Source organism: Perognathus longimembris, chromosome 20, assembly GCF_023159225.1.
Source record: "Perognathus longimembris pacificus isolate PPM17 chromosome 20, ASM2315922v1, whole genome shotgun sequence".
NCBI lineage: Eukaryota > Metazoa > Chordata > Mammalia > Rodentia > Heteromyidae > Perognathus > Perognathus longimembris.
The window spans coordinates 25,695,340-25,946,466 of NC_063180.1; the positions used below are offsets into that span (position 1 = coordinate 25,695,340).

The 251,127-nt window shown below is 54.9% G+C and overlaps 28 protein-coding genes and 1 non-coding gene across 48 annotated transcripts in view; 14 read left to right on the forward strand and 15 right to left on the reverse strand.

Annotated features, from left to right (window-relative positions):
* Brsk1 (BR serine/threonine kinase 1) overlaps nucleotides 1-8,768 on the forward strand; it is an 18,123-nt gene extending 9,355 nt beyond the window's left edge. For both annotated transcript variants that reach the window (XM_048369527.1, XM_048369528.1), the window contains 9 exons: nucleotides 1-50; nucleotides 238-397; nucleotides 489-549; nucleotides 919-1,288; nucleotides 1,680-1,728; nucleotides 1,820-1,943; nucleotides 2,614-2,812; nucleotides 4,199-4,288; nucleotides 8,129-8,768. The exon at nucleotides 1-50 is cut by the window's left edge and continues 48 nt beyond it. In XM_048369527.1, the coding sequence (XP_048225484.1) occupies nucleotides 1-50; nucleotides 238-397; nucleotides 489-549; nucleotides 919-1,288; nucleotides 1,680-1,728; nucleotides 1,820-1,943; nucleotides 2,614-2,812; nucleotides 4,199-4,288; nucleotides 8,129-8,286 (1,261 nt within the window). In that variant the 3' untranslated portion in view covers nucleotides 8,287-8,768. The remainder of the gene's footprint in view (nucleotides 51-237; nucleotides 398-488; nucleotides 550-918; nucleotides 1,289-1,679; nucleotides 1,729-1,819; nucleotides 1,944-2,613; nucleotides 2,813-4,198; nucleotides 4,289-8,128) is intronic.
* A 150-nt stretch (nucleotides 8,769-8,918) lies between these two features.
* Nucleotides 8,919-12,379, reverse strand: Tmem150b (transmembrane protein 150B). Its single transcript, XM_048369532.1, has 6 exons — nucleotides 11,950-12,379; nucleotides 11,659-11,718; nucleotides 11,502-11,569; nucleotides 11,086-11,213; nucleotides 10,396-10,576; nucleotides 8,919-9,226 (listed from the first exon to the last, which is right to left on the reverse strand). The coding sequence occupies exons 1-6, from the start codon at nucleotides 12,015-12,017 to the stop codon at nucleotides 9,000-9,002; spliced, it is 732 nt and encodes a 243-aa protein (XP_048225489.1). The 5' UTR covers nucleotides 12,018-12,379; the 3' UTR covers nucleotides 8,919-8,999.
* A 17,841-nt stretch (nucleotides 12,380-30,220) lies between these two features.
* Kmt5c (lysine methyltransferase 5C) lies at nucleotides 30,221-36,013 on the forward strand. 2 transcript variants are annotated; one of them, XM_048329534.1, is made up of 9 exons: nucleotides 30,221-30,312; nucleotides 32,035-32,244; nucleotides 32,382-32,547; nucleotides 32,858-32,967; nucleotides 33,193-33,356; nucleotides 33,455-33,474; nucleotides 34,313-34,449; nucleotides 34,569-34,753; nucleotides 34,915-36,013. In XM_048329534.1, the coding sequence occupies exons 2-9, from the start codon at nucleotides 32,135-32,137 to the stop codon at nucleotides 35,424-35,426; spliced, it is 1,404 nt and encodes a 467-aa protein (XP_048185491.1). In that variant the 5' UTR covers nucleotides 30,221-30,312; nucleotides 32,035-32,134; the 3' UTR covers nucleotides 35,427-36,013. The 2 variants fall into 2 exon arrangements, with proteins under 2 accessions (XP_048185491.1, XP_048185490.1); XM_048329533.1 differs by lacking the exon at nucleotides 30,221-30,312 and adding an exon at nucleotides 31,536-31,718.
* Nucleotides 36,014-36,515: 502 nt separating this feature from the next.
* Nucleotides 36,516-37,437, reverse strand: LOC125338657 (cytochrome c oxidase subunit 6B2). Its single transcript, XM_048329577.1, has 3 exons — nucleotides 37,037-37,437; nucleotides 36,673-36,773; nucleotides 36,516-36,587 (listed from the first exon to the last, which is right to left on the reverse strand). The coding sequence occupies exons 1-3, from the start codon at nucleotides 37,146-37,148 to the stop codon at nucleotides 36,534-36,536; spliced, it is 267 nt and encodes an 88-aa protein (XP_048185534.1). The 5' UTR covers nucleotides 37,149-37,437; the 3' UTR covers nucleotides 36,516-36,533.
* Nucleotides 37,438-37,769: 332 nt separating this feature from the next.
* Nucleotides 37,770-42,467, reverse strand: Garin5b (golgi associated RAB2 interactor family member 5B). The gene is made up of 9 exons (XM_048368997.1): nucleotides 42,318-42,467; nucleotides 42,036-42,190; nucleotides 41,655-41,949; nucleotides 41,237-41,300; nucleotides 41,056-41,158; nucleotides 40,910-40,962; nucleotides 40,745-40,821; nucleotides 39,122-40,559; nucleotides 37,770-37,882 (listed from the first exon to the last, which is right to left on the reverse strand). Exons 1-9 carry the CDS (start codon nucleotides 42,465-42,467, stop codon nucleotides 37,770-37,772), a joined length of 2,448 nt encoding a protein of 815 aa, XP_048224954.1.
* Nucleotides 42,468-44,812: 2,345 nt separating this feature from the next.
* On the reverse strand, nucleotides 44,813-47,674 carry Il11 (interleukin 11). Its single transcript, XM_048329605.1, has 4 exons — nucleotides 47,446-47,674; nucleotides 47,182-47,268; nucleotides 46,920-47,081; nucleotides 44,813-45,438 (listed from the first exon to the last, which is right to left on the reverse strand). The coding sequence occupies exons 1-4, from the start codon at nucleotides 47,590-47,592 to the stop codon at nucleotides 45,268-45,270; spliced, it is 567 nt and encodes a 188-aa protein (XP_048185562.1). The 5' UTR covers nucleotides 47,593-47,674; the 3' UTR covers nucleotides 44,813-45,267.
* A 5,534-nt stretch (nucleotides 47,675-53,208) lies between these two features.
* Tmem190 (transmembrane protein 190) lies at nucleotides 53,209-54,284 on the forward strand. The gene is made up of 5 exons (XM_048369368.1): nucleotides 53,209-53,266; nucleotides 53,357-53,392; nucleotides 53,681-53,806; nucleotides 53,881-53,965; nucleotides 54,049-54,284. The coding sequence occupies exons 1-5, from the start codon at nucleotides 53,209-53,211 to the stop codon at nucleotides 54,218-54,220; spliced, it is 477 nt and encodes a 158-aa protein (XP_048225325.1). The 3' UTR covers nucleotides 54,221-54,284.
* An 886-nt stretch (nucleotides 54,285-55,170) lies between these two features.
* Nucleotides 55,171-60,392, reverse strand: Tmem238 (transmembrane protein 238). Of its 2 annotated transcripts, none has more exons than XM_048369363.1 (2): nucleotides 58,837-60,392; nucleotides 55,171-55,272 (listed from the first exon to the last, which is right to left on the reverse strand). In XM_048369363.1, the coding sequence occupies exon 1, from the start codon at nucleotides 59,364-59,366 to the stop codon at nucleotides 58,845-58,847; it is 522 nt and encodes a 173-aa protein (XP_048225320.1). In that variant the 5' UTR covers nucleotides 59,367-60,392; the 3' UTR covers nucleotides 55,171-55,272; nucleotides 58,837-58,844. The 2 variants fall into 2 exon arrangements, with proteins under 2 accessions (XP_048225320.1, XP_048225321.1); XM_048369364.1 differs by lacking the exon at nucleotides 55,171-55,272 and adding an exon at nucleotides 57,879-58,388.
* Nucleotides 60,393-60,568: 176 nt separating this feature from the next.
* On the forward strand, nucleotides 60,569-63,326 carry Rpl28 (ribosomal protein L28). Its single transcript, XM_048369367.1, has 5 exons — nucleotides 60,569-60,723; nucleotides 61,079-61,167; nucleotides 61,281-61,404; nucleotides 62,871-62,989; nucleotides 63,189-63,326. Exons 2-5 carry the CDS (start codon nucleotides 61,087-61,089, stop codon nucleotides 63,276-63,278), a joined length of 414 nt encoding a protein of 137 aa, XP_048225324.1. The 5' UTR covers nucleotides 60,569-60,723; nucleotides 61,079-61,086; the 3' UTR covers nucleotides 63,279-63,326.
* LOC125339174 lies at nucleotides 61,872-61,985 on the reverse strand. Its single transcript, XR_007208461.1, has one exon. It is a non-coding gene; the product is annotated as a U5 spliceosomal RNA (small nuclear RNA).
* A 1,509-nt stretch (nucleotides 63,327-64,835) lies between the features above and the next one.
* On the reverse strand, nucleotides 64,836-82,401 carry Ube2s (ubiquitin conjugating enzyme E2 S). Of its 2 annotated transcripts, none has more exons than XM_048369447.1 (4): nucleotides 82,396-82,401; nucleotides 68,501-68,648; nucleotides 66,986-67,176; nucleotides 64,836-65,324 (listed from the first exon to the last, which is right to left on the reverse strand). In XM_048369447.1, the coding sequence occupies exons 1-4, from the start codon at nucleotides 82,396-82,398 to the stop codon at nucleotides 64,995-64,997; spliced, it is 672 nt and encodes a 223-aa protein (XP_048225404.1). In that variant the 5' UTR covers nucleotides 82,399-82,401; the 3' UTR covers nucleotides 64,836-64,994. The 2 variants fall into 2 exon arrangements, with proteins under 2 accessions (XP_048225404.1, XP_048225403.1); XM_048369446.1 differs by lacking the exon at nucleotides 82,396-82,401 and adding an exon at nucleotides 69,230-69,436.
* Nucleotides 77,650-91,354, reverse strand: Shisa7 (shisa family member 7). Its single transcript, XM_048369445.1, has 6 exons — nucleotides 91,154-91,354; nucleotides 86,163-86,890; nucleotides 84,735-84,889; nucleotides 83,481-83,546; nucleotides 82,723-82,872; nucleotides 77,650-82,019 (listed from the first exon to the last, which is right to left on the reverse strand). Exons 2-6 carry the CDS (start codon nucleotides 86,858-86,860, stop codon nucleotides 81,376-81,378), a joined length of 1,713 nt encoding a protein of 570 aa, XP_048225402.1. The 5' UTR covers nucleotides 86,861-86,890; nucleotides 91,154-91,354; the 3' UTR covers nucleotides 77,650-81,375.
* Nucleotides 91,355-91,442: 88 nt separating this feature from the next.
* On the reverse strand, nucleotides 91,443-96,533 carry Isoc2 (isochorismatase domain containing 2). Of its 3 annotated transcripts, XM_048329717.1 has the most exons (7): nucleotides 96,388-96,525; nucleotides 95,914-96,032; nucleotides 93,895-94,032; nucleotides 93,570-93,779; nucleotides 93,392-93,462; nucleotides 93,162-93,279; nucleotides 91,443-91,827 (listed from the first exon to the last, which is right to left on the reverse strand). In XM_048329717.1, exons 3-7 carry the CDS (start codon nucleotides 94,027-94,029, stop codon nucleotides 91,747-91,749), a joined length of 615 nt encoding a protein of 204 aa, XP_048185674.1. In that variant the 5' UTR covers nucleotides 94,030-94,032; nucleotides 95,914-96,032; nucleotides 96,388-96,525; the 3' UTR covers nucleotides 91,443-91,746. The 3 variants fall into 3 exon arrangements, with proteins under 3 accessions (XP_048185674.1, XP_048185673.1, XP_048185675.1); XM_048329716.1 differs by lacking the exon at nucleotides 95,914-96,032 and having other exon boundaries at nucleotides 96,388-96,533; XM_048329718.1 differs by lacking the exons at nucleotides 93,570-93,779; nucleotides 95,914-96,032 and having other exon boundaries at nucleotides 96,388-96,533.
* Nucleotides 96,534-98,215: 1,682 nt separating this feature from the next.
* Nucleotides 98,216-101,662, reverse strand: C20H19orf85 (chromosome 20 C19orf85 homolog). The gene is made up of 2 exons (XM_048329532.1): nucleotides 100,877-101,662; nucleotides 98,216-99,069 (listed from the first exon to the last, which is right to left on the reverse strand). Exons 1-2 carry the CDS (start codon nucleotides 101,224-101,226, stop codon nucleotides 98,613-98,615), a joined length of 807 nt encoding a protein of 268 aa, XP_048185489.1. The 5' UTR covers nucleotides 101,227-101,662; the 3' UTR covers nucleotides 98,216-98,612.
* A 1,867-nt stretch (nucleotides 101,663-103,529) lies between these two features.
* Nucleotides 103,530-110,573, forward strand: Znf628 (zinc finger protein 628). 2 transcript variants are annotated; one of them, XM_048329498.1, is made up of 3 exons: nucleotides 103,691-103,714; nucleotides 106,525-106,614; nucleotides 107,442-110,573. In XM_048329498.1, exon 3 carries the CDS (start codon nucleotides 107,447-107,449, stop codon nucleotides 110,468-110,470), a length of 3,024 nt encoding a protein of 1,007 aa, XP_048185455.1. In that variant the 5' UTR covers nucleotides 103,691-103,714; nucleotides 106,525-106,614; nucleotides 107,442-107,446; the 3' UTR covers nucleotides 110,471-110,573. The 2 variants fall into 2 exon arrangements, with proteins under 2 accessions (XP_048185456.1, XP_048185455.1); XM_048329499.1 differs by lacking the exon at nucleotides 106,525-106,614 and having other exon boundaries at nucleotides 103,530-103,714.
* A 613-nt stretch (nucleotides 110,574-111,186) lies between these two features.
* On the forward strand, nucleotides 111,187-113,359 carry Nat14 (N-acetyltransferase 14 (putative)). The gene is made up of 3 exons (XM_048329527.1): nucleotides 111,187-111,285; nucleotides 111,576-111,694; nucleotides 112,376-113,359. The coding sequence occupies exons 2-3, from the start codon at nucleotides 111,623-111,625 to the stop codon at nucleotides 112,922-112,924; spliced, it is 621 nt and encodes a 206-aa protein (XP_048185484.1). The 5' UTR covers nucleotides 111,187-111,285; nucleotides 111,576-111,622; the 3' UTR covers nucleotides 112,925-113,359.
* A 1-nt stretch (nucleotide 113,360) lies between these two features.
* Ssc5d (scavenger receptor cysteine rich family member with 5 domains) lies at nucleotides 113,361-127,181 on the forward strand. The gene is made up of 13 exons (XM_048329526.1): nucleotides 113,361-114,328; nucleotides 114,759-114,785; nucleotides 115,143-115,451; nucleotides 115,631-115,744; nucleotides 115,861-115,974; nucleotides 116,275-116,583; nucleotides 116,995-117,312; nucleotides 118,575-118,751; nucleotides 121,688-122,005; nucleotides 122,899-123,429; nucleotides 123,503-123,817; nucleotides 123,904-124,071; nucleotides 125,612-127,181. Exons 1-13 carry the CDS (start codon nucleotides 114,304-114,306, stop codon nucleotides 127,048-127,050), a joined length of 4,164 nt encoding a protein of 1,387 aa, XP_048185483.1. The 5' UTR covers nucleotides 113,361-114,303; the 3' UTR covers nucleotides 127,051-127,181.
* A 4,027-nt stretch (nucleotides 127,182-131,208) lies between these two features.
* Sbk2 (SH3 domain binding kinase family member 2) lies at nucleotides 131,209-134,355 on the reverse strand. The gene is made up of 4 exons (XM_048369378.1): nucleotides 134,276-134,355; nucleotides 132,960-133,214; nucleotides 132,424-132,626; nucleotides 131,209-132,136 (listed from the first exon to the last, which is right to left on the reverse strand). Exons 2-4 carry the CDS (start codon nucleotides 133,210-133,212, stop codon nucleotides 131,555-131,557), a joined length of 1,038 nt encoding a protein of 345 aa, XP_048225335.1. The 5' UTR covers nucleotides 133,213-133,214; nucleotides 134,276-134,355; the 3' UTR covers nucleotides 131,209-131,554.
* Nucleotides 134,356-137,020: 2,665 nt separating this feature from the next.
* On the reverse strand, nucleotides 137,021-140,875 carry Sbk3 (SH3 domain binding kinase family member 3). The gene is made up of 4 exons (XM_048368998.1): nucleotides 140,564-140,875; nucleotides 139,968-140,118; nucleotides 139,317-139,519; nucleotides 137,021-137,719 (listed from the first exon to the last, which is right to left on the reverse strand). Exons 1-4 carry the CDS (start codon nucleotides 140,873-140,875, stop codon nucleotides 137,021-137,023), a joined length of 1,365 nt encoding a protein of 454 aa, XP_048224955.1.
* An 11,065-nt stretch (nucleotides 140,876-151,940) lies between these two features.
* On the reverse strand, nucleotides 151,941-155,240 carry Znf579 (zinc finger protein 579). The gene is made up of 2 exons (XM_048329733.1): nucleotides 155,178-155,240; nucleotides 151,941-153,920 (listed from the first exon to the last, which is right to left on the reverse strand). The coding sequence occupies exon 2, from the start codon at nucleotides 153,916-153,918 to the stop codon at nucleotides 152,296-152,298; it is 1,623 nt and encodes a 540-aa protein (XP_048185690.1). The 5' UTR covers nucleotides 153,919-153,920; nucleotides 155,178-155,240; the 3' UTR covers nucleotides 151,941-152,295.
* Nucleotides 155,241-160,671: 5,431 nt separating this feature from the next.
* Fiz1 (FLT3 interacting zinc finger 1) lies at nucleotides 160,672-167,375 on the reverse strand. 2 transcript variants are annotated; one of them, XM_048369537.1, is made up of 3 exons: nucleotides 167,101-167,375; nucleotides 164,891-165,252; nucleotides 160,672-162,898 (listed from the first exon to the last, which is right to left on the reverse strand). In XM_048369537.1, exons 2-3 carry the CDS (start codon nucleotides 165,212-165,214, stop codon nucleotides 161,609-161,611), a joined length of 1,614 nt encoding a protein of 537 aa, XP_048225494.1. In that variant the 5' UTR covers nucleotides 165,215-165,252; nucleotides 167,101-167,375; the 3' UTR covers nucleotides 160,672-161,608. The 2 variants fall into 2 exon arrangements, with proteins under 2 accessions (XP_048225494.1, XP_048225495.1); XM_048369538.1 differs by lacking the exon at nucleotides 167,101-167,375 and adding an exon at nucleotides 166,649-166,781.
* A 58-nt stretch (nucleotides 167,376-167,433) lies between these two features.
* Nucleotides 167,434-170,757, forward strand: Znf524 (zinc finger protein 524). Its single transcript, XM_048369539.1, has 2 exons — nucleotides 167,434-167,550; nucleotides 169,545-170,757. The coding sequence occupies exon 2, from the start codon at nucleotides 169,583-169,585 to the stop codon at nucleotides 170,375-170,377; it is 795 nt and encodes a 264-aa protein (XP_048225496.1). The 5' UTR covers nucleotides 167,434-167,550; nucleotides 169,545-169,582; the 3' UTR covers nucleotides 170,378-170,757.
* A 1,211-nt stretch (nucleotides 170,758-171,968) lies between these two features.
* Znf865 (zinc finger protein 865) lies at nucleotides 171,969-181,505 on the forward strand. Its single transcript, XM_048369412.1, has 2 exons — nucleotides 171,969-172,063; nucleotides 177,771-181,505. Exon 2 carries the CDS (start codon nucleotides 177,791-177,793, stop codon nucleotides 180,902-180,904), a length of 3,114 nt encoding a protein of 1,037 aa, XP_048225369.1. The 5' UTR covers nucleotides 171,969-172,063; nucleotides 177,771-177,790; the 3' UTR covers nucleotides 180,905-181,505.
* A 311-nt stretch (nucleotides 181,506-181,816) lies between these two features.
* On the reverse strand, nucleotides 181,817-186,175 carry Znf784 (zinc finger protein 784). The gene is made up of 2 exons (XM_048369413.1): nucleotides 185,971-186,175; nucleotides 181,817-184,232 (listed from the first exon to the last, which is right to left on the reverse strand). Exons 1-2 carry the CDS (start codon nucleotides 186,064-186,066, stop codon nucleotides 183,255-183,257), a joined length of 1,074 nt encoding a protein of 357 aa, XP_048225370.1. The 5' UTR covers nucleotides 186,067-186,175; the 3' UTR covers nucleotides 181,817-183,254.
* A 6,797-nt stretch (nucleotides 186,176-192,972) lies between these two features.
* Znf580 (zinc finger protein 580) lies at nucleotides 192,973-195,356 on the forward strand. 2 transcript variants are annotated; one of them, XM_048329696.1, is made up of 2 exons: nucleotides 192,973-193,583; nucleotides 194,403-195,356. In XM_048329696.1, the coding sequence occupies exon 2, from the start codon at nucleotides 194,415-194,417 to the stop codon at nucleotides 194,931-194,933; it is 519 nt and encodes a 172-aa protein (XP_048185653.1). In that variant the 5' UTR covers nucleotides 192,973-193,583; nucleotides 194,403-194,414; the 3' UTR covers nucleotides 194,934-195,356. The 2 variants fall into 2 exon arrangements, with proteins under 2 accessions (XP_048185653.1, XP_048185654.1); XM_048329697.1 differs by lacking the exon at nucleotides 192,973-193,583 and adding an exon at nucleotides 193,606-193,646.
* Nucleotides 195,357-195,379: 23 nt separating this feature from the next.
* On the forward strand, nucleotides 195,380-197,696 carry Znf581 (zinc finger protein 581). Of its 2 annotated transcripts, none has more exons than XM_048329694.1 (2): nucleotides 195,380-195,645; nucleotides 196,251-197,696. In XM_048329694.1, exons 1-2 carry the CDS (start codon nucleotides 195,395-195,397, stop codon nucleotides 196,861-196,863), a joined length of 864 nt encoding a protein of 287 aa, XP_048185651.1. In that variant the 5' UTR covers nucleotides 195,380-195,394; the 3' UTR covers nucleotides 196,864-197,696. The 2 variants fall into 2 exon arrangements, with proteins under 2 accessions (XP_048185651.1, XP_048185652.1); XM_048329695.1 differs by lacking the exon at nucleotides 195,380-195,645 and adding an exon at nucleotides 195,948-196,069.
* A 797-nt stretch (nucleotides 197,697-198,493) lies between these two features.
* On the forward strand, nucleotides 198,494-202,669 carry Ccdc106 (coiled-coil domain containing 106). 6 transcript variants are annotated; one of them, XM_048329594.1, is made up of 6 exons: nucleotides 198,494-198,661; nucleotides 199,472-199,546; nucleotides 199,692-199,799; nucleotides 199,897-200,073; nucleotides 201,358-201,576; nucleotides 202,082-202,669. In XM_048329594.1, exons 2-6 carry the CDS (start codon nucleotides 199,516-199,518, stop codon nucleotides 202,396-202,398), a joined length of 852 nt encoding a protein of 283 aa, XP_048185551.1. In that variant the 5' UTR covers nucleotides 198,494-198,661; nucleotides 199,472-199,515; the 3' UTR covers nucleotides 202,399-202,669. The 6 variants fall into 6 exon arrangements, with proteins under 6 accessions (XP_048185551.1, XP_048185553.1, XP_048185555.1 ...); XM_048329596.1 differs by lacking the exon at nucleotides 198,494-198,661 and adding an exon at nucleotides 198,680-198,828 and having other exon boundaries at nucleotides 199,327-199,546; XM_048329598.1 differs by lacking the exon at nucleotides 198,494-198,661 and adding an exon at nucleotides 198,680-198,824 and having other exon boundaries at nucleotides 199,327-199,546.
* Nucleotides 202,670-204,331: 1,662 nt separating this feature from the next.
* U2af2 (U2 small nuclear RNA auxiliary factor 2) lies at nucleotides 204,332-221,933 on the forward strand. 3 transcript variants are annotated; one of them, XM_048330120.1, is made up of 12 exons: nucleotides 204,332-204,470; nucleotides 208,079-208,214; nucleotides 208,921-208,965; nucleotides 209,261-209,364; nucleotides 209,686-209,837; nucleotides 211,114-211,230; nucleotides 211,912-212,050; nucleotides 216,749-216,828; nucleotides 216,907-217,029; nucleotides 217,320-217,418; nucleotides 217,670-217,918; nucleotides 221,176-221,933. In XM_048330120.1, exons 1-12 carry the CDS (start codon nucleotides 204,422-204,424, stop codon nucleotides 221,308-221,310), a joined length of 1,428 nt encoding a protein of 475 aa, XP_048186077.1. In that variant the 5' UTR covers nucleotides 204,332-204,421; the 3' UTR covers nucleotides 221,311-221,933. The 3 variants fall into 3 exon arrangements, with proteins under 3 accessions (XP_048186077.1, XP_048186078.1, XP_048186079.1); XM_048330121.1 differs by having other exon boundaries at nucleotides 217,320-217,406; XM_048330122.1 differs by lacking the exons at nucleotides 204,332-204,470; nucleotides 208,079-208,214; nucleotides 208,921-208,965; nucleotides 209,261-209,364 and adding an exon at nucleotides 210,393-210,450 and having other exon boundaries at nucleotides 209,772-209,837.
* A 382-nt stretch (nucleotides 221,934-222,315) lies between these two features.
* Nucleotides 222,316-238,125, forward strand: Epn1 (epsin 1). Of its 3 annotated transcripts, none has more exons than XM_048330117.1 (11): nucleotides 222,316-222,553; nucleotides 226,149-226,491; nucleotides 230,689-230,938; nucleotides 232,762-232,886; nucleotides 233,263-233,337; nucleotides 233,833-233,916; nucleotides 234,981-235,290; nucleotides 235,586-235,696; nucleotides 235,813-235,899; nucleotides 237,147-237,404; nucleotides 237,530-238,125. In XM_048330117.1, exons 2-11 carry the CDS (start codon nucleotides 226,264-226,266, stop codon nucleotides 237,736-237,738), a joined length of 1,737 nt encoding a protein of 578 aa, XP_048186074.1. In that variant the 5' UTR covers nucleotides 222,316-222,553; nucleotides 226,149-226,263; the 3' UTR covers nucleotides 237,739-238,125. The 3 variants fall into 3 exon arrangements, with proteins under 3 accessions (XP_048186074.1, XP_048186076.1, XP_048186075.1); XM_048330119.1 differs by having other exon boundaries at nucleotides 235,816-235,899; XM_048330118.1 differs by having other exon boundaries at nucleotides 226,168-226,491.
* Nucleotides 238,126-251,127: the final 13,002 nt, after the last annotated feature.

A 251,127-nucleotide genomic window follows, 5' to 3' on the forward strand; every position in this document is an offset into this window, starting at 1 on the left:
GCGATATCCCAGCTGTGAAGACCAGGACCTGCCTCCCCGTAATGATGTTGGTGAGAAGACAGGGCTGGAAATGGAAATCTAGACTTCTAGGGTTCCTGTGGGCCAGAAAGCCAGCAGGCCCTGAGATTCTGTATTCACATGGCTGAGCATTTATCAGAGCCTCTCTCTGCTCTGGACCTCAGTTTCCTCATCTGTGCAGTAGGTATGCTCCATCTAATTTAATCTCTGCTCTCTCAGACCCACCTCGGAAGCGTGTGGATTCCCCCATGCTGAGCCGGCACGGGAAACGGAGGCCTGAGCGCAAGTCCATGGAAGTCCTAAGCATCACAGATGCTGGAGGAGGTGGCTCCCCAGTGCCCACCAGACGGGCCTTGGAGATGGCCCAGCACAGCCAGAGGTGCGAGTCCTTGTACCCTCCAGGAGGACAAACCTGCTTGGGGAAAGTCCTCTGGGCCTCATTTCTTTATGTTAATCTGTCCTGGAAACAGATCCCGCAGTGTCAGTGGAGCCTCCACCGGTCTGTCCTCCAGTCCTCTGAGCAGCCCAAGGGTAAGGCCAGATTCCCAGAGTATTAAGAGGGGTCATGGGATGAAGTTTATTGGTCAGCAAAAATTGAGCAAAAACTATTTCTTTGAGGCCCCCAGTTGCACGAGGCTAAACACCGAAATTCTCATCAGAGGAAGTTTTGTTGTGTGTTTGGAAAACTCGTTTATTTAGCCTAAGACCATTATTCTCTACCCGTGGCCTAGTTTGTGTTCCAGCTTCAATTACCTGGGTGGATGGGGGAGGGGGGAGGGAAACTCTGATTGGACTACATGTCCCTGGATGCTTCGGGGCCAGCTCCAGCAAGCATGGGCTGATGATGCTCCCAGAGCCTCATGGGAGTTGTAGTCCGTCTTACCTGGCCATTTTCCTCAGAGTCCAGTCTTCTCCTTCTCACCTGAGCCCGGCGCTGGAGATGAGGCCAGGGGTGGAGGCTCCCCAACTTCCAAAACGCAGACTCTGCCTTCTCGGGGCCCCAGAGGCGGGGGTACCGGGGAGCAGCCCCCGCCTCCCAGTGCCCGCTCCACACCTCTGCCTGGACCCCCAGGCTCCCCGCGCTCTTCCGGGGGCACTCCATTGCACTCACCCCTGCACACACCCCGGGCCAGCCCTACCGGGACCCCGGGGACGACGCCCCCTCCCAGCCCAGGCGGCGGCGTCGGGGGAGCAGCCTGGAGGAGTCGTCTCAACTCCATCCGCAACAGCTTCCTGGGCTCCCCTCGCTTCCATCGGCGCAAAATGCAGGGTACAGGTTTCTGGGGTACAAAGCTTTGGGTACTGATGGATGAGTCCTAATGTGGGGGCCTCAGGGAGGAAGGAGGCTAAGGGACTGAGCGCCTGAAGACCTGGGTTTGGGGAGGATGCGGGACCTGCACTCTGGGGGACGGAGCCCACTTGAAGGACCAGCCCTCCTGGGCTCCAAGTGTCCTCCCCATTGGTCCATGATCCTGGTCCCGCCTAGGGGGCGTGGTCTATGTAGAAAGACCTTGCAGGAGACCAGGCTGCTGGCCTGTTGGGGTTTAGCTGCTGGTGGTTGAATCTGTGCCGCTGTGGTCCAGCCTCCTGGGCGGAGGTGACTCTTGGCCACTGGGATGATGGACAAGGTTTGACCACTTTCTCTCCCCTTTCCCACCCAGTCCCCACTGCCGAGGAGATGTCCAGTTTGACACCAGAGTCCTCTCCAGAGTGAGTGCAACCGGGAATGAAAAGTGGGAATGGGGGGGTCGCCTCCGTGGCGCCTTCTTGACCCTCCCTCTCCCTGTCTTCTCCCACCCAGGCTGGCAAAACGCTCCTGGTTTGGCAACTTCATCTCCTTGGACAAAGAAGAACAAATATTCCTTGTGCTAAAGGACAAACCCCTCAGCAGCATCAAAGCGGACATCGTCCATGCCTTTCTGTCGGTGAGACTCCTGGCTTGCTGTCTGCCCTGATAGGCCACCACAGAGCACAACGCCCAGGGGTTCCTCCTCCTTGCCACTGCCTGGCTTGACTTCCTTATGGAATTTGTAGTTTTGTGGCCAGAGTTGGGGGGGGGGGGGGAACGACGACAGGATGTGGTAGGAAAAAGGCGATTGGGACCAGAAGACTGATAGCGGTGGAATGCTCCATTCAATGGCAACTTCCCAGATCTCCGTGGAAGTGGGTGAGCTGTGATTCCCCTGACACAGGTCCAGGATGGCAGGAGACCATCAGGGTGCCCACTCTGGGCCTGCTGGGCCTGAGGTCCTTTGCTCTAGGGATGGTGGGACTTGACATTCTGGGCCCATGGCAGGCTGTATATATAGTAATTGTGGAGGGAGCAGGGGGTGCTAGGTGGTCCTGAAGCCTGGAACTGTTTGTGGAGCTTTCGAGCCCTCAGGATGCTGTGATTAGTTCAACAATTCCTCCCAAACCATTTATTGTAAGGCAGAGGAAACTACAAGCCCCGGGAGGGGCCTTTCTGTCACTCACCTCTCCCACCACCCCCAGCAGCTCATGGAGCTTGTAGTCTCTTGAGCCGAGTTGTGTTTACAGTGGTTACCCGTTCCCTGGACTTACCCCGTACCTCTGTGTCACCCACCCCCCTTGCAGATCCCCAGCCTGAGTCACAGTGTGCTGTCCCAGACCAGCTTCAGGGCCGAGTACAAGGCCAGTGGTGGCCCCTCCGTCTTCCAGAAGCCTGTCCGCTTCCAGGTGGACATCAGCTCCTCCGACGGCCCAGAGCCCTCACCCCGACGAGATGGCGGCAGTGGGGGTGGCATCTATTCTGTCACCTTTACTCTCATCTCTGGTGAGTCCCTTTGGACCAAAGTGCTGTCTCCTCACTCGGTCCCCACCCACATTCTCTCCTTCCCCATTTTCTCTAAAAGTATGGCTGATCATGGAAGCATTCAAGTAGCCACAGAGGTAGATAAATAGATTGGTATTAATCTCCCATATCACATGGAGGAACACTGTCCCGAAAGAGGTAAAATGCTTTCGGCAAACTGTGGCAGAGCTAAGGTTCATCCCAGACCTCCCGATCCCTATGTACTATCATAAGATCATAGATCACAAGGGCAAAGACACACAGCCAGCTGTCCTCAACTGTCAGCTCCTTACTCAGTGTAGACATCACCAATCCATTACACACTTCCTGTGGCTGCACATTTGCAATCTCAAGAGCTTTTAATTCCAGACAGGCACAACCAATCAAGACATGAAAACCCACATTGTTTCCACATCTTGGTTCCTGAGTCTCCACAGTGGGAGTTTAGATAATCAAGGATTACCCATTTGCTGGCCTTATCATTGGTCTTAAGATATCACACCAGCAGATGAATATGCTCATCTAAATCAGGCGGGGCAGGATTCATCATTGTTGAAAGGATTTTTTCTTCCTTCCCCTAAAGACTTAACATGTTAGAACTTCTCCCTACTTAAAGGTTTTTCTCTCTCCCATTTATTTTATTTTATTTTTTGCCAGTCCTGGGGCTGGGACTCAGTGCTTGAGCACTGTCCCTGGCTTCTTTTTGCTTAAGGCTAGCACTCTACCACTTGAGCTACAGTGCTGCTTCTGGGTGTTTCTGTTTATGTGCTGCTGAGGAATCGAACGCAAGGCTTCGTGCATGCAAGGCAAGCATCCTACCGCTAAGCCATATTCCCAGCCCATCCCATTTATTTTTCTTATATTTCTGGTTCTTCGCAATATCAAGAGTAGTGATGAGGACTGGGAATATGGCCTAGTGGCAAGAGCGCTTGCTTGTGTACATGAAGGCCTGGGTTCGATTTCCCAGCACCACATATATAGAAAACCGCTGTAGCTCAGGGGTCAGAGTACTAGCCTTGAGCAAATAGAAGCCAGAGACAGTGCTCAGGCCCTCAGTTCAAGCCACAGGACTGGCAAAAAAAAAAAAAAAAAAAAGAGTAGTGATGAATAAGCAACAACATCTGTTTATACAGAAACCATCACCTGCTGTTGTTTTAAGGTGCCTTGAGTTTAAGGTGTTCTCTAAATACCAACACAGAAACCTCATCTTGCAAACTACAGGTTGATGTGGGTCCCAACCAAGTGGGGGACATGGAGACTGGTAGAGGAAGCCTGCACTGTTGGTGTGATGGGGAAGCTGGACTGGATAGGCTGGATGCACCTTCCCTCCCCCATCTCACCGTGTCCTGCCTGCCCTCCCCACCCCAGGTCCCAGCCGACGGTTCAAGCGAGTGGTGGAGACCATTCAGGCCCAGCTGCTGAGCACTCACGACCAGCCCTCTGTGCAGGCCCTAGCAGGTGAGTGTGGGGGCTCCAGCTAGCTGATACACATCAGGTGACCAGGTACAGACAAGGCCTCTGCAGTGGGGAAACCAGGCCTTCCTTCTTGGCCCTTTGGCTATTGTCTGCTAAGACCTACCTTCATTGTGGTGAGCCAGAGGTTGGGCCTGAGAAGGGATCCCTCAGCCCCCTAGAGACCCAGCTCTGGGATGGCCTCTGCCAGGAGGAGGGGAGGGAAGTGGACTCTTCTGCCACAGAGGTTGCTCTGTGCTTTACAGGAGAGTGGCCAGCCATCTCTGGTTTTCCTGGAATGGCGGAGGTGTTTCGAGGATCTATCTATTTATTTATTTTTGTCAGTCAATGGATTGAACTCAGGGCCTGGGCACTGTCCCTGAGCCTCAAGCTCAAGACTAGCACTCTACCACTTGAGCCACAGCGCCACTTCCATTTTTTTTTTTGAGTGATTAATTGGAGAGAAGCGTCTCACTGTGACTTTTCTGCCCCAACTGGCTTTGAACCATGATCCTCAGATCTCAGCCTCCTGAGTAGCTAGGATTACAGGTGTGAGCCACTGGCGCCTGGCTTCTGGAATCAACTTATTGTTGCTGGCTGCCAGTAATTGAAAGGTTCTACGTGGGGAGAGAGCATGCAGAGAGAAGTAGACATGATTGAGAGAGAGTTTATTGGGGTACGCTCTGGGTGCCAATCTGGTTGGGATCAGAGAGGTCGCGCCTGGGCCTGGCCCAGGCAGGGTTTTTATGACAGGGGCAAAAGGTGGTTTGGTCAGTGATGGTAGTGAGCACGTGGCTTATTCTGCAAGTCTGGGTGCTTCCAGGCTGATGCAGATGGTGTTTCCCTGCAGGAAGGTGGTTTATTCCCAGCACCTGTGAGCCCTCCAGCACTCTGACATAGATCATATCTGTAATCCTAAAAGGGAAAATTATTGTTCATAATCTGAGGTCCGGAAGTTTGCAGATCAAAGTACAGATTTGGTGTCAGACAAGTACCCATTCATTTCCTGGTCCACGAGTTGTTTGCCTTCTTTGCTGGTTCTTTACTGGGTAGAAAGGGTGGGATCTCTGAGGTTTATATAGAAGCACAGAAAGCCCAACACCAGTAGCTCACACCTGTCATCCTACCTACTCAGGAGAGTGAGATAGGAGGATTGAGGTTCCAAGCCAGCCCAGGCCAGAAAGTCCATGAGACTTATTTCAACTGGAAGTGGCTCTGAGGCTCAAGTGGTAGAGTGCTAGCCTTGAGCAAAAGAAACTCAGGGACAGCACTGAGGCCCAGAGTTCAAACCCCAGGACTGGCAAAAATACAAAATAAAAAAGCACAGGAATCCTGGGTAATTACTAATCATGACCGCATCACTTCTAAGGCCCAACCACAATACCAGCACCTTGAAGATGGCACGTGAGCTCAGCCATGACTTTATAGAGTTCCAAAGTGAAGGGAGTGTTGCAGTGAGGGTACCAAGCACACTACGGCCACCAGGGGGCGGGCATCTGCCCCAGGAAAGTCCAGCGATACCAGCCTTGCTGGCCTACGAGCCTGCCTGCTCCTTCCCAGACCCTTTGTTTCCCCCTCAGGAAAAGGAAGACCCCACCATGGGGTGCCATTGTTACTGGGGCACACTGTGCCCCACGGTCAGATCTTTACTGAGGACACAATAGACTAGAATTGTCCTCAGGTTAGCTTCCTAGTGCTACCATGCATGAAGAAATGAAAACTATACAGACCTATCATTCTATAAGCCTTAGGGTACAGACACCCCACACAGCATTCCCAGGGCTGACATTGGGGGTCCCCAGGGAAGAACTGTGTGTGTGTGTGTGTGTGTGTGTGTGTGTGTGTGAGAGAGAGAGAGAGAGAGAGAGAGAGAGAGAGAGAGAGAGAGAGAGAGTTATGAGGCTTAAATTCAGGGCCTGGGCACTATCCCTGAGCTCTTTTGCTTAAGACTAGCACACCCTACTACTTTGAGCCACAGTGCCACTTCTGGTTTCTGAGTGATTAATTAGAGATAGGGGTCTCTTGGGAATTTTTTTGCCTGAAATGGTTTCAAATTGCAATCTTCAGGTCTCAGCCTGGGTAGCTAGGATTACAGGTGTGAGCCACTGGTGCCTGGTTCTAGCCATATTTCTCTGCTTGTAGCTCCTTTCTTCCAGTGGGAGTCAACCAGTAGTGCTGTTCTGGCTCTGACCTTGGCTGGTTCATTTAAGAACTCATAACGAGGCTGGGAACATGGCCTAGTGGTAAAGTGCTTGCCTTGCCTATATGAAGCCTTGGGTTCGATTCCTCAGTACCACATATATAGAAAATGGCCAGAAGTGATGCTGTGGCTCAAGTGACAGAGTGCTAGCCTTGAGCAAAAAGAAGCCAGGGACAGTGCTCAGGACCTGAATCCAAGCCCCAGGACTGGCAACAACAACAAAAAACTTATAACTAGCCTGGGGCACTGGTGGCTCACGCCTATAATCCTAGCTAGTCAGGAGGCTGAGGTCTGAGGATCACAGTTCAAAGCCAGTCTGGGCAGGAAAGTCCATGAGATCTCCAGTTAACCACCAGAAAACTGGAAGTGGCTCAAAGTGATAGAATGCTAGCCTTGGGTAACAAACAGCCTCAGGTGCTAGCCTCAGGGACAGTAAGCAGGCCCTGAGATCTAGCCCAAGACTGACAGAAGGAAGGAAGGAAGGAAGGAAGGAAGGAAGAAAGGAAGGAAGGAAGGAAGGAAGGAAGGAAGGAAGGAAGGAAGGAAGGAAGGAAGGAAAGAAGGGAAGGAAGGAAGGGAGAGAGGGAACAGAAAAAGAATTGGCTGGGAATGTGGCTTAGTAGCAGAGTGCTTGCCTGGCATGCATGAAGCCTTCAGTCTGATTCCTCAGCACCACATAAACAGAAAAAGCCAGAAGTGGCACTGTGGCAGTAGAGTGCTAGCCTTGTACAAAAAGAATCCAGAGTCAGTGCTCAGGCCCTGAGTTCAAGCACCAGGACTGGCCAAAAGAAAAAAAAAACAACAACTCGTGGCTGGGGATATGGCCTAGTGGCAAGAGTGCTTGCCTCGTATACATGAGGCCCTGGGTTCGATTCCCCAGCACCTTGAGAAAAAAGAAGCTAGGGACAGTGCTCAGGCCCTGAGTCCAAGCCCCAGGACTGGCCAAAAAAAAAAAAAAAAAAAGAGAGAGTCACAGAATCTCGGGCTGGGGATATGGCCTAGTGGCGAGAGAGCTTGCCTCGTATACATGAGGCCCTGGGTTCAATTCCCCAGCACCACATATACAGAAAACGGCCAGAAGTGGCGCTGTGGCTCAAGTGGCAGAGTGCTAGCCTTGAGCAAAAAGGAAACCAGGGACAGTGCTCAAGCCCTGAGTCCAAGGCCCAGGACTGGCCAAAAAAAAGAAGCAGCTATCTCTCAGTGCTGGGATGTGACCATTTAGAAACCCTGGTCTTCCTTATGGTTGCTAGGGACAACTAGAGAGCAAATTAGGCCTGGTGGGTCCTAGTGCCAAGGAAAGCTAGCCTTAGCATCCAGGGATCCTGGAATAGCCTACCTTGGAAGCTGCAGGTACAAGACACATGACAAGGTGTTTGACTGCGCGCGCGCACGTGTGATAGGATTTTGCTATGTAGCCCAGGTAGCCTCAAACTCATGACCTTGGGCTACAGCCCCTACCTAGGAAGGAAAGCCCAGGCTCTTTTGCTCGTTATTCCCTGGCAGCCATCTCTGGCACCAGAAGTCCCATTCATGGGAGGACTTGCTTTGAGGCAATCTCAGCTGGATGTTTAGGGGCTAATGAGAACAGTTCATAGGAGTCACAGCCCTAAGCCTGTTTGACACCTCTGTCCTCCCTCTTCTCACAGATGAGAAGAATGGGGCCCAGACACGGCCTGCTGGCACTCCACCCCGAAGCCTGCAGCCTCCCCCTGGCCATCCGGACCCTGAGCTGAGCAGCTCCCCCCGCCGAGGACCCCCCAAGGACAAGAAGCTCCTGGCTACCAACGGGACCCCTTTGCCCTAACGCCAGGGGCCAGGGAAGGAGGGGAGCCCCCTCTGCCCCCCTTCCCTGCCCCCCCCAACTGTGAATCTGTAAATAAGGCCCAAGGAATATGTCGGGAGGGGGGACACACAAAACCCGGCCTCGCCCTGTTGGGTTGGGGTTCTAGGGGCCGTGCCCAATGGGGGGAGGTTCTAGGGCAAAAAGGGGGAGGGGAGCTCTTTCTATTTTATTTATTTTATTTATTGATCAATCTCTGCGGGTGGGGTGGGGGAGGGACGGGAGCTGGTTGGGGTGGCTTAGCAGATCCGGACAGGGCCCTGACCCTGTGTCATCCCCAACACCCCCTTCCTGGGCCCTCCCCCCGTCCTTTGCCCTCCCCTAAGACCTTCTGTACGGATTTGCTCTCCCGGAAGGAATTCTGGTTTCGCGTGATCCTGCCTGCGTCCGTGTCTCTGATTCCACCGGCGGCAACCACAAAAAATAATAAATAGCCTGATCAGGGACCACTGGCTGGCCTTGGTCTCTCTTGGTGGCATCCTGGGTGGCCCCAATGGTGGCCGCAGGGCAGAAACAGGAGGGTGCTATTATGCCAGCAGCACCCAAGTGTCCCAAGCCTCCCACAGACATGTCCCACTAGTTCCAGGACAGACTGTTGGGGAGACCCCCACTGGCTCATCTTGGGGACAACCAGAGGTCAGCCCCATTTCTTCTCCCATGAGGTGAGGCCCTCCCAGTCAGAGGGCATGTGGCAGCTGGGTCTGCAGTGTCTCGGGGGAGGCTGGGGTCAGGGAGCTGAGGTCAAGGCAGGCCAGAGCCTGGGGCTGGAGCCTGGGACTCAGCTGGGGCTGAAGGCACAGGGTGCAGCCATCCAGAACAGAGAAGTCCACAGCGAGGAGGCCAAAGAGGAAGAAGAGCAGCATGGCCACAGCCCACTCGCAGGCGGCTGAGGACAGGGCCAGCACTTCACATCGAGGTCAAGGACCAGACACCACCTTGAAGGTTCAGGGAGCCCAGCTCACTTGCTATGTGACCTTGGGCTGGGCCAAGGCCATCTCTGGGTTTCCAGAGGTGTCCACTTGTCCTAGTCTGAGTGGCATTCAGGCTGGCTGCTACCTCAGTGATAGTTTGTGTTTTGTTTTGTTTTGTCAGTTGTGGGGCTTGAACACTGGGCCTGGGTGCTGTCCCGGAGCTCTTCAACTTAAGGCTAGTGCTCTACCACTTAAGCCACAGCGCCACTTCTGGTTTTCTGATGGTTAATTGGAGATAAGAGTTTCACAGGGACTTTTCTGCCCAGGCTGGCTTCAAACAGCAATCTTCAAATCTCAGCCTCCTGAGTAGCGAGGACTACAGGCGTGAGCTACTGGCTCCCAGCTTCAGCTATAGTCTTCTCACTTACATTCCCTACAGGTATTCTAGATCTTTCTGTCCTCATATATTTTTATCTCATGTGGGAAGGTACTAGAGCTTAAACTCAGGACCAGGTGCTCTATCCCTTAGTTTTTCACTCAAGACTGGTATTCTATTACTTGAGCCACAGTTGTTGGTTCATTGGAAATAAGAGGCTCACAGAGTTTCCTGCCCGGGCTGGCTTTGTACCTTGGTCCGCAGATCTCAGCCTCCTGAGCAGGTAGCTGGGATTACAGGTGTGAGCCACCAGCACCAATTCTATAATAGACTCCTATTGTGCTGCCTGAAGCCTACTGCTAATTCTACCAAGGACTCATACGAAGGGCCTTGGATGAGAGGCTTCCGGTCTGAATTGCTTCTGCTCTTACACCACTAGCTGGGCCCCATGCCTGCCACCGGTGGGCAAACCCGGTTCCCCAAACACTGCTATTTGTACATCCTCCTAGTATGTTATGTGCGGCATGCCAGGCATAGATTGCAGTACCTTACAATGCTTTCCTATTCAAGCCTCACACCTGGTCTGGGAATTTAAGAAGCCCCTGGAAGTTTCTGGAAATAACATGGAGATAAGGCTCCATGGCAGATGGGAGTCTCCAAATCATTTCTTCCCATGAGGAATCTGTGGTCCCAGAGTGAGAGAGACCTAGAGTCGTGAAGGGACACACACAGCCAGGGCCTGATGTAGAACTACCCCAGCCCTGCCCCCAGTTCCAATAAGGATACTGGTCACGATGAGTATGCTGCAGAGGCTGCAGAGACCCAGGCGCAACCAAGCCATCCAGGGGGCCCCAGGCTGGGACAGGCCCTTCCACCAGAAGAGAACGATCTGCAGCCAGAAGTACATGTTACCCTCAATAAAGGCAAGGAAGGCTCCGGCCAGGTGTGTGGGCTTCTGGTTCTTTTCCTGGGGAAAAGGAGAAGAATTGAAAGGAAGTCTATAGCACAAGAAAAAAAGCAATGGGGGTAAGGGGTTGGGTGCGTGGAGGGAGAAGCTCTGAACCAACCCAACTAGGTTAAATGGGGTGCTGGTGTGCAGTGTGCTCATGCCTGTAATCCTACCTACTTTGAGGCTGAGAAATGGAAGACCATTGTTCAAGGTTAGCCCCAGGAGAAATGATTGTGGTACAATAGCTGTGCATGTTGATACATGCCAGTCTTCCTAGCTACATAGGAGGCTGAGATTGGGAGGATCAGAGTTCCAAGCAAGTAGAAAGCCTAAGAATCCATCTCAGTGGAAGAAGCTAGACATGATGGGGCCCTGGAATGCCTGAGTCACAGTGGAACTACAAGTCCCATGAGGCCTTGCAAACAAAATCCCCCCAGAACTAGCTGATCTAAGCCACAAGGAATGCAGGGAGTTGTGGTCCACACTCCATTGGCCAACCCTAGATGGGTACCCAGGGCCTGCCTCACCTGGAAGTTGCCAGCTATGGAGGTCCCCAAAGCGCACAGGATCCCAGAACACAAGATCAGCTGGTTGGTCCACTTCCTGACTCCCCAGTCTCGGAGCTGGTGGTAACGCACAATGCAGATCCAGACAACTGAGAGAAGAGCAAAGGGAGGAGCGCGACCCATCTCAGGATTCCCAGCAGAGCTGGTAGAGAGGTAGTGGAGATTAAAATGGCCATGGCCAGTGACTGGGGCCAAACTCTGAGATCTGAGGAAAACAGGGCTGAAGGTCCTGGACTTCTGGATGTCCAGGCAAAGGAGTTCAGGTTTACATTCTGGCTGGGTCTAAGGGAAGAAACTGGGGTCTAGACCCCTGCGCCTGAGGGAGGAGGCTGGGGGTTCTCTTGCCTGGCCTGGGCTGGAAGGAAGGGAATATTTACCCATAGCAGCTCCGGTGTTGAGGACCTGGCTGAAAATGCAACTCTGGGGTGGGAAAGTTCCACACTGGCTGCAGAAGATGGAAGGTCACCCTATGGGGTCATCTTCTCAGCCTCAGCCTTTGCTGTCCTCTCCGCATCCCCCCCCCTCCATAACTACCTGATGAAGGGGAAGTTTATGGTGAGGTCCACATCCCTGTTGATCACAGCAATGGCAAAACTACAATGGAGAAACACCCTAACGTGAGTAATGGGTGTTCAAGGCCCTTCCTCCAGTCAGCCAAGCTCTTCACTGCTTGACAACACTTCTTGAGAACACAGACCTGGCTTCTAGAGTCTCCTCCCTCAAGCCTGAGAGTCCAGGCTTCAGCCCTCCCTCCCTCGGACCCAAGGGTCCACACCCCAGCCTTTTTCCTCAGATCCAAGCAACACTTTGGGCCTCAATACTCACACAAGCCAGACACCAGCAATAGCCCACACTGCCAGCAAGATGGGCAAAAGAGACAGGTAACTCCGCATTCTGGCTCTGGTGGAGGAGGAAGGGCCAGCGGCCTCCTCTCAGTCTGGCAGGTGAAGAGCAGACCTAGGTGTCTCCAGTTTGCTTGGAGCAGAAAGAAGTAATAAAGAGAGACAGAGGCCAGCCGTGGCTTAACAGCGCTGTTATCTTTTCCAGTGGTCAGTCTTCATTTCCCAGTGGGTCCACTCCCACCTAGGACCTCCCCAGGGCCCTCATCCCCTCAAGATCTACTTCCCTAATTTTCCTGGTCTGTCTAGGGCTGGATGATGGCTTCCAGATAGGAAGGCTGGGTAGGGTGGGGCCAGGGCTCACAGGTGCGTCATCGTCCCACAAATGCAAAGTCCAAACCCAGTTGTCTTGGGTCTGACAGGTCAGTTCCTAAGGACCTTGCCCTGTAACCGCCACTTCCTGTCTTCCTCAAACCTCAGCAGTCAACACCCCAGTTTTGGGGAGCATCTAACTTCTTTTTTCTAGTTTTGTGGGCTCTACGTTCAATCTTTTACCCCTTATCTTCCTCAGGACCTGGGAGCTTAGGCTTCCAGTGCCTGCCCTCTACTGTCTGCCTTGGGGACCTAAGTGAGTCCCCCCGCATGCCCCTCATTCCACCCCCACTTTATCCTGTGCCCTAATGTATTTCTGGGATTTGAACTCAGGGCTTTGAGCTTGTTTGACTTCCTTGCTAGGTTGGGTCTCTACTGCTAGAGTCAAGCCTCCAGTCCTCAGACTGGTTCATAACTGAAGTTGGATCCATTAGTAGCTTTATTTGTCCTCTCTTTTTTTTTTTTGGCAGTCTTGGGGCTTGAACTCAGGGCCTTAGCACTGTCCCTGGTTTCTTTTTGCTCAAGGCTAGCACTCTACCACTTGAGCCACAGAGCCACTTCTGGCCTTTTCTATATAAGTGGTGCTGAGGGCTGGGGATATGGCCTAGTGGCAAGAGTGCCTGCCTCATATACATGAGGCTCTGGGTTTGATTCCCCAGCACCACATATACAGAAAACGGCCAGAAGTGGCTCTGTGGCTCAAGTGGCAGAGTGCTAGCCTTGAGCAAAAAGAAGCCAGGGACAGTGCTCAGGCCCTGAGTTTAAGGCCCAGGACTGGCCAAAAAAATAAATAAGTGGTGCTGAGGAATCAAACCTAGGGCTTCATGTATACAAGGCAAGTATTCTTGCCACTAGGCCATATTCCCAGCACAGTAGCTTTATTGTTTTAAGCTGTACAAAGGGTTTCAACTCCACCGGTCAGATTGTGAGTACTATAAGGGTTATTAAAGTAGGTAGCTCATAAAGAAGAGCATCATGCAGTATTCAGGCAGGAAAGAAAAATTTATTCCTGAACTCATGGCCTGTGGCCAAGATGATGCATGGCTGGAGAGAAGGGGGGACCCCCCTGCAGGAACTAGGAGGAGACTTTATGGGGGGGGGAGCGCATCTGCATGGAGCCCTCCCAGGGTGGACCTTACATTCCTTCCTTTTAATAATTATGAAAAAGGATGGAGAGTCTTTGGCTACTTCCTGCTGACCAGGGGCATGGACATTAGGGGTAAAGGGCAGAAATGTGGCCCCTCTGGGAGAAGGCAAGCAGCCGCTGTCCTTTGGTGGTAGATGCCAGTCCTTTGAATGAAGTCTGGAAGAAGTCTCATGAGGCAAGGGCTGGCCAATAAAACAAAATATTGAGAGCACACAAAAGGCAAAAGGAAGGGTTTAGGGCAGAAAATTAAAAATCGGATGACTTGGCTAGTTCTTATACTTATCTCCTGCATTCCAAGTTAGACAGGTATGGACATTAGATGGACAAGCTACTGTCTCTTGATTTCCCTGGATCTGATTAGTTTTGAAAGGATGAGTGTAAAGCGACTCCATATAGGATGCAACATCATTCTCTTCTTACCCCTCTCTATGGTCCCTTGTTCCCCAAACAGTTTTGCTGAGTCCCAGGGGTCTAAGTGCTTGTTGCTGGGATGGCTCTTTCCAGTTGGCATTCACAGGCATTTGAACTCAAGGCCTGGGCACTGTCCCTGAGCACTTCTGCTTGAGACTTGTGCTCTACCACTTGAGCCACAGTGCCACTTCCAGTGTTTGGCCAGTTAATTAAAGATATATCTCTTGAGCCATGCTTCTAGCCTTGCTCTTCCCTGGTTAGTTGGAAGATGGAGTTTTATAGGGATTTTTCTGCCTGGGTTGGCTTTGAACTGCAATCAAAGGAGTCTTTGCCACAAAGCCCTTTTTGCTTCACAATTAAAGCATCAAGGAGACCAAGAGGACTAGAGCTTACCTGTACCTCGTCAAGAATTGACCAACAGGGGCTGGGAATATGGCCTAGTGGCAAGAGTGCTTGCCTCATATACATGAAGCCCTGGGTTCAATTCCCCAGCACCACATATATAGAAAATGCTGTGGGTCAAGTGGCAGAGTGCTAGCCTTAAGCAAAAAGAAGCCAGGGACTACAGTGCTCAGGACCTGAGTCCAAAGCCCAGGATTGGAAAAAAAAAAAGAATTGACCAACAAATACTTGCCTGGATTCTGCAATGACAAAACTCAGTAGATGTGATGAGAGTTTTAGCAGATTTATAGCTAGATGGACATAAAGAATGACATGCTGGTTTTGTTTGTTTTTTTTGGTGGGGGGGCCTGTCCTGGGCTTGGACTCAGGGCCTGAGCACTGTCCCTGGCCTCTCTTTGCTCAAGGCTAGCACTCTGCCACTTGAGCCACAGCGCCACTTCTGGCCATTTTCCATATATGTTGTGCTGGGGAATCGAACCCAGGGCTTCATGTATACGAGGCAAGCACTCTTGCCAGTAGGCCATATTCCCAGTGCTGACATGCTGGTTTTACATCAGTGTTTAAATCACAGCTAGCTTAATTACACACCAATTTAGTAAGCTTTATCTTGCATGAATTTAAGACATACTCATGACATCGTCTCTCTACACTTTGTTTCTTCAATTCCCTTTTCCAAGGCTTTCTTCACTAGCAAATCACTTGATTACAGTGCCAGATAACAAGTTTACCCAGACACAAACATACACACATGGAACACACATATACACATAGGTTTTACAGTAGACAAAAATGAATTTTGGCTGTAGACTCTTTGGGAATTCCAGCACTAAATGACATTATTTTGCCCAATATTTTAGAACCACATGGTCACTTAGAAAAACAAAACCTTTGCTAGCAAACAAAAATTTTCAGATTATAAAATGGAAAAGCCGTATTTTGATAAACTGAGTCAGCTCAAGTGGGGTGCCATGGAGACTGGAGGGGGGCCAGGAAGACACAAAGACACTAACAGAGAATACGTGGCATGGCATTAATGGCGCCTGAGCTGGTGCCTGTTAAACCCAATATCCACCTCGTGGTCAATGCTAGAGAAAATACGCAACTTTTAGACAGCTTTGCTGACAAAGCATATTGGTCGTTGAGCCTCAGTTTCCAAGGCCTGTGAAAAGAGGCAGCTTTGTTAGCAAGGCACATTATCAGAATGGTGTGACTTGGAGTTTTATAAAGCAAGCAAGCAGACAGACAAGAGAGGAAGAGGAAGAGACAGAAAGAGAAAAAGGGCCAGGAGAGAGAGAGAGAGAACAAAGAGAGCCTGAACATAACTTATGACCATTTACCATTGCAGCAGCAGAAACTGTATCTGCAGTGGCAAAAACTATCTGTGTGAGTATTTCGAGCAGGCCTTGTTATGCCCAGATTTCGGGGTCCCCAAAGACCAACAAGGAGCTAAAAGCCGATGTAATCACACAAGTCTTTATTGCAAGCTCTAGCCTGGGCTCACGATCATCACTGACACAATGGGTCTGAATCAAGAGCCCCGACCCTTCAGCTAACAGGTTTTATACAGGGTTTAGGGGAACATTCCATGCGTCACATCATCACATATCAAATCATGTCACACCACGGGAAAATCATAAAACAGCATAGCAACTTGCAGCAAATCATTTCATATCACGGGAAAGTTATGAAATCATTCTTAAGAATGATTGGCATAGGGCTGGGGATATAGCCTAGTGGCAAGAGTGCCTGCCTCGGATACACGAGGCCCTAGGTTCAATTCCCCAGCACCACATATACAGAAAACGGCCAGAAGCGGCGCTGTGGCTCAAGTGGCAGAGTGCTAGCCTTGAGCGGGAAGAAGCCAGGGACAGTGCTCAGGCCCTGAGTCCAAGGCCCAGGACTGGCAAAAAAAAAAAAAAAAAGAATGATTGGCATAGGGCTGGGAATATGGCCTAGTGGCAAGAGTGCTTGTCTCGTATACATGAAGCCCTAGGTTCAATTCCCCAGCACCACATATACAGAAAACAGCCAGAAGTGGCGCTGTGGCTCAAGTGGCAGAGTGCTAGCCTTGAGCAAAAAAGAAGCCAAGGACAGTGCTCAGGACCTGAGTCCAAGGCCCAGGACTGGCCCCTCCACTCCCCCAAAAAAGAATGATTGGCATAATCAGTGTCGGGAACAGGCCTGGTGAAGGTGATTGGCTAACTTATGGGGTTCAGAATGATGGGTTAAGACAAATGATCTGGGTCACAAGGGTGTCGCCCAAGTCATCCTTAACTTGAGGGGACATCTGGAACTTCAGCTATTTCCTGTTATTTCTTTTTTTTTTTGCCAGTCCTGGGCCTTGGACTCAGGGCCTGAGCACTGTCCCTGGCTTCTTTTTGCTCAAGGCTAGCACTCTGCCACTTGAGCCACAGCTCCACTTCTGGCCGTTTTCTGTATATGTGGTGCTGGGGAATTGAACCCAGGGCCTCATGAATACGAGGCAAGCTCTCTTGCCACTAGGCCATATCCCCAGCCCCTCCTGTTATTTCTTTATTACTGGTTATTATGGGAGTTTCACTGCCCAAAGGAGTTATTGGCCCTTCTCCTGGAATCTCTGTACTTCTATACTTTGTCACAGGGGCAGGTTTACGGCCTTAAGTCACACACCTGCTGAGAGTGGGCCTTATTTCTCAGAAGTGGCTCTCATTTATGAGGGACACAACACATTAACCATGTTTCCAAAACATACTGGCCACACTTCAATACATTTCCTTTGTGTCACAATGGCTAAAGCAGTCTAACTTTAACTGACCTCTGGTCAAATAAAGTTTCTCTGGCTACTTTCATTATTTTGGACTGCATTTGTTCAGGCTCTTCACATTGACATGTTCTGCAGTTATTCCAGGAAGCTTCAGGGCCCGGTCAGGCCCAAGCTACAATATGGAGGTGCAATGGCTGCTCAGGTTCTTCAGCCTCACTGCACGGTCAAGAGGCATGCTAGCAGTGGCCCGGTTCTGGTGTGACTGTGACTGCAAAGACCTGCTAAAAGCTGGGAGTCAGCCTGGTGAGTGAATGAGAGCGTACCAGGCAGAAGCAGCATCCCAACTTCCCGCAGTGCTCACTGGAGAGAGAGAGAAGGCCAAGCCCCCAAAAGCCAAGCGTCCTCGGTCCTGGTGGTGACAGGGCCCTAGGCCTGGGAAGTTCTCTGGCTTGGTACCAAGCGACAGAGAACCTGAGCAGCAGGTTCACTCATCAGAGTAGAGAAGTGGTGTGAACATGGATGTGGAGGCCAGCAATGGTACTGGTGAAAGTCTTACATGGCATTTTGCAGCAGTTTGGTTCATAGAAAAAGAGCAGTCAGGACTGGGGGTGCTCCTCAGAAAAAAAGGAGAAAAACAGAGGGGAATTCTGCCTATCCGGACCCAAGGCCCTTCCTAGGTCTACAGGGCACCATAGCGAGAGCTGCTGCTTGCCTTCTCCCAGAGAGGCCACATTCCCACCTTTTACCCCTAATGTCCATGCCCCTGGTCAGCAGGAAGTAGCCAGAGAGTCTCTGTCCTTTATCATTGCAACGGGGTTCCCCCCAAGGGAGGGAACCACAATGTAATGGGGTCCGAGGGATCCCCCATCCCTCCAGGAGTTCACCACTCAGAGACAGTCTCAAGTAAAAAGTTGGATTTATTGGGTATGTAAAAAGTATACTGACGGGGCTGGGGATATGGCCTAGTGGCAAGAGTGCTTGCCTTGTATATGTGAGGCCCTGGGTTCGATTCCTCAGCACCATATATACAGAAAATGGCCAGAAGGGGCGCTGTGGCTCAAGTAACAGAGTGCTAGCCTTGAGCAAAAAAGAAGCCAGGGACAGTGCTCAGGCCCTGAGTTCATGGCCTAGGACTGGCAAAAAAAAAAAAAAAAAAGTATACTGACGGGCCAGGGTCATGGCCCAGACTTGGGAGCTGGAACTGTGACCATAAAAAGCAGGCTGGCGGGCCAGGGCGGCAGCCCAGACTCAGGGAACTGGAACTGCCTGCCCCGGGCCATGCTTGGGGTCAGGTTATAAAGGCAAACACCACATGGTCAAGCCTGCTACACACAGGTGGCCAATGAAGTTACAACACTTACAGAGCATGCCAGGTCACACGCAGTGGCCAGTGGAGTTACAGTCTGCCTCATAGCAACTGTTTGAACCAACCTATCATTTTAGTTAGACAGCTCATGGATTTGGCCGGGCTCACGTGATGTAGGCGGATATGCCTACTCATGGGAGGGCACAGGTTTAACTCTGAGCATTCCACTACTCGGGTGGTCAAGCAGTTTACACAATCTTATCACAGAGAAGGGGAACTTCCCTGGATAGGGTGGGGGAGATCTTAGTGAAGCTGGAGTCTGCTTCTGCTCTCTTTAACTAATCTGAGATGGAGTCAATCTGACGCCCCTCAACAGCCAGTGATGGCGCTGGCCAGATCTGACCTCCATATTACAATGATAACTATTAAAAGGCTGGGATGTAAGGTCCACCCCTGGAGGGCTCCATGCAGATCCCCCCACCTTTCTAAAGTCTCCTCTGGTACCTGTGTTACCTAGGTAACTGGCATACCAGGAGGCAGCCACCTCCTTTCACCTGGCCACACCTTCCCACCCTCACCCTAGATAAGGCAGGGCCTAGCAGGGGGGTCGCCCTTTCTCTCAGGCCATGCATCATCTTGGCCACAGGCCATGAGTTCTAGAATAAACTCTCTCCGGCCTGAATACCACAAGGTGCTCTCCTTTACCAACTACCTACTTTAATAAACCTTTTAAGTATAATGCATCTTGATCAATGTTTCCCCTCCATCATTCTCCCCCATCATTCTCCCTCCCATTCACACCCTCAAGTTATGTCATCCAACTTTCACATAATGTACATTGAATATAATGACTGTATTTTCCCACCCTTCTTTCTCCACCCTTTTTTCTAGCATAGTCTATAGCCCCACCCTGACCCCAGCCTCCTGCCTTAGGGTGCTATTTGCTGCCACCCAAAAGACTCTTTGTCCCTACTAAATTGCAATCTGTGTGGATTTGGAGCCAGGATATCCTACTCCTGTCTCCAGGTACCTGTTCTCATACAGGGGTGAGGGTGGGGGGTCCAAACACCTGCTTTGTGGAGACCGTCATGAGCTTCGAGGAGGTTGTGGGTCAGACTGGGCTAGAAATGCCAGAGATTGATTGAGAGTGCTGAAAGATAAAGAAAGCATAGGATTGGGGGGCAGCCTGCAAGATGGGTGGGTCAAACATTGGGGAAAGGCAGAGAGGGAGGAAGAATCTGTGGGTTGAAGGATCAATGCCCCCTTCCCACCTTACTTTCCCCCAGATCAAGCAAAACACCAGGTGCTTGACCTCAGGCAGGTCCTTCAGATCTTCGTGTGGCTGAAAGTTCCCTTACCCCAGATGGAGCATTCCATTCTGGGCCTGGCCAAGGGTGCCCACCCTTGACTTCCAACAGACCATAGCCTGTTTGTTTTTTTAATTTTCTGCTTCCTCCTTAAGACCAATATAAGCCTGACCCCAACTCTACCTCCTCACACAACTTCCATTCTCACGGAAAGGTTCCCTTGCTTTGCTGCTGCAATACACAGTCCTCGCCTGTCGTGAGATTGAGTTGGGCCTGCTCTTTCTCCTCCATTTTTCTAACAAGAACAGTGCTGTCGTTTTTGAAAGTTCAGCTCTTGAGGAGAACCCAGATTTCCCAAATAAGAATCCTGGAGACAGGAAGCAGGTGAGTGGCTGGGAGGGCTGGGGGAAGGGGATTCCATAACAGGTGTGTTGTTTTCTTGGGGGATAGTAAAAATGTCTCAGAAGTGACAGCAGTGATGGGTTGCACAACAAGTGATGGATTGTTCTTCCCAGTACCAGGCACCACTGGACTGTATACTCTGAAATGATTTCAATATTGAACTTTACCCCCAAGGAAACAACAGAACATTGCTCTGAGATGTGCAAAACTGATTGTGTATGTTAGTCTGTCCTCTTCCACTTGGAGCTGTACACTCCCCATCCTAGCCCCTCAGCATGATCTCTAGCCCCCCTGCATCAGTGGAATGCCCTCCACCCAGACTTGAACTTCCACCTTGCCCTTCACAAAGAAAAGAGACCTCTCACTGGGGTTCCTTCTCCTCCCTCCATTTCCTGGAACTAGTCCAAATTCCTGATCTCTGCCCAGACCTAAACTCTGCCTTGCCAACCCACTATCTTCAGTGACCAGCTTGGCATGGGGACTACTGTAAGGTCCTCTCCCTGAGGGCTCCATGTAGATGCCCCCACCTCATTAAGTCTCCACCCAGTTACCTGGGTAACCTGCAGACCTGGAGGCAGTTACCTCCCCTTTCCCTGAGGTCACATCCTAATCCACCTGGCCACCCCCCTTGCCCCTGCCCTAGATATAAGGCAGGACTGGGTGGGGGTCGCTCTCTCTCTCTCTCTCCCTTCTCTCCAGCCATGGATCATCTTGGCCACAGGCCAGCAGTTCGGTAATAAACTTTCTCTCCTGCCTGAATACCAAGTGGTGTTCTCCTTTACCAACTACCTGCTTTAAAAACCTAACATATGGGCTGGGGATATAGCCTAGTGGCAAGAGTGCCTGCCTCGGATACACGAGGCCCTAGGTTCGATTCCCCAGCACCACATATATAGAAAAACGGCCAGAAGCGGCGCTGTGGCTCAAGTGGCAGAGTGCTAGCCTTGAGCGGGAAGCAAGCCAGGGACAGTGCTCAGGCCCTGAGTCCAAGGCCCAGGACTGGCCAAAAAAAAAAAAAACCTAACATATATGGTGCCGTGACTCGGATGGGGCTTAAGATTAGGATGTGACCTCAGGGAAAGGGAAAGGAATGAGCTGCCAAAATAGCATCAACATTAGCCTCAGTAGCAAGGAAAGAAGGCAAAAAGAAAATAACAATATTCAGTCTAACTTTCTTTTCTTGAGGCGAAGGGGAGGTGGCTGAGTTGGGTGCTTGGAGACCTCCCATGTTCCACCACAGTAGTCGTCATCCAGGGCAAAGGGGTCAGCTGGCCTGGCATGGGAGCAATGGACCCAAGTGGTGATGTGGTCTACCTTGAGGGCGGTGGGAGTAGTCAGTAGCACTACGTAGGGTCCTTTCCACCGTGGTTCTAAGGATATGGGGTTATGCCTCTGGACGAACACCCAGTCCCCTGGTCTGAATAAATGGGGGGTAGGGACAGAAGCAGAATCATATAATGCCTTAAGTTGGGGCCACATATTCTTGTGCACGAGCTGCAAATAATCAAGTTTACACAAAAATTCAGCATCATCCAAATCAGCAAGCAATTCAGTCTGAAGGCTAGGGATAATGGGCGGGAGGGGGGGGGTACCCGTACATTATTTCAAAAGGAGTAAAGCCAAGCTGATAGGGAGAATTTCTTACTCTAAGCAGAGCAAAAGGAAGGAGTGACACCTAGTCTGCGCCAGTCTCTAAGGCCAATTTAGTTAAGGTCTCTTTTAGAGTCCGATTCATTCTCTCTACCTGTCCTGAACTCTGGGTTCTATAAGCACAATACAATCCGTCCCCAGTGCAGCAGTTATTCCCTGACTTACTTTTGAGACGAAGGCCGGTCCATTGTCGGACCCAATGGTGGATGGGAAGCCATACTGGGTAGGATTTCTTCCAGGATCTTCTTAGCCACTATATTCGCAGTCTCATGCTTTGTTGGATAAGCTTCAACCCATCCTGAAAAGGTATCTACAAAAACTAGCAAATATTTGTGTCCAAATTTTCCAGGTTTAATTTCTGTGAAATCTACTTCCCAATACACGCCTGGCCTATCCCCACGGAGGCGAGCTCCTTTAGTAACTGGTTGATTAGGGGCATTGGTGAGCTGACAGGCCTTGCAATTTTTAACTATCTTCAATAAGTTGATCTCGTCTAATTTTCACTTTGGAGGGTCGGAGCAAGTCCTGCATTCTTCGGGTTCCCATGTGAGAAGTTTGGTGGATTCTCTTAAGGATCCCCTTACCCAGCCCTTGTGGCAAGATAAGTTTCCCTTCACAAGTTTTCCACCAGTCATTGTTTCCTTCTCTGTCTGGGGTTTTGTGGGCCATGGGAATTTTCTTTATCCACTCCAAGTCTTCTTGGGAATACTGGGGCACAGGAGGCAAAGCTCGTGGGCCTGGGTCTACTAGAGTCAATACTTCTGCTCTGGGCTGGAGGGCTGCTTCCTTAGCTGCCTAGTCGGCCAGATTATTCCCTCTAGTCACCGAATCAACTCCCTTTTGATGACCCGGACAGTGCATAATGGCAATCTTTGCTGGTTCCCATAGGGCTCGGATGAGGCTTAAAATCTCCTGCTTGTTTCTAATGGCCTTTCCTTCGGCTATCAGTAGCCCCCTCTCTTGGTACTCATGTCAGGTAGTCCTAAGGCAGGGGCTTCCAGAAGGCTTTTCTTGATTGCCTCATCTGCTCAGTCCAATGAAACTACTGGGAGGGGGCTGGGGATATGGCCCAGTGGCAAGAGAGCTTGTCTCGTATACATGAGGCCCTGGGTTCGATTCCCCAGCACCACATATACAGAAAACGGCCACAAGTGGCGCTGTGGCTCAAGTGGCAGAGTGCTAGCCTTGAGCTAAAGGAAGCCAGGGACAGTGCTCAGGCCCTGAGTCCAAGGCCCAGGACTGGCCAAAAAAAAAAAAAAAAAAAAGAAACTACTGGGAGGTTTTTGGTAGCTTCATATAGAAGCTTGCCCATCTCAGCGAACCCAGGTGTCCACAGCCGGCAAAAGCCTGCTGTTCCCAGGAACTCTGACTTGTCTGGCTGACTTAGGCACAAGGATTTTTAGCAGTCTCTTTATGTGCATCCGACAGCCAATGCTTGCCCCCTTTTAATATGAAGCCCAGATAGGTGACTTCAGGTTTACAAATTTGTGCCTTTTAACATTCTAGTTTGTAAAAGCTTTTTCCTGACTGGCTGGGGAACTAATCTCTGATGACCTAAAAGAAATGCCTACATTACCTTTGCAGGCCTTTTACAGATCTCAATAAGGACAGAATCTCAGTTCCACAAGCTTTCTTTCCTGAACAGATGTATCAGCTTAAAATTCTCACTGCCAAGTCAGGGCTTTGAGTAGATGTAGGGGTTGGGATTTTAAACTATCCTCTCATTTGACAAACTTACCCTTACTAACCACTATCACAGATGACTGGCAAGTTCCTGCCCAGTAGACAGACATGGGCATTAGAAAGGCATGCTTATGAACTATTCTTCTAGGACTTCCCGGCTTTAACTTTTGAAAGGCCAAACAGGAGTGACTCTAGGATCTGACACCATCTCTGCCATCCAAGCAGCAGCTTACTGCCTCTGGATGCTTCATCACTTTTGTCCCAGGAAGAGTGACTTTTCACTGGACTTGGACTCAGGGCCTGAGTGCTGTCCCTCAGCTCTCCAGCTCAAGACTAGCACCCTACCACTTTGAGCTCCACACAACTCCGTTCCCAGCACTCTGCTGGCTGATTAGAGACAAGTCTCTCACAGGGACCTTTCTCTGCCCAGGCTGGCTTCAAACTGCAAATTTCAGATCAGTGAGTCTTACAAGAGGCCACTTTACTCCAATTAAAAGCGACAAGGTGGTCCACACAGTAGTTTTTAAGCATGTTCTTACCTGGAACTTATTAAGGGCCAGTATTAGATCTCTACAAACTTGTAGGAATCACCTGTGCTTCTCTGTAGGCCTGCTGGAAACTGTTACAAAAAACCTACAAAGAAGCTGGAATGGCAATTAAACATTTTGGTAGCCATAATTCTTTTCTCACTTTGCAATAATCATTTAGGACAATTTTACTTCCAAATTTCTTATCTAGAAATGTATTCTTGATTCCCAAAGCCTTTTTACTAACACAACACTTTAGCTTTTATCTGCATTGGAAAAACTCTGAAGCTTACAGGCATTCTGAAACCAGGTGCCGCCCTTTGCCTTCGGGCTGCTCGTTTCAAAAGAGCCTCTCTTTTTTTTTTTCTCTTCAGTCCCAGTTACCGCATGGCATGAGGACCTTTGAACTCAAATGACAATTTTTCCTTAATGCAAGAATTACAATTACAGAATTAGAAATACTTATCCATCCAGCTTTCCAATATATTAGTGAGAAACGTTGGCCCATTTTGCCATTTCTTCCTACATACATAGAGTTAATGAGAGTTTACTTCTATCCCCATTAGTTTAATATATATCCTTTAAAATCCAAATTACAAAAATAGCACAGGAATCGAATCACATCAGATACATAAACTTTTCAACCATTTAAAAAACTTTTCCAATTCTTAGTACCTCTTAAGGGGCAGTTTTAGAAATTACAGTCAAATCATTCATTTTTACCACAAGGTTTCCAATGTTCACCTGAAAACAAAGATGAAAGAAAGGCCTCCATTGGCCTGTCCTACCGAACGGCCTATCTCCATCCTACTCCTCAGAGCTTGATCAACTGTCTTGGTGCCGGCTTGTCCTCTTCCACCATGAATGGACACCCCCTTATGGCTGTCCCAGCACGTGGATTCCCTCCAGGGCCTGTGCCACCAGGTGGGCTGGCTAAGCTGCACCTTTGCCAGATCACCCCTCACTCCTGAGGATAGGCACACAGGCCCGTCCCAGGCTTTTCCTGTCCTTTCCTATTGGTCTTTGAACTGAGAAACCCAAGCAGGTTTTTTTTTTAACAGTGATAAACCTTTACATCCAAATTTCTTACACTGAGCTCTGATTTTTTTAATTAAACATTTTTTAACTATAGTTCCTCTTTAAAACAATGCAATAATCCTTTAAAGCATTTGGTAATGCCCAAACTTGACCATTTGAATTTAAACTTAAACTCACTCAATTTTACATCATACTAAGTCTTGAACATGTTCACACTCACACATGCACACACACACATACATATTCAAAAGATCTTAAAGCGTGCAAAATAAGCATCGGCTGTACATTTTCCAGTGGCAAGAGGTATTTTGTCAATCTTACTCCTGCCAACACCCAAAGTTTAAGACAAAACCTTTAACAAATGATTTTAGCATTCTCCAGCCTCATTTTCCAGGGCTTGATAGTCTTAGTAAAACATTTTTTAGTCTTAGTAAAACATTTTAGCACACCAAATAACTTTCTGCTTAAGAAGGCTGGGTGGGGGTCCCCCCAGAGTTCTTTTTGCGGACACTCACGACACTCACACTGTGAGCTGTCGCCTGTACATCTTATTCAGGTTTGACACAGAAGAGCCTGTCAGAATCACAAACAACACAGACAACAGTGCTGCGCGGTGGGGTCACCCCCTGCCGCCTGCGGGTGGCTTGGGCTGGCCCTGTGTCTGCCCCTGTTGGCTGCTGCAGGTCAGGACTCGGGGCAGACGCCTCCGTGCCCTGGGCTGCCGGTGCCAGGACTGGGCAGGACCCTCCAGAGTGGAGGGCACAGCTGAAACATTTTCCTCAGAGTCCTCCTCTTGTAACTGGGGTGGGGAGTATGGAGGGGGAAACATTTCCTCCTCCGAGCTTCCTCCCTGGAGGACAGGTGGGTACAATTTAAAGGCCGAACCCAAGCTGGAGTGTCTTCTCTTCCCTCTTGGTTTCTCTCTTGTCACTCCGTGTCTTTTGAGTGAATATTGGGGTAGGGGAAGGAGTGGAGGGGGGAGTCGGTAAGCCCTCCAGGTGTCATATAAGGAATCTGGTCGAGATAGCCTCAACGAGGGGCATCCATTAGGCTTTGTAAAGTCCTGATCTTAACTATGTCAAAGCTCCCCTCAGGTGGCCAATTAGCTCTCAAGGGTGGGCCATTCTGACTTGCACCGGGTGATCCATTTTTCCTCCTTAAGGGCCACACCTCGGTTCTGAGCTGTCTCCTTGACCTTCCTCCAGTGAACTAGGGTCAAATCTAGGGGGCTAGATGGAGGTCCCCAAGATAGAACATTACCCATAGCTCTGATCAGATGTTTAGTTCAAAAAGCTACAAAAAAACAAACAATTATAACAATACAACACACAGGCCTGAGAACAAGAAAAGCTACGAGTTGGAGATCTCCCAAGTTGGCCCACAACCTCCTGCAAGGGTGCAGAAGGAGTGGACCCAAGTTGGCCCACAACCTCCTGCAAACTAAGCAGAAGGAGCAGACCCAAGTACAAGGTGGACAGGTTGAGTCTCAGTTAGGAGGCCCTCCCGGTCAGTTCCGGCCAAAAACCAAACTGACTCGTGCCCTACAAGTATCAAGGCAGGGTTCCAGGGGTCCCCCTCCAAGGGTGGAGAGTCTGGGGCGTTCCCCAGTCTCCCCAGGATTGCCGAGTAAGCGCGTCCGCTTCGACAACCCCTTCAAGAAATAAGCAAAAGCAAAACAGAGGGCTGGGGATATAGCCTAGTGGCAAGAGTGCCTGCCTCGGTATACCCGAGGCCCTAGGTTCGATTCCCCAGCACCACATATACAGAAAACAGCCAGAAGCGGCGCTGTGGCTCAAGTGGCAGAGTGCTAGCCTTGAGCGGGAAGAAGCCAGGGACAGTGCTTAGGCCCTGAGTCCAAGGCCCAGGACTGGCAAAAAAAAAAAAAAAAAAAAATAACAAAAAAAAGCAAAACAGACAAATTACAGGACAAGACAAATGAACAGCGCTGTTTTCTTACCTTCGGAGTCTGGGGTCTCGGGGGCCTCTGGGGCTATCCCGGACGAAACCCCAAATGTTATGCCAAGTCGCGAAACGACCACCAAGAAGGCCACCGAGACTCAGATGTTCCGAAATGCAAAAACAAGGCAAGACTTTATTCAAGCGACCTGCAACTCAGGCCTCGTCCTCCCCATAGACACAGTGGAGGTTAGGAGGAAGCCCCGAGCTGTAATTGCACAGGGCTTATAAAGGCAAAAAACAAAGTTACAGCCATCAGGTGTTCAAGCAAGACAAAAAACAAAGTTACAGCAATCAGGTGTTCAAGCAAGCAAGATTAGGACACGGGTACAAATCTGATTGGCTCAGGGCTCGAGGCATTCTAGGGGTGGTTAGAGTTAAGCATTCCCAGCGGTTAGAGTTCTTGACCGGCTGGGCCCTAATAAGCTTGTCCTGGGTTTGCTCACAGGGCCTGCTTATCTCAGGTTCACGTGGTAAAGTGGGGTTCGCATGGTAAAGTGGGGCCTGACTTCAAAGTCTGGCACTTCAGGCAATAATTATCACTTTTCCCCCCTCTGTTTTAAAATAACGTGTGTGTGTGTGTGTGTGTATATATGTATATATATATATATATATATATATATATATATTTTTTTTTTTTTTTGCCAGTCCTGGGGCTTGACCTCAGGGCCTGAGCACTGTCCCTGAGCTCCTTTTTGCTCAAGGCTAGCACTCTGCCACTTGAGCCACAGTGCCACTTCTGGCTTTTTCTATATATGTGGTGCTGAGGAATTGAACCCTGGGCGTCATGTATAGAAGGCGAGCACCTTACCACTAGGCCATATTCCTAGCCCCTTGAAATAACTTTCAAGACTATAAGTACAGTCTTTATATAACTTTTAAAGTTACAAAAATTAGGAAAATGAAGGAGAACTGAAAAAGAATAGTGTAATATGGAGGTCAGATCTGGCCAGTGACATCACTGGCTGTTGAGGGGCGTCCGATTGACTCCATCTCAGATTAAATAGAGCAGTAGCCGACTCCATCTTCACTAAGATCTCTCCTACCCTATCCAGGGAAGTTCCCCTTCTCTGTGTAAGATTGTGTAAACTGCTTGACCACCTGAGTAGTGGACGGCTCAGAGTTAAACCTGTGCCCTCCCATGAGTAGGCATATCCACCTGCATCATGTGAGCCCAGCCTAATCCGTGCGCCAAGTCTAACTAAAATGATAGGTTGGTTCAAACAGTTGCTATGAGGCAGACTGTAACTCCATTGGCCACCTGCGTGTGACCTGGCATGCTCTGTAAGTGTTGTAACCTCATTGGCCACCTGTGTGTGGTGTGGCAGGCTTGGCCATGTGGTGTTTGCCTTTATAACCTGACCCCAAGCGTGGCCCGGGGCAGGCTGCGGCCCTGGCCAGCCAGCCTGCTTTTTATGGTTGCAGTCTCAGCTCCGGAGTCTGGGCTGTGACCCTGGCCAGTATACTTTTTACTTCCCCAATAAATCCATCTTTTTGCTTAAGATTGTCTCTGAGTGGTGGACTCTTGGAGGGATAGGAGATTTCCTCCCCCTCCATGGGCCCCATTACATTGTGGTCCCCTCCCTTGGGGGACTCCATTACGAATAGGCTGGACTCAATCCTCAACAAGCAAGGTGAGACATCCAGACCAAGAAATTCAGCCCTAGCTAAAGAAGCCGAGCTGTCCCAAGTAAGGGAAAAGCAGCCTGACCTAGAGCTGCTTGACCCTTGCAAAAGAAAGGGAAGAGAGAGATCAAGCATAATTGTTACTCCATTTTGTATGTTTTAAGGAAGTTAAATGGGTACTCAGTAAATACCAGTCACACCCAGAACCAAGAATTAAACAGTATTTTGCTTGCTTGCTTAAATGGTTCGTTGCTTTGCCATAGTTTAACTAGAATCGCAATCACTATTTGTAATCACTAACTGCCAATTCTGCTTCTGTATGTATGCTTAGGATCACCTGCATGTGGTACATGTGGTTTTTCCCTCTGAAAATCCAGCCCTACTGAGGCCCAGTGTTGTTTGTCACCATCCAGGGGTGGTGGTGAGCGGACGCTGTGCGCAGCTAAATAAAAGACTCCTAGACTGAGTGCTGGTGACTTTGTCTGGGTTCCAGGCCCACCTGGGTGTCCGGTATACAACACTACTACTTGAGCCACACACAGCTCCACTTCCAATGTTTTGGTGATTAAGTGGAGATAAGAGTGCCATGGACTTTTCTATCCTCGGATCTCTGAGCCAGTGGCCTGGGCTGTGCTTCCTTTCACAGGCTGGGAGGGCAAGCAGCTTCCCCAAGGAGGCAAGAAATGCTGGAAGGGTCTGCCAGTCTTCTTCAATCCTTCCTACATCCATACAGGGCACAGTAACAAAGAACTCGCCCCGCCACGCATCATGCCATGCCAAGTAAAACACAGCTAAGTAGAAAACAAAAACAAAGACCGCCTGCTCCGGGTGTGAATTTAGTATGATGAATCGCTAATTATGTCTGCCTCTAGGAATTGAAGCTGGGTGGTGATCCTAATTAAACGGAGTTCCCCCAGGAGGTGCCCCCTGAGTCAAGGCTTGTCTCCACGGCTCTCGCTTCTCCGTCTCCCCAGTCAACTCGCAAGAAAATCCCCCTGAGTATTTGTAGATACACTTTTCTAAAATGGAACAAGGTAATTGGAAGTAGGAGGGGAGGAAAAGAGAATACTGTAGTCAGGCAGGGCTGTCAATAAAGTTAGGTCGCCTTGGCAACCCCAGTTCTCCTGGGGGCAGAGGCGACGGAGGCGCACGCTCCTCCTTCTTCCCCGCTCCCTTTTCTTCCCTCAGTTGTTGAAGAATAGGAAGGCCGAGACTCTTATGGTGAAGAGCGGAGGCCTTAGCCAATGGAACAGTGGCCCGTCCTGAAATCAACCAATCGTATGACTTCTAGGCCGACAGAGCCCGCTCTCTCCCCATTTGGACCTGGATAACCCGACCCTGCCCTAGTATCTCTCGGAGCGACGGCACTTTTAGCCAATGAAAGCGTCGATTAAGTGCCAGTGAGGAGGAGGCGGGACGAGTCTCCATGGTAACGACTAACTGACAGCAGCTTGAGCCACTGGCAAAGTTTACTGGGCTAATTGACAGCGCGGGTGTGGCGGGGTTTTGTTGGAGCGCTGATCGGGGCGGGGTGTGAGGAGGGGGGCAGGGAGAGGAAAAGGAAGACTAAACCAATAGGCGCGGCGCGAGCTCCATAGCAAGCGAAGAGTGGCAGTGGGCTTAGCCAATAAGGGACTATGGCGGCCGTGAGGGAGCGGGACCTCGAGGCTGGGGGGAGCCGGTGCGACCCGGTCTGGCCAAGAGCTGGAGGAGGCAGTGGGTGGTGCTGGTGGCGGCAGCGGCGTGGGCGCCCTGGAGGAGGAGGAGGAGGAGGAGCGGGTGAGGGGCGGCGCAGGGTCGGTCTCTGAGCCCCATCTCGGCCCCCGCCCGGGCTGTCCCCCAACCCTTCCTCGCGCCCGGGGGACCCAAGTCTCGGGCCCCCCGGGCTTCTTGGCTCCACGACCCCTTCCTGTACGGTCTCCCTGAACCCTCGGCGCCTTTCCCTGACCTCCCAACCAGGTGACTCCTTGCTCCCCCGGGCCGGCTCCGATCCCTCCGACCTCCTGTGCGCCACGAGGACCTTTCTCTGCACCTCAAGCTTTCCCCTGACCACCCCCTCCCTTAGCCCCCGGGCCTCCCTCCCCCGCACCCCAGTGTCCTCCCTGACTCCTCTCTTTAGTTCTTAGGATTTTCGCCGACCCCTCCTAGCCCCCGGACTTCCCCTCCAGCACCCCAGGCTCTTCCCTGACCCCTTTCTTAGTCGCCAGGATTTCCCCTGACCCTAGGCTTTACTCCTCACCTCTAGGCCTTTCCCTAACCCTTCTCTTGGCCCCTCAGACCCCCTTTCCCCGTGCCTCAGGGTCCTCCCTGACCCACTTACTCACCTTCTAGATCTTTTTATTATTTTTTTTATTTTTGTCTCTTTTTTTTCTTTCACCTTCTAGATCTTTAGATATCTCGTAGGCCCCATTTTTCCCTCCGTGGACTTTTAAGCCCCCGGCTTTTCCTGTCACCTCTTCCCTTTTCTCCCTAGACCCCCAAGCTCTTCCCAAAGTTCTCTCCTGAGATTACACAAGGTTTCCTCCGACCTTGTTCTGGATCCTCCTGCTCTAACCTGTTTTCCCTGGCCTGGATTCTCCCTCAGCCCTTCCTGAAATCCTCCCTGCCCCAGGCTTCTCTTTGTAGTTCTCCTCCATTGCACTCTGCCTGGCTCTGTTTTGTCTTTACCCGCATGCGGCTCCAGGCTTCCTCGAACTCTCCTGCTGTGCTTTGGCTGTCCTTTGGCTTGCCTCCAGCCTTCCCGTATCTTCCATATCTCTCTTCCAGCAGCTCTAGCTTCTCCTGATGTCTCTACTGCTCCCCCTCCTTGCCGAGCCCCATCTACCCCTCTCCCAGGGCACAGGTGGGCCCCGAGACTCCCATGTACAGGGTTAGGGTTTTCCCCTGGCGTTAAGATTTACTTTGTTTTTCTTTTCTTTTTTTTTTTTTACTTTGTTTTTCTTAATGCCCTTTTTTTCTTCCCTCCCCCCCCCCTTTTTTTGACCTGTTCTGTCTCTCTCCAGTCCCCCCTCCAGCTTTTGTCCTCAGTCACACACACACACCTTGGAGAGGGAGCAGGTGCTGGATCCCTCCTTCAGTCCCCTTACCCTCTCCTGGGCCACCTGAGGCCCCTGACCACTTCAAAGGGTGGCTAGGGATGGGAGGAGAGCAACCAAGCTGTCAGGAAGTGCAGCCTGATTTCCTAGGTGAGTGCTAAACCTTTGGGGTTATCCCAGACTGCCAATTAACCCACTTTCCCTGGGCCCCCGGGGGGAGGGGGGCATTGCCTCCACACTTGGCAGCAGTGCAGTGGCACAGTACCAGGGCCCTGAAGGTGGTCGCGTACTGAGGAGGTTGTGTGTTGAATTGGCATATGCCCTGCCAGAGAAGGGACTGGCGTGTTGAGTCCTCACCACACTGCCTTTCCGGTGGGGTTTCTACTGCCAGAAGTACTTGTTGCAATGTCATCCTCACACAGAACCCTGAAAGTGAGCCTTGTCCTTCTCTGGTTCTGTGCTACAGATGAGCAGACTGAAGGGCCTTCCTGCATCCCTCACAGACTCTGAGTGGCACAGGGCACGGCCTTGCTCTGTGCTGGAGGCAGCATGGTCTTCCGAGCACCATGGGCCCCGACAGAGTGACAGCCCGGGAACTGTGTGAGAATGATGACTTGGCTACCAGCCTGGTCCTTGACCCCTACCTTGGCTTCTGTACTCATAAGATGAACATCAGGTGAGGTGGCCTGGGACGAGGGCATACCCAGAACCCTCCCCTTGCACTCTAGTGCCCCTCAGCCTGTCCTGCAGCTACAGCTGGGGTTGGGACTGGGCTGGGAAGGCCCAGGTCCCCTAGCATGCTCTCTCCCCCAGTCCCATGCCCCCCCTGCGGCGCCAACACCACCTTCGCGCAGCACTGGAAGCTTTCCTGAGGCGGCGGGACCTGGAGGCTGCATACCAGGCCCTGACACTGGGAGGCTGGAAGGCCCACTACTTCCAGAGCCGGGGCCCACGGCAGGAGGCTGCCCTCAAAACTCATGTGAGGGAACCCCTCCCCTGTTGCACCTGTGCCCACCCCGCCTGACCCTGAGAGAAACCGTCCCCTGACTGTCTAGCCCCTGAGACAACTGAAGCTGCTTCCAGAATCCTAGGTGGGTGGGTGGGGGATGTTCTGAGATGAAGTTCAACCTCCTCCTTTGACAGATGAGGCCATTGAGGCTCTTAGAAGAGATAATGAGGTCTTAGATCGCAGCCAGTGGCAGAGCAGGCCTAGCCCCAGAAAGTGGGCCCTCCACTGCTGGCTCTGCCTACCTCCTCAGACACCTCCTCCCCCATTCCTCACCCCGCAGGTGTTTCGCTACCTCCGCGCCTTCCTGCCTGAAAGCGGCTTTGCCATCTTGCCCTGTACCCGCTACTCCATGGAGACCAATGGGGCCAAGATTGTATCCACCCGTGCTTGGTAAGAGGGGTGGTTGAGAGAGGAGATGGAGGTTCCTGTGGAGATGATGGGGTCCAAAGGAGTGGGGAGTGGGAGAACACAGGGATCTGATGGATTTGAGCCAGGGGGACACAGTGCCTGGCATGGCCACCCTGGAACCTGCAGGGCTTTGGGTGCGAGGCCCTTGTCTCCAGCAGGATCAGGAGACTGTGAACACCCAGGGCCCATAGCCTGGCCTCTTGACAGGAAGAAGAATGAGAAACTGGAGCTGCTGGTGGGCTGTGTGGCTGAGCTGCGGGAGGCCGACGAGGGGCTGCTGAGGTCCGGTGAGAATGACTTCAGCATTATGTACTCCACCCGGAAGCGGAACACACAGCTGTGGCTTGGCCCAGCTGCCTTCATCAACCATGGTGAGCTCTGGTGGGGAGGTGCTGGGGTAGAAGGTGACGGGGCTGCCCTCACTTGCTTACCAGCCTCTCTTCTCTCTCCTACACCTGGCCGGCTCCAGATTGCAATCCCAACTGCAAGGTGAGACCTACAGCCTGGGAGGAGTGAGCACATGGAAACTGAGGGCAGGGGGTGTTTCTGGTGAGAATTAAAGTTCAAAGCCAACCTGGGAAGGAAAGTCCATGAGACTCTTTTTTTTTTTTTTTTGCCAGTCCTGGGCCTTGGACTCAGGGCCTGAGCACTGTCCCTGGCTTCTTCCCGCTCAAGGCTAGCACTCTGCCACTTGAGCCACAGCGCCGCTTCTGGCCATTTTCTGTATATGTGGTGCTGGGGAATTGAACCTAGGGCCTCGTGTATCCGAGGCAGGCACTCTTGCCACTAGGCTATATCCCCAGCCCCTCCATGAGACTCTTATCTCTGGTTAACCAACAGAAAACTGGAAATAGAGCTGTGGCTTAAAGTGGTAGAGCACTAGGCTTGAGCAAAAAAAAAAAATCTCAGAGAAAGTGCCTAGGCCCTGAGATCAAGCCCTAGTACACATGTGTTTGTAGGCCCACTGGGCTGCAGAGTGGACAGATCTCAGGGAAAGGGCATTGCCCTGGGGAGCCTATGGCCTCCAGGAGAGGCAGGAGAGAACTTAGCCACAGGCTGCCCACCAAGGCAGAGTGCAGTTGGAAGCAGTGGTTGCTGCTGCCCGTGTGCCGCTGGTGGTTAGGGTCAACGTGTCCTGCAGGGTGGAGCACACTGCCGAGCAGGTGGATCCTGAGAAGGACAGGCCCTGGGCAAGGCAGCTACCCCTGAATGCTGCTGTGCTGAAGCTGTGGCCTGACTCCTTAGAGGACCTTGGGGCCAGGATGCATGGCCAAGCCTGGGAGCAAGTCAGGCCCTGGCCCAGGGTTCTGAGTGGGCTTGCCCCCAGTTTGTGCCCACAGATGGGAACTCAGCCTGCGTCAAGGTGCTCCGTGACATTGAACCGGGGGATGAGGTGACTTGCTTCTATGGCGAGGGTTTCTTTGGAGAGAAGAATGAACACTGTGAATGCTACACCTGTGAGAGGTGGGCATGGCCAGGGCAGGCAGGGTTTGGGTAGGCCAGCCCCCCTACTCCCTCCGCCCGAGGCTTGGCGGTCAGTCCCTCTGGCCCTGGGCATCCAACCCAGCCTCTCTGGTCCCCAGGAGGGGTGAAGGAGCATTCCAGCTGCAGCCCCGGGATCCTGAGCTGCCTCCACAGCCCCTGGACAAGTACGAGCTCCGGGAGACCAAGCAGCGGCTGCAGCAGGGCCAAGACAGTGGTCAGCAGAGGCAGCTGAGCCTACAGGCCTGTACCCACCTGTCCCTGCTGCACCGAGACCCCTTCTGCGGTAAGCAAGTGCTTCTGAGGACCCTGCCCCTTCTCTAGCCTTTGCCTGGCTGCTCTTCTCAGAAGCATGGTTCAGAACTGGGCCTTCTTCCAAAGGAGGATGGGCGTGGGCCCTACTGAGCCAACCTCTCTCTCCTCTTTTCCTCTTCCAAACCCCCACAGCGGCCTGCCAGCCCCTACGCCTGTCACCTGGAAGCTCCCACCTGGACAGTTTGCCTCTCTGGCTACAGTGGCTGCCCCAGCCCCAGCCCCAGCCCCGAGCACGCCCCCGGAAGCGCCGGCACCCCCGGCCCCTCCCAGCCCCAGAGTCCCCTGTCCTTCAAACTGCCCATGTCTCCCTGCACCAATGGGGAGGCTGTGGCCCCCACTGTCGCCTGCAGGCTGAAGCCACAGTGGCCCTGGGCCGGCTGCCTTGTACCCACTGGGTTTCCCAGGAGGACTGGCGTTGGGCCCGGCTCTATGGGCTGCCCTATGTGGTGCGTGTCAGTCTTCACCGCCTGGACCCAGCCCCACCAGCTGCCCCTGTCCCTCTCAGGACCCTTGACCCTAGCCCCATTCCTGTCCCCATCACCAAGCAGGCCCTGGCCTTTGCACCTTTTGCCCCCCACAAGCGCCTGCGCCTGGTGGTCAGCCATGGTTCCATCAACCTGGACATCAACAGTGATGAGCCATGATGGGCTGGGCAAGAAGCCCCAGGCTGCCAGGGTCTGTCTCCTAGACCCTGCCTATAGGGAGCCCTGGGACCAATACAGCTAGTCTCCAGAACAGCTCTCCAATTGGTAGGGGATTGGTTAAGGACCCCAGAGATGGAGTCCCTTATCCTTTGTGACTATTGACCCCTGAGCCAACCCAGCAAGGAGCTCTGGCCATTTGGTATGCCCCACCCCCATCTCAGGATCCCAGGAGCCAACAGTCTGCCTCTTCCTCCCCAGGGAGCCAAGCCATAAAGGGGTGGGGCCACCCCTTGGCATCTCCCCAGGAGCCCAGGCCTCAGGAGATAAAGCTGCCCCACAGCAGGGAACAAATTTGCTTTTAGCTTTGCAACTGTCTGGAAAGAGGTGGGGGAAAATGGAAAAGGGGGCATACCCTCACCCCTTGTGGTCTCAGGGAGGCCAGGTGCAACCTCTTCTTTCTCTTGGTGCTATCCCTGGTGCTACTGGGGTGGGGGGGGGGGCTCCCTCCCTACACCTGGATGGGGGTATGTTGGAGATTGGAAGCACTTGAACTTTTTATTAAATCCTTGTTATAAGCAGTGCCTCTTAAGTATTTTGTTTGGGTTTATGTTTTAGGGGATGTTAGAAAGTGAGACATTATCCTAGTTAAGGAGGGAGTGGTAGCATTGGCCTTGGCCCTGACTTCCCTCGTTCATGGAGCAGACCTCTATGATCAGAAGCAGCAATATTAAGATAGGATAAAGGAACAAGAACTGGGAGGGCCCAACTCCCACCCCCATGAATTACTGGCTAGGCATTAGGACACATTAGCAGTGAGCCAACATGGTGGTGCTCACCTGTTATCCTAACTGGGAGGTGAGAGAGGATTGTGTGTAGGAGGCCTGCCAAGCAAAGGGCAGTGAATTCTGTCTCAAAAAAGAGGGTTGAGGGCATAGCTCAAGTGATAGACCACTTGCCTACCATGTCCAGTGTTGGGTAAGAGGCAAAGGGGAGCAAAAAGGAGCATTAGCAGCCACATAACTTTATTTCTGGATTAGAGACTGCAAAACCAAGTTCGGTCGGGTCTCTGGGACAAGACCTGTTTCACTAGGGGTCGATGCCTCACGCTCAGATTTTACCCGGGAAGGTCCCCTCCTTGATCTGCTCGTTCCAACGCTGCACCTGGGGAAGGCAGGAAGCAGGGCGCAGCCTCAGCCCCAGCCCCAGCCGGCCACCCTCAACATCGGGTGCCCCTCTGCGGGCTCACCCAGCTAGTGGGGCACAGCGAGCGGTACACGCGGAAGTAGTATTCGCAGGGCTGCGTGTTCTTTCCCCGACGGTTCATGTTCTTCAAACAACGGTGGTAATCTGCCGGCGGGCGTGAGGGCGGGGTCACGGTTGAAGCCACGCCCCTCCCTGCACACCTTCCATTCAGGCCCGGCTTCTCCAGGCCACGCCCCTCACGGCAGGTACCCCCTTCCCCAGCGGGTCCGCTTCGATTCCCGTCCCCAGGCCCCACTGCGCCTGGTCCCCACCCCAACGGTCCTGGGGCTCTCCAGGTGGGCTTCTGCCTCCTGTCTCCCCACGTCCCCTAGCCCGACACCCCTCAAACCTGGCTCCCTAGGTCGCACCTAGGAAGTTCTGGTAGCAGTTACGGGTCTGGTTCTGGTTGGGGAAGCGCGGGTCAAAGGGTGGGGTTGTCCACTTCTCCTTTTGGGGCATCTGGGCTTCCACATCTAACATCCACGGCCGAGGGTCCTGTGGGGCGGAATGGGGGGCTTCGTGGGACCTAAGGGGCGCCCGTTGCTCCTGAGCCCACCGTACGCCCTGCTCGTCCGGCCCTTACCAGGCTGTCGTTCACCTATCACGGGGTCAGCTGGGGCGGTGGTGGCAGGCGTGGCCTCTCGGTCCGAGTGGGGGCGGGGCCTCCCACAGGGACCCTCGGGCTGAATTGGCCGAGACCTCAGGAGCCCCGGGCCAATGGGAGCCGCCGGGTGGATTGTGGGGCGGGGTGCCCACGGAAATCCCTCTGTGCCCAGCGGTCAGACCCCTGGAGACACGTACAGGCAGGCGCGCACACCCACCCAGGTACCAAGGCGTGACTCTGGCTGAGTCTCAGGCGTTTAATCTCCTGGAAATCTGGGCTTTCGCCTGGGGTTCTCCCCGTCCCCCTCCCCCCTATATAAACGTATAGGTAGCTCTGGTCTCTACCCGAGAGGGAGCATTCCCCTGTCCAGCCTTTCAGTAAGTACTCTTGCTTTTTACAGTAGGGGGCCCAGCACCCTGGGGCCTGAGGAGGAAGGGGTGTGGGTGGACGTGGTCCTAGTTAGGAGATCTCCACCAGTGCCGAGGTCAGTGCCAGGTCTAAGGCAGGTCTCCGGGGTCCTTGGGGATACCTGGCCCTGCTGGGCTCCTCCGGACATTTTTGCTGACTGAGGACAGTGGCAACCTTCTATTTAAAGTGTTGGAGATGCTTGCTGTAGGGAAAGAAAGGGAGGTGGCCTTGGGAGTCCACAGGAACACAGGTTCCCACACCCATGGAAGGCACACGGAACACACTTTGACATTCATACTCTTCTACAACCAGCACCCCTATCTAGTTCCAGAACATTCTCATCACCCTGAAGAGAAACCACCAGAGTGCTAGCAGTCATTCCTTATTTTCCCATCTCTGGTCCCTGAAAACCACCAATCCACTGTGTGTGTGTGTGTGTGTGTGTGTGTGTGTGTGTGTGTGTGTGTACGTGTGTATGTGTGTGTACCATGCCAGTACGTGGGTTTGAACTCAGAGTCTGGGTGCCGTCCCTTAGTTCTTTTGCTTAAGGTTTGCATTCTACTTCTTGAGCCCTAAGCTTCACTTCTAGGGTTTTTGTTGTTGTTTTGCTAGTTAATTGGAGATAAAAATCTCACAGCCTTTTCCTGCTTAGGCTGCCTTTGAGACTGGATCCTCAGATCTCTGCCTCCTGAGTAGCTGGGATTGCAGGTATGAGCCACTGGTGTCCAGCTCTCCTTCAGGTGTTTGTTTTGTTTTTGTTGCCAGTCCTGGGGCTTGGACTCAGGGCCTGAGCACTGTCCCTGGCTTCTTTTTGCTCAGAGGCTAGCACTTTTGAGCCACAACGCCACTTCCGGCTTTTTTCTATATATGTGGTGCTGGGGAATTGAACCCAGGGCTTCATGTATACGAGGCAAGCACTTTACCATTAGGCCATATTCCCAGCCCCGCTCCTTTAGGTCTTTACACAAATGACCCAGCCTCCACAAAGGGATCCATGCTGTGCGTTGTAAACTACTTAGCAGCATGCCCATTCTCTTAGCCACTGTATGCCAGTAGCAGATCTCACTACTGACACCTTCACTATTGGATGCTGTGGCTCTAGTGCCTAGAGCAGTGCCTGGCCCAGTCACACACATGAACTAGGGCTTTAGAGTTAGCTGAGTGTTTCAGGGTGTGCTTAGCATGTTTGAGGCCTTGTGGTTAATCACCAGCAGACCCCCAAAGATGAGAGAGACAGAGAAAGAACATATGGTGGTTGGAATTGGACCTAAACATTGGCTGTTAAGCCCCAAGTACCTGGCTGAAGGATGTCGGAGACCCGGCTTTTCCTTTTTCTTCTCTGGGGGTGCCCTGGCCAAGGGTTCAACCCTGGAGGTGGAGGGTTCTTGTGGCAGGTCCTCCCACCGGGAGGCAGGCAGAGGGATGGAAGCTCCAAACGTACTGACTACCTGTGTGTTGTCAGATACAGGCGGGTTGCTGGCTGGCCCTCTGGAAGGTCCCACTGGGTCCCTGAGTGGCTGGCTGTCCTCCCACTGGGAGTTCTCCTCCCATGTGGGAGACTGGTCCTCAGCCACCACTGACGACTCCACCAGAGACAGCTGGCTGGGACCAAAGGGCCGGTCAGCTGCAGGCATAGGGAACTTCTGGGAGTCCATTGAGAGCCAGGAGGACAGTGTGACTTTGGCTGGCTTCGGGTGCTCCTCTTTGGAGCTGGCTGTGATGATCAGCTTGGCGAGGGTAATCCCCTCCATAGAGAAGGGCCTACTGTGCTCCTGGAGGGGTCCCTTGAAGACCACCTCCTGGGTCTTGACCCATCTCTGTCTCTGCTCCACCTCCTTGGACCTCAGGTGGGGCAGGTCCAGCAACACCTCCTCCTTCATCTTGTGGACCATGTTCTCCAGCTTCTGCCTGCCTTCCAGGTTGTCCAGGGCCAACTCCCGCGTCTTGCTAATCAGGAGCTCCTTGGACTCCTTTTTGGCTGTGGCGTGGGGCAACTCCAGGGACTTTGTGGTGGTCCTCGCCTCCACCACCTTCGTCCCCTGGTCACCCCAAATCACCACTTGTTCAGGTTTCCCTTTAGACTGGCCTTTCTCCAGCTTGTTGCCTGTGGGAACGACTGCTGGCAGTGCCTCCACACCTGCAGGGGCCTGGTCCTGTGGTGGAGGTGAGTCTGGAGCTTTCTGTGATGGGGCAGAGTGGACCAGAGGTTTCTTCTTGGGGGCAGGTGATGACAGGGGCTTCTGGGGCATAGCAGGGGCATGTGGCACCTTCTGAGGTAGTGGTTGGGCTTTCTGGGGCATAGCAGGGGCATGTGGCACCTTCTGAGGTAGTGGTGGGGCCTTCTGGGGCAGGGCAGGGGCAGCAGAGGCCTTTGAAGAGGGGTATACTAGGGCTGGGGTTTTCTGGGGAACAACTGATCCAGGTGGGGCCTTCTGGGGTGGCCCAGCTACAGCCGGGGCCTTCTGGAATGGAGCGTGAGGGGGCAGGGCCTTCTTGGATGACTGGGGCACAACCACCACCTTGTGGGGCTGCTCCTTGGTGAAGGGAGCCCCAGAGGCCGATGGAGCCTTCTTGGTGGGTGGAGGTCCCTGGCACTGAGTGTCTTTAGGTGTAGCCTTTTTGCTAAATCTGAGGGGAGGGGAGTGGGGTGGAAATATACGGAGGGCAGGAGAGTGGGGATAATGGCCTAGGGAAGAGGAGGTCAGAGTGCTGGACTCAGGGTCCAAGAGGTCTTCAAAGTCCTGATGCCAGAGGAGCATGTCCAGTTGGTCACAGGAGTCCATGAGGGGAAGGTCAGGCCTCTTGCTGGAGATACAGTGTAGAGGGTTCTCAATCAAGCCTCCTGGGCCTGGGGCTCCCTCTGAGTCAGATATGCAAGCCTGTGGACAGAGGGCCGGGACATAGTCAACCCAGCCTCCCTCCATTTCAGTGGTACAGGCCCAGCCAGGTCTTCTCAAACCCATGGCCCAGGCCCCAGCCTCCTCCCTCAGACCCAGGAGTCCAGACCTCAGACCTCTAGGCTCCCCAGAAGCCTAGCAAGCAGCCTTCCCAGTGCATAACTGGCCTTCAAGGAAGACTGTGACTGGTTGATGGTATTGGAAATGATGCTGAAGATGGTGCGGATGGTGATACTGGTCTTGTCTGTGTGGGAGACATCAGCCTGAGTCCTTTGTGAAAAGGGTCAGAGCCACCACAGGTCCACACATAGCAGAGGAAGAGAGTTTCTTACCCGGAAGTTGGATCCGGGTGATATTCCTGTCGGATCTGGCCTCTGGGTATGACCTGTTGGAGCAATGTGGCCATGCAGCATTGGTGACACCTGCCCAGAGCCCTTGTCCCTCCTTGTCCCACTCAGGCCGAAACTCCTTTGCTCACTGCTTTCCCGTGGCTTTCTTCCTTGTGTCAGCATGCGCCAGCCTCGGCCATACAGCAGGCATGGAGTCCCCCACAGCCTGGGACTTGAAGTTGCGCTTGAGGGTTGGACAGGGACGGGGAGGGAATGAGCAGAAGAGGGGCATCTGGGGCCCCCACCCCCCGGGCTTGCCAGGTTGGCTCACCTTGGCCTTCTTTTGCTTCTGAGCAGCTGACATCTTATAAGGAAAGGTGGGCACACACACCTCCTCTGAAAAGAGAGGTGGAGAGAAGTGAAGGGGTATGATGGGCTCAGAGCTCACATGTTGAGCTCCTGTACCTGAAGGGAAGGGTTCAGAGCCCAGGTATTGGGGTCCTGCCCCCCCCACCCCAGGGAAGGGATCTTATGTGCAAAGAAAGGAGGCCATGCCTGGCAGGAGCCAGAATCTTCTCACCTGTAGCGTCCCGTTGGCATTGCACCTGTGCACAGGGAAGAAGCGGTCAAGAGGGGCCACACTGGCCAACTTGGCCCAGACCCCAGCCCTCCTTCCTCAGACCCCTCCCCACTCCCAGGCCAAAGGAGTCCAGGGCCCCAGCTCCTTTCCCTGCATGATCTAGAGTGCGACCTCCCCCTGAGATCTGTGGTGTTGGGGTCCCACCTGCAGGCGCCAGGTGGAGGCAGGTGCTGTGTCCAGGGGATGATCCAAGGATGGAATGTATGGGGTCCTGGGGGCCCAGGTGGTAGCCGGCTCCCGAAGTAGGTTGATGAGGTAGATCCAGCGGTCGAACAGGAAGCCTGCCTCATGGTCAGGGGCGTCCAGCTCCAGGTAATAGTAGCGGCCGGTGACCAGGCGCAGCTTCAGGCGCCAGCTGTGCATGTCATGGACGTAGAGGTGGACGAGGTTCAGCGGGATCACCCTGGGAGGCAGGAGACGGCAGGCTGGGGCTGGCGGCGGAGGGCAGGTGAGAAGGGGGGACCCTAGGGTACGGGGGTGGGGAAGCACCTGGACAGCAGCAGGCTGGAGCGGTCCTGGCCCTCTGGGGGCCGGGCAATCAGCAGGGTGTCGGGGAGCACCAGGCCAGGCAGGGAGGCCGCCACACCCATGGTCAGTTTGTTGGCTCTGTGGTGCAGGAACACGGGGCCCCCGCTATTTGTCACCTGGGTGGCCAGGGAGCAGGGCTGGGACCAATCCTTTCTCAGACATGCCTCCAGCCCCACCCTCAGCCCACCATCCCGGTACCACCCCCCATACTACCCAGCCCCCAGGGCACAGGGAGCCGGGGACCTGGACAAAGTTACTCTCGAACATGGGCAGTGGGCGGAGGGGTAGGTACTCTCCCCTCTGCAGGGTCTTCTGCAGCTCGCCCTGGATGGGGACCCATTTCAGTTGGGGCTGGGCAGGCTGTGTGCGCCGGATGTTCCACAGGCGGTTCATGATGGCTGCAGGAGTGGGGTGGGGGGGAATTCAGGGACCCAGGACCTGGGTGTGTCCCCAACTCCCACCCCTGCCCACTGGCCGTGGGCCCTTGAGCCTCACAGGTACCGGAGCTCAGCAGTCACAGAGGGGAGCTTTCCCTGGGCAGGAGATTTGGCCAGCCGTGGCCATGGCCCTGCAGGAAGCAGCACTGAGTGGTGGGAGGAGCCTTTGTTAGGGGCTTTGTGACCTCACTGGACACCCGGGGACCTTTCCTGGGAACTTCCCAGGGGCTTCATTCTCTGACATGGCATGAAGTCTTGAGGGACAGGCGAATCAGAACCCTATACCCAGAGCGGGCACCTCATCCCCAAACTCATGACAACACGACCCCCTCTTAGGGGGGAGGGCTCTGTCTATAACTGGATTATTAACCAAAGGATTGGAATCAGTTGCATCTCTTCTGCTGGGCCCCTCTGTAGGCTCAGGATAAGACTTAAACGCCTGCCAAGCCTCAGTTTCCCCATGGGAATGGGCCTTGAACATTGAACCGTAAAGAAATGGACACCATCGGCCAGGCAGGGTGGATTCCATGCCTGTAATCCCAGCACACAGGACGCAGAGTAGCTTAAGAAAACCAAGAGTTTAACCGGTGCTGGGGTCTCACACCTGTAATCCTAACTATTCAGGAGGCTGACATCTGAGGATCGCAGTTCACAGCCAGCCTGGGCAGGAGTCTGCAAGACACTTATCTCCAAGTAACCACCAGAAAACCTGAAGTTGGTGCTGTGGCTCAAGTGGTACAGTGCTAGCGTTGAGCTGAAGAGCTCAGAGACAGTACCTAAGCTCAGAGTTCAAGGCCCATGACAAAAAAAAAAAAAAGAAGAAGAAGAAAACCAAAAGCTGGGGATGTAGCTCAGTGATGGGCTCTTGCCTGGTTTGTACAAGTCACCAGGTTTCATCCCTAGTACCTCACTTGGAGTAAAAAGAAGAGGGACATCATCTTTGGAACTAGTGTGAGTGGAGCAGAACCTCAGTTCCCTCTCTTGCTAGCAATGTGACATGCCCTCCCATCTGAGCCTCAACTGTGAAACAGTATTTGAAGATTCAGGGAAATTGTTATGGCCCAGAGCAAGGATTCAAGTAATGCAGGGGGGGTCAGGATAGAGGGGGCTGCTCCCTTTGAGGCCTTTTTAAATTTTTTCTTGGGGCTGGAAATGTGGCTTAGTGGTAGAGTACTTGCCTAGCATGTATGAAGCCCTGGTTTTGATTCCTCAGACCACATAAACAGAAAAAGCCAGAAGTAGCACTGTGGCTCTAGTGGTAGAGCGCCAGCTTTGAGTACCAAGAGGCTCAGGGACAGTGCCCAGGCCCTGAGTTTTAGCCCCAGGACAGGCAATAAATAAAAATTTTCTTGTTGGAAATAGGAAGCTGATTTTTGGACATTCTAAAAATAGTATTTATTATTTTTAAATGTGTCACACAAAATACAGTCATGGTAAAAATTCTGGAAAAAATACAGAGAAACACAAACAATGAAAGCCCATCTCAATCCCACCCTGAGACAGTCGCTGGCAATGTTCCACTGTGTGTATAAAAAAAATCCCCACAGTTGGAGAGAAACAAGCCCAGGACTGCACAGTGATAGAGGCCATCTTTGGTCTTCTCTCTGAAGTGTCTATCTAAGACCAGTGGTGGTCTGTCCTGTGGCCTTACCCTGCCATAGTTAACAATTGTCCCCCATGGGTAGATGTTAGCTTCTTCCAATTTGCCATCCTAGACACTGTCAAAACAAACCACCTGGAGTTACAAAGCTACCAATCATGGGATGACCTTCTGAAACCTTCCATTAATATTTATCAGGGAGGCTGGAATGTGGCTTAGTGGTAGAGGGTATGCTTAGCATGCATGAAGCCCTGGGTTCAATTCCTCAGTATCACATAAATCAAAAAGGCCAGAAGTCGAGCTGTGGCTCAAGTGGTAGAGTGCTAGCCTTGAGCAAAAGAAGCTCAGGGACAGTGCTTAGGTTCTGAGTTCAACGACTGCAAAAATAAAAAAGAAACCCAGAAGCAAAAAAATATATCTATAGATATATATGTATATATACATACATATAAATACATACATATGCATATATACAGATAGATAGATAGATAGATAGATAGATAGATAGATAGATAGATAGATAGATCAGGGGTCTCTGACATGCTGGGCACCAAGTGAGGTGCAGGTCTGGCCTCTACAGTGTTCTCTGACCCAGTAGCCAGGCTCCTCTCTCTTTCCCTGCCCACTAAGGATCTCTGCCTCCCTTTACCCCAGAAACCCCAGCACCCAGGCCCCACGCTTTCAGAGAAATCACATCTAAGTGGATGACACAGAACAAATATAATCCCTTTTCTCTGTCTCACAAAGGTCTCACACTCACATTTTTTTTGTACAAAAACCCAGGCTTTCTTGTACCCTCCCTCCCCTTCCTAATATAAAAAGTAATTGTTTAATAAATAATAAATGAGCCTGCCCTGGCCCAGAGGGAAAGGAGCCAGGAAGTCTCAATGGAAAGATCCAAGAATCCAGGATCCTGGTTCCTTCCTCCTCCAGTACCCAGGAGTCTACCTGGCGTTCCCCCCCACCCCTGTAAATAAATAAGTATAAATAAGGCACAGGTGTCCTCTTGCCCAGGTCTCCTGGAGGGACTCTATATCTAACTAGGTGGGAGGCATGGGGGGAGGGCAATATGCCCTGATTGCCACACACCCCCAGTGCTGAAATAAATAAATAAATAAGATCTGGCATTGCAGGACAATGGTGGCTTTGGGTCAAGTCACAGCCGGGTCTTCAGCAGCAGCAGGCCCCGTACAGCCCAGTCCAGAGTCAGATGCAGCCCTCCGAGGATGGCATGGGCTGCTCTGATGCTTCCCCACGGTGAGGCAGGGGGCCCCAGAGGGGCTAGAGGCTGGTCTGGAAGTGCCTGGGGCAAGGCCAGGTGGGACACCTGTTAGAGGAGGAAAAGAGGTTTAGTAAAAGGCAGGGTTGGGGCTGGGAATATGGCCTAGTGGCAAGAGTGCTTGCCTTCTATACATGAAGCCCTGGGTTAGATTCCCTAGCACCACACATACAGAAAATGGCCAGAAGTGGCCAGAAGTGGCTCAAGTGGCAGAGTGCTAGCCTTGAGCAAAAAGAAGCCAGGGACAGTGCTTAGGCCCTGAGTCCAAGCCCCAAGACTGGCCAAAAAATTAAAAATATATATATACTATTATATATGTATATATACATATAATATATTTTAACATATATACATATATATGTACATACATATATACATATATATATATATGAGATATCTGAGGATCACAGTTCAAAGCCAGCCTGGGCAGGAAAGTCCATGAATCTTTCATCACCCAACCACCAAACCACCAAAAAACCAGAAGTGGCGCTGTGTCTCAAGTGGTAAAGCACTAGCCTTGAGCAAAAAAAGCTCAGGGACAGTGCCCAGGCCCTGAGTTCAAGCCTCAGTACCAACACACACGCACACACACAAATTGAAGCTCAAGTCCAAAGGTTGTCATCCTACAGCCTGGCTTCTAGGGCCAAATTTTGGGGCTAAGGTGAGGCTGCTGAGATGGGTACTTGCTAGGTGCAGCTGAGACCCCCCCCCCCAGGGTGGTTGGGGCTAGAATCTTAAAGCTAGGTGCCTAGGAACAATGTCTAGGGCCTGTGGGCTCCAGTCTGGGGTCAGGCTCAGGATCCCAAAGTTAGTCTTAGACTTAGCTAATGTTTCTGGGACCAAGCCCAGGCTTTATGGGTCTTGGAGCTTGGAGTTGGAACTTGACATCTGAGATCTCTGAAGTCAAGTGCAGGAACCCAAGCTTAAAGCCTTTGGGTCTCCAGGGTCTTGGGTCTGGAATTTTGGAAGTCAGGGTATCAGGATCTGCAGGGCTTCCAATCAGGAGCTCATGTTTCAGAGTTTGTTTGTTTCTGTAAAAATAAGACACTAGGACCTAAAGATTGGTTGCTGGGGCTTATTGATGGTTTGAGACTTCGGGGTTCTTGGGATCTAGCTGGATCAGATCTTGGTTCTTGGGGTGGAGATTAGGGCTATGGCTGTGAGGTGTGAGGGCCTCTGGGTCCTCAGGGTGTGTGTGTGTGTGTGTGTGTGTGTGTGTGTGTGTGTGTGTGTGTAGCTGTGATCTCATGATCTCAGGAATGGAATTGGGTCATTTCAGGGAAGGATCTCCTGGTCTAGGGGCTTGAGGGCTGGCATATTGGAGACAGTCTCCTCTGACTGTGAGGTTGCAGGGTCTCCCGGAGCCGGTGGAGTGTCTGGGCAGGATTCTGGGACTTGGGTGTGTCAGGCTCAGAGCTCAGGTGTGGGGGCTGGCTTCCAGAACTAGACTAGGGCCCGTGGTGGTGTCAGAATTCAGCCTCAGGCCCTGGCTGTGTGGATGGATATAAGGCTTTGGAGCCAGGGCGTACCAAGAGCTGCAGCCGCCGCAGAAGCAGGTCCAGCCGTGTCTGCAGGGCTCCCAGCTCGGGCTCCAGGGTCCTCAGGGAAGGGCCACCTGCCCTGCGTAGCCACTGCACATGCCGAAGGTAGGACAGCAGGTCCACTCGAAGCCTCATCAGCACCCCTGGCAACTGGGGACCACCATCGGGCATTAGGGTGCACCTGGTTCATTCCCTCAGCCCTCCCACACGTCCCACTTCGTGTGGCCCCGGTCCTTCCCCCATTCCCTACCTGCAGGGCTCCCAGGGCCCCGGCACTCATAGCCAAGGTGGGAAGAGAATCCAGGCTGTGGTCTCCATCCGCTGGGAACTTGTCTCTCTGGTGGGAGAGCAGCTGTGAGGGGACTGTATCTCCATCCCACCCACTCAGGCCCCGGTGCCTCCCTCTCCCTGTCTGCCACCCTAGGCACCTAGAGCCCTCCAGTAGCCTTAAAGATCCCAGGAGACTCTCCTCTCCACCCATCTTCCCGGGCCAGGGCCCACCTCCGTCTCCTACCAGTTGTGCTGCCAGCTGCCGGGTGTCTGCCAGGAGCGAGCGGGTTAAGAGGACAGCACTGTCCACCTCTGCTCGGGGGTCGGCCGGGGCTCGAGGAGAGCCAGAAGGTGGCCCAGGGCCAACAACTCTGTCTGGCCAGAGGCTCATCACCACCAGGACCAGGCGGCAAACACCTAGGGGCAGAAGGACAGAGAGCTCAGGCTGGACCCTGGGCTTGAGGTGGGAGGCTGGGGTCGGGACCCTTGGGTCTGAGGGAGGAAGCTGGGGCCCGGGACCCCTGGGTCAAGGAGGAGGCTGGGGTCTGGATCCTCGGGTCTCGGGGAGGAGGCTGGGATCTGGATCCCCGGGTCTGAGGAGGAGGCTGGAGGGTGGGGCGCCCGGGGCAGGTCCAGAGCCCGGGCGGGCTTCTCTCCCTCCCAGCCTCTGGCTGCCCCGCCCGTCGGAGCAGACGCGGCCCGGGGCGGGTAGACGGGCCGGGCGTCTCCCGTCCGCCCCCGGACGCCGGAATCTGGGCCCCGGGGCGGGGCGCGGGGGGGAGGCACAGGCCAGAACCTGCCCCCCTCCCCGGCCCCGTGAGCCCGCGCCGGCCTGGGAGCCTCGAGGACCCGACGCCGGCCGGGGGCCCAGCCCGGCGGGAAGCCGCGCACCTGGGCCGGAGGAGCCGCGGCGCGGGGCCCGGGGCGGCCGCCCATCCCCCGCCGCCCCGCCCACCGGCCGTCCAGCCAATCAGTGCCCCCGGTGCCCGCCGCCCGGGGCACACCCCCGACCCGCCCCCTGGTCCCCGGCCGTCCCGGGTTGGTCCTCGGCCGGCCCGCACGTCTGTCCTCCGCCCGTAGCATCCGTCGGGCTCCCGGCCCGCCGTCCGCATCCCTTTGCTCTGCGCTTTGGGTTGAGACGTGCTCTCATCTAGGGCGCTGCCTCAGTTTCCCTCTCTGAGCCGGAGTCCGTGGTCTCCTCCGACCCCGGAGCCGCGCTGACTCCGCGGGTCCCCCGCCTCCTTGGGATCACCTGCCAGCACCTGTCCTCCAGCCCCACCTGGCCTGTCCCCAGTCCTTGGGGCGCCCTTCTGTCTCCCTGCCCATCTCCCAGCCCCTTGCTCTCTCTCTGCAAATCCTTTTTCCCTCCTTTTCTGACTCCTCTCTGTCCCCACTCTGTCTCCCCCTCCCCCACCCCTCCCTCTCCTCCTGACCCCCATCCCATGAACTGGAACCAACTTACAGTTCATGTCCCCACAGGCCAGGGGTTCCCCCGAGCAGGGGGCAGGGAGTTGGGGGCCTTTAACCCTTCCCTGTCCACTGCCAGGGGAGCCCCGTAGGTCAGCTGGGCCTTGGCCTGGGGAGGGGAGGCATGTGCCTGCGAGCAGCCAGGGCCGAGGCAGTGAGGGAGTGTGCACGCCTGGGGGGTTATATAGGGGGCTGGGACAGGCGGGCGGGGGGCAGGCGGCAGGGGAGGGCAGCCTGACACATCCTGACTCACCCTCCCTCCTGCCTTTTCCATTCAGACAAGCCGGCTGCAGAGCCGGGCTCAGGCTGCCTTGCTCAGAGGAGGGCACGGAAGGAAAAGTTGGAAAAGTTGAAAAGTGAAGGGGGGGGGGTGGTCGGAGAGGGGCTGGTGAGGTCATTGGCGTCCCCTCCCTTCACCTCCACCGGGTTGGGGCAGACATGTGGCTGGTGAGCTGGGGCCCAGCTGTGGGTGGGGGGTCTGGCTGGACCAGAATGGCAAGAGGAGAGGTAATCCTCCAGCTGGGGAGATGCAAGCTGAGGGTCAGAGTGAGGAGAAGGGAGGTAGAGGCAGGGACCCAGACTCCTCAGGATGATGGGAATGCTGCCATCCACACAGGGAGACTGAGGCAGAGGCAGGGACACAGATAGATAGATGGAAGTTGAGGAAAGCTGAGGGGCTAAACAGAGACTAGTGAGCCCCAAAGATGGAAGACAGAGCTGAATGTGATCTGTGAGATGATATCACAGGGAGCTTTCTCTGGGGAGAACCTGAGAACCCAAATGAGAAGGGCGACAGGGACATGAAGGGAGGCTCCTAGGCAGAGGAGGCAGGCTGCAGAACACACCAAGCAAATGGAGAGGACTGAGAGATGGAAGACACCTATTGCTGAGGCTGCTAAAATAGCAGGGACTCAGCAGAGGGGACAAAGAGGGATGGGTACAGGTAGAACCCAGAAGCCAGTGAACCAGGCATTGAGACTTATATCTGCAATCTTATAATGTGAAAGGCTGAGGCAGGAAAATCATGAGCCTGCACTGCCATTGCATAGTGAGATCTCATCTCAAAACCCTTTCCCCAGGGCTGGCAATGTGGCTTAGTGGTAGAGTGCTTGCCTAGCATGCATGAAGCCCAGTACCACATAAACAGAAAAGGCCAGAAGTGGAGCTGTAGTTCAAGTGGTAGAGTGCTAGCCCTGAGCAGAAGGGCAGGGACAGCAATCCAGGTTCTGAGTTCAAGCCCAACAACTGACAAAACAAATAGCAACAACAACAAAAAAATGGTCCTCCCAAAAAACCAACACCAACCCAAACCAGCATCAACCAAATGTGAGAGAGGACCAGAAACTGGGACCAGAGAGAAGAGGGATCAGGACATGCCACTGAGGCAAGATTTAGGCCTGTGACATGACCTCTTTGGGTCTGTTTCTGTAAAATAGGGAAATCCAGGTGCTCCCTCCGCCCCCATGTGCTACAGGTTAGAGCTCCAGGTAACACACAAAGGACCACCGCTTTTCTCACAGTCACACTTTATTATTTATCCAGGTTCACAGATGTAGCCACTGGAGAGGGGGGAAACATAGGGATGGTGAAGGGGTGAAACAGGGAGATTGGACCACCCTCACCCCCAAGGCCAGTGCCAGGATGCTAGAGACCTGCCCACAGACACACCAAGCCTCATCCCTGTGAGCCTTGTCCCCGGGACATGGATGGGGTGGGGGTGGGGGAGATGAGGCAGGATTGATCCCAGGGAGGCCATGGGACTCACAAAGGAAGCCCAGTCTTGAGGCTGCTGAGCTGGCTGGCACAGGTTGGAATGTTAGCCGGAGGCTTCCCCTTCCTTATCAACCTCTGGGGTTGAAGGAGCATGACTGCTGGAGTCCTCCAGGAGAGAGGGTCAGCTAGAGTCAGGACACAGCTGAGCAAGCAAAGATTCCGAGTTCAAACCCCAGTGCTGCCAGAAAACAAAACACCAGCACTGCCCCCAGATAAAGTTCTATCCGCTTCACACATGAGGATGGTCACTATAAAAAATTCCATTAATAAAAGGGGGGGGGGGCTGTGGCTCAGGTTCAGGCAAGTGCAGGGCCATGAGTTCAAAGTTCATTTCTGTCAAAGGGGGAGAAGAAAAAGAAGAAACCCAAGGAGGGAGGTGAGGTCAGAGGCCCACCATGGTGGGACATGACCTCATCGTTCAGGTGAGCACTCCTCTCCCCCCCTTTCTTGGTCTGTCACAGCCATCCCTTCCAGGGCCCCCAGAGGCCCTCCCCGGTGTGGACTCCCGCTGGGACCCAGGCCTCCAGCCACTGGGTCAGAGGGGCCTGTTTCCGGCTGAGTCAGCGTGGGGGGCCTGAGGCTGCGTCATGAGGGGAGAGCTGACGTAGCTCCCCCAGACCGGTGGTGGGGCCAGCCAAGGTGACTCAGGCCACCAGCCTGGGGGATGGACTGGACAGAGGGGATGCAGACCGGGCTGTGGCCAGCCTGGGAGCAATACCAGCATGTGGAGTGCCAGCCCCTTAACCCAGCACTCACCCCCTACCCTCAGACCCCAGCCTCCTCTCTCAAACCCAGCCAGATTTCCATACTCTTCCCTCAGACCTGGGGGTTCAGGCCCTCTTCCCTCAGACCCAGGGATCCAGGCCCTAGCCCTCCTCCCTCAGACCAGTGGGTCCAGAGGCCAGTCCTCTTTCCTTGTACCTAGAGTTCCATACCCAGACCCTAGCCTCTTTTCTCACATCCAGGAGTCTAGACTCCAGCTTCTTTCAGACACATGGGTCTAGACCCCATTCTTCCCTTAGACCCAGGGGTCCAGACATAAGACCTCTTCCTTCAGATCCAGGAGTTCAAGTTCTAAACTATTTTCAGGTCCCTTCCTTCTATGTTCTGGAGAGACAGATGCTGACCTGCCAGTTTCAGGTCCTGCCAGGCTCTCACCCTGGGGTTTGGGGTGGGACTTCATCCCCTCACTACCAGGTGCCACTCGGTGGCTGAGATCCAGTCCACAGGCCGAGGCTCCTGGGGCTCCCCCCAGGTGGGTTGTGGGCACCACTGCTGGGGAGATGAGACACAAGTGAGGCAGGAATCCCATGAGATGGCAGAGACAGAGACAGACCACAAAGACCCAGAATGAGAAGACCGATGCAGAAAAGGATGCTAGGGAGGCAGAAATGGGGGTTCTGGAAGACAACCGGGGCTTGCCTCGGGGGGACCTGGCCGGTGCGTTGGCCCCTGGGTGAGGTGGCAAATGGCTGGGTGTGATGTCAGCAAGACCCAGGCTGTGTGTGTCCGTCTGTCTGTCCCTGGGGGGTCCTGTCTGGCCTCTGGGGGGTGACGGGGAAGATCGGCCACAAAGGCAGCCCAAACCTGTCATTAGCGGTGAGGGCCTTGCCGGTGGCCCCCCCCAGCCTCAGTCCATGGTCCTGGCCCAAGCTGCCCCGCCCCCACCCCCTCCTCGATCCCTGAGGAATCCAGGGAATTGGGAAGTGGGTCCAGATGGTGTGGACACAGGAAATGCTCGGCAGCTGCCTGCACTCAGCCTCACGCCCTCTGACCCCCACCCCGGGCCCCCTGCCAAGCCCCCTCCAACCTGTGTCATCTCTGACGGAGGAGTCGAGTCGGCACCCTCTCCATGTTTACAGGAGCCTGGGTGTGAGAGGGAGTCAGACTCACTAGTGTTGGCCTTAGACCCAGGGGTCCAGACCCCAGCCCTCCTCCCTCAGACCCAGGGCTCCAGCCACCAGCAGACCTTGGGGTCCAGACCCTCACCTAGCCTCCCTCAGACTTGTGGGGGAGGGTATTCCAGGTCAAAGCCTGGCTGCCCTTGGGAATGGGGAGTAATGGCTTCGCCCAACCCCATCTGGTTTGCTGTCTTTTCCCAGAAGCCTGGGCCCTCCACACTCATTGGGAAAACGCAACCCAATGCAAAACAACTGGAAATACTCTAGCTTGTCTCCCCCTTCTTAATTGAATGTCTGGGATCCAGACCCCCTCCCCTAAGCTCCCACTGTCCCATCCTCCAGCTCCTCACCTCCTGGTTGCTGGGGGAACCACCTTCCCTAACAATGGGGCTCAGTGAGACCCCATATGTCCTGGGGGGCCCCTCCCTCTGGTTGCTAAGGGGAAAGACTCCCTAGCAATGAAGTCCCCCAAGACTTTGCCACCAGAGGTGGGCCTCTGCAGGCAGCAAGTTAGGAAGGAAAGGCTCTTGGAGGAAGTCTCCCGAGCTCTCTGGTCTGGCTGGCTCTGAGGTGATGGGGAAGGGGGTGGGGGGAAACACTCCAGTCCCAGGCCCTTTCCTGGCCCCTCTGTCCCACCTCATGTCCCAAGGACCCTCTATAGCCAAGGCCCCATGTCCTGCCACCTCCTAGTCTGGATGTGAGCAGGCTGGAGGAGCTTCCCTCCAAACCAGAAGCTGGGAGGTCACCCCCTAGCAACAGAACTCAGAACCCTAGGGTTGGGGCTCTAGGGCGGGGCCCAGCTGTTGCTGGGGTGATGTCCTTCACGGCCTCTCTCCACAGAGGCCCCAGGGGTCTGGGGAGGCAGCATGGTGGGCTCTGGGATCCCAGCGTTGGGCCTTCTTCTGCTGCTGCAGGGCTCAGTAGGTGAGGGGACTGCTACAGACATTGGGGGGCTGGGGAGGGCACCCCCTTGGCTTCCAGACAGCCCCCAACACCACCTCTTGTCTCCCACAGATGCGAATGGAATCCAAGGATTCTTCTATCCATGGAGTGAGCAGGAACTGAAATCCTGGATTCTCCAGGAAGGGGGAGCCCAGATTAGACTTGGGGTTTTAAGAGGATGAAGAGTCCGAGTCCTCCTGGATCTTTAGATCTGAGGGAGGAGGTTGGGGTCTGGACTCCTGGACCTGAGGGAGGATAGTCTGGGCCTGAATTCCTGGGTGAGGCCAGGGTCTGGACCTCTGGGCCCTACATGGAGGAGCTTTGGAGCCAGGCCTTGGGTGTCTGCAGCCTGTAGGGCCTGGCCTGTAACAAAGCCTCCACTCTGGTGGCCCCCAGGCTGTGAGGGAGATGTGTGGGACCGGGAGAGCTGTGGGGGCCAGGCAGCCATTGAGAACCCCAACCTCTGCCTGCGTCTGCGGTGCTGCTACCGAGATGGTGTCTGCTACCACCAGCGGCCGGACGGTGAGTGGCGGGATGCTGGGTCTCAGTGTGATGGGGCCAGCCCTGGGAGCCTTCAACCACCTTCCTCTGTGCAGAGAATATGCGTCGGAAGCACATGTGGGCCCTGGGCTGGACCTGTGGCGGTCTGCTCTTCCTCATCTGCAGCATCTGTTTGTTCTGGTGAGCAGGCTGGGGGCCGGGCAGCACCTGTCCTGGCGGGGCCCTGGTGGCCGGGCCTGGCTGAGCCTGTCCCCCTTTACCAGGTGGGCCCGGCGGAAGGACATGCTGCACCTCCCGAAGTTTCTGAAGGGCAGATGCCGCCTGTCACGGCCGGGGTCACTGCTGTGCAAGAAGACATCGAGGAATCCCACGGAGGGTGGGGATGCCTCTGCAGGGGAAGGGACAGGGTGTGAGGACACAGGGGATGAAGACTAGGGGGATTCCCTGGGGGAGCCCCTCAATACAGATATGGAATACAGATGTGTCTCTCTCCATTTTGGGCAGTTCCCTTGAACTCAGGCCTTGTGTTTGGCAGGCCCTTCCACTTAAGCCATGCCCCCAGCCTTTTGCTTTCACTTTTCAGGTTGAGATCTTATTTATTTTTTGCCCAGGCCTGACTTGATCTGTCTTCCTTCTCATCAATCCCTCACACCTGAAAAGACAGGCATGCACCACAACCAGTTTTTTGTTGTTGTTAAAATAGGGAAGAGGAGGTCTTTCTGTCCTGGCTGGCCTTGAACTGTGATCTTCCTGATTTTTGCCACTTGGAACAGCTGGGATTACATGTATAGCCCACTGTGCCTGGCCTCGATGTGCATCTCTTTGCTGAGAGCCTTGGGGAGCAGGCAGCTCAGGATGCACGAGGTATAGTATGTAGCCTGCATGGTGACCCTGGCTGTGGCCAGGTGAGGCAGGGAGGCCTGGAATGAGACACCTCTGATGAGGGGAGCTGGGTTGGGGTATCCCGGCCAAGGGGTGGGTCCTAGGCTGGGGAGCATGGACATGGAGGGGACTGGGGGTACTTCCAGCCCCAGGGGCGTGTCTCAGTGTCCCTGCTGCAAGGGGTCCCACAGAGTGGCCCCTCATTCCACCCCACCCTGCAGGGGGCCGGGGCCTGGGCCAGAGGAGCCATGCTCCAGGAGTGTCACCCCTGTAAACAAGTCCAGCCTGTCCCTGTGCCTGGTTCATGAAGAGCTCAAGCTAGCAGAAGGCAGCTGGGCTGGGCAGAAGGGGCGCACCATGGGAAGCTGAATCCTACATCTCCCCAGGTTCCCAGTCCTCCAGTCTAAGGGCAGCCTCCCTGTGGGTGGACTCCAGCCTGGCCTCAAATGCGACCTCCGCTCTCACCCCAACAATGTCCCTGTCCCAGACAGTGAAGCAGCGTCTAAGGCAAAGCCATTTATCCAGTAGGGACAGAGGGCATGGGTGTCCTGGTGGCTGTGGCGGGCTGCAGCACATCTCAGCTGGTTCCTGACCGGTGAGGCTGTCTGCAAGAGGGAGGGTGGCGTTAGTGGCAGCTCAGGACCCGCCCCATTCAGCCCTGCACTCCCCAGTGGCATGGGGAGGAGGCAGAGCCCCTAGCTCTCAATGCATACTCCTGTCCTGCACCTTCCTACCCCTACCCCCCTGCAGGGAAAGACTTAGAGACACGAGATAAAGCCAGGGAGAGACAGAAGGGAGACACTGTCAGAGCTTAGAACATGCCCGTCAACATTCAACTTTGCTTTGTGTGTATGTAATGCTACTATCAAGGACATGAACTCAGGGCCTTGCACTTTTGCTCTTGTTCATGACTGGCGTTTTACCACTTGAGTAATGCGTTCAATCTAGCATTTTGTTGGTTAATTGGGGATGGAATCCCAAGGACTTTTCTACTTGGGCTGCCTTCAAACCAGGATGTTCCAGGTTTCTCTGGAGTAAATAGGATTATGGTTGTGAGTCACTGGCACCCAGCAGTTTTCTATTCCTACACCTACCCACCTACCTTTCTCCATCCTTCCCTTCCACCCTCTTTTTGTGTGTGTGTGTGTGTGTGTGCGCGCGCGCGCGGCTTGAACCATGGTGTGGTTACTGTCCCTGAGCTTTTTTGCTCACAGCTAGGTTTCTACCACTTGAGACCCAGTTCCAGTTTTTTTTGTTGTTGCTGTTGTTTTTTGCTGGTTAAGCCTCAGACGTGGAGATGGATCTCAGACTTTCCTACCCAGGCTGGCTTCAAACTGTGATCCTCAGATCTCAGCCTTCTGAGTAGCTAAAATTAGTCATAAGCCACCAGTGCACAGCCTTTCTTTCTTTGGCAGTCCTGGGGTGTGAACTCAGCGCTTCACACTTGCTGAACAAGCTCTCTACTGTCAGGTCATGCCCTGAGCCCTTTTGCTCTAGTGGTGGTTATTATTTGTGCAGGTACCTGGGCTTGAATTTGGCCTGGGCATTGTCCCTCAGTGTTTGGGTGATTATTTAGAAATGAGTCTCACAGATTTTCCAGCCTGGGCTGACTTCAAATTGCCATCCTCAGATCTCAGCCTCCTGAGAAGCTATGATTACAGTCGTGAGCCATGGGCACCCGGCTTACTCTGGTTATTTTTGAGACAGTCTAGTTCTTTGTCTAGACCAGCCAGAACTGAGATCTATTTATGCTTCCTAACGGGCACATGCTACCATGACCACTCAGCTTTTCCTGCTGAGATTGGGTTTCATGTTTGTTTGTTTGCTTTTTTGCCTTGGGCTGGTCTGGAACCACCATACTCCCTGATCTTCACTTTCTGAGTGGCTGGGATTACAAATCTGAGCTATTGGTTTGTTTCTTAAAGACAGCAGCTTGCCGTGTAGCCCAGGATGGCTTTGAACTCCAGAGCCTCCTGCTTCCGCCTCCCCAATGCTGGGATTACAGGCCTGTGTCACCACACCCCTGATTTCCTTCTGAGAGGGCTCTGCTCAAGTCAGCTTGGCTGGAGGCCCTTGTGAGTGGTTCCAGCAGTGGAGTCCACCCAGCTGTGGCAGACGTGCAGACGTGTGGGCAATGTCAAGGATTCCCAAGGCTAATTGCAACTACAGATGGCTGTTTTTTGTATGAGACACTGTTCACTCATGCTTTACCTATACATAGAGTTGTCCTTCCCTTCTTACACCAGTTTATTCATCGGAACCACAGAAGTAGGATATTGTGGGAGTGCCTATTTTCTAAGGTCTCTCACAAAGAATAGGATACATTTAGAATCACTTGGAGTCAGGCTTCCACACCTGTCATCCCAGCACTCAGGAGGCTGAGGCAGGAGGATCATGAGTTTGAGGCCAACCTGGTCTACAAAGTGAGACTGTTTCAAAGAAACACAACCTACCAAATAACCAGACACTATATTTTTTCTTTTGGTCAGTCAGGACTTGAACCCAGGGCCTAAGCCTTGTCCCTGAGCTTTTTTGCTCAAGGCTGGTGCTCTACCACTTTGAGCCACAGCTCCATTTCTGGTTTTGGGGTGGCTAATTGGAAATAACAATCTCAGGGAGGAGTTGGGGTTTTAGCTCAGTCGAAGAGCACTTGCCTGGCAAGTGCAAGGCCCTGAGTTTGGCCCTCAGCTCTGGGGAAAGAGAAAAAAAAAAAAACGAAAAAAACTGGGTACTGGTGGCTTATGCCTGCAACCCTAGCTATTCAGGAGGCTGAGATCTGAAGATTGCGGTTCAAAGCTAGTCCTGGCAGAAAAGTCCCCGTGAGAATATTATCTCCAATACACTACTCAAAAAAGCCCGAACTGGTGCAGTAGCTCAAGTGGTAGAGCACTCACCTTGAGCTCAAAGAGGCTCAGGGACAGCGCCCAAGTCCTGAGTTCAAGCCCCAGGATTGACAAAAAAAAAACAATAAGTAAAAGTTTCATGGACTTTCCTGCCCAGGTTGGCTTTGACTATGATCCTCAGATCTCAGCCTTCTGACTAGCTAGGATTTCAGGGGTAAGCCACTAGTACCTGGCTACACTATCATTCTTTTTGTTGTTATAGTTGCCAGTTGTGGGGCTTGAACTCAGGGTCTGGCACTGTCCCTGAGCTCTTCTGTTCAAGGCTAGCACTCTACCATTTAAGCCACAGCACCACTTCTGGCTTTTCTGTTTATGTAGTACTGAGGAATCAAACTCAGGGCTTTGTACATGCTAGGCAAGCACTCTATCATTAAAGCACATTCCCAGCCCCAGGGTTTAATTCTTTTATAGATCTCTCATGGAAAATAGATTCAGTCACTCACCCACCCAAGTGTTCATCTATCTTCTTATCCAAACAACCAAGTCAACCAACCATTCACCCATGTACATCCATCCATATACCCACACTGCCCTTTAAACAACAAACCCACCCACCCACCCATCTGTCCTCCAGTCACAGCTACCCATCAACCAACTTACTCCTTGATCTTTCCACCCATTTTCCATCTATTTACCCAAAGTCATCTACCCATCACCCTCTGTTTCATCATCTACTTACTGCCTTTCCCCCTGCCCAGCCTTTCGAACTTTATGTTGGGCAGTATTAGGAACAGAGACCAGAGGCCCAGGTCTTCAGATCCAGAGACTCCCTCGACCCGACAGACAGAACAAGGTCATCCAAGCAGCAACAGAGGAAACTTAGTAGGAAGAGCAGAGGAGAGAAAGGAGATTAAATTTTCTGGGTGAATGCAGTCAGCACCGACTTTCAGGTACACAGGAGGATACAAGCAGAGGCCGACTGATAGGACATGGCCTGGCCATGCAAGGACTGAGGGATGTCACAATGCAGAGAAGGCCAAAATGTGGCCTGAGATTAGCCAGACAGCAAGATCTTGGAGCAGAGGCAGGCAAGCTGCAGAGGTGCTTCCGAGAGGGGATGCAGTAGTTACCCCCTGATTTGGCACAGAGCACACTGCGAGATAATTGGGGGTGGGTGATTTCGGGGACTCAAGAGGATTTCAGCAGGGCCCCAAGGCCCGTGGCATCTCGGGGTGCTGGGGATGCCATCCCCGGGGTCACCTTCGTCCCATCTCTGTCCGGCAGCTGGGGTGTCCCCAGCCCCCCTCCCCTCCCGACTGCCCTCACCTGTGGGCTCACTCACTGCCAGCGCCCGCCGCCCCAGGCCCAGCCTCGAGCGTGGCGAGCTGCAGGCGCACGCGGCGGGCGGCGGGCGGCGGGGGCGCGCGGGCGGCTCGGCGGGCTCCGCGGGGGCCCGGCGCGGCGCGGGGGCCTGCGGCGGGCGCCGACCAGCGGCGGGACAGCTTGCGCGCGAGGCGGGCGAGCGCCGAGGGACGCAGGCCGTAATCGCGCTCGAGCTCCTGGCGCGATATCTCGATGTTGCCGGTGTACCAGAGGATCCAGCCGAGCAGGCTCATGAACACCAGCAGCGCGCCCGAGTAGATGAGCAGGTCGCCGAAGTCGCGGCCGCGCACCTGCAGCTGCGCGAACACGCCGGTAAGCAGGGCCGCCATGCCCGCCACGTCCAGCGCCACGGCTAGCAACAGCGCCACGCGGCAGCGGCCCAGGCCCGCCGCCGGGCCGGGCGCGGAGGTCGGCGCGGGCGCGGCTCCCGCCGGGGACGCCTGCGGGGCGCAGGCCACCGGCGCCGCCGCCATGGCCCTGTCCTGGCCCCTTCGCGCCGCGGTAGCCGGCGGCTCCCGGAGAACGTCCTGGGGTGCGGCCGCCCGGGGCGGGGTCAGGGACGCCGTCAGGTATGCCCGGCGCCCGCCGGGTCACCTGAGCTGCTGCACACAGCCCCGCCCGGGTGCCCGGGCTGAGATGCTGAGTCCTGTGCTGGGGCGACCCGGGCTCAGATTCGGTTACCTGGACAGCCAGGGGCCATTATGGTCAAACTTCCAAGTTGCCACAATGGGAGCCGGCCCGGTGTGCTAGGGTTCAGTGCCCACGCCCCGCGGCCTCCACTGCACCTGGACCACGGCCTGCCCCGAAACAATGATCAGGCAAGGCCCCGGGTCCCCCTGCGCTCAGAGGCTCCGGGAATTCAGTCCGGGCGTTGCAGGAGCTGAGTTCCTTCAGCTGGAGCATTTTCTGGGGCCTCCGGGCATCGTGGTGCAGAGTGCAGTGTGTAACTAACGCAGCGGGGCAAGGCCGGAGGTCAAGCGTTTACCTAGACCTAGGGCACAGATGTGAGCAGAACCAGGACCTGGCCCTGCTCGCAAGGAGTCAGTCCCCAGATGTAATCCGGACATAAAGTACATCCATCAGTTGAGGTGGGAGTCTCCGAGCAGAGGCCTGCAGCTCCTTCCGGATGGGCCGGACCACAAATAAGCTCCCCGGGGCCCTTGGAGGGGGCGACCAGGAAGCGCTGGAGGCCGGGAAGGAGGAGGGGGGCGGCGGAGAGGCCTCGGGAAGAGCGATCGCGGGTAACTAAAGGCACACCCAAGGCGGCCACGTGCGAAGTCAGTCCCTTCGTCCGGCTCCCGGCGGCAGCGGGACGACTCCGTCCCGCTCCACCAAACAGTTGGGGAAAGTACAACACGACTAGGAATGCCAACCGCCAAGCCCACGCCGGAATCGGCCGAATGGGGCCGACTGGAGACCGAGCATTTCCGACCAGGCCCGAGCCAGGCAGAGGCGAAAGAGGTTAAGACGCTGGCGCCGGCAGTCCGTTCCGGAAATGCCCGAGCGAGTCCCCGGCGCCTTCGGAGGGAATAGCCGAGGGGGGGGGCTTCCGAAGGATGCCGGGGTTGCCCGAAGACCTCCGAACGGCCCGTGAAGGCGTGCCCTGCCCCAGGCGCGCCCCCGGATGTTTACCGGATGATTTCCGAGGGCTCCCGAAGACGCGGCGGAGTTAGCCGGACTCCTCCGAGCCGCCTCGGGGGCGGGGCGTAGCGCGTGAGGGCCGGCGGCAAGAGCCCGCCCAGAGCGGAAGCGGAAATGCGTGACGGCGTTAAAGCGTTGCCACGCCCTCCACCGGCCTCTTTCCGTCTCCGGCCGCGGCCTAGTGAGGAGGTGAGCGTGCGCCCTCCGCCCGCTGGCTGCCTCACGCCCCTCGCCCCTGCCCCTGCCCCAGCCCCTGTTCCCAGCCACTCTTCTGGCGTTTTCTCCGCCTTGGCGGCGAATCTCCTTGAATCAGTCGCTCGTAGTTTCGCGTTGTCCCGGCCTCTGATTCCTTTGTGGCCACCCGAGTTCTTCCCGCAGCCTTCGATCGCCCTACCCGAGCCCCAGAGCTCTCGGGTACCTTCTCTCCCCTCTCCCCCCACCGCAGTTGCCCAGGGGCACTGGCGCTGCCTGCCCTGCTCTCCCGGGCAGCTCTCAGCGTCGGCCTCTTTGTTCGCTTTCTTCCACGTGCTCCGTTTCTCTGCAGCCGCCAGCATGTCTGCGCATCTGCAATGGATGGTCGTGAGGAATTGCTCCAGCTTTCTCATCAAGAGGAACAAGCAGACGTACAGCACCGTGAGTTAGGGCCCGAACGCCTCGGCCCCTGTAGAGAAAGAGGGTCTTGAGGGTCACAGGAAAGACCACGCGTGTCCTCTCCGGGCTCGGGTCACCCTTTGCCTCGTTCACAGGAACCCAATAACCTGAAGGCCCGCAACTCCTTCCGGTACAATGGGCTGATCCACCGCAAGACTGTGGGTGTGGAACCCGCCGCCGACGGCAAAGGGGTCGTGGTGGTCATGAAACGGAGATCTGGTGAGGCTCCCCCCCCCCCCCACGAGGCGGGCAGCGGAAGGGGTCGCTGTGCGATCTGTGGGGTGGATCTGCTACCGATTTTAGCTTCCCTCGCGCTCGGGACGTGGGCCTGGGAAATCCTCTCGCTGACTGCCTAGCTGGAGGACCTGGACACAGTTAAGTGGGAAAACTAGTAGAGCCTGAGCTTCCCTGGGTGGCTCTGAGGGTTGGAACAAAGTCATGGACAGTCTAGTGCTCTGTGCAGATGGGGTAATTTCCAGCTCACAAATGGGAAAATTGAGAAATATGAAGATGGTGGGCAGTCTGGTTCAGGATGGGCCTATACACACACACCTTCACATTTGTTGTCTCCAAGATTTTTTTTTTCTCATTAAACTGTTTTAATGGGTCTCAAAATTCTGTGACAGATCTTTGGCCATGTTGTTTCCATCAAAAAGTACTGATTTTTTAAAACTAATAACTTAAAACTGCCACACAAAAAATGGTCCACAAAACATTTTAAGACTCAGAGTTGTTCCTCTCCACGGAAATCTTTAGTAAAAGGCAAAAGATTTATACGATCTGAAGAGAAACCAGAGTATCTCCAAGCTTTTTTGAAAAACAAATTGGAATGACTTTTCCTTCAGGTTGATGGAGACTGGCTTCTGCTCATGCAGAGCACAGCATCCTATTCACTGACAGCAGCACTCAGGCGCTGATCTTACTGACTTCTGCCCTATCTTGGAAGATTATCTGGCCTTCTCGGAGCTAACAGTCCAGGGAACAGCTGGCATCTTGCCCCGAGGACCCTGTTCTGGAGTGCTGCTGGGTCCTGACAGTCCTGGGTTGCTAGGCCCATGGAAGCCTTTCCTAGATTAAGAAAAAGTCTGTATTCCTGAGGGAATAAATTCCAGGAGCTTACAGTGCAGCTAGGGTTCTGTCAAATCTGCCCCAACTTCAGATCCTGAGGCCGACAGGAAGTCAATGGCCCGGGATTGGGAGCTGGAAGGTGTTAGTTGCTCCTTTTGGTTCCAGGCAGATTTTTTGCCTTGCCCTAGAGCTGATGATCCTCACCTGTTTCCCCTGCAGCCCAGTCATGCATGGTACAAGGCCTTATAGCTGGACATTTTGCATCATTTTGTGTCACCTCTGCCCCCCTGCCTTACTGAGGGTTGTTCTGTCTTGGGTAGCTTGGTGCTGAAACACTAGTTTGGGCCGTGTGGCTAAGATGAAAACTATGTGACCTTGGAAAGTTAAAAGGTCATGTCATGTCCTGTTTTGAGCTTAGGGTGAGGAGGGGTATCTGCTGGGGAGGACTGTAAGGGTCTGCTGAGTGGATGGGCGGGGCCAGGGATCAGGGCTGCTAGTCATGAACCTACTCAGGCTCATACAGCTGTTCAAGGGTACTCAGGTTTCTGGGGTGAGTGTTGCTTCCACCTGGAATGTTCTCTAAAGGCCTTGAGTGATGATAGGACTCCCTACACTAGGTCAGCGAAAGCCAGCTACGTCCTATGTGCGAACCACCATCAACAAGAATGCACGGGCCACCCTCAGCAGCATCAGGCACATGATCCGCAAGAACAAGTACCGCCCCGATCTGCGCATGGTGAGTGGGGGACCCTGGGACCTCCAGGTTGTATGAAGATAGCCAGGGCTGGGTTCCTGGACTGAGCCTCTCAGAATTGTGAGGAGCCTGTGCTTAGTGGACCTGGGCCAAGGAGGCCCTTCCTCTGAACCCCATCGGGACCCAGGCCTGGGAAGTGGCTGTGTGGATTTGAGCACCTTCACCTGTCCTCTCCCCTCAGGCTGCCATCCGCCGAGCTAGTGCCATCCTGCGCAGCCAGAAGCCTGTGGTGGTGAAGAGGAAACGGACCCGCCCCACTAAGAGCTCCTGAGCACCACACCCACAAAAGCAATAAAGAATTGTCAAATTTCTTTACCACTTCCCTTTTGTGTGGCGTCACAGAACTTTAGCCCTGTGTTGTCACTATGACTGTGTGTCACTATCTCATGTCACTTTGTTCATTGAAGGGGACCTCAACTAGACATACAGGAAGGGGGGGTGCAGACACAAAACAAAAGTATTGCTGACCTGTGGATGCATTTTTTTTTTTCCTTTTTTGGTACTGGGGATGGAACTTTGTGTGCCTGAAGAGTCCTGCCTGAGACTTTGGCCTAGAAGAGTGCCAGCTAGTTTGCCTCTGTAGATGGGCCAGTGAGGGGCTGAGGTGGGTGTCTTAGGCTTCCACTCATGTGTCTGGCTCAAACATTGATAAGGACCCTGTTGAGGGGGGGACGACTGTTGCTCTCCTTTGGGTTTCATCCCACTGGCTTGGCTTTTAACAACTGTACTAGCAAGTAGGGGCACCCAGCCAGTTAGCAGGGCTGCCCAAGCAATATGTCCTCAGAAGAAATAGTAGTCTTGCCTTTCTGTGAAACTTTTGCATCAAGGCTGGGAATATGGCCTAGTGCCAAGAGTGCTTGTCTCGTATACATGAAGCCTTGGGTTCGATTCCTCAGCACCACTTAGGTAGAAAAGGCCAGAAGTGGTGCTGTGGCTCAAGTGGTAGAGTGCTAGCCTTGAGCAAAAAGCAGCCAGGGACAGTGCTCAGGCCCTGAGTTCAAGCCCCAGGACCGGCCAAAAAAAAAAATAGCGTCAAAGCCATTGTCATTCAATTGTTCCCCTCCAGTGTACTTGCTCTGATGTACTTGTCAGACATTTCACATGCACAGACTTGTCAATTGCCAGTGTCCTTCAGTCTTCCAGGCTGCAGTACCTGTTGTGTGGCGCCATCCATGTGGGGGGACAATTGACTGAGCCTTTGGGCGAACTAGTAGGTGACATCTGAGAAACTACTGCCCGCTACTGCACACAATTGGGAAAACTTCCACAAGTGAAAAACCCAAGTGGGTGGCTCTTCTGCCAATGGAGTCGAAGTACTAAAGAGTACTACCCCAGTGTAACCTTCAGACTCAGTCCTGACATGAGAATTAGCAAGCAGCCATAAGGAACATAGCTGTGTCAGGCACTTCAATTTCAGCCTGGATCCAACATGGAGCAAGTGCTGAGTTGTACAGCCATGGAATTTGTGACAAATATACGATATGGGCTACATGTGCCCTCCCCCCAAAAGTCAACTCTGGTCTCATTTGGGAGCACCCAACACTGCTGAGTGTAACTTTTACCTGTCCACTTGTCTCTTTGCTGACCTTGCCATTGGAAAAAGTCAGGTCTGGAATCAGATAAGGTGCCAGCCAGTCCAGCTCCAGACAAGGCTGCTTGGAGGTGGTGAGTGTAGGAAGGGACACTGGCACACCAGAGGGAGAATGGGATGGGAGCAGGTTCTAGAGGAAGGCTGTGACTCCCACAGAACAGAGGTGGCCTAGGAGCACTTGTAAGGACTAGGGGCAGAGCAGGGATGCCAGCCACTCTGAGCCACAAAGTGGGCATAGAAGTTGCTTTTCCAACTTTATTTAGAAAAACAAATCCAGGTCCCAGTGCCCCCCTCAGCCCTCCCCAGCCCAGCCATAATTTAAATAACTTAGAGACAGAGTGGGAGGGAAGGAACAAGTGGGGGAAGAGTTGGGTCAGGGGTGGGAGGAAGAACCCACTACAGCCTCCTGAGCGCCCGCTTCTTGTCCGTCTTTTTCTTGGCCGCCAGCTTCTTATCTCGCTCACCTGCATGCTTCTTAGCCATGGGACCCTCCGCTCCTCCAAGGGCCCCAGGGACCATGGTGTCAGTGGAAGAAGCCGCAGTACCACTGGTCAAGGCCCGGCTGGCATCAGGCCTTCCACTGCTGTGCCCGCCTGCACCACCGTGGATTTCTGTGAGCAAACGGGCCCGGGCAGCATACTCCTCATAGTTTTCCAGGAGCAGGCGGCCAGCTTCCTCGTTGAGTGCAGACTCAGGGTTAGGGTGGATCAGCAGGCACTTGATGGTCTGTGGAAAGGTCAGAGGGGACCCAGAACCTGCAGAGCTCTGTAGCTGGCAAGCCCATGGCCTAACCCAGCTAACTCTTCCTGGCTGAGCAGAGCTCTGACAGGCCCATCAGCCAGCAGTCCCAGCACCAGTGGGAGCAGGTGTACCTTAGCTGACAAGCCACTCCAGAGAAAATAGAACAGGAAAGAGGTATGTAGGATTTGGGGTCTGTTTACTGTAGAGCTCATTCTTTCCCAGTGCTCTGAAGGAAACCTCAACTCCCTGCCCTCCCTACCATCTGCCCTAGGGGCTCATTAGGAATTGAGTTTAAAAAAAAAAAAAAAAAAAAAGCTTGTGTGAGGAGTGGGAAGGCAGCAGGCAACCTACATGCTTTAGGTGGCCTTTAGAGACTGAAGTATGGCAGAGACCAGGATGTCTACTTCAGGAACACTGGGCCTGTGGGGGCATCATGACACTGAGCACAACTCCTGGCCCACAAGATGCCACTGCCAGCAGTGACAACCAAAAACGCCTCCTAACAATGAAAATGTCCCCAGGGAGCAAAACCGTCCCTGAGAAAACTAGTAGAGAACAATCCAGAATCAAGACATCAACCTTGTTAACTGCCAAAAAGAATGGCTAAATTCTGTACTTCAGAGCAATGAAAGTAATGATGCAAATTATCACAGCTTACAAAAAGAAAAAGCCTCTAGCCGGGCGTCAGTGGCTCATGCCTGTAATTCTAGCTACTCAGGAGGCTAAGATCTGAGAGGGTCGCTATTTGAAACTAGCCAGGGCAGGAAAGTCCCTGAGACCTAACTTCCAATTAACTACCAGAAAACCAAAAGTAGCGCTGTGGCTCAAAGTGCTGAAATGGTAGTTAAGGGAAAAAGCTCAGGGGCAGCTGCACCCAGGCACTGAGTTCAAGCTCCACAACCAACAACAAAAAAGAGCCTCTAACTAGACAATGCTGTCTACCTGCCAGACTTGTCCTACTGTTCAAATCCGCTGGCCAATGGCAAAGTGTCTCTGGACCCTGCATAGCAGTGGTCAGTGCTCAGCACTAACTCAGCATTTTCCAGGAAAGTTGGGAACCTGTGTGAATACCAACCCATTTAAGTATTGAGAACTGAACTGAAGGGTTGGGGATATGGCCTAGTGGCAAGAGTGCTTGCCTCCCATACATGAAGCCCTGGGTTCGATTCCCCAGCACCACATATACAGAAAACGGCCAGAAGTGGCGCTGTGGCTCAAGTGGCAGAGTGCTAGCGCCTTGAGCAAAAGGAAGCCACGGACAGCGCTCAGGCCCTGAGTCCAAGCCCCACGACTGGCAAAAAAAAAAAAAAAAAAAAGAACTGAACCTTAAGGCTTCATATTTGCCAGGTAAGCAGCACTCTACCCCTTGTAGATTGATTTTTTTTTTTTTTTTGCCAGTCCTAGGGCCTGAGCACTGTCCCTAGCTTCCTTTTGCTCAAGGCTAGCACTCTACCTCTTGAGTCATGGTGCCACTTCCAGCTTTTTCAGTGTATGTGGTGCTTAAGAATTGAACCCGGGCTCGGCAAGCACTCTACTGCTAAGCCACATTCCCAGCCTTGCAGATTGAATTTGAAGAGAATAAGACTCGGGCTCACTCATTACTTGGGATCCCCAGAGGAAGAGGTGAAGCCTAGGGTGGAACTCACCAGCAGGACGTGTCGGATGCCCAGCTCAGCAGTCCAGTCCCTCTTGAGCACGTTGACACAGATTTCACCATTGGCACCCACATTTGGGTGGAAGATCTTAGTCAGGAAGTAGCCCTTGGGTGGGGAGGCAGGAAAGTCCTTCCCCAGTAGGAGTTTCATACGGAATAGACCTCCGGCGTATGGGGTCCCCTCTGTAGTGGAGAGAGGGAAGACTAGGCTAAGAAGAATCCAGAATACTATAGAGCCCAAAGCCCTCCACAGTCTGGCTACAAGTGTCTGTACCACGCTGGGGGATTCTTGAAGTCCCAAGGTCACACCACTTCACCCTGCCTCAGAGATAGGTCCTGACCACTACAGCCTCACCTGTCCTCCACTGTGAGATGCCCATTTTCTAGTCAAGCACTGCCCAGGCATACACCATTTCCAGGAAGTAGGAATCCAAGTGCCCATTTATCTCTTGAACAAATAATCACACAGTCCTGGTGACAAGTCCTTCAACACTTTATCCCCCATTAAACAGCTCTCATTCACCAACTTGCTTGGACAGTAAGATGTGGGAACTATGGATGGCTGTCATACTCACCATAATTCCCAAATCCAGCCCATCAGCAGCCCAGTCAGCTGCCCCCAGGCCCTCTTTTAATCTGACCCCACATCTAAGTGTGGCTTCTCAACTAGTCTGTAGCTGCTCCACCAGGTCAACTGAAACTTTGCAGTGAACTGCCATATCCCTACCAAAGCTCTACACCAACTTCTTTCCAAGTTCCTTAGAGGCCTAGAATCCTTAGATGATTTCACTCTAGTAACTACTTTCTTCTGTTCCTGCAAAGCACCCAGGTCCATCTGCCTATCTTGGGACTTCCTGGGGAGCTTTGCCTTCCCATCTTCAGGGTCCTATGTCAAACATCAATGGGGCAGGAGGTGAATCCCAGTAGCTGTCACATGAACTGCATGCACCCCACCCAACACCTTTCTTCTTTCACAGGCTTAGCTGACTAGAAATTCAGGTGACAAGAGAACTAATTTGCATAAAACCAGATTCTTGGTCATCCTGCAGGATACAATCACATATAATCCTTTGACTGCCAGGTGCTCCCCAACCATGCTACCGGGTGCCCTGCTATGCCCCAGAGTGACACACAGGAGGGATTTTCAGATCTCTGTGTGGTCCCACCCTCCAGAACTTTACTGAGGCTATTTCCAACTGCCTGGGCTCTCTTCCCACTCCTACTTAATTCTTCCTCATCGCCAGGTCCAGAGGCCACACCTGACAGCCTCACCCCAGCCCAGGTGAGATTCCCAGTGGCGTTTTTTTCATAACCAGGAACATCTCCAAACTTGTGGGAAAAGGCCATATTAATGCGTTTTAAGTGGCCAGCCATGCACAACACGAGGCAGGCGAGCACTGTGCCTGGGCTCCTGTGATGGTGTCAGGGTTGTAAGGGGAACCTCTGAGCTTTCTTGCTGGTTCCAGAGCAGACGACAGAGGCCCGCCCCATCTCAAGCCACACTCACCAGGGCCCTCGATGGTGACCTGCAGGTCGGTGAGGTCTTCCTCGTTGGGAAAGACCTTGATGCCATCAGGTGGGTCTGTGGTCAGGGTGGTCACTTCCTTGTACACCAGGCGGATGATGTGGGGAGGCAGGTTCTCTACGTTGGAGTTCTGGGCATGGTGGGAGGAAGGCGAGGTGAGCGGTGGGTAGACGTGGCTCCGCCCTAGTCCTGGCCCTGAAGGTCCCCAGGCTGTCAACCACTCTTGGGCTCCCACACCCTCAGCCAGGAGACTCGAGGCAGGTCTCCGAGGCGGGTTCTGGATAAGCTCCATTTAGCTCCTTAAATCCTTTCAGACAGCCCTCAGCCCTTCGTGGGCCCCCAATGGTTCCTGTTCAGCCCCCTGTAGGCCCCCTGAGGCCCCCTGGAGGCCCAGCACGTCCCCGTTCCCGCCTAGCCAGGCAAAAACCATCCTCAAAACTCGGCTCGGGGCTAGAAATGGCGGCGGGGCGTCTAGTGCCCGGTAACGCCCACGGGCGGGCCAAGAGGCTCCCAGAGTCGCCCCCGAGCGCCGCAGGCCTTGCTGGCCTGGACATCCGCGGGCCTCCATGGGGCCGCTGTGGGGCCGCCGTGGGGAGGCCTTGGCTCCTCCCGGGCCTACGACCTCCCGCGGGCCTGTCAACCTCTCCAGGGTCTCCGCCTCCTTCTTTAGGGTCCCCGACCGCCCCTCCGCGCCCGGCCCCCTGCGCTCACCATGACTGCGGCCGGCCGGGGGCGGGTCCCCCCGGCCCCCTTCCAGAGCTCTCCGGACAGCCGGCTGGGGCTAGAGGGGAGAGAGAGAGCCTAACCTCGGCCGCTGCGGCCCAGACGGACCCGCTCGGCTTCCTACTGCCTCGGACACCCACTGCGCCCACCGCTCCGCCCACCCCGTGCCCGGCCGCTCTCAGCCGGCCGCGCGCGCAGCACTGCCCTTTTATTGCTTTCCGTAGGCTACGCCCCTCGGGCGCGCGGCGCCGCGAGACGTCAGCGCACATGCGCCTTGGCGTTTCAGGCATTGTAACTCCGGCGCCCAGGGTGCGGGGGGGAGGCGAGAGACGCCGGTGGTGGCTGTGGGGAGCGCGGGGGCCGGGCAGGGGGCCAGGAGGGGCCGTCTGGGGGCCGTCAGGGGGCCCGGAGAGCGTAGGAGCCGGAGGTGGAGACGGAGGGAATCGGCAGAGGACGTCGCTGATTGGGCCGTTTGAATGAGACGCCGCCACGGCCAGGCCCGCGCGCTCCCCGACGCGGAGGAAGTGCACGCGATTAACGGTCGAGGGGACCGGGCGGGGCGGGAAGGGCGGGGCCTTGTGGGGGTTTAAATGCCTGATGGAAGGGTCCAGGCCCAATAGAGACCGAGAACCGCTGTCTACCCCAGACCAGTCTTTGGCGGGGAAAGCGACCCAGCGGGCGGGCAGGGATGGAGAGTGACCAATGGGGACCTAGTTTAGCGCGGCTGCATTAATATGCGTGCGTCTGCGCGCACGCGTTTAGGTGACTGAACTGGTGCCCGCCCCTGACTTGTGGTGCCTGCCGGATGTCCGACTGTGTTTTTCTAGGAGGCGCCATTTTGTGCTGACCCCTGTCCTTTGGAAGTTCCTGTCTTTCCACCTGGCCCTGCAGTGTGTAACTTCTGACCCGTGCCAGGCCTGGGTTTCCCTCTGCGTAGATGGGCCCCAGGATCCCCGGGATGCCAGCATAAAGTCAAGGCTTTCCCAAAGGCACGGAGTGTGTGTACTCCTTGCCTCGAACCAGCTAGGCCCTTTCTCTGTGGGAGACAGACGCAGGTGTCTGGAAAGGGGTCCATCTTTAGTTAAAAACAAACAACGACATAAACAACTGTCCCTCAGTTTCCTGAAGCTCCCTGGCCCACCTTCTGGAGAGGACCAAGGGGGCGGACCCAGCAGCACTTGGCCTCCAAGTGCGCATGGGTGCATGGCTCAGGTCCGTGGGTCAGAGGGTCCTACAGAGGAACAGAAAGGGTGCCCGCCCATGCAGCCCCAGAGCCCAGCAAAAGCAAGCCAAAGCAAGTCCTAGTTTGCAAAACTTTCCAGCTGTGGACAGAAGCAGTTATATTTAAGTTAACTTGGTCACAGACCTTGGAAAGACACCCCAAACAGCTGGTCCCATGGGGTCCCAGCCTCATGGAAAAGTTTAAGAGGCTGGTATAAAAGAAATCTACAGCAGAACCGAAATACGAGTCAGATGGTAGGCAGTTGACTACTCGTGAGCATATACCCACCTGATCTAAAAGTGTTACCCTAGGGTGAGCTGTCCTGTTTAACTGGCAAGGAAAATAAGGGAGGTGGAGGTCAAGTGACTTTCCTCGGAGACCCCAGCTTTGACAAAACAGAGCTGACCATGGGACAGAGGTCTATTTCAGAAATCCCTCTAAAAGTTGGGTAAGGTAGCACACACCTGTACTCCTAGCACTCTTGAGACTAAGGCAAAGGGATCATGAGTTTGAGGCTGGCCTGGACCACATAGTGAGACATCTCATAAAGCAAAAACAAGAAGTGATCCAAAGAAAGAGAAGAGTGTTATCACATGTGGTTCTTAATACATGTGTACTGTGGTATGCCAGGTGCCTCCCTTTCTAATTTATTTATTTATTTGCTAGTCCTGGGGCTTAAACTCAGGGCCTGGGCAGTATTCCTGAGCTTCTTTTGCTCATGGCTAGCACTCTACCACTTGAGCCACAGCACCCCTTCCAGCTTTTTCTGTTTATGTGGTGCTGAGGAATCAAACCCAGGGCTTTGTGCATGTTAAGCAAGTACTCTACCACTTAACCACATTCCCAGCCCCCTTTCAAATTTATGCACATGTTTGATCTTCCATGATCCTTATGCAGGTGGATCCCTGAATTCATTCACCTACCGTATGGCTACAAGATGTTGTTGGGACACAACAGAGAGCAAAAGCAAGGAAGCTCCTGCCTTCACAGATCTTCCATCCTCATGGGTAGCCAGGTAGCAAGTATAGTCAAGTTTATACTGTCATGTGAGTAGGTTGAGGATGAGAATATTGTCAGGCCTCCTGGCTGCTGTCTTGCCTTGACTGTTTGGAGGCGGCCTTCTGGAGGAAGCATCCATTTGGACTAGGCATCCATTTGGAAGGTCTAGGAGAAAAGCATCCAGCAAAGGAAACAAAGTGCAAAGGCCTGGGGAAGCAATTGTGCTTAAGTGGGTTTAGAGAAGCAAGCAGCAGGATTGGCCAGAACCTAGGCTAGTAGAGGACTTGAGCTGTGAGGGGTAAGGAGAACATAGTAGTTGTTTATATACAGTGGTCCTTTCTCAGCCATGGTACATGCCTTGGTTTTTTATTTTGTTCTTGCCTGGGTGGGAAGGGCTCTGCTTGTTTATGGATGCTTTTAAATGGCCCAGGACTCCCTCTAGTGGCAGATGCAAATGTTGGAACCCTGGATGCAGAGACCTTGCATTGGGTTAAAAATCCTAGCTACCTAGGAGGCTGAGATCTGAGGATTGCAGTTCAAAGCCAGCCCAGGCAGAAAAGTCCCAGTGAAACCCTTATCTCCAACTAACCACTCAAAAACAGGAAGTGGAACTGTGGCTGAAAGTGGTAGAGTGCTAACTTTGAGCCAAAGAGCTCAGGGACTGCCCAGGCCAAGTTCAAGCCCTATGACTGACAAACACACACACACACACACACACACTTCTTAACCACCTCTGATGCCCATCAAGGCAGAACAGGTCATGTTCTCTGATGGCAGGGTATGAGTGGGCATTCTGACATCCCCATACATGTTCATCTGTGCCTTTGTTATAGATGATATCATCTAACAAGTCTCCAAAATGCTCTAGACCCTTGACTTAGCCCTGCATGTCCTGGGAGGTCATGGTAAAGAATTAATTGCGGGGCTGGGGATATGGCTTAGTGGCAAGAGAGCTTTCCTCGTATACATGAGGCCCTGGGTTCAATTCCCCAGCACCACATATACAGAAAATGGCCAGAAGTGGCGCTGTGGCTCAAGTGGCAGAGTGCTAGCCTTGAGCAAAAAGGAAGCCAGGGACAGTGCTCAGGCCCTGAGTCCAAGGCCCAGGACTGGCAAAAAAAAAAAGAATTAATTGAATGGCTCTGGATTATATAATCAGACCCTGCCTGCCCCACCCCCCCCATGCATCAAGTGGCTTACAAAAGATGTTCCTGCTATTATTATTATTGTCCTAGGGCTTTAACCCAGGGCTTTGGCGCTGTCCCTGAACTTTTGCTCAAGGCTAGCACCTACCACAAGCCACAGCTCCACTTACAGCTTTTTGGTGCTTAATAGGAGATATGAATCTCATGGACTTTCCTGCCAGGGCTGCCTCCTTAGTAGCTAGATTTTTATATTCTTTTTTTTTTCTTTCTTTTTTTTTTTTTTGCCAGTCCTGGGCCTTGGACTCAGGGCCTGAGCACCGTCCCTGGCTTCTTCCCGCTCAAGGCTAGCACTCTGCCACCTGAGCCACAGTGCCCCTTCTGGCCATATATGTGGTGCTGGGGAATCGAACCGATAGCTTCATGTGTAGGAGGCAAGCACTCTTGCCACTAGGCCATATTCCCAGCCCCAGTAGCTAGATTTTTAAAGTTGAGCCACCAGCACCCAGTTCAGAGTGTTGCTTGTATTTTGCAAAAATCCAAATGTCTGCTGTGAGGCAGAAATTTATATGGGAGAAAATTTTTTATGGCTCCCATAGAACAGAATATGCTGTAGCTTTTAAAAATTGTGGGGTTTTCCAGTTATTAGAATCATTAGTGTCACTGAGAATCTGACAGAAGTACTAGGTTGTTTGTTTTTGTTTTTTTGGTTTTTTTGCCAATCCTGGGTTTGGAATCAGGGCCTGAGCACTGTCCCTGGCTTCTTTTTGCTCAAGGCTAGCACTCTGCCACTTGAGCCACAGCGCCACTTCTGGCCATTTTCTATATATGTGGTGCTGGGGAATCGAACCCAGGGTTTCATGTATACGAGGTGAGCACTCTTGCCACTAGGTCATGTTCCCAGCCCAGAAGTACTAGATTCTATTTCTTGAGGGGGAGGGGATTGTGTGCAAATGGTAATAATATCAAAGGAAGAATGAAATTAGAAAAGTATCACCTGAGTCTGAAGGCATGGATCAGTGGTAGTGCCTGCCTAGCAAATGTGAAGCCCTGAGTTCAAATCCAAGTACCACCAAAAGTCAAAAAAAGTATCATCTGGCTGGTGTGTGTACACATGCGTGTGCATGCACGTGCATGTACTCATGCACCTGTAATCTCAGTACCTGGGAGGTTGATGCAGGAGGATCTCAAGTTTGAGGCCAGCCCGGACTACACAGCCTACATAGGCTACATAGTCTAAAAAAGGATGGATGGGGATTGAACTCGGAGCCTCACACTTAGCACTTGAGCTGTACTTGTCCCCTCCCACCAAGTCCTTTTGCTTCCTGGTTGGTTTTTCAGATAGGGCCTTTTGTGGGCCAGCCTTGGGCAGTGATTCTCCTACCTCTGCCTCCCGAGTAGCTGGGATTATAGGCATGTAATATAGACTAGAGCTATGCTTAGCTCTAGTCAGTCTCCTCCTCCTCCTCTTCTTCTTCTCCTCCTCCTCCTCCTCCTCCTCCTCCTCCTCCTCCTCCTCCTCCTCCTCCTCCTCCTCCTCCTCCTCCTCCTCCACTTTATTCTAATTTATTCAAAGTAACAGGTGAGCAGCTGGTTTCAGGAGCCCAAACCATATGCCACCTCTCTGCAATCACAACCCCTCTTCCATGGCCACTGTGAAGTAGTTCATAATGAGGGTCTCAATGGATGGTTCTACACACGCTCCTGCAGTGCTGACTGGGTTCCTGGGGCTCCTCAGAAGAGATGTGAACCTTGGGGACCTGAGCAAAGCCCCCGGCAATGGCATAACTCTGGGTGTGCTCGACGGCAGAGACCATGGCCACCTTAGTCACCTTGATGCAGCTCTCATCTGAAGGGCCCAGCTTGGCACGCCAAGTCATTGGGGTTACAGCTGTGAGCTACTTGGACCCAACTAGAAGTATGGATATTTTTTGGAAATGAACCAGAGACTTTATCAAAAGGTTGACACCTCCTTACAGCTCTGTGAACTCAAGGATCCTTCTGAATACAAGAGTAAGCAGAAGTGAACTTCAAAGCAAGTGCGCACATCTGGCCTAGAAATGAGGAGTTCACGGGCCCACCCATCAGGCACAGGTTAAGAATAGCTGTGCAGAGGCTGTGTTTACTGACACTGCAGAGTTGGAAACGAAGCAAGTGTTAGGTTACAGAGAGAGAAAGGCAAGGCCCACCCTGCCCCAGCCCAGGCACAGCGCAATGTGTGTGGGTGTATGGTTGGGAGGGGAGGTAGTTCTTCCCTTGTTAACCATAAATGGAGTGACTGGCTGGTGGGTAAAGGCTCTGGGCAGTGAAGATACAGACAGCTAACCCGGGCCTTGCTCTATGAGAGAAGAGAGACTCCTTCCTCCCCTCTCTCCCTGGGCACAAGCTCCGTGAGGGGAGGGCAGGTGTAGCTAGCACATCTACATTTAAATCTAAACTTTATTTTTGCCAGTCCTGGGCTTGGACTCAGGGCCTGAGCACTGTCCCTAGCTTCTTTTTGCTCAAGGCTAGCACTCTGCCACTTGAGCCACAGTGCCACTTCTGGCCATTTTCTATATATGTTGTCCTGGGGAATCAAACGCAGGGCTTCATGTATATGAGGCAAGCACTCTTGCCACTAGGCCATATTCCCAGCCCCCTCTAAACTTTATTTTTACTTAATGCAACACTTCAGAGGTGCAAAAGGATATTTCGAGGGGAAAAGCATTGGGGAGTGGTCAAGGACCCTCTGTATCATTAACCCAGGGTGTTGTTGATGGAATAACCAGTATTTCATGGGGCTCCCAAAAGTCCCGCTGAAAAGTACAGTCCAGCCTGGGGAGCAGAAGCCTCTCTGTGCCCTGGAGAATTGCAGTGCTTCTGTGCAGAGAATTTATATGCAGGTTCTGACCTCCCTCTTAGAACAACAACAACCAAGAGCCTTCAAACATACTGTCTGTAGCTGCTTTTTTCTTTTTTGTTGTTTGTAGTGCTTGAACTCAGGGCCTGGGCACTGTCTCTGAGCTCTTTTGAGGCTAGCACTCTACTACTGGTGCCTCTCTGCTGGAGCCAGCTGGCAGTGAAAAGGGAATCCTGACTGAGGGGGGTGAGGATTAAAGAAAAGGAAAAATACAAGACAAGAGAAAATAGATAAGAGGCAAAGATGGGGTATGGGAGGTCTGCAGCTCAAGATTGTAACTCAAGACTGCAGCCATGTTTATTCTTAACTTCCAGCTTATATGCAGTTTGAAAACCAGGAAATAGCATAGGCTTGGAGTTAGCAATACCTGATGATAGCTAAGACAGCATGAGGTTGGTTAACATAAGAATGGACTCATGGCAGACATAGTAAAGCATTTACGATTTTCCATCAAGCCATGTCCTTGCACATCCTTGAAAACACAGCCAGAGGTCAGGAAGAATTTAGCTGCTGGTTTGGCTCCCAACACTCCACTTCCAGTTTTTGAGTTATTAACGGGAGATGAGAGCTCGTGGGGACTTTTCTGCCTGGGCTGGCTTCAAACTGCGTTCCTCAGATCTCAACTTCCTGAGTAGCTAGGATTACAGGCATGAGCCATCAGCGCCTGGTGCTGTAGCTGCTCTCATATAACAAAGTCTTGGATTGTACCATACCAAGGAATATAGACAGGTGGAAGGTACCATCATTCTCATGCAGCTGACCCCTAAACTCCTTAAGCTGAGAACGCTGACTCTTTTATGGTGCTGGTCCTGAGGTTTGAACTCTGGGCCAGAGCACTGTCCCTATGCTTCTGTGTTTAAGGCTAGCATTGTATCATTTGAGCCACAACTCTACTTCAGGCTTTTTGTTGGTTTACTGGAAATAAAAAGCCTCACAGACTTTCCTGCCTAGGCTGGCTTTGAACTACAGTCCTCAGATCTCAAGTAGCTAGGATGACAGGTGTGAGCCCCTGGCACAAAGCTGATTCTCAAATTCCCACTTCTATCTTCCTGCAGAGAATATAATTGGGTAGATGTAAGTTAAATATATGTACAATGACACACACTCTTGAATTGTCAGATGCAGAAAGCAGGTTATAGAGCTACCATATATAGGAAAACTTGAAGTTTAAAAGAAAAAAAAAGGTTGGCATGAAGGAAATTGGAAGGAAGCATAAAGTTGCAAATGGCGTTTGACTGCGCCGGAGTGCTCATTTGGCCTCTCCTTCTGCAGCCTAAGTCTCCGCATAACCATCTCTTTCATTGTCAAGGCACACTTGGCTGCTGGGACATGGGGTGATGGGCTGGTGGGAGTACTGAGGGACTTCCATGGCTCTGAGCAGCCCAAGAGCAGGGACTGGCTGTGCTGTCCATTGGTTCTGTGGAAACCATCAGCTTGCATAAGAGGAAATAAAATACTAACACACGTGAGTCCTCTCCTTGGACAAGGAGCCATGGCCTCTGGCCCCCATCCATCACCCCACAGCCCAGTGTTTCATCTTCAGTACCCCTCCTGCCTTTCTTTTTGAGACAATTTCATTATTTACCCCATGCTGGCCTTGAACTTGTGACTGATTCTCCTGCTTCAGCCTCCTGAGTGCTGGGATTATAGGCATGTATCACCAAACCCAGTCCCTCATCTCCCATACACCACTCTTCTCTTACCCCCTCTCCAGTTTATTTTATTTATTGTTTGTTGCCAGTCTTGGGGCCTGAACTCAGGGTCTGGAAACCGTCCCTGAGCTGTGTTTTGCTCAACTTCTGGAGCTGTGTAGTTTATTGGGGATGAGTCTCACTTTCCTGCCCAGGCTGGCTTCACGCTGTGATCCTCAGAGCTCAACCTCCTGAGTAGGATTACCAGCATGAGCCACTGGTGCCAGCCCCCTCTCTAGTTTTCTTTGCAGAATGATGACTAAACAAAAAATTATTTAGTCATCCTGAGGAAGAACTTCCCTAATAGGCATCAAACCAGTCCTTTAGGGAAGGCACCTTCTCTCCCTGTTATACTTTGCAGCCAGGCTTTGAGACAGATCACTGTCTGTGCTCCCAGTATTTGGGAGGCTGGCAAAAGGAGGATTGTGAGTTAGAGGCCAGCCTGAGGCACAGAGCCAGTCTATCCCACAAGGCACAAGCACATTCTATGCCCTCCCCTCAATGTGGTAATCTCTGAGGCCCCTGGAGACCAGTGGTAGCCACTGGCCAGCATGCTGTGGCCCTGGTTATTCCCTACTGCACACTGGTGGGAGGGCACCCCTCCTTTCCCTGCAGGAAACGTGGGACCGCAAGTCAGGAAAATGTCTTTATTTAAAAAAAAAAAATAGCAATTCACAGCCCCTCTGGCTGTCCTCACCGGGAAGTTCAGGGTTAGGGACCTGTGTTAAGAGAGAAGACTGGAAAGGGATGGGTAAGGAGAGGGGGACAGAGTTGTGGAGGGTCCTCTGGTCTGTCCCTATCACTGTGACACCCCTTCTGTGGCCCCCAGCCAGAAGCGTCTCGCCGGCATGCCAGGGTGTGCGTGTACATGTGCATGTTCATGTGGACATATTGGGGGCAGGGGAAGACTCAAAGGGCCAGACTTCAGCTCTGGAAGCATCGAAGGGGAGGCCAGACCCCAGGTCTGGAAGCATGGAGGTGGACGGAGCAGCATAGCCTACTAGGCCACCTTGAGACCTCTCCTCACTATGGCTTGAGATAAAGAGGCCAAGGCCCTAAGGGCGGGCAGCCTGTACCCAGTGAGTGGAGGGTGGGGCTGGCACCCAGAGTCCCAAACCCAGCCTGGGAGAGGTCAAGTTGAGGGTGTACAAAAGCTTTGGCCAGGAACACCCCAGATTCCGGGGGTTGGAGAAAGCTGAGTGTCCCGTGGGGGCGGAAAGCATAGGGGTTGCACCCAGGCATGGACGGCTGTTCCAGCCAGCTCCTCTGGGCTGGCCACCACCTGATGGACAGTGGGAGACCCTAGAAGGGACGAGGTAGCCCATGGCATCAGCCATCAGCAATGAGACCAAAAGCTAGGCCAGGCCTGGGTGGATGGGGAGTTCCTCAGTGTGTTAAGAGCCTCCAGCCATTATCTGCTCCAGGCTCTGACAAGAAAAGATAAGCTAAGGGGCCAGTATTTGAGGGGAGACAGAAGAGGGAGGGGCGGCCCAGGGGAGGAAGAAGAGGCCCCCCCACACCTTGCCCTTGGGGCTGGGGGGGGCATGTAGCCCTTTAAGAGTGGGGAATGGCCGCCCCCTGCAACATGGCTATATACAAAGAACTGGGGACAAATTGTGTGCTGGGCTTTGGGGACTCCCTGAACCCCCCCCCACCCTGGCACTCCCTGGTATGTTGGGGGGAGGGATGAGGAGCCTCCTTGGCTCCTGCAGAAACCATGGCTGTCAGGCATACCTGCCCCAAGGACTAGGCCAGCAGAGGGCAGTGCTAAAGGCTCCATGTGGGTTGGGTTATCAGCTGCTGGCCCTTCCCCCAGGGCCAGGGGTGTCCTCTGAGGAGAGTGTGGCCCAAGCCAGCGAGCTCTGATCCCAGGAGGGGGTCAGGTGCCAGGAATTGGGCAAGGGGCAGTGATGCTATCCAATGGCTGGCCAGCCCCACCTCTGGTTACTATGAGAGGTCACAGAGTTGACCCTGTCACCAATGGGATGGATGGCTGGTGAGGAGCAGTGGGCTTCTTAGAAAGAGCCTGGATGTCCTCGCCAGTGGGTGAGAGAACCCTGGCAAAGGCCAGGTCTGTGTGGAACTGATCCAGGCCTTCACTCAGCTCAGGAGGGAGGCAGTGACACAACCCAGGAGGACCCAGAGTCTGTGGGGACATCGGACTCCAGCCTGGTTCATCTGAGGGAAGGGAAAATGGCATGTTGTGCTGGCTCCCCTGAGGGGACAACTGTAAGTGCCACCCCTCTCCTAGCCTGCCATGGCATTTGGTCCCTACGATGGAGATTCCTGGTAGGTTATGGCACGGGTGCAGTGGATCCTGGAAGGTGAGGACACCATGGCTGAAATGGACCCTGGGAAATGACAACACCTCCAGCTGTCCTAGATCCTGGTGTGGTGATGGCAGGTCCCAGTGGATGGGGACAGTCTTGGCTCTCATGGCTCCTAGAAGGGGAGGACACCATGGCTGATGTAGGCCCTGGGAGGTGGGGACATGATTGGCTCACATGGATCCTGGGACATGGAGACACTGTGATTGAAGTTGGTCTGAGGAGATGACAACACCACTGGCTCTTAGGGGTCCTGGGAGGTGAGGACGCAGTGATTACAATGCATCATGGGAAGCGATGATGTCATAGCCGTGGGGGACCTGGGCCTGAAGATGTGTGTGATGTCGCCTAGGCGGTGAGGACGTCACAGCTGGAGGAACTCTGGGAAGCGTACATCGTCAGTCCTCAGGAGTCCTGATAGAATAAACAAATTCTGGAAGGGAAAGACATCACTGTCCACACTGAATCCCAGGAGATAACACCAACACCACAGCTGTCATGGATTTGGGGGAGATGACGGTGTCATGGTTGAAGGAATCACCGTCAGTCATGGTAAATCCTGGAAGAGGGAGGGTGACACTCTAGGTGCTCCCAGGAAGTGACACAGTTAACATTTGTCCCCAAGTGCAGTGCCACCACGAGTGGTGACACTGAGTGGTATTGATGATGCCATTGAGGGTCAGTAGCACACACACCCTGACCCTTCCTTTCTAAGAGGAGGTTAGGACTTTGTCCATAGGGCTGCTGCTGATCATGATGTCTCTAGATATGGCAGAAAGAAGTGATGCCAGCGTTTGGGGCACCACGAGTCCCAGGACTTTAAGGAGCCTGGTGGGCAGAGAATGATCTTGGAGCAGAAGTCCTTCCACGGGAACTATCCCCAAGGAATCACCACACAGTGCAGGACCCTAAGGCCAACCTCCCTTCAAAGGGTCTGGAAGACATCCCTAGGGAGGGAAATAAGCTTCCAACCCAAATCATGGTGGGACAATGCAAGGACTCTGGGGACAGGGTGACTTCCTCTGAAGTGGAAACTCCTGGCGAGGATATCAGCATGGATGGGCATCACCACCGACCTGCAGACAGCTGGTTGTGTCAGCCCGCCCGTGCTGATACTCCTCAGACAGCATGTGACATCTTCCCAGGTGACTGTGGACGTGGAGGCCCTTCCTCACAGGTCACAACAGTGGAGGTGTCTCCTGGTGTCCTCTCCACGGGGATGACACCCAGGGGTGACATTGCAGAAAAGTCGTCATGGAGATGTCCCCAGGGGTGTGGTGTGTCTGCCGATGACATCACAGGAAGAGGTACAATCCCTCTGATGGCGTCATAGGGCAAGGCACCTTCTCTGGTGATGTCATCACAGGGAGGGGTGGAGGCCTGTGAAGGCATGGCGGAGAGGAGGCAGATCTGCAGAGGGAACCCAGCTGGCAGGGCGTTTCCCCCAGGGGAGATGGCTTTGTCTGAAGGGATGGCATCAGGTGACATCTCCCATGGTGATGCCAAGCTGACACCTGCAGGGTGAGGTTGGTCTCTGCAGCCACATCTAGGATGGACTCTGTCTTGTGGGAAGATGGCGTGGGACAAGGCATTGTCTGCAATGGCACCACAGGGAAGCCGTCTGTGGTGATGTCGTAGCCTCCAGGGATGGCCTCCCAGGCAGGCCCCTTCCTCTGTGATGACCTCATGGGAAGGAGGCGTGGTGCAAACAGTACTAGAAGGAGGATCTTGTCTGCAGTGATCCTGAAGGAGGCTTCGTCTCCAGTCCAAGGACCCCTCTGGGTGGCAGGCCCCTGGATGGGGGCCTGCGGGTAGGATCCTGGCTGGGTTGAGGGGATCTGCCCGGACCCCACCTCAGACAGTCACCTCATTCTTACTGGCCGTGCGCAGGTGCTGGGGCAGGTGGTGGCCGGGGATGAACTGCAGCTGCTCCAGGGTGCCCTGGCGCTGGAAGGGTGGCCTGCGGGCCAGCGTGCCCGCACCCCCGCCCGCGTCAGACATCCAGGTGGGCTGGGGGGAGCCGTGCAGGGCGTGGTGGTGATGGTGGGCAAGCAGGCCTGAGGGTGGTGGCATGCCATGCAGTGGGGTGGGTGGCCCTCCGGGCCCCAGCAGCAGGTTGGAGTGCGAGGCAGCCAGGCTGGCCCGGGCGGGGGGCTCGGGAGGCAGCGCAGGGCTGCGCGGGGGTGACAGCAGGTGCTCACGGCTCTGGCGCAGGGCGTCGGGTGAGGACAGCAACAGGTGCTCCTGGGACACCAGGCGCGCACGGGGCAGCGTGAACTCACAGCGCGAGGCCCGACTGTCACCCAGCAGGTGCTCCTGGGACATGACCCGCCGTGGGTGGGGTGCAGGCGCCAGGCCTAGCTCCTCGGGGCCTCCCCAGCCATCCATGCGGTAACCGCCTCCTGTGCCTGGCCTCCGCAGAGCGTGCAGGGGCAGCGTTCCACGGGGCATCTCCAGGTGCCGCCGCTTCAGGTAGGCCTCATCCAGATCCTTCTCGGCTGCGGGAGGAGAGGGCCAGTGTGTGTGTGTGTGTGTGTGTCCTGTGCCAGCCGAAGGCCTCCCCACATCCCACCCTGGGCAGCCCGCCCCAGAGTCTGACCAGTCAGAACCACTATGAGGCCCACGCTAACTAGCGAACTGTAAACACACTCAGGATACTCTCTCAGGATACTAAGCTGGTAGAATGGTAGCTTAAAAAAAAATCCTTGAGGCAGCTGGACTTGGTGACACATGCCTACAATCCCAGCTGGCCTACATAGCCAGGCAGGCCTCAAAAAAAATAAAAAATCTTGGGATAATCTTTGCCATCTTGAGGGGGAGAATGTCTGAAAATGAGGCCAGCTTGTTGTTTAGGAAGGCTGAGACATGTAGAACCATGAAGACTGCTGTTGGGCTGGTTCTTGGGTTTAGCCACCTCTGAAGTGAGGGACTTGGAGGTTAAGTTGTAGCTATTAAGGTTGAGTACAAGTCCTAAAGAGTACAATAGGACTTGACGGTAGAAATTATGTATATATTTACATGTTTTTGAAACCCAGCCAGGTGGTTCTGACACAAAATAAGTTCAAATGATTCTGGTACAAACCTGGAGAAAAGCCCTGGAGAGGAAGGAGCTAAACTTCTCGAGGGCCAGCAGGTTACTGTCCATGGTCCTGACCCTCCTGCCTGGCGCCAGACCCCCAAGGTCACCTTCCCTCGACTCACCCAGCCTCTTGAGGGAGGAGTAGCGGTTGAGCTCCGATTTCACAGCAGCCTCGTAGGATGGGGGCAGGTGGGAGAGGTTGTGGAAGGATCGAGAGCAGGACAGTGTGGAGTAGTGCAAGGAGGGGCTGGGCGGTGGCATGGCCCGCCAGTCTGGAGCAGAGGAGGCAGACCAGGTCAGGGAAGCCTCTCCAGCCTCAGAGGAGGGGTCCAACTCCAGCTCCTTCTCCCTCACACCCAGGAGACCAGGCCCCAGTCCTCCCCACTCAGACCCAGGAGATCAGGCCCCAGCTCCTCTCCTCCTTCAGACCCAGGAGTCCAGAACCCAGTCCTCTTCCCTCAGACCTTCAATCCCAGCCCTCTCATTTCAGACTCAAGCATGCAGCCCCAGCCCCTGGGGGAGTTAGAAACCTGGTGTTCCAGCCTGTCAAAGCCTCATAATTTCAGGGTCCCTCTACTTCTTCCATCCTAGACAGGTTTGTTGTTTTGGAAGGAAAGCACTTTCCAATATGGGGACCCCGAGTCTTTGCCCCAGGCTGGGGGGCACATGGCCCATGTCCTCACCCAGCCTGGGTGAGGAGAGATGACTTCTGGTGTCCTTCAAGGACACTAGGTTGCCTTGCTGGCCAGCCAGACCATCCACCATGAGCAGGGGCTCACAGGTCTTTCACAGGCTCCACCTAGCACCTGGTTGGGTCACCTTCAGCAGGGTGGGGAGGCCCTGCTTCCCCAGCCGCTGCAGGCCCCCGGCTTCTGCGTACCCAGAGTGGCGGCATGGTGCTTGGGACTGTTGACGTTGAGGTGCAGGTAGTTGTGGTGGAGGTTATCTGAGGGACCGAGAAGGGAGGCGATATCACTGTCATCGCTGTCCCTGCTGGCATGACTGCTAGGAAAACCCTGGTTTGGTGCTCAACTCCCCCTCTCCCCCAGGATCTCCCATTTCAACCCGCACCACCTGTAACACTCAGGAAACTGAGGCCAAAGGCTTGCAGGGTGTATGTGCGAGCATAGACTCACGTCTGGTGACTAGACTGACCCCATATCCACCCCACACCTAGGCTAGAGGTCAGGGTCTCTTTGCCATCTCCTGCCCCTTCACCCCCACATTCACTCCTCCCTGGAGAGCACTACCCTGTCAGCCTATCCCCAAAGTCAGACCCACTGCAGTCTCTGCCCTTACTGCTCACATCCTTCCCACAGCTGGCCCTCACCCATGGGACACAGTGGAACATGGGAGTGGCACCTGCAGCTTGATCTCCCATTTCTCCCCTCTAGTCACTCCTCTCAGAGGCCTGATGAGCAGGCAGAGCCTTCCTTGGCCTGTGCTGCTTGGGATCCCCTTCCCCCCTCTTCACTCCCTGGACCCCCCTTCAGCTCTCACGGCTCTTCCTCACCAACCACTATTCAAGCTCAGCTCCTCCCTCCCCCTACCCCCAGCATCTGGATTATCTCCCTAGCCTCCTCCCAGGTCTCTCTTTCCCTTCATCCCCCTCCTTCTCCTTGGGATCCTCTCTCACTCCTGACTGCGCTGGTCCCCTACTCTAAGCACTCCCGTGGCTCCCCATTGCTCTCCGTGCCAAGGCAAAGCTCAGCCTGGCGCCCAAGGCCCCACATGTCTACCCTCTCTCCCGGGGCTCAGATCTGGCGGCCTTGAAAGAAAGCTGTGCCCATCACCCAGAGCTTCCAGGTACTCAGTAGCTCCGGTCATCCTCCCGCCCTTGCTCAAACACGCCCCTGAGGGAAGCCTTCCTCTTCTAACCAGAGCAGACCCTTTCCAGCCGCTAAAGGCCCAGGGGGAGGCCCGGCCTGCCAGGAAAAGCGGGGAATCCTGGAACCGAAGGTTGGGGCGGGCCATTCGGGAGGGCAGAGCCAAAAGGGAAGGGGCGGGACCTGGGGAAGTGGGCGTGACCACCAGGGGCGCCGCAGCGTGGGGCGGGCGGGGCCATCCCGGAGGGTGGGGCCGGTGAGGATAGGGCGTGGCCCCGTCCTGGGCGTCAGCCATGCCTCCTACTCACCGAGGTTAGAGGGCTTCACGGTGTTGTAGAGGTTCTTGGGCGTCCTGGGGGGCATGCTGTCGGATCCCCCGAGGCCCGGGGTCAGGGAGCTGCTTCGGGCGCGGTCGGGGCGGGTCCCAGGCCCTGCCTGATGCCTCAGGATGTCCACCAGGGCCCTAAAGAGGGCAGTAGGGTAGTCAGTGGTGTAGGACTGGGCGTGGGAAGAGGGACGAAAGACTTCTCACCTGCTCCCTCCTTTGGAAGAAGCTGTCTTTCAGCTCGGCTGCCCGCCTTGGCCACTCTCCTTCCAGTGCAGCCCTCTCCAAGCCAGACTTCCGGCTGGGACCCCAGCCCCTCCACATTCTCATCTCTGAACCCCGCACCGAGTCCCTGGGACCCCATTCAGGTTCCCTTTGAAGCTTTCCTCGTGGCGATAGAGTCCCCATTCGTCCTCTCACGCAGACTTCACTCCTCTTTATTCAGCGCATCATGCCCGGGTTGCAAGCCTCCCTTGGCAGGCCCCTAGCCCCTGCTTGCCCCTTCTCACCGCCTAACCCTTGCCTGTTCCTCCCCACCGCTCACCCGCTTGCGGCAGCCTCGCCAGCCTTATTCGTGTCCTGCAAACGGACCGCTGCAGCCTTTGCACATGCCGTGGCCTCTTCCTGGAATTACCCCAGTTATCCGTTTGGACATTTATATGGTCCAATTAGACTAAACTAGCATCCCACCCCTTACACTCTAAAGCTCTTACGCTGCTTTATGTTCTTCCTGAGTTACCCATATCTAAAATTTTCATATACTTGCTCACTGATTCTTCCACAAATATTTAATGAGCGCTTAACCATGTACCAGGATTACACGAATCAACTCTGCCTTCATTACAATCCGAATGGGTCGGGGCTGTTAGCACCCTTATTGTACAGGCAAGAAAAGGGAGGCACAGAGAGGTTAAATAACTTCCCCAGTGTCACAAAGCTCGCAAGGTGCAGACTTGGGCTTGGCAAGAAGGGTTGGGAGTTTGTTTTGCTCAACCCTGTGTGTACCCCTGGCTCTTGGCGCACGAAAAGTGCTTTTAAAAATATTTGTGCTTCACTCCTGTAGCCCTAGCCACTTAGGATGCTGAAATCTGAGGCTCACGGTTCGAAAACCCCGGGCAGAAAAGATGGTGAGACTTTGATCTCCAATGAACCACCAAAAAACCAGAAGTGGAGCGCCAGCATTGAGCGGCGCTCAATGAGAGAGAAGGGAGGTCCTGAGTTCTAGCCAGATAACCAGCATAAAGAGGGGAAAAAGAGGAACATCTGCTGAATAAATGAGGGCCTGAGTTCTCTCAACCGAGCTTCTATTGTTTGAGCAAGCGGGCTTTACGTTGGTCCAGCCATCTGGGTCGGCGGCCACGCCCACGCCGACCACGCCCACCGAGGCCCCGCCCCCCGCCCACACACGCACCTGGGCACGTTGATCTCCCGGTGCGCTCGGGGCGCACGCGACGCCTTGCTGAAGGCCACTTTGGCGCCGACGCCCACGGCCAGGGCGAAGCTGATGACCCCGCACACCACGTAGGCCGTGCTGCCCCCGGGGCCCTCGCCCCCGCGGCCCCCCGCGCCCCCGGCCCGGCCTCCTTCCAGCCACCCGGCCTGGCCGGGCCCGGGGCCCCCGCCCGCGCCCCCCGCGCCCCCCGCGCCCCCGGCCAGCGGCGGCGGCGTGGTGGCCCAGCGCGGCGTGTCGTAGTTGGAGCAGGAGGCCTGCGCCAGGCGCATGTGGCGGTGCTCGCAGCAGAAGCGGTAGTGGCAGGTGCCGCAGCAGAAGCGGTAGGAGCCGGTGCTGCAGTTGAAGGTGGCGTCGTACTGGCCCATGACGTCGTAGTAGCCGTGGCAGAGCTCGGCAGGCGGGGGCGCCCTGGCCGCCGCTCCCGAGCCGCCGGAGCCGCTCGCACCCGCGGGGCTGCTCCGCGTGCTGTTGGCGGCCGGGCCCGCCGCGCCCCCGCCGCCTGCCAGCGCCCCGGTCAGGCGCCGCAGGTGAGCCAGCAGCGCGGGCAGCGGGCCGGGGGCAGCCGCGGCGCTCGAGGCATTGGACGGGCGTGCCCCGGCCTGGCCAGCGGCCGAAGCCAGCAGCGCCACGGTCCCGAGGAGCAGCAGGGCCGGCATGGTGCGGGCAGGGCCGCCAGGCTGCGAAGGCTGGAGAGGGGGAGGAGTAGGGGTGCAGCGGGGTGCAGAAATGAGGGAGGGGAGGAGAGGTGGGAAGGAAGAGCCAGTGTGGGATGCAGGCAGAGCAAGCAAGCAGACAGGGCCGGCGGGACACGGGTGGGAAGGTGGGGAGAGGGGGAGAAAGAAGCGGAGGGAGGAAGAGAGAAGAGAAAAGCCATTAGCAGGAGGAGGTAGCTCTGGAGTGGGAGCCCCTGTTTGCACTTAGTAGGGTGTTTAGCGTCCACATTCCTCAACCCACCATGCTCCCTCTGCCAGATGTTCCCCAGGGAGTGGGCACAGGCGCCTCTCGTTGACAACCCACCCACATGGCCTTCAGCTCCCCAAATGCCCGTCTGTCCTGTCTCCTGTATTTAGTTATGTCTCTGTCTCTCCTTCTCCCAGTGTCAGTTGGGTGGCAGGGTGGGTCATCCTGCAGCACCCGCACTTCCCAGTTGCCCAACACTTCTTACATAAGCCGGACCCCAGGCCTGGCGGCCCAGTCTGTGAAGTTGAATGAGGGTGGTGGGCACTGGGTAGTTGGGAGACGACACCTGCACAAAGGAGCTTGGAGCCTGGCACAGCCAGGTGTTTCCACCCATGAACGTGTTTACTGCTGTCTACAGCTGCAGAGGACACACAGACGGTGAGGGGGCGAGGGGAAGAGGGAGGTAGGAGTCAGGAGGTAGAGGGGCAGGTCTTCCTACCATCTCTATGGCAACAGTTCAGGCAGGCCCAAGCCATGTCTGCTCAAGTGGGCAGGAGCGGTTATGGGGGTGGAGAGGATGCCCGGCCTCCCTCCTTCAGGGAGGAAGGGCAGGCAGGAGAGGTGGGTGGCTCAGAGCTGGGACTGCAGGCAGAGGCGGGCTCTGGGTAGCTTCCCTGAGCTGCCTCCTATTCAGGAAGAAGATCTTGACAGCTGTCACCCAGGGACAGCTGCTCAGAGACATGCTCTTCCCAGATGAGGGAGGGCAGGCGGTCATCCCGCACAGTGGGAGGGACACAGCTGTTTTGCAGGTGCCCAACTGACCCATGCCCACTGGGCATCCTCCCTCCTTAAGAAAAGGGTGATGCATGTAAAACAGACTTGTTGAGGGAAATTGTAAACTCATGAAGGGGCTGGGTATGGTGATGCACACCTGTAATCCTGGCACTCAGGAAGTAAAGCAAGAGGATCATGAGTTTGAGGCTAGCCTGGGTTATATAGTAAGTCAGAGGTGAGCCTGGTCTATGTATCGGATTATGAAAGAAGCCTGGACAAAGCAAAGGCAGAGCATGGGGAAGGAAGGGTGGGTGGGATTCATTCAGTAAACATCCTTCAAGTGTTTTTATTTGTCCTATTCCCTTGTGGGTGTGCATCGTTGAGGGACATGCTGTCAATCAAGCTGCTAGCAGTGGGGGTGAGAAGAATTATCTGCCTCAGCTAGCTCCACCCCTTTCCACTTGGGAGTCCAATTTGCCCTTTGAGCTCCAGTCAGTCTAGTCCTTTCCAGCCTAGAACATCCCACCTCAGCTACAGGGCTGGGCTTTCAGCCTGGGTCTCCAGACACTGAGACCTATAAAATATTGATGGCTTAATCTCCACACAGAGATTTGAGTTCTCTCCTTTTCCCTCCCCTCCCTCCCTTCCTCTCTCCTCTTCAACCCCCTCATCCTCCCACCTTCCAGGAGTAGCTCCTGCACACAGCCATGTGGATTCCTTCATTCATTGAAGGCTGCCATGTATAATTGGGCAGATTGCGCACTGCACAAAGGGGCCTAGCTGAGAGGCTGAAGCCCAGCTGGGTTCTCCTTCCCAAGGCATTCATGCCCTAATGTGGCTGCCCAACTGGGGGACAGTGTCCTTTTCAGCTTCACACAAGGTGCCATCTGCCTGTCAAGCCATAGACTCACACACTTCCTGGATAGCACCCTTGGCCTCAACTGTTGGAAGGGTGCCTTTGAACTAGCAATACTTCCTACTCTCCATTGGGTGCTGGCCCCTGGATGGGCTCTATGTACCCACCATCCCCCTCTGCCGCAGAATCTTACTGTCCCCTCAAACTATACCCCCTGGGACAGGCACAACTCCAATGACTGCAAGGGGGACACCCAGCTATATGTACATGCACCCAGTCTCTGCCCATCCCCTAAGTACCAGTCTTCACCTCCAGTGTGGACAGAGGATACATGGTTAGATGCAAGGCTTTCCCAGACCCAGTACTTCCCTAGCCTGACAGTCCTGAGACAATTTGCACACAGCAACACAGCACAGGGCACCAAGACACCCAGCAGCTGCTGGGCCTGGTGTCACAACGATCATGCCCTCTCAACATACATGTCCACACACACAAAGCCATGTATCTCCACACATCTCCACCTACAGCACACAAGATAGATCCTGATGCTCAGTGGCCACACACAGCTCAAGAGCTGACCCCAGGCCTGGAGGTGCGGCTCAGTGCACAGAACATGCTTAGTGTGTCCCAGGCCCCAAGTTCCACCCGAGCAATAAACAAAATAAAAACAAACAGTGAACAAACACAAACAACAAAAGCCACTAAAAAGTGGGCCCACGCTCAGTGCACACGGACCCTCACCTACACCCATCACAAGGTGCACGTGCAATACACCCTCCTCCAGCAGGGAAGTCTGAAAGCAGGCACGAGGTGCCCCACTGTACCCCAGCCTGTGATCCAGACTCTGCTCTCCTGCTGTTGCCTTCCCAGCCCTGCCACCCAGGGGTGGGGACTGTGGCCAATAAGGCAGGTATGCAGTGGATTGCGTGTGCCAGTGTGAGATGCCACCTGAGGTCCTGCAGGTATAGCAGGAACAGTGCAGAAGATCCAGAGGCCCAGAGAAGGGACAGAGATACTGAAGAGTCCAGAGAAAGGGGACATGCGGCCTGAGGTGGGGACACGGGGCTTGAGGTGGGATAGGAAATGGTTGGGGGGGGGGGGAAGACTTAGAACCTGAGGGGATCAAGCTACCTGTGGGAGACAGGGAATCAGAGGGGGACAGAGAGAGACAAATGCCCAGCAAGGAGTTAGAAGCCCACAGCAGATGATACAGGATGGGAGGACCATGCAAAGAAACAGGCCCAGAGGGGGACAGTGGGGCAAAGAGGAGTGGAGACCGTCAGAACTGGGGCTCAGAAACTAGGGAGGGCAGTTGAGAAAGGGTGCAGAGACCACCAGAAATGATTAGAAACTCTGAAATGGGCGGGGTGGGGGTCCACAGGTGGAGACGGGGTTGAGAGGACAGTGGGGGTTGGGGCTGGAGGGTGGGCACCTAGGATCCTCTGGAGTTGGCTGGGCTTTGGGGTAGATTTCAGAAGCAGGAGATGAGGTGGGAGGGCAGGGGTATGGGAGGTATGAGGGGTCCTGGGGGTTTGGGGGGGGCAGGACCCGGTCGGCACCACGTGCTGCCTGCATGGAGGTTTTGCACGTTTTTTTTTTTTTTGGGGGGGGGGGTCTCTGCATTTCGGTCTTCCCTAGTGCCGGACGGGCCCCTGGCCTCCAGGTCCGTGTCTAATGGAGCCCGCGGGCCTGGTTCTCCCTACGCATCTCCCAGGGTTTCCCCGCATCTCCTGGGTCTCTGTCACAGTCTGCATCCTTCGCTTCCCCCGCCCGGCTTTGCATCCGGCTGTCGCCTCCACACCAGGCGCCTCTCTACCTCCCTGTCTCTCTGTGCTTGTCCCAGGGCTCTGACCCTCACTAGGGTTTGTGTCCCCTTCACACTGCCGACCCCCGCCCCTTCTGCCCCCCACTCTCATAAGGGGTGGGCGGGGGGCGCTGCAGCCGGAGCTGTGTTCCCAGCGCAAAATAGACTGTGGTTGCCATGGTGACGCGAGCGCGGCCTCCAGACGCAGGCTCAGGGTTGGGGGTGCGGAAGGGACACCTGGATCCGGAAGATGGGGGCCGTGGTACCAATACCCCTCCCTCTGGGGCTCCTAGGAAGGGCTGTGGGATTGATAACGCCGGCCTGGCCCCTGCGAACCGAGGGGGAGGGGGGACTCAGAGGACCCTTCCTAGGCCCCCTGAGGCTGGGCACTGCAGATCTCAGGGAGAGGCTCACTAGGGGTTCCAACTCAGATCTCCAAGGGCTGCAGAATCCTGGGACCTCCCGTGTTGGTGCCCCAGCTCCTGCGTCCTGGGGACCAGGGGCCTCTGAGATGCAGCAGTCCACCCACCCACCCATTCATCGGTCCACTTACCTGCCGGTCCTTTTCTCCCCGTGCCTCAGTTTCCCCTCCGTACCGGGTGTGGTCACACTCACCTCACCTTCCGGATGCAAGATCCTCGGGGAGTCCGGGCTGTCGGCGGCGTGGGGGCCAAGCAAAGAAGGCAGAGCGTGTCTGCAAGCCGCGGGCCGGTTGTGCAAGCGCCGGTGCGGTGGGGGGCGGCGGCGCAGCGACCCCGCCTTCCGTGCAGATGTGGCCTGTGCCTCCAGCAGGCTCGAGCAGGAAGAGGCGCCTCCCCCTCCCCACCTGCTGAAGACCCCTCTCTCCCGCCCACAGCCCCGAGTGGCTCCCGGAAAGCCCCCCAGGCCCAATAATGGTTCGGTCCACAGCCACAGCAATGTTTATTCTGCAAGTCCGGGTCCCACTCGGTGACACCCCTTCCCCCGCCCCTGCCCACCCTGTGAAGTGGTCCTGGACCAAGCCCCGCCTCCACCTCACTCCCAGCCAATTGTCATGCAGCTTCCCAGATGTCTCATTTGCATTTCCTGGAGTAACCAGCCAATGGGAAGGGGGAGCCACGCCCCTCTCGGGGGGGGGGGGCGGCTCTGCTGGAGGACTGCACCACTCTAGGGATCCAGGGATGGGGAGAAGCACTTCCACAGATGTCAGAGTGACAGGAAGGTAGAGTTCAGCGGAAGAGGGGGTTCTGATCTTGGAAGAAGCCCAGCAGCCCGCTATCTGGGGCGGGCTCCTTAATGATCTTCTGGATCTGTAAGTGGAGGAAGGAGGGTTCTGGGAGTCAGAGGTCCCCATCTCTATGGCGACAAATCTTGAGAGGTCCCCATCTCCATGGTGACAAAACTGAGGGCCACCATCTTATCCTCCAGGCCTACTTGGCACAGCATTCTCCAAACCAACCACTCTCCTCAAAAGTTTCCCTAGGGCTCCCCTTTCGCCCTGCCTGCCTGGGTGAGTCTGCCATCTTGTCTGCGATCTTGGTGTGCGCAGCGGGCTTCGACTATAGAGGGTGAGGACTGTCCAAGGGCCAGCCCAGGACGTGCCTCTGACCCCAAGGCCCATTTATACACCTGCCTCTTTCTTAACAGAACAAAAGCAACCAAACATATTTCCTCAGTCAAAAAGACCCTCCACATTGGACACTGGTGGCTCATGCCTATAATCCTAGCTACTCAGGAGGCTGAGATTTGAGGATCCTGGTTCAAAGCCAGTCCAGGCAGTAAACTCTGGGAGACTCTTGTCTCCAATTAAGCACCAAAACAAATTGCCTTGAGCAAAAATAAAGTTTAGGGACAGCACCCAGGCCCTCAGTTCAAGTCCTAGGACCAGTGCGCGCATGCGCACACATGCACGTGTGCACACACACACATCCCTCAAATGGCCAGACACTCACACCTGTAACCCTACCTACACAGGAGGCTGAGACACAGAGGATCAGGGGCTAAAGCCAGCAATGGGTAGATAAGCCTGGGAGACCCCCATCTCCAAAATAACTAGCAAAAAAGCCAAACTAGAAGCATGGCTCAAGTAATATATCACCAGTGGAGTACCTGTGACAGCCTGAGTTCAAACCCTAGTATGGAGTGGGCGGGGGGGGGGGGGAGAAATGGGACACTATTGCCTATGCCTTTAAGTGCTCTTGCTGCTTGCCTGGATGCCTGAAGTAGTAGCCTCTTCAATGGTCTCTCTTCTCCCTTCCACAAATACCCATCCCTATCTGTTGGCTCCATGGAGCCAGAATAACCTTTGTAACTGTCAATCTGACTGTGGCCAGCTCTTTTTTGCTGGGGCTTGAACTTAGGGCCTGGGTGCTGTTGTTTGCTCAAGGCTGGCATGACGCCACTGAGCCACAGCGCTCCTTCTGACTTTTTTGGTGGCTAATTAGAGAAAGGAGTCTCACATTGAACCTCGAGGTGAGCCACCAGCGCAGACAGCTCACTTCTGGCCACCCAACATCTTTAGTTCATGTGTGGTAGTTTGTTGCTCACTCTAGAGGATACAGCTTGCTGTGCCCAGATGTATCCATGGAACCAGCTGTCTTTCCTATGCATGGGGCAGGGTGGACCACACAGGACCATTAATTACCTCCTTGAAGTGGGGGTTAGCAGCATCCCTCACAAGCTGCAGGATGAGCCCTTCACTGGTGGAGAGAAAGGCACCACTCTGACGCATGCGTGCCAGTGCCACCAGCCGGTCCACCTGGCTACAAAGGGCAAGAGGGAAGGGAGGCAGGTGTTCATGCTGTTGCAAGGACACCCTGGCACATTACAGATGCCCTGGCTGCCTCCCCCCACACCCCTCAGGAGGGACCTCACCTGCGAGAAGAGCAGGCGTCCACCACCACATGGACCTGCAGCCCTCGGTCAAGGAGATCCAAGGCTGTTTGCTAGAGGCAGAGAGGGGTCAGAGCCACACCCACCCAGACCATGCCAGGGAGCCCAGGTCACAGGTGGGGATGGGGATGGGCACTGCAGGGATCACTCGGGGTCTCACCATGATGCAGGCCTGCGCCTCCAGGCCACAGAGCAGCACAGACTTCAGCTGGGGCCGGCTGTCTAACTCCTGCTGCAGGGTGGGCACCATGCTAAAGCAGGTCTTGCTCAGGGCCTGAAGGCCTTCGGCCCCCAGCTCAGGAACTGTGGGGCCCAGGCCTTGTGGGTACTGCTCCGTCAGCAGGGCTGGGACACCCAGCAGCCGAGCCACCTGTACCACACAGTGGGAACAAAGGCCTGGGTATGAGGGAGGAGAGCTGGGGCCTGAGGGAGGGGGCTGGGACTCCATTGCCTGGTCTGGAGGAGGAAGCAGGGCCTGCACGTACTCGGAGCATGCGAGCTGCCACAGAGACGATCTGGGAGAAGTAGGCGACATTGCGAAATTTCTCCTGCATGTCACACAGAAACAGCACGGAGGATTCTGGGGAGACTCGGCCTAGGACATGCCTGGAGGCTGCCATTTCCTAAGGAGGCAAAAAAGTGTGGGCAGAGTCAGGTGAGGAGAACTTGGAGCACAGCCTTGGGCCTCTGTCCAGGAAATGTTCTTGGAATCTGGTCCATGCACCCAGCACACCTGCCTCCGACTCCAGCCCATCACTTTGCCCCCTGGATCTGGACACGTTCCTCCTCTTCCTGTGCTGTCCATCTGTGAGGATACTTCGCTGGCTGTGTCCACCCTGGGTCACTAGAGTCACTTGCTGACTGCTGCTCCCCTTCATGGAGACTGTTCCATGTCAGTAGATATTTCTGTGACCTCAGTTTTTACCTCCCCCTAAAGCACAGATGACCAGCTTCCGGCCCTGCCCAGCGATTCTTGAGTGAAGGCTTCTATCCTCACTCCATACTGCAGGGGAATCTGGGGCCTGAGTGAAGTGACTTGTCCAGGCTACAGAGAGCTGGGGATGTGACTTCTGAATGAAGAAGTACTACATTGTGCCATCTGCCACTCCTCCTCATCCCTTTGGGACAGCAGGAGTATATACCTAAACAACTAGGGCACAGCTTCAAGCCCTCTGATCTAGAAATCTGTTCCCAATGATTTACCTAGCACATGTTCCTGTGAAATGATACCAGATTCCTTATCAGGACTCTGGCAGGGGAAGGGAGAAGAAATGAATCTAAATGTTCAGTGTTCTGGCACTGGCTACAGATTCCTGTAATGGAATGCTAGCAAGCTCTTTAAGCAGAAAGAAGGAAAAGTGCTCAAGAGACTTAAAGGAAAAGGGAATGTTGTAAACACTGCAGAAAGCCTGGGGTAGGGGATGTCTAAAGTGCTTAGACCTACTGTCTCTGAGAGAGTGAGAAGTCCTTGTGACCTTCACTACTGTGTCCTATGCTACTGCTGTGCTCTCTCTCTCGCTCTCTTTCTCTCTCCCCACCTACCCACCCACCCACAGCTTCATTTCTGGCTTTTTGGTGGTTAATTGGAGATAAGTCTCATAGGGCTGGGAATGTGGCTTAGTGGTAGAGTACTTGCCTTGAGTGCATGAAGCCCTGGGTTTGATTCCTCAGCACCACATAAACAGACAAAGCAGGAAGTGTCACTGTGGCTCAAGTGGTAGAGTGCTAGCTTTGAGCAAAAAGAAGCTCAGGGACAGTGCTCAGGCCCTGAGTCCAAGCCCCAGGACTGGCAAAAAGAAAAAAAGGAAAAAAAAAAAAAGAGTAGGGCCTACTGGGGGAAATGTCTCTCCTTGACTTGACTAGTCTAGACTAGAAGTTCACGGTGTAAAAATGTATTCATCTGAGCTATTTGTCCCATTCTCTCTCTCTCTCTCTCTCTCTCTCTGTGCGTGTACTTCCATAAAAAGTTCTCAAAATAAAAACACAACAAAAGGCCTCCATGGCCATGGTATAGGACTAGTGCCTGGAGAATAGATGGATTAGGATCCCCAGAACAGAGATAGGTAACAGAGGAGGGAGGCTGGCTCAAGTGGTAGAGAACTTGCCCAATAAGCACCAAGCCCTGAGTTCAAACCTCAGCACCACCAAAGAGAGAAAAAAAGTCATGAGTCTGGGGAATGTAGCTTTGTAGTAGAGTGCTTGCCTAGCATGTGGGAAGCCCGTGGGTTCGATTCCTCTGCACCACATAAACAGAAAGAGCCTGAAGTGGCGCTGTGGCTCAAGTGGTAGAATGCCAGCCTTGAGCGAAAGAAGCTCAGGCCCCAGTCAGTACCCAGGCCCCAGTACTGGCTACATTTAGGGACCACGACACTGGGTTTTTGTTTTGGTGATATAGGGACTTAAACTTGGGGGGTGGGGCGCAGGCCTCTGCTAATTCTCTAATACAAGCCATGCCCCCAGCCCTCTTACTTTATATTTTATTTCTAAGTCTCAGTCTCTCTCACCTCTGACTCTTCTTGTCTCGGGCCTTGGAGTAGTTAGGATTACAGGCATGAACCACCTCACCGGGCACAATTCCCCAACGTTCTGGTTCAGTGTGGGGAACGGTCTGGTTTACTGGGACCTGGTGGGAAGGAGATTTGGTTCGGGAGGGAGTGCGCGGAGTTTAGACGCCCCGTGGACGGCAAACTGGGGAAAGGGCGCGCTGGTTACCTCCCCCTCATAACCACCGGGTCCCAGCCCCCGGATGTGTGTCCTGGGGCTGGTGGCACTCTGGATCTGGGCCTCAGTTTCCTCCAGAGAGACCAGAAACGAGTCTCCACCCACAGGCGGAACCAGTGCGAAGCCCGGCCGGGGACTAGGGCGGCGGGCGCTCCCCGGGTAGGGACGAGACCCTCCGGGACCCCAGGCTGTGGGTCCCGGGTCCTACGGCCCCGAGTAGGCGGACGTCGGTCTCTGGGCGGCGGGCGGGAACTTACCCGGAAGTACCGGGTTGGAGTCGGCCTGGCCCCGTCTGCAGGCGAAGCTGACAAGTTTCGGGGATCGGCCCTCCTAAAGGTCCCGGGGTGACCAGGTCACCATTTTGTCCGGTCCCGACACGTGGCCAGCCCCCGCGCGCCCACGTCCCGCCTGCCTGGGCAGATCGTCCAATCGGCGCTCGCCTCGCTCGGCCACCCCTTTCCTTCCAGGCCAATCCACTCGTTCCTCCGTGCCACTCCTGGGGTGGAGATAGGAGGGGGGGGCGGGAGAGAGAGAGGAGAGAGAGAGAGGAGAGAGAGCGGAGAGAGAGAGCGAGAGAGATAGCGCGCGCGCGCGTGCGCGCGCGCGCGGGAGTCCTGATAATTTGATTGGTCAGTAGCGACGCCTGGGAGGCGGGGACTCAGCGGACTTTAACCAATGGAGAGCGATGGAGGGCTAGCGTGGCAAGCAATGGGCGGGGTAGGTCGTCGGTACCGGTTACGCTGTCTTTACTGTCAAAAAACAAGGTTTGCCGCTGACTCTGGAGGCAGAAGCAGTAGGATCGCGAGTTCTAGGCCAGCTGTAGCTACATTGCAGCATCCTTTCTCAAAAGGAAGAAAGTCAGCCTGGTGCTAGTGGCTCAAGCCTGTAATCCTAGCTATTCAGAAGGCTGAGATCTGAGGATCAAGGTTCAAAGCCAGCCAAGGCAGGAAAGCCCATGAGACTTATCTCCAACTCACTCAAGAATGGGAAGTGTTGCTGGGGATATGGCCTAGTGGCAAGAGTGCTTGCCTTGTATGCATGAAGCCCTAGGTTCGATTCCTCAGTACCACATATATAGAAAAGGGCAGTGGCTCAAGGTGGCAGAGTGCTAGCCTTGAGCAAAAAAAGAAGCCAGAGACAGTGCTCAGGCCCTGAGTTCAAGCCCCAGGACTGGCAAAAGAAAAAAAAAAACAACAAAAAACGAATGGGAAGTATAGCTGTGGCTCCGGTGGTAGAGCACCAGCCTTGAGCAAGCTTGCTTAGGGAGGACTCCCAGACCCTGAGTTCAAGCCCCACAACTGACAAAAAAAGAAAAAAAGGGGACTGGGAATATGGCCTACTGGCAAGAGTCCTTGCATGGTATACATGAAGCCCTGGGTTCAATTCCTCAGCACCACATATATAGAAAATGGCCAGGAGTGGTGCTGTGGCTCAAGTGGCAGAGTGCTAGCCTGGAGCAAAAAAGAAGCCAGGGACAGCGCTCAGGCCCTGAGTCAAAAGCCCAGGACTGGCCAAAAAGAAAAAAAAGAAGAAGAAAGAAAGAAAAAAGAAAGTCAAAGACATTAGGTACAAACCAGGAAAGTATTGAAAATTGCATTGAGGAATTTGACTGTCTTTTGGACACTGTTCTGTCCCCTCCTTGGATGCTACTTATAATATTTAGACTCTGTGTTTGGAACTGGAAGTTGAGAGAAAAAGGCAGAGAAATTCCCAGCTGTCTTGGGGAAAAAATACAAATTTTTTCCACTTTATGCTGGTCCATGAACCTCTCCTACCCACTTCCTGCTCATCACTGCAGATCTTAGGGCCTTTGCATGCACACTTTCCCTTCTCAGATTGCAGATTTCCCTGTTGCTGGCTCCTTCTTGGTGAAGGTCTCCCCTGACCACACCATGCAGACTACGGAGAGCAGGCACTAGATCAGTTTGTGGTTTTATTTCCATTACCGGAAATTGGAAATTTACCTTTTATAAAACAAAACAAAACTCTATCCACGTATGCACTCATTGCCAGCCCATTCCCCAAGAAATACAGACATGCCCGTGAGCTCTGTGAGGCCCGGGGTTTTATTGGCCTTCAGTACGGAACCTGAACACCTGGACCTGGGTCTAGCCACTGGCCACAGCACATGTTCTTTGGGAAAAGTGGAGAACAGGAATTGGGGAGAGATGAACCAGGGCAGGAGGGAGGAAAGGATTCTGAGAGGAGACTGAAAAGAAAGATGGGAGGAGATGGCGAGTCAGTATAAGGGCCTCCCAGTGGGGCAGAGGTGGGCTCTGGATCCAGGAGAAGGCTGGGGCCTGAGGTGGGAGTCCAGACATGGCTGATTTCCCCAGGATCTGTAAGGAAGGGAATGGATGATCGGGGCTCTTGAGTTCATGGGGGAGGCATGGGCCGTGGTTTTCCAAGGGCCTGGTTTGGGCTATGATTGGGTATCAGGCTGTGGTGGGGCCCTCCAGCCCTGGAGGAGTCCTGGAGAATCCTACATACAAGGTGCCTCCCACCTGTCCACCCAATCCCAGCAGGGAGCTCCTGGCTCTGCCTCTCCCCCGGGAACACAGTGAGGGTCACAGATGTGTGGCGTCTGCATTAGGCCCAGCTGCTTCAGGTCCTCCTGGCCCAGATGGGACAGGTCTGATGTCAGCTGGGGGGGACCAGCAGTCAGTGACTGTGGGGGGCAGTCTGGGGGCACCACGGGACACTGTGGGGTGAGCACAATGTCATCAAAGAGGTCCAGGGTGGAGGTGTCCAGGGCAGCAAGGCTCAGGCTTGGGCCTACATGGGGGGCCTCAACGGGGGCCATGGCACAGGCCACCCCCAGGAAAGGGGATGCAGGGGGTGAAGGTGGCCTTTGGCGTGGTAGTCTCTGGGGAGGTGCCTCCTGGGACAGGATGGAGAGGGCCAGGCTCTGGGTGGCAGCTGCAATCTTGGTGAACTGCCTGCGGAGAGACAAGTGTCAGCCAGGTTGGCCTCAAGAGACCCCTCCTGCCTGCCACCTCAGGAGAGATGTGTTCCTTCTTCCCACTCCCTTGTCCTCCCTGCCCCAGTTCTGTGGACTTGAGTCTGACATTCAGTGTCTCTCAGCAGCCACAGGGGCCTGGCAACACTTGGATATCATCAGTTTAGTATGACCCTGTCCCAAGGTTGAAGTAAGCAAGGTTGAAGTGTCTTAAGAAGGCCAGTTCCGGGCTGGGGATGTAGCCTAGTGGCAAGAGTGCCTGCCTCGGACACACGAGGCCCTAGGTTCGATTCCCCAGCACCACATATACAGAAAACGGCCAGAAGCGGCGCTGTGGCTCAAGTGGCAGAGTGCTAGCCTTGAGCGGGAAGAAGCCAGGGACAGTGCTCAGGCCCTGAGTCCAAGGCCCAGGACTGGCCAAAAAAAAAAAAAAAAAGAAGGCCAGTTCCTTCAGCACATCGCACACAGGTGCATTGCGGGGCAGCGCAGGACCTGCCATGTGATGCCCTGTGAAGACTCCGGAGTCACCACTGGCCAGAGTCTTCACCATCTCTCGCCTGCAGAAGCCAGAGCACCGGCCCTCTTGTGAGTCCCACCTACCTCGGCAGACACAGGGCTGGTCCTCATGAGATGCTGGGATAGACAGTCCTGGGATGCTAACTAAAGCAAGGATTCTGCTCTGACAAGCAGGGAGGTGTGGGGAACATGGAAGGGGTGTGAGCATAAGCCCACAGCAGATGAGGGAGGGGACGATGGAAAGAGCTGTTAACAAATGTTCCAGGGAAGCCACCACCACCACCACCATCATCATCATTACAACCATCATCATCACCATCACCACCACTACCATTGCCATCACCATCATCATCGTCATCATCACCACCATCACCATCACCATCATTACCACCTTCACCACCATCAGTGTTATCATGTCATCATCATCACTAACGTCACTTTCATCCCTGAGTCCAGTTCCCCCTCCCCTTTCTAGTATTCTGCCACAGTGGCTCCTCAACTGTGTGTGTGGGGTTCTTCCCTCATTGCCTTCATGTCTGGATCCAAGGTCACTGAAGTGAGGCCACGGCACCAGTGGGGACAGCAACCTCCTGGACACTCCTTCCCTCCGGGTTTCTCTCTCTATCACATTCTCCACCTTTTAACATAATGCTAACTTTATTTTTCTGGTCCTGAGGCTTGAACTCAGGGCCCAGGCATTGTCCCTTAGCCTCTTTGTGCTCAAATCTAGCACTCTACCACTGAGCCACGATTCCACTTCTAAGTGTATGTGGTGCTAAGGAATCAAACCCAGGGCTTCATGCACGTTAAGCAAGCACTCTACCACTAAGCCACATTCCCAGTACTCCCTTATCTTTTGCCAGTCCTGGGGCTTGAACTCTAGATTGAGAATCCTTGCCCCCCCCCACTCCCCCCCCCCCCACCTCATTCTGGCTCTATCTCTATGGCTTTGCTGGCCTGGACATTTCATAAACAGGGAATCTGGCAATGCTTTTTCAAGGGGCACCTCATGGTGGCGCCATTCCTTATTTACCTCCTGGGCTTTCCTCTTACCTGCTCACAGCCCACCCTGCTCTGGGAAGGGAGTACATTCAATTTGCTTTGGTCAGTGATGGTCTTCACAGTCTGGCACAGTAGGCACCCGACAGGACATGCCCACTGAATGGCCCTTGAGCCCAACCTTGGGGTGCTGGCCTCTGTTGGAGGGCCTTTAGGTCAGTCCCATGGCCCTGCCCCCCCCCCACTCCAGCCTCCCCTCTGCTGCCTCTCACCTGCAGATCTGGTTGTGTAGGAAGCGCCGGTGGTTGGGTCTCCTCTTGGGGGGACGGGGCCTGCGGGGTCGTAGAGCTCGCAGCATGTGAACAGCTGCCCCACTCACAAAGGCACACAGCTCCCGGGGGCCAGGCTCTGAGACCCGAGGGGCTGCGGGGGCTCCCGGGTGCATGATCAGGAGTAACTCCTCACAATACCAGTCAGAAAGCACCCCCAAATCTGTAATGGTAGGGTGGATGGATGAATGCAGGGGTGCCCAGGGAGTGAGCCCTGAGCCTAGGCGTCTCCCAGCTGGACCTAGGGGAAGGTGAGGGGATGATGTAGGAGGGAGGGACTGTGTGCCCCCCATGTCCCCCCAAGTGCCCAATTAGCACATAGTTGAGCCTGGGATATCAGATGGGGGCACGGAGGTGGAGAGGCAGAGAAAAGTGCCTGGAGATAACCAATTAAGGAAACAAAGGCCTGGTTAGGGAAGCCAGGCCTAGCGGCCAGGCAGCCAGGCGAGAGTCAACCTGAGCGATTAGTGTTGAGGACCCTTAATTGGTGCAGTGTGCAGGGGTGGTATGGGGGGGGGGGCATAGTGCAGGGTTGGTGGCTGGAAGAAGCTGAGCTGTGGCCCCAAGGAGGGGTGTCAGCACTTTGAGGTAGGAGCAGGTGCAGGACATGAGCCATCCATTAGCAGGCTCTCCCCTCCCATTCCCCCTCGGTCCCTTTGTTCCAGGCTCAGGATCCTTAGGGGAAATTGAGGCCTAAGGTCTCCAGCCAACAGAAGGGGCTGGCTTCTCCGAGGTTCATGCCATGTAGTGAGAGGGGGTTGGTAAGGAGGAGACCACAGCAGCGTGGTTTTCCCCAATGTGATTTATTTTTGTGTGCCCATACTAGGGCTTGGATTCAGGTCCTACGCACTGCCCTTTAGCCCTTCCACCCAAAGCCAGCATTCTACCACTGAGTTACAGCTCTGCTTCTGGCTTTTTGGTGGTTAATTGGCGAGAGAAGAATTTTGGCAAATTTTCTGCCGAGGCTAGTTTTGAACTGCTATTCAGCCTCCTGAGTCACTGGGATTATTGACACGAGCCACCAGCACGTAGCCTCAAGGCATTTTATTGAGGGTCCCTGGTATTAATAGAGATAGATGTCCACATTGAGGACAGAGAGGTATGTCCAGGGTCTGTCTAGCTGCTAACTGTCTCAGGTTCTTACTAGCTCCACGCCTCATCCTTACACCAACCTTTGCCCTTCACAGGTGCCTACAACTCTCCTCTCTATTGTTGCTGTCTCCACAGTCTCTCGTGGCATTTCAACATCTGGTTCTTAGGTTGTGAACATTCCTATGGTCACTGTCTACCTCTGTCCTGACCAGGACAGGTAAGCATGGGTGTGTATGTGTGTGTGTGTGTGTTGCCTGAGACACACCTGTGGAGGTTTTGTTATCTGTCCATCATTGGTGAGTATTACCCACCATGAGGGTGGGGGGAGGTTGGAGATGCTAGCCAATTCACCAGGCTCCTTTTCCCTGTCTCAACCTTTGCAGTGGCGTGTGTGTGTGTGTGTGTGTGTGTGACTTATTCAACAGACATGCACAAAAGACCTACTATGTGCAGCTAAGAATGTAGCAGTTAGGGAAGGCTGCGGTTGAGGTGGGGTGGAGGGAAGATGCCCAGAGAAAACACCAGCTCCAGAGGAGCCATGAAGGCATGGTGACCAGACAGTGAGAAGGCTGGGTGGGAACAGGGACTGCTTCAATGAGGATGACCGCTTTGAGGTGACACATGTCCTATAGCCTCAGCACTTGGAGCTCCGCAGGTCTGGGGTCCCTCCTGGGGTCAGGGTACTTTTGCAAGAGTCCATCTCAGGTATCTGTGTAAACTGTGAGGCTGAAATCTTTCTGCCTGCAGGCCACCCAGGCACAGAGCTATAGGGATAGGCTGACACCCTCAGATCCTGTGTCAGTCAGGGTTCTGCAGAGAAAGAGGGATAAGGTCAGCAGCATCAATTCTTTACTAACTGACCCAGGACTTGTTGGGTCTACAAAGATGTCAGTGCAGATACAGCTCTTAAGAAAGGCTTGTTAGAAGGTACTGGATCGTGCAAGGGCAGAAGCTATGAAGTCCCCTGGTCCTCGGCCTGAAGCTGCAGACCCTGGAGAGCTGGTGATATCCAGGGTTCTCCCCGACCCAAGGCTGCTCCTTCTAGTTAGTTCCTTGCAGTCAACTTAGGCCTGCAACTCTCGTGTGGAAAAAGCCCAGCAACAGACAAAAACGGCACACATGTTTTTACATTTTACCCGTGGAGCTGGAGAAGAGCGGAAGTGATTTGGTGGGACACGTCTTCCCAAGGCCCAGGCTGGGTAGGGAGGCTCTAGTCTGAGGGCTGGGCCAGGGCTTGAGTTTCCCCCAGGAGCGTGCAGCCCCGAAGGAATCTGCAATCCGGGAGTGGATCGGGATGGACGGGGCGGGCTGGACCCACCCGCTGTCACAGGTCCCTCGGGCCGTGCCTCCGGCCAGGCCGGTCCCTCTTTTCTCAGCCAAGGCATCAGCCCGGGCCTCGGGCGACGCCCAAGCCCCGAGCGCGCCCAGGCTGCAGGCCAGTGGGCGTGGCCGGGGCGGGCACGTTGTGCTGCGTCATGACGCACGACGGCGGCGGCGGCGGGGTTTGTGTGCGCGACAGGCCGCTGATAAAGGTTGGGTGCCTCGCGCCGGGGGCCGGCGGGAGGGAGCGCGCCCCCGCCCCCTCCCCGGCCCCCTCTCCTGCAGCTGCTGTGCCGGGCCCCCCTTCCCGTCGGCCCCCGCGGGAAGGTCCTGGGGTTCTCCCGTGTCCCCCCAAGACAGGGGCCGCAGGTGAGAGACCGGAGGGCGGGGTGGGGGAGGGGCCGGAGGGCGGAGTAGTTTGGGAAACGGCGAACGTGAAACCGGAAGGGGTGACTTAAAGGGAAGGTTGCTCTCTTGCCGCCGACTTTTGTCTGCTGAGTTGGCTCCGCCCTATTAAAGGGTCAGGTGCTGCTTGGGAGGCCCTGAGGGGCAGGCTTAAAATTTTGTAAAAGTTTTTTTTTTTTATTATTATTTTCTGTTGTTCTTTCCCCTCTTAAAAGGGGATGATCGCATTGTAGGCTAGTGGCGGTTTCTCAGACAGCGGAGGGAAGAACTCTGTAGCCCTGGTAGTTTGACAGCGATCCCTTGGTGTACCTGAACAAAGGTGGAGAAGGGTTTGCAGCTGGAACAGACTCTTGAGAAAGCCAGCCTGCTGGCAGGGTGTGGTCCGGCCTCTTAAAGGGGGCTTTCTCAGCTCAGATGGACCCTGTTCTTCCAGAACACTGACTTTTTTTTAAAATAAGATCTTCCTGATTTAAGAGGATCTGCTTGCATTTTACAGGAGACACTCCTTAAAAAAAAAGAAAATCCTTTAGTCTGTTCAAAGGGGATCCCCATCCTTTGTTCATTCAAAGTTTATTTGCCGAGCCTACCCTCTGCCGGACGTGGCAGGCACTGGATTACAAGTGGACAAGACAAAGGCCCCTGTCTTTATGGCACTGACATCCTGGTGTATGAAGGCTGGATAAAATAGGAAGCACGTGTCTATGTAGCAGTAGGAGTCAGATAATGCTACCGGCACAGTACTGTTCCCCTAAAGGCGACATTGCAGACTTGGGGTGCCGGAACAAGCTTTGTACAGTGTGGAGGAGGACTTCATGGACCAGGGTCATGTGGGTATTGTTTTGGTTGTCACTGACATCTGCTGGGTCCAGCTCTTGGTTGCTGCAGACCCCACAATGCACAGGACAACCTTCCTTGACACAGAACAGCCTGGACCCAGAACTATACTGCTGAGGCTGAAAAGCCCTGGCTGTGCAGTGCGAAGAAGGTGATAGAGGCAACAGAGAAAGAAGTGACATTGCGAGAGAGGATGGGAGAGTTGGGAGGGACTGTAGACTTAATAGGGCTGGTGGGGGCTGATGGGATTTCAAAGGAGACATGAGGTTGGGAAAGAGCACCAGGCAGAGCCCTGGGGGTCCCATCCCTCCATGGCAGGGGAGCATTAGGAGAACAGGTCAAGGAGAGGACAAGCCACAGGCTGTGGGACGTCATCTGGCTCTGCTGAGGGTTCTGTCTTTTGCCCATCTGAGATGTGTGGAATGTTTGTTGTTTTTTAGATAGGGTCTTACTATGTAGCTCAGGCTGGCCTTGAACTCGAGATTCTCCTGCCTCTACCTTTCAAATAACTAGCATCACTAACCACCATGCCCACCTGGTTTGATCTTTCCTGGCAACTCTTTGTTGTTCCCCTCTCCCTTTCCCCCAGTACTGGGGATAGAATGCTAGGCAAGCACTCTGTGATTTGAGCCACACCCCCCTCAGCCTGTGGAAGGGTTTTGAGCGCAAGAATGAAATACCTTGCCCTCCCTGTGGATATCAGCTGATAGCAGCCGTGTTGGGAAGGCACTGGGGTAGGAAGGGCAAAGGTGGCAAGATGGAGCTGGGTTAGGATGTGGGAGCTGGCTGGCAGGGCTGTGGACTGTGTTCCAGCTGCAGTGGAAGAATCTGCTGACAGGGCACTTACAGGGGACCAGGGATAGAGGAAGTGAGGAAGAATGGATCTCCATTTTCAGAGGAGACTGTGGGCTAAGTAGGATTTTTCCTTTTTAGTTTGTAGTAAGGGGCACACAAAGCTGGAGTTAGATTTGGGTCATGTTAAGTCTGAGATGTCATAATGTCCATGTGGCCCAGTCTAGCAAGCCCATGGGACAAAGGATGGTCTACATATTTGTTTTGTTTTTGTTTTGAGATAGGGTCTTGCTATACAGCTCATACTGAGACTGAGATACTGAGCTCTAACTTGAGATTACTCCTGCTTTAGCTTTCCAAGTGCTAGGATTATAAGTGTGTGTCACCATGCCAGGCTTAAGGTACAAGCCTTTGGAGTCATCCGTTCATAGGTTGTAAATTCCTGAAAGGGGGGGGGGGTGGGAGGTAGAGGAGCAGCAGGCCTGGCTGGGCGCATGACAGGCCTAGCTGTCACCTGACTGGAGACTGAGGCATCCTGGGAGCCAGTGTGTATGTGTGTGAGGAGTGGCAGATGAACTCTTGGGGACACTCCTCTGGGACTTAATAGCTGGCGGGGGGGGGGGGGGGTCATGGGTGAAGTGGGGAATAATGTGAGAGAAGTGGTTTGGGAAGGAAAGGACCACTGGCTTTGAGCTGCTTTGCTGTTAAGGGGTGAGAAGGAAGGCTGCCTCTGCAGGGGACAGTGAGGAGTTGTTCTTTAAAAATGGGAAACCATGGGGCTGGGAATATGGCCTAGTGGCAAGAGTGCTTGTCTTGTATACAGGAAGCCCTGGGTTCGATTCCCCAGCACCACATATGTAGAAAACGGCCAGAAGTGGCGCTGTGGCTCAAGTGTCAGAGTGCTAGCCTTGAGCAAAAAGAAGCCAGGGACAGTGCTCAGGCCGAGTCCAAGTCCAGGACTGGCAAATAAAAAAAAAAAAAAAAAAAGGAAACCAGCTAGGAAGTGGGGCGTGAGTGGTAGAACCTGCCCAGAAATTCAGGTAAGCCATGCGTTCAAAACCCAGTTCTGGGGGCTGGGAACGTCCTTAGTATCACATAAAACAAAAAAAATTTATTTTAAAAAGGGTTCCCCCCCCACCACCACCAAGGAAGAAGACATGGATTGTAGGTGTGCTGCTGGGAATGGTCCAGGAAGATAACTCGAGGACTTCGTTGGAAGTCAGAGCCCTCGGCACAGGGTGAGGCCATGTGCCCGGGCACTGAGAGCTTCCCAGCCCTGGCACAGCTGGTGTTTTGGGTTGACCTTGTTGGGGGTTGTCCTGTGCATTGGAGGGGACAAGCAGGCATCTCTGGGCTCCATGGTAGGTGCAGGTAACACCTGCCTTGCCAGCTGACCCAGAAGCTATGGCAAGTGTGTAAGCAGATGCTCCAGGAGGGCAGGTGTGTCAGCAGCCCCTCCCAAGAGGACAGGTGTGTCAGGAGCCCCTCCCAAAAGGGCAGATGTGGCAGGTAGGATCTGCTGGAGTATGAAAGTGTTCTGGTAATGGCAGTGCTAGGAGCAGGAGGGTAAAAGGGGTGCCCCAATATTTAGGAGAAAGACCTGCCAAGCAATGCCTGCCTGGGGGTGTGTGCAGGGACTGCTGGAAGGCTGGGGGGTTGGTGGAGGGGACGCTTGGGGCTCAGATCAGGAAGGGAGCAGGAGGGAGCACTATTTACGCAGTGACAAGGTGCTGGGTATGCAAGGTCCTGCGATGCTGCATGGACAAAGAAGGAAGCCTGGCGCCCTCCCCTGGGCCTCTGCCAGGTCACCAGCATAGGCCTGAGGCTGTGCTGTTCCTAAAGCTCCAGGCAGTCTCCTCAGACTCCTTTGTTCTGGAGGATATAGCCAGTGTCCTGAGGGGACACTGTGTCCCCTGTGTCCCACTGTGTCCAGCTTGGTCTAGTTTGCCTGGGCCATCCTGGGGAAGGTAGCCTGTAACCCAGCAGGCTGGCAGTCCCTAAAGGACCAGTGTGCTAGTCGGTGAGGCCTTGTGCCTGGCCACCCTGACCTGAATCTTTCCACCAGGTGTGATGGTTGGCTCCCACGTGGACATGGCTCCTGCGTCTACCGTGGAAGGGGCCGGGGAGAAGCCGGGCCCGGCTGCACCCACCCCAGCAGCCCAGTATGAGTGTGGGGAGTGCGGCAAGTCATTCCGGTGGTCTTCCCGGCTCCTGCACCACCAGCGCACACACACAGGCGAGCGGCCCTACAAGTGCCCAGACTGCCCCAAAGCCTTCAAGGGCTCCTCCGCGCTGCTCTACCACCAGCGTGGGCACACGGGCGAGCGGCCCTACCAGTGTCCCGACTGCCCCAAGGCCTTCAAGCGTTCGTCTCTGCTGCAGATCCACCGCAGCGTGCACACCGGCCTGCGTGCCTTCACCTGCGGCCAGTGCGGCCTGGCCTTCAAGTGGTCCTCGCACTACCAGTACCACCTGCGGCTGCACACGGGCGAGCGGCCCTATGCCTGCCCCGATTGCCCCAAGGCCTTCAAGAATTCGTCCAGCCTGCGGCGCCACCGGCACGTGCACACTGGGGAGCGGCCCTACGCCTGCGGCGTGTGCGGCAAGAGCTTCACGCAGAGCACCAACCTGCGGCAGCACCAGCGCGTGCACACCGGCGAGCGCCCCTTCCGCTGCCCGCTGTGCCCCAAGACCTTCACCCATTCCTCCAACCTGCTGCTGCACCAGCGCTCGCATGGCCCCGCCGCGCCCACCGCGGCCCCCGCCTGCGGTCCTATGCCCGCCGCACAGGTCCTGGTCTCTGAAGCCTACCTGCCGCCCCCCGCGCCGCCCCGCAGCCCGCCCGCGCCTGAGCCCGCCACGCCACCTGCGCCGCCTCCCGTGGTTCCTGAGCTCTTCTTGGCTGCTGCCGAGACCACAGTGGAGCTGGTGTACCGCTGTGCTGGCTGCGAGCAGGGCTTCGGCAGCGAGGAACTGCTCCTGGAGCACCAGCCGTGCCCAGGCACGCAGGATGCCACGGCCACCCCGGCCGAGCCCGCGGCCCCGCCGCCCGCCCCCGCGCCCAGCTTCGCCTGCCTCCCCTGCGGGAAGGCCTTCCGGACTGTGGCCGGCCTGTCCCGCCACCAGCATAGCCATGGCGCGGGTGGCCAGGCCTTCCGCTGCGGCAGCTGCGATGGCGCCTTCCCGCAGCTCGCCAGCCTCCTGGCGCACCAGCAGAGCCACGTGGAGGAGGCGGCGGCCGGGCGTCCCCCACCCCCGGCTGAGGCGGCCGAGGTCACCTGCCCGCAGGAGCCCCCGGGCCCCGTGCCTGCGCCCGCACCACCTGAGCGACCCTACAAGTGCGCCGAATGTGGCAAGGCCTTCAAGGGCTCCTCGGGGCTGCGCTACCACCTGCGGGACCACACCGGCGAGCGGCCCTACCAGTGCGGCGAGTGCGGCAAGGCCTTCAAGCGCTCCTCCCTGCTGGCCATCCACCAGCGCGTGCACACCGGCCTGCGCGCCTTCGCCTGCGGCCAGTGTGGCCTCACTTTCAAGTGGTCCTCGCACTACCAGTACCACCTGCGGCTGCACTCGGGCGAGCGGCCCTATGCCTGCGGGGACTGTGGTAAGGCCTTCCGCAACACCTCCTGCCTGCGGCGCCACCGGCACGTGCACACCGGGGAGCGGCCCTACGCCTGCGGCGTGTGCGGCAAGAGCTTCGCGCAGACCTCCAACCTGCGGCAGCACCAGCGCGTGCACACGGGCGAGCGCCCCTTCCGCTGCCCTCTGTGCCCCAAGACCTTCACCCACTCCTCCAACCTGCTGCTGCACCAGCGCACGCACTCGGCCGAGCGGCCCTTCGCCTGCCCCGTCTGCGGGCGCGGCTTCGTTATGGCTGCCTACCTGCAGCGCCACCTGAGGACGCATGCGCCAGCCACTGGGGCCGCGGCCCCCGCCGGCCCCCAGCCTCCAGCCCCGCTGGCCACCGCCCCGGCTCCGCTGGCTGCTGCCCCAGCTCCGCTGGCCACCCAAGATGTCCATGTGCTCCCCCACCTCCAGGCCACGCTTTCCCTCGAAGTGTCAGGGAACACGGCCCAGGCCCCAGCCCCAGCCCCGGCGGCACCTAACTCCCAGACGTTCCTCCTGGTGCAAACTGCCCAGGGCCTCCAACTGATCCCCAGCAGTGTCCAGCCCCCGACTCCTCCACCCCCGCCCAACCCCCCGAAGCTCATCTTGCTGCCTCCCACCAGCGCTGCCAGTGGGGGTGGCCCTGTGAGGCAGGGCCCCTGCTCTGTGGGTAAGGCCAGGCAGGGGACAGGAGTGGTCTGGTTGCCTGGCCCTGGAGGTCTGGGGGTGCAGGGAGGAGGCGGTGCAGTAGCCGGCAGCGGCGGAGGGCAGAGCCTCATCGTTTTGCAGAATGTAGGGGCTGGAGAGGCAGGGCCACCAGAAGTGAGTGGGGTCCAGCTCCAGCCGGCACAGGAAGTGACCACGGTCCAGCTCCAGCCGGCACAGGAAGTGACTACAGTTCAGCTCCAGCCCCTGGCCAGCCAGCTTTCCAATGCCAGTGGGGGGGCTGTGACCACTGAGGCCCCAAACCTGCTGGTGGTTCAGGGTGGGGCAGCTGAGGAACTGCTCACAGGCCCAGGTCCTGGGGATGCTGAGGACAGTGAGGCCAGCACTGGTGTAGTCCAGGATGTCCTCTTTGAGACACTACAGACAGATGAGGGGTTGCAGAGTGTGCTGGTGCTAAGCGGCGCTGATGGGGAGCAGACACGGCTGTGTGTGCAGGAGGTAGAGACCCTTGCCCCTGGGCTGGCAGAGACCCCTGCCCCCAGTCCACCCGGACAGAAACTCCTCATCATCCGCAGTGCCCCTGCCACCGAGCTGCTGGACAGCAGCAGTGTTGGGTCAGGCACCACCACGCTGCAACTCCTGGCTCCACAGCCTCCTCCTGGTCCGTCCTCTGCCCCAGTGGGGATACCCACTGCTCCCACCTCGCAGATGATACAGGTAGTTCCTGCAGGAGCTGGGCCTGGGGTCATGGCCCCCCAGGCCCTACCCTCCATCCAGATTGTGCAGACTCTGCCCTCTGTCCAGTTGGTACACACATTTTGAGGAGATGCACTGGTACATCTGCCACAACTCATTGCCCTCTGCTGGCTCAGCCCCAGGGGAAGGGGACTGCTGGCTGGGTTTGCTAATAAAGTCCAGAATGCCATTTGTTTTGTTTTCTTGGCTGGAGGGAGTAGTTTTGGCCGCACCCCCTGGCTGGGAGCTTGCAGCCTACTGGATTCCTGGCTGGCAGGAGACTTACTTGCTGTCTTGGAGCCAGCCAGTCTTAGTGCCCCCATCTCTAAGAGGGTGTAGAGAGTGATGGCACCCTCTTCTATAGAAGAGAGGCCTTGGAGTCCCTGCCCTTCCTTTCCTCTGAAAAAACAGCATGGTAATTCTCCCCCCCACTCCCCCCGGCCCTGTCAGCCGAGGTCAGTCACCGGGTTTGAGGTGGAGGTCCCAGGGATGGGAGATGCAGAATTTGGTCCTGACCCTGCTCGTGAGGCCTCTGCGCCAATAGGCATGCATGCGCTCTCCACCTCCTCCCAGTGCTGACGCTGCTTAGCAACGAGGGATGATCTGCCAGCGAGTGGCCGCAGCCCGGAGGGCTGAGCATGTCCTCCGCCCCAGCGTCATTGCACCTGGGGGGGGGGGTGGGGTGGTTCTCAAGGTCACCTAACAACCTCTCGCGGGGTCCAGCTCCTGGGCCCCCAGCCTTCCACCGGGGACGCCGCCCATCCCACCCGCATGGCAACCGTTGCTAAGGCCGGGTGTGGCCCCGCCTCCGCCGCGCGCGCTGGCATGACGTCACTTCCTCCGGCGACCCCCTTCCCGACCCTGCTCCCCTGATCCGTGTCAAAGGCTCAGGACCCGCGGAGGTGCTCGCGGGGCGGGTTGGCTGCGGGGAGGGGGCCAGAGGGGAGGCGGCTCTGGGCCCCGTGGCTGCGAGGCGTTGGCGCCCACGGCCAGTGTAGGATCAGACCGCTGAGTGCCACCGGGAGCGGGTTTCTGGGGAGACCTGGGGAAGGTCGCGCGGGGCTCCCGGGGCGTCCTGCAAAGCCTTGGCTGCGAACCCCAGAGGCCTCGGAGTCCTGGCCTGGGAAATGCGGAGCCAGCCAGGCTTGGAGACCGAGGTGCCCGTCTGACGTCGGCCTTGTGTTTTCACCAGGTGCACCTTGCCCGCTCCCTCCTGGGGGCGGCGGCCGGGGGGCTGCCATGGCCCCCAGCCAACTGTCGGTGCGGGAGATGAGGGAAGATGAGAAGCCCCTGGTGCTGGAGATGCTGAAGGTGAGAGGCCGGCGGGGAGGCAGTGAGCCAGCGGAACCCCTGGAGTGGGGCCTTCCTGAGCTACTCCCTTCCGAGGGCGCTGGTGCCTCTGACCTGCACCTCCACCTCTCTGGTTTTCAATAGATGGAGAGGCGTGGAGTCTGAGAAATGGACTCCCCTGGCCGCAGTAGACCCCCCAAAACCGACTCTCCTAGTCTGTCCCAGTTGCCAGCCCAATAAGCAGCCTGCTCTGACCCCAGATTTGTGTGGGGCTTGAAATCAGGGCCTGGCACTGCCCCTGAGATTTCTCCCCCAAGTCTGGTACTCCATCATTTGATAGAGCCATAGCTCTACTTCCAGCTTTTTGGTTGTTAATTGGAGCTTTCCTGCCTGCTATGGTTTTTAGCCTTAATCCTCACATTTCAGCTTCCTGAGTTAGCTAGAACTACAGGTGTGAGCCACCACGGCCTGACCCCTGGATTCTAATGCACAGATTTCATGCCCTCAGTTTTCCCATCCTATTCTGTTCCAGAATCCCCATCTTTCAAGGGTCACTTCCTGGGTACCCCTCTGACCTGGGTGCCCCCCCCCAACACCTAATTCACTGGGAACCCCCACCCTGACCCCTGGCAAGGTCCAGCTCCTCTCCTAACCTAGGGGGCTCCAGTGAGATGGATAGCTGACCCCACCCCACCCTCACAGGCTGGCGTAAAGGACACAGAAAACCGCGTGGTCCTCCATGCTCTGACCCGGCCGCCTGCCCTGCTCCTCCTGGCAGCGGCCAGCAGCGGCCTGCGCTTCGTCCTGGCCTCCTTCGCCCTGGCCCTCCTACTGCCTGTGTTCCTGGCTGTGGCTGCAGTGAAGCTGGGCCTGCGAGCCCGCTGGGGCTCCCTGCCTCCCCCAGGTGGCCTGGGGGGACCCTGGGTGGCTGTGCGGGGCTCTGGTGATGTGTGTGGTGTGGTGGCACTGGCTCCTGGTACCAACACAGGGGATGGAGCGCGAGTCACCCGCCTCTCGGTCTCTCGATGGCACCGCCGCAGGGGCGTGGGCCGCAGGCTGCTGGCCTTTGCTGAGGCCCGGGCACGAGCCTGGGCGGGAGGCATGGGGGAACCTCGAACCCGGCTAGTTGTCCCCGTGGCTGTGGCAGCATGGGGGGCTGCAGGGCTGCTGGAGGGCTGCGGTTACCAGGCGGAGGGGGGCTGGGGCTGCCTGGGCTACACACTGGTACGGGAGTTCAGCAAGGACTTGTGACTCAACTTCTTTGCAGCCCCTGGTGGTTTGGGGAGGGAGGCACCTAATGAGCACTTGTGAGCCAGGCATTTCACGTTGACTCCCTCCTGACTCCCCCCTCCCAGGACCCCATGCAGGCCTGCTGAGGGCTGGAGACCCAGACACCTCTTCACCCAGCATTCCCCAGCATGCAGTGTCTGGAGTCAAAGCAGAATGGCTGCCCGGGGTCGCCCCGCCCTCCCTCCCTCCCTCCCTCCCTCCCTCCCTCCCTCAGACTGCATGGGAAATTCGTCTGTCTGTCCTCAGACCTGGGAGGGATCTTTGGGGAGAGGGAAGAGTTAAGATTTAGGACAGAGTAATCCCAAAAGGGACAAGGCCCCCACTGGTGGGCACAGGGCCTTCGGACCCATCTGGTTTTTTTTACACCATTTGTTAATAAAGCCTGGAACCGCTGTATGTCTGTCTCTTCTCTGATGTCTTTTCCAGTCTTCCCTGCGGCCCCCCCCCCCCTTTCTGTCTGGTTCCTCCTCTCCAAGTTGACATTAATTGTTGGAGTTAGGGGGCTGGGCTGGAGAGGGCCGCATGAGCTCACGGGTAGCCCCAGTCCCCGCCAGGCCTACTGACTCATGCTCCCCATTACTGAATTTTTTCCTCTCACAGCTGGGGGGGGGGGGGTGGTGGAAGAGTGTGTGTGTGTTTGTGTGTGTGTGTGTGCGCGCGCGTGTGCAGATCTCTTTTCTCTACCCAAGCCGTGACCTTGGTCTTTGCATCCCTCTGCCCCCCCTTTTGAAACTGTTCAATTCGGCCACTCCAGTGAGGACTGTAGGCTTAATATTCCCACCCACCAGTGGAGAGAGGGGGCTTCTCAAGCCTTCCTAATCCAGGAAGTCCCTCCTTGTGTCTGGCTGGAACCCCACTTGCTACTGAAGGAGTGCCCAGATCTTCCTGCCCCCAGCCACACTCCCCTGGCTGGATGAGAGAGGAGGCTGGAGGGTGTGCCCCTGCCCTCGCCATTCCCCAAAGATCCCTGCCTCCCAGCCTGCCATTCCTTAGCATCCCAGACACAAGGCTGTAGGAGCTGCCTGGTAGGCTTCGTCTTTGTGGGTGTCTGTAGCCGGACACCTCTTGCCTACCCCCCTCCTCCCACCCTCAGCTGGCCTGCCCCCTCCCCCCAGCCTCAGCTGGCCTCCCCTTCCCCCCTCCAGTCCCTTACCCCTCCCCGCAGCCTCTCTCCCTCCTGGCAAAGCCTCCAGCCTGCTTGCTGCTGCTGTCCAGGGCGCCAGCAGGCCAGGCGCTTCCCGGCCTCCTTCCCTGAGCCGCCGCCTCCTCCTCCCCTCCCCTGCCCTCCTTCCCCTTTCACCCTGCCCTGTCCCCTGTCCCCTGCCCCGGAATCTGCAAACATGAGGGTCTTGGCCTGCCTTCTTGGTGAGTGACCCACCCCCAGGGGGACTCAGGACCTGGCCCCCACCTCTGACCCTTTAGCTCTGCTGTTTAGGGTTGGGCTTCCGGGAGCCACTCCTGGGGCTCTGGGATGCCTTGATGTCTGGCTGTGTGTGCAGTTCCTTGGGAACTCAGCCCTCGGCCTGCCAGCCCCTGCAGCCCCACCCCAAGCAAGGCCAGGAACCTGACCCCAGTGCAGGGCCTGGTCTCCAACCCTGACTTTGGGGGCCAAGCATTTGGGGCCCCACTTACCCCAAGGATCTGTAGATCTTGGTGCTGTGCCCGAGTCTACTACCCAGCAAGAAGATTTCTGGCCCTGAGATTCAGGAGAGCTGGGTGGGGTGGGGTGGGGTGGGGTGGGGTGAGACTGCTCACTGGGGGCCTGTGCTCACGGCTCCCTCTGACCTCCCTGCAGCAGTGGTGGTGAGGATCCAGGCTGTTGGTGAGTGTCCCCTCTCCTCCGTTTGACCTCCTCTAGCTCCAAGCGTCCCTCCAGGACCCCTGACCTGGCCTCACCTGCTGCTGCCCCTCCCCACCCTGACCCTGACCAGGGGTCCTTGTGGGGGCAGGATTAGCATCTCTGGGAAAATCCTCAGCACCAGGAGGCTGGGTCCCAGGTCCAGCTGCAGGATGGGTGGCACTTGGTGGTACCCTGCAGGACAGCACCCAGTCCTCACAGCCCCCGGCCTCAGGAGAGTCCCCTGGCCTCAGGAGAGTCCCCTGGCCTCAGTCCCCCAGCCTCAGGCCTCAGCCATGGCCATGCTGGGGGTCACAGCTTTAACCCCCCCCCCACCTCCAGAGTGGCTGCGGCTAGCTGATGGCCCCCACAGCTGTGCGGGCCGCCTTGAGGTGTGGCATGGCGGGCGCTGGGGCACGGTGTGTGACGACGGCTGGGACCTTCGGGACGCCACGGTGGCCTGCCGGGAGCTGGGCTGTGGAGCGGCACTGGCTGCCCCCGGGGGTGCCTTCTTTGGGGAGGGCACGGGCCCTGTGTGGCTCAGTGAGCTGGCCTGCCGGGGCAGCGAGGGGCAGCTGGGCCTGTGTCCCCCCAGGGGCCGGAAGCCCCACATCTGTTCTCACGAGGAGGATGCGGGCGTGGTCTGTGCAGGTGAGGAGCCACCCTTATCCTCTCTAATGATGACATAGGGACCCCAAGTCCTGCGCTCCCCTGAGCCTGCTGTCCCTGCATATCCCATGCCCCAGAGCCCAGGTGTCTCCCGCCCTGTGGGGCCCCTCATGTCATGGGCAGAAGCAGCCCTCTGCCCCTCAGAGTCTGTCCTCTCCCAGGTCAGCGAGTGGCCAGCTCTAGAGACCACTTGATGCACCCCTTGGAAGGAGAGCTGTGGCCCGGGCTGTCAGGGGAGCTGAGCCCTGGTTCTGAGGAGCCCCTGGTGACCCATGGTGAGCCTCTACCCTGTTCTAGCCCTCCCAGCTGAGCCATGAGGACGGGGCCCATTGCCCTGCACCCCACAGAAAGGGAGCCTCTGGAGCTGACTGGAAACATGTCTCCTTCCTAGCCCCCCGCCCAGCTGGGAGCCCCCAGAGTGGTCCTCGGAAGAAAAGCCCCCGGCCACCCAAACAGCTCAAGTCCACCCGTGCCCCTTTGCTCACCACTGGAGCCCCTCACCAAGGTGAGCCCCTTATAGGCCTCCCTGGTCTCCCAGCTTTGGGCCTGGCCAAATTGACCCCACAGCCTGTCCCTGGCTGCAGCCTCCCCTGTACCCCACCTTGGGGATCCAGGCTCCAGCTGGGTACCCCACTTCTGTCTGGCCCCTCTACTGCCTTGGGGTGTGGCCCCTCCCCTGAAGTGTAGTCCCTCAGGCAGATCTTAGAACCTCTGTGCTTTCAGGCCTCAGTTTCCCCAGGGGGGAGGTGCAGCTGGACTCAGACACGGCCCCCCCATCCTTTGTCCTCCCCGTCTGTCCCCCCAGAGCGGCTGCGCCTGGTCTCTGGTCCCCATGGCTGTGCAGGCCGCCTGGAGGTGTGGCACGGAGGGCGCTGGGGCACCGTGTGTGATGACGGCTGGGACCTTCGGGACGCCGCAGTGGCCTGCCAAGAGCTGGGCTGCGGGGGGGCGCTAGCCGCCCCTGGGGGAGCCCGCTTCGGGCCTGGCACCGGTCCGGTGTGGATGGATGATGTGGGGTGTGGCGGGGGAGAGCAGGCCCTCCGGGACTGCCCCCGGAGCCCCTGGGGCCGGAGCAACTGTGACCACAGCGAAGATGCCGGCCTGGTCTGCACAGGTACACTGCCCCTGCCTGGCCCCCCAGAAGGCTGTGCTGGCTTCGGCTGGACCCTGTACCCCCTACTCTCCTCTGAGAAAACCAGCTGATCCTTAGTGTTCCTGGCAGAGCCTCCCGGGAAGGCCTGCCTGCCCTCCCTGCGTGGCCGGCCTGCTGTGGCCCCAGCCAGGTCTCTGCCAGCACAGCACCCGGATGTTCCTGTGGTATCTGCCCTCTTGGAGCAGGGATCAAACTGGGGGGAAGGGCTGGGGGTGAGTGATTGCTCAGGGCCTTCCTCCTCTTTTTTTGTCACTCCTCTTCCTCTTTCCTTCCTCATTCTCCCTCCCTGTGCCGTTTCCTGTGGGAATAACTCAGCTCCTGCTCACCCATCCTAGTGTCCCGTGCCCCTGTCCCCCCTCCCCATCTCTGCAGGCCCAGCGCCCAGGCTTCGCCTGGCTGACGGTCCCCATGGCTGTGCGGGCCGCCTGGAGGTGTGGCATGGCGGGCGCTGGGGCACTGTGTGCGATGACGCCTGGGACCTCCGTGATGCTGCCGTGGCCTGCAGAGAGCTGAGCTGTGGCGGGGCACTGGCCGCCCCAGGGGGCGCCTTCTTTGGGGAGGGCACGGGTCCCATTGTCCTGGATGATCTTCGGTGTCGGGGAAATGAGACAGCCTTGCGATTCTGCCCGGCCAGGCCCTGGGGCCAGCATGACTGCCACCATCGCGAGGATGCAGGGGCTGTGTGTGATGGTGAGGGGGCACGAGGGGGCAGAAGGAGGGCACAAGGGGGCATGAGGAGGGCACGAAGGGGCATAAGGAGGGTACAAGGGGGCATGAGGGGGCAAGAGGGGGCATGAGGAGGGCATGAGGAGGGCACAAGGGGGCATGAGGGGACATGAGGAGGGCACAAGGGGGCATGAGGAGGGCACGAGGGGGCACGAGGGGGCATGAGGAGGGCACGAGGGGGCATGAGGAGGCACGAGGGGGCATGAGGAGGGTACGAGGGGGCATGAGGAGGGCACAAGGGGGCATGAGGGGGCACGAGGGGGAATGAGGGGGGCACGAGGGGGCATGAGGAGGCGTGAGGGCACAGAGGGATGAGGGGAAGCGAGGGGGCATAGGAGAGGATGGGCAAGAAAATGGGGCAGTGCCCACCCTTGTCACCCATCACTAGGGGAACTTCCCACTCTGCCCATCTTGTCCCCTTGTCCTATGCCTCAGTCCTCAGCAGTGGTTCTCCATAGGGGACATAGGATCCTACCTGGGGACCTTTATTTGTGCCCCTACTGGGGCTTTTTGTGTTCAAGGCTGGTGCACTTCCAGTTCTTGAGTGGTTAATGGGAGATAAAAGTTTCACTTGCCGGGCATCGGTGGCTCACCCCTGTCATCCTAGCTACTCCAGAGGCTGAGATCTGAGAATTGTGGTTCAAAGCCAACCTGGGCAGGAAAGTCCATGAGACTCTCATCTCCAATTAACCACCAGAAAACCAGAAGTGGTGCTGTGGCTCAAGTAGTAGAGTGCTAGCCTTGAGCTAAAGAGCTCAGGGACAGCACCCAGGCCCAGTGTTCAAGCCCCATGACTCAAAATTTTAAAAAAAGTTTCACAGACTTTTCTGCCTGAACTGGCTTTGAACTCTGATCCTCAGATCTCAGCCTTCTGAGTAGCTAGGATTATAGTCATGAGCTGTTGGTGCCCAGCTGGAGACATTTTTGATGCTCATAACTGTGGGAGCAGAAGGCAGGTACGCCACTCATGGTCCTGCACTGTAGCCCAGGTGGAGAATGACCCAGCTCCAAATGGCAGCATGGCACAGGCTCAGCCCTGGGCCTGGCTGCTTGGCTCCAGGCAGAAGCCAGCCTTCCCGTCCCCTCCCACCCTCAACCCTCCCCACATCCTGCTTGCTCTACTCTTCTTTCCCATCCACCTGCCTGTCTTCTCTCCAGGTTGGGATGAGGAGGCACAGCCTGTGTCTGGGGACAGGGTGGCAGCCATCTTTCCTTCCCTTCCCCAGGTATGCCCCTGGGCTCCATGCCCCCCACGGCCCCTGCAGTGGGCAGCAATGGCTCGGCGCCCAGGGAGGCCCTGCCCAGGACCCTGTCCGTCACACTGGGCCAGACTCCAGGCTCAGTGGACAGCTCGCTTCCTCCAGCCTCTCCCACTGTCCCTCCGGAGCCAGGGCCTGAGGCCGGTGAGTCTGCCCCTCCTTGTCCCCAGCTGTGACTCTGTCCCCGTGGGGAAGGAGCTCTGGCAAAGGCAGAGATGTGGAAGCCAGGCCCCTGCTGGGTTTGCCACTCAAGACCATCATGTGTGCATAACCTGGAGGACACTCCTGGGTTTTCATGTCAGCTCTGGCCACTCGCCCCAGCACACTAAGCAGACCAGTGGCACAGAGAATGGAGATTGATGTAGCACCATCAGCTGTGGGGAGGGGCTGAGTGAGCATTTCAGCCTGTCTTTGGGAGAGGCAGAACTGGGTCAGAGGCTGAGAGGAACATGTGCAAAATTATCACAGTGCAAGTGTGGCCCGTGTGACCTCAGGGTGCTCAGGGGGTGCCTGGACACAAGGCATTGTTAGCTGACCATGGTGGCTCATACCTAGCATCTTGGCCACTTGGGAGACAGAAGATTCCATGATCAAGGGATCATGGTTTGAGGCCAGCCAGGTCAAAAAATAAAAAGCTACAAGATTCCATCTCAACCAGTGCCCAGGCTCTGCGGGCACAGAGCAAAACCCTATCTCTTTTTTTTTTTTTTTTTTTTTTTTTTTGGCCAGTCCTGGGCCTTGGACTCAGGGCCTGAGTACCATCCCTGGCTTCTTTCCGCTCAAGGCTAGCACTCTGCCACCTGAGCCACAGCGCCCCTTCTGGCCGTTTTCCATATATGTGGTGCTGGGGAATTGAACCGAGAGCTTCATGTGTAGGAGGCAAGCACTCTTGCCACTAGGCCATATTCCCAGCCCGCAAAACCCTATCTTGAAAATAACCCACATAGGGGCTGGGGATATGGCCTAGTGGTAAGAGTGCTTGCCTCGTATACATGAGGCCCTGGGTTCAATTCCCCAGCATCACATATACAGAAAATGGCCAGAAGTGGCGCTGTGGCTCAAGTGGTAGAGTGCTAGCCTTGAGCAAAAAGAAGCCAGGGACAGTGCTCAGGCCCTGAGTCCAAGCCCAGGACTGGCCAAAAAAAATAAAAAATAACCCACATAAAAATGTGGAGTGGGGCTGGGGATGTGGCTTAGCGGTAGAGTGCTTGCCTAGCATGCATGAAGCCCTGGGTTCCATTCCTCAGCATCACATACACAGAAAAAGCCACAAGTGGCTCTGTGGCTCAAGAAGCCAGGGACAGTGCTCAGGCCCTTAGTCCAAGCTGTAGGACTGGCAAAAAAAAAATGTGGAGTGTCTGGGCACTAGTGACTCACCCCTGTCGGAGGTGAGATTTGAGGATTGAGGTTGGAAGCCAGCCCAGGCAGAAAAGTCAATGCAACTCTTATCTCCAATTAACCACCAAAAGGCTGGACGTGGAGCTGTAGCTCAAGTGGTAGAGCACTAGCCTTGAGTAAAAATATTCAGGGAAGTGGCAGTGAGGCTCAAAGTTGTGTAAAGCACTAGCTTTGAGTGCAAAAAAAAAAAAAAAAAAGCATAGTACCTAGGCCCTCAGTTCAAGCCATGTCAAACAAAAAAAAGTTAAAAAAAAATAAAAACAAGCTCATGGACAGTGCCTAGGCCCTGAGTTCAAGACCTTGGACCAGCAACCTCCCCCATCCAAAAAAATGTGGAGTGGCTTAAATGGTGCAGTATTTTCCTAGAAAGTGTGAGGCCCTATGTTCAAACACCATAATGTTCCCACACCCCCAAAAAGGTATTATGGAGGTGTTATGGGGGAAGTTTTGACTTTTTTTTCAATCTTGGGGTTTGACCTCAGGGCTTGAGCATTGTCCCTGAGCTTCTTTTTGCTCAAGGCTAGCACTCTACCACTTGAGCCACAGTGCCATTTCCAGCTTTTTCTGTTTATATGGTACTGAGGAATTGAACCCAGGGCTTCATGCATGCTAGGCAAGCACTCTACCACTAAGACATATTTCCAGTCCCAGTTTTGATATTGGTCTGGGCATTTTTATTTACTTATTTATTTTGGTGGGTCTTGGGGTTTGAACTCTGGGCCTGGGCTCTTCAGCTCAAGGTTAGTGCTCTCCTACTTGAGCTACAGCACCACTTTCAGTTTTCTGGTGGTTCTTTGGAGATGAGAGTCTCATGGCCTTTCCTGCCCGGGCTGGCTTTGAACCACAGTCCTCACATCTCAGCCTCCTGAGTAGCTAGGACTATAGGCGTGAGCCACCAGCACCTGGCCTCTGGGGCAGTTTTGATTCTTGTCACAGGAAACAGCAAGGTGTCTTGCAAGGTGGCTGCAAAGGGAATGGCACAGAGCAAAGGCAGACACTTGGCAGAGAGATGCCAAGTATTTCTTTTTTCTTTATTTTGGGGTGTGTGTGTGTGTGTGTGTGTGTGTGTGTGTGTGTGTGTGTGTGTGTGTATGCTGGTCCTGGACTCAATCCCCTTGCTCTTTCCTGTCACACTTCTGGAATGACAGGTTTGTGCCACCACATCCACCTTGCTCTTTGAGATAGGTTTGGTTTCTTGGTTCTGGCACTTAAAACTCAAGGCCTGAGCGCTGTTCCTGAGCTTTTTGTTGTTGTTGTTGTTCAAGACTAGCACTACCACTTAAGCCACAGCACCATTTCCAACTTTTTCTGAGTGTGGTTTATTGGAGATGAGACTCTCAGTGATTTCCTGCCCCAGCTGGCTTTGAACCTTGGTCCTCAGATCTCAGCCTCCTGAGTAGCTAGGATGACAGGCATGGGGGTCCCAGCACTCAGCTGTTTACTATCAAGAAAGAAAGATGGAGGGAGGGAGGGAAAAAAGGAGGGAGGAAAAAAAGAAAGGGAAAGAGGGAATGAAGGAGAAAGGACAGATGGTGGGAAGAAAGGGCGGGAGGAAGCAAGGATTAAGGAAGAGGGAAAGAAGAAAGGAAGGAAGGAGGGCTGAGATGGACAACAGACTGGGTCTGCAGAGGAGTGGAGTGGATGGCATCCAGCCTCTGATCTTTGCCTCTTCTCTCTTCCAGGGGCCCCACAGCTGCGCCTTGTGGCTGGGCCTAACAGGTGCTCGGGCCGCCTGGAGGTATGGCACGCTGGGCGCTGGGGGACGGTGTGCGATGACAGTTGGGACCTGCGTGATGCGGCTGTGGTCTGCCGAGAGCTGGGCTGTGGGGGCCCTCAGCAGCCAGACCCTTCAATGGGCCGCTTTGGCTGGGGCGCAGGCCCCATCTGGCTGGACGACGTGGGCTGTGTGGGGACAGAGGCTGTGTTGTCTGACTGCCCTGCGGCTCCCTGGGGAAAGCACAACTGTGCTCACAATGAGGATGTTGGGGTCACCTGCACTGGTAAGGACCCCCAGCCATCTGGCCACACCCAGGGGGCTTCCTGGAGGCATGGACAGGAGCTACTGCTGGGTTAGGTTCATTGGTGCCTCCTAAGTCCCAACCAGTTTTCGCACAGGTGGTCACATTCCAACTGCACAGAAAGTTCCAGTTGAGCTGGGTGCCAGTGGCTCATGCCTGTAATATTTGCTACTCAGAAGACTGAGATCCGAAGATTATAGTTCAAAGCCAGCCTAGGAAGGAAAGCCCACAAGCCTCTTATGTCCAATTAACAACCAAAAAGCACTACCACTCAAGTGGTAGAGTGCTAGCCTTGAAAAAAAAGAAGTTCAGGGACAGTGCCCAGGCCCAGAGTTCAAACCCCAGGATAGACAGACAGACAGGAAGGAAGGAAGGAAGGAAGGAAGGAAGGAAGGAAGGAAGGAAGGAAGGAAGGAAGGAAGGAAGGAAGGCAGGCTTCTCTGTTTGGTGACACTAGGCTCAGTTGTTTGGTATTTATTTACTTCCTTATTTATTGATTTACTTATTTCTTTTTGGTTCTAGTACTGGGGCCTGAGCGCAGGGCCTGTCCCTGTCCTTGAGCTCTTTTGCTCAAGGCTGGCTGGCACCCTACTACTTGAGCCACACCTCCACTTCCAGTTTCTGCTGGCTAATTGGAGATGAAGTCTGCCTGGGCTGGCTTTAACTTCAGATTCTCAGATTTCAGCCTCCTGAGTAGCTGGGATTACAGGCGTGAGCCGTCTGATAAAGATGTGTGGTGTGAATGAATGAGCAACCAAATAGGATCTTGAGGACTGGCTGGGGAGGAAAGCCCTGGGCGATATCAGATCTCTTCATCACCATGTGTGGCAATGTCTTCTCCTTCTTCCCCTCTTCCCCTCCTCCCACTCCACCAGGGACTCCTGGCCTGGACACCATCTCAGACCCCTTCAGCTGGAGCTGGCTCCCTGGGCTGGGTCGAGATCCAGATGCCTGGCTCCCAGGAGAGCTGGCCACCAGGCCCTCTGCCAGTCTGACCCCCAGTGAGCTGGAGAAAACCACCACTAAGGCACCGGGGAAAACACCCAAGAGCACCAAGAAATGGGTGACTAAAAATGCCAAGAGACCGACACCTCAGTCCCCCAGGATGACAACCATGAAACGTGCCAGGGGTACCCAGAGCCCCCCAGAACTAACCTCACAGATCACCACACCCCGGACTACCCAGGCCTTCCCAGAGCAAACCTCTGAGCTTCCCAAAAGGGTGACCCCGGAGGCCCCCAGGGAGTGGACCTCCACTCAAGGCCCCGGAGACATGGCTTCCAAGGTCAACACAAAGCAAAGCCCCCAGGCCTCCCTGGAGCCCTCTGCCCAGATTCCAGAACAATCTTCAGAATCACCCAAAGACCTCTCCCTCTCCCCCACTGCTAGTGCCCCCACAGAGTCAGGTGAGTGGCAGAAGAGGTGGGGGTGTGGGCCGGCTGCTCCCCACCTCCTGACTCCAGGGCCTTCCGCCCCCAGGCCCTTTCCATCTTCGTCTGGCTGATGGGCCCAACAGGTGCGCTGGCCGGCTGGAGGTGTGGCACGCTGGGCGCTGGGGGACAGTGTGCGATGACAGCTGGGACCTGAGGGATGCGGCTGTGGTCTGCCATGAGCTGGGCTGTGGAAATGTCCGACCCCGAGTGGGTAAAACCCACTATGGGCCTGGATCCGGCCCCATCTGGCTGGACGACATGGGTTGTAAAGGCAGCGAGACATCACTGATCGAATGCCCTTCCAGGCCATGGGGCATGCACAACTGCGACCATGAGGAAGATGTGGGGCTCACCTGCACTGGTATGGGGGCCAGGGGGTAAGCGTCAAGGGCTCTGGATTTCTCAGGAGTTCAGCAAAGGGATCAATGGCTGCCCTCTTTTCCCAAGGCTACACAGATGATCATGATTACCCACCCTGGACCTGGGATCCCACCTCAGGAGAGGACCTGGGCAAAGAGACTACCACATCAGTGGGGCCTAGACACACTCTTTCCTGGGGCACCCCTCAGCACCCTAGGGTCCCATCCCCAGCAGCACGGCGCCTGCCACACACAGGTGAGGGCATCAGACCTGGTACCTCAGACCTCCCTCTCTACCACTCAGAGAGTCTGAACCCCTGAAACCCTGGCAAGCTGTCCTGGGCCCCTGAGTGCCAGACACACCCAATCTTAGGCCACTGTCACCATGCCCTTCCCCCTTCTCTCCCTCCCTCCCCACCTCCACATATTTGTGCTGGTCCTGGGGCTTAAACTCAAGGCTTTTCCCTCAAGGCTGGTGCTCTGCCAGGTAAGCCACAGCTTTACTTCCAGATTTTTTTTTTTTTTTGGACCAGTCCTGGGCCTTGGACTCAGGGCCTGAGCACTGTCCCTGGCTTCTTCCTGCTCAAGGCTAGCACTCTGCCACTTGAGCCACAGCGCCGCTTCTGGCCGTTTTCTGTATATGTGGTGCTGGGGAATCGAACCTAGGGCCTCGTGTATTCGAGGCAGGCACTCTTGCCACTAGGCTATATCCCCAGCCCCAGATTTTTTTTTTTTTGGCCAGTCCTGGGGCTTGGACTCAGGGCCTGAGCACTGTCCCTGGCTTCTTTTTGCTCAAGGCTAGCACTCTGCCACTTGAGCCACAGTACCACTTCCTGCCATTTTCTGTATATGTGGTGCTGGGGAATTGAACCCAGGGCCTCATGTATATGAGGCAGGCACTCTTGCCACTAGGCCATATCCCCAGCTTTTTGCTTATTACTTAGAGATAAGAGTTTCATGGACTTTCCTTCCCAGGCTGGCTACAAACTGGCTCTGATCTCAGCCTCCTGAGTAGCTAGGATTGCAGGTGTGAGCCACTGGCATCCTGCCTTGCCTGGGGTATTAAACCTTACCCTTCTGTCTGGCTTTGAGTGTAGTATGGGGAACTGTCTTCACAGGCTCCCTTGTGTAGAAAACTGATGGGTGGGGGGAGTTCCAGACACCCAGGTAACTACCAAGTAGACATGGCATGGCTATCTGTGGTAAGGCTCCTAATGCATAAACCTCAAGAGAGAAAAGCCAGAGCCGGCTTTGATCACTGTTTACCCTTGTGGGGGTCTCTCACATGGGAGCCCCTCCCTCCCCACCCCCAGGCTCCCAGACCCAGCAGGCAAAAGTGAGACAGAATTACCCCTCCTGCATATCCCAGTTCCTCTGCTCTCCGAGACTCCGCTCTCCTGGGGTCCTCTGCTGTTTCTGCACCCCGACGTCTTCCCTCCCCAAGCCTGAGATTCCTTTCCCCCCTCTGCCCCCCACCTCCCAGCACTCCCACGCCTCTCATCCTGGCGCTCCCCTGGTCTTCGCCATTCTTGGCTCCTCGATTGCCTAGGCGCACAGCATCTTCCGGGCAGCAGCCGCCAGGGGTCGCCCGAGCGCTGGGGAGGAGGGGAACTGAGGCCCAGCCAAGTTTGCCGGTGACTCATGACGTCACCGACTCCCGCGTCCTCCCACTGGTGGGCTTCGAAGGGCAGGCTGACCTCCTATTGGTGAATTGGCAGGGCAGGCTGGCCTCCCATTGGTGGGTTCCTAGGGGGCGGGGCAGGCTGACCGTAGATCGCCATCCCGCTATCCTCCAGGTTCCCCGCGGTCCGCCGCTTCCCGGCCAGCGGCCCCGGCGCCTACGCCCTCCTCCGCCGCCTGGCTGTGGCCCTCGAGCCCGCCGCTGACCTCAGGCTCCACGCCTCGACTCCTCCCCAACTCGACGGAAAAGCAGGAGATGACCGGGGAACCCTCCAGCACCTCACCCACCGCAGGCTGGCCCTTGCCGTCGCGACCCGGCCTGCCCCTGTCCACCCCGAACTCCGAGGGGCTTCCTGCGCTGTCCCCGGGGCGCCCCTTCACCCCGCCAACCTCCCGCCCGCCTGCATTGTCAGCGGAGACCCCTCCTTTCCCTACCTCAGAGCTGCTCCCAGAATCTGACCCTCCACAGCCCACTGCAGGCCCAGAAGCTTCTGGATCCCCAGACCTCTCCTCCAGCCCAAGCCCCACCACCCCCAACCCCACCACAACCCCTGATCCCACGACCACCCACCTGACCACGACCATCCCCCCCACCACGGCCATCCCCCCCACCATGACCCCTCACCCCTCTACAGTCTCCCACCCCACCACAACCTCTCACCCTTCTACCATCCCTCACCCCACGACCACTCACCCCGCCATGACCCCTCACCCCTCTACCATCTCTCATTCCACCATGGCCCCTCACCCCACCACTACCAGCCCTCAACTGACCCCTACTACGCTCTCCATCAGCCCTCAGCCCACCCCCACCACGCTCTCCACCAGGACTCCTGGCCCCACCCCAACTCTTGTTGTGACCACTAAGTCCCTCCCAGGCTCCCTGGGAACAGAGCTTCCCTCTGCCATCCCACCACCAAGGGCCCAGCCCAGCCTGCACCCCCAGTTGACAACCTCCCTGGGGTCCCCTCCCAACCCTACATCTCAGATGCCAAACCTGGAGGCCTCTGTAGCTGCAGAGTCCAGCCTCTCAGGGCCCTCTGCAGCCTCAAGTGTGGACCCGCCATCCCCTGAGGACTTCAGACAGCACAGGAGCAAAGACCCCAAATGGAGCCATCTACCTACCCACAACTTCCACTCAGCCTCTGACCCCACTGTAAACTCTGACCTCCACCTGCCCCCCACAGTTCAGCCCTTGGACTCCCCTGACCAGCTCACCCTAGGTCAGAGCCCAGGCCCCCTTGGCCCATGTGTGTCCCCAACACCGCCTGTAAGGGTCATGGCTTGTGAGCCACCTGCCTTGGGGGAGCTGGTGGCTGCCGTGAGGGAGGTGGGAGAGCAGCTGCACAGGCTGACCCAGGTTCTGGAACAGGACCGGCAAGAGCGCCAAGCCCTGGGGCTGGGCCTGGGGCAGCTGGTAAAGGCGGCCCAGGGCCTGGGGCAGCTGGGTGAGACTGTAAAGAGACTGGCAGAGGTGGCATGGCCTCCCACCACACCTGTGCCCATCAGCACCACCCCAGAGGAGGAGGAGAGACCTCTGAGGGGAGATGTTTGAACATTCCCGGACTTGGGGACTTACGGTCCCCTCAAAAATATATTCAATTAAAAACATGAGTGAATGATGTTTCTGCCCCCAGAAGTGGGCTCTAGAGAGAGATGGGATTGGTCTTGATTTATGCACACTGCAGGTGCCATGCAAGGCAGTGGTGGTGATATGAAGTGATGAAGAAGATGGTGATGACCATGATAGTGGTGATGGCCATGATGGTAGTGATGGTGATAGAAGGTAAAGGTGGTGAAGTTAGCGGTGTGGTGATGGTGGTGGTCATGATGATGAGGACGACGGGATAATCGGATGATGGTGATGAGCAGATGGTGGTCATGGTGATGATAGGATGATGGTGATGATGATAACCAGTCATGAGATGATGGTCATGATGATGGTAATTATGGGGTGCTGACAGTGAGAGTAATGACTAAATGATGATTCTGATGGGTCATCATGATAACGATGGTCATAGTGATGATTATGATGATGATGGTGGTGGTGATGTTGGTGGTGATGATGATGGTGGTGATGATGATGGTAGTGGTGATGGTGATGGTGATGATGATGGTGGTGGTGATGATGGTGGTGGTGATGGTGATGGTGATGATGATGGTGGTGGTGATGATGATGGTGGTGGTGATGATGGTGGTGGTGGTGGTCAGGATGGTGATGGTGAGATGACAGGTCACCGTGATGACCATCATGATGATGATTACTCACGTGGGGTGGTGACAGTGCTGATGTGATGGTGGGGACCGTGAGGAAGGTGCTTGTGCTAATGGCAGTTGTGATCATGAAGCTCCCTGTAAGTGTGGCCAGCTTTGGGAACAGAGGCCAGTGCAGAGTGTACACTCTGTAGCACCATCAGGGGAGGAGAGACTGGAGTCTATGCCCTAGGCTGGCTATGAACTTGCCATCTTCCTGCTTGGCCTCCCAAGTGTTGAGATCACAGATGCCCACCATCTTGCCTGGCTTTGTAGGCACTTTATTTTTGCCAGTCTTGGGATTTGAACTCAAGGCCTGGGCACTGTCCCTGAGCTTTTGCTCAAGGCTAGCACTCTACCACTTGAGCCACAGCACCACTTCCAGCTTTTTCTGTGTATGTGGTACTGAGGAATCGAACCCAGGGCTTCATGCATGCTAGGCAAGTACTCTACCACTAAGCCATATTCCCGGCCCCTGTAGTCATCTTTGAATGAGCGGTATGATCACCACCATGGTGGCATATATATTTGTGGGAACTCCAGTGCCAGGTTCTGTTTTGAGGCTCTGCACACATGCTGTCTGTCACCCCATCTTCACCAGCACCTGCTGGGGTGGGTCCTGTTCCCACAGCTCAGCAGACAGGGATGAGATCACTTTCAGCCTGGCTAGGGGTAGACGGGAGCTAGTCCTTGAGCACCTCGGTCCAAGTCCCCCGCTTATAAAGGGGATAATAATAGCTGATGCCTCGTGGGGCTCTGGTGACGCCTGAATGACGAACTCGGCCTTCTGAGTGGACTTAGGAAGTGCCTGGCTCTTGTGGTCAGCTGTAAGAGTGATCTGTTATCTTATTTTACGGACGTGAGCGCCACAGTGTGCAGAGGGTAGGGGGGGCAGGGCACACAGGGCACGTGTTGGGCACCCAGCCCTGTCTGCTAGGGACACACTTCTGCCTCAGAGCAACCAGGGTGAAGCCCTGGCCAGGCGAGGCCAGCAGGGGGAAGCTGGCAGCTTTCCTCCTGTCTGTGAAACTGTGAATGAGGGTGTGACTGTGAGGGTGGGATGAGCTGGTGTGTAAGGCCAGGGCTTGGCATTTGCACAGGGTATGTGCACACTTAACCATGGTGATGTGCTTCTCAATGCTTGGCACCATGTGGATTCCTGATACCCTCCGTCCAGCCCTGTGAGGGAGGAGTTTTGCTCCCCATTTTAGAAAGGATGCAGGCTCAGAGAGGGCAGGCCTCAGGCCTAAGGTCACACAGCAGGGCTGAGACTCAATTCCAGAATGAGATGGACATCTCCCTGCTTTGATCTTGTGTGGGGGTTCCAAATGAAAGACTTTCACAACTTCCTGCCTGTCTGAGTGACCATGAGGAAGCCCTTTTCCAACTCTGACCCTGCTTGCTGTCTGTAGGTTGGAGAGTGACTAGAAGAGCCCCCACCTGGATCTGGTTCCAGCTGCCTTTAGCAGGAAACGCTGGCTCCTCCTCCTCTTCTCCTCAGGCCAGACTGTGGCTCAGAGGTCGCAGAAGGTGATGGAGGTGGGCGCCCCCACCCTGTAAAGGCCAGTGGGGTCCAGTTACTTGTGGGGTGGAGAGCTGGGTAATTCCTGAAAGGGGGGGTGTCTTGATAGATGGATGAATCATCTTCCCTGAGCCAATGGGAGAAGGGAAATGTGTTAGGGAATTCTTACATAACTGCTGACGGGGAGGGACCCTGGGGAAATGCAGAGAGCGGCCTATGGGCTACCCTCCCCTTCCTGTCCCGGGTCCCTGGGGCCTCACCCCAGCTTCCAAAACAAATGATTCCCTTTCCACAAGCATTCTGGGTCATTTCCTTGCCACAGTTCTGGTAAGCCAGGCTTAGGAGGCAGGCTGTAGCTTTCCTGCAGGCCGGAGGTACGGCAAGGGGACGGGGAAGAGGCTGGGCCTGCTGGTCCCTCCACCCCCAGCTGCCTGCAGCCGGCCCCAACAATCCATGCCTAATTGCCCGGCCACTCTATCCCTGCCTGGCCAGGCAGCTAAGCCCAAACATCTGGCCCTAGGGCCCACAGCCAGGACCAGTGTCCAGCAGCGTCCGCTGGCCCTGGCCCTGGCCACCTCCCACAGGGCAGACAGGACAGCTGAGCTGTATCTTTGCATGCCAGCTTGCAGCACCCAGAACAGTAGCTGTGTCAACCTAGCAAGCTCAACGGTGCAGAAACCAGCCAGAGACACCATTCACAGTTTGCATGCACACGTATTTGTGCACTCATGAGGGTGTGCACACACATGTACACCCCAGCCCTCTCTCTCCCGCACACATACACTCCCATGACCTCACTCTCATGTCCCTGCTGCTCTCCCACTGGTGGGGATGGGGAGGGCGCCTGCTCCCCTTAAGTTTAACAGCAGGGACGACAAACATTCAGAGCCAGAGGACTTCAGGTTCGAATCTCAGCTCTGTCACGGACAGTCCAGTAACACACCAGTGTGAGTTTGTGTGGATTCCTGGAGGCACTGGGTGGCCCCTGCCCCTCTCTCCCGGGCCTGTGAAGGGGGAGGCCACTGGGCGCCACAGCCCAGGTGAAATCAGTGCACAGAGGAGGCCCTGGGAGCTAAGTGCTACTAAGCACTGCTGCTAGCAGGGGCCTTGCTTAATTAGAGGCGCCTTGCTGGGTCGTCACCACCTTCACAATCCTCAGCTGTCATCACCAATTAACAGCGTAACACCCGGCCCCTCGGCGCCTGCCCCCTCGAACACCCTCAGCCGTCTGTCCCGGCCACCTCCGGTGGACACATTCCTGGCCTAGCCGCCGGGGCTATTTCAGACCTGCGAGGAGGTGGCTGCAAGTCTCAACATGGGCTCCCCATCATTCTCTCCAGACACCTCTGCTCCAAGAAGCCCCCCCCCATTTGTCCAGGACAGTGTCCCCACTGCCGTGGCTGGAACCTAGGGTCAGAGGGTCCTTGGAGGGCTGTCCACGAGGGGACAGGGGGAGGGTTCTGTATGTAGGCATAAACAGGGAGGGCTGTCTATGCGGGGCACACACAGGGCATGCTGGGGGTGCAGGGACAGGGAGAGGGTGATACCTGATCCAGCCTTGAGTTGTATCCTGGCTCCGGGCCCCTGGCCAAGCAGGGCACGGAGAGGAAGAGAGAGTGTTTGCAAACAAGGCAGCTGCCAGGCAGGGGCTGGCCAGGGAAGGCGCAGAAAAGGGCGGGCCCAGGTGGCCAGGGCCCAGGCGCCTTGCCTGACCTTCCCACCCAGCCCTGCGTGTGCCAGTGTGCCTCAGGCTCGCGCCCACCTTCAAGGTCTCGGACGGACACACACAGACACACACACACAGACACACACACACAGACACACACACACACAGACACACACACACAGACACACACACACACACACACACACACACACACACACCCTCTGCTCTCTCTCCTCTCGCCGTTCCCAAGTCAACAGACTCACAGCCGACGTGCCAGATGGATTTTATTTGCAGGGAGCAAAGTGGGCAAAGCAGAGACAGGAGCAGTAGGGCCACATGGCCAAGAGAGGTGGGCAGCCATGAAACCCCACAAGAGGGAAGGGCCAGAAGAGGAGAGCAGGAAGGCAGGCACAGGACATTTGAGGGGACCACAGGGGAGCTGAGGGGCCAGTGTTTCACCAGATGCGGGCACTTCCTAGGTGTTCCCAGCCACCCACTGGAAGCCAGGCCTCCCACTACGGGACACATGGAGGCCTGAGGCCTGCCAAGACCAAGGTGGGCATTGGAGGTGCACAGGGTAGTGGAGGAGGATGGGGGAAATGGAGAAAGCTGGCCTCCTCACTTCTGGGCCTCCCCCAGCCCCTCAACCTTCCCCTCCTGCTGCCGCCAGGGCTGCCCCAGGTAGGCCTTGATGGACCCTACAGGGCTCCTCTTCCTGGGGTGAGGGTCCAGCAACCCCCACAAGAGAGCGTCTGCTGCAGGTGCCAGGCCAAACCAGGGCTGTGGCCGGTCCTGCGGCTGGCCCGAGGCCTGCCAGATGAGGAAGTCCTCGTAGAAGGCGTCGGCCTCGGCCAGGGGCTGGTCCCAGGGGAAGTAGCCCGTGAGGAGGCAGAAGACCAGGACACCCAGCGCCCAGGCATCCAGGGCCGGCTGGATGGGCAGCCCCTCTGGGAGCGGGGCAGGGGCACAGAGCTCAGGAGCCGAGTAGGGGATGGGGGCCCCGGTGAGGCGGAGCAGTGTCCCCCGGGGCCGAGTGTGGCCAAAGTCAGTGAGCTTGATGCGGCGGCAGGCCGGGTCGCACACCAGAACATTCTCTGGCTTGAGGTCCCGGTACACCAGGCCGTGGGCATGGATGTGCTCCAGGGCAGAGGCCAGCTGGGCCGCACAGCGCTGGGCTGCCTCGGGCTCTGGGAGGCCCACCTGTGGAGTGCCAGCCGGCAGGGGTCAGAGGTCAGGGCCTGTGGCTGTCAAGCCCTCCTCCAGGCCCAGGGGGAACTACAGAGGTCAATGAGGAGGCCAGTGGGTAGTGCAGCCTGGTGTAAACCCTGCAAGGCCTGTGTGACCCCAGCCAGGCCTGGCCAGAGGAGGAGGCTCTCGTGTGTGAGTGGTCAGCCAAGTAGAACCTGGCCAACCTCAATAGGATGCTTGGAAAGTCAGAAAACTCCAGAGAGGCCTAGCTGCTCCATGGCCCCCACCCCCTTACCCACCTTAGGCTGGATGAAGGTGATGAGGTCCCCGTGCAGGATGGGCTCTGTCAGGAAGCTGTAGGAGTTGGCTGACTCAATGCCAATGCCATAGGCCGCCACAATGGCTGCATGTGTGCCCAGTGAGAGGCCCACACAGAACTCGTAGAGGAAGCTGCGGAGGGACGTGGACGTCTTTGAGAGCTGCTTCAGTGCCAGGGCTGTGCCTGGAACAACAGGGGCAGGATGAGAGGTGTCTAGGAGTCTGGGGTCACGTGGGCCAGCTGCCCTGCTCCTCCGTGGCCAGCCTGGCTGGCCCAGCATCATAGGTGTGGGGTCAGAGATCCCCTATTTCACTTACACGCTTCTCTAAGGAAACAGTCCTGCAGGAGTCTACATTTCTACATTGCAGGTATTAAAGGCACTCGCCGAAGCACCCAGCTCAGAGCAGGGCAGGTAAGAGCCAATTCCGATTCCCCAGATTTCTCATGCATGGCTAGCTCTCTTTCCCTCTAGTCCCCGGCCCAACCTCACTCCACTGCTCGACAGGAGCCCGATACCTTTCTGACGGTGGGTGACCAGTAGCACTCGGCCGAAGCGGCCCTGGCCCAGGGGGCGCACTTCCTGGTAGAGTTGCTCTACCTCTGCATTGACTAGGGTCTGGGCGCTCAGGGCTATCATGTCCTCCAGTGCCAGGGCGGCCTCCTGGCCCTGCTGCAGCTCCTCCAGGGTGAGACCGCCCAGGTCCTCCTCAGCGCCATCCTCCCCGGCCTCTACTTCCACAGGCCCATCCTCAGTCTGTTTGCCTGGCATTGCTGCTATGACAGACACAGACACAGGCACAAGGCTGGGCTCCCAGCAGGCCTGGGCCCAGGGCTAGAGGAGCAGGGGACTTACACCTCTGGGTCTGAGGGAGGAGGCTAGACCAGGGCCCCTGGGTCTGAGGGAGGAAGGCTGGGGTCTTCACCCCCTGGGTCTGAGGGAAGAGGACTGGGACCTGGACTCTGGATCTGAGGGAGGAGGCTGGGGCCTGGATGTCTGGGTCTGAGGGAGGGGGACAGGCCTGGCCTAGGGGCTTATTGCCCATTCCCACTGTGACTCTGTGTTCCTCCTGATCAGAAGCCTGGCAAAGTGAGGAAGACCAGTAGTTGGTGTGAGTGAGGTCAAGTGAGAGGTCCCTCCTGCCACCCTGAGGGTGAAAGATGAACCAGGCCACTTGAGACACCCCCACCTTGTTTCCAAAGCAAACAGACTTGAGCTGGGGTGGACATCAGCCTCTCCCCCAAAGAACAAACAGGTGCTCTCTGCCCTTGGGGAGGGTGGGGCTCTCCAGAGGGGCCAGGGTGCCCGGATCTGCCCAAGCCACTGCTTCAGGTGGGTCCCCAAGGCCCTCACTCAGACCCTCAGGGGTGCAGCCTCCTCTCTCAGACCCAGGGGTGCAGCCTCCAGCCTCCTCTCTCAGACCCAGGGGTGCAGACCCCAGCCTCCTCCTTCAGACGCAGGGGTGCAGACTCCAGCCTCCTCCCTCAGGCCCAGGGGTGCAGACCCCAGCCTCCTCCTTTAGATCCAGGGGTCCAGGTCCCAGCCTCCTCCTTCAGACCTAGGGGTGCAGATCCCAGCCTCCTCCCTCCGACCCAGGGGTCCAGGCCCCAGCGTCCTCCTTCAGACCCAGGGGTGCAGACCCCAGATCACTCCTACCCTGGAATCCTGTGCAGCTCACCCCACTTAGGGTCCCGGAATCCATTCCCCAATTCTCCACCACCCCGCAGCCTCACAGTGCAGCCCGTGAGGACTTCAGGGACCCAGGGCTCTGTTTTCTGTGTCCTTGCTCAAGTGCCGCCCACCTCAGGCCATTCAGCCCTGCCCCGCTGCTGACCTGGGCTCGGAGGTGCCGACCTCACCCTCTCCGAGGCTTGCCTGACCCCTTTGCAGCCTGCTGTAGTCAGTACTCTGTACTTAGGGCACTGCAAGCAGCAGCAGGCCCAGGAGCAAGGCCCGCCCCCACCTTGGGGGTCGTAAGGCCACACCCCTGGCCACGCCTCCTCTGCCCCCGCCCGGGACAGAGCGACCTCACGCGTTGACTCCTAGAACTGACAGTGGTCAGGCAAGTGCCCCAGATTCAGGAGACTGAGCCCTCCTTCCTCAAACTCGGGGGTCTAGGCTCAGCCTCCTCCCTCAGACCCAGGAGTCCAGGCCCCACCTTCCTCCCTCAGACCCAGGAGTCCAAACCCCAGCCTCCTCCCTCAGACCCAGGGGTCCAGACCCCAGTCTCCTCCCTCAGATCCAAGAGTCCAGACCCCAGCCTCCTCCCTCAGAGCCAGTGTTCCAGGCCCCAGCCTCCTCCCTCAGATCCAGAGGTCCGAACCCCAGCCTCCTTCCTCAGGCCCAGGAGTCCAGCTTCCTTTTAGGAGTGAGGAACCGCTTTTCTGCCCAGGACCACTTGGAAATTTATAACATCAGTCTTGGGCTGTACGACTGGTAAGTTGGGGCAGACGATGGGCAGCTCACTGGCATTAGACATGTCTGCCCCATTTACCAGATGAGTTCAGGAGCCTTCAACAGGCCTGGGTGGATGTTTCCCACCCTGGGAGATGATGAAGCCCTCTCTCGTCTCCCTCCCTGTGGTCCCTGCAGTGCCCTGATGACAGATCTCACCCCAGTGTTCCAGGAGGGCTGTCCTGGGCCCCAAAGCCAGCGTCCAGCTTGGGGACAGGATGACATAACGAGATTCCAGGACAATGTAGTGAGAAATGACTTCAGCCCCCAGGAGTGGGGGCAGCAGGTGGCCGAACAACTGGGGGACAGCTGCTCCACCCGAGGCTCCAGCATCCCAGTGATGCAATTCATTTCTCTTCTTCAAATGCACTTTAAACAAACTTTTGCTATTATTTTAGTTTTATCAAACAGTTTCAAAGGCATGGAGGAGCACTCATGGTACTTTCCAAGAAGCCAGTGTTGCTGAGATCGCCAAAATGCTTTGGGCTTTTTAAATGAACCTAAGGAAATCCAAAATAGACTTGAGACTGTAAAAACAGAGGCTGCATGGGGGGCTGGGAATATGGCCTAGTGGCAGAGTGCTTGCCTAGCATGCACGAAGCCCTGGGTTCCATTCCCCAGCCCCACATATACAGAAAAAGCCAGAAGTGGCGCTGTGGCTCAAGTGGGTAGAGCACTAGCCTTGAGCAAAAAGAAGGCAGGGACAGTGCTTAGGCCCTGTCAAGCCTCAGGACTGGCAAAGAAACAAAACAAAAACCAGAAGCTGCAGCAAGGGGGATTCAGTGTCAATACATCAACAAAAAAGACAATAAAGTTAGTGGAAGGAAATCTTCCCATGTTTGTGTTTCCTATAGAGCTAATATTGTATGCAGATGATCAGTCAACACATAAGCAAGTGTTGACTCTGTACGATCCATAGGAGTTTGCCTTCCCCTTCTGCAAAAGAACAGCAGAAGGAAGAAGAGGATAAAAGAATAAAGGATCAATTAACCAAGAGTTTGCTTTTTAAGCAGTTGTTTCAACCAGAAAGCATGAGTGTGTCTTCAAGACCTGGCTTAGTGATGTCTTCCTGGGAGGGCTGTGCAATCGCAGCCCTGATGCTGCCTAGCTGGGGGAGATGGAGTCGCTGTGCCTCTCTACCTCCACTTACGTGTGAATCAAAAAATAGCTGCTTCCATCTTAGGTCTTATCACAATGGCTATACTACGAACATGAGAGAGGATTTAAACTGACTTCTGAAGTAAATTTATATTGAAATTTTTTTTTAAGTTTCCAAGGACCATATTAAATTGCCCTTTGTTAACCCTCCCTAGGGTCAGAACAAAACATTTGTCAGGAGATTTTTTTAAAACTGGTATTTATTCCACTCTCGATGACTACCCCTCCCAACCCTGCAAGATCCTTTGTTTGGTCCAGGGTCCAGCCTGGGTACCATTATGGCGCATTTAGTGAATTTGCTTTTAAATGTAGACAGTGCAAGATCTCATGTGTGGAGCAGTTCCTTGTTCCCAATTCTTCACTGGGTGCCTGGGGCCCAGGGTGGGGGCACACTGATTCTCAGAATAAAAGAAGACTAGATCCAGGGAACTCGGGTTGCTTTAGAGCTGGGGTGGGGACCAGGAGAGGGGAAAGGGGCAACAGGTATGTGGGGGGGGGGTACAAAGTATATAAACATCTGCCAGCCCAGCAACAAAGCACGTGCGTGCGTGTGTGTGTGTGTGTGTGTGTGTGTGTGTATAGATTTAGATTCAGAAAATGAGACAAGTGGAAGGTGAGGCTGACATGATGTCGGATCCTTGAAGTTTAGATTTGCCGTGGTCAGTGGGAGACCGCCGAGGTCTCACAGGAACCCCTCCGGACTCACGAGAGGTGCCTGGAGTCCCCCAGAGTGCAGAAAGGGACCCTGTGGATGGAGAGAAGAGGGGCCCCCAAGGAAAGATGCTGCTAGGAGGAACTGGAGGCTGGGACTTCGGAGTTCTCACCGGGAGGCCTCCTCTACCCAAGCCCAGCCTTCGTTCAGGGTCTGGAACGTGTCCCCAGTCTCCCCTCCTGGGCACAGCTGTCTCCCTTTCCAAGTGGCCCTGGGGCTTGAGAGGGGCCCTCAGCCCAGCTCTGACTGCTTGTCTCAGTCACCTGGCTGGGCTCCGTTCTGACCTGTTCTCAGTCTCCTGCCACCGCTGCCTTCCTCCTCCTCCTCCTCCTCCTCCGTCCACTCCTCCAAGCTTGATCCTCCTCCTTCCTCCTCCTCATGGAGCACATTCTCCAAGACGCCAAGTCCATCTCCCCTCCCCTCCAGTCCCCACGCATCCCCGAGAACATCCAGGACAGCCAATGGGGGGCTCCTGGTCTCAGGATCCAGATCCAGAAGCCCCTGGAACAGGGATAAGGCTGGAGGTGTGAACTGGTCCCAGGGCGCAGGGGGCCGCAGGGGCCGAGGCCGGGTGGTCATCCAGCGGGCAAAAGCCTCAAACTCAGGGTCGGGGGCTAACGCCACGTCCCATGGGAAGCAGGCTGTGGCAGCGCAGAAGAGAAGCACCCCCAGGGCCCAGGAGTCCACGGCCGGCCGCAGGGGGAGTGTGTCCGGAGGCAGCAGCAGGCAGAGCTCTGGTGGCGCAGTGGGCAGGGGCACGGGTGGAGCAGGAGTTGGGCTGCCCTCCGGCCGGGTCAGGCCTAGGTCACCTAGGGCCACACGGCTGCAGGCAGGGTCAAAGACCAGCACGTTGTCTGGCTTGACATCTGCGTGCACCAGTCCCCGGCCATGGAGAAAGTCCAGGGCTGCAGCCAGCTGGGCCGCCACCCGCTTCACCATCAGCTCTGGTAGGCCCTGAGGTCAGGAGAGAGGAGGAAGGCAGGTGGTCTCAATACCCTCAGTGCCTTTGGGAAAGGCTGTGGACTCCCAGAGATCCTGACTCTCGGAACTTGGGGGTCCAGAACCAGGACTTGCAGCTCCCACCAGTTTCCCCAGATACCCCAGGCCTCCTTCAGATCAATACCCACAGCCTGCATCCCAACCCACTCCTGATGTCTTTCTCACTGGATCCCCAATTCCAGACAGAAACACTTTCCTTTTAGCTTCCTCCAATGACCGTCCAGACCCTGGTTCTTTTTTTTTTTTTCCAGTCCTGGGCCTTGGATTCAGGGCCTGAGCACTGTCCCTGGCTTCTTTTTGCTCAAGGCTAGCACTCTGCCACTTGAGCCACAGCGCCGCTTCTGGCCATTTTCTATATATATGGTGCTGGGAAATCGAACCCAGGGCCTCACTCTTGCCACTAGACCATATTTTCAGCCCCCAGACCCTGGTTCTTGAATTCACTTTGAACATTTCTTCCATCTCTTCTAAATAGATCATCCAGTTCATCCTTCCATCTGTTCATACACCCATCCATCCATCCACTCACCCACCCATCCACCCATCCATCCATCCACCCATTCACCCACCCATCCATCCATCCACTCATCCACCCACCCATCCATCCACCCATCCATCCATCCACCCATCCACCCACCTATCTATCCATCCATTTACCTATCCACCCATCCATCCATCCACCCACCCATCCATCCATCCACTATCCATCTATCCATCCATCCACCTATTCATCCACCCATCCACCTACCCACTTACCCATTGATCTATCTACCCACACATCCATCTATCTACCCATCCATCTATCCATCCACCCATCTATCCATTCATCTACCCACCCATCCATCACCTTTTTATCTACTCATCCTATCCATCATCTATTCATTCTCCATCCATCCATCTGTCCATATACTTATCCCATCCATCATCCATCCATCCATCCATCCATCCATCCATCTTTTCATCCATCTATCCATCCACTCTTTCATTCTGCCATTCTGCATGTATATAACCATCTATCCTTCCTCTTTCCACTCCATTTATCCATTACTCTATCTCCAACTCAAAGTACCCGGACTACCCCCATGCCCCAGTCTTCAAAGTCAAGAGGACCTAGAATCTCCTACGTTCCATCCTGAGCTGGGCTCTTTCCTAGAGACTACCTCTTACCTCCCATCTCCAGGGCTATCTACCCTACTCTTCCTCTGTTGTCTCTGTCCTCCTCTGTACCCCATCCCTTCCCATCCCCATTCCTATCCCATCTATAACCACACTCCTGGCCCTAATGCCAAGCAGAACCCTAAGTGTCATGACACCCCTTCAGCACCCTGCCCCTCTCCCGCCCCTCCTGTCTGGTATGTGGATAGAAGGATGGATACACCTGGGGCTCAGGCATGGGACTGCATCGAGACTTAGCACAGGGAAGTGTTCAGGCACTCAGGGTGGATCTGGGCTGGGCACTGATTGGGGGGAGGGTGTCAGTGCTGGGCTTAGAGATGGATCTAAGGACAGAGTGGGAGAAGCAGTCCCCACATTCATCTCCAATGTGCCTCACCTTTTCCTGGAGCATCTCGCTGAGGTCCCCGTGGGGTGCATATTCCTGGGCAAAGGCAAAATATCGGGGTGTCTGTAGGGGTCCCCCCAGAGTCTGCAGCAAGCCAGGATGTGAGGAGACGCAGCGGCCCACACAGAACTCCCGCAGGAAGGTGGTTCTTGAGACCGAGGCACGACGAAGGAGCTTGAGAGCCACAGCTGGGCCTGCCAGGGACACGGGTGACAGGGGTGATTCTGAGAGCCCTTGTCCTGCTTGGGCGCCTTGGGCCGGCCACTTAATCTTTCTACACCTGAGACTTGTGTGGGCCTGTTGCCTCTTGAATAGGGAGCATAGTGCTGACGCATGTTTCTTTCAGTCTTTTTTCTTTTCTGTGTCAGTCCTGGGGTTTTACCTTGGAACCTGAGTTCTCTCCCTTAGCTTTTTCCCCTCAAGGCTGGTGCTCTACCACTTGCACCACAGCTCCACTTCTGGACTTTTGCTGATTCTTCAGTGTCTCACAGACTCTCCTATCCAGGCTGGCTTCCCACTGTGATCCTCAGCTCTCAGCCTCCTGAAACCTGAGGATCTTCTTAGATGATCTGCATGGTGCGTCCCCTACAGCTCCGCCTGCAGTGGGGAAGCGTGGCGTCCACCCTGTGTGGAGGAACTCACCCCCGTGGCGAGGCTGCGCCAGGAGCACTCGGCCATACGAGCCGGAGCCCAGCTTTCGGATGAGGCGGTACTGGACACGGAGGCTCCTCACTGGGGCCACCCTGGGGGTCGTCAGCTCCACCAGGCGCTGGAGGGCCTTGGCTGTGTCCTCCTACCAGAAGAGCGACAGGGTGGGCAGAGGGTGAGTCTGGGGTCTCTGAGGGGAGGCAGGCACCGGGCTGAGCTGTGTGAGCAGCAACAATGGTCACCATCCCCAGAGGAGAGGGTGAGTCACGGTGACTCACCGGCCTCAGCCACCTGTTTTTGTGTCCTGGCAGGGGTAGGGATCATTGTCTCAGAGCCTCTGCCTGCTCTCCCCTCCAACCACAGGAAGCCACCAGAAGCCCCCCAGCCCCAACTGGGCCTGCACACTCCCATGTGCCCCCGGGGCTCGCCCTGTCCTGTCCCACGGGGCCTGTTCACTGCCTGGTGGGGGCTTCAGCCTTGTGTGTCTCCCTGGCTCCATGTTGCTCCCTGCCCATCTGGGTCTTGGGGGTCTCTTTGTGTCACCTCTGTGTCTTCTTGGTCATTCTTGCTCCCTTCCTCCCTTCTCTCACCTCTGGGTCCCCATCCTCCGAGGTATCTGGAGCCCTGACCTCCGTCTCAGGGTTGCCTGGTGTGGGCCAGCCCTGGGGCAGGCCCCCCTTATCTGGACTTCCCGCACTGCAGCCAGCCCCCCTGGGCCCCTCCAGTCTTCGTCCGGCACAGCTCTGCTGGGCCCCGTCTGAGGGAGGCCTCAGGGTCCCTCTGTGTCTGGAAGGATCTCCCTGGTCCCAGTATTTGTCAGGTTTGTTCTCCCCCTTTCTGGCACTCTCTGGGCATGTGCTACTGCCTGCATCATCCCTCTCATCTCTCTGCTTCTCTCTCATTCTCCTTTCTCCTCACTCCCACTTCTAGAAATCTCTCTCCTGCCTTAGGAGTGTCTTGCTTTCAGTCTTTCCTCTGTCTCACTTGTTCTCGCAATTCTCTGTCTCTCTCAATCTCTCTCTTACACAGTCTTTGTTTCTCCCTTTGCTACCTTAATGCTTCTGTCTTTCTCTCTGAATCCTCTCTCTCTCTCTCTCTCTCTCTCTCTCTCTCTCTCTCTCTCTCTGACTTTGTCTCTCTTTGGCCACCACCCTCCCTCTATCTCATGCTGGGGTCTAGGTAAGCTTCTGTCTCCCCGCTCAGTCTGTCGGTCTGGTCCCTCTGCCTTCTCCCCTCACTCTCTACCGACCTCGGAGTCCAGCCCTGGGCGGTCCCACCCTCTGTCCCTGCCTCTGCGTCTCTCTGGCCCTCTGGGCATCTGCTTGCTCTCCCGCTCTCCCAGGTCTCTCTCTGCCAGTGTCTCTGCTCCTCTCTTTGTTCTGTCTCTCTGAGCTTTGTCCCTCCCTTTCTCCAGGCAGAGGTGTGTGTGACAGTCAGAGACAGAGACGTCCCGTCCTCCACGCCTCCCTCCCTCCCCCTTCCAAACTTAGACCAGCTTGGACTCTGGGCGCTGGGCCCAGGACAGAGGGGACAAAATGTGTTGTGAACCCCCAAAGGCCAAGCCTGAGGGCAGAGATGAGGGGGAGACCCCTCAGCCCTCATTGGGAAGACAAGAGACAGGCACCAGGCTCAGGCAGGCTGCTTCTGGAGGGGCAAGAAACACTAGAGGCCAGGGATGAGCTACTGAGCTCCTTAACACTGTCTCTGAACCCCAGTTCCCACCCTTAGACCCAGGAGTCTGAGTCCCAGTTCTCCTCCCTCAGATCCAGTGGTCAAGGCTATGGTCTCCACCCTCAGACCCGGGGGTCCAGGCCCAGCCTCCTCCCTCAGACCCAGGGGTCCAGGTCCATCCCCCCCTCTCTCAGACCCAGGGGTCCAGGCCTAGCCTCCTCCCTCAGACCTAAAGGTCCAGACCCCAGCCTCCTCCCACAGACCCAGGGGTCCAGGTCCAGCCTCTTCCCTCAGACCCAGGGGTCCAGGCCCAACTTCCCTCCTTAGACCCAGGGGTTGACCCCTCCCCCCCCTTTGTCCCCAGAGCTAGGAGCTGCTGCTGGGTGTTGCTCCCTGAAGGAAATTCTGTATGTCCTCTGCCCCTACCTGCCCCTGGCCTGGTGCAGCAGGCTCCCTGCCCCCCTCCCCCCGCCTCTGCTCTCCAAAGGCTCAGGATTTATCTCCAGTGTGAAGAGCAGGAAACTGAGGCTCCGAGAGGTGGCCCGCCTCACCCCAGGTCAGAGCGGGCTGAGCCAGGGCTGTGACTCACATTAACTCTGCCTCGAGTTTCCACTACTACTACAACCTGCTATTAATAAATTGCAGCCGGGCATGGCAGAGGCTCTGGAAGGATCCTCTGGACACTGCATGGCCCCTAGGAACCCTGAAGGTGGGAGGCCACAGAGGGAGAATTTCCTTTCACACTTTTTGAAAAGTTGCAAACATGTTGGCACATAGACAGAACACGGTGTTGGTCAGTCCGGAGCCACTACTGAACAATGTGGATAGGACTCAATGTTGGAGCCACTACCATTCAGTGCCACCACCAGTCACATTCACATGGCCTTGTTTCCCTGGGGGGGGCCAATTTATGCACACACAACTGTGTGTGTGTGTGTTTGACAGTCCTGAAGCTTGAACTCAGGGCCTTGCACTCTCACTTGGGTATTTTGCTCAAGGATAGTGCTCTACCAGTTGAGCCACAGCTCCACTTTCAGCTTTTTGCCAACTTAATTAGAGATAAGATTCTCATGGACTTTCCTGCCCTGACTGGCTTCAAACCTTGATCCTCAGATCTCAGCCTCCTGAGTAGCTGGGACGACAGACATGAGACATTGGTACCCAGTTGACACAGACTATGTTAAGACATACGTCATATTGATTTCACCTTGAGTGCAAAAGACACTGCTTTAACATATCCTAGCCAGGCCTGGGAATATGGCCTAGTGGCAAGAGTGCTTGCCTCGTATACATGAGGCCCTGGGTTCGATTCCCCAGCACCACATATACAGAAAATGGCAGGAAGTGGTGCTGTGGCTTAAGTGGCAGAGTGCTAGCCTTGAACAAAAAGAAGACAGGGACAGTGCTCAGGCCCTGAGTTCAAGCCCTAGGACTGGCAAAAAAAAAAGATATCCTAGCCATAGCCGGATGCCAGGGGCTAACAGCTGTAATCCTTGCTACTTAGGAAGCTGAGATATGAGGATCCAGATTTGAGGTCAGTTGGGTAGGAAAGTCTGTGAGACTCTTGTTTTTTTTTTTTGCCAGTCCTGAGGCTTGGACTCAGGGCCTGAGCACTGTCCCTGGCTTCCTTTTGCTCAAGGCTAGCACTCTGCCACTTACAGCGCCACTTCTGGCCGTTTTCTGTATATGTGGTGCTGGGGAATTGAACCCAGGGCCTCATGTATACGAGGCAAGCTCTCTTGCCACTAGGCCATATCCCCAGCCCCTCTGTGAGACTCTTGTCTCCAATTAATCATAGAAAAAGCTGGAAGTAACACTGTGGCTCAAGTGGTAGAGTGCTAGCCTTGAGCAAAAGGAGCTCAGGGACAGCACTCTGGTACAGAGTTTAAGCCCTAAGACTGGCAAAGAAAAAAAAAACCATATATATGATATCCTAGCAAGCTGGGGCACTGCTGCTCACATGGGCAGCCCCTGCCCCTGCTCCTCATGCATGAGGCCCTGGGGTTTCATTCTCCGTTCTGTAAAACTTAAAGCCCCCAAACTCCAGCCCAAGAAAATAAAAGCCTGCACTTGGAGACCTGACCAGAACACATGTTTGTGATGGAGACAGAGGCTCCTTATGCTCCCCTGCATATTTTTCCATTATATCTGAAATTTTCTTTCATAAAATCTGAACATTATAAACCAGATCACAGACAGGAGAACTTGTGTGCACTCAGGTGTGCGTCTCTCTAAAATTAAGGAAAAGGGGCTGGGACTGTGGCTTAGTGGTAGAGGGCTTGCCTAGCATGCATGAAGCACTGGGTTCAATTCCTCAGTATCACATACACAGAAAAAGCCAGAAGTGGTGCTGTGGCTCAAGTGATAGAGTATTAGCCTTAAGCAAAAGAGCGCAGGACAGTGCCCAGGCCCTGCAAGCCCCAGGACTGGCAAAAAATTAAATTAAGGAAAATTCCCATGTTAGCCACAATATGGTGATCACCACAACTCCACTTCTGACTTTTTTTTCTGGTTCATCTGAGATAAGAGTCTTAAGGGCTTTCCTTCCTGGGCTGTCTTCAAACCAGGACCTTCAGATCTCAGCCCCCTGAATAGGTAGGATTACAGGCATGAGCCTTTGGCACCCAGCCATTACTGATAGTCCTTGAAAATCAGCCAGTAACAGCTGGTGGCTCATGCCTGTAATCTTAGCTACTCAGGAGGCTCAGATCTGAGGATCACAGCTTAAAACCAGCGTGGGCAGGAAAGTAGGAAAGTCTGGAGACTCTTATCTCCAATTAACCACCAGAAAACCAGAAGTGGTGCTGTGGCTCAAAGTAGTAGAGCACTAGGAAGAGCTCAGGGACAGCGCCCAGGCCCTCCAGAAATCAGCCAGTAGCCTGTCTGCACTCAATTTCTGCCCCTATTTGTTCCAATGCTTGGGTGCAAGGTTACTTTCTCTGAGTGGTTTTCAGGGAACTTTGATCAGTATTTGCGTCCCATCAGTCGCATTTTTCCCCAGAAACCCATTCAAATCTCTAAAATCTCAGAAAATGATGTAGTGGTAAGGCCTGCTTGCCGACAGGCCTCAGGAGCTCTTTCCCAGTTTGCTAATTGATTCATCCAAGAGTATGTACAGAGATTCTTTGAACAAGGCCTGAGTCCCAGTGATTGGCAAGAAAACCGAGGCACAGAGAGACAGACCCTTGGCCCCAGAGCCAGGGTTCCATGAGGTCGGGAGCATCCAGGCTTCTGGGCAGCTCTTGTGGCTGGTCCTGCACAGGGTGGGCTGGGCTGGGGCAGGGGCTGAAGGTCAGGCTAGAGAGGCTGCCACCTGGGCCTCCGGAGCCGACCAAGGCGGCCACCCTCCCCCAGAGGCTCACCAGTGATCCCACAGGCTTTGCACCTCCCCATTTAGCAGTGTTACTCCGTGGGGTCACCCGGAGTGACCTCGGGGCACAGGTGTGGCTGGGCCCCAGAGTACACATGCCCCTCTCTCAAGCTGGGCGCAAAGCATCAGGCCCTTCCTCCTGTCCCGGTGCCCACCAGCCCCCAAGGGCCTCTTAGGGCCCTCTCTCCCTGCCCCCTTCTCCCCTGGCTGAGTGAGCAGGGGACTTCTGAATATAGTTCCACTGCCTCCGTGCCTCAGTTTCTCATGTGCGAAATGATATTCATCACAGCTCAAACCCAGGGCTTGTTTTGCAAGACTAGAATTCCAACTCTAGGCCCTGAGGTGCTCTACCACTCAAGCCATACACCCAACTCTTTTTGCTATAGTTTATTTTTCAGATAGCATCTTACACTTTTTGCTCAATTTTTGTGACCCCCTGCATAGGCTGTTATGTGCCTGTTATCCCCCTCCTTAAAGGCTATTATGTGCCAAAAGTCCTGGCTCTTTATTTTTCTTTCTGCAGCTTACAAGCCCAGTTAGAGAACTAATATGCTATTTGGGGTTCCTAAAGCCTGAACTGGAGAATCTGGGTGTTAGGTACGCTCACTTGGGCCTGCTGACTGTGGGCTCAATGCCAGTGGGTCAGCACCATATGTTTAAAAGGCTCTAGTAGTGCATGCCTATAATCCCAGCCCACAAGGGAAGTGGAAATAGGAGGATCATGTTCCAAGCCCAGATGGGCAAAAGTGTGCAATTTGATCTGAGGAACAAATGAAAAGCAAAGGGGCTGGGTGTGTGTGTGGGGCGTGTCTTAAGGGGTAGAGCACTTAATCAGAAGGTGCTGAGTTCAACTCCCAGTTATGCCAAAAGAGAGAAAAAAAATGTGTCTGTAAATAGAAACACACCAATCAACAAGGCTGTGTATTGACTGGGTGATGAAAATGTGGTCGGTTAGTCAGGAACCTGACCCTCTCCTTCCCCAGGGGCAGGAGTTCAGTAGTGGCTAATTTGGTGTCCTGGGCACCTTTATAGAACACAGCTACCATCAGTCATGGTGACACATACCTATAATCTCAGCACTCCTGACATGGGGGCAAGAGGCCTGAGAGTTCAAGGCCAGCCTTCGTTACCCATGGAGAGAGAACCTGTCTCAAAACAAATAAACCAAGCCTCACGCTGCTGGGAATACATCGACGGTACTGAGTGAGCTAAACATGTCATCAATATTATTTTCACCTACTTGTTTTTTAAACATCTTTCTAATCATTCTGTCCTGGTTCCTCCCCTGCTCAGTCACAAACCACAGCTCCTCTTTGCCCTGCAGCTCTGAGCCTGGCCTGGATCCCGAGGTTGCTGCTGGCACCTATTCCGGACTTATCTCCTGCCTCACCCCAACTTACCCAACACCCCAGTCACATGGGAAGAGTTTGGGGTGCCCAGGGCACGCTGGATTCTCTATGTGTGTCGGGAAGTGTGTATGAATGGAGAGACAGATGACGGCCCAATGCAGTGGTTTTGTAATGGCTCAGTAAATCCGGTGTGATTAACAATAATTCTAGCTCGTATCTGCAGAACTCTGTGCATTACCAGCCCCCGTGTTAATCCTTCCGTCGGCTCTGAGGAGGCAGGCCCTATTCTTAGCTGTGTTTCATAGTTGAGGAAAGAGAGACTCACGGAGATTAAGTCTTCTGCCCCGTGTCCTGCTGCAGGTCAATGGCTGATCTGGGACTCAGACTCCAGCCCGGTGCATCTCACGTCCTTGGGCTCCACTGAGCTATTTGTAGATGTTGTAAGCCAGGCACTGGGGACTGAAGCACGCCCAGGTTGTTGTCTTCTCATCTTTCCATTCAAACTCTACACATGTATCCTATGGCCAGGACCAGATGGGTCTCCCAGCATCATTGGTGCCTGGGACCACTGAAGACAGAGCCTGTGTCTGCCTTGAAGGCTCTGCAGGTGCCTGCCCAGGGCTGGGAGCAGGAGGCACACGAGGGATCTGGCAATGATACCCAACTGCTCTTCTCTTTCTTTTTGTCATTGTGCTGGTACTGGGGCTTGAGCTCAGGACCTCACACTTTCCCATGTCTTTTTCTTAAGGCAGGAGCTCTCTCTCTCTTGAGCCTCAGCTCCCTTTCCAGCTTTTTTTTTTCTTTTTATTGCCAGTCCTGGAGCTTGGACTCAGGGCCTGAGCACTGTGCCTGGCTTCGTTCTGCTCAAGACTAGCACTCTGCCACTTGAGCCACAGCACCACTTCTGGCCTTTTCTGTGTATATGGTGCTGAGGAATCAAACCCAGGGCTTCATGCATGCTAGGCAAGCACTCTACCACTAAGGCACATTCTCAGCTCCCCCTTCCAGCTTTTTCCTGGTTAATTGGAGATAAGAATCTTACAGAGTGGGGACTGAGAATGCGGCTTAGTGCAAGAATACTTGGCTAGCATGCATGAAGCCTTGGGTTCTATTCCTCAGCACCACATAAACAGAAAAAGCTGGAAGTGGTGCTGTGGCTCAAGTGGTAGAGCGCTAGCCTTGAGCAAAAGAAGCTCAGGGACAGTGCTCAGGCCCTGAGTTCAAGCCCCAGGACTGGCAAAACAAACAAAAAAACCTGAGAAGCAGGGCTGGGAATATGGCCTAGTGGTAAGAGTCTCCCATACATGAAGCCCTGGGTTCAATTCCCCAGCACCACATATACAGAAAATGGCCACAAGTGGTGCTGTGACTCAAGTGGCAGAGTTCTAGCCTTGAGCAAAAAGAAGCCAGGGACAGTGCTGAGGCCCTGAGTCCAAGCCTAAGGACTGGCCAAAAACAAAAAACAAAAAACCTGAGAAGCTCCAGGAAAATGGAGTAATTAACTATCCAGCACCTGCCAGGCTTGCTACTATGCTTCAAGCTAGCAAAACCAACCTCCACATCTCACCCATAAATCTAGACAGGAGGCAGAAGCCCTCTCTGGCCACTGAGTGTGGGTGGGTGAGGAACCTGGGGGTGATGGATACGGCTCTGGTGGGGGGGAGGGGAATGTAAAAGTGTTAATTGGATGCTCCTGGCTCACACCTGTCATCCCAGCTACTCAGGAGACTGAGACCTGGAGGAACTCAGCTCAAAGTCATCCTGGACAGAAATGTCTTCAAGATCCAGCTTCAATTAACCCGCAAAATGCTGGACTACAGGTGTGACTCTTCCTCTCCCTCATCATCATCTCCCTTTCTTGCTTCTGCTACTTTCTCCATGATGTCTTCAAGATCCAGCTTCAATTAACCAGCAAAATGCTGGACTACAGGTGTGACTCTCCCTCTCTCTCATCATCATCTCCCTTTCTTGCTTCTGCTACTTTCTCCATGATCCCTACTCCTCCCCTAGTGACCTTGGGTGGGTCCTCCCCCCAACTCCATTTTGCACACCCCTCTGTCTCCTGAGGCCAAAAATCCTATTGGCTAGCGACAGGCACCCAAGCCCTATCGTGGGAAGCTCCTGGGGGCGCTGCTGGTGCTTGGAAGCAGTCGGAGGCTGGCACCACACTGGGTGTGGTGAGATAAGGGGTTCTGCAGTAGGTGGAGACCTGGCCTCCATCCAGCCCAGATTCCAGACTGCTGTCAGGGAGGGGTGGGCTCAGGGCTCAGGGCGGGGCTGGGGGCGGGGCAGAGGGCGGGCACTGGAGTGGCAAGCCCTTCGCCCATCCCTGACCAAGGCTCGGCAGGATGGTGACTGTCTCTTAGGAGCCTGGCTCACCGGTGGGAGAAGGCGTGCTTTGGCTCAAATGGCAATTCACTAGCGCTGTCTACTCCTCAGAATGCCTCATCCAACCAGACAAGGTCTGGTCTTCCTCTTCAGCCGTTTCTGACTCTGCCTTTAGGATCAGCTTTATTAGTTATTTGTTCTTCTGTTAGTAACTGGCATTAAGCAAAGGGTTGGGGAGGGAGGGGAAAGCCTTCCTGGGCGTTAGGCACATTCACACCTGTCATCTTAGCTACTCATGAGCCTGAGATCTGAGGATCACAGTTCAAAGCCAGTCTGGGCAGAAAAGTCTGTAAGACCCTTATCTCCAATTAATTATCAAAAAGCCGGAAGGACAGCTAGCTGTGACTCAAGTAGTAGAACGCCATCCTCAAGCGAAAAGGCTCAGGGACAGTGCCCAGGCCCTGTTTAAGGCCCTTCCCACCATAAAATAAATAAACAAGTAAACAAATCTATTATTCAGTGCCATGTTCAGGTGGATTCCTGGGCCAGAGAAAGGACACTGGTGATGTCTGAAGAGTTTAATAAACACTGACAGAGCCACCCTGAGTTCTTGATTTGGGCAGAGCTATCTAGTTTGGGTGATGACAGCACATGGGAAGTTAGGTAAGGGGCCCACAGCAACCTGTTGCTACTACAACCTCTCTGTAACTCTGAAAGTTGTTTTATTTTGTTTGTTTTTTAAAATTAAAGGATCTTCACAAGAAATACCAAGGGGCTGGGAATGTGGCTTAGCGGTAGAGTGCTTGCCTAGCATGCACGAAGCCCTGGGTTTGATTCCTCAGTGCTACATCAACTAAAAAAGCCAGGAGTGGTGCTGCGGCTCAAGTGGTAGAGTGCTAGCCTTGAACACAAAAGCTCAGAGACAGTGCCTAGGCACTGAGTTCCAGCCCCATAACTGACAACAACAAAAAATCCGGCTACTCTGGAGGCAGAGTCTGGGAGAATCATGGTTGAAGGCCAACCTGGGCAATAAACCAATGATACCCATCTCAGTCAGTATGATGGGTGTGGTGGGCACATGTGTGATCCTAGCTACCCTGAAGGCACAGATGGGATGATCCCAGTCTGAGGTAAGCCCCCCAGCAAAAGCTTGAATCCTGAATTCAATCCTTTCCCAAGAAAAAGAAGTTCCACGTGTTAGGAATGATATTTGCTTTGAAGTAATTATTATTTTAAAAAGAGAGCGGTGGGGCTGGGAATATGGCCTAGTGGTAGAGTGCTTGCCTCATATACATGAAGCCCTGGGTTCGATTCCTCAGTACCAAATATATATAGAAAAAGCCAGAAGTGGCGCTGTGGCTCAAGTGGTAGAGTGCTAGCCTTGAGCAAAAAGAAGCCAGGGACAGTGCTCAGGTCCTAAGTTTAAGTTCCAGGACTGGAAAAAAAAAAAAGGAGAGCTGTAAGAACTCCATACTCTCTGTTCAATTTTTCTGTAAATCTAATAATGCCCAAGAAATAAAGCTTATTGAATAAAATAGTCATTTACTATAAAGGGACAAGACAAGTGGCCCTCAGACAGTTTAAATTACACAAATGACCTGTCTACCTCTGGCCTCTACTTGTCATTCAAGAATCAAAGACAGGTGAGTCTCAGTGTTGTATCTTCATGGGTTCCTGGGTAGATTATCTGAGGCTTTTAGGTCAAGCTTTCACTTCATTTAAGTTTTAGTATAAATGGGTAAGCCTTTTATCTCAGGTAAGACATGGCTTTTTTTGTTGTTGTTTTGTTTTTTGCCAGTCCCAGGGCTGGGGACCCAGGGCCTGACCACCATCCCTGGCTTCTTTTTACTCCAGGCTACTAGTACTCTACCTCTTGAGCCACAGTGCCACTTCTGGCCTTTTCCATTTATGTGGTGCTGAGGAATCGAACCCAGAGCTTCATGTATGCTAGGCAAGCGCTCTAGTGCTAAGCCACATTCCTAGCCCCTGTGATACTGTTTTGTAGGAAGCAAGAGATAGTACCACTGAAGGTGGTATGGGAAGACAAGAAAAGGTGCTAATTCTGGGGTTTGAACTCATATACACTTGCTAGCTTAAGTCCTCCAATCTTTCTATCTACCACTTCCTGCAGGAGGTTGTAACACCACACATGCTGGGTGATTGAGACAAGTTTCTCATAAACTTTATTTTTCTTGAGCTAGCCTTGAACTGTGATGCTTCTGATCTCTGCCTCCAAAGTAGCTGTGATTACAGGTGTGAACCATCATACCTGGCCCCAAATAAAGAGTGGCTGACAGTGTCCTTCCCTAGTGTGCTCCTAGGGTCTAAAAATGGCTTTATAAATGATAAAACAAGGGCTGGGACTGTGGCTTCGTGGTAGAGTGCTTGCCTAGCATGCTTAAAGGCCTGGGTTTGATTCCTCAGCACCACATAAACAAAAAAAGCTGTAAGGGTGCTGTGGCTCAAGTGGTAGTAGCCTTGAGCAAAAGAAGCCAAGGTCCTGAGTTCAAGCCCCAGGACTGAGAGAGAGAAAGAGAGACAGAGACAGAGACAAAGGTGGGTTTTTTTGTTGTTGTTGTTTTGGTTTTAACCCCCAGTTACTTGTTGTTTCACACACCTCTCAACCTTCATCCTGGGTCTCCCCTCTGCCCGGTGCTCTCTCCTCCATATGATTTCTGCTCACTCCTGATTCCTTCCATCTTTGTTGAGGTCAAATGTCATCTCACCAGAGAGGCCCCACTTCAAAGGTTTTGCTCCACTGATGGAATGTTCTAGAGCTATGCTGTCCAATATGGCAGCCACCACTCACATGGTATTTTTGGCACTTGACACAGTATTGTAAGGAAATGAGCTTTTTAATTTTATTCCATTTGAATTCTTTTAAAGTTACTAATTCTACATGTGGCCAGCCAATACCATACTGGACAGCAAAGCTCTAGAACATCCTATCACCACAAATAAAAAGATCCCATTGTGCAGAGAAGCTTTATAATTCTACTTCCTGTGGGGAGGTTTGGCTTCTTCCTCAGTTTCTGTAGTCTGTGCCTGCCAGAGAAAAGATAAGGCAGGGCGGCCATCATGGAAATCCATCTTCTCTTCTCTTTTCCACCCAGGTTCATGCATTTCTTGCTTGGCGATGTATGCGCCCCTATATCCTTCCCCATCCGATTTACCCAACCCACTGTTGAAAGCTCCCCCCCACCCCTGCACTTCACAGACAACCTCACTCCTGATTTTCACAAACTCACATTTATTCACAGACAGACAGAGGAATGAGGGACAGAGCTGTGCTCCCTGGGAATCCCCAGGGTCTGGCAGTTCCAAAGAGGTGATAGTGTCCAGTGTGTATAACGGGGGATGGGCTGGGTGAACCCCTAGTCTGCACCCCTCTGGTCAAGTGCCTGCCCCTCCTTTTCGGGGTCATCCTGCCTTCGACTCCCACTGGGGTGAGCCGTCCCTAACGCGAATCAGGGGTCTGGGGGTGGGAAATGGGGAGGGTGGTAGGTCCAGGCCTCCACTCCATAGTGTCAAGGGCTTGAGGGGTCGGCAGAGGAGGTCTCTAATTCGGCTGCCCTCCTCCTGGAAGGCCGGGGGAAGTGTGGGGTCAGGAAGCCAGGCTCCCCAGCCCCCGCAGGTGGGCTTTGCTGTCCACCTCTTCCTCCTCCATCTCAAAGGCTGAGTGGTCTTGGCTGTCAAAGCAGGAGGCGCTGAGGAAGACGGGGGGCAAGGGTGGAGACTGGGGTGGGGTCCCCGGGGAGGGCGGCTCTTCCTTGATGTGTGCGGGGGTCAGGGGGGACCCTTCGGTTTCCTGCTTAAGCAGCGGCAGCTGGGGCGAGGTCGCAGCCTGGGCCTGGAGCGCCTGCAGGGCCGCCGCCCTCTCCAGCTCGGCCCTCTCCAGCTCGGCGCGGTGGCATCGCTGGTGGCGCAGGAGGCTGTAGGCGCGGGAGAAGCGTCGCGGGCAGCGCGGGCAGGGGTGCGGGGCCGGGCCACCCGCGTGTACCTGCGCGTGGCGGGCCAGGTCGGCCAGGCGCTTGAACTCGCGCTGGCAGCGCACGCACTGGAAGGGGCGTGCCCCGGAATGGGTCACCCCGTGCTGCCGCAGGTGCGCCCGGCGCCGGAAGCCCTTGCCGCACTCGGGGCACCAGAAGCGGGGCTCTCCCGCGGGAGCCCGGGCCGGGCCGGCCTCTCCTCCGTTCTGCCCGCCTTCGCCACCCTGGGCAGCACCTTCGCCCCCCTCGGACCCCTTCCCTGAGTTCCGAGCCCCCGGGGCCTGGCCCGGCGGCGGGGCCAGCAGGCTGAGCGGGCCGTGGACGCGGCGGTGCTGGCGGAGGTAGGAAGCCAGGCGGAAGGCCAGGCCGCAGTCTGGACACACGAAGGGGCGGTCAGTGGAGTGGACCAGGCGGTGGCGCGACAGGGACCAGGGCCTGGCGAAGGCCTTGAGGCAGATGGAACACTGGTGGCGCTTGGGGCGCGGCGGGGGACCCCCGTCCGCCTCCGGGTCACCTTCAGGGCGCAAACACGGGTGAGCCTTGAGCTCGCCCTTGGTGGCGAAGGCCTCGCGGCAGCGGAGACACAGCAGCGTCCAGTCGGCCTGGAGCAGCACCTGCTTCTCCTCCTGCCGCCCGGCTGCCAGCGCCAGCTCAGCGCGCAGCTCGGCCGCCCCGGCCTCCGCCTCCTCCGCGCCGGGCTCCTGGGGCTCGGCGCTCGCGGGGGACGCGGGGGGCTCCGCAGGCTCGGGGGCGGCCGCAGAGGGCTGCCCGGCGTCGGCGTCGGCGTCGGCGTCGTCCTGGGGGCCTAGGCCTGGCTCAGCCTCGGCCTTCACCGCCCTCTCCATGGCCAGCTCCACCTCGCCGCCCGCGTGCTCCTGGGCCAGGTGGCGCCGGAGCTGCGCGGGCTCCGGGAAGGTGCGCGGGCAGGCGGCGCAGCGCAGGGGGGGCTGCGGCCCGTGGCCGCGCAGGTGGCGGGACAGGTGCGCCGGCCGGCGGAAGGCCTTGGGGCACAGCGGGCAGGCGTGGGGCCTGAGCCCCGAGTGGCTCAGCCGGTGCCGGGAGAGGTAGTAAGGGAAGCGGAAGAGGCGGCCGCAGGTGGGGCAGGGCAGTGGCGCCCGAGGAGCCCCGGCGCCCCCCCTGCCACGGCCACGGCCACGGCCACGGCCTCGGCCCCGGCCCCGGCCCCGGCCACGGTGTGGAGGACTGCCCTGGGCCGGTGGAGGGGGCTGCGGATCCATGCCTGCAGGGGGAGAGGGGGGAGGTGGGGAGGGTCGGGGGCAGAGATGAAGGGGGTGTCAGGAAGAGGGGTGGGGCCAGAGGCCCGGATGGAGAAGGACATGAGAAGCCAAGAAGTGGTCAGAGGTGGAGCAAGATCCGAGACAGAAGGGGGCAGAGGCAGGGACAGGAAGGGATGGAGAGAGAACCCAGGAGAGGGGGTGTGGGGGAGAGGGGGAGAGATGGAGAGGGACCGTGTTGAAGGAGCCAGGGGCAGCATGGTGCAGACATGGAAGCCATGCAAGGACAGGAGAGGCAGGCAAGCAGAGACACAGAGAACAAGACAGATACAGAAGAGGAGACACAGGGAGATAAAGTCAGCCAACTGCTTTCTCTCCAGGGTGCCAGGTTGAATGGTCTGGGAGAGGCTGGAAATCAGCCCAAGGGGCCCAGGTGGATCCTGAAAGCCAGGCGCCTATGGAGAAGGAGTGCTCAGATTCCTGGGTCTAAGGGAGGAGAGATGGGGCCTGGACCTCTGGGTGAGGGAGGGTGAGGGCATCTGGAGCCCTGGGTCTGAGAGAGGGGGCTGAGCTCTGGACTCCTAGGTTTCAGGAAGGAGGCTGGGTTTGGACCCCTGAATCCCAGGGAGGAAACTGGGGTCTGAACCCCCCCCCCCCCGGGTCTGAGGGAGGAGGCTGGGGGCTGGCCCATGGGTCTGAGGGAGGAAGACTGAGATCTGGACGCCTGAGTCTGAAGGAAGAGGACTGAAGACTGGATCCCCGGGTCTGAGAGAGGGGGCTGGGCTTTGGACATTTGGATCTAAAGGAAGAGGCTGGGATCTGGCCTCTGGGTCTGAGTGAAGGGGATTGGAGCCTGGACCCCTGGGTCTGAGGGAGGGGGCTGGGGCCTCCTCCCCTGGCTCTGAGGTAGGAGGCTGGGCATCCACCCCTGGGTCGGGACAGGATGGGGGACTTGGTTGGTCCGGGTGGAGGAGGGGCCGATGGAGAGGGTTGGGCTCCTAAGACAAGAGGAGGAGGGCTGGGGCCTGGCTGCAGGCCGTCCCCGGAGAGGAGGGGGCTGCAGGCTGGACCCCAGGCAGGTGTGATGGGGGCAGTGAGAGGCTGCCCAGGGTCGGGCCCTAAGCCGTGGAGGGTCCATCTGTCCTGGGCCCAGCTCTCGGCTTCCGCAGGCATGATCTGCAGAACTGAGGTCCAGGCCTTAGGGGTTTCCGCGCCAGGGGCCTGGGGCTCACTGGGAACGGTGGCCAGGCGCCCAGTCTTACCTCCGCCTCCTGCGCTCCTTTCTTCCTTCCCCGCGGCCGGCAGATCGCGGGCGGACGGTTGTGGCGGGGGAGGGAGGGAGGGAGGGGGCCGAGGGAGGTGGGGGAGGAGGAGGAGGCTGGGCGCAGTGTCACCGCCTAAGCCTTCCCCCCGGAAACCCTGCCTTTGGCCGGAGCCTAGAAGAGGAAAGACTGGCTGGGAAGCCGGAAGCAGAGGACTGGGAACCCGGGGTGGGGGGCAGGAGGGGATGAGGGTGGCGCGAGGAGAGGGAGGCGGGGCAGCTCCTGGGTGGGGGGTGGGGGCTGCTCCTCTAGGAGTCGGGAGGCAGGAGGGGCTGCAGCCAGGGGGCTGTGACTCCAGACACCTGCCTGCCCGCGTCCCCCGACACACTGACACATTCATTCCTCCAGCAAATACACGCTGACCAGGTCCTGCCCGTGCCAGGCCCTCCCTGTGCGGGGCCAGGGGGTCAGGGGGTGGGGAATGAATGAAGAGCCACCCCCCGCCCCCCGTGAAGGTATTCGAACACTGCAGGAGCTGGCTCCAGTCTCTTGACTGCCTGGGCAAGAGACTCTCTCCCTCCTCCGAGTCTCATTCCCCACCCTCTCTCCGGTCATCCCATGGCAAATCAGCGAATTTATTGAGTGCCTACTATGGGCTAGCTAGCTCTGTCCTTGGTGCTGGTGCCACAGTTGCAAAAAACGCAGGCCATGGGCCCTCCCCTTTGGGGGAGGTGCTGGAGGCAGGTGGACAGAGGGCTCAGCACTGGGGTCCAGTAGGGTGGGGAAGGAAGGGAAGTACTCTCACTCAGGGAACTGGACACTGGGGAATGCATGGGGTAGAAGCAGAGCCGAGCTGACACCAGGTGTGGAGATGGGGATGGAGAGGCCTCAGAAGTTTTCCTGGAGGTAACAATGCTTGCCCTGCAGCAGCCTGCAGGATGGAATCAGTGTGACCTCATCTTAAAACCAGCTGTGAGACAGAAAGGGCAAGCTGCAGGAATCTACCTGTACTCTGTGCTTGTTTTCCTCTGAGGTGAAGTTCATGCCAAACATTGTTGGCAAGAGAGTAGGCAAACAGTTCCTTTTATGCAGGCTTAGGGTGAGTAAGTTTTGGAACTACCTTAACAAGCCAGCAATTCTAGGAATTTATTCTTCAGACAGATGGGAAATGTGCAGAATGATGTTGGACACCTGGTCAGGACAGAGTAGAATCAAATATCTAACAGCCCATCAACTGGCCGCCTCACACCCATTATTCTAGCTACTCAGGAGGCTGAGATCTGAGGATCACAGTTCAAGCCAGCCCAAGCAGATTTTTTTTTTTTTTGCCAGTCCTGAGGCTTGAACTCAGGGCCTGGGCACTGTCCCTGAGGTTCTTTTGTTCAAGGCTAGCACTCTAACACTTGAGCCACAGAACCACTTCTGCCTTTTTCTGTTTATGTGGTGCTGAAGAATCGAACCCAGACAGAGCTTCATGCATGCTAGGCAAGCACTCTACCAGTAAGCCACATTCCCAGGCAGAAAAGTCCAGGCAGAAAAGACTCTTATTTCCAATTAACTGACAGAAAACCAGAAGTGGCGCTGTGGCTTAAAGTGGTAGAGCACAAGCCCTGAGCAAAAGGAGTTTCAGGGACACTGCCCAGGCCCTGAGTTCAAGCCTCATGACTGACAATAATAAAAAATAAACAAATATAAATATAAATAAAATAAAAGCCCATCAGTGAGAGAAGTGATGAAGTCATTTCTGACCCACCCAGTGGAATACCATGTGCCTATAAAAAAGAACGGAGAAGGGCACAGGGTAAAAACATGGACTGGGGGCTGGCAATGTGGCTTAATGGTAGAGTGCTTGTCTAGCATGCATGAAGCCTTGGGTTCGATTCTTCAGTACCACATAAACAGAAAAAGCCAGAAGTGGTGCTTTGGCTCCAGTGGTAGAGTGCTAACCTTGAGCAGGGCCCAGGCCCTGAGTTCAAACCCCAGTACTGGCAAAACAAACCAACACAGACTGCCTCCAAATGCTAACTGTGAAGAGAGGGGCAGGAAGAGTGAGAACACGCAGCCCTGGCTAACTCTCTGCCTGCTTCTCAGACAGAGGATCTGGAAGAAGAAAACAAACTGGCAGCATAGTCTCATTTCTATCACTGGGACCTGCTACCCTCCTCCTGTGCTTTTTAAGTCTGAAACCAGAGCATGTGTTGCATACCCAAACAGGTAAAAGGGAAATAAAGAAGAAGAGTGGAGCTTTTTTGCTCAAGGCTAGTGCTCTGCCACTTTAAGCCACAGCACCACTTTTGGTTTTTGAGTGGTTAATTGGAGATAAGAGTCTCACTGGGATTTTTTTTTTCTTTTTGGCCTAGGCTGGCATTGAACTGCAATCCTCAGATCTCAACCTTCTGAGTAGCTAGAATTATAGGCATGAGCCAACCAGCACCAGGCCAAACTCACAATCTTTCTATCTCAGCCTCCTTAGTGCTAGGAGTACAAGTGTGTACCACTGTGTATGGCTAAGTTACCATAATGCTTTTTTTTTTTTTTTTTTTTTTTTTGGCCAGTCCTGGGGCTTGGACTCAGGGCCTGAGCACTGTCCCTGGCTTCTTCTTGCTCAAGGCTAGCACTCTGCCACTTGAGCCACAGAACCACTTTTGGCCATTTTCTGTATATGTGGTGCTGGGGAATCGAACCTAGGGCCTCATGTATACAAGGCAAGCACTATTGCCACTAGGCCATATCCCCAGCTCAGCATAATGCTTTTAAGGTTCTTCATGTTATATATCATGTTTGGTGTTTCATTCCTCTTTATGACTGAATAATAATATTCCCTTATATGAGTAAACTATATTTATCTGTTGGATATTTGGGTTGTTTCTATATTTTGTCTATTGTGAATAGTGTTTTTTTTTATAAACATTAATGTAAAATAAGTGTTTAAACAGCTGCTTTGAATTAGTTGGGTGTGTTATTTTATCATTCATTTAATTGGTTTTCTTTCAAAAGAAAGAAATTGGGCTGGGAATATGGCCTAGTGGTAAAGTGCTCGCCTTGTATACATGAAGTCCTGGGTTCGATTCCTCAGCACCACATATATAGAAAAAAAGCCAGAAGTGGCGCTGTGGCTCAAGAGGTAGAGTGCTAGCCTTGAGCAAAAAGAAGCCAGGGACAGTGCTCAGGCCCTGAGTCCATGCCCCAGGACTGGCAACAAAAACAAAAACAAATAAAGAAATCAAAAGAAAGAAACTTAGAAACAGGCAGGACTGGAAAGACAAATTCAAACAGGGAGCCTAAGTAGGTGGTGGTGTGGAAGGGATCTGGGGGCTTGGGTTAAGTGACCAGAGCATCAGAGAGAGGCCAAAGCCCCAGGCAGGTGGCTGTACAGAATCTCTCAACCCAGGCTGAGCTTGGAGTCATTCCTAGGGCACCAAGAAGCTATTTGAAAGGGCTTAAAATGGGAGTCATATGAGCAGATTAGCATTTTAGAAAAATTCCCGTAGGAGGACCTGGGAATATGGCCTAGTGGCAAGAGTGCTTGCCTCCTACTCATGAAGCTCTCGGTTCGATTCCCCAGCACCACATATATGGAAAATGGCCAGAAGGGGCGCTGTGGCTCAGGTGGCAGAGTGCTAGCCTGGAGCAGGAAGAAGCCAGGGATGGTGCTCAGGCCCTGAGTCCAAGGCCCAGGACTGGCCAAAAAAGAAAAAAAATTCCCATAGGACCTGCACATAGAGGCGGGAAGTGATGATGAGAACAGACCCAGGCCAGAGAGGAAGGTCCAGTCCCAGTGCTAGGGGCCCTAGTCCCTCTCCAGCGCTGGCAGGGGCAGGCCCTGGTGCTGGTTGGCTCAAAGATGCCCTCCTGGATGCCACTGCTTCCTCATTGGCCCCACTGCTTGCTTCTTTCCTTCCATCCCCTGAGACACCTGTCTCATCCATCCTCTCTGAAATGCACCAGGCCCCCTTGAGACCACCCTATGTTATAGCCAGGGGTCATAGCCTAGCCACTCACTTCCTATAACACCCTATCACCTCCAAAGTTCATGACAAATGAAATCACCTACATTTCCTTCCACCCTTTTCCCCACCTCCATTGTGTACATGCCTGAATATAAACTCCCACACAGGCTGGGATAATCTATTTTGCTCACCATAGGATCCAAGGTGAGAGTGTAATAATGAATGCCATGGAGGAATTAGTACTCAGCTCACACATGCAATCAATTATAAGGAGCCTATCTTTCATCTGATGGGCTGGCCCTGAGGGCCTGCAGAGCTGGAGAAAGCAAAGTATAAGGTGCCTGGCCTCTTTTAGGTCCAGTGGGAAATGGTTTTGTTGCCAAGAGGTGTGTCCTATGGGGTTTATTGTGGTTCCTAAAGGGCAGGTCTAATTTCTGTCAGTTGGAGACAGACCTGTACCTTAATATATTAAGATACATCAGAGAGGTCTGGGCCTAGAGGTAGAGTGCTTGCCTAGCATGCATGAAGCCCTGGGTTCGATTCTTCAGCACCACATATATAGAGAAGCCAGAAGTGGCACTGTGGCTCAAGTAGCAGAGTGCTGGCCTTGAGCAAAAAGAAGCCAGGGACAGTGCTCAGGCCCTGAGTTCAGGCCTCAGGACTGGAAAAAAAAAAAAAAAGATACATTAAAGATATAGGGTCATTGGGGGCTGGGGATATGGCCTAGTGGCAAGAGCGCTTGCCTCGTATACTTGAAGCCCTGGGTTTGATTCCCCAGCACCACATATACAGAAAATGGCCAGAAGTGGCGCTGTGACTCAAGTGGCAGAGTGCTAGCCTTGAGCAAAAAGAAACCAGGGACAGTGCTCAGGCCCTGAGTCCAAGGCCCAGGACTGGCAAAAAAAAAAAAAAGATATAGGATCAGACACAACTGGCTCATGCCTGTAATTCTAGCTACTCAGGTTGCTGAGATCTAAGGATTGCCATTCAAAGTTCATGCGACTCTTATCTCCAATGAACCACCAGAAAACCAGAGTGGAGCTGTGGCTCAAAGTGGCAGAGCATTAGCCTTGAGCATAGCACCCAGGCCCTGAGCTCAAGCCCCACAACTGACCAAAATCGGGTGGGGGGGGGGACACAAAGATGTGGGGTTCCATTTAGATGAGACTTAACTGTTTTTGATCTAAAAGACTCTGAACATTTCTGGTGTGAGTCCTTGTATTGATTTTATCTGGGGGACCTCCAGTCAGGCACTATGGTGCACCCTTGTAATCCTAGCACTTGGAAGGCTGAGGCAGGAGAACCACAGTTCAAGTCCAGTCTGAACTACGAGACTCTGCTTCACAAAAGAAGTAAAGGAAGTATATACTAAATCTCCAGGGACCACAACTGTATTTTTGTATCCCAAGCTATTTTCATATGTGTGTCAGTGTATTATCTCACAAAAAGCTTTTATAACCTAAAAAGAAAAAAGTCTCTGGGGGATGAGGGGGTAGTGCCCACCCCCTGGAGCCCAGGATCAGTGACACAATAGTGATTGGCAGGACAAGGTTTATTGGGACGGACAAGGAGGCAAGGTGAGGTGAGGTCTAGGCTCATGGGGGAATGTCCTAGCCATGTCCCATTTATCCTTGGGCTTGGGAGGAACATGGAGAGACAAACTGACAGAGATGAGGAAAGACAGACAGGTGCTACAGATGTGGAGGGAAACCCAGTTCCCACCACCTCCAGGAGAGGGGGCTACAGGATGGGGAGTGCTGTGGATGGTGGCTATCCCACGCGTACAGGGGGAGGGAGAGTGAGTCTGGCCTATTTGCTCTAAGAGGATGCCAGTCCATGGTGGGGTGGGGGTGGGGGATTCAGGACCAGTCTATTCTGCTCCAGGGTGAGGGGTGGGGAAGGCCGGAAAGGGTCGATCCATTCCATTCGCAGGGGGAAGAGCCTAATTGGAGGGTGAGGAGGTCAAGGGCAGGGGCACCTACCTGGTCCTTTCAGCATAGGACATGGAATGGGGGAAAGGCAGATTTCGGCTATATCCATTTTCTGGGGTCACCAATAACTGGCGGACAGTCTGGAGGGGATGCAGAAACATTGGGGGATATGATTCCCGCCAAGTTCCCCAGATTATTGGGAATGATGGCTCTCAGGAAAGAGCCCCTCAGACGAGGGGTACACATGGAGACCCGTTTCTCATTCCTAGGTCCCCACATCTTAGATGCCTGATGATTTGGGGGTTCCCACACATATTCCAGGGGGGGTGTCTCTAGCTGTAGTCTCTGTAGATTTCAGCACCCGCTGATGTGGTCCTTGGATTCCCTGGCTGAGGCTCAGCTACCTTGTGGTCCCCAAGGTCAGGGCGCAGGTGGGCTGGGGTGGCCCCGCCTCTCCAGGCTGAGGTTTTCTTCTCCACGGCCTGGATGCACGGGCTGGGGGCCTGGCTTCACCGGGTCCCTTGGGCGGGCGGACAGGCCAGTAGGCCTGTCAGTCCATGCCCCGGTGCAGCTTCAGGTGGCGGGAGAGGTTGCTGAGCGTGATGAAGCCCTTGCCGCAGATGTGGCAGGGGAAGGGCCGCTCAGGGCCGTGCAGCAGGCGGTGGCGCTTGAGGTAGCACTCGTGGCGGAAGAACTTTCCACACTCCAGGCAGGGGAAGGGCTTCTCCCCGGTGTGCACCAGCACGTGCCGCTCCAGGTCTCGTGGGGAGCGGAACAGCTTCTCGCACTCGGAGCAGCCGAAGATCTTCTTGGTGCTGCGGCCCGTGCTGGGTGCAGGCTCCCCAGGCATGGATGGGCCCTCGGCGGCTGCGGCCGCTGCCTCCACACCACCCTCACCGTGGCTCACCCGGCGGTGCTCCTCCAGGGCGGCCAGGCCCGCGTACAGCTCCCCGCAGTGCCCACAGCCGTAGGTGGCAGGTCCGGCGTGCGCCTCCAGGTGCCCTGCCAGGGCGGCAGCCGCGGCGAAGAAGGTCCCGCAGTCACACTGGTACAGGGTGTCCTCCAAGGGCTCGGCCGCTGGGGCCTCGGCGACGCCGTCGGGGAGCAGGGTCCCCAGTTCAGCCAGGCCGCTGCCAGGGGGCTCGAGAAGCAGGGGGCTGCCCCACGCTGCGGAGGGGGCTGCGCCCATGCCCGGGCCCTCGCTGGAGCCCTCCAGCTCTGCGCCCTCCAGCTCTGCGCCCTCCAGCTCTGCACCCTCCAGCCCTGCGCCTTCCAGCCCTACGCCCTCCGGCCCCATTCCCTCTGGCCCCACGCCCTCCAGCCCTGCACCCCAGACGTGCCCGGGGGGTGGCCCGGCGCCCTGCAGGTCGTGAGTGAGCTTGTGCCGCTCCAGCAGCGCGAGCGCATTGAAGTCGCGCTCGCAGCGCGGGCACTTGAAGGGCTTCACGTCGGTGTGCGCCGCCCAGTGCGCAGCCAGCTCGCGGCCATGGTCGAAGCGCCGGGCACAGGCGCCGCAGGCAAACGGGGGAAGGGATGCGGCGGCTGCGGCGGCGGCCTCCGCCAGGCCCCAGCTGGCTGGACCTGTGACCTCCGGGGCGTCCCCACTGCCCGCTGCGGCGCTCCCCGTGCCCCCGCACACAGAGCAGGGCCCCGTGTTGCAGCAGACGGCGCAGGGGGCGCCCAGGGCCGGCAGGCTGGAGCTGGGCTGCAGCGGGGGGCGCAGTGGGGCTGGGAGCACGCTGCGGTGCTGGCGCTTCAGGTGGCGGCCCAGGCTGGAGCGCGAGGAGAAGCGCAGCTCGCAGACCAGGCAGCAGTAGGGCTTCTCGCCGGTGTGGACGACCTGCGGCCCAAGCAAGAGCACCATCAGGGCTGGGGTTCAGAGAAAACTGCCCTGCCCCCAGCCCTGCCCAGGCCCACAAGCAAGGCCTCATCCCTCATACCTGGAATCTGTTCTAGGTGGTGCCCTGGCCCCTGGAGCTGTAAAACTTCTGGGCAAGTCTTACTCCTTTTCAACTCCCTGAAACTCCCCTACCCCCATGTGCTGGAAGTCTGCAGCTCAAATCCCAGATCTCAAGGAAGTGCCCTTCTGGCCCCTGGACTCAGCCTTTTCTCCCCTCTCTCTTGGCTTCCCCAGCTACCCCCAGATCCTGAGGCTTGAACCCAGGGCCTGGGCACTGTCCCTGAGCTCTTTTTTGCTCAGGTGGTAAGCATTTTACCACTCGAGCCACAGCACCATTTCCTATTGGAGGTAGGAGTTTCCTGCTTTTAACTGTGATCCTCAGATCTCAGCCTCCCGAGTAGCTAGGATGACAGGAGTGAACCAACAACACCCAGTTTGCCTTGGCTTTTTGGCAGTACTGGAGTCTGAACTCAGGGCCTTGCTCTTGCTTGACAGGTGCTCTACCATTTGAGTCAGTCCAGCTCTTTTTAGTGCTGTTTTTCTTTTCTGTTTATTTTCCCTTCCTTTCTTTTTTTGCCAGTCCTGAGGCTTGAACTCAGGGACTGGGCACTATACCTGAGCTTCTTTTGCTCAAGACTAGCATTCTATCACTTGAGCTTCAGTGCCACTTCCGGCTTTTTCCATCTATGTGGTACTGAGGAATGAAACCCACAGCTTCATGCGTACTAGGCAAGCACTCTAGCACTAAGACATACTCCCAGCACTCAGTGCTAGTTATTCTTGAGGGAAGATCTCCCATTATGTTCATACCTGGGCTGTGATTCTCCTTCATGTGCTTGCTCTCTAGCTAACAGGCGTACCTACTGGTTGAGATGACTTTTCCTGGGCAGGCCTAGAACTGTTATTCCTTGATCTCTGCCTCCCAAGCAGGTAATATTACAAGCTGAAGACAGGCCATTCATAGTGCTGCTTGGTACTCTCAGCCTCAACAAAGTCTCCCATTAAGCCTTAGACACATCAATCTCCTTCCCATTTCATGACCTTAGCACTTGTTCTTTCTGCTTGCATTGGCCTTCCTACATGGACTTCTTAGCCCAAATGAAACCCTTCCCTGATTATCCCTAAGGTCAAAAGTGACATATAACTCTCCCCACTTTCCTCCTACACATTGATATGAAATCCTAAAGAAATTTCCTGTCTGAGGGCTGGGAATGTGGCTTAGAGACAGAGTGCTCACCTTGCATACATGAAGCCTGGGTTCCATTCCTCTGCACCACATCAACAGAAAAAGCCAGAAGCGGCGCTGTGGCTCAAGAGGTAGAGTGCGGGCTGGGGATATGGCCTAGTGGCAAGAGTGCCTGTCTCATATACATGAGGCCCTGGGTTCGATTCCCCAGCACCACATATACAGAAAATGGCCAGAAGTGGCACTGTGGCTCAAGTGGCAGAGTGCTAGCCTTGAGCAAAAAAGAAGCCAGGGATGGTCCTCAGGCCCTGAGTCCAAGCCCCAGGACTGGCCAAAAAAAAAGAAAAAAAGAGGTAGAGTGCTAGCCTTGAGCAAAAAGGAAGCCAGAGACAGTGTCCAGGCCCTGAGTCCAAGCCCAAGGACTGGCAAAAAAAGAAAGAAAGAAAGAAAGAAAGAAAGAAAAAGAATTTTCCTGTCTGTGATATTGCTTTATCCTATCCAAAGGAATGCAAGTTCCTTGAAAGCAGCCCTGGGCAGAACACGTTCAGAACCGGAAGGCATCAGATGACAGGAGGCACACTTAGGTTGGCAAGGTTACTAAGCTCATTCACCTGTCTGGAAGTGATGAAAGGGAAGTGTACCTTCATCTGAGCTATGGGTAAAAGGCAGAGTTTTTGCAAAGGGAGCAGGCAGGTGAGTGGGGTGGAGCACCAGGGTAGGGGCTATTTCCCACCCCAGAAACTCACCTGATGGTGCAGCAGGCCTGTGGAGTCCCGGAAGCCCTTGGGGCAGGCAGAGCAGCGATAGGGCCTCTCCCCGGTGTGGGAGCGCAGGTGGTTGGCCAGGTTGAAGCTGTGCTTGAAGCCCTTACCGCAGCGCGGACACGCATAGGGCTTGAGTGCTGTGTGACGGGCGAAGTGGCGACGCAGGTCTGAGCGGTAGCGGAAGCTTTTGCCACATTCACTGCAGTGAAATGGGACCCGAGGGGTGGCTGCAGGGGGTGCTGGTGCAGGAGCAGACACTGCATCAGGGATCGGGGACGGGGGTGCTGGCGGCTGGGCTTCGTCCATGGCGGCAGGGTTAACAGTAGCAGTGGTGGACGTGCTTTCTGGAGTAGGGAGACACAAGAGGGGGTGAGGGGGCGCTCACTTCTCACTCACCAGATTGGCCCTACCCCACCCTGGTGCTCAAAACCTGGTCCCTGGAAAGGCCCTTCCACCCAAAGCCCCACCCACACGGTCAAGCCCCCACTCACTGGACTTTAAGGACCAGTCCCCCCATCACAAACCTTCCCATTCAATTCCAAGTTCTTCACTAATGAAATCTCTCCAAGCCCCGCCCATATGGGTAAGGGCCGCCTACTCCTTTCTGAGCCTCCTCCGTCCCGGCCCCCCCCCCCCCCACGGTTTCCTAACCCCAGTATTTCTTTCATGCCTCTTTCCCTCCAAAAGTCAGGAGGACAAAGATCTGGGGCGCGATACACTTGGAAGCACCATGCTTCCAAGGAGGCCAGAACCAGCCTAGTAACCACAGGCAAAACGGATGGCAACTGTTTCACCTGAAAAAGGAGAATGATGATACTAGTAACTGCTTCAGGAAAGCGAGCCATGTGTGCTACTTGCTTACCTGAGTCACTGCGTTAAAAGACTGAGCAGGTGAGCTAGCCGGACCACCCTCTATTTTCCCTTTAGTCCACCGTGCTTTCCAAGCTACTGAAATTTCACCGGGTCCTCACATGGCCGCGAAGGCCTGTTTCCAATTCCCACACTATTTTCCCATCTTTCCTAAGACCGCCTCCACGCACACTCCTTGTCATCTTCTCCGCCCTGTCCCAGCCCGCTACTAAGCCCCCTCCAAACTCTTCCACATTCACTGCAAAAAGCCCATAGTTCCACCAAACCCCGCCAAATTCCACCCCTCCATCCGGGCCCCCTTCCTAAGCGTACTCATAAGCCCCACCCCTTCGACTCCAGGCTCCTCCCACCTACCCTCTCGGGACCCCATTTGCTGAGTGAGGCTCAAATGGAGGAAAGATGGAAGCTCCATCTCTCATCCTGGATCCTCCCACTGTTCACCGTCAAACCACGCCCCCTCCCGAGCCCAACCCCTTGAATTCGAATTCACCTCTCCCATTTTTAATACCCACAGCTCCTCGCCCTCCATCAGGCCCCGCCCACTCCCCGCAAGCCCCGCCCGGTAGGCTCCTCATGGTCCTGGCTCCGCCCCAACAATCAGAAGCCCCGCCCCTCCCATTCTGCCAGGAAAGTGCCCCCCCCCACACACTCTCGACCAGGCTGCCCGCGGTACCCAGACCCCGAAAACGGGGTTCCCTCCCTCTCCCCCTCGCCCTCCAATGTGCTGCCCCCGTTGCCCGGGGCACGGGCAGGTCAGGTGGCGCAGGGCCGGGCGAGTCCACCTCCAGTGTGCGCGGCGGAGGTCCAGGAGACCAGGCACGGCCCCGGGAAGCCAGGGAAGTCAGTCAGCTTTCCTCTTTAATTACTTACACCTCCCTCTGGGCGCCGACATTTTGGGCAGCAGGGGCAGCGTCACTTCCACCCGGGGGGCCCCTCGACTTCCGCCTCGGTTCTCTCCTTTTCCCCTCCTTGTTCTCCCGCTCCTCACCCCGCCTTCTCCCGCCCTCCCGGCGCCCGCTTCCACCCCACACCGCCCCCCTCTCCCTCTTCCCCTTCCTTTTCCCAGCGCTTGAGGTTAAAGAAGCCAGCCTGGCGCCATCATGGGTGAGGGCACGGGGAAGGGCGGGGTACCGGGCCACCCCGGCTCCGGCAGACGCCGGCGCCAGCAGGTGTTAGTGTAACGGTGAGACGTGACTCCCTCGACCCAGCTCTGCCGCTTCCTGGGTGCCAGGTTGAATCGCATTAGAAAAAAAAAAAAACAACAGAAAGAAACCGAGTGCTCCAAGTGCAAGAGAGAGAGAAAAGACCAGGCACCATCTTACCACTTGGCCTGCTTGGACTTTGAAGGCACCAGGCGCCATGTTAACTACGGGCACTAAGCAGACATTTCCCGCTTCTCAGCTATTCGGTCCCTGTCCTGGATTGGGTCCCCGGCTGGGGCTTTGCGGGAGGAAAGTCACCTCCATGTGGTTGGGGACGTCGAGGGCCACATCCTGCGGGGGCGAACAAGGGCCAGAGATGCGCAGGCGCGATGGCCTGCGGGCGGGCCCGGTGCTTAGGACCCAGCGATTCCCCTTTGTTCCCCGCGGTTGTGCTCCCAGGGGCGGGCCCGCGCTCCCCCGCCCCGCCGCGCCCTGCCCCGCCCCGCCGCCGCCGGGGCACGGCCCCCTCTCTCCCGCCCTTTCCCACTGGACGGGCCCGTCGCCCCCCGCGCGCGCGCGCGCACGCGCGTAAGCACGCACAAAAGCGAGCCCAGGCGGCATGCAAATGAGGTACCCAAAGGCGGGGGGCCCGGGAGGGGCGGGGGACGGGCGGCCCGCGGCGGCGCGCCCCCAGGCGCGCCCCCAGCACCTGCTTCACGCGCGCGCTCCCACGGAGCTGGCCGGGCTCGCGCGCGCAGACCCCCTCCTGGCAGCCCGAGCCGCCCGCGGTCCCCGCGCCGCTCATTGGCCGCCGCCCCCGCAGGGCCCGCCCCACGTGCGGGCTCCGCCACTCGGGGCCGACGGGCGCGTGCCCGACGGGAGTGAGCGTGGGGGAGGGAGGGTCGAGGGGGGACAACCTCTCCCTTCCGCGGGGCTCCGGAGACCAGCTTCTGGTCCCTGCCATCCTGAGGTTCGAGCTTCAGGATCCTGGAAAGGTTGCTCCTCAAGCCGTGTGCTTATTACAAGGGGATACTGCGGGCTCTGGGGTGCAGCTCAGCGGTGGATGGCTGGCCCACCTGGCATGTGTGAGGCCCTGAGTTAGATCCCCTGCTCACACACAGGGGCACACGTATGCACACGTGCGCGTACACACAGACACACACGCACCAGTGCCGTGTATCTGTAGCTCCTGTTGCTATGCTAGCTGCACCTGTGCTACCCCTCCATTGACACTCCGTCCTTCCCACGAGTGTAAATTTAGTAGGCACTGGGAAGATGGAGGTGGTAGTTGTGGTTGCTCAGTGCTTACTGAGTACCGGGCAGTGGACTAGGGGCAGTCCCCCTCCCCCCACCCCCCAGGCCTTGGAGCTTGAACTCAGGAGTTCGGAACTGTCCCTGAGCCACAGCTCCACTTCCGTTTTTCTGGTGGTTCCCAGGCTGGCTTAGAACCACGATCCTCAGATCCTAGCCTCCTGAGTAGGATTACAAGTGGGAACTACTAGTGCCCAGTTAGGGCATTAAAACAAACAACAACAACAAAAATCCCTCATCTGTATTCCATTCTACTTCCACACATGCTAGGACAATTCGTTTTACAGAGGAGGAAAGTGGGCCTCAGACAGGTGAAAGGCATTTTCAGAATCACTCGCTAAGTATTGGCACACCTCAGGTTGAGAGACCTCATGGTGTCCCCTGGGTCCTTGGGTCCATTTCTCATTCCCAGGACTATTGGATTAAAGTCTTGGACCTGCCTTTTTTTTTTTTTTTTTTTTTTTTGCCTGTCCTGGGGCTTGAATTCAGGGCCTGGGCACTGTCTCTGGCTTCTTTTGCTCAAGGCTAGCACCCTACCACTTGAGCCATAGTGCCATTTCCAGCTTTTTCTGTGTATGTGGTACTGAGGAATTGAACTCAGGACTTCATGCATGCTAGCTAGCTTAGCTCTACCACTAAGCCACATTCCCATCCCCCTTAGTCCTGCCTTTTAACTGACAAGGGGAACTTGGGAAATAGATTTGATGTTTCTGTGCCTCAGTTTCATCTTTTGCAAAATGGGGGTTCAGTGTGAGGCTTAGCCATTCAAGATGCTCACAGGGACTCTTCTCCAAGCTCATCAGCGTGCAGACAGTATGTGTGTATTATCCTCAGGGCATGTCTGTGTGAGTAGCTAACCCAGAGTTCCATTTTGCAAAAGACTTCACTGAGTTCCAAGAAGTGAACACTGCCCAAGGCCACAGAGAGGGAGTCACTGACTAAGAATCTGAACGGAGGGCATCTGATAGGCTAGTCCATCTTCCTGTCAACTTGAATCTATTTCCTCCACCACTCCTCCTGGGACCACTCCCCTGCCTTCCAGTTCTGACCCCATTCTCCATTTCTGCTGCACATGGAGATAAGACTATTTCTAAGGTGCAGTCCAGTGGCTATTTTGAGGCCTCTCCGCTCAGATCTAGGGGAAGGGTTCAGAGCATCGCTATTTACCAATTGGTAAGACTCCATCTGCCGTTTTCTCCGAAGCATTTGGGCATCTAGGTGACTACCACCCCTTCTCGGGTCAAGAGGTCTGGGAAGAGGGGTGGGTGTGATCTTGGGGACACCACACTGACGCCGCCCCTCTCTCCTCTTAGCTGGCTCCAGTACTCAGACTCAAGTTCCCCACTGCTCAATGGACACCCCCAGCCCAGACCCACTGCCTTCGCCTTTGCCTGGGGAGGAAGAGAAACCTTTGGCCTTACTTCCTCCTGTTCCCAGGGGCCGCCGAGGACGACCTCCAGGGCCAACTGCCTCCTCCAATCGGACACTCAAGACCTCTCTTCCTCGGAAAAGAGGCCGGCCCCCAAAGTCTGGGCAGGAGCCCCCACTGGCGCAGGGGTTGACGGCGCCAGTGGACAGCGGTGGGAGCAGCGACATCCTTCTGATCGATGATCAGGGTGTGCCTTACACTGTCTCTGAAGGGGACATGGCAGGTGCTCCCCAGGGCTCTGGCCCCAAAAGAGCCCCGCACTTTTGCCCCGTGTGCCTGCGGGCCTTCCCCTATCTCTCCGACCTGGAGCGCCACAGCATCTCGCACTCAGAGCTGAAGCCGCACCAGTGCAAGGATTGTGGCAAGTCCTTCAAGCGGTCTAGCCACTTGCGGCGGCATAGCAACATCCATGCAGGCCTGCGGCCCTTCTGCTGCCTTCTGTGCCCCCGCCGTTTCCGTGAGGCCGGGGAGCTGGCACACCACCAACGTATTCACTCTGGGGAGCGCCCATACCAGTGCCCCTTGTGCCGGGTGCGCTTCACTGAGGCCAACACGCTCAGGCGCCACTACAAACGCAAGCACCCAGAGCTCGTGGGGGTGCCTGTGCGTCTGTGTCCCCCAGAGCCGAGGCCGGAGTCGCCGCCGTGGGTGGAGGAGGGCATTCCCACCACAGCAAGGGTGCCTGAGGAAGGCCCAGAGGGGAAGGACCCCTCCTGACCGGTACCCCCAGGCACTTCTCCATAGGATGGGTTTGCTGGTGCTGTACAGGGGCAAGGAGACCAGGACACTCTCATTCATGGTGGGAGGGAGTCTAGGGCAGGGACCTAAACTTCAGGGACATGCGGCCTTCTGGCACTCTCCTGTGGACTGCCAGGCTCTTGGAGGTTGGAACTGTGGAAATAAATGCCTGCCTACTGGCTGTCTGTGTGTGTGTTCTGTAATGCCTTCCCCCTTGCGGTGTTCTTGGGCCCCACTGGCCTGAAAGGAGTGTGTGGGATAGGACAGAACCCCATTAGTGACTAAACGGCCTGTCTTCCATCTCCATCAGACCCAGATAGTCCCCCTCCCCAGACTAGTCTAAAACACTGAACTTTCAATGCAGACGTATGGCTAGAGGTCTACCCCTCCTAGCCAGATTTTGCACCAAGTATGATGAAGAGTTTCTAGAGACTAGGAAAGAAAAGCTGAAATTAAGCATGACAGTGTAACTTAGTGGTAGATTTTTCTTGAGTGTGGAAAGTCCTGGACATTAGAAGAAGAAAAAAAGCCCAGTGGAAGGTGGGCAGGACTGAAGGGCTGACAATTTCCACAGGACCTAAGAAATAAAAATGCAGGATAGCTAGGATGAGACGTAAGTCTCCTTGAGTAGTTGAGTGAACTACAGCGCTGCTTAGAAAGTGGGCAGATAAAGATTGGGTGAGGTTTTAAAAGGTTTATGATCAATTTAGAGGGAACTGATGGCCCTGCATCAAGGGGTGGGGCTTAAGGGAGATGCTCCCAAAATCGTGGGTTTGGAGAAAGGCACTGAGTGGTCTCAGGTCGTGGGCAAGGAAAGCAGGCGGCCTCTGAGAGGTGGGGAAGGCTTAGCAGGGGGCTCCGAGTAGGACTAGGATGGCTGCTTGGGTGGCTTTGGAGGGGGGTAGCGGTAGGTTTGCTAAAGCTGTGGTTCTAAACTTCAGAATCGTCTGAAGCACATTCAAAAAACAAACCCCTATTCTATTCTGTAGGTCTGGGTCAGGACACTGCCTAGCGTTGAAGGCTGAGAACCAGAACGAAAAGAATGCAATTATGAAAGACTCAGCTTACTCGGGGCAGGGCGGGACTTAATACAGTAGGGGCGTGGCCCGAGCCCAGTACTGCGGGGCGGGGCTTCTGGAAGGGGGCATGGTTTGCGGAGGAATTGAAGTGGCTTGGAGTGGAGAGCTTTCAGGAGGTGGAGCAGAAAAAGCAGATTCGGCATGGGGGCGGATCCTTGGCAAACACTCCCGTGGAATGGGCGTGGCTAACACGCTGAGGCGGGGCTCAGGAATGAGACTGGAGCCCCAAGGTGCGCTTAGACCGGATTTCCGGAGCGAAGGGGCGGCGCCCTAAGAAGCGGGCACGCACTGAGCGCTGATGCCCGGGCTCAGCTCGCCACCGGAAGCCGCCTAGGGTTTCCCTGCCCGCCTCCGTTCGTCGGGTCGCGCGCAAGCGCACTTCCTATCGCCGCCGCAGCTGCCTTCTCCGGCCCGTCGTCCACGCCGGCGCCCGGGGAACCGGAGCGACTTCCGCTTCCGGGCGGTGGCGCGGGGCTGCCGGGGAGGGGGGAGGGGGCGGCACTTCCGGTCGGGCCCTCGGGTCTCCCCGGAGCGGCGGCGCCTTCTCGGCCTCCTCGGCCTCCTGCCGGCGGAGACCCCGGCGCCGGTGAGTGACGGGGCGCGCGGCCCAGGCGCGGCGGGGGCGGGGGGTCCCGCCCTGGGCGTTAGCGGTCCCCAGGATGTCCCCCAGAACGTCAGTGCTTCTCCGCCGGCCTATAGCCCGAGGACCCCCGTCACTGCCCCCCCAGCAAGACCTCGTTTTCTCCCCCACGAACGCCGCCAGGGAGGTCGCCGCGAGGCCCCTTCCATTTGTGATGGACCCCCTCGATGTCAGGGCCCTAGCCAACGCTTTCTCACGGCCCTGGGCACATACCTTGCGCCCTCCATCACAGCTCCCCAGATGCCCGCAGCCACCCCACCTCGCTGGGAAGCTGTTGAGAGCCCTGCCTTAGTATCCCCCGCAGGATTGCCTCCAGGGACTGTCGCCTTTGTGCCCTGCGACAGAGCTGCCCCACTGTCTGACCACACACAGTCCCCTGGAGCACTCCGTGTTGATGTGAAAATTCTTTGCATTCTTAGTCAATGCCAGGGGACCTTTTTTTTTTTCTTTCCCCCCTCCAGCCCTCTTAGTAATTCCTCTCAATACTCCCTTTTGCCGAGCGCTGGTGGCCCAAGCCTGTAATCCCAGCTATTCAGGAGGTTGAGATCTGAGGATTGCAGTTAGAAGCCAGCTTGTGCAGGAAAGTCTGTGAGACTCTTATCTCCAGTTAACCAGCAAAAAGTCAGAAGTAGTGAGGAGGCTCAAGTGGTAGAGCTCCAGGCTTGAGAAAAAAAGACTAAGAAAGAGTGGGAGGCCCTGAATTCAAGCCCCAGTACCTACCTGCTCAAGGAAAAGCAAAACCCTCTCCCAAATGTACCCCTCAGTAGAACAGCTCCCTCTAGAGTTCTGCCTTAATGTTCTCATCAATCCTTTTCCCTCTGCCTGCTTAGTCCAGGCTCTCAAATACTAATGCTTCACCTCCCACTGACCCACATCCTGCTCTCAGTATTTCTGTCCCCCAGCAGTGTGACAGGAGACACAGTCTCCTCCATCAGAGTGCCCCTCTTCTGGCCTTAGCAGCTCTTAATCCTGATCTGTAGCTGCTCTCCTGACATCCTTCTGGAATTCTGGAGAAGACAGTACCTCCAGCACTTTTCCCCATAAGCATTTATTTTCTTTTGTTGATTGTGGGGCTTGAATTCAGGGCCTGGGTGCTGTCCCAGAGCTCTTTTGCTCAAGATTAGCATTCTACTACTTTGAGCCACAGCACCACTTCAGGTTTTCTGGTGGTTAGTTGGAGATAAAAGTCTTACAGTTTACTGCCTGGGTTGGCTTTGAACTGCAATCCTCAGATCTCAGCCTCCTGAATAGCTAATGTTACAGCGTAATCCACCAGCGCCTGGCAGCTTTGCTTTTTCCTGGAATGAATATTCCACAGCTTACAGCTGTGAAGGAGAGAGATGCATCTTTCATCTTTGAGGTTTTTCAGTCTAGTTGAGACAGATCAGAAACAAGTAAACAGTATGTTGCTATTTGGTGGGTTTTCTGAGCAGGCTGGATATAAGTCATGCAGAGATCTGTGGATACAGCAAAGATTCTGGGATGACCTTAGGGGAGAGGCAGCAGGGGAGACAGAACCATGAGTATGGGACAGAAGAACTGAAAGGGAAAATGAGAGAAGAGACTTGATCCAAAAGAGCCTTAGAACAAATGATGTGGCTGGCCTTGGTCTGCACTGGCAAGCCCAGATTCTTCCCTCATTTACATGTTCTGTGGCTATTTAGTGAGCACGTACTTCACACTGGCGATGTCACAGCAAAATAGGGAGACATCCCTGTCTATGCAGATGCTACACTGCTTGAGAAGGCGGTGGATGAAAAGTCAAAACATTAACTATGAAGTAAAACTCAGGCGTGGGGTCAGTGTTACAGGGACTGGAGTGTCAGTCCTGACCTTTTTAGATTCCTATCTCTGGTCATTTTGCAATAAGGCACTGAACAAAAAGATCTGGATGTAAATTCCCTTCAGGACAGCTGCGGCCCTCCCCAGGAGAGCTGTGATTAGTAATGGAAACTGTGGGTTTTACTGGGATTCATGCCTTTTAGCAAACTACTTTCTCCAGCCTTCCTCATGTATTTACTCAACCAGTATTTTATCAAAGATGCACTGTCCTAGGTTCTGAGGACATAGCAATGAAGGAAACTTGAAAACATAGTTCCTGCCAGGTGCTGGATTCTTATGCCTGCAATACTAGCTACTCAGGAGGTTTAAGATCTGAGGATTTTGGTTTGAAGCCAGCCCAGGAAGGAAAGGCCATGAGACTTATCTTCAATTAACCAGTAAAAAGTCAGAAGTAGGGCTTAGTGGTAGTGTGCTTGCCTAGCATGCATGAAGCCCCGGGTTTGATTTCTCGGTACCACATAAACAGAAAAGTCAGAAGTGGCACCTGTTGCTCAAATGGTAGAGTGTTAGCCTTGAGCAAAAGAAGCTCAGGAACAGTGTCCAGGCCCTGAGTTCAAGCCCCAGTATTTGGGAGGAGGGGTAACATGATCACATGCACACACAAATGTAACCTGTAAAGAGAGAGGCCAGCAAGATGAGTAGGAAGGGGCTGGGAATATGGCCTAGTGGCAAGAGTGCCTGCCTCCTACACATGAAGCTCTTGGTTCGATTCCCCAGCACCACGTATATGGAAAGCGGCCAGAAGGGGCGCTGTGGCTCAGGTGGCAGAGTGCTAGCCTTGAGCAGGAAGAAGCCAGGGACAGTGCTCAGGCCCTGAGTTCACGGCCTAGGACTGGCCAAAAAAAAAGATGAGTAGGAAGCAGAAGTAGTGTATATGGGACATTCCATGATGGTGGGTGGAAAGAAGAGAATGAAGCAGGTTAAGGAGTGGAGCCTGGGCAGGGGGCTCCACTGAAGTAGAGCAGAGGAAGGAGGAAGGGGAGGGAGAGGTGGAGTAGGGGAATCATACCATTCCAGGCAGGTCGAATAAGCTCTGAGGCAGGAATGGGGCCAGTGCCCCTGGAGCCAGAGAGGGCCATGAAGGTCATCATAAAGATTTTGCGGGCTGGAAATGTAGTTTAGTGGTAGAGTGCTTGCCTAGCATGCATGAAGCACTGGGTTCGATTCCTCACTACCACAGAAAAAGCCAAAAGAGGTGCTATGGCTCAAGTGATAGAGTGCTAGCCTTGAGCAAAAGAAGCTCAGAGACAGTGCTCAGGCCTTGAGTTCAAGCCCCAGGACTGGCAAACAAACAAACACACACAAAAAAAGTCTTTTGGTTTTTCTTTGAGTGACTGCAAGGGGTTGGAACTAAGGGAGTGTGGAGCTTGACCTTAGCACTCCTGTCTTTAGTTGTGAATTGCAGTACTTCTGAATGTGAAGGAAGACAAATAATCGCTTGTCCTGGCATTGAGTGGAACAAAAGTTTGGGATTAAGTGACAGGGAAAGGATTGTCCAGGGTATGATGGGCTGGAAGTTCTGCCTTTAATGTGGAAGATGAAATACTGAAAGATAGCATTTTGTAGGGGAAAAGCATGAAGCTTGGAACTACTTGTTTTCTGTCTGTGCCTGGCCATTGTTTAGGACTGTGACTTTGGAAGATGATCTCTGGCTCAGTCTCTTGCTGTATTCTAAGTCAACAAATGTGAGCATCTCTCAGGTGTTTGGGAGGAGGGTGTGGAGGAATTGAGAGCATCTTTCACGTAATTGGGAGGAGGTTTTGGAGAAAGACCCGGATGTTAGGATGCTGTCCTCAGAATTCAGTGCTGCTCAGTCACATGATTATTCCTAGCAGACCAGGACTTCACAATGTAGCCTGATGCAGAGGAATAGCTCATAGGTCCTGGACTCCAAACAGAAGGTCTGCTTTCCCCTTTGCTGCCTCCATGAACCTAGAGCAATGGGTGTCCTTCCTCCCCATCACACCCCCTCTCCCCCGCTTTCCCCCACTTAGACAATGGAACCAAGAATGGCAAGCAAATGCTGTGAGAACCAGGTGGGAGTGCCCCTCAACCTAGCCAAAGTTCAACTGAGCTGCTCAAACTCACAGAAAGCTCCTCCAGGCCACGTCTCCCTACAGAAGACAGAAGTTTAAGGCTTGAGTCCAGTCGCTTACTTCCCAGTGAAATTTGTCATGAGCTTAATCAGTTCTGTCCATCCATGCTGCCTCTTCAGCATCTTCCCCACTGTGCCATCCTAATGCCATTGTCCCAGAATCCCTTCTCTGGGACACACACTCTGTCTGCTCTGGAGAACTCTCTAGGGAGTTCTCTTCAGTTTCATCTCATCCATTTACTCATCATCAGAATCATGAATTTCCCTCTTCGTACAGCTTTAGCTGCACTTATTTTTTCTCTTCAGTGCTGAGGGTTCATGGGGCTTGCACTTGCCTAGCAAGTGCTATTCTACTGAGCTAAATCCCTAACACTTAGTTGTATATATGTAGTATAGGCATGTTGTGTTTTTATTTTCATTTATTAAAAAAAAAACTATCTTGTGATTTCTCCATGGACTCATTTGGGGATTTAAGGTTTAATTTCACATAGCAGGCATCTAAAGGCTGCAGAGACCTGTTCTATTCAGAAATGCTTCCTCTATTCAAGATCATGGCAACCCGTCACACCAGGTCTCTGGTGCAACCAGAGACCCCCACATAGGTTCTGCCCTTAGTGGAACCTTGGTTTCACAGCTGTCCCATCCTGTCTTCAGGGTACACTCCATGGGTAAACACTCCAGTAGAGGTTAGGCATGGAGATGGGGTTGTCTCCTGGCTGATCAACCAGTGGCTGTATAACATACTGTTCTCTTCTGACCTTGAGGACATCACAGCACATGCCTAGTTCTTCATGGGTCCAATAGTGAGAACTATGTTCTCATCTCAGCTGTGGTGGGGTTCAGAGCTGTGTTGGTTTCAGTGAGCTATGGTGGGGTCCAGAGTTGAGGTGATTTCAGGGAGCTGTGGTGGGATCCAGAGCTGAGGTGATTTCATTGAGCTGAGGTAATTTCAGGGAGCTGAGGTGGATCCAGAGCTGAGGTGACTTCAATGAGCTGTGATGGGATCCAGAGCATGGAAGGTGCATCCTTACAGTCCTGTCTCTCCTGTCCCCTCCCTCCTCCTCAATGTTCCCAGTTTACTGGGCTTGTCCTGACTTCATACTTCTGCTCTCAGAAGTGACAGTAATACTGCACAGTAATACCTTCTGCACATTGAGTGCTTACAGATGCCAGAATTACCCATCTGCAAAGCCTTGCAGCTATGCATCGTGGCACATATCTTTAATCCCAGCTACTGGGGAGGTGCAAACCGGGAGAACTGAGATTCAAAGCCAGAAAAAAAACGCATGTTAACGTGTTGAGTGCTTGGAGCACCACCTGTGATGGGGGCATGCGCTGTGGTGTCTGTAGATGAGGAGGTAAGGCAGAGGTTCTGGAACACCTGTGGTCACATAGCTGGGCAAGGAAGGGATGGATCCTCAGTCACGCTGGTAGGCACTGCTGCTGTCCTTTGTTGGGTGGAGGGCAGAGCAGCAGAGGGCCCCCAGGGCTGGGCACCTGATTGAACAGGAGAAAAGGGGCTGTGGGTAGTAGGGAGAGGGGAAGAGAGGGGCTTGAGGCCGGGGAGCAGCGGGGTTAGGGGAGATCCTGGGCCGGGGAAACAGAGACAGAGCACTGACTTAGGGAGGAAAGCAAGGACTGAAGACCAGCCTTAACGAGTGCAGTACCCATCTTCACCTTATGCCTGCCTGTCCTCACCCAGAGTCTTCCCCGTAGGTCTCCAGCTGCCCACAGAGATGGAGGCGAACCCGGCTGCGGGCGGCGGGCCTGGCGGGCTGGCGGGCGAGGATGGTGTCCACTTCCAGAGTTACCCTTTTGACTTCCTCGAGTTCCTCAATCACCAGCGCTTCGAGCCCCTGGAGTTGTACGGGGAGCACGGCAAGGCAGCCACCCTGCCCTGCGCGGGCGCCCCGGGGCCGCCACCCGCGCCCCCGCCACCCGCACCGCCGCCCCAGTATGACTACCCTGGCCCGGCCAGCTTCAAGCCCAAGGCAGAGGCGGCCTCCTCATCCTCGGCCTCCTCCACCTCATCGTCCTCGTCCTCCTCATCGTCCTCGCAGGCCAAGAAACAGGACCCGCCCCCACCGCCAGCCTTTGGGGCGCCCCCGCCGCCTCTCTTCGATGCTGCCTTCCCCGCTCCGCAGTGGGGCATCGTCGACCTGTCTGGGCACCAGCACCTGTTCGGGAGCCTGAAGCGAGGCACGCCGGCAGCTGGACCCGGCGGGGCTCCGGGGCTGGGCAGCCCCGCGGGGGCTCCGGGTCCACTGCCGGCCACCTCGCAGGCCCCAGTGGGCGCAGGGGTGGGGGGCGTCAACGACCCTAAGGATGACAAGGGCTACTTCCGGCGGCTGAAGTACCTGATGGAGCGGCGCTTCCCGTGCGGTGTGTGCCAGAAGTCCTTCAAGCAGTCCTCGCACCTGGTGCAGCACATGCTGGTGCACTCGGGCGAGCGGCCCTACGAGTGCGGGGTCTGCGGCCGCACCTACAACCATGTGTCCAGCCTCATCCGCCACCGGCGCTGCCACAAGGACGCGCCGCCCGCGCCCGGGGCCCCACCCGGCCCGGCACCTCAGCCCCCACCGCCACAGCCCCCCGGTCCGCCGCCACCAGGCCTGGCTGCACCTGCCGCTGCCACTGCAACCCCCTCCGTCCCCGCCGCAGCCCCTGCGTCCGCTGATGGCACCTCCGGCCTGGCCGCCCCGCCGCCCCTGCCCCCGCCCGGTGCCGGCGGAGAGGGCCCCTTCGCCTGCCCGCTGTGCTGGAAGGTGTTCAAGAAGCCTAGCCACCTGCACCAGCACCAGATCATCCACACCGGCGAGAAGCCCTTCTCCTGCTCGGCCTGCGGGAAGAGCTTCAACCGCCGCGAGAGCCTCAAGCGCCACGTGAAGACCCACTCGGCCGACCTGCTGCGCCTGCCCTGCGGCGTCTGCGGCAAGGCCTTCCGCGACGCGGCCTACCTGCTCAAGCACCAGGCGGCGCACGCGGCGGGCGCGCGGCCCGCCTTCCCCTGCGACCTGTGCGGGAAGTCCTACTCCGCGCCTCAGAGCCTGCTGCGGCACAAAGCGGCGCACGCGGCGGCATCCGACGGCGCCAAGGACGCGGCCCCGGCCGCCCCACCGCCGCCCACCACCTTCCCCCCGGGCCCCTACCTGCTGCCCCCCGACCCTCCCGCCAACGACAGTGACAAGGCGGCGGCGGCTGCAGCGGCCGCGGTGGTGTACGGTGCCATGCCCATGCCGCTGCTGGGCGCACACCCACTGCTGCTCGGCGGGGCCGGGCCGGGCAGCGCGGGCGCCAGCGGAGCGGGTCCTGGCGGCCCTGGGAAGACCTTCTGCTGCGGCATCTGCGGGCGCGGCTTTGGGCGCCGCGAGACGCTGAAGCGCCACGAGCGCATCCACACCGGCGAGAAGCCGCACCAGTGCCCCGTGTGCGGGAAGCGCTTCCGTGAGTCCTTCCACTTGAGCAAGCACCACGTGGTGCACACGCGGGAGCGGCCCTACAAGTGCGAGCTGTGCGGCAAGGTATTCGGCTACCCGCAGAGTCTCACGCGCCACCGCCAGGTGCACCGCCTGCAGCTGCCCTGCGCCCTGGCCGGCACCCAGGCAGGGCCCGGGGCTTGCGGGTCAGGAACATCTGCCTCAGCCGCCGCGCCCGCCGAGGGTCTGAGCTACGCCTGCTCGGACTGCGGCGAGCACTTCCCAGACCTGTTCCACGTGATGAGCCACAAGGAGGCACACATGCCTGAGAAGCCATACGGCTGCGACTCCTGCGGCAAGACCTTCGGCTTCATTGAGAACCTCATGTGGCACAAGCTGGTGCACCAGGCGGCCCCTGAGCGCCTGCTGGCGCCCGCGCCAGGAGGCCCCCAGGCCACAGATGGCCCCACCAGTGGCACCGATGCGGGCAGCGCCCTGGACCACGGGCTGGCTGGGGAGGTAGGAGCAGCGGTGGCGGCACTGGCGGGCGCCCCGGGGGCCGAGGATGTGAGCGGGCCGGCAGCTACGGCGGGCGGGGCCGGTGGCACGGGCACTGAGCGCTTCAGCTGTGCCACGTGCGGGCAGAGCTTCAAGCACTTCCTGGGCCTGGTCACGCACAAGTACGTGCACCTGGTGCGCCGGACGCTGGGCTGCGGCCTCTGCGGGCAGAGCTTCGCCGGAGCCTATGACCTGCTCCTGCACCGCCGCAGCCACCGGCAGAAGCGTGGCTTCCGCTGCCCGGTATGCGGGAAGCGCTTCTGGGAGGCTGCGCTGCTAATGCGCCACCAGCGTTGCCACACGGAGCAGCGGCCTTACCGGTGTGGTGTGTGCGGCCGCGGCTTCCTGCGCTCCTGGTACCTGCGACAGCACCGCGTGGTGCACACCGGCGAGCGCGCCTTCAAGTGTGGCGTCTGTGCCAAGCGTTTCGCGCAGTCGTCCAGCCTGGCAGAGCACCGGAGGCTGCACGCTGTGGCCCGGCCGCAGCGGTGCGGCGCCTGCGGGAAGACCTTCCGCTACCGCTCCAACCTGTTGGAGCACCAGCGGCTGCACCTGGGTGAGCGTGCCTACCGCTGTGAGCACTGCGGCAAGGGCTTCTTCTACCTGAGCTCCGTGCTGCGCCACCAGCGCGCCCACGAGCCGCCACGGCCCGAGCTGCGCTGTCCTGCCTGCCTCAAGGCCTTCAAGGACCCTGGCTACTTCCGCAAGCACCTGGCAGCCCACCAGGGTGGCAGGCCGTTCCGCTGCTCCTCCTGCGGGGAGGGCTTTGCCAACACCTATGGCCTGAAGAAGCACCGCCTGGTGCACAAGGCCGAGGGCCTCTCTGGGGCTGGGGCCGGGGCCGGGGCCGCCACCTTGCCTGGGAAGGATCCCTGACTGGGGCTTCGGCGCATTGCCTCTGTCCAGTGCCCCTGTGGACCCTCTGCACCTGGCTGCAGATTGCACCAGCCCCCTCCTCCTGCCATCCCTCCAATGAACTCGAGACCCAGCCTCTCAGCCCTGGACCTCCCTGCCCCTCCCATATCCCAGCAGATGCGCCTCGAGCCCTGTGCCCACCCCTCTTATACCCTTGCTGGCCGCCACGGGGTTCTCTCCCCATCCAAATCTGCTCCAGGTGAGTCTCAGCTGCCCCCTCCTCATGAAATCCGGCCAAAAGGTACAAAACGCGGTGAGGAGCCTGGTGGGGGGGAGTCTGGGTACTCTTGGATTGGGGTGGGTGTGGGTTGCAGACGAGGCTTGTACAGAGCAGAAAACAATAAATCTTATAAACATGGCTGCTGGAGAATATTGCTGCGTCCTGGGGAGGGTGTCACAGAACACAGGAGCTCCGGCCAGACTGGCAGCCTTTCTGTCCTTCAGCTCACCAGCTCTAGGGAATCCCAAACACTCACCCAACCACCTGGGTGCTGGGGAAGTGGTTGAATGAATGGGATGCACAGAGCCCCTGTGGCTGCATTGAGATCCCATGCAGCTCACCCCTGCCAGGACAGATTCCACGTGAAGCTGGTTTTTCCCATTCAGAATGACCTCCAAAGATGTGTGTCAAGGCCATGGTAGAATGGGAACTGGGTGAGGGGCACTGCCCGAGCTGCATTGGTGTGCCTCACATGCTACCATGTTCTAATTTGGAAGACTCACCATGAAGCAGACTTGTGCCAAGCTCCACAGCTCCAGGGACTCAAAGCAAGGCTGAATTGAAGCATCACAGAACAAGGGGCATGGACAGGGGTGAGGGGTAAAGTGGAGATACCCTTGAGAGGGGGTGAGGGCTAGAAAAGCTTGGGGGAGCAGGCAACACTTGAGCAATGACAAAAGCCATAGGAGTGGAAAAACCATCCCAAACAAGTAAAAGTTCTCCCTGGGTCTACTGCCACTGCAGAGAGTTTCTAAGTAGATTACAGTTGGAGATTGAAGTATGTACTGCTGGGTCCTGAAGGGTCTTGAGCTCCAAACTAGAGCTTGGAAGAGTTTGAAGGCTAATGGTTGGAAACTGGCAGCTGCCAGGCAAGCTAAGTACAACTCAGCACGTGTGTGCGTGCATGAGAGTGTACATTCACCATTGAGCTTCCGTCGGCATTCTGTTTTCAGGGCTGAGGGAGAATGTGGGGCAGTGATGAGGCTCCATGTGGAAGAAGAGATCAGGTGCCCACAGTTGGGATGGCTAATAGCTGTCTCTGCAAGGTGGATGATGATGAAAAGAAGCCTTCCCATTCCACAAATACTGAACTGCTTTGACAGGGAAATGGACCAGGGGATGGATGGGGAATAGGGCTCAAGGGTCCAACCAGTTGTTCAGCTTGGGCAGTAGTGCTGGTGAGAAGTGGGATGAGTTGTTTTTAGTCACAAGCCGTTTGGGTGGTCTCGGGAGCAGTGGGTGCATGACAATGCTAGAAGCTGGTCCATTGAGCAAATGTGGGGGCCTGTCACTCCTCAGCAATCACACCAGTCACAGGGATCCTGACACAGCCAAAACATCCACTGCCCTCCAACAACTTGGAGAAAGGTGCAATACAACTTGCGTGTCCATCCCCCACCTCCCAAGGCAGGAAGCCAGGAGGCTCCTGCGTACAAGACAGACAGAGAAGCCTTCTGAAAAGCCATTTAATCCAAACAGATCTGTGTTTCTCACCTACTACCCTCAAGTCCTCCCTCTATTCTGCACCTAGCCCACCAGGCTGCAGCCAGCCCATCCTAGGGCTACTTCTGACCCAGCAGGGGAAACAGCGGCACCTGAGGCTGTGAGCTCCAAGCTCTTGAAAAGGGGTTGGACACTAGGTGGGCTTTGCAATTCTGTTCTTAGGTGCCTCCCAAGAGGCCTCGGGTGGCAGTAAGGATCTTGAGGCCGAGTGCGCTCAGCTGTGACTTGGGTACCCTCTGGCTCTGGCTTTGAGGTGATGGAGATACCAGAGTGTTTACCAGAGACGTGGTAGGCCTCTAATGCCGGCCTGGCGGGGCGGGGGGGGGGGTAATCAGTGCAATCCAGTGAGATAGGCCTACCCTAGGGCCCCAGGATCACCCAAGGTTCTGAGATGAAGGTCTGGACCAGGACATGATGCTGACCTCCGGTGATCCTCTCCCCTTGCTGCCCCTCCACAATGATGGGGCCCTGTTAGGCTGTCCTGCTCAAGGACAACCTTAGGTGGTTACCCAAGAGGACAGAAGAAGGGTAGTGAGACATGGCCATGTTCCCCCGCATCTGTGGGCCGAATCCCTCCCTTCCTCTGAGTCACCGATAGAGCGTAGGTGTCGGCTTGTACAGGGCCAGGTTCTGTCCTTGCGCTCTCCAGCACAGGCTGGCCAACATGTCCTGCCCGGCCTCGGTTTGCCCATCGCCATCCCCTGAAATCTTCCTGCTGCTTCCTGACTCAACTTCCCCCGCCGGTTCTGCTCTCGCGGCCTCGGGGTCTCCTTGCACCTCGTGGTCTCTCCCCAGGATTCTCCCGGGGGTCCCCGCGCCCCGGAGCCTGTGGAGGTGCGTGCGCTGGTGCTTGCGGAAGTTGGAGGAGTTGTTGAAGGCGCGGCTGCAGAGCGAGCAGCGGAACGGGCGCTCGCCGGTGTGGATGCGGACATGGCCGCTCAGCACCGAGGATTGTGTGAAGCCCTTGCCACACACGCTGCAGTGGTAGGGCCGCTCGCCGGTGTGCACCCGCTCGTGGTCCCGCATGTCGGAGGAGCGGCGGAAGGGCTTGGCGCAGAACCGGCAGGCGAACGGCTTCCCCGCCGCGGCCACGCCCGAGGCCGCCGCGGGCACCACCTCCGGCCTCGCCAGGGCTGCCCCGGAGCCGGGCTCGAGGGCCGCCGCCGCCCGCGGGGCCCTGCCGGGAGCGCCGGGCTCCACCCCATGCCGACGCTGGTGCAGCAGCAGGGGCGCCATGGCCTTGAAGGCGCGCGGGCAGCGCGGGCACCGGTAGGGCCGCTCCCCGGTGTGCAGGCTGTAGTGGGCGCGGAGGCTGGCGGGCCCCGGGCAGCGTTGCCCGCACACGTGGCAGCGGCTCGGGTCCCCACCCCGCTCGGCGTCCAGGTGGCCGTGTTCGTGGAACAGCAGCTCCGACACCAGCCGGAAAGCAGCCGGGCACAAGGCACAGTGGAAGGAGCCGGGCTCCGGGGGCCCGGGCACCAGCGCGGAGTCTGTGACTTTCACCACCTGGATCTCGATGAGGTTATTCGGGGGTGAGGCTGGGCGGCTGTCCCCGGACTCCGAGGCCTGCAGAGGGAGAGAGGGGGGCTTGTGACTTGGCCTGAAGACCCCTGCCCTGCCTCCACTTGCTAAACCTCCGCTCCAGTCCTAGCTACTCAGGAGGATGAGATCCAAGGATTGCAGTTCGAGGTTAGCACAAGCAGGAAACTGTGTGAGACTCGTCCTCAATTAACTGGCAAAAGACCTGGGTGGAGCTATGGTTCAAGTGGTAGAGCTCCAGCCTTGGGGGGGTGGGAGTAAGTACTGGGAGGAACAGTGCTCAGGCCCCTGAGTTTAAGCTCCAGTGCGGGTACAAATAAATAAATTAATTAATTAATAAGGACTGGGAACGTGGCTTATTGGTAAGAGTGCTTGCGTAGCATGCATGAAGCCCTGGGTTCGATTCCTCAGCAGCACATAAACAGAAAAGGCCAGAAGTGGCCTGGTAGCTCAAGAGGTAGAGTGCTTGCCTCGAACAAAAAGAAGCCAGGGGCAGTGCGCAAGACCCAGGACTGGCTAAATAAATAAAAAAATATATTTTTTAAGGCAGGGAATGTAGCTTAGAGGTAGAGTACTTGCCCAGGTTCAATTCCTCAGCTCCACATTAATAGAAAACGCCAGAAGTGGTGATGTGGCTTACGTGTTTAGCGTACTTTGCCTTGAGCAAAAGGAAGCGAGTCAGTACTCAGGCACTCAGTTCAAGCTCGAAGACTGGCTAAATAAATGAATAAAACCTTTGCACTCAGATGGTTCCTGGTTTTGTAGGGCCACTAACGTGCCCAGAATTCTGCTGGATCCTCATCAGCTGCTCCCCTCCTTACCAAAGCAATCAGGGACCTAGACTCCTCTCCTCCACCCTTATCAAAACCTGTCATTACTTGCCTTCTCAATATAAGGGGGAAAACAATCTGTTCCTACTCTAGCCGTGTATAGTCCGCCTCCCTGGAAGCCAGAATGGTCCCTCAAAAATCAAGCCATTTTTCTCCCCTCAAAGCCCTCCAACTGCATTTAAAACCCCAAGCGTCACTAAACTCCACCATGATTTGGCTCCTGCTTTATCGCCCTGACCCCAGGGTAAACGTGAGCCAGCACCCAGCTGACTTCATCTATATTTAGCTACTGCCACCCCCACTCAACTAGCTCACTTTTTATTTCCTTCATAGAACATATCACAGCAAATCTCGTTTGTCAACGCTCTCCCTTTTCTGCCTTGTTCTTTTCAGGAGACTCGATCTGCCTGCCTTGGCCACCTCTCAGTTTCCTAAGGAGTTCAGTAAGTGTTGCATGAATAAATGTTCTCATGAGTTGGGAGGACGACTGGAGGGGGAATCTAGAGTCATCCGGGCCACCCATTCCTCTTCCCAAATTCTCCCTTGGGCACTGGAGGGCGCGAGCATCCCTTGCAGCCCCCACTTCCCACCTCAAACCTGGTGAATAGGATCATAAGCCCTCCTTTCAGGGTCACGTTCCCAACCTCCAACTTCAGGAACTCTAGTATTGCTCCGCCCCGCCCCCTCGGAAGGCTCCGCCTCTTATTACGCAAACCAAGACAAATCCTGCCCCATAGGCGACTCTGTCCCAGGCCCGCCTCGCCCCTCATTCCTTATTGGCTCCTCTCTAGGCCCCGCCCCAGCACTACCGCGAGAAGTCCCGCCCCCTGCCTAACCTAATTCCATCCCCGGCCCTGCTGCCATAGGCCCCGCCCCCTGCCCTGAGTCCTCTCCGGTCCTGAGCCCCCTGGCCAGAGCCCCTTCCCCTCCCGCACCAAGTCCAGAGGCTCCGGGGACGCTGACTCCGGGGTCGATGAGCTCGGAATCGGGGGATCCGGGCATGCGGCAGCCATCTTGTGCCCAAGCCCCATCCCCGAGGCCAATGATCATCCTGGAAAGGGGCGGGGCTCAGGCTATCGTAAGAGGTACTGCGCAGGCCAGCTGAGGGACGGAGAGGAGGCGTGGCCACTCGAGGGCGGGCACTGGTGGGCGGGGCGCGCGGAGAGGCGGAGCCTGGGGCTCTCAGGGTTCCTCTGGCCTTGGAACCTAATCACCTGTCAGCCCCGTGGGGTTCCGATCCCTGGGGGCAAATCCAGGCGCCCCTCCCCCCCCTTCGGAGGCATGCGTGCTGGGCCCTCACCCGAATGGAACTTTGGTGCTCCAGTTTTTTTTTTTTTTTTGCCAGTCCCGGGGCTTGGACTCAGGGCCTGAGCACTGTCCCTGGCTTCTTTTTGCCACTTGAGCCACAGTGCCACTTCTGGCCGTTTTCTGTATATGTGGTGCTGGGGAATTGAACCCAGGGCCTCATGTATACGAGGCAAGCACTCTTGCCACTAGGCCATATCCCCAGCCACTGGTGCTCCAGTTTTTGTGTCACTTCTGCATGACTCATAGTTTGGCATGTAAGGTTTTGGTTTTTTTTTTAAGTCAGCATGGATAAAGATCCTTAAAACCAGGGTTCAGTGGCTCATAGCTACTTGAGGGGCTGAGAGCAGGAGGCTTGCTGGTCCAGGACAGCACTGGCAGAAATCATTCTGGAGACCCCTTCTCAACCAGTCGCCCGAGCTTCTGTGGAGGTCGGGAAGGGGAAGATGGCAATTGAAGATGGCCTTGGCACTCAAGTACTCCAAACTCCGTCCAAGTTTGCCTTTGTGGCATGCTCATTATCCTGGCTATATGCAGAAATCTCAAATGGGCAGATTGTGGTTCAGGCACACACCTGGGCAAAAGCAAGCATATTAAGATAACAACCAGGGGCTGGGGATATGGCCTAGTGGCAAGAGTGCTTGCCTCGTATACATGAGGCCCTGGGTTCAATTCCCCAGCACCACATATGCAGAAAATGGCCAGAGGTGGCGCTGTGGCTCAAGTGGCAGAGTGCTAGCCTTGAGCAAGAAGAAGCCAGGGACAGTGCTCAGGCCCTGAGACCAAGCCCCCCAGGACTGCCAAAAAAAAAAAAAAAAGATAACAACCAAGCCCCAAAGGGCTGAAGACATGGCTCTGGGGCGGGGGGGGGGTGCAGGAAGAGGGGGGAAAGAAAAGGAAGATATTCAGTAAACAGCAGCACAGGTGGTCCTGGGAGGGGGCAACAACCCCCAGTCCCCCAGTTCTCCTAGCTTGGGAGGAAGGCCCTCAAAGGGGAGTTTTTGGCCACACCAAAGGCAGGGATCTTCTCTGGTACTTAACTTATTGCATGGCCTGGCTGTTTGGCCTTACATACACCACTACATCCCTCTGGATCATTCCCCTTTCTCCTGCAGAACTGTAGACTTGTTCTGAAAACCCAGTGAAACACTGGAGACCATTGCCTGGGACAGCGGGGCAGGAGAGCATGGCTGGTTAATTTCCCTTTGTGGCCACTTGACTTCCTTTGGGCAATGAAATGTGAAGGACAGTGGTGTGTGACCCCCCCTCCACACACTGCAGGAACCATGGAGCCTCAAACAGTCTGTCATTCTTGCTGATCTTTGGTAGGGGGTGATTGATGGGTGGCAGTCCTTTAGGAGAAGTCCAGTCAACATTAGCTAGTGGTGAACATTCACAATAAGTATATGCTGTGTTAAGCCACCTATATGTGAAGTGGTCCATTAAGCAAACTTATCTTGGCCCAAGGCTTGCTGAATGTTAATGACACTCTATACCATTGCTCTATAATCCCCAGCCCCAGATGTGCATATGTAAACATTAACATAGGCTCCTGTTCAGGCTGAGGCTCCAGTCAGTGGTAGAGGGCTGGGCTGGCATGTGCAAGACCCTGAGTTCAAACTCCAGTATAGCCAAACAAAATACACTTTCATTGTGTCAGTACATTGAGCTTTTGGACTTGTTACTGCAGCATAACCCATGATACCTCACCTGATACTCAATGTTACTTATATCTATGTAATTGTGAATTTGTTTATATTTTCTACTACTTTCACAATTAAGAAACTATGAATGAAACTCAGGAACTATAGTTTGCTAGGCAAATGCTCTATCACTTGAGCCATGCCTAACAGCCATTTTTGTCTTATTTTTCATGGCATTTTGCCTTGATTTTTCCCAGGCTGGTCTTGAATTGCAGTTCTCCAAAGTAGATTACAAGTATTAAAAAAAAAAAAAAAAGATCTGGGTGCTGGTGGTTGACACCTGCAATCCTATACTACTCAGGAGGCTGAGATCTGAGGATTCCAATTCAAAGCCAGCCTGGGTAGGAAAGTCTGTGAGACTCATCTCCAATTAACTACCAAAAGTCCAGAAATGAAATTGAGCAAAAAATCTAACTGGTAGCTCCCAGGGTTAAGGCCAAGCCTCAGTAGCAGCACAAACAAAACAAATTTAAATCAATTTACTGAGAGTCAGCTGTATGACATTTTTTCTCATACATTCTCTTATGTACTTCATACATTTTTGTAATATTTTCTTTCTGTGGTTCTTTCTTGCTTTGGCAGTTACTGGGTTTGAACTCAGGCATTCTTGTTCAGTTTGCTTGATCACAGCTGGTCCTGATCTTTTTTTTTTTTTTTTTTCGATCCTGGGGCTTGAAATCCAGGCCTGGGTGCTGCCCCTAGGCCTTTTGGTTTTTTTTTTTTTGCCAGTCCTAGGCCTTGGACTCAGGGCCTGAGCACTGTCCCTGGCTTTTTTTTTGCCAGTCCTGGGCCTTGGATTCGGCCTGAGCACTGTCTCTGGTTTCTTTTTGCTCCAGGCTAGCACTCTGCCACCTGAGCCACAGCGCCACCTCTGGCTATTTTCCATATATGTGGTGCTGGGGAATTGAACCCAAGGCTTCATGTATACGAGGCAAGCACTTTTGCCACTAGACCATATTCCCAGCCCCTCGCGTCTTTTAAGAGCTTTCCCGTTCCTACCTATCTTGCCTATTTCAAAGCCTAACAATCCCCGAAGTTGTGAGTGCTGAAAAGACAAGAGCCATTCGGTGGCTGGCTAGCTTTGGGGCGAGGTCCTTCCCCACTCTGGGCGCCACTTTCCGCAGTCTGTAGAATGACGTGGGCATTTCTCCACCTCCCCGTCGGCACCCAGCGCCGTCACGTCGAAAAGGAAGCGGGGAAACAGGAATGCCCCTGCGGAGTGACATTTCTGGGCAGATCCCGTGTAATGGGATGGAGATGAGCCCGGCCCCGCCGAGTGGGGATTCTTTCTCTCGTCTTTGTGTTTCCAACCGGAGCCGTTTGTGGCGCGGGCCGGAAGTGCGCGCTCCCAGCCCGGGCTCTTTCCCTTGGAGCTGGGCCCTGCATTTCCCCTCACCCTCACTTAAAATCACTGTTTCTTAGTGTGGCTGACCGAGACCGGGAGCCTGGTGGGCGCAGGTGGCGACGGCCCCGGAACCTAAGAGAACATCGGAAGTCAGGAGCGATGGCGTCGGGCTGGGGCACAGGGAAGACTATAGAGAGCTGGGCGGAGGATAGAGCGGCCAGGGCGGCTGGAGGGTCGGCTAGTGCAGGGAGGTGTGGGGCGGTGAGGGGCGGCGCCTCGGCCGGAAGCTGAGGCGTTGGTACTGGTGAGGAGTGCTGGCCGGAGCCCTTGGCCCCTGTCCTCCCTGTTGCCCGCTCTCCACTCGGAAGATGGCTTAGTGGCAAGAGTGCTTGCATCATATACATGAAGCCCTGGGTTCAATTCCTCAGCACCACATATATAGAAAAAGCCGGAAGTGGCGCTGTGGCTCAAGTGGTAGAGTGCTAGCCTTGAGCAAAAAGAAGCCAGGGACAGTGCTCAGGCCCTGAGTTCAAGCCCCAGGACTGGAAAAAAAAAAAAAGTCACTTGGGTTTTTGGGAACTTCCAGCAGCCCTTCCAAGGTCCTGTTCTTCCAGGAGGGTTACAGCATCCACCACCAGCTCCCAACTCCGCAGGCCCTCCCGTCAACGCATGCCACAGTTCCTTATTTTTACTACCTTTCCCCCCTTTGATATCGAGACTGAGAGCCTAAGATCTTCATTTCTTTGCCTCCCGAGTGCTTTTTCTTTTGAAACAGGTCTCACTCTGTAATCCAGGCTGGCCTCTAATTTGTCCCCCACTCTGGGCCTCTTTGGTGCCGGTATTAAAGATGTCACCTCTTACCCAGTTTCTAAGGCCTTTTTTTTTTTTTTTTTTGCCAGTCCTGGCCACAGTGCCACTTCTGGCCATTTTCTGTATATGTGGTGCTGGGGAATTGAACCCAGGGCCTCATGTATTCGAGGCAAGCACTCTTGCCACTAGGCCATATCCCCAGCCCCTCTAAGGCCTTCTTGATAGAAAACAAAACTACAGGGCTGGGAATATGGCCTAGTGGTAATGTGCTTGCCTCGTATACATGAAGCCCTGGGGTTCAATTCCTCAGCACCACATATATAGAAAAAGCCAGAAGTGGCACTGTGGCTCAAGTGGTAGAGCACTACCTTTGAGCAGAAAGAAGCAAGGGACAGTGCTCAGGCCATGAGTTCAAGCCCTAGGACTGGCAAAAAGAAAACAAAAAGGAAATAACAGCACTCATCTCCCCTTGACCTCCCTGCGGCTTTAAAAGAAATAGCCTGTGAGCAGTTGGCTTGGGTCTGTAATCTTGGCTACTCCAGAGGCTGAATTTTGAGGATCATGGTTCCGAACTAGCCCAGGCAGGAAAATCCTGTCAGACGCTTATCTCCAACTAGCCACAAAAAGCCAGAAATGCAGCTGTGGCTCAAAGTGGTAGAGCAGTAGCATTTAGCACAAAAGCTCAGGGACAGCATCCAGGTCTTGAGTTTTAAGCCCTAGGCACAGCGCCAATAAAGGGAGGCAGCTCTATTTACTCTTCAGCCCCACTGAAGACTTGGTGTCTTGCTTAGATTTTCATCCCAGAAAATCCTGTTGGTCTGTTCAGTTTGCCTTTTTGATCTTTTATTATACTTTTAAAGACTCAGACCAGATCTTGTTCCTTTCCTGCTTGAAGCTCCCTACTGAGTTGTAGACATCATTCCTGCCTGGACTTTTTTTTTTTTTTTTGGTCGATTATGGGGCTTGACCTCAGGGCCTGGGTGCTGTCCCTGAGCACTTTTGCTCAAGGCTAGCACTCTACCTCTTTGAGCCACAGTGCCACTTCCAGTTTTCTGGTGGTGCAGTGGAGAGAGGATTCTTATGGACTTTACTATCTAGGCAGGCTTTGAACTGTGTTTTTCAGATCTGAGCCTCCTGCGTAATTATAGGATAACAGGTTGAGCCACCAGTGCCTGCTTTTTTTTTTTTTTTTAAAGTGGCATGGGGAATAAACTCTGTGTCCCAAGCAAGCACTTTTCCATTGGCACATTCCTGGCCCTTTCAGCTTGGAATCAGGCTTTTTCTAAGGCATTGCTCGCCAAGCCATCCAACTCTTCTCTCACCACATGGTTCTCTGGCCAAATGCAACATGTCACAACACTCTCACACGTTCACACCTGCAGGTGTTAAGACTTGGGCTGTTCCTGGTGTCTGGAATGACAGTTACAACTCAAGATGGCTGCAGTCAGTATTAGAAGCTGCATTAGCTGTACACTGGTGGCTCATGCCTGTGAATCCCAACTACCCAGGAGGCTGAGATATGAGGACTGAGGCAGAAGCCAGACTGGGCAGCAAAATACAGGAGACTCTCATCTGTAGTTAACCAGCAAACAGCCAGAAGTGGATCTGAGGTTCAAGTGGTAGAGCTCTACTTGAAGAAGCCCAAGTGAGAGTGAGCGGCCCTGAATTCAAGCCCTAGTACACACACACACACACACACACACACACACACACCCTCGTGTGTATGTGTATCAGGAGCCTTCTATTTTCTACTTCCAGTGTCCACACCTATGATGTGGCTCCTTAGTCTCAAATTTTACCCTTGAAAGGCAGCCATCACCACATCTGGGACCTCTTTCACATTAGGTCACTCTTCCCCTGGGAAGGATATCCTCAGGGTACCACTTGTCTAAGGTATCTCCCTGCAAGGAGCTCTCCAGGGCAAGAGAGAAAAGATCTCTGCAGCATTGGCTTCTAATCCTGGCTCGACCATTGGCTTTTCTAGGTCCATTTCCTCATCTGTGAACCACTAAGGTTGAGCTTGAGAATGAAATGAGTTTTTTATTTTATTTTTTTGCCATTCCTGGGCCTTGGACTAAGGGCCTCAGCACTGTCCCTGGCTTCCTTTTGTTCAAGGCTAGCACTGTGCCACTTGAGCCACAGCACCACTTCTGGCCACATTCTATATATGTGGAGCTGGGGAATCGAACCCAGGGCTTCACGTATAGGAGACAAGCACTCTTGCCACTAGGCCATATTCCCAGCCCCTGAAACTTTTTTGAAATTTCCATCTATGCCAGCAAGGTTCCTTAGTGCTGCTGACAGTGTCCACAGCAGAGTCCAAAGGTTTATCTCCTCGTCTGTTCAGATGGAGGAAACATTTTGGTGGTTTGGTCTTTGTCACCCCATAGGAGCCTGCCCTGTCAACACAGGTCTCCCAAACTTGGTGGCCTCTGCAAGGAAAATGGCAGGGATGACCTGCGTCTAGTTCTCACATATGTACAGGTCACTGTGGAATGAATGACTGAGATTCATGTCAGTGGGACTTGACGGTAAGGAGAAGGGACAGAGGATGAAATAGGCAGGTAGAGAGGGTTTTTTTTTTTTTTGTCATTCCAACTCCCCACTTTGAGTTAATCCATTTTCCCCCTTTGGCTGCTCCTTAGATTCATGAGATTATCGATGAGTTTTTTGTTTTTAAACTGTGGCTGTTCGATCAGGGTTAGGTAAAGGTGGAGGAGGGACAGGAGGCTGAGGCTGGGTGTCGACAGGCATTCCATGACCGGCTAAAGGGTCTTTACTGTGGGTAGCACCATGGGAAGTGCTTCCGCTGGACATTGTAGCCCACTCCTGTAATCTAGAATTCAGAAGACTGAGGCAGGAGGATGGAAAGTTTGAGACCACCTCGCACTGTATAGCCAGATCATCTCTCAAAAACAAAAGAAACATAAAATCATCCTGGGTCTGGCGCACTGATGTAGCGGGTGTATCTCTGGGGTTCCGGAGGCCACGGAGAAGGGGGTCAGCAGAGGTGAAGGCAAGCATCCTAGGTGGTGAAGAACACCCGTGGCTTTGCCCGTGCAAGCTCAGTGTGTGGCCAGGGGGCTGCGTGTGGTTGGGACACAGGAGGGACCCTGTCTCGCAGCTCCTGCCCACGGGCTCCCACGGCCAGGACGGCTGCAGCGCCGGAACCTTGGTACGAGCGCGCGCGCTTCCGGCCGGCGCTCTTTCCCAGGGACGCCGCCGCCCCCCGCGTCCCCCCGCGCCCCCCAGTCCCGCGTCCCCGGCGCCGCCGGCCCGGAGCTGCCCGGAAGCTCGGTTCAGCCGCGGCGCTCGCCAGGGCAAGCCCGGGGCCGCCCGGGATCTCGGCCCGTTCCCCCCCGGACCCGAGAGGCCGCTGCACCGGGTACGGGGGCCGGGGTGGAGGGAGGAGCCAGCGGAGGGGCGCTGGGAGTGCCGGGCTCCTGGGGTACTGGGGGCCCAGGGCCACCACGGGAGGCGGGTGCCGGGGTCAGCGAAGGCAGGCAGGCCGAGCGCCGGGGCTGTGTGACCGGGGCGGGATGGAGACAGGCGAGGAGTGGAGATGTCAGCGCATCCAGAAGGGGGACCGGGCTGGCGACGGGAGGGTCCTTGAGGGTAGAGGAGCGGTGTCTGTGTCACAGGAGCCCAGGGGATGGAAGGCCTGGAATGTGTGTGCGTGTGCGTGCACGTGTGTGAAGCAGTAGCAAGATGGAGTCAGGGAGAAGACATCGATGAAGTAGCGGGCAAGGAAACGCGAAGTGCAGGAGCGGCACGGACGATCCAGGAGTGGAAAGTGGGGAACTGGGTTACTGGGGCTCGGGAGGGGCGAGGCCGCGGCGTCCGCGAGACGGATCGGCCTGAGGCAGCAGCGGGTCTCCGGGAGAGGTCGAAGTCAGAGCTGGAACCGAGCCATGGGGAAGGGGAAAGGACGACGGAGGAAGCCCCAGGGTGTGGAGCACCAGAGGCCCCGAGCAGTGAAGAGGGGGAAGGACGTGGAGATGGCGGGGTCGGGCGGGAGGCCTCGGAGGAAGGCCAGGTGCAGCTGGCCTCGGCCGAGCTTCGCTGAAGGCCGCCCCCGTCAGCCGGCCGGAACGTGGGGGGCCCGGGTCAGGGTCAGTGGCGCAGGAAGGGGCAGCAAAGGGGGACTTGCCCTTGCTGGAGGAAGATCGATCTTAACTCGAACTCTCCCCTCCGCCGCTCCCAGCTGCCGCTCCTGATGCTGCTGCTTCCGCCGCGGCCACCCCACCCTCGGTCCTCCTCTCCGGAGGTCATGGACCCACCGCCCCCCAAGACACCCCCTTTCCCCAAAGCGGAAGGCCCCTCCTCTGCTGCCTCTTCGGCGGCGGGGCCCCGGCCCCCGCGGCTGGGCCGCCACCTGCTCATCGACGCCAACGGGGTCCCCTACACGTACACGGTACCGCTGGAGGAGGAGCCGCGGGGCCCGCCGCCGCGCGAGGCACCCCCAGGCGAGCCCGGCCCTCGGAAGGGCTACAGCTGCCCCGAGTGTGCCCGAGTGTTTGCCAGCCCTCTGCGGCTGCAGAGCCACCGCGTGTCGCACTCGGACCTCAAGCCCTTTACGTGCGGCGCCTGCGGCAAGGCCTTCAAGCGCTCCAGCCACCTGTCGCGGCACCGCGCCACGCACCGTGCCCGCGCCGGCCCGCCGCACACCTGCCCGCTCTGCCCGCGCCGCTTCCAGGACGCCGCGGAGCTGGCGCAGCACGTGCGCCTGCACTGAGCCGGCCCCGCGCCGACCCCCGGTGCTGCCGAGGTCACTGCCTTACCCCGGGCCTCGGCTTCTCCGTCGACCCGGCGGAGAAGCAACGTCCTTCCCTCCCTCCCCCTCCCGTCTAGCTGTGTGATGTACACCAAAGTTTGTCGCCCCTCCCCGGGCCTGGAGCCAGTCGGAACTGGGCTCTCCCCCCTACCCCGGCTGGCCCCGCTGCGCTATGCGAGCCTCTGCGGGTGCGGTGACCTCGCTGAGCCGGGTTCCCCGGCCTCCCGCTCTCCGAGGTCGGGCACGGCCGGTCGTCGTCTGCGTGCGAGGCCTGACAAAGAAGCGCCGGCACGGTCCGGTTCGTTTCTACTCCCCTCGGATGCCCACGAACCCCTACTCATTTCTCAATAAACATTCCACACTCCGTTGCCAGGCTTGTACTTGCGTGCGTGTTGGGCGCCGTGGGAGGAAAGGGGGCCGAGATGGGACCGCGGACGCCCGGGAACCTTCCTCTCGGAGCGTGTTGTCGGCCGGAGCGCTTTCCCGAGGCCCCAAGCGCCCCGCCCCCGTCGTCTTCCCCGAGACCCTCTACTCTCTCCGCGTCCGTGCTCCCCTTTCCCGGGGCCGCCAGTTCCCGAGCACACCCAAAGGCCCCAAGTCCTGCGGCCGCCTGCACCTGCGGAGTAGCTCGGAACGGTCCGGAGTCGTCCGGACTCGAGAGGCTGCTGCACCGGTAGGGAGCGGGGGCGGAGGGAGCCGAGCGGCCGCCGGAGAGTGGCCCCGGGATGGGCGTGGCCTAGGCACCCGTGCGGGGCGTGGCCGCGGAGTGGGCGTGGCCCTGGCACCTGGATGGGCGGGGCTCAGAGTGGGCGCAGAGCGAGCTCGCCCCTAAAGTCTTCGAAAGGCTGGGGCCCGGGACCTAGGAAGATCAGGGTGCTGGGGGGCATAAGGGGGGTGAGGACGGCCGGGACCCGAGCGAACCGCGATGGATCTGCACTTAGACCGGGTCCGGGACCACAGGAGAGGCCTGGAGGTCCTGAGTGAGAGTGGGGTCTGGGTCGTCGGCAGGGTGCTGGAGTAGAGGGACCCCTTGCACCGACGGCAGCACCCCGAAGCATGGGAGCGAGAGACAGGTTGTACAGAGGGCCAGCCTGCCAGTGAGCCATGGAGCTCCGAGGACCGGGGAGAGCCCCGTGTGGAGGGTCACGGAGTTTAAAAGCGGGAAGGAGGACTAGAAGGCTGAGGAGTGGGGGGCCGCACTTCAAGGGGAAAGCACAACGTGATTCTGTGCTCCCTTATTTGGTAAGAACATTGCTTACCCCCTCTCCCATCCACCAGGCCTGAGACACTTCTCCGGATGCGAGTACTGCCATCTGGCTGCCCCCAGCCCCTGGCGCTTCTCTCTGTGGCGGCCATGGAGGCCGCTCTCCCTCCTCGGACAGGTGGGTCTTCAGATCACGGACCTTCCTCCACCGGATCTCCCCAGGCTTCGTCCCCGCCAAGGTCTAACCACTACCTCCTCATTGACACCCAGGGTGTCCCCTATACAGTGCTGGTGGATGAGGAGTCTCAGGGTGAGGCCGCGGCCCAGGGCCCTGCAGGTCAGAAAAAGTGCTACAGCTGCCCTGTATGCTCCAGGGTCTTCGAATACATGTCGTACCTCCAGCGCCACAGCATCACGCACTCGGAGGTGAAGCCTTTTCAGTGTGACACCTGCGGGAAGGCATTCAAGCGGGCCAGCCATCTGGCGCGGCACCACTCCATCCACCGGGTGGGTGGTGGGCGGCCCTACAGCTGCTCGCTGTGCCCACGCCGCTTCCGGGACGCGGGAGAGCTGGCCCAGCACAGCCGCATGCACTCGGGGGAGCGTCCCTTCCAGTGCCCGCACTGCCCGCGCCGCTTTATGGAGCAGAACACGCTGCAGAAGCATAGGCGGTGGAAGCACCCGTGAGCTGTCCCGTACACGGAGGACCGTGGGACTAAGGGAGCTGGGACTCCTGAGGCCCTCACACACCTGCCGCAGCTTCAGGCTGACTTCCTTGGTCCTGGATACATACACACAAGCCGGACTCTTCCCCCAGGGTGAGCCCTGTGTGGAGGAGTCCTCAGCATGATGGGGAGGCTACTGTGTGTCAGTGCCAGCCTGCAGGGATTGAGGCAGGAGCTGTGTAGAAAACTGTTCTGCCTCAGAAAACTCATTGGGGGTCCCATCCATGATGACCTTGGTGTTAGGGCCCTGATCTGCATAGGCCTGTCTCCCAACCAGCAAGACAATAAATCCCCCTGCCGCTCAGCATGTCCAATTAGCAGAGAGCAAGTACCTTCCTACTTGGGTCTTTGGCTGGCCTGGCTGGAGGAAGGAAGGTTAGCTCACTCTGGGGTTAGGTCTACCTCAGTTCTGAAGACCTGTGCCATCTAAAGAGTGTTTTTCAACTTTGTTTTATAACACAGTATACAAATTCACAAAAGGTATGTAAAACCAGTTTCTTTAACAAGTTACCATTAGTGTGTGCAGGACAGCGTGGTATTTTTTCCAATTATTTTAAAATACAGAGTCCATCATACTCTATTGATAGTAATACATTCTCTGCCCCTGAACCTGTAGTTTAAAGAACACGGATCTAGGGCAGGTGGCTCCCCCTGGACCGTGCAACCCAGGTTGCAGATTATTTGTAGAAGTGCACGTGGAAGGGAGAGCTCCTCCCCGCTTTTCTTTTGCTGGTTCTGAGGCTTGAGTTCAGGGCTTGGGTGCTGTCCCTGAGCTTCTTTTACTCAAGGCTACCGCTCTACTACTTGGGCCACAGTGACACTTCTGGCTTTGTCTGTGTATGTGGTACTGAGGAATCAAACACAGGACTTCATGCATGCTAGGCAAGCACTCTACCACTAAGCCACATTCCCAGCCCTTGGCCCGGGTTTTCTTGACACCCTTAGCAGAGTAAGGGCTCCGGTGCCTCCTGGAAACCATGCTGGTGAATGGCAGCAGGGGCCAATGAGGCTGAGTCTCAGGCTTAATAAACATCTGCCTTGTTGGTGTGTTTTTATTGCCTGTTTGTGCCAGGCACTGAGCTGGATCTCCCCTCTACTTTGACCTCTTGTGAAGTTTTAAGAACTACAGTCCCCTTTCCCCAAGTGGGAGTGTCTTATACTGTCTTGTGTTCATACTCCCTCCATCTGACCTCAGGTAATATTGACAATGCTGGGCTCCTGAGGCCTAAGTGGCAGGGTTCTGGGCATCCTAAGGAACCCTGAGGGACTGTCATCCTGGCAGGGGGGTGGTGTGGGGGGAATAAACAGTGGCTAGGATTGAAGCCTGACCAAGCCTGGCTGTTCTGTAGCCACCAGCTCCTACTAATCACCAACATGGAGTCGGGGCTGCGACTGTTTTGGGGTGTTTCAGTAAATCATCCCCCTCTTCACCCTGGCCCCCACAACTTGGGGGCTCCAGCTGAGGGAGATGGGACCGGGTGGCACCACACCAGCCAGTTCTCGAGGGACCATCAAGGATGCTACAGTCTCTCACACTTCCCTAACTCCTCAGGGCTGACTCGGCCCACCGGCACCTCACCATCACTGCAGGATGGGAATTTTGAGACGTTCCCTGCCGGGGATTTCGGAAGGGAGGGGGTGGTGCGCCCCAGACTGTAAGGGGCCATCGCGCAAGTGCGGCTCTGGCCTCCCCGCAAACGGCGGCCCTTACCTGGGCGCGGGGAATTCAGGAGGAGGCGCACCGGGCCCGGCTTGACCGTGTAAGACCCCGCGTCCCAGTCCGCCTCACAGGCCAGATTCAAGACTCATCTCCCCCCGACGCCCCGCCCGCTCGCGGGTGGGCGGGCGCTCCTTTCCGTTCCCCGAGATACTTTGCAGACGCTCCCCGGCGCCGCTGGTCCCTGGGCTGGATTCCGCGTGCGGGTGGGTGAGCGCGCGGGACCCGGGCCCCTCGGACCCTGGGGCTACGGGCGGGGGATGGTGGGCAGATTCCCACCGCTGGCCTGGTGTGTGTCCCTGTTGGGACTTTTCCATGACCGCCCCCCTCCCACTCGCGGGACAAAGGGCGGGGGCGCGCATGCGCATGTGCCTAGTTGCTGCCCCTCCTCCCCCCCCAGGAAGGGGCGCAGCTCGCCCACGCGAGGGCGGGGGAGGGGAGTGGGCCCATCCCCCCAGGAGGGGGATGGCTCCACTCTGCGCTTGGAAATTTGGGCGGCTTGTCCCCTGCACCTATGGGCTGCTTTTTGACTTGGAGATGGCCAGTGATGTGGGTCCTTCCGGTTCAGGCTAGGGTCCTGCTGTGTGAACCCCGTGAAGGACCCAGCAATTAGGGGCCCGTCCGTCTCCGCCCTCATAACCAGAAGCCCAGGTCCCCAGCGAACTTCTCACCCAGAATCTGATCTAGGTGTCTGGGCCTGCACTATAGGAGACGTGGAGTTTGAATCCTCAGCGTGTCCCCCTCTGCGCAGTATGGGTCCCCCTCCTCCCTCGGACCCAGGAGTCCAGGCCCGAGTTCCCTCTTCCCACCTCTCCCGGGATTGACCTCATTTGTGGCCGCTGTTTCTGTCCAGTGCCCCTGAGGCGCTCAGCTGCTGGGTCTGCAGAAAGCCTTGCTATGAATGACCGAAACAGCCCAAGGCGGACAAGTGAGACACTGGGTTCCCTTTCCTCCCCTTGACCATTCCCGCTGAGTCCTCCCTGGGGCGGCAGTGTGTGGGGTGTGTGTGTGTGAGGGGGGGGGATTGGCCAAGGGCCCCCTCTGGGGTGACCTATGTGGGCCTCTCTTCACAGTGAAGAACGAAGAAGAAGGCTTGGAGATCTCCATCCCTTTTGATGAGGCGCCCCATCTAGATTCTCAGATCTTGTACACTCTGAGCCCCACCGGGGCAAACTTTGAGGGTGAGCTGAGCAGCTTGTGCAGGGACTGATGTCAGCTGGGGGTGCTGACCTGACCTAGGATGTGACGGGAAGCCCTTCCCCTCTCTGCTTACCCCAGTGCCCCCGGAGGCCTCATCCCCCTCCCCAGTCCTGATGACTGCCATGAAGGCTCAGCTACACCTGGCCGTGGAGCGGAACTCGTGGTTGCAGAAGCGCATAGAGGACCTGGAGGAGGAGAGGGACTTCTTGCGGTGTCAGCTGGACAAGTTCATTTCCTCTGCCCGGGTGGATGCAGGTGGGGGCTTTGTTGGTGCTTCCAGCCCCCTTCCCAGGCACCTGGGACCCAGGAGACTTATCTCACGGTTGGGTGGCTAGGTGGGGACAGCCTCTTGACCCATCTTCTTGTGTGGGATGCCCTAAACACCTGTACAACCTGGTCTGTCTCATAAGTTTCCCCACTCAGGTTGTCTGCAGTCCCCATCAGACCTCGTTTTCTTATTTCCTAAGGAAAATATCCCTCATCTTGCTGAGGGGGCACACTGGTCCTTCTGGTTCTTCAGGAAATCCCTTGCCTCCATCCCAAACTTGTCTTCAAAGAGTATACACTTCGAGCCTCCTTCGGTGTCCCAGATTGGCTGGTTAAGGGACCTTCTTCCCACTTACCTAGTGTCTTGACTATTTAAGGGTTTTGTTTTTCCCCCCAAATAAGTTAACCCCCTTGCCTCCCCTAGGGGGCTTCTTTGGGTGGTCACAATGTGTCAACCCCAAACCCTGTGGCAGGGTTCCAGGAAGCACTGTCTTACTTGGCTCTAAAGTTTCAAGGTTAGTAACTGTCCAGCCTGGTTGATCATGCCCCAAAGCCACATTTGATGGACTGGATGCAGTGCCTGGCTTCCTTACTCCATCTCCCTCCCCAGACAGGCCTTCCCACCTGTGTTTTGGGGTACTGAAGTTCCCCCTCCACCCACCCAGGATGTAGCCACAGCTGGGCCCCTTGAGCTGGTAACACCGTGAGAGTCTGGGAAAAGGCTTGTGATGTTTGGGGGCTGACATGAAGACCCCAGCAATTAGGAGTCTGGACTAGGTCTCTATTTGCCATGCTGAAGGTCCATGCTGGGTGGCTGGGCCCCAGGGCTGCTGGACATTTTTGGAGTCTCCATCTCTTCTGTATTGCAGAGTCTACTCCACGGGGCACCAGCTAGGTTTCAGCTGGTACCTGGCCTCTGTGAGGATCATTAGCGGATCCCTGGCCCCAGATTAAGCTCTGGATTTTCCCTGAGGGTCTGACACCTGATACCCTGGGAGTCAACTCCACTGTCCAGAGGCCCTGGAAATCTGTTCTGGATTGGAACCTTAGTAGCAGATCCTCCTGCAGTCCTTGGCTTTGTCCTAGACAAGTTTAGGCACCTGGGAAAAATGCTTCTCCTTTCACTCACCTCCCTCAAACTCCACTTAGGTGGCTGGTGTGTGCACCGCTTCTTGTCTCTCTGGGGAGCAAGGCTGGCCTCCTTTCAGTGGCCTCCACGTGCCCAGGCTTATCCCTTTTTTTCTGATATGACATTTAGAATCTCTTCCCCAGAGGACCATAGCCGGCTGAAGCCAGGACCCAGGCGGGTTGATGGGGACAACCGGGCTGGGGCTGGAGGTGAGGCCTCAGACCCAGAGTCTGCAGCCTCCTCACTCAGTGGGGCATCTGAAGAAGGCAATGCCAGTGCCAGCGAGAGGAAGAGGCAGAAGCAGAAGGGAAGTGCTGGTCGGAGGTGCTTTGGGAAGCCCAAGGTCCGGGAGAGGCAGCGGGGTGAGTAGGGGGTATGGGATGGGATGTGACTCTTAGGGAGGTCCTCCTGCCTCTGCTTCTACATCTGTTAAGACCAGACCTGGCTCCATCTCTAGTGTTGATGGGTGGTCTTGAGTTTACATTTTGGTTTGCTTTCATCAGGAGGGTTACCCATGGCACCCCTTTAACTGACTGCATCATGGACTCCCCTCACAGCCTACACAGTAGCTTCACATAAAGCGGGAGCAGTGTGGGGTGATGGCTAAGGGTATTGTTGCTGGATTAGCCAAGAGGGCCTGCCTTCTTCACCAGCCCAAACTTCTGTCTCAATTTCTCTCATCTGCTTTCACCTCTTGTGTTTTGTTTTGTTCTCTCACCTCTTCTTCCTGCATTGGGCTCATCTGCTTTATCTTTCCTTCTTTGCCTCCACAATCTTTGTGTATGCCTTCCTGTACCTACCTGGGGCTTTCTCAGTCTTTCCGTGGTCCTCATGTCTTCCTCTCCCTGTCTGCCTACCTGGCTCCAGTGAAGGATGCTGATGGGGTCCTCTGCCGCTACAAGAAGATTCTGGGCACCTTCCAGAAGCTGAAGAGCATGTCTCGGGCCTTCGAGCACCACCGTGTGGACCGCAACACCGTGGCCCTGACCACACCCATTGCGGAGCTGCTCATTGTAGCCCCTGAGAAGCTGGCAGAGGTGGGGGTGTTTGACCCATCCAAGGAGCGCCTGCTCGAGTACTCCCGCCGTTGCTTCCTGGCACTGGACGACGAGACGCTCAAGAAGGTGCAGGCCCTCAAGAAGAATAAGCTGCTCCTGCCCATCACCTACCGCTTCAAGCGGTGATGCTGCAGGCTCAGCGCCCCGCCCTGGACCCATCGCTCACTCTTCCTGGGCCCGGCTCCGGGGGCTGGGCCAGGGCCACGCACTGCTCTTCCCGAGCTTAGGGGGCCAGGCGTGGGCCGCCAGATTGGGTTGTTCGCACCATCTTCATCCCACCCCGTCCGGAGGCCGCCTGGCCGGCCTCCCCTAACACGAGCTGCCCACTCGCATTCCATGTGAGACAGAGAATTATTCAGAGAATTTTAATTAAAGAGACATAAAAATTTGGAATAAACGGCACTCCAAGTCTTTGGGGGGGGGGGCGTGCCTGGAGGGAGGGGTGGCTGCCGCCAGTCACGGAGACCAGGATGGTCAGATGGTGACAGGCGACTGGGGTGTGGAACAGGTTGGAGCAGCACCAACAGCCCCCCTCCCAAGAAAATAGGAGGTGCTGACCCCATAAGGGAGCCAGGGCCACCAACCCTCGGGCTATCTGGATTAAACAAGCTACGCCACTGGCGAAACCCGATCGTGTCCAGAGGCAGCTGGCACGGGGTGGCCCTGGGGAACAAGAGGCAGGTGTGCAAAGACAAGGCCATCTCACCAGGGGACAGTAAAGCCATAGCCGTTCAAGTTTCTTTTCTTTTTTGGCCGGCCCTGGCTTGAACTCAGGGCCTGGGCACTGTCCCTGAGTGTATTTGAGTAAAAGACTAAAGGTCTACCACTTGAGCCACAGCGCTATTTCCAATTTCTTCTAAATAGTTCATTGGAGATCAGAGTTTCCCGGACGTTCCTGCCCGGGCTGGCTTCGAACCGGGACCCTTGAATCGAATCTCAGCCTCCTGAGTCGCGAGGATTACGGGTCTGAGACGCGGGCGCCCGGGTTTCCTTCAAATACTTCAGCTCCCAAGTGTGTGAATGCCGTGGCGGGGTGGAAGTGCGTCCGCGCGGTTGCCAAGGCAACTCGACCAGGGCAGCCCGCCTAACCGTCCGGAATTGAGTACCTCCACGGGGAGGGGGAAGGAGACGGGGAGAGCGACAGAAAAGAGAGCAAGGCGCGCGCGAGAAAAAGATATCCCACGCATGCGTCCTAGGGGACATCCATCTATCCTGAGCAACGGGGAAGCTCGTCTTAGGTCTCTGCGCAGGCGTAGAAGGCCGCCCCCCCCCCCACAACCTTCCGCGGTGCGCAGGCGCACTCGGCGGCGCTGACCACGGTGGGCTCCCTTCGCACGGCTGCGTTTTCTCGCGCACCTTTCCAAGCCCTCCACGGGGGCGCCCCTTCCTTGCCGCTCTCCACACGGGAGGGCCAAGTGCCTGGACCCCGCGCCCCATCTCGCTCTCAGTCCTCCCGTCTCGGTTCTCGAAGCCGGAAGGAGCCGAAGCAGGGACGGAAGAAGCCGAGCCTTCCCGAGGCCGAGGCGGAAGGAGCCGACGCTCTCCCGGAAGGGGCGGAGCGAGCAGGCGGAACCTCCGTAAAAAGCCGAAGCTTGGGGTCGCGCTTGGCTTCTGGAGGGGCCCGAGGGCTGGCTCCGGGAGCTCTGGGGAGGGCGCGGACTGTCGGGAGGGCAAGGCCGGCGAGGCCCGCGGCCCGGACGGTTTGGGTTGTCGGAGGCCGAGCGTCCCAAGCCGAGGGGACTGGGCGCTGGGGCCCGCGGAGACTGCTGATCGCCGAGGCGCTGGGCCCCGGGAAGTTGCCGAAACTCGGGGAGCCGGCGAAGGCCTTGCTTCGGGTGTCTTCAGTGACAGCGCCGCCGTAGCGCGTAACTCCGCGGCCTGCCGTCGGGGAACGGCCGGCGGGCGTGGGAGCCGGGCTCGGAGTGGAGGGGCTGCTCGCGGGGAGGGCGGGAGGGGAGGGCAGGGCGGGCAGGGGCCGGGGGCGGAGCCGGGGCGGGGCGGGCCGCCGTGGTTTGACTAGGCGGGCGACGGAGTGCCGGCGGCGGCCGGAAGTAGCCGAAGCCAGCGGCGGAAGTAGCCGAAGCGGCCGGAGCGGGCGGGCGGCGAGGCGAGGCCGGAGCTGCACGGGGCCCTGCGCGGCCGTCTCAGCATGTCGGACTTTGATGAGTTCGAGCGGCAGCTCAACGAGAATAAACAAGGTGAGGGCGCCGGGATCGCGGGGCGGGGACGAGGGCGGCTCGCGTCGCTCCCTGCCCCTCTCCCCGCCATTTTCTCCTCGCGTTCGGCTCCTCAGGACTACGCCGGGTCCCCTCCCCCCCCGGGTTCGCGGCGCGCGCCTCGCCCACGTGACTGCTGCGTTCGGCCGTGCGCGGCGATCGCAGGGGCGGCGGGCAGCCTGCGGCGCATGCGCGTAGCGCGGCCCTTTGCCCACGTGGCCCGGGTGGAGGCGGTGTCGGAGATGGGGCGCGAGTGCGTCTAGTCTTCCGACGCGCTTTTCGTCCTTTTGTTTCTCTTATTTTGGAAGGGAGACGAAGTTAGGTCCTGTAATCCCATCCTTTCTCCCGCTGCCTTGGCACTTCCGCTTCCGGTCGGGCGCGCTGTCCCCCCCCCGTCTCCACGCCCCCTTTGTTTCCAAAATGGCGGTGACGAGGACGGGGGCCCCCCCTTTTCCTTCTTCACGTGGGCCCGGGACGTCCGTCTGCGGGTGTCCCTTTGTACCCCTTTTTCTGCCCGGACCTTGTGGGAACATCTTCGATAGGGCATTTTGGCCCTCGCCTCCAGTGGCGCGGCGCCTTAGGTGAAAACAGGAGGACTCCTTTTGTGTTTTCGAGCACTCAACATCCAGCGTGCATTGGGGCTTTTGGTGGGCGGAAGGTCGCTGCCTCACCTGCTTGAGACAACCCCCAAATCCTGTCTACACCAAACTCAGGGCGCCAAGACTCTGCCTCAAGTCGCTATGTAAAAATGAGAACCGAGATCTTATATAAGCGGGGAAGAGGGAGCTGGCCCAGTCTGGTGCCTACGGCGAGAAGGTGCGCGGGGTGTTCTGCAGGTGGACTCAAGACCGTGTCAGAACAAAGCCCCGGGCCACGATAGTGCTGATCGGTTTAGGGATTCCGAAGGAAATTAGCCGAATCGTTACTCATTCCTAAAGTATCTTGTCTCTATCGGCTTGAGAGCGAAGAAATGTAGGCCTAGAGAGGGGTTGGGGACTGGAGTCTCTCGACCCTTCCTTAAGTTCTTAACTAGAATTTGGGGAACTGCGAATTGTTAGAACCCAGAATAAGGGAATGGCTGAATTAGGATGCAGTGCCCGTGAGGAGAGATGACTTAACTGAGTGTCCCTGATGTTTCTCACTGTTTAGGTGGTGTACTGCTTACCAGTATAGTGAGCCAGTATAGTGAACACCTGGATTCAAATACATTGTTGCTTATTAGTTGTGCTACTTTAATACTCTAAAAAAAATCTAGACTATCACCACTTTGTTACTGACTTTTTGAGATTAGTAAAGATGGTAGTGTAGCTGTAGTTAAAGATTCAGAGTTCACCAAGTCAGACAATTCACTACAAAAAAAATCTATGAAGATAGAATTGTTCCTAAAGAGTCATTATCACAGCTTTCTGAAGACAGGTGAAGAAAGAGGCTCACCACATTAAGGAAATCTCAAGTTCTTTAGCCAGCCAGCGGCACCAGAGCTGAAATCGAAAGGGGTAGTGAGTAAAGTGTGTGTATGGCATATGCCTTGGCCCATGCTAAAGAATAAATGATACTTGTTATTGTGAAATCTCAAGGAGTGAAAAGGTAGGTCTTTGGCTCATAGATATGGTGTTGGAGTTGGAGAACAGCAGAGGAAGGTGATTTCCAGACTTCATTCTGTCAAGACCTTGGAACACCTGGGTGGGATGGGTGTAATCTGATTTAAAGTAGAGAAGTATTTAAAGGTGGAATTTGTGATTTTATTCCAAACTCTGGCAGCCTGGCAAGCTTATGGCTGCTGGTGCTGGAAAGCCAAACCTGAGACCTGGCACACAGGAGTAGTGGGCTGTTCCTACAAGATGACTACCACTTAGATCCATGAGCAAATTGAAGTTCTCTTTGTCCTTTGTGTCCAGCTTTGCCTTCTTGTCACCCTGTCTCTGGGCCAGCCTCCCTACATTCCTTTTAGCTCTAGTCTCTAGTGACCTTGGTCTATCTGGAAATTGGTCTGTGTCCTGGGTACCCAGAGAACCACTAGTGCTGCTTTTCTGCAGTTTTCTGATTGCTGGTCTGTTTTGAGCTGTAGCAGTAGGAAAGACAGGACTCACAGGGTGCCCACCTTGAATGCTTCTTGAACCTGGGGCTGTCTGTACTCTCCACAGTGCTTGCCCCCAATTCTGTTTCTGACTATAGTCTTATTTTGTTTGGCCTTTGAAGGGGTAGTCCTATGGCCATTAGTCCAACTCGCTGAACGTTACTGAGTTTGAATTTGGTTTTTATTGTATGTTAGGGCTTAGATACTTGTGATCTCTGTGTCTGTTTCCTTGTCTGTAGGTGAGCTTTTAGAAATTTTTCCAAAGCATAGTGAGAATTAAGTGCTTAGGAAGCTGTTCAGTGCAGATTCTGGTTGTAGGAACAAGCATCAATATAGTTTGTTACAAACATTTTTCTTTTCTGGTTACTTTCCTGTTAGTGGTTGTGGTGTTGAACAGCAAGAAATTGCTATTTAATCAGAGAAATAAGGAAATGAGGTGAGGCCTTGACATTCTCCTTGCCTTCCCGATGGTCCCCAGAGGACATCATTACTTTTTGCCGGTCCTAGGGCTTGAACTCTGGGTCTGGGTACTGTCCCTGAGTGCCTTTTGCTCAAGGCTAGCACGGTGTCACTTGCCACAGCGCCACTTCTGGCTTTTTCCGTGATTAGTTGGCGATAGGAGTCTCACAGACTTTCATGCCTGGGCTAGCTTGGAACACAATCCTCAGATCTCAGCCTTCTGAATAGCTAGGATTACAGGTGTGAGTACCAGTGGCTGGCCATCATTACTATTTAGGATGGTAATTGCTTGTCTTTTTGTTTTAATGGTTGGGTTGTTGCTTTGGGATTGAGGACATAAGTATGATGGTGATCATGGTTTACACTCTCTGGAGAAGAGGTTTTGCTAGCAAGGCTGACTTTCAACTTAAAGGAGCTTGAGGGACCAGGGTAGACAGTACAAGCTTCCTGCACAAGGCCGTGAGGAGTGGGGCTGGCAGGACTCTGGACCCATCCAGTCTTGATGAAGCCTCTCTAGGGGAGACTCTTGCATTATTTACCAGCCTGGAAGGTATAGGGTTGAGTTTCCCCGCTTCCTGGGGTCACCAGATCCTGCCTGGGCCTAAAGATGGGGCTGTGGGTTCAGGCAGGTTGCAGAGATCTTTCCTGAGGGGTTACTGGGTCTCTTCAGGAAAACATTATTGGGTCTCTTGATTCCCCAGCCTCTAGCCCTGCCCCTCTCAGGGATGACCCTGGGGTCAGGCCCCTCAGCCCTGGAGGGGGACCAGGAGCCAGCCTCCTCTGTCTTCTCTGGCTCCTCAGCTCCTCTTGAGCATCCTCAGGTATCTCCCACCCCTGGGGCATTGCCAGGCCCTGTCCCCCTTGGTTCCCTCAGAGTCCCTGTGGACTTTGCACTCTGGGGTGGGTCTAGGAGGCCTGTTTTTTCCCTCCCCTGAATCCCTGCCTAGGGGGGTGGCCTCCCTGGGGTTTGGGGCATAGCCACCAGCGTGCAGGGTGGGCTGGGCCTTCATCTTCCCTCCATTCATCCTATTATTCTTTTCTTACCCTGGCCCAGAGCGGGACAAGGAGAATCGGCACCGGAAGCGCAGTCATAGCCGCTCTCGGAGCCGGGACCGCAAACGCCGGAGCCGGAGCCGGGACCGGCGCAACCGGGACCAGCGCAGTGCCTCCCGGGACAGGCGGCGCAGAAGGTAGCCAAGGGGGTCCCTGGCTGGGCCATTATGGGAGGTGTGGGTGTTGGCCAGCCTGGGCTGTGCTGTCAGAGTCTGGACCCTGTGTGGCCCCTTCTCTGTGTATCTGGGGGAAGGTATCTGCCTCTTGGTCTGTCCTGAATTCGTTCTTTCCTACTCCTACCTGAAGTTTCTTTCACTTTTCTCTATTAGTGCTGGTAGTTCTTCCTTTTATCTGGAGACTAGGGAATGCATTCTAAAACTTCCTCCTAAAGGGTGTTCTGTCCTGGCTTGAGGTCCTGATTATTTTTCCATACTTCTGGCACTCTGGTTGGTTCTTTCAGACCTCCCAGGAAAAAGGATTTCATAGAATATATGGGGGCATCAATAACTACAGGCTAGGTTTAGTTTTCAGCTCAGGGGCTTCCCTCTGTTCTCTCTGCCCCCCCTAGATGAAAAGAGTGGGACATGTAGAGGGTCTCCAGTTCCCATCTTGTTTCTCCATAGAGTGGCCTGTCCCCTTCCCTTCCTTTCCTCACTTCCTCCTTCCTGTGGATGGGAGAGTTTGGGTGGGGGGAAGGCAGGATCGAGGGAGCCTGCACTGCTTGTTCACCTCGGTCCTGCCCCAGTCCTGGGGTTTAGTGCCCTTTGAGGGGGAGATGTGGTGTGTGGGGAAGACGAGGGTCCCCAGTCACCCCTTCCCATACCTTTCCCTCCCACCCCCCAGCAAACCTTTGACCAGAGGCGCTAAAGAGGAGCACGGTGGATTGATGTGAGCTTCTCTTCCTGCCCCTTCCGCCCTGATGTCCACTCCCTTCACCTTCCTCATGTCCTGTGTGCCCTTCCTGGCCTGTGTCCACCCTGGCCCGAGTCCACTTGCTTTTGAAAGCAGTGCCCCAACTCAGGCCTGGGCTTGGCTCTGACCTGGATCCTCCGGCTCTCCCTCCTGGAGAGAGGAACTTATGTGGGTGGGAGGAGTCCAAGGGAGGGGGACTGGGAGGGGCTCACAGTCCTGTTGGTCAGACTGAGGTTGCCCTGCCCCACTTTCCCCTCCCTCACCCCCCCAGTCGTTCCCCCCGCCATGAGAAGAAGAAGAAGGTCCGTAAATACTGGGACGTGCCACCTCCTGGCTTTGAGCACATCACTCCTATGCAGTACAAGGCCATGCAAGGTAGGCCCTGCTTAGGCTGCCTGAGAGGGGGCATTGCTTGGAGTGGGGGGGGGGTCCCGTACTCTTGCAGTTAGCTGTTCCGGGTTGTGCTGAGGAAGCAGGTAGAGGGCTGGACCTCTGGCTTCCGAAGCCCTGCTAGAGGTGGAGGTGAGTTGGGGGAAGGTGGAGATCCCTTTAGGAAACCAGGTGTCTTGGAAGCAGCAGTTCCCAAGGTGATTCTGGAGCCCTCGGGTGGTGGGATGTCAGTGCTGGGTGGTCTGGTACCCTGCCTGAGAGCTGCCCTAATGTATTTTTTTTTCCTTTTTTCAATCCCATTTGAAGCTGCGGGTCAGATTCCAGCCACAGCCCTTCTCCCCACCATGACCCCTGATGGTCTGGCTGTGACCCCAACGCCAGTTCCCGTGGTCGGGAGCCAGATGACCAGACAAGCCCGGCGTCTCTATGTCGGCAACATCCCATTTGGCATCACTGAGGTACTGCCCTCCCCCTCCCCCTTCCCTCATCCCCATTTCCCCACCCTGTTCCTCCCCTTCCCTCCATTCCCTTTCCCCCAACCTGCACGGGTCAGACTCTGTTCCTGCAAGACCCCCCGGCCCCCTCCCAGACGGACCGATGGAGTTGAGCCAGCCAGGGGCCGGGCTGGGGGTGGCCCCTCCCTCCCTCCTCTTCCCCTCTACCGTCTCCCCTCCCTCAACCTCCTCCAGCAACCCAGGGTTCAAGCACACATATGCTGCACCTACATGTCATACCTACGTGTTGGAGAGAGACAGAGAGGGAGACTCGGACACACACACACAGACGCACGTCCCCCTTCCTCCCCGCAGTTTTTCTGACACACTCTCCTTTTCTGCCGTCTGTCCCCATCCTTTTCCCCACATCCTTCCCATGGTTGCTGTTCTTTTGTTTTTGATTGCCCTGACCTTCCCCCTTACCCACCACTCCTCTCCCCCCTTCCCTCTCCCCCACCCCTTCCCGTGGCACCCCTGAGAATCCCGAGATCAAAGAGTTGTTTCCATTTCTCTTTAAAGTGAAATATTGTGGGGCTGAGATCCCTCGTAGCAACAAAGTTTGCTACCATCGTCGAAGGCAAGTAAGGTCCATTCTGACTTTCTCAACCTGCACTTTGCTACATTTGATAAACCAGCCCCCGGACTCCAGGGCCAGAACCCTCCACATCACTCTTTTCTCCTCCCCTCCCACCCTATCCCTTCCCCCCTACTCCTTCCTGCCTTCCCCCCTGCCTGCACTTGGCCACCTCCTCCTTGCTCTGTCTGTCCTGGTCTTGTGTCTCTCTGCTTGTCTGTTTCTGTCCTGCCTACTGCATTTCTTTTACTTTCCTATTGTGTTGGTACTACTGTTCTTTTTGTCATCTTTTCTGTCTTTCCTTTTGTATATTTCTTCCTTTTTCCTGTTTTTTTCTTCCTTTATCATCTGGATAATAACCTTTATCCTTTCTTCTGATTGTTGGGGCCTCTGGCTCTCCACCAACATCTCCCATTCTGTCTGCCTGTTCCATCTCTCATCCTTCGCTGTGTTTTGCTATTGCTTCTCCCCTGTTTTCTGATTTTCCTCTGCTTTTGTTCCTACTATTGACCTCTACACCCCTGACCCATATTCCACTGTCCCCTCCCACCCTCCCTTTGGCCCTCTCCCCTTGCCCCCAATCCCCTCTGTGTCTCCCTCTCTCACCCTTCCCCTCCTCTCTCCACCTCCCTCCCCGTCCCCCCCTGTCTCCTATTCCCTCTGCAGGAGGCCATGATGGATTTCTTCAACGCCCAGATGCGCCTGGGGGGGCTGACTCAGGCCCCTGGAAACCCAGTCTTGGCTGTGCAGATTAATCAAGACAAGAATTTTGCGTTTTTGGAGGTAAGCTTGCAAGTGATGGAGTCAGAATAGAGTTTGATATGGAGATCTGTCTGCCCCCCAGTTCCTCCCTCTTGCCAACTGTTCACCTGCCTGCAAGGGATCAGCTTTGCAAACTCCTCTCCCACATCTGCTTTCCTTGGGCGTCCATGTCACCTGAGGGGCCTCTGAACATCTCTTCTTCAGTCTTTCCAGACCATTCTGGGCCAGTTTGCTTTGGCCACACTGACCTGCCCAGAACAAATGCACTCTTGCTCACTTTGGGGCCTGGACTCAAAGTAGTTCACCCTGGGTAATGTTTTTAATCTGTCTGGGCTGGTAATGGCAGAGAAGTGTTGGACTGATGCTAGGCTGCTTTACTGTTGCTCAGGATGCTTACTTGATTTGCACTGTTCCGGATTTCAGTGTCTGCGCCACCTTATCAATTGACTTTGACTTCCCATGCCAGCCTCTGACATTGCTCTGGCCCTTGTCAGCATTGTGAGAGTTTGTGGTTCTGTGTGTCTTCACTTGCTGAAGTGTGATCCCCTAGAAGCAGTGTGGTGTCTATTGTCTGTTTTTCTTGTGTCCTGTTTAGGGCCGAGCACATAGTATTTGTAAGCAAAAGAAAATGGTTCCCAGTCTCAGAACCTGGGGATTGGTCCCTGACCCCTGCTCCTAACCATAACTTTTGCCTTGTTCCAGTTCCGCTCAGTGGATGAGACCACCCAGGCCATGGCCTTTGATGGCATCATCTTCCAGGGCCAGTCCCTGAAGATCCGGAGGCCTCATGACTACCAGCCATTGCCTGGCATGTCAGAGAACCCCTCTGTCTATGTGCCTGGTGAGTGAAGACACCACTGTGTGTCCCCTGTTCCCCAACCCAAGTTTTCACTCACCCTCCTGGTCTTCATTGTAGCCTGCACTAGTTAGTGCTTGTGTGCTTTGGAATGTATGGTTGGTTGTTCCAGGGTGGCAGATGTGGTCCCTGGGACTGACCTAGGGTGAGCTGTGATCTGCTTGAAGATGCTCGGCTTGTACGTGGTAGAGCCATCACAAGAGACACTCCAGGAAGGGGGGGGAGGGGCTTGCAATGTGCACCTGCCTGCAATGCAGGGGCAATTCTGTAGACCTCAGCACAGTTCTTGGCATGAACTCTGGAGCCCTGGTGCTCACTCATGGCCTGTCTCCTAGCATGTGCTGTGAACCCCTGTGTTCCAGGACATTTCCCAAAGCCCAGCTGGGGTATCACCTTCAATAGGTAGGTATCAGTAGACAAGTATGTGTGAAAACAGCCACAGTTGTAACTGAGTACTTGGGTATTCCAGTACATCTCATCATGGAGGGTTACTGAAATGAGGATTTTGGATAGCTTTCAGTCATGCAATAATGTGTTAGGCTATGCAAGTATACATACAGTGGGCCACTTTTGCCCTGCAGGCTGTAGTTTGCTAACAGCCCTGCAGTTGGCAGGTGGGTGTAGTTGGGGGTTTGGGCTTGTTGGGACGAGGCACACTAATGCTGGAGTTCAGCTGTGGGGGAGAGGCCACAGTCTCAGGCTTCTGGGCCTTGTACAGTGTGAAGTGCCGCAGGTTCAGGCTCAGCACAGATGCTTTCACTGTGGAGGGCGGGAAGCACATCTGTCAGCACGAGATCAGGATGTGAGCACTGGAGAATTGAGCACAATGGTCTTTTTGGTTCTTTAGAAACATGCTCTTAGTGTAGTACCTGACAGCTGTGTACAGATGGGGCTCCAGTGCCACGTGTGTGCTTCTGGTAATTTCATTATTATTATTATTATTATTATTATTATTATTATTATTATTATTTTGCCAGTCCTGGGTCTTGAATTTAGAGCCTGAGCACTGTTCCTGGCTTCTTTTTTGCTCATGGCTAGCACTCTGCCACTTGAGCCACAGCGCCACTTCTGGCCATTTTCTAGATAAGTGCTGAGGAATCGAACCCAGAGCTTCATGTATACGAGGCAAGCACTCTTGCCATAGGCCATATTCCCAGCTCCCGGTAATTTCATTTTGAATTATGAAAATAGCCCACCACTTCTGGTGATGACTATGTACCAGTTACTGTTTTGGGGCACTGTATAGGTTCTCTTACAGTACAGGGTCCCTAGGTTAGACTTAGGGACCAGACCTGGATTGATGCTGTGTACGCACGCGCGTGTGCATGCGTGTGTATGTGTGATTGGAAGTAGCCTCACAATTGCCCCCAGTTTGTGTTGGTACTCAGTCAGGCCAAATTAGTGTCTGTGACCTTGCTCAAGGTCATGAAGCCAGCCATTTGGTACCACTTCCTACATTTTGCCCTTCTGTTAAAGGCAGATGCAAGTATGGAGTTAGTTACTTTTTCTTTTCTTTTTTTTTTTTTCCCCTTGGCCAGTCCTGGGGCTTGAACTCAGGGCCTGGGCACTTTCCCTGGCTTCTTTTTGCTCAAGGCTAGCACTCTATCTCTTGAGCTGCAGCGCCACTTCCAGCCTTTTCTGTTTATGTGGTACTGAGGAATGCAACCCAGGGCTTCATGCATTCTAGGCAAGCACTCTACCTCTAAGCCATATTCTCAGCCCCTACTTTTCCATTCTTGACACAGTCTATAGCCCAGGCTGGCCTAGAACTCTCAGTTTTCCTCCCATAGGCCTTCAGTACTGGGATTACAGCTGAGTGCCACTACACTTGGCTGATCATGTGTTCTTTGTGGCAGGCCTTTCCCTTAGGTAGTTATTACAGTTAAGTGGTGTGAAGCTCAGTAATTAATCTGTCTTTAGGATGTATCCATCTGGAGAGGCTTGTTTGTAAGCTCTGCCTGTGATTGGGCAGAGTAGGCATAGTGTCATTCTGGGGCAGGCAGCAGGCAGGGTGATTATGGCTGCAAGCTAACTGCCCTCCAGCTCAGCTTTTCTTTTTTTTTTTTTTTTTTTTTGTCAGTTGTGTAGCTTGAGCTCAGGCTGGGCACTGTCCCTGAGCTGCTGTGCTCAAGGCTACCAGTGCTCCACCACTTGAGCCACAGCACCACTTCTGGGTTTTGAGTAGTTAAATCAGAGATCAGAGTCTCATAGGGACTTTTCTGCTGGGGCTGGTTTCAAACTGTGATTCTCAGATCTTAGCCTCCTGAGTAGCTAGGATTAGAGGCGTGAACTTCCAGCACCCAGCCAGCTGGTGTTCTTTTATTCTCCTTCCTCCAAAGGGAAAGAATGAATTTTAACTGCATAAAGAGACAACAGGAAAAAAATAATCATTTGCTTAAAAAGTAAACAGACCTTGATTTCAAAAATATTTTAGAAACTGAAAGGTAACATCCTTACCTTGATACAAGGTTATTTGGCATATGATTTTAAACATGTCCCTGAATGGTAATGCTCAGATGTACTTCGGTTCTGAAGTGAGCTCCAGAGAAGGTGATTGCCTGCAGATGTTCCCACCATTGACATGGAACCCTGGTATGCTTGGCATTGAGCTTGCCCTTGGCAGTGGCACAGATTGTGCTTGTACATGTGCCTTGTCTAGTGGCTGATGTAGATGGATTCTGAGGTTTTGGGTATTCCGTGCAGTACAACCTCAGCTTGAACCTAGGGAGTCCAAATTTTGCCCACTGTCCAGTTCTGCCTCTTTGAGATTTGGCACAGCAGTTAACAGCCTGGGCTTGGGTCCCAGCTGCCAGGATAATCTGCTAAAGCAGTGGAGTAGGTGCCTGAGCTGCTGCCTGTGGAGAGGTATACTTTAGTTGGGTTCTGGAAGCTGCCCTACTACCCTTTTTTTTGGGGGGGGGCGGTCCTGGGGCTTGGACTCAGGGCCTGAGCACTGTCCCTGGCTTCTTTTTGCTCAAGGCTAGCACTCTGCCACTTGAGCCACAGTGCCACTTCTGGCCATTTTCTGTATATGTGGTGCTGGGGAATTGAACCCAGTGCCTCATGTATACCAGGCAAGCACTCTTGCCACTAGGCCATATCCCCAGCTCCCTACTACCTTTTATAGCATTTCAATTTAGTCCTGTGTACTACAAGCAAGGTCTTTGCACACGTGAGGTACCTAGCCTTGTGGGAGCACTGGGTGTGTCCCTGCACTCAGCATGCATCTTACCTTCACCTGCCTGTTCTCGTGGCACCGAAGCTGTCTTCTGTGGGAACTGAACCCCTCTGCTGGGCTCCAGCTCTGCTGGTTAGAGCTGGTTGGGTTGATGCTGGAGGTTCTGTGGGGCTAAAGAGCTGGGGTGGGCTGAGCCCCCTTCCCCACCCCCCCCCCCACACCCAGTAGTGAGGCCCTGGAGTTGGATGTGGTGGAGGGGCTTAGTTCTGGGTTTCCCCTCACTCCCTGTCTTAGTGATGCTGCAATACATAGATTACGTGGCGTGAGCTACTTGAATTTGGGCTGGCTGAGGAAGGGTAGGCCATGTAGCTGGACTTTGAACTGGGGAATCAATGCTGGATAGGTGCTGGGCCTTAATGGATGTTTCCAAGAATGAAATAGCATTTGTGTGGGCTGGGGATATAGCCTAGTGGCAAGAGTGCCTGCCTCGGATACACGAGGCCCTAGGTTCGATTCCCCAGCACCACATATACAGAAAACGGCCAGAAGCGGCGCTGTGGCTCAAGTGGCAGAGTGCTAGCCTTGAGCGGGAAGAAGCCAGGGACAGTGCTCAGGCCCTGAGTCCAAGGCCCAGGACTGGCCAAAAAAAAGAAAAAAAGAAATAACATTTGTGAAGCCTGTAGGATGCCAGGTTAAGCCATCTGGTGGGTGCTTATTGAGTGGAGATGGTGGCATTGGGGATGATGTGACCCTGCTGTGGACTCCCAATACAGCATCTTTGAGTCAGTCAACAGCTACTATCAAGGTAGTGGCAGCTGACACTGTTCCTGTCAGCCCCCCTTCTCCTTGCCATGCCCTCTGCAGCCTCCCACTGAGGCCCTGGAAAGGGACATTCCTGGGCAGTTGTCAGTGAGGAGGTCTGAGTTGATGTCTGATTTTAGGTTAAGGGACTGTCTCTTGTAGTGTGTCTAAAGCCGAGGTGACCTGCCAGGGTCACACAGCGGTGGACAGTAGTGTCCTGTGTGATGTGTGTCTAGGTGTCTTCAATGCACTTCTGGTTTGGGGTAGAGTGCACTGCTTCTTGGGTCCTCAGAGATAGCACTGGCCTAGGAGACGGCTCTCTGGGGAGCTTCTTCAGTCCTGTGTTCTAGCGTGAGGGGTGCATGCAAGACTTGCCTTCTCCCACCTTTACCAGACAAAGGAGCTCTGGTCAGAGCTGGGGAGTCCTTGGTTTTTGGTTGTTTTTCTTTTTTGCCAGTTCTGGGGCTTGAACTCATGGTCTGGGCAGTGTTTCTGAGCTGCTTTTGCTAAGGGTAGCACTCTACTACTTGAACCACAGCGCTACTTCCAGCTTATTATTGTGTGTGTGGTACTGAGGAATGGAAACCAGGGCTTCATACATGCTAGACAAGCAATCACCACTAAGCCACACTCCTCGCCCATCCCTCCTTGTTTTGGAGATGACATTGTATGCAAATTGAATTCCTTCTAATTCTTCTCCTCAGGAGTTGTGTCTACCGTGGTCCCTGACTCTGCTCACAAGTTATTCATTGGGGGCTTGCCCAATTATCTGAATGATGACCAGGTAACTAACCCTTCACACCTTCCCAGCCCCTCCTGCCCCTGCATGATGGAGCCTTGATGGGTTCTTGGCTTGCTGTAGGTAAAAGAGCTGTTGACATCGTTCGGGCCTCTCAAGGCCTTCAATCTGGTCAAGGACAGCGCCACAGGGCTCTCCAAGGGCTACGCCTTTTGTGAGTACGTGGACATCAACGTCACAGATCAGGTGAGCCCTACATGCCTATTTGTTGCATCTGTTCTTAGCAACCCTGCTCCAAGCTGAGGGCTTTCTTCCTCTGGGTTCGGGGTGGGATGGGGTAAAGTGACCAGTCAGAAGAAAGGCCCAGTGGGGGATCATCATCCCATTTTTCTTGGTTTGGGCTCTTTCCAAACTCAACCTCTTCTGGCTTTCCCTCTTTGTCCACTATTGCCCCAATTTGGGGGTAAGTGCCAGGATTCTGGGTCCTGACCTGCTTCTCCCCTGCTCCCCTCCCTCCCCTCATCCTCTGACCATAGGCTATTGCGGGGCTAAACGGGATGCAGCTGGGTGACAAGAAGCTGCTTGTCCAGAGGGCAAGTGTAGGCGCCAAGAATGCCACGCTGGTGAGCCCCCCGGCACGTCATCTTCCATTGGCTAGAGGGACCCTGGGGGTGGGAAGGGGCTGGTGGGGACAGATTCTCCGGCTCCGCTCCAGCCTTCATGAGGGAAGGAGTTTGGGGGGGTACTGGGCCAGTGATGGGGAAGCGGGTACATGGTGTTGAAGTGTAGGAAGTCTTCCCTGTGGGTGTGAGGGATTGCAGGCTTGAGCGGAGGGAGACTGCTTGGAGCCGCCCTGTGACCGCCTGCCACCTCTCCCGGCCCACAGAGCACCATCAATCAGACACCCGTGACCCTCCAAGTGCCGGGCCTGATGAGCTCCCAGGTACAGATGGGTGGCCACCCGACGGAGGTCCTGTGCCTCATGAACATGGTGCTGCCTGAGGAGCTGCTGGATGATGAGGAGTATGAAGAGATCGTGGAGGATGTGCGTGATGAGTGCAGCAAGTATGGGCTTGTCAAGTCCATAGAGATCCCCCGGCCCGTGGATGGCGTTGAGGTGCCTGGCTGTGGAAAGGTCAGTGTGCCCTGGCTTAATGTGTACCCTCTTCTCCCCTTGCAGTCCTGAGATGCAGATGACCCAGGCCGTATCTGAGCCTCTGGGGGCCTAGGGCCTCCAAGTGAGTACTTGGATTCTGTATTGAAGCAAGTTTGGTTCAAAACTTGGCTTTGCTTCTCCCTTGTGACTTTGGGCAAGGGGCCTTGCCTCATCAGACACATGTGAAGAGAAGTACCCAATGTCATGCCACCACTGGTTATGTCTCCAGTGTGCTAGGCTCTCTGCCTGCCTAAGTCCTCCCAGCTGCTTATTATCCCCCTTCGCAGGAGTAGGCAAACACAGGTGATGGATCACCCCTGAGGTATCTGCAATCACATATCACATCTCACAGCTCACTAGCTGTCACCTCTGCATTGTACCCTGTCTAAGCAGGCCTCTCACATCCTCTCTGGAGGTGGTGATAGTAGTGTGTGACTTGCGTTTATAGTCACATGTTTCTTTTGAGGGGGGGAGGTGTCAGTTGTGGGGCTGAACTCACTGCCTAGGCTCTGTCCCTGAGCTCTTTGACTCAAGGCTAGGGCACTACTTCTGGTTTTCTGGTGGTTAATTGGAGATAAGTCTCATGGACTTTCTTGCCTGGGTTGGCTCCAAACTGGGATCCTCGGGTTTCAGCCTCCTGAGTAGCCAGGATTACAGGCATGAGCAACCAGTGCTGGCTATAGTCACAACTTATTAGGCATATTTACTGTGTGTGCACACACTCACTCTGGTAGTGGGGCATGGACTCAAGGCCTGGACACTGTCCTAAGCATTTCATGGACTTTCCTGCCCCAGACTGGCTTTAAACTGCTATCCTCAGATCTCAGTCTCCTGAGCAACAAAGATTACAGGTGTGAGTCACTGGCACCTGGTGTAGCTGGATTTGTAAACTTATTAACATCTGCTCTGAGGCTTTTGCTATGCTTAGTAGGATGTTACCTGCATACCCAGCCTGTCTGCTAGATGCCTGCAGTGCTAAAACTCCCTTTGTGACAACAACCTACAGCATGGGAGATGTTTCTTAGTATCTCCTGGGAGCACATTTGCCCCTAATTGAGGACCACTATTCTTAACCAGATGACCTTTGCAAAAATACTACTTTTGGCAGGCGGGTATGGTTATTTAAGAGTTTAATTCCAGCCATTCTAGCTACTCTGGAGACAGAGGCAGATGGATTGGAGTTCAAGGTTGAGAACTCAGTTCTTGAGAGACCCTATCTGAGACAAACTAGAAGCAAAAAGTCTGAAAGTGTGTCTCAAAGGTGGCCTTGAGTACCAGGGAGAAAATCTCCAGTATCAGGGAGGGTCTCCCCCTCCCCTCCCAATATTATTTGTGAGAATATTTTAACTTTTTTTTTTTTTTTTTTTGCCAGTCCTGGGCCTTGGACTCAGGGCCCAGAGCTCTGTCCTTGGCTCCTTTTTGCTCAAGGCTAGCACTCTGCCACTCGAGCCACAGTGCCACTACTGGCCATTTTCTATATATGTGGTGCTGGGGAATTGAACCCAGGGCTTCATGTATATGAGGCAAGCACTCTTGCCACTAGGCCATATTCCCAGCCCTTTTAACAAATTAACTGCCTAATCTGTGTTCAAGTATTTATTACTATCTCAAAAAGTTTTTGTTAAGTTTGCTTCAGTAAATATCCAAACAAGATTTCTTCTCCTTGAATTTGATTACAGTTTTTTTGTTTGTGTGTGTGTGTGTGTGTTTTTTTTTTGTGTGTGTGTGTGTTACAGGGGTTTTAAGTCAAGGCCTCTTGAACTCACTGGATTTACTTGTTCCTAGCTGGCAACTGTACCAATTTAAGCACTGCTGAGGGCCTTTCCCCCGCCTCCCCTGGTTAATTGGAGATGGAATTTCCTGGATTTTTTTGCCTTTGAGTCATGTCTTCTGGATCTCAGCCCACTCTGTAGCTAAGATTACAGACATGAACCAGGTCCCCCCCCCCCTTGATTTTATTTAGTTAATTAGTGATTTATTTTTGCACTGGTACTAGGGCCTGAAATCAGGATCTCAGGCATATGCTTGACTTTCTTGTTCATAGTTAGTACCCTTCCATAGCCTAGCATTTTCTGGTTAATTGGAGATGAGAGTCTGTAGCACTTTCTGTCCAAGGTGGCTTTAAACTTGAATCCTGCCTGGTTCTGGTGGTTCACGCCTGTAATCCTAGCTACCTAGGAGGCTGAGATCTAAGGATCAAGGTTCACAGCCAGCCAGGGCAGAAAAGTCCTCGTGAGTTTTATCTCCAGTTAACCACTCAAAAAAGCCAGAAATGGTGCTGTGGCTTAAGTAGTAGAGCACTAGCCTTGAGCACAGAGAGGCTCAGGAACAGCACCCAGGTCCTGAGTTCAAGCCTCACAACAAAAAATAAAAATTAAAAACAAACTTTAATTCTCCAGGTTTCAGCTTCCTGAGTAGCTAGAATTACAGGTGTGAGCTACCATTCAGTGTCCCACCTTATCTTATATTTCATTCCCCCTTCTAAAGTCAGACTGTTTTGTTTAGTTGAAATAGTAAGGTTGTATAGAATTTACCATATTGTAGTAGGTTCACTGTACGAGGTTTCCATTTTCTGTTAACTGCTAGTTCAAGTAAGATTAGAAGCTTGACCCAGATCAAGGTTCCAGGTTTTTTGTTGTTGTTCGTTTGATGTTAGGTACTGTCCTTTAGGGTTTTTTTTGCTCAAGACTAGCATTCTACCATTTGAGCCAGTTCTGCTTCTGGCTTTTGGCAGTTTAATTGGAAATAAAGTCTCATGGATTTTCCTGTCCAGGTTGACTTAAACTTTGATCATCAGATGTCAGCCTCCTAAGTAGCTAGGATTACAGGGGTGAGCCACTAGCAACTGGCCCTTCAGTTTGGGGTTGAATTGTAAAGTCTGAGCTTCATGCATCTATTGGGAGAAAGCATGACCCTTAGGATAGGTCAGGGAGCACTGCACAGTGGAGTTACCCCACATAAGTCACACCCCTCTGCCTCTGGGAACTTGACTTCTGGCCTGCCACTTGCCTTGTGTTGCTCAGGTGACTCTGGCATGCTTGTATTCCTTCTCTACAAATGTCTGTGCTCCTTCGATCTTGGAGGATATTTGGGTGAATATCCTCAAACTGCACTGTGAGTCCATTTCTACAGCCTGTGGCAAGGCCTTTTCTCTTTCCATTCCTTATACCCATTCTGGTCTGGGATGGATCCTGGCAGATCAGCTTTGTTTACAAACCTGCCTCTTGTTCCCACAGATCTTTGTGGAGTTCACCTCTGTGTTTGACTGCCAGAAAGCCATGCAGGGCCTGACCGGCCGCAAGTTCGCCAACAGAGTGGTTGTCACCAAATACTGTGACCCCGACTCTTATCACCGCCGGGACTTCTGGTAGAGGCGGCCGGGGGAGGGTAAGGGACAGGGCTGGCTGGGGTCCTCCCCCCACCTGTCCTTCCCTTTTCCCCCTCTGAAGATGATGGGCAGAGGAGTGACAGCCGAATGACAGCCGGCAGCAACTGGAATGGCAGCAATTAAGGGGGGGGTGGGGGTGGGGGATAGGGCAAGGGAGGGTGCTGGGGAAGTGCACACAGGCCCACACAGACACATACACCCACACAGACACAGAGGGAAGGGGTGGAATTGGGGACTGGGTGCACAGCAGGGCCAGTAGGATCCTCGCAGCCCCTCCCCAAACAGCCTCTCCTCCCTTATACCCTTTTTTCCCTCCCCTTCCCTGTGATAGGAAAATAGCGTGTTTATATTTTATGGCCAAACTATTTTGAATTTTGTTGTCTGGCCCTCAGTGTCCTGCCCTCTCCCATTGCTGGACCACAGCTCCTGCCCTCTGGCTTCTGGTCCTCCCTGGTCTCTGCCCTGGTTTCTTAAGTAGTTGGTTCTCTCTTTAGTCTCCTGACCCACTCCCAACCCCTAGCCCCGTGGCCCCCGTCCTCCTTCTCTCTGTGGCAGTTTCATATTTGCTAAGACGAATTTGCTCATTAAACATTTTGTTGTATTTTACTTTACGGAGCCTCTGTGTCTGCTGTCTGGCCCGCCCCTCGGGTGGTTGTGTGTGGGGTTTTCACCTGGTGCTGGTGTGCAGTAGCGTGTACCCAGCCACCCCCTCGGGGTGGGCGGGAGATGGGCCCCTTTAGGGCCTTGAGGGCCCTTGCGCTGGCGCTGGCGCTGTCGGTGCAGGTGCAGTCCCCTGGCTGGAGGCGCTGCGGCATGACCAAGTGTCTGCGACCGGTCTCTGCTTCGACGCGAGCTGGTGCGGAAGTGACGTTAAGATACCCTGCGACTGGGTGACGGCGCACCGGAAGTGATGACCACCGGCAGCTTTGCTGGCGGAGGCCCAGCGCAGTGCGCTGGGCGGGGCGCGAGATCACTTCCGGTTCCGGTCCGTCTCCTTCGGTTGCTTCCCGTCCGCTCGGCGGCTCCCCTCCCCCGCCCGGCTCTCCGCGCCCCTCCCGGGCGCCGGGGCGGCGGGGCCGTCGGCGTGCGGCCCGCCGTGTGTCCGCGCCTGCGCCGGGGCGCGCCTTCGCCGCCCGCAGCCCGACGCGCGCCCCGCGACACCGAGGCCGAGCGGGGGCTGGGGCTGGCCGTCATGACTCCTCGGAGCTCGGCGTGAGCGGGCCGAGGTGAGCGCGGGCCGGGAAGCGGGGCTCCGGCCGGGAGTCTGGCCCACTTTGGCCGGTCCTGGGCCTGGCGCGCACGGGCTCCGGTCGGGCTCTGTTCTGGGTGTCCGGATTTTCAGCTTGGGGTCACTTATGGCTGTCTGTGCCAGGTCGGCTACTTGCCGGTGTATTTTTTCAGGTCTGTCCGTCTGTCAGCGTGTGTATGTATGTGAATTCTTCTCTGGTCTTTCCATCTGTCAACATCTCCATGCCCCGCGGGCCTCCGTTAGCAGCTTGGTGTTGCTCTTCTCCCGAGTCTGGGTGTTTTTACAAAAGGATTTGAAATTAGCATTTTTTTCTGCCATGGGTTTCCTTCTTTCTGCCTGTCAGGATCTTGATCATGTCTTTCCCGGGTCTCTTCATTACCTGAGTCCCTTCTGCCTTTGGTGCATACACACACACACACTCACAACATCCTGCCCCTACATCTACAGTTTTGTACCCAGACTTATCCCCTCCAATCTCACAGTTCCTTCCCAAGAATCTCTTGCATTATCTAGGATCTACTTCCTTCCTCCAGAATTCCAAGTCTCCATAGCCTTGGTCATGGAATCAGAGCTCTTGCTACATGCTGTGGCATTTGACAGGTACTTCTGTCTCCAAACCTTAATTTTGAAGTCTTTAAGTAGAAGTATTCATAGTTCCTACATCTTAGGGTTTCTGTGCATACTAATTGAGGCTGTGCACGAAAAATGCCTAACAGTGCCTGGCACTTAGGAAGTTTGTAATTACTGGGAGCTCTGGTTCTTATTATTATTTAAGAGTTGTGTTTCATTCAACATTTGGTACCCATCATTTGTGTTAACCTTAGAGGGTTTTGCCATATCATTTGTATTCTGTCTACTAATCCTCTTTGAGTCTGTTTAATTAGAAAAGCACATTCATTCTAAAGGCTGACATTTTAAGTTTTGATGTACTAGATGTATGTTTTCTTCTAACATATTTGAAGTGAGTACTTGGTATTAAGATAGCACATCCTTGATCCCACCCTTCTGGAAAAGTTCTGTTTTTCCCTGATAATATTAGCAGCCCATGTTGTTGAGTGCCTACTATCTTTGGGGCACAGAGCCAAGCACTTTATGTACTCATTTTATTTAATCAACAAGCTTGCCAGGTTGGAATTCTTTTAATTTCAAAGTTGAGCAAACTGAACCCCAAGGAAGTTTACTTTGCTGGTAGCTGATGTGGCCAGAATTTTAATCTAAATTTCATTTTCTTTCTCCTTCTATTTTATTTTTTTTGCCTTTCATTTCTTGGTCCCACGCCTCAAGTGTCTGTTTTGTTTTGTTCTGTTTTAGGACTCTGCAATCTCAAGATCTTTCTACATTTCCCTGTCAGTGTCTTGTCTTCTGTCTTTGTGTTATTGCCCTCTGGGGAGCCCCCTCTGCCCAAATTTCTTATTGCTTTCCATCTCTGTGGATCCTTTCTTTTTCTTTTCCCTCCCTCCCTCCCTCCCTCCCTCCCTCCCTCCCTCCCTCCCTCCCTCCCTCCCTCCCTCCTTCCCTCCCTCCCTCCCTCCCCCCTTCCCTCCCTCTCTCCTTCCCTCTCCCCTCTCCTCCCTCTCTCCCTGTCTTTTTTGCTGGTTCTGGGACTTGAACTCAGGGCCTGGGCTCTCTCCCTGAGTCTCTGTGCTCAAGGCAAGTGCTCTACCAGTTGAGCCACAGCACCTCTTTTGGCTTTTTCTGCTCATATGGTACTGAGGAATCAAACCAAGGACTTTGTGCATGCTAGGCAAGCACTCTACCACTAAGCCACATTCCCAGCCTCTCTGTGTCTCTTTCTGTACTAGTCACATTATTGTTTGTTTATTTACTTATTTATTTTTGTCCTGGTGTATCTGGCTAAGCCTGTCTTGGAACCTTGAGTACTTTTTCACCTAGTTAATGCCTATCTTCAGATGCCTGGTCATTGCCCTGAATTGCCAATAGAGGGCAGCCTTCTCATTCACTTACATCTCCCTCAGGTTTAGATCCTGGTAGGACTCAGTAAATCTCCTGTGCAGAGTAATGCAGAGCCTACTCTGGCTCCAGTTGTGAAATGTGTGTCTGAACAAGGGGGTTAGCTGTGTCTGTATTCTCCTGTGTAAGGTGGCTGTGAGTCATGGAATTGTAAGGATTAATTGAATTAATGTATATAAAGCACTCAGAAGATGCCAGGCACGAGGTAAGCACTTGCTGCAATCATCAGTCTTTGCCTGACCCCCCCCCCCCAATCTTCTGTTTTTGTTTTTGTTTTTCCTCATCATCTGGTCTCACATGAATTATTTGGTTCATTTGGAAGCATATATTTTATCTTTCTGCTGGGCTTCAGTTTGTGTTTGCTTTGCTATTCCTGGTGTAACATTGGCTGCATTATGTAGCCTCCAGAACCCAGTGTCCACACGCAGTGTTAAATGAGATAATGTTGGCCTCATGCTTAGTAAGCTCCTGGCACACTGTTGAGACTTGTCTGGGAGGCTGTTGTATTCCTTATCTCTCCCTTGAGCCTTGGGCTTCCCTCACAGCCCTTGGGACACCTCCCCTCAGGCCCACCTCCCACCCCCTCACTGTCATGGGAGGGCCCATGTTTCCCTGCCTTAGCCTTTCCTCTGCCTCTTCTCCCAGTTCCGTGTGTGCTGGGGATTGGACCCAAAGCCTTATTCATGCTAGGTAAGCACTCTACCACCTAGCTACATTTTCAGCCCCTGGTTTGTTTTTTAGGACAAGGTCTTGCTTTGTAGCACCACCTGGACTGGAACTCATAATCCTGCTCCCTCCCAATTCCCCAGTGCAAGGATTACAGGTGTGCACCACCATTTCTGGCCCTCTTGTGTCCTTGTCCTGCTATGGATTTCTACCACCTCTATTCCTGTTCTAGAAATCTTTTCTGCCCTCCTTTCTCCACTTCCTTTAACATTCATTGAATGCTTTTTCCGGGCCAGTTTCTCTAAAGGGAAAAGCCAAGTACAGATGAATGTTGTTTCTAACCCTTTGGGACTCATGGGGTTGACTTTAGCCACAGAATCAGACAAATGGATTTAAAGTCATGAGGGCCACAGAGTCAAGCATAGGGGCCCCTGGGAACAGTGACCTTGACTTGAGTGAAGATTGGGACATTTAAGTGGAGCCCTGAGGGCAAGTAGAAATCCCTGGCCAGGAAGGAAGAAGAATTGTGAGCAAGTCAGAAGGTCTTGTGACATTTCTCCTAGCCTTTATGGGACGCCTTCTGTATACCAGGCCCTCTCAGTTGTTTGGATTATTGTACAGACTCCCATATGTCAGCAGAGAAAATGGAAGGGCAGAGGTCTGTGACCTGCTCAGATTGGCCTGTCTAGGAAGTAGCTGAGTTGGGGTGTGGCCCAGTCTTTCCCACCCAAGTCTGACTTGCCACTGCACATTATGCCTCGCTGAGCACATGCCCTGGCAGGAAGAGGCAGACATGTTTGAGGAACTGAAAGCTGGACAGGGAAACTTTCAGAAGCTAACAAGAGACCGAGCCCTCTGGGCCCCTCCAAGGGGTACAGGGAGCCTCAGGAGAGGTCAGAGCTCTGGCAAACCTGTGTCTGTTTTCTGTTTCTAAGGGCCATCTTTCCCCCTCAGATGCGGTGATCCTCCAGCACCTGCCGCGGCCTCCCTGCAGGTCGCCTCATCTCCACGCTCCAGTGGGCCTGAGACCCCAACGCCATCCCAGGCACCATGTCGACCTCGTCACTGCGGCGGCAGATGAAGAATATCGTGCATAACTACTCGGAGGCAGAGATCAAGGTCCGAGAGGCCACAAGCAATGACCCCTGGGGCCCATCAAGCTCCCTCATGTCAGAGATCGCCGATCTCACCTACAACGTTGTGGCCTTCTCTGAGATCATGAGCATGATCTGGAAGCGGCTCAATGACCACGGCAAGAACTGGCGCCATGTCTACAAGGTCAGCACCTTGGGGTGGTTCCTTGTGACTTGTAGGCCTTGCCTAGGGACCCCTCCCATTTCCTAGAGGAGTGAGAATTGTCCTTTCACATAAAATCTGTTGTCCGTTGAAAGCAACAACTGGGCCTCTCATTCAAATATGAGAATGCTCCAGTGCCTTATGTAAAATGGCCTAGGTAGTATTTGCTTATAACCTTTTCAGGGATGGGGGTGGGGTGAGGAGGGTGTGCATGTGTGTATGTGCAGTCACACATCAGTACTAGGCTTGAACGCAGGGCTTAGATGTTGTTCTTAGCTTTTTTTGCTCAGGTCTGGTGCTCTACCACTTGAGCCACAGCTCCATTTCCAGCTTTATTGAGGGTTAATTGGAGATTAAGAGTCTCATGGATGTTCCTGCCCAGGCTGGCTTTGAACTGCTGTCCTCAGATCCCAGGCTTCTTGTGTAGCTAGGATGACCGGTGTGAGCCATTAGCACTGGGCTCCCAAAGAATTTTCATTCAGGGAGATTCAAGCATGTGATACTAATCTGTTTTCTATGCATGGGTGGTTGTACATTCAAGCTCTGCAGGCCCTCTTGGGCCTGTAGGGCATGTCCCTTCCTGGTGTCCACTTGTTACTTGGCTTGGAGAAACTGAGTAGCCTTTGAAGGCCATCCAAAGTAGATGGTGTTTCTTATTCTTTTACCTAGATGATCCCAAAGCTATCTATCATCTAGTTCAGGACTAGGCACAGGTGAGAGGCTTCTTGACCTGGGTGAGAGTATCAGCTGATTGCTGTCAATTTATCTGACTTGTTGGGAAAGGCAGAGCCCTTGGGACAGAGAGATTGAGCAGGCTACTGCTCCAGGAGGTCAGGGGAGGGTAGTGAGGAAGAGTAGCTCTGGGGAACCTTTGATTGACAGGATCATCAAGTGTGTTGACTGCAGTGGTGATTATATGCCCTGCAGTAGGATTGTGAGAGCTCAGACTATAATACTAGTGGGTTTGGTCTGACTCTGTAATTTAAAGCAGAGAAAGGACCCTTCCCCTATCAGAATGTAAAAGATTGGTTGGGGCTGGGATTGTGGCTTAGAGGTAGAGTGCTCGCCTTGCATGCACGAAGCCCTGGATTCGATTCCTCGGCACCACCTACACAGGAAAAGCTAGAAGTGGCACTGTGGCTCTGAGGTAGAGTGCTGGCCTTGAGCAAAAAGAAGCCAAGGACAGTGATCAGGCCCTGAGTCCAAGCCCCAGGACAGGCAAAAAAAAAAAAAAAAAAAAAAAAAAAGATTGGTTGTGTTTTCCTTTTGTAAGTGCACAGTATTCCACAGCAATGGATTGCTTGTTACTTACTAAACTAGTTCCCTTATTCATGTTCCGAAGTGACTTGAAGTGTGTTGCTTGAAGTGTGAAGTGTGCAAGATGGCATTACTATCCTTGCGGCTCAGAGAGTGGGTTTCCAGTTTCGCTGCTGCTCCAAGGATTGGAGGCCTGGCATTTCCCCTTTGGGTTACTCTCTTCCCCATGTTTCAGCACAGGGCCAAGAGCATGGCTTGGGGGGCAGGTGACTGAGTTAGGGCACTACTCCTGAGTCTGTGGGGCACAGACTGGTTCACCCTCCACAGAAAGATTGTGCTTCAGACTCGGCCCTGGGGGGTGAGCATAGGAGCTGTGCTGCACTGATGATCTCTTGCTATGGAGGCTTGTGCTGAGGCTCAGCATGCACAGGACGAGGCATCCACTCTCAGGGACCCAGCCAGGGCTCTGGGCTGGGTCTCCTGGCCTGGTTGGTCTTGGAGACTTCCTACCAGAGCTCTGCTGCTCTGAGGTGAAGACACTGAGGCCCAGAGGTGGAGCTTTTATCCATAAGGCCTGCTATCAGGTCTAGTGATTTGATCTCTTGGCCTCTGTGTTGATACTTGTAGCAGTTTTGTTTTGTTTTGAATTGCCTCATTCTGAATTTGCTACTGTTTCTTTTTTTGTTGGTTGTTAAGGCTTGAACTCTGGGCTTGGGCACTGTCTACCAACTTTTCAGCTCAAGGCTAGCGCTCTATCACTTGAGCCACAGTGCTACTTCTGGTTTTTTGGTGGTTAATTGGAGATAAGAGTCTCAAGGACTTTCCTGCCCTGGCTGGCTTTGAACTATGATCCTCAGATCTCAGCCTCCTTAGTAGCTAGGATGACAGGCATGAGCCACTGGCGCCCAGCTAAAACTCACCATTTGGCTTTTTTCAGGGCCTGGGCACTGTCCTTGAGCTTCTTTAGCTCAAGGCTAGCACTCTACCACTTGAGCCATGGCACCACTTTGGCTTTTTCTATTTTTGTGGTACTGAGGAATTGAACCCAGGGCTTCATGCATGCTAGACAAGCACTTTACCACTAAGCCATGTTCCCAGCCGCTACAGCTTCTATATGTGTTTTACTATGGATCTACTTCCTGGTTCATGCTTTTAGCTATAACTCCAAAGTCCAGGGAGCGATGAAATGAAAAGTTGTTCATAATCCATTTGGTTGGGAATGAGGTGACTTCTTTTCTGTAGTGTGTGGCCCCATTCTGCACACCTGCCTCTCCAAGAGCTCTCTTGGCAGGTGTGTTCAGCTTTCCTGCTTTCATTCCAAAGGGCAAGGCTCTGGCCTGCCTCATGAGCGTGATGATGCATAGCAATGTTTGCTTTTTCCTTTCTCCTCTGAGAGTTAACACCTTTTGGACCAGTTAAAGACTAATCTATGATTTCAGATGTAACTACTCCTCATATGCCCCCAGAAAGACTTTACAGAGACAGATGTGATGGCCAGAGCTTGTCATCCCATAATCCTGCAGGCTGATACAGGAAGATGAGTTCACAACCAGCTTGGGCTACATAGCCAGATTCTGTCTCCAAAAAAAAGTTCTCTCAGAATCTAGATCAGGAGGGTACTGGTAGACCACAGCAGCATTTCCTGCAAAGTTCACCGTTCAGAGGCAACTGAGCTGTACTATTTGGCAACCCCTTCCCATTCTACGCCCCAGTGCCTGGATGTTTTATTGGTGGTAGGGATGCTGTGAAGCCCCCTTAGAGAGAGTCCAGGTCTGGCTGCCTTTGGCATTTCCCCTTCCAGGTGCCTGTCGTCCTCAGAGCAGTCCTGCAGTGCTGGCATGGCTTAGGATTTCAGAGGGGGAAGAGGCAGTTGGGTACCTGTAGGGTGCCTGACAAGTAGTTTGCCTGTTACTTTGGAGATCTCTCTCTCCACCACCCCACCACCCCTCTTGTCATAGGGTTTGAACTGAGGGCCTGGGTACTGTCCCTGAGCTCTTAGGCTCAAGGCTAGCACTCTACCACTTTGAGCCACAGCGCCACTTCCAGGTTTTGAGTGGTTAATTGGAGATAAGAGTCTCACAGGGACTTTTCTGCCTGGTCTGGCTTCAAACTGTGATCCTCAGATCTCAGCTTCCTGAGTAGCTAGGATTACAGGTGTGAGCCACTGGTGCCTGGTGTTTGGATTTCTTTTGAAGGACATGGAGCAGGCTTAGTGTTGGTGCATAATGCCCAGGTAAGCCTTGTGGTCATGCCATCTTTCTTTTTTTTTGTCCAGTCCTGGGGCTTGAACTCAGGGCCTGAGCACTGTCCCTGGATTCTTTTTGCTCAAAGCTAGCATTCTACCACTTGAGCCAGAGAGGCGCTTCTGGCTTTTTCTGTGTATGTGGTGTTGAGGAATCAAACCTAGGGCTTCCTGCATGTTAGGCAACCATTCTACCACGTAGCCACATTCTCACCCCAACCATCCACATTTTCATTCACACACATAAGAGAGTGGCAGGACCTCCCGTTGAGTTTTGAAGAGGCATGGCCTCTTGCTCCAGACCAGTTCAGTAGTATGTGTCACACCAAGTGTTGAGTACCACACATCGGTCTGGGGATGGTGACTTTGTCTTCTCCCCAGTAGCCCTTCCTACTCTCTTCTCTCAGCCCCTGGTGGCCTGTGTTCTCAGTCTCTGGATATTCATATTTGTGGACCACACCCAGCACAGGCCCTCTCTGCCGGCTTTTCCTCATGCTGTGCTATTGTTCCTCCCATTCCCTTCCCTGCTGCATTGTGCTGTGTGCATGGCAGGTCTTTTCCCACAGATGACACCATTAGTTGTGGGCCTTGAACCTGGCACTGCCCAGGGCCCAAATGTCTCCTGGCATTGCCTGGCCTTCTGTGGTGGTGCCCAGCATGACGCGTGTTTCCACCCGCAGGCCATGACACTGATGGAGTACCTCATCAAGACGGGCTCAGAGCGCGTGTCCCAGCAGTGCAAGGAGAACATGTATGCCGTGCAGACACTCAAGGACTTCCAGTATGTGGACCGGGATGGCAAGGACCAGGGCGTGAACGTGCGGGAGAAGGCCAAGCAGCTGGTAGCCCTGCTGCGGGACGAGGACCGGCTGCGGGAGGAGCGTGCCCATGCGCTCAAGACCAAGGAGAAGCTGGCACAGACTGCCACGGGTGAGTCTCCTCCCTTCTCTCGTGGCTGGGCCAGTGCCCACTTGCCCGCCTCACCTGCTGCCCTCTCCCCCCCTGCCCTCTCCCACCCATGCCCCTAGTGCCCTCAAGTTAGCTCACCCACAGTGTTTGCTGAATGCCTCTTCAGGGCTGTTCTAACCGGAGTTCTGTCTAGGTGCTTCATGTTTTGGGATGACTGTGAGCCCCTACCTGTAGATGTGGGGGCTGAGCAGTTGTTAAAGTCAGTTGGGTAGTGGGGGGGAAGGGGTTGTGGTAGGTAGAGGGGTGGGTGTAGGAGGGGCTGGCAGGTGGGACAGGCAGATGGCTGCTGCTGGGAGGGTTAGGCCACAGGGAGGGTTTGGTTTTGTTCTTATCTTGTATTTTAGCACAGGGTCCCACTATGTAGCCCTGGCTGTCATCAAACCCTGATCCACCTGTCTCTGCCTCCTGAGTGCTGGGATTACAGGTGTGCACCACCACGCCTAGCCGCATTACATTGATTTGTTATGTTTTTGTTTTTGTTTTTGTTCTTTGTCTCCCTCCCTCCCTCTGGCCCCTTCCTCTCCTGGGGGTTATACCTAGGGCCTTGTGCATGCTAGGCGAGTGCTACACCCAAGCCCTTAGCTTGCGTGCAGGGGGGCCAGCGACTGAGCATCTTCACCTTGCTGGCCTGCGGTCCCATGGCATGTGCTCAGCCTACTTGTTCCTCTACCTACGCCTTGTCTGCCTTGCTGCCTCTACCTGCTCTCTGCTCCTGCTGCCCTAGCCCCTTCCCCGCTCATCGGCCCTGTGCCCCACAAACACCCCTCATGGATTGTGCAGTTTGAATTTCATGTCATTTCTACATGCTTGACAGATTCTTCTTTGATTTTTCCCCCCCAGCCATTTAAAATGTAAAGGCTAGGCTTTGATTACGGGCCATAGTTGACTGGCTGCGGCGCTGAGGAAGGGCAGCAGGGTGTTTGTCCCCAAGGCCCCAGTGGGATAGGAAAGTTTGGGAGGCCTGGATTGCTGGCTTGGTGTCCTTATTTGCCCTTGAAGGGTGAAGTGGGGCCCTATGGGTGTTGCCAAGCTGAGGCTTGGCCTGGGCTGTGGTACCCAGCACACACCTGCTGGGGATTCCACACCAGGTCCAGCCTAGGGTTACCCTCACAGCACCTACGGGGTCCCAGAGGAGCTGAGGGCTGGGGCTTGGTGAGAGCCCTGTGCCAGGGGTGCAGTGGTTGGAAACCCTGGATACAAGGAATAGTGGCTCAGAGAATGTGGAGAGGGTAGAGTTGGGGTCAGTTTCTGCTCTGGGCGGGGCTGAGGCTGGGGCTGTGAACAGCCTGCCCTCTGCCTTCTGCCTGCTGGGGGAACAGGGACCATAGTCCTGGCAACCCTGTGGGCAGTGCCACAGCCTGGTGCTGTGTAGTAGGGGGATGGAGGGAGAAGATGCTGACGTAGAGGCTGCCCCTCCCCCCACCACCATGGTGTGGCCTTCCTGGGGCCCTGGCCCTTCCATCTCCTGTTCCATTTCTGGAACCAAGGGCTGCTTGTCCAACACTGCCCTTCTTGTAATGGGGCGTTGGCCCCTGTAGGTGACCCATGGTTCATCCCCTAAAGTACAGCTGCTTCTTGCCAGAGCTGCTCTTCCAAGAGCCTCCTTCCTCTGGCCCTGGGGCAGACCTGAGGCCTGGACCTTGTGCTCTGTAGCAGCCTGGCCCATCCCGTGGGTGGGGCCGCCCTTTACCCTCCTTGCCTCCATGCTTAGCCTTCAGAGGCCTTGGGGGGGGTCACACACAGAAGCCCCTGGATTCATTGGTGGCTCGCACTCTTCCCCCCAGCCTCCTCAGCAGCTGTGGGCTCGGGCCCCCCCCCTGAGGCGGAGCAGGCCTGGCCGCAGAGCAGTGGCGAGGAGGAGCTTCAGCTCCAGCTGGCCCTGGCCATGAGCAAAGAGGAAGCCGACCAGGTACCAGGCGCGCGGCAGTCACTCCAGGGGTTGACTTTGTTCTGCCATCCTGTCTCCATGCCTCTCCCGACTCACCTACCTGCTCCTCTCGCTGCCCGCATCCTCCCTTTGGACCTTGTTCTGTCTCTCCTCTCTGGCTCTTTCTGGTCATCTGACCTTGCCACTTTCCCCCTTTCTGGCCTGCCCCTTGGCTTTGGGTGCTCAGTTTCTCTGCCTGCCTCTCACTGGTTTGGGGAAATCAGTGCCCCTCTCTTTTTTGGCCCTGTCCAGCCCCGCCTCTGTGCCCGTCCTCCCATACACTCTTGTCCCTTTCTTGGCCTTCCTGTGACTCTGGCCATCCCTGCCCCTGCCCCCCCTCACACTCTCTCTCCCCCAGCCCCCGTCCTGCGGCCCTGAGGACGACGTCCAGCTCCAGCTGGCCCTTAGTTTGAGCCGAGAGGAGCATGATAAGGTCAGAGCGGCTTCCCCCGCCCTTTGCAGCTCCCTGTCCAGTTGCCCTTTCTCCAGTGCCTCCCCCACCACTGGTGTGCGCCCAAAGCCTTCAGTCCACAGCAGCTGCAGCTGTGGGATCTTTTTCAAACACCACTGGGGTGCACGCCCTTCTGAGGTGGACCTGCAGGATTGCAGGTTCCCAGTGCAGAGAGTGCTCCCGAAGGCTTGCCAGGGCGGCCTGGGGGCTCCCCCACTCCTTCCCAGACCATACAGGCCTCCCTCCCACTCCTGTTCCTTCCCTCCCCCACTCCATCCCTCTCTCTCCCCCTCCCCCCTCAGGTGTCCACTCCCATTCCATACGTTGTCCACATCCTGTGTTAAGTTTTCAGTTACATCGCCAGGGTTAGGAGGATGGTAGGGGAGGATGGGCCAGGCCTTCTAGGCTCAGGTGCCACATCTGCCTGTGGCTCCTGTTTTGACCCCTGCCCTGGCTGGCTACCTTTGTGTCCTACAGGAAGAACGGATCCGCCGAGGGGATGACCTGAGGCTGCAGATGGCCATAGAGGAGAGCAAGAGGGAGACTGGGGGCAAGGAGGAGGTGAGCGGTGGCTCCACCTATTCCCTGGGTCACTGGCTCCACAGTGTCCCCTGTGGTTGGAGGTGACCTGGCCCTGTGAGTGCTAGGCCAGAGCACTGCCCTGGCCCCAGTGGTGAAGGGCAAGGGCCCAGGTAGTCACCAGGCCTGACAGACCATAGTAGCACAGGGCCCATCTGTCCCGTTGTCTCTGGCACCTGGAGAGAGTGGCACCCACACCACACCTTGGCTTGTCCCTGCCCTGGCCGCCCTGCCTGAGACAGGCAGAGTACAGTGAGTCAGCCATTCTATTCGGCAGCTGCTTTGAAAACCTTCCCGAAACCGCCCGCTTCCTCATCCCTGTTTCTTCCTGTGCATGGCTCTGTGGGTGCTACACTTCACTTGGGCCCTTCTCTTTCTTCTGTCAGGGCTGAGTCTCCTCAGGCCTGGAGCCACAGTGGCCTCACCTCCAGCTTCCCCCTGTGGTCTCTTCCAGCCCCTGTTGTGTCCTAAATGTCTGCACAGTCCCATAGACTTTGCCATCACCCCTATGGGTGGCCAAGCCTCTGGGGCCGAGTCTGTGCACTTTCCTTGCTGTGTAGCCATGCCTGCTCGGGCTGGCTCCACCCACCCCTTTCTCCCTTGGCTGCCTCTGCTGGTTCTCTAGCTGAGGCTGCTCACTTGGGGACGAGTGGATGTGAGATGGGGGTTCTGGCAGGCCGGCTCGAGGTGCATGCCAACTCAGGGACCACCAGCAATGCTGGGGGCCTGCTGTGTGATGGTCACACAGTGTGGGGTGGGCTTCAGGAGAGGTTGACGAGGGGGCCTGGCAGGGCTTCCCAAGGAGGCAGGGATTGGGGAGGCTGAGGTGTGGGAGGTGCTGCTGGCCAGGGCAGGGCTGGGCCTGTCCTCATAGGACTTGGTCAGAGCACCTGTAGCAGGGATTTTTGTAGGGTCCTTCAGGTGCTGTGCAGGGAACGACAGTGGTGAGTGGTGGGAGAGGTAGATGGAGAGGGCGGAAGATGCATGTGTGCGGCCTCTCTGTAGCTGTCTCTGTGTGCCTCTTCTTCCTCCTCCTCTCTCCACAGTCATCTCTCATGGATCTTGCCGACGTCTTCACGGCCCCAGCCCCTCCTCCAGCCTCAACCTCTGACCCCTGGGGAGGCCCAGCACCAATGGCTGCTGCTGTTCCCGCAGCTGCCCCTGCCTCAGACCCCTGGGGGGGACCTGCTGTCCCCTCAGCTGCGGACCCCTGGGGTGGCCCGGCACCCACGCCCGCCTCTGGAGACCCGTGGAGGCCCACAGCCTCTGCAGGGTCTTCAGCGGATCCCTGGGGTGGGGCCCCAGGTCCTGCGGCTGGAGAGGGACCCACGGCAGACCCCTGGGGAAGCTCTGATGGTGAGCACAGCTGCTGCCTTGCAGCCCCGGGCCCTGCGATGCCCTCAGCTGGGCCAGGTGATCCGGCCAGGACAGTCTGAGTGGGACTAGGATATCTGTGGAGTCTGCCTGAGGAAGGGGAGTAGGTGGGGTGCTGGGAGAGGGCAGGGAGCAGGGCAGCACTGTGTGGAAAGGGGGCTCCAAAGAGAGCTGACTGGCAGTGCTAAGCATCCACACAGCTGGCGGCAGTGACCCCTGATGACCAGTTGGAAGCAGGCTGTGCTGCAGTCCCTCACGGGCCTCTCTCCTCACTCAGGTGGGGCCCCAGTCAGTGGACCCCCAGGTTCTGACCCCTGGGCACCCACACCGGCCTTCTCAGACCCCTGGGGTGGCTCCCCTGCCAAGCCCAGCACCAATGGCACTTCAGGTATGGGGTGGCTCTGTGGGCAAGTGCCGCCTGTGGGGCACTGTCCTGGTCCTGAAGACGGGAGGGAGGAGGGCAGGGCCAGGCGGCTACTGAGCAGGGACGCCTGCCCCCCACAGCAGCCAGTGGCTTCGACACCGAGCCTGATGAGTTCTCAGACTTTGACCGACTCCGCACGGCCCTGCCAACCTCTGGGAGTAGCACAGGTGAGCCACTCCTTGGTGCACCAGGAGCTTGCAGCCATTGCCTCTTGTCTCTGCCTCACTCCAGGCAGGAACACTGCAGGTAGCTGCAGTGGGATAGAATGTCCCTGGGGAAGGTGGCCAGCAGTGGGTCAGAGTTCCCTGAGGAGATTACACCTGTGCCTTCCCCTTCCCTGTGTCCTGGGGATCAGGGTCGGGTGCTGGGGATCGCCAGCATGCTGCCCTGTGTTGTGTTCCTTGCTTCCACGGTGTTGCCCTGTGTAGACCAGAACCCACCTGCTGATGGCAGTGAGTCCCAGCGCCTCTGCATCCTGTGCTGAACACAGGGCCTGGGCCCCCTTCGAGCTTGAACAGTCACATTTGCCCATAGGAATTGATGTCCATTTTGGTCACTTTTTTTTTTTTTTTGGCCAGTCCTGGGCCTTGGACTCAGGGCCTGAGCACTGTCCCTGGCTTCTTCCCGCTCAAGGCTAGCACTCTGCCACTTGAGCCACAGCGCCGCTTCTGGCCGTTTTTTTTTCTGTATATGTGGTGCTGGGGAATCGAACCCAGGGCCTCGTGTATCCGAGGCAGGCACTCTTGCCACTAGGCCATATCCCCAGACCCCATTTTGGTCACTTTTTAATAATTTTTCTGGAAGGCTGGCTGGTCTCTTGAGAGGCTGTCAGTCCAGATGTGTGCCTCTGCACCTGGCCTCTCATTTTTTTTTTTTTAATTAAGCCAACTTCTCTTGCGGTGCTAATTATGGTATAGAAGCAGATTTCTGTCCATTTCATTTAGCCCTGCAGGGAGAAAGTAGCCAGCACCTCCCCTCCTCCCTTGACTGGGATCCACTTAGGCTCACTGCTAAATCTACAGCTGCCATTCCTCTCAGTCCTTCTTCCCATCATGGGGGCGCACATTCTTTCAACATTAGAATTCTTAGCTCCATTGAGAAAGTTAGTGCTCAAGCCACCACATCAGCCGGCACTGCCATTTCCTCTGGCATAGAAGTCCTCCTGGGGCTGTGATGTCTCTGGGAGACATGCCTTGGACAGGAAGTGCCCTGCTTTCAGCAGCAGCTGCTTCTTGCCATGAATTTCCCCGAAGCCATCACATGCTCAGGTTGTCTGACGTCTGGATGAGGCCTATCCATGCCCCGACTCCCTGGGGGCCTGGGCACGGAACGCACCTTCGCTGTCCTCCCCTTGCTCCCTGGTGATCTCTGCCCGCCGAGCCTCTGAGCACATCCACATCCCGACTTCTTTCAGGGGAGCTGGAGTTGCTCGCGGGAGAGGTGCCTGCGCGTAGCCCTGGAGCATTCGACATGAGTGGGGTTGGGGGGTCTCTGGCTGAGGCTGTGGGGACACCCCCACCTGCCACCACCCCAGCCCCCACACCTCCTACACGGAAGACACCAGAGTCATTCCTGGGGCCCAACGCAGCCCTTGTCGACTTGGACTCATTGGTGAGCCGGCCGGGCCCTACACCACCAGGAGCCAAGGCATCCAACCCCTTCCTGCCAAGTGGTGAGTTTGGCCTTTGGGGTCCCGTGGCTGCGCGCTGAGGTCTCTCCTGTCTGTTCCTCTGAAGCAGGCAGCCAGGAGCCAGTGCTAACTGACCATTGTCCACATGCCATCTTCTCTCCTTGCAGGAGCCCCGGCCACCGGCCCCTCGGTCACCAATCCCTTCCAGCCAGCACCTCCTGCGTCGCTCACCCTGAACCAGCTCCGTCTCAGCCCTGTGCCCCCAGTCCCTGGAGCACCCCCCACTTATATCTCTCCCCTTGGTGGGGGCCCTGGCCTGCCCCCTATGATGCCCCCAGGGCCCCCAGCCCCCAACACTAACCCCTTCCTCCTATAATCCGGGGGGAGGGAGGCTGGGCCTGCTGGTTTCCCCATCCTGCTCCCTGGAGACCTTGCTCTCTGGGAGATGGGTATTGTGAGTGCATGTGAAATGGGGTCCCTCCCCCAGCGCCCTCCCCCTCCTGGGGCCCACTCACACTACGTCCTCTTACCGCATTCCCAGCCCTCCTCCCCAAGAAAAACTGGACACGGGGTGTGGGGGGAGCTGGCCAGAGGAGGACCTTTACCATGGCATTAGAAGGGGGAGGACAGGGTCTCCCCACCCATCCCCCCCAACCCTTCACCACCTCCCAAATCAGTGTTTGAGCCTTCTCGTTCTCTGCGCCCTTTGGTGAATCCTTGGTGATGATTTTGGCAACTTCGGGAATAAATGGCAATTCTCATGGGTGTGGCTCCCCCAAATCCCCATTTACCATTCCTGTGTCCCTCAGAAGGCTCTCCATGGGGGCCTGGCCTGGGCCACCTCACCTCTTGGCAACAGCTGAGACCCTGCCCCTCTGGGAGGCATTGCTCTTCCTGGACCTTCTCTGGGTGGGTAGTGGAGGTGGGGTGGGGCTGAGGTCTGAATGTGGGAGCCCTCTTGGGAGCTTCGGACAGAAGCTGGGTTCTGCAGACATGAGGTTCAGGTCTTTGCAGGGAAAAGTGGGGTGGCATTGGGATTTCTTACCGAGAGGTGGCATATACTCAACACAGGTGTCGAACAACTCCTCAGGCCCCTTGAGATTGGCCTCTGCCGCTGACCTGCAGGGCGGCCAGGTTCATGGGAGGGACGTGTGCAGAGTGACCCCGGTGAGCCAGATGCTCAGTGTCACGGGAGGGACGCATGCAGAGTGGCCTCGTTGAGCCAGGCTGCCAGTGTCACAGGAGGGATGTGTGCAGAGTGACCCCAGTGAGCCAGATGGCCAGTGGTGCTGTCCACAGAGGTGCAGGTGTCTGCCAGCCATGGCTCAAGGCCTTAGTGTGGGGATCTGCCATGTCTCTGATGCTCCTGGACCAGGCTCGGGACTGCTACTCTGTTCAACTGTCCTATGGGGTGGAGACTGGGTGGAAGCTGGTGGGAGATCAGACCTCATTCTTGCCTCTTGTTGGAGATGCTCTGGGTTCAGTGCAGGATGGCCATGACACGGGGGCACTTGCAAAAGGCTGGTAGCGGAGGTGTGGCTCAAGTGATAGAATACTAGCCTTGAGTGAGAAGCTAAGGTACAACACCCAGGCCCTGAGTTCAAGCTCCAGCACTGGCATGCATGCATGCACAAGCACGCGCGCACGCACACACACACACACACACACACACACACACACACACACCACAAAGGAGGGAGGGTGAGGGGGTGTACATACATGGAAATGTTACATGCCTGAAAAACTCTTGTACAGCTAACAGTAATAAATGATGCGAAAGGTGGGGGGGGGGGGCGAGGGTGTGGCTGGAGCAGTGGAGGGCCAGCATGCTGTGTGGAGCCTTGGGCCCAATCCCTAGGAAGAGAAAGAAATTAGGAAGGCCACGTGAGGCCACCTGCAAGCCAAAGGGACCTCTGGGGGACAACTGGCACACAGCCTGGACTTGGACTTCAGCCTCCAAAAGCGTGAGAAAATGAATTTATGTCACTTAGCCGCTGATGGGTGTCGTTTCAAAAGGATCGTCCACACTGCCTGCGGGGCACACAGCCGAGGCTCTTGCCTTGACCCTCTGCAGGGAAAAGCTCATCCTGTCCCCTCCCAGGGCCCCGCAGCTCCCTCTCAGCTGCCGCCCACAGTGCGCCTGGATTTGCTCACCCCCGTGCAGAGGACAGATGGCTCAGCTCCTCCTTCCTGTCCCTGGGAGAGACGTGTCCAGAAGGCTGGCAGCATGGATTTTCCACACATGTCTGGCTGACTCATTCACTACCCTGCATGTACATGAGGGGTCATGGAGCCCCCCTTCCCCACTCCAAAAGGGAAAAGCCTGTGCAGACTCGAAGGCTCCCTGAATGTTTATAAAGCCAGGTACAGCCATGGTAGCCGAGGCTGGAAGTGTACAGGGTTGAGAATTGTAACTCAGCATCACTGACAGTATAGAACTTTGCAGGCCCATGCAAACTCCCAAAGAATCGGTCTGGAAGAAGAGTCACATAGACACAGATAATTGCTTATTGCTGGGATTCATGTTTTTACCCCTACCAAAACATGCAAAGGTGAAAACAAACCAAAAAGAACAAAACTATCTGGATAAACTGTAGCACATTTTCTATGGTGCCCTGTTCTTACTCCCAGATTACCACATAAGCAAAGCAGAGAGAAGGGGGGAGGGAGGAAGAGAGAGAGAAAAAGAAAGAGAAGAGAGAGAGAGAAAAACAATAGAAACCAACAAACCAACTACAGGTGAGAAACAATAGAAACCAACTATAGGTGGGCCAGGTATTGGATTTAATAGACCCAGACTTCAGAGCAGCTTTTATCCCCATGTTTCGTGAACTAGACATGTTTAAAGAAAGAATCCAGAAGAGCATGTGTGGACAAATGGAGAACTCTGAATAGAGAGATGGAAGTCACAAAAGCCAAGTCAAATTCTAGAGCTAAAAATTAGAATAACCAAAATGGAAACAAGTACATGGGCCGTTGGCATACTTGTGTTTCTTTTCACAGTGCTGGGGTTGGAACCCAGAACCGTACACACGGTAGCCTCCCTACCACTGAGTCATGGCCCAGTTTTCATCATAATTTTTATATGGCAGGGAAGAAAAAGTGAATCAGAAGGTAGTGTTATTGTTCAATTACACGCTTTTTTTTTTTTTTTTTTTTGCCAATCCTGGTGCTTGGACTCAGGGCTTTAGCACTGTCCCTGGCTTCTTTTTGCTCAAATCTAGCACTCTACCTCTTGAGCCACAGTGCCATTGTCAGCCTTTTCTGTTTATGTGGTGCTGAGGAATCGAACCGAGGGCTTCCATGCATGCTAGGCAGGCACTCCACCACTAAGCCACATTCCTAGCCCCATGCTTTTGTGGTTGTTTTTGGTCATGGGACCTGTTCTCAGTCTAGGCATTCTTTCTGAAGTCTTGCTCAAGGCTAGCACTCTACCACTTGGAGCCTCAGTGCTACTTCTGGTTTTTGAGTGGTTAGTTGGAAATAAGAGTTCCATGGGACTTTTCTTCCCAGGCTGGCTTTGAACTGTAATCCTCAGATCTCAGCTTTCCGAGTACCTAGGATTACCGACACAAGGAACTGGCACCCAACTAGTGTCCAATTACAATTTAAAAAACCCACAAAAATTAAGAGTGATTTCATGGTCCTCCCTGGATTAGAACCCCAGCACTGCCAGCCATTTTCCTTGGGATTAGTGGTGGAGTGGGTGTAATTTCAGTTTTAAGATTAATGAGCTTTCTTGTGACTATGTATGTTATCTCTTGCTCAATACTGTGTGCACTTAAGATAAATTTGTTGTTGAGCCAAATATGTGTGCATGCATGCACATAGTATAGCTCTTGTTTCCTTATTTAGAAAATCCAATGACTAGTGGCTGGGAATATGGCCTAGTGGTAATGTGCTTGCCTCATATACATGAAGCCCTGGGTTCAATTCCTCAGCACCACATATATAGAAAAGGCCAGAAGAGGCGCTATGGCTCAAGTGGTAGAGTGCTAGCCTTGAGCAAAAAGAAGCCAGGGACAGTGCTCAGGTCCTGAGTTCAAGCCCCAGGACTGGCAAAAAACAAAAACAAAAAAAAACGGACAAACAAAAAAAATACAAAAATAGAAAAGCCAATGACTAATTCCAATTTTTTATTTACTTTATAACCACCACACAGCAAATAGAAAGGAAGACATTTGCAAAAATATCTAAGAGTTGAGAAAGTATTAATGGAAGCAAAAGGCCAAACCTAAGTCCCAAGCTTGACAACACTACATTTCAAATTTTTTCTTCCCTAATAGAACCATGACCAGGAAGTGGCCTCATCTTCCCCAAAGCCCTCACACCAGGTGCTGGAAGGGTCTTGGCTGTGCTTTGGGGCACAGCAGGATCCCACAGATATTTCCATGTTCAAAGGGTTATTTGCCTCGTCCGGGAGGAACTGGAGGGTTTCAGATGCCCGAGTTCACCACTGGACATCTGGTCAGTGAGGCCTGCTCCCCCTGGCTTGGTGGTGGGCATGTAAGAAAGGGTCACAGTGGCTTGGCCACAGGAATGTTGGTGAATGTGAAGACAGGGCGTCCATCCCTGACATCACGGAAGAAAAAAGCGCTTCATGTCCAGGAAAAGCCCCAGCCCCAGCTGGCATTCACCTGGGGGTGGAGGGGTCACGGGCTTGGTGCCAGCAGCACACATGGTCTCCTCCTCAGACTCAGCCCGGAAGTCCTGCTCCTCAGTGTGAACGCACTGCCTCTGCCCACAGATTCCCTGCACACGCCCAGATCCCATTCTTGGCTAGTTCCCATGCCCGCCTCCCAGGAATGCTGGCCAGCACAGACACAATATGTAATCTCTCAGTGCTTTCCTTCCGACAATGGACACTCCAGAGGGTATCAGAGACCAAGAGATTAGGAGTTGGCTGTGTCCACATCCAAGGTCACATCCACTGTGGAGAGAAGGCGGTGCTCAGAAGAACACTGCCTGAGGGCGCCTTGAGCTCAAATCCAAATGTAGAATCTTTCTGGAAAAACTTGGTCTTTCCGATTAGGCCAAACTTTATATGTAGAATGAAAATAATTATAACAAAAATATCTTTCTTACTCGTACTTGAGCTTTTGCTTTTTTACTTTACTATTTGACTATAGATTTTTTTTCTTTTTGGTAATAGTAATAGGGAGGTTTCTAAGAAAAGAATACTTTGCTGTAGACTGAAAGCTGGTCACCTGTAGACTGAGATGACTTGGTGGATGTGATGGACATGAACAATACTCCTGATCTCTATATTCTGAGGACCTGGTAGATTACAGGTGTGGGCCAGTAGGCTGGGTCTTACCTGGCTCTCACTGCTAGACTGGGGTCATACTCAGTGGGTGCAGGGTTTTTCCTTCCTTCCTTCCTTCCTTCCTTCCTTCCTTCCTTCCTTCCTTCCTTCCTTCCTTCCTTGCCAGTCCTGGAGCTTGAACTCAGGGTTTGGATGCTATTCCCAAGCCTCTATCACTTGAGCCACAGTGCCACTTCTAGCTTTTTTGCATAGCTTATTGGAGATAAGAGTCTCACAGGGACTTTTCTGCCCAAGCTGGCTTTGAACATGATCCTGAGATCTCAGCCTCCTAAGTAGCTAGGATTACAAGCATGTGAGCCACTGGCACCTGGCTTCCAAGAGACTCTTATCTCCAATTCACCAGCAAAAACGCCAGAAGTGGAGCTGTGGCTCAAGTGATACGGCACTAGCCTTGAGCAAAAAGTTCTGGGACAATGCCCAGACCTGAGGTCAAGCCTCAGGACCAGAAGAAAAGAAGGTGCCCAGCTTTAGCTAATACAGTTAACAGGTCTCCCTCCCCCAGGACTCTTTCTGGGTTTGGGTAAGACCTACAGATCCTTACATTGGAACCTCCTTATCCTGGGGTTCAGATGCAGCATCTCTTCCAGGTGGGGTACTAGTTCTTTGACCATGGGAGCTGCATTCCTGAATGTAAAGGTGGTTTTGATGTCTTCCTTAGAGACCTCAGAGCAACAGGGACACAAGAACCCCTTCCCTTGAGGCTCTTTCTGCAGCGAGTCTAGGCCCTGCAGGCCACAGACATAGGCACAGTTCAGGTACCCAGGGTGTTCTAGATAATTCCAGCAGACAGAACAGCTGCATGTACTTTTGGTATGCACAACCAAGGTGGGTGTCTGGGAGTTCCTGTGAGTGGGACATCCCTAGGCCCCAGGACATGCCATCTTTCCGTGCAGTGGCAACACTGTGCTGAACTGCAATCTCTGCTACTGGGTTATGAGGAGACGGTGTATGCGAATGACTCATGACCTTGAATGCCTGAAAACTTGAAATGCCAGTTGGAGTGAAGGGCACCGCATGGTTTTTGTTTTTTTAATAGTCTTGGGGTTTGAAATCAGGGCCTCCTGCTTCCTAGGTAGGTAGGTACTCTACCACTTGTGCCCTGCCTTCAGCCTCCCCCCTTTACTTATTTTTCAGATAGGATCTTTTGTTTTGCCTGGGGATGTCCTTGTGTCGATCCTAATGCCTACAGCCTCCTGAGAAGCTGGGATTACAGGCATGAGCCACTGTGCTGGGAAAAGACCAACTTTAAACTGGGGGAGGAGGGCAAAAGCTGTCTATAGGCAGGCCGTCATATATGGTGACCCTTACATACATGGAGCTGCTGAGTACCTGTAAAAGGAACCCCCCAACCCCTGGTTTTGAAGAACTATTTCACTAACATGGTTAAACTGATTACAGATTGGAGTACTGTGTATATTTGTGTGTGTTCAATATTACAGCAACTGAAATAATTAGATTAGCAAGGCTGTAGGTGGAGATTGTGTTGTATTTCTGCTGGACACTGCTGCCCTAGGCCTATAGCTCTTCAGCCCCCCCCCCCCCCCCCAATTTGGAAAGCCTGGAACAGGGTGCAGCAGAAATCTTAGAGGTACAAGAGCATCTCACCGCATGGCTGAGCTGGCCCACCTCTGAAGTGACTCGGTCACTTCTCCAGCCTGGATACTGAAAGTTGGTGTTCTGGGGCTGGGGTCCTGGCTCAAGTGGAAGATGCAAACACTTGCTTGGCAAGTTCTAGGACTCAAGTAGCAGAGCCTTCTGTGGTGACGGTAGTTCTGTTCCCTTAAGTGTATTGGCTGCCCAGAGCTGGCTTCACACATTTGCTGAACAACTTGCCCTCCCCCCCGCCCCCCCGCCCCTGCCCCAGACCTTGTCCTCATCCTCCACAGTGGTCTGAGAAGTGAGAAGGAAGTTCCAGAAGATCGCGTTCCCTTCTCCTCCCCTGGGTTCTGTTCAGGTTTTCATGCTGCTTCTCCCTCCAGCTGCTTTGCCTCCACTGGCCTTTAGTGGCTCCCACTAGGGCCCACAGCCTGCCTTTCCATAACCCAATCAGATTCAGATGCCTTTGGCACTGTTTTCACCCCCCTGCACTGAGGTTTGAATTCAGGGCATTATCCTTGCTGGGTAGGTGCATTTGAGCCTCCCCCTGAGCCCTAGAGATTTTTTTTTTAAGGCAAGTTCCCCTCCCCTTCAGTTTATACTACTGCTTTATGTATTTCAAGTACTAATTTCCTACAAGACAATGCCACATTGTGTGGGTTGTCTTTCCATTTTGTTAGTTTGTTTCTTTTGCTGTGCAGAAACTTCTTAGCTTGCTGCGGACCCTACTTGTTTATTTTTGCGCCTGTGCCTTGACTTTTGGAGGTATACCGAGGGGACAAAAGGGTCTGTTCTTGGATCATCCAAGTGTCTCGATTTGGGCCTACCAATGATGGTCAAGACTGATTTTAAGAGGTAGTTGTTTTTTTTCTGCCAGTCCTGGGCCTTGAACTCAGGGCCTGAGCACTGTCCCTGGCTTCTTTTTGCTCAAGGCTAGCACTCTGCCACTTGAGCCACAGCGCCACTTCTGGCCATTTTCTGTATATGTGGTGCTGGGGAATCGAACCGAGGGCTTCATGTATACGAGGCAAGCACTCTTGCCACTAGGCCATATCCCCAGCCCCAAGAGGTAGTTTTTTTCCCCCACTCTATATTCTTTGATGTTTTTTGTTTTGTGTATTTAAAGATTTAATCTATATTGAGTTGGCTTTGGGGCATTGTACAACATAAAGGCCCAATTTCATCTTTTGACAGTGACTATTAAGTTTCTAAACATATTTACTGGAGAGCTGTACTCCCTCTCTGTCCCTTGCATATTGTAATTTCATCTTTTGACAGTGACTATTAAGTTTCTAAACATATTTACTGGAGAGCTGTACTCCCTCTCTGTCCCTTGCATATTCTTAATGCCTTGGCTTAAGACTAGTTGTCCCCATGTGTGTAGGTTGATTTCTCTATCACGTCTGAGTCAGCTCTCTCTCTCTCTCTCTCTCTCTCTCTCTCTCTCTCTCCCACCCCCCCTTTTTTTTTCTTATACTGGTACTGAGGCTTGAACTCAGGGATTGGGCCCTGTCCCTTAGCTTTTTCACTCAAGACTGGTGCTCTACCACTTGAGACATACCTACACTTCTAGCTTTTTTGGTGGTTAATTGAAGGTAAGAGTTCCATGGACTTTCCTCCTTGGGCTGGCGGGCTGGCTTCACACTTGGATCTTCAGTCTCCCGAGTAACTAGGATTACAGGGGTGAACCACAAGTTCTTTCTATAGACCCAGTTAAAAAGTCCACCTTGCTTTGCTCAGTCCTAATCCTCACACAGTGATGGTCTCTCAGACTATCTGTGGCCCGTGTCTTCGCCTTTCACCATTATTAATGCCACAGCTTGTGCCCCTTTCCTTGAAGCCATGGAACAGTTTAACTTATTATCAGGGAATCGATTTTTTGCTGTGTTTCCTTGCACTTTACTCTCTAAATAATTAGTGACAATAGCTAAATTTCTCACAAAAAGGGGACAAGAAAAACTTCAGCCATCAAAGGCTCTTAATCAGTAACTTTTTTCTTTTTCTTTTAATATTTCCAGGAACACCTGGCTTTAATACAGCACCAGTGTGTATCCTGGGAGCAGATGGCTGCAGCTTGTGATTGCCTTGGAACCAAGCTGTTCCTGGAACAAACATGCTTGTCTCCCAAGTTGCTATGGGAGCTTTGCACCTACAACCCATAGGCGATGTTCAGCATGAGGAGGAAGCTCTTATCTTCCAACTTGCCAGCTAGGGGCCATTAATACATCAGCCACTCAGTCACCCATTCATGGGACAGCAGGGTAAGGGAACTTTTGAAGGCATTGCTGGAATTTCTCTCTACCCCTGCCTCCCCTGTATCTCTCTGTATCTAGTTAGGGGTGAAGGAAACCTCTTCTTTTGATTATTTTTCCATCAGATTCCCTAATGAAATTTTGTCTTTAGGCTTTTGAAGTTTCTCCAGGGTGAGTGAGGTATGTGGAGTGACGTTGTTTCGATTCTGTCAGGGTCAGGGTTCACATTAGGGGTGTCCATGGACAGAGGTATAGAAACTCACCAAGCCTTTTCTTTACAGAAGTTTCCTACATCCCCTGGACCAGACAACACAGCCAAAAATGTGTTCTCCCCTTGCCTGAGGCCAAGGTGTGAAGCAGAGGCCTTAGCCTTACAAGACACCTGATGTCAGCTTCTCATTTAGTTTCTACTCAGGTGAGAGAAACATGGAGATGTAAGAGCTCACTTAAAAGGTGCTTTTGCTGAGTGCTATAAACTAATTGAAAGCCCTCCAACTTCGTATCTGTGACTTTTGATCTGAGCTCATCTTAGGGTCCATGTAAGAAAAGACTCACTGAAAATTATCTTATGTGGAAGTTGCCTTTCATACAGTCAATATGACTTTCTTGGTAAATCAGTGAAGCCAGAAGAACCTGAATCAGTTGCCTGGAACAGTTCCTTCCAAGTCATGCAGGATACCAAGATGTCCAGCTACTTCATAGCCAGAAATCCCAAAGCTAGCTTTGTCATCAATGTACCACTGATGAGAAATGGTTGAAGAGATATGGAGGGGGTTCCTGCCATGCTAGAAGATTGATTTTCAACATTAACTCAAAGGACAAGACATGGAAATGTGTTTGAAAATTGACCTCCCCCTTTCCCTTTTTTATTCTATCTATCTATCTATCTATCTATCTATCTATCTATCTATCTATCTATCTATCTATCCATCCATCCATCCATTTCCATTCTATACTATCCTCTCATGCTGCTCCCCCTGTAATCTTCTTGTTCCTGAACCCCAGACAGAGCCATGGTTAAGGCCAGCACATAAAGGAGCAAAGGTGTCTGTGTTCCTGCCTTGGGTCAGCCTTGCAGTGGCAGGGTACCTTTCCTAGTTCATAAGAAGCTGAGTGTAATGCCCACACTAACAGGAGTTGCCATCTGAGATAGTTTCATGGGATGTAATCTATGACATTTTATGGCCACTGTGTCACCCTGGGGTAGATACACTGCTAAGAATTATCACCCATTAATTTAATCATTTTTGACAAGGAAAATTTATTGACATCTGTAACAACGTGGCTAGGCCCCACAGGATTTCTCTGGCTAAAACAACAAAATACCATGGAAGGTCCCCTGTGAGACTGAAGGAGAAGAGATGGAGGACAAAGAACCATCAAAGAAATGATGAGAGAATTGGCTGACAAAAGGGGATATCCAAAAACAAATAGAAGAATGCAAAGAGAAAATGACAAAGAACATAGTCATCTCAAAAGGTAGAGAAAAACAGACACACACCCCATTAAAAGATGAATTTAGGGGGCTGGGGATATAGCCTAGTGGCAAGAGTGCCTGCCTCGGATACACGAGGCCCTAGGTTCGATTCCCCAGCACCACATATACAGAAAACGGCCAGAAGCGGCGCTGTGGCTCAAGTGGCAGAGTGCTAGCCTTGAGCGGGAAGAAGCCAGGGACAGTGCTCAGGCCCTGAGTCCAAGGCCCAGGACTGGCCAAAAAAAAGATGAATTTAGGGGCTAGGAATGTGGCTTAGTGGTAGAGTGCTTGCCTAGCATGTATGAAGCCCTGGGTCCAATTCCTCAGTACCACATAAATAGAAAAAGCCAGAAGTGGTACTGTGGCTCAAGTGGTAGAGTACTAGCCTTGAGCAAAAGGAGTTCAGGGACAGTGCTCAGGCTCAGGCCTGAGTTCAAGCCCCAGGACTGGCAAAAAATAAAGATGAACACCAGGGGAACTGACTTCAACAAAGACCTTAGAAGTATAAAAGGCTCAGTTTCTCTACTACAAAACATAGTTGAGTGGGCTGGGAATATGGCCTAGTGGCAAGAGTGCTTGCCTCGTATACATGAGGCCCTGGGTTCGATTCCTCAGCACCACATATACAGAAAATGGCCAGAAGTGGCGCTGTGGCTCAAGTGGCAGAGTGCTAGCCTTGAGCAAAAAAGAAGCCAGGGACAGTGCTCAGGCCCTGAGTTCACGGCCTAGGACTGGCCAAAAAACAACAACAACAACAAAAAAAAAAAAAACCATAGTTGAATGCCTACAGAAAAAGTGAAATAGAAAACAGAGTATCCGGAGTTGAGGATAAAACAGAGGAATTAGAACAACAACAAAACAGCACTAAGTCAGCATTTAGGGAAGCATACGATCTGAGGAAAACAAAGTCAAGGAAACACATTAGATAAAAACCACTAGAAGACTAGTAAGCACAGGAACAGGAATGAAACAAAATACAGGAAATCAAGAAAATGGCAGGGGGGCTGGGAATGTGGCTTAGTGGTAGAGCACTTGCCTCACATACACTGAAACCCTGGGTTCGATTCCTCAGCACTACATATACAGAAAAAGCCAGAAGTGGCTCTGTGGCTCAAGTGCTAGAGTGCTACCCTTGAGCAAAAAGAAGCCAGGGACAGTGCTCAGGCCCTGAGTTCAAGCCCCAGGACTGACAAAAAAGAAAAAAAGAAAATGGCAGTAAAAACAATACATCTCTCCATTATAACCTTAAACTTTAATGGACTCAATTCCCCAATCAAAAGACACAGAGCAGCAGATTGGATCAAAACATAAGTCCCATCCATTTGTTGTCTCCAAAAGAGCCATCTCACAGTCAAGGATAAAAGCAAATTCCTAATGAAAGTATGGAAAAAGATCTTTCATCCAAATGCATCCTACAAGAAGACAGGAATAGCCATATAGGTATTTGACAAAATAGATTTTACATTAAAATCAGTACAAAGAGACAAGGAAGGTCATTATATAGTAATAAAGGGAATGATCCATGAAGAGAAAATCACAGTGGTCAGTATTTATACATCAAACAATGGAGCACCTAAATATATTAAACAAATACTCTAAGACTTACAGAATATGATAGACCCCGACACAATAATGGTGGTAGATTTTAATACTCCACTCTTGCCAAAGGACAGGTCACAAACAAAAGATAAGCAAAAAAGCATCTGAATTAAATGATACCATAGCCCAAATGGATTTAACAGATAACTTCAGAATATTTCTCCCAATAATGACCCATTTCACAGTATTCTCAGCAGCCCAGGGAACATTCTCCAAAATTGATCATATCATGGGACACACAAAGAACCTAAGTTAATACAAGCTGATCAAGATAACTCTTTGCATCCTATCTGACCTATGTCAACAACAAAACCTGTTGCAGGGGCTGGGAAAAGGGCTTAGGGTAGTGCTCACCTTGCATGCATGAATCCCTGGGTTCGATTCCTCTGAACCACATAAACAGAAAAAGCCAGAAGTAGAGCTGTGGCTTGAGAGGTAGAGCGCTAACCTTGAGCAAAAGAAGCCAGGGACAGTGCTCAGACCCTCAGTCCAAGGTCCATGACTGGGGAAAAAAAAACATATATTGCAGAAAACACTCAAATACATGGAGGCTGAATAGCACACTACTGAATAATATATGGGCCAAAGAGGAAATTAAGGAAGATATTAAAAAGTTCTTATGAGCCAGCGAAAATGAAAACATCACAACAAAACCTCTGGGATACAGCAAAAGCAGTGCTGAGAAGAACGTTCATAGCTCTAAGTGCTCACATAAAGAAAACAAAAACAGCTCAGGTAAATAACCTCATGATGAAACTAAAACTGCTAGAAAAATAAGAACAAACCAAACCCCAAACTACTAGATGGAGAGAGAGAGAGCAACAATTAAGGAAGAAATTAATGAAATAGAGACTTTAAAAAGCTATACATAAAATCAATGAAACAAAAACTGGTTCTTTGGAAAAAAAATTAATAAAATTGACTGACCACTAGCAAGACTGACAAAGAAAAGATGAGATTCAAATCAGTGAAATCAGTGATGCCACAGGAAACATTACAACAAACATCTAAGCAATTCAAATGATTATAAAGGACTACTTTCAAAATCTATACTCACAAAAGAAGGAAAACCTAGCAGAAATGGACAAATTTCTATAGACATAAAACTGCCTAAATTGAACCAACAAGATATAAACTAGCTAAACAAGGCAATCACACAGATGTAAAGCTCTTCAATAAAATACTAGCCAACAGAATCCAGAAACAGAAAATCATACATTATGACCAAGTAGGCTTCATCCCACAGATCCAAGGCTGATTTAACATACACAAATCAATAAATGCAATTCACCACATCAACACAGCCAAAGACAAGACCCCATATGATCATCTCATCAGATGCAGAAAAAACCTTTAACAAAACACAAGATCCATTCATGTTAAAAACTTTCGGAAAGCTAAGAATAGAAGGAACATTCCTTAAAAAAATAAAGACTACATATAACAGACCAACAGCCAATATAATACTGAATAGGGGAAAACTAAAATAATTTCTCCTAAAAATCAGGAATAAGA

Excerpts from the sequence above, each read along its gene's own strand:
- Epn1 (XM_048330117.1), top strand. The coding sequence starts at position 226,264 with ATGTCGACCTCGTCACTGCGGCGGCAGATGAAGAATATCGTGCATAAC. Across the intron at positions 226,492-230,688 it reads ACTGGCGCCATGTCTACAAG|GCCATGACACTGATGGAGTA; the intron begins GTCAGCACCTTG and ends TTCCACCCGCAG. Across the intron at positions 232,887-233,262 it reads GCAAAGAGGAAGCCGACCAG|CCCCCGTCCTGCGGCCCTGA; the intron begins GTACCAGGCGCG and ends TCTCTCCCCCAG.
- Znf581 (XM_048329694.1), top strand. The coding sequence starts at position 195,395 with ATGGGACCGCGGACGCCCGGGAACCTTCCTCTCGGAGCGTGTTGTCGG. Across the intron at positions 195,646-196,250 it reads CTCGAGAGGCTGCTGCACCG|GCCTGAGACACTTCTCCGGA; the intron begins GTAGGGAGCGGG and ends CCCATCCACCAG.
- Kmt5c (XM_048329534.1), top strand. The coding sequence starts at position 32,135 with ATGGGCCCCGACAGAGTGACAGCCCGGGAACTGTGTGAGAATGATGAC. Across the intron at positions 32,968-33,192 it reads ATTGTATCCACCCGTGCTTG|GAAGAAGAATGAGAAACTGG; the intron begins GTAAGAGGGGTG and ends GCCTCTTGACAG. Across the intron at positions 34,450-34,568 it reads GAATGCTACACCTGTGAGAG|GAGGGGTGAAGGAGCATTCC; the intron begins GTGGGCATGGCC and ends TCTGGTCCCCAG.
- Ube2s (XM_048369447.1), bottom strand. Across the intron at positions 67,177-68,500 it reads GGTCACCATCGAGGGCCCTG|AGGGGACCCCATACGCCGGA; the intron begins GTGAGTGTGGCT and ends TCTCCACTACAG. Across the intron at positions 65,325-66,985 it reads GCATCCGACACGTCCTGCTG|ACCATCAAGTGCCTGCTGAT; the intron begins GTGAGTTCCACC and ends ACCTTTCCACAG.
- Znf579 (XM_048329733.1), bottom strand. The coding sequence starts at position 153,918 with ATGGATCCGCAGCCCCCTCCACCGGCCCAGGGCAGTCCTCCACACCGT.
- Rpl28 (XM_048369367.1), top strand. The coding sequence starts at position 61,087 with ATGTCTGCGCATCTGCAATGGATGGTCGTGAGGAATTGCTCCAGCTTT. Across the intron at positions 61,168-61,280 it reads ACAAGCAGACGTACAGCACC|GAACCCAATAACCTGAAGGC; the intron begins GTGAGTTAGGGC and ends CCTCGTTCACAG. Across the intron at positions 61,405-62,870 it reads GGTCATGAAACGGAGATCTG|GTCAGCGAAAGCCAGCTACG; the intron begins GTGAGGCTCCCC and ends TCCCTACACTAG.
- Znf524 (XM_048369539.1), top strand. The coding sequence starts at position 169,583 with ATGGACACCCCCAGCCCAGACCCACTGCCTTCGCCTTTGCCTGGGGAG.
- Shisa7 (XM_048369445.1), bottom strand. The coding sequence starts at position 86,860 with ATGCCGGCCCTGCTGCTCCTCGGGACCGTGGCGCTGCTGGCTTCGGCC. Across the intron at positions 83,547-84,734 it reads CGTGAAGCCCTCTAACCTCG|ATAACCTCCACCACAACTAC; the intron begins GTGAGTAGGAGG and ends TCGGTCCCTCAG. Across the intron at positions 82,873-83,480 it reads GCACCATGCCGCCACTCTGG|ACTGGCGGGCCATGCCACCG; the intron begins GTACGCAGAAGC and ends CCTCTGCTCCAG.
- Fiz1 (XM_048369537.1), bottom strand. The coding sequence starts at position 165,214 with ATGGACGAAGCCCAGCCGCCAGCACCCCCGTCCCCGATCCCTGATGCA. Across the intron at positions 162,899-164,890 it reads CAGGCCTGCTGCACCATCAG|GTCGTCCACACCGGCGAGAA; the intron begins GTGAGTTTCTGG and ends CTTGGGCCGCAG.
- Znf628 (XM_048329499.1), top strand. The coding sequence starts at position 107,447 with ATGGTTGGCTCCCACGTGGACATGGCTCCTGCGTCTACCGTGGAAGGG.
- Ccdc106 (XM_048329594.1), top strand. The coding sequence starts at position 199,516 with ATGAATGACCGAAACAGCCCAAGGCGGACAA. Across the intron at positions 199,547-199,691 it reads AAACAGCCCAAGGCGGACAA|TGAAGAACGAAGAAGAAGGC; the intron begins GTGAGACACTGG and ends CTCTCTTCACAG. Across the intron at positions 201,577-202,081 it reads GGTCCGGGAGAGGCAGCGGG|TGAAGGATGCTGATGGGGTC; the intron begins GTGAGTAGGGGG and ends ACCTGGCTCCAG.
- Isoc2 (XM_048329716.1), bottom strand. The coding sequence starts at position 94,029 with ATGGCAGCCTCCAGGCATGTCCTAGGCCGAGTCTCCCCAGAATCCTCC. Across the intron at positions 93,463-93,569 it reads AGGCGCAGGCCTGCATCATG|CAAACAGCCTTGGATCTCCT; the intron begins GTGAGACCCCGA and ends CTCTGCCTCTAG. Across the intron at positions 93,280-93,391 it reads GACGCCTGCTCTTCTCGCAG|CCAGGTGGACCGGCTGGTGG; the intron begins GTGAGGTCCCTC and ends TGCCCTTTGTAG.
- Znf784 (XM_048369413.1), bottom strand. The coding sequence starts at position 186,066 with ATGGGGCTTGGGCACAAGATGGCTGCCGCATGCCCGGATCCCCCGATT. Across the intron at positions 184,233-185,970 it reads CCCCGGAGCCTCTGGACTTG|GCCTCGGAGTCCGGGGACAG; the intron begins GTGCGGGAGGGG and ends CTCCCTCTGCAG.
- Sbk3 (XM_048368998.1), bottom strand. The coding sequence starts at position 140,875 with ATGAGAGAGAAGCAGAGAGATGAGAGGGATGATGCAGGCAGTAGCACA. Across the intron at positions 140,119-140,563 it reads CGGAGGATGGGGACCCAGAG|GAGGACACAGCCAAGGCCCT; the intron begins GTGAGAGAAGGG and ends CTCTTCTGGTAG. Across the intron at positions 139,520-139,967 it reads GGCGCAGCCTCGCCACGGGG|GCCCAGCTGTGGCTCTCAAG; the intron begins GTGAGTTCCTCC and ends TGTCCCTGGCAG.
- LOC125338657 (XM_048329577.1), bottom strand. The coding sequence starts at position 37,148 with ATGTTAGATGTGGAAGCCCAGATGCCCCAAAAGGAGAAGTGGACAACC. Across the intron at positions 36,774-37,036 it reads CTGCTACCAGAACTTCCTAG|ATTACCACCGTTGTTTGAAG; the intron begins GTGCGACCTAGG and ends GCCCGCCGGCAG. Across the intron at positions 36,588-36,672 it reads CGCTGTGCCCCACTAGCTGG|GTGCAGCGTTGGAACGAGCA; the intron begins GTGAGCCCGCAG and ends TGCCTTCCCCAG.
- Znf580 (XM_048329696.1), top strand. The coding sequence starts at position 194,415 with ATGCTGCTGCTTCCGCCGCGGCCACCCCACCCTCGGTCCTCCTCTCCG.
- Tmem190 (XM_048369368.1), top strand. The coding sequence starts at position 53,209 with ATGGTGGGCTCTGGGATCCCAGCGTTGGGCCTTCTTCTGCTGCTGCAG. Across the intron at positions 53,393-53,680 it reads AGGATTCTTCTATCCATGGA|GCTGTGAGGGAGATGTGTGG; the intron begins GTGAGCAGGAAC and ends GGTGGCCCCCAG. Across the intron at positions 53,966-54,048 it reads TGCAGCATCTGTTTGTTCTG|GTGGGCCCGGCGGAAGGACA; the intron begins GTGAGCAGGCTG and ends CCCCTTTACCAG.
- C20H19orf85 (XM_048329532.1), bottom strand. The coding sequence starts at position 101,226 with ATGGGGGGCACACAGTCCCTCCCTCCTACATCATCCCCTCACCTTCCC. Across the intron at positions 99,070-100,876 it reads CTACACAACCAGATCTGCAG|GCAGTTCACCAAGATTGCAG; the intron begins GTGAGAGGCAGC and ends GTCTCTCCGCAG.
- Ssc5d (XM_048329526.1), top strand. The coding sequence starts at position 114,304 with ATGAGGGTCTTGGCCTGCCTTCTTG. Across the intron at positions 115,452-115,630 it reads TGCGGGCGTGGTCTGTGCAG|GTCAGCGAGTGGCCAGCTCT; the intron begins GTGAGGAGCCAC and ends GTCCTCTCCCAG. Across the intron at positions 117,313-118,574 it reads TGCAGGGGCTGTGTGTGATG|GTATGCCCCTGGGCTCCATG; the intron begins GTGAGGGGGCAC and ends TCCCTTCCCCAG.
- Tmem150b (XM_048369532.1), bottom strand. The coding sequence starts at position 12,017 with ATGCGGAGTTACCTGTCTCTTTTGCCCATCTTGCTGGCAGTGTGGGCT. Across the intron at positions 11,570-11,658 it reads ATAAACTTCCCCTTCATCAG|CCAGTGTGGAACTTTCCCAC; the intron begins GTAGTTATGGAG and ends CATCTTCTGCAG. Across the intron at positions 9,227-10,395 it reads CAGCATACTCATCGTGACCA|TGCTGGCCCTGTCCTCAGCC; the intron begins GTATCCTTATTG and ends CTCGATGTGAAG.
- Tmem238 (XM_048369363.1), bottom strand. The coding sequence starts at position 59,366 with ATGGCGGCGGCGCCGGTGGCCTGCGCCCCGCAGGCGTCCCCGGCGGGA.
- Znf865 (XM_048369412.1), top strand. The coding sequence starts at position 177,791 with ATGGAGGCGAACCCGGCTGCGGGCGGCGGGCCTGGCGGGCTGGCGGGC.
- Nat14 (XM_048329527.1), top strand. The coding sequence starts at position 111,623 with ATGGCCCCCAGCCAACTGTCGGTGCGGGAGATGAGGGAAGATGAGAAG. Across the intron at positions 111,695-112,375 it reads TGGTGCTGGAGATGCTGAAG|GCTGGCGTAAAGGACACAGA; the intron begins GTGAGAGGCCGG and ends CCACCCTCACAG.
- Garin5b (XM_048368997.1), bottom strand. The coding sequence starts at position 42,467 with ATGAACCGCCTGTGGAACATCCGGCGCACACAGCCTGCCCAGCCCCAA. Across the intron at positions 40,963-41,055 it reads AAGAAAGCCACGGGAAAGCA|GTCATACCCAGAGGCCAGAT; the intron begins GTGAGCAAAGGA and ends TTGCTCCAACAG. Across the intron at positions 40,560-40,744 it reads AGTCACAGTCTTCCTTGAAG|GCTTGCATATCTGACTCAGA; the intron begins GCCAGTTATGCA and ends CTCTGTCCACAG.
- Sbk2 (XM_048369378.1), bottom strand. The coding sequence starts at position 133,212 with ATGCCAGGCAAACAGACTGAGGATGGGCCTGTGGAAGTAGAGGCCGGG. Across the intron at positions 132,627-132,959 it reads GGTCACCCACCGTCAGAAAG|GCACAGCCCTGGCACTGAAG; the intron begins GTATCGGGCTCC and ends CTGTTGTTCCAG. Across the intron at positions 132,137-132,423 it reads TCACCTTCATCCAGCCTAAG|GTGGGCCTCCCAGAGCCCGA; the intron begins GTGGGTAAGGGG and ends GGCACTCCACAG.
- U2af2 (XM_048330120.1), top strand. The coding sequence starts at position 204,422 with ATGTCGGACTTTGATGAGTTCGAGCGGCAGCTCAACGAGAATAAACAA. Across the intron at positions 211,231-211,911 it reads AGAATTTTGCGTTTTTGGAG|TTCCGCTCAGTGGATGAGAC; the intron begins GTAAGCTTGCAA and ends GCCTTGTTCCAG. Across the intron at positions 217,419-217,669 it reads CCACGCTGGTGAGCCCCCCG|AGCACCATCAATCAGACACC; the intron begins GCACGTCATCTT and ends CCCGGCCCACAG.
- Il11 (XM_048329605.1), bottom strand. The coding sequence starts at position 47,592 with ATGAGCCTCTGGCCAGACAGAGTTGTTGGCCCTGGGCCACCTTCTGGC. Across the intron at positions 47,082-47,181 it reads GGGCCCTGGGAGCCCTGCAG|TTGCCAGGGGTGCTGATGAG; the intron begins GTAGGGAATGGG and ends GGTGGTCCCCAG. Across the intron at positions 45,439-46,919 it reads TGCGGCGGCTGCAGCTCTTG|GTGTCCCACCTGGCCTTGCC; the intron begins GTACGCCCTGGC and ends CTCCTCTAACAG.